This window comes from Mustela lutreola, chromosome 15, assembly GCF_030435805.1.
Source record: "Mustela lutreola isolate mMusLut2 chromosome 15, mMusLut2.pri, whole genome shotgun sequence".
In the NCBI taxonomy this organism is placed as follows: domain Eukaryota; kingdom Metazoa; phylum Chordata; class Mammalia; order Carnivora; family Mustelidae; genus Mustela; species Mustela lutreola.
The window spans coordinates 54,503,278-54,749,262 of NC_081304.1; the positions used below are offsets into that span (position 1 = coordinate 54,503,278).

General features: G+C 46.6%; 2 protein-coding genes, 1 long non-coding RNA gene and 1 pseudogene across 8 annotated transcripts; 2 read left to right on the forward strand and 2 right to left on the reverse strand.

Annotated features, from left to right (window-relative positions):
* The first annotated feature begins 52,224 nt into the window (after window positions 1–52,224).
* ELAC2 (elaC ribonuclease Z 2) lies at window positions 52,225–73,221 on the forward strand. Of its 2 annotated transcripts, none has more exons than XM_059150036.1 (24): window positions 52,225–52,524; window positions 53,003–53,053; window positions 53,195–53,265; window positions 53,997–54,061; window positions 56,751–56,808; window positions 57,202–57,270; window positions 58,089–58,196; window positions 59,152–59,210; window positions 61,370–61,428; window positions 61,546–61,618; window positions 62,248–62,363; window positions 63,651–63,743; window positions 64,563–64,701; window positions 64,778–64,863; window positions 66,596–66,714; window positions 67,736–67,832; window positions 69,032–69,170; window positions 69,520–69,558; window positions 69,682–69,791; window positions 70,259–70,358; window positions 70,440–70,560; window positions 70,679–70,757; window positions 71,255–71,399; window positions 71,977–73,221. In XM_059150036.1, exons 1-24 carry the CDS (start codon window positions 52,292–52,294, stop codon window positions 72,211–72,213), a joined length of 2,466 nt encoding a protein of 821 aa, XP_059006019.1. In that variant the 5' UTR covers window positions 52,225–52,291; the 3' UTR covers window positions 72,214–73,221. The 2 variants fall into 2 exon arrangements, with proteins under 2 accessions (XP_059006019.1, XP_059006018.1); XM_059150035.1 differs by having other exon boundaries at window positions 62,248–62,360; window positions 63,648–63,743.
* ARHGAP44 (Rho GTPase activating protein 44) lies at window positions 73,190–237,439 on the reverse strand. Of its 5 annotated transcripts, XM_059150039.1 has the most exons (22): window positions 237,035–237,436; window positions 150,211–150,250; window positions 149,706–149,810; window positions 137,820–137,896; window positions 128,482–128,593; window positions 126,489–126,565; window positions 118,672–118,789; window positions 112,235–112,303; window positions 109,731–109,812; window positions 109,222–109,349; window positions 106,051–106,162; window positions 104,660–104,741; window positions 102,017–102,097; window positions 99,463–99,576; window positions 98,724–98,815; window positions 97,377–97,557; window positions 86,921–86,938; window positions 85,967–86,188; window positions 82,172–82,329; window positions 78,972–79,352; window positions 76,867–76,917; window positions 74,486–74,650 (listed from the first exon to the last, which is right to left on the reverse strand). In XM_059150039.1, the coding sequence occupies exons 1-21, from the start codon at window positions 237,085–237,087 to the stop codon at window positions 76,910–76,912; spliced, it is 2,310 nt and encodes a 769-aa protein (XP_059006022.1). In that variant the 5' UTR covers window positions 237,088–237,436; the 3' UTR covers window positions 74,486–74,650; window positions 76,867–76,909. The 5 variants fall into 5 exon arrangements, with proteins under 5 accessions (XP_059006020.1, XP_059006024.1, XP_059006021.1 ...); XM_059150037.1 differs by lacking the exon at window positions 76,867–76,917 and having other exon boundaries at window positions 73,190–74,650; window positions 237,035–237,435; XM_059150041.1 differs by lacking the exons at window positions 76,867–76,917; window positions 78,972–79,352 and having other exon boundaries at window positions 73,190–74,650; window positions 237,035–237,439.
* LOC131816901 (uncharacterized) lies at window positions 106,040–106,939 on the forward strand. The gene is made up of 2 exons (XR_009348231.1): window positions 106,040–106,179; window positions 106,724–106,939. It is a non-coding gene; the product is annotated as an uncharacterized LOC131816901 (long non-coding RNA).
* On the reverse strand, window positions 212,885–217,843 carry LOC131816900 (small ribosomal subunit protein eS27-like; annotated as a pseudogene).
* Window positions 237,440–245,985: the final 8,546 nt, after the last annotated feature.

Below are 245,985 nucleotides of genomic sequence, written 5' to 3' on the forward strand. Positions count from 1 at the left end.
AAAGCCCCTTCTGCTTCCTATAAAAAATGATTAGTTCAGAATGGAAATGTACATTTGTTTGGAATCCCAGATCTCAGAGTCTTCAGCTAGCACCTCCTGACATTGAACTTTTCACAGGCAATATGTTCATTCTAAGTAAGAATTTATTTATGACTTACGAGCCTTCCTTCCTAGGCTCTTCTCCAGAACCATGTTCCTGGTGAGCCGGGCTGGACCCCATATGAGTTAGAAAGACTTCTTTGTGTTCCTCGCCCAAGTCATAATCTAAAAGTAAACAGAATATAGGGCAGAATCAAGAGTCTATAAACATCTTAACAGGCTGGAGTGTAAGACCCAAAGCAAAAAATGTTGTTGGCCACAGTAATGCTAATTAACATTTATTGAGTGCTTAGGGAATGGCAGCATTGTTCCAAGTGGCTTTATGTGGATTAATTCATAATTCTTACTATAGCGCCACAAGGTGAATGCCATAGTTATCCCCTTTTTTACACTTCAGGAAAACCAAGGAACAGAGAGGAGAAGGAACTTACTCAAGCACACACAGCTAATGATAGAACTGAGACTTAGACCCAGCACTCTGTCTACAGTATCTATGCACTGACCCAGTGCTTGATGCTGTCTCTTAACTAACCCTGGCCTGGTAATCTTAAAAACTGTTCTCTACAAATATAGCAAGTGTATGGTACAAATAGATGAGTTTTTATAAAGTGAGCATACCTGGGGCGCCTGGGTGGCTCAGTGGGTTAAGCCGCTGCCTTCGGCTCAGGTCATGATCTCAGAGTCCTGGGATCAAGCCCCGCATCGGGCTCTCTGCTCAGCAGGGAGCCTGCTTCCTCCTCTCTCTCTGCCTGCCTCTCTGCCTGCTTGTCATCTCTCTCTGTCAAATAAATAAATAAAATCTAAAAATAAATAAATAAATAAATAAAGTGAGCATACCTGATTATCTACCACTCAGATCCCAAAAGAGAACCTTAGCTACCACAGTTAAGAAACCTGCCTGATTATTCCTCTCTGATAATCACAATTTTGATCACCATAAATTAGTTTTTCCTGTTTTTGAACTTTATATAAGTGAAATCATAACATATATGCTCGTTTTGGTCAGTCTTTTCATCCACTCGCAATGCTCGTCCACATTTCCCTTCCTTTCTCTCTCAAGGAGAGGAAATGTTTTCTTCCAGCCCATGAGCCAAGAATGATTTTTATATTTTGAATGGTTGGAAAAGGATTCTAAAAGAATAATATTTTGTGACATGAAACTTGTCTGAAATGCGTATTTCAGTGTTCGTAAATAAAGTTGTAGAAACATGGCCATGCTCATTCACTTATGGGTTGTTCGTGGCTACTTTCACACGACCACAGTGGATGTAAGTAGTTGCGACAGACACAACATGGCTAGCCAAGCCCAAAATGTTTACTGTCTGACCCTGTACCAAAAAAGTTTATGGAAACTTGATGCACAATATTTGTGTCCCCAAAATTTGTGTGTTGAAATCCTAATGCCCAATGTGATGGAATTAGGAGGGGGCTAGGTCATGAGTGTGGAGTCCTTGTGAATGGAATTAGTGCCTTTAAGGAAGAGGCCCCCTAGTTCCTCCCACCATGTGAGGCTACGCTGGAAAGTTGGATAACTAGGAAGTGAAACCTCACCAAAGACCAAATCTTCTAGCACCATGACCCTAGACTTTTCAGAGTCCAGATCCATGAGAAATGAACTTCTGTTTACAAACTAACTGTCTGTGGTATTTTCTGTAGCAGCCTAAATGCACCAAAACACCTGTTGTACAGTGTTTCATGGTATGAATGAACTATCATTTATTATCTCCTCAAGTGTTGATAGACATTTGGGGTGTTTCCAATTGGGGACTACAATAAACAGTGATGTCATGTTCTACACTCTTGTACGTGGCTTTTGATGCACACATGTACACAATTCTATTGGTTTACCTAAATATGGATATGCTAGGTAAGTATGTATTTATACATTAAATTTTGTTAGGTACTATCTAAGTGTTATCCAAGGTGAGTGGCCCAACCTACACTGTCACCAGTAATGCAAGTGGCAACTTTGCTATAAATGAGATGACTTATAATCACATGAATCTGTTTCTGAACCCTCCATTCCATTTCATTGATCAACGTGCCTATCCTTATATTTGCAAACCACAGTCTTAGTTACTTAATTACCTTAGCCTTTATAATGTTTAATGATCTGTTCTCTTTTCTGATCTTGGCTATTCTTAGCCCTTTGAATTTCCACATCAATTTTAGAATCAGCTTCCACAAAAATAAGATCTGTGGGATTTTGGTGGGGATTGCATTGAATATAGAGATCGGTTTCAGGAAAACAAGATATAGTAACAACATTGAATCTTCCAGTCCATGAACATGGTATTTCCTTCCATTTACTGTCAGTAATTTTGTGTCATCTTCAAGGCCTTGAATATCTTTCTCCGGGCATTTCTTAGGTATTTGATGTTTTCATATTCTTTTGAACCATGCCTCTCCTTGAGTTCTCTAAATTCCAAACCTCTCTGATAACCATTTTGACCTTTCACACCATAAATTAATCTTGCCTCGTTTTGAACTTCTTACAGGTAACAAAACAAAACTGTTTTATAGGTAACAACACTCACAGATACAATGGTGAGTGGAAGAAAACCAAAAAGACCGTATACTTAGATAAAGTCAAAGCAGTTCTCCTCATTGGCCCCTGAGCACCTTGAAAACATCCTTCTATACATCTCACCAGTCCCTCTCTTCTGAGATGTCCTCCGTGCTTTCCCCAGCTACTAGGATTCCCATTATATTTCAAAGTCAGAAAAAAAATTCCATTGTTTTGTTGACATCCTCACAGACCTCCCCAGCGCTGCAGTAATACCCCACAATGAGTGGGGTAATAGCCCTCAATTAGTGACCCCTATTATCTGTGTTGCTTATTTACTAATTATTGATCCTTTGCTCCTCGGCCTCTTTTGGGAATAAATCAGCACACAAATTTTGATGTCTCCCCAAAAGTGCACATTCACTGAAGATAGATATAAATTATCTTTCCTTTTAGCATTCTACAAGTATTTTCAGAGTAATGTGTTCAGAAGGACCTTAATGCTAGCTCCTTATTTGATTGAATCCCAAATTCATTTCCCTGCACATAGTTTCACTGGAGATTGATGCAAAACCATTACTCATTTCCTATTCTTTCTGTAGTTGATTCATGCATCTTGCACATAATAATTCATGGGTTTAAAGTCTTTTAATGCTTTAGAGCTAAGCTTTTCAGTGAATTAAGAGAAACGTATTTTCTGTTTTCTTCTTTCTTTCTTTTTGATGAAAGATGTAGGCAACTAGTGTAAAAAGAGATTTTTTTAAAAACCACTTTATCATTAGCCTTTTTTTTAGCTTATAAAGTCCCGTTGAATGATGCCATGAAGTTATAGAAGATGCAAATCCGTTATCCATAATTTGCAGTTGTTGACATGCGAGACCCCTGCGTGTGTATTAATAAATCAGTTTTCAAAATGCCAAGCAGCACTTTTTTTTTTGACTTACAAATGGTAGTAGTGGCCTGTATGACCCAAATAATTTGTTTCCTCAATTGGAAAAGACTTAGATGTAGCCAGGCAAGTTTAAAAAAGAGAAAAGCAGGAATACAGAGAGGAGGAAGAGGGAAATGGTCAGATTGTGATTGGAACCTATTTTACTCCCGCATTTGGCTTCCATGAATTGGGATCAGGCCAAATGATGGGGGCGGGGGAGAAATTAGAAAGATAGAGCTTTTGACAAAGGGGATTTTGTGGAGAGTCAATCCACAGATCATTTGGGGCTTATGTTTTGTTTTAAAAACATCACACCCCAACAACCAGCCTGATCCCTCAAAATGCTCCCAGCAGCTGGCTCTGAGAGATAAGGCAGAAGTACTTCACAGTCTAATATTAATCATATTTGAGCATTTTGAGTTAGGTTGGACCATACTTTTTTTCCTCTCTCATAATGTTTACTTTTAAATTCAAAGCAGGAACTTGTTATATATATGGAAAGAACCTCTTACGTCTAAAATACAGAACAGAGAGAGGGAAGCAAGGGTGCCGCACCAGGCAGGGGGTAGGATTTGGAGAAGGCTGACGTCTCTCTCCAACAGAACCTGGTCATTAACGTTGGAATTCTTATAAAAATCCAGACTCCCCCAGCTGATAACCACATGAGCAGGGAGGCTGCTACCAGGGCTGCCAGACCTCTGGGCTGGGGAAGGAAAGTTCAAAGACTAGCCATGTCCCAGGATGTTCTAGGATGTCACAAAGAGGAGGACGGACCCAAGGGAGACAGGACACATTTTGAATCATCATGATCAGCTTTTTTCCTTTGCCAGTCCTTCAGCTCATACGTTCCCTTCAGCAAGTAATCCTGTAATTCTGCATACTCTGTGCATCATTTCCTTGGACCACTGCGAAAACGAAACAAAATTGTAGTCTATGCTAGAAATGCTCATTACTGATTGGTTTTCCTTTTCCTAAAACCATGTCTTCCCAGTCTTGTTCATGTCATAGGTATCACATGTTGTGCATTAGACTGGGTATAATTCAATGACTTCAAGCTACAAATTCTCATCTTTGAATGAGGTCAGCATGCAAGTAATGGTTGGTCATCTTTCCCACAATTCCAGCTTTTTCTTCCAAATCCAATTCACCTATTCCAAACCCACATGGGATCGGAGGATGAAAAAAATCTCACCAGCTAATCCACTTTGCTGACATACAGATAAAACATCATGACTCTACAGCTTTGCCATGTTTTGTCCTAGAGTTCTAAAGAGTTTTAACTCCTATCTCTACTTGTTATGCTCCTGGTTGTCATTCAAGAACTGTATCGTTATTGTCTTCTTAGTGAAAATTTCCCTAAAATTCCTAGGAAGAAAAATCTTTCTCCTTTGTTCTCCCTGGGCCGTCTCCATATGCCACACTTATGATACTTGGCAAATAATTTAATAATTATTAAATCTATTCAACATCCAATCCTACCAGATGATTAACACAACAGAAGAAAAACTTTTTTCGGGGACATCAGTACATCCATAATTTCTAGGGGTAGTTGGCACATGGCAGATATACAGTACAACATTGGCTAAGTGGATGGGTGGATAGATGGAAGGATCCATGCTTAAATGGAACTAGAAGAGGATGGTTTTGTTGGTTTTCCATTGTGAGTAGGAAATAGAGTGTGATTCCCTATTTTTTTTTTTTTTTTAACATTTACTGATGGTGTTCAAGCATTCCCCCCATCCTATTCCTTTTCTGCCCCACACCTAGTCACCATGATAAGAATGCCTGGGGCTCTCTCTCTTTTGGTGTTGATAAGAAGATCAAACCATGCACAGGAACTCCTTACCTCCTAACCACCATAGAATCTCCACACCAGTCCCCTTTCCTGCTTCCTCCAGCCATTTTTTAAAAAATATTTTATTTATTTATAAGAGAGAGAGATCACAATTAGGCAGAGAGGCAGGCAGAGAGAGGGAGGGAAGGCTCCCCGCTGAGCAGAGCGCCTGATGCGGGACTCTATCCTAGGACCCTAAGATCATGACCTGAGCCGAAGGCAGAGGCCCAACCCACTGAGCCACCCAGGCGCCCCTCTCCAGCCATTTTTGGACCTGCTTGGGAATTACCCTGAAAGCTCCATTACATGTGACATCATTATCCTTTTGGTGCATGTGACATCATTAGTGTTGCCATCTGAACTGAATTTTGAGTGGGGGTCCACCCTGTCTCTAAGGGCTGGCTCTAACACACTATCACAAATTACCACCAACCGAGTGACTTAAAACTCAGCTTTATTATTATTGTAGAGTTCTGTAGGTCAGAAGTCCAACATGGGCCTCACTGGTTGGGCTACATCCCTTTCTGAAGGCTGTGGAAGAGAACCCATTTACTTGCCTTCCCCAGTTTCTAGAGGTTGCCTGGATTCCTTGGCTCTCAGCCTCTCTTCCACCTTCTAGGCCACCAGCAGGGCATTTCTCTGACCCTCTCCTTCTGCCACAACTGAGGAAGGAAGGTTTTTCTCTTTCAAAGACTCATCTGATGAGGGTGGGCTCACCCCCAATGATTAGATAATCTTCTAATTAAAACGATAATCTTCTAATCTCAGTGTCTGCACCCTGAATCATATCAACAAAGTTTATTTTGTCATGTAACCCCATATTCACAGGTTCTGGGGATTAAGGTATGGACCTCTTGGGGTTGGGGGTATGTATTACTCTGCCCACCACCATAAGCTAAAAAATACCCACATGAAAACTTAGTCATTTGCTGTAGCATGGGGTTGATCTTTGTAAAAACAAAGCAGAAGTGAAACTGGGAGAATCCAGGTCAACAATAATAAAAGCTCAAAGAAACAGAACCAATGGTGTGGATAGAGAGAAAGAGATTTATGATGAGAACTTATGGGACTCATGTGATTATGGAGGCTGAGAAGTTCCACAGTCTGTTGTCTGCAAGCTGGATACCCAGGAAAGCTGGTGTGTAATTCTATCCAAGTCCAAAGGCCTGGGGACCCTTAGGAGCTGATGGTGGAAATCCCAGTCCAAGGGTAGGAGATGACTGAGGTCTCAATTTATCAGTCCAGTAGAGAAAGAAAATTCAGCTCTCTTCTGTCTGTTTGTGGTATTCAGACCCTCAACAGATTGGCTAATGCCCACCCACATCGTGGAGGACAGTCTTTTTTACTCAGTCCATCAACTCAAATACTAATCTCTCCTGAAAGCTTCCAGAAATAACGGTTAGCCAAATCTCTGTGCACGCCAGGAGCCAAGCTGACACTAAAATTAACCATCATAGGGAGCATGATGGAGTCGGGTTTTTATGATAGCATTACTTTTCATTGAGCATAATAGGTCACCCCTCAGCCTCTGTGTCCTGTCTCTGACATGTAATGTGAGAAAGTGGGAGGTGTTAGGGCCCAGTCTTACTTGGAAAATTTTTGGGCGCCTGGGTGGCTCAGTGGGTTAGGCCGCTGCCTTCGGCTCAGGTCATGATCTCAGAGTCCTGGGATCGAGTCCCGCATCGGGCTCTCTGCTCGGCAGAGAGCCTGCTTCCCTCTCTCTCTCTCTGGCTGCCTCTCTGTCTACTTGTGATTTCTCTCTGTCAAATTAATAAATAAAATCTTTAAAAAAAAAAATAAATAAATAAAATAAATAAATAAAATCTTAAAAAAAAAAAAAAAAAAGAAAGAAAATTTTTGAGAAGTGCTTGCATCAAACCAACGCCACTGACTTCAGGAGCACCCCGAGGGAGAGAAGGGGAGCCAAGCCAAAGCACCTGCACATCTGGGTCATCAGATTCCTACTTGGTGGCAAGCATGGTGCAAGCCAGTAAGTAAGCATGGTTTCTGTTCACCTCAGCAGATCCAAGAATTAGATAATCTAACCTGCCAGTTTTACAAAAGCACAGATTCACAAGGTTAAGTCAACTGTCCAAGGCTACTCATTTACTCAGTGATAATTCTGAGATTCAAACCAAGCCCCCAACTCCAAAGATGGGACTTTTCTCTCTACTACCCTGACGTTAGAAGACATTTCAAGCTCTCCACAGTGCTGGAGAGTGATGACAAGGGTCTGATCCCCAAGTCTCCAACGGAAAGTGTTGCAAAATAGACCTCACAAAGAAACAGGAAATCAAGGTTCTGCTTCTTGCTGCCATTTTTATTTATAGGACTTTGAGTTGTATTTGTTTTCTGGAGGTGAGGCCCCAGAACATTGACACTTCATTTATTTCAAAGGAGAAGGCCAAGTTAGGCAGAATATTTTAGTTCCTTTCTGCTCTGAGATTCGCTTTCCAGAATCAGATGTCTGCTATATACCAGAGGCCCTAGATAGTGTCCTTTTAATTGTGTAGACTCTACTTGTAGAACTTACAAAAAAAAAAAGAGAGAGAGAGAGAGAGAGAGAAAGAAAGAAAAAAAATTTGAGAACAAGTCTTCACAGGAGCTCACTCTCTCTGGTCCAGTAACAACCAAGAGGTCAACATGCTATGGAAGAAAGAACACTGAGTCATAAGCCAAGACTCCTCCTCTCTCACTCATTAGCTGTGAGCCCTTTGGCAAATCACTTAGACTCTCTGTGCCTCCATTGCCTCATCTGTAATACGGGCACAATGTTTGCTGTACCTCTTTTTAATATAAAATCGAGTATCCTTATCAGTGTGGTAAGAAGTCCACCCAGCCTAGAAACCTGCTGCTGGTTGGAGTCAAGAGGACAAGGATGGGACGGGAAGTGGGGAGGTTACACAGATTCAAAAAAAGTTGATATTCACCTTTGCATCCTGACCCAGCACTTTCTTTCAGTTCTACATTCTGTCCCCAATCTTCTCCCAGCCAAAGCTAGGTTTACTTTATTTTTATTTTATTTTTGCTTTGCTCCTGTAAATACCGTGACGATGGATAGTAACAAAGCATGATTGTTCCCCTTCCCTACTCTTCCCTACGTGAAACCCTCCAAGATCTTTAAGTTGTAAATACCCACGAAACCCTCCACGATCTTTGAGTCATAAAGAGCTATACAAAAGTAAGTCATTGCCATTATTATGATTATTGCTATTATTTCCATGATTATTACCACCTTTGTGATTATTAGATTTATTAGATTATTAGATTCAGAACAACGGGATAGGGTAGAAGGCATGCTGAGCCAGGCACCAAGAAAACAGCCTTGGCAGTAATTGAACAGGTGATCGTGGGCACATCAGCTGACCCCTCTCTGCCAAATGTTCTCCACATTCAAGTGGTGAGTCGGACCATGTGACATCCCGGAACCCCTTTTAGTCTCTAAAATATTAGTCTGCAGCATCGAATCTTTACTTTCCACACACGAGGTGGCCCACCTCAAGTGCTGGTTCTCGATCTTGTGGCCTGAATGCATTTTCTGTCCTGGTTATTTTTAGCTCTGGTGGTCTTTTTGATGTGTTTGCCTCTGCAGAAGCACATGTTAGCGGCAGCTGCTCTGGCCCAGGCCTGGTTGCCTGATTAAAAGAACATATCTAGCAAGCGCAGATCTCCATAACTACTGTTTTGTTGCACTGAATGCTTGTGTTAGAAAAGCAGATGTGGGGGGCACCTGGGTGGCTCAGTGGGTTAAAGCCTCTGCGATTGGCTCAGGTTGATCCCAGGGTCCTGGAATCGAGCCCCGAATCCTGCTCTCTGCTCAGCAGGGAACCTGCTTCCCCCTCTCTCTCTGCCTGCCTCTCTGCCTACTTGTGATCTCTGTCTGTCAGATAAATAAATAAAATCTTTAAAAAAGAGAAAAGAAAAAGAAAAGCAGATGGGATCACTCCCAGGGAGTCTGTCCAGGGAGCATCAGCATAATATACAAGAACAAAGGGCATCTGGGTGGTTCATTCAGCTAAACATCTGACTCTTAATTTCAGCTCAGGTCATGATCTCAAGGTTGTGAGATTGACCCCCACATGGGGTTCCTCACTCGGTGGAGATTCGGCTTGAGATTCTCTCCCACTGCCCCTCCCCCTGCTTGGTCGGTCTCTCTCTCTCTCTCTCTCTCTAATAAGTAAGTAAATAAATAAATCTTTTTTTTAAAGACTTTATTTATTTATTTACTTGACAGAGATCACAAGTAGGCAGAGAGGCAGGCAGAGAGAGAAGAAGGGAAGCAGGCTCCCCGCTGAGCAGAGAGAGAGCCTGATGAGGGGCTCGATCCCAGGACGCTAGAGTCATGACCTGAGCTGAAGGCAGAGGCTTCACCACTTAGTCACTCAGGTGCCCCAATAAATAAATATTTAAATAATATGCAAGCAAGGGAGCTAGAGTTCGAGCTCTGTCCCCTCCGGTATCACTTAGGAGATTGCAATCTTACACAGAAAGATACAACCCCACCTATTTCCCAACATTCTCACTTAATCTCTCAAGAGCCCTGTGTGGGTGTATATACTTCTAGGCATCACAAAGATGAATGAGACAGAAGGAGCGCTGGGGGAGAGAGAGGAAGAAGAAAACAGACTGCCAATCCACCTGTGCCATTTGATGGGCTCAATTCCATTATTTAGGGGTTTTGCTGTGTTGCCCACAAATACAAGGAGCCTGAACTCTGCCTTCAAACTCAGCCTAAGTAAAAATGTCCTCTAGGGTAGGGTCCTGTGGTTAAGCCTTAGAGACAAGCTCTCTGATTCATGCTAATCGTTGTTTTTCATCTTTTGGACCCAGGTGCTCAGCGAGGTTCAACTAGTCTTAATTATACTATTCAAGCTACAGTTTTCTGTCTGCGTGGAGAGACTTGGAACACTTAGCTCAAAGACCTCACTCAAACTCAGTGAATGAGTTAAGCAAGGGGTCAGTTAAGAAACACTAGAACTGGGTGAAGGTGGTCAAGAGGTACGAATACCCAGTTGTCAGATGAATAGATTTTGGGCATGTAACGTACAATATGATGGCCGTACTTCACGAGATCGTATCGTGCATTTGGAAGACTCTAGGACAGCAGCTCTTCCTGTTGGGTCCCCCAATAATGGGTCCATGGTCAAAGGAGTGAGACTGATACAAAGCGAAGGTCAAGTAAAGGTTTATTTCGCACCGAGCATCAAGAATCAAACCAACCGGGGGCGCCTGGGTGGCTCAGTGGGTTAAAGCCTCTGCCTTCAGCTCAGGTCATGATCTTAGGGTCCTGGGATCAAGCCCTGCTTCGGACTCTCTGCTCAGCGGGGAGCCTGCTTCCCTTCCTCTCTCTCTCTACCTGCCTCTCTGCCTACTTGGGATTTCTGTCAAATAAATAAAATCTTTAAAAAAAAAAATAGAAAAGAATCAAACCGACTGGCCGGGGCTCTGCCTCCTACAGAGAGGGCAACCCCTCTCAGCCTCACAGACTAACTTTTATAGAGCAAAGGCCATGTGGTTGGGCCTGGCCACACACAGGTGGCCAGTGAGATTATAACACACAGAGAAAGCCACACAGACATGCTGGGTCCCACATGGGTGGCTGATTGAATTACAATTCACTTCATAGTAGCTATTTGGACTTTAATTTTTTTATTTTTTATAAACATATATTTTTATCCCCAGGGGTACGAATTAGCCTATCACCTTAGTCAGAACTGGCGCCCAAAAGGCGGGGTGCTAGGAAGACAGTATGTGCGCTTTACTGATCGGATGTCTCCACCTGACCTGACCCACCCTTGTATTCCGGCTCTGTTCTCTGGGACTGGTTTCCCGGACTTGTTTGTTTTTTAAAGATTTTATTTATTTGACAGAGAGAGATCACAAGTAGGCAGAGAGGCAGACAGAGAGAGAGGGGGAAGCAGGCTCCCCGCTGAGCAGAGAGCCCGATGTGGGGCTCGATCCCAGGACTCTAGATCATGACCTGAGCCGAAGGCAGAGGCTTTAACCCACTGAGCCACCCAGGCGCCCAACCCCCCGTGACTTGCTTTTAAGTAAGTTCCCCTGGCGCGGGTGTAGGGTCAGTTTAAGTTTTACTGCATAAACAACAAAATGGCTATTCAAGCAAGGTGGGGACACTCTGGCTAAATAGGCCTGTACATTCCAAGTTCTCATATTAAGGGCAAAAGAATTGGTAGCTGTGAGGCAACGATGTTAACGTACCATCGTGATCATTTCACAACAGGCTCATATCAAGTCATTGTGTCTCATGCCTTACACTTACACAGTGTTATAGGTCAACAGGATCTCAATTAAATGGGGGGAGGGGCAGAAAATAAATAAATAAATAAATTCAAATGTTAAAAAAAAAGAATCCCTCAAAGATACCTTAGAATTGGGGTGCCTGGGGCGCCTGGGTGGCTCAGTGGGTTAAAGCCTCTGCCTTGGGCTTGGGTCATGATCTTAGGGTCCTGGGATTGAGCTCCACATCGGGCTTTCAATTTGGCAGGGGGCCTGCTTCCCCCTCTCTCTCTGCCTGCCTCTCTGCCCCTCCCCCTGTTCTTCCTTGGTCTTTCTCTTCAGAAAGAAAAAAGATACATTAGAATTGTTGAATGTCCGTGATTCCTTGATAGAACTAGTTAATCCCAGCAGGAAAAGGACTGGGTCCAGTCTGGAATCACAGGCCTAGAGAATGTGTTTTTTTCTGTATTTGATTGTGTTTTATCTGTATGGAGGTCATGCCCATTCCCAAGTGCTCCCAGTGCCGTCAAACGACTCTGAGGGTAACAGCCTTGCGCCGGGCGTATTTAGGCAACCTTTGCTATCTGCTTGAAGTTCTGGTTACTTTTTGAAGCAGTGACAATCTGGGGAGCTCTTGCCTCCTCCAGTTTTCTACTTTCCATCCATGTCCCCCAAGATCTCAGTGCGCTCTGGTGATAGTTCTATTCCAAACACCACATGGGCTTTTGGGAGAATAGGCTAAAGTTTCAGTACAGGGTCCATCTCAAGCTCTTCCTAGGCTCCCAATCAGGAATTCTGGATGTTAAGTCCTGAGGATTAAGCTCCTTGATCTCGGGAGCCGGGCAATAACACTGGAATTTTTAAGAGACTTACTCGGTACAGAATGCTTTGCACAGATGTAAGCACTGATCGACTGCACACGGTAATGATCCAGCTTGCCACTTCTGTTTGCTCCAATCTTCTCAAGATGCCTCCAGTTTCAGTTCCAAGGGGATGGGGTTGCCTACAAGCTTGGCACACGAGCAGCCTAGCGCCTGGGACAGCTCCGGGTACAGCTAGCTTCTTGGTGATGTTAACCAGAGTTGGCTGCTGGGATCTTAGAGGCTCAAAAGGAATTTTAAAAAAATTGTGCTTGAGCCCAGAAGAAAGCCCATAAAATCATTTCCTTGTGTCTGTGGGTTCCACCCATGAATGGCCTGCCAGACCCAAATACCTGGGAAGAAAACAGGGTCCAGAGAGAAGAAAGAAGAAGAAACTGACACTGGAGGGCAAATGCGTCAATCCCCAAATTCTGGATCCACCAGCACATAATTGAGGACAAGGGGTTGCACCTCTCCTGCGTATTTCATTCATGTACGATTTTAGGGAGAAAGCTACGTAATCTTCTATTGCACTAGCTAATATTCCTCATCAGCGTTCTAAGAAACGCACCCCACCTGGAAACCTGCTGCTGAGTGAGGAAAGAAAGACAAGGTGGAAAGAGAAAAAAGGAAGGACGGAGCTAACTCAAAGACAATGAGTATCTCCTTGGCCTCCACCCAAAAGCAGTCTACGCTTTCAGTCCCTCATTGGGTCCCCAATCTTTTCCTGGTGAAAGCTATATCGACCGCCTCTACCTTTGTTTGGCTCCTGTAAGTATCATGACAATGACTATTAACAAGGCACCATCGTTTCTCTTCTTTACGCTCCCAACCTCGTTAAATCGTCCAGAAAAAGCTCTATTTTGTAGCCAAGCTTACTTCAAATTGACATGAATCACGAAGCCCACCTCCTCTCAGTTCTGCCTTCCCTGGCCAACCGGCCCCCAGGCAAGTCAAGCAATCAGCTCCAGGTGCCTCTGTGCCTTTGCATGGCTGTTCCCACCATTCGCATGCCTGTCTTTTCTTACCTAACGGGTCTCCCGACTCACCCAGGGCTCGCTCCTGCCGTCTCTACAGTCTGTCTCCTTCCCATCCCTCAGGGGGCTGGCAAGGCTCCTGGCTTCCTTCCCAAGCCTGGTTCTCCCATGGTCTTATAACATGTGTATATCATTCTCACAGAATGCTCCTTCACCTCTCCTTTTCTCAGCCATGAACGACTCAAGGGCAAGGTCCCCGTCTTACTCACCTTTTTTATTACTAGCAACCAGTAAATGATGGTCGCATGACGGATCTTTCACCGGAGGAAGCCTCCCTCTCTTCTTTATCCCATCATGAACTCTGCTCCTCGTTCTTTGCTCTCAGTGAGGACAGATCGTCCATACGTAACGGATGGGAAGAGTCGCGTTAATAGGCCACACTACGACATAATGCATGTGTGTGGTTCTGGGAGGAGGGGTGTGATACATGGAGTGTAGATGCAATTATCTTCCATCGTCTGTTCATTTATCTGTCCCTTCCCTCTTCATCACATAACCAACACCATGTCCAAAACGACTCCAGTAAGAAGTGAGGCACTTGAAGGGTGTCAATGCACGCTCAGCCAATGATCGGTAAATGAATGAACTGAATGGCGGAATAAATTAATAAAAGCAATATGTTGGGGCGCCTGGGTGGCTCAGTGGTTTAAGCCTCTGCCTTCGGCTCAGGTCATGATCTCAGGGTCCTGGGATCGAGCCCCACATTGGGCTCTTTGCTCAGCGGGGAGCCTGCTTCCCCCTCTCTCTCTGCCTGCCTCTCTGCCTACTTGTGATCTCTCTCTGTCTATCAAGTAAATAAATAAAAATCTTTAAAAAAAATAAAATAAAAGCAATATGTTCGGGGGCAAGTTCGCAAGACGTTGGGGTGATCGTCTGCGATTGTCCTCGTGGCGTCTGTGCTGAATGGGGCACGAAAGGTTGATAAATGTTAGTCATCCTCACTGTCATCATCATCAACAACGTCGTCATCAGGAGTGCCTGCTATTTCTATTCAGGATGGATCAATTACTATGAAAGGCTGATGCCCATCATTATGGTGGATATTTAAGGTTCTGGGAGTTCCAGCTGACTGCAATCAGACAAGCAGTATGTGCCAGGTCCTGGGCTATGTGCTCTACAAGCAACATTTTGTTTAATCCTCAGAAGAGTCTTGTAAAATAGGTATCATTATTCCTTTTTATAACTGAAGAACCTGAGCCTCAGAAATTGGGTAAATTGCAGAAGATTTGGGCGAGAAGGTGGTACAGTTGGAATTGACCCCAGGTCTGCCTGTCTGAAATAGCCATGCTTTTCTAGCATTATACTACATCGATCTATATGCTAAGAAAAAGAAGGAAACGTTCTCAATATTGACACCCATTTCTTGTAAATAGATGATTTCTTTGCAAAGCCCAAGCCCTCCAACCTATATGAGATAACATAAGAAAACAGCAAGTAAAAGCTGATTATGAAATAAGTGCTCAAAAATCTTGCCTTGCCCATAGATTCCCCAATATTTTGTTCAAAAATGAAATGGTATTTCAAGGTCTCATTCGCAGGCCACCTGGCTGGCTCTGTCAGAAGAGCTTGCAACTCTTGATCTCAGGGTTGTAAATTCAAGCTCCATGCTGGATGTAGAGAGTACTAAAAAATAATAATAATAGGAGCCTGACCCTAACTCTAACCCTAAATGTAACCCAGACCCTGACACTAACACGGGCCGTCCCCGAATCCTATCGCTGAACCTAACCCTAACACTAACCCCTAACCCTACCATGGACCCTTACCCTAACAAGTTCTAACCCTACAGTCATCCTAACGCTAACCCTAACAAAAAAAAAAAAAAAAAGAAAGAAAAAAAAAGAAAAATAAAAAATAATAATAATAATAATAAATAAAGATCTCGTTTGGAACAACAATAAAAGGATTAAACTATCACATCATGTACCCCAGTTCAGAAGATGTGCTTTCTTGGGTGGCTCCCAGCCCAACTCACCCTGGCCCCAGCCCCAGAAACCAAGGTTTCTTCTTTATCTTGAGGATGAAAATTTAACAGCGATTTTGGCAAAGAGGGAGTGAAACTCGTAAGTAGTATTCAGGGCCTATATTAAGAAGACAGGTGAAAAACTTTACTGGAAGATATATAATAATGAGAATATGTTAAGAGACCTGCCCTGTTTCAGGATGAGAAGATTTAATATTGATAAAAAAAATCAATTTTTCAAAAATTTAGCTTTACCTTAATGATGCCAGTAAAAACACAGCAGGACTCCTTTTCCCAAACCTCACAAAATGGCTTTAACATTCATGTGGGAGAACATACACAGTAGAGAAGCCAAAAACATTTTGGAAAAGAAGAGTCACAAGGAGGACTTACCACACAAATATTAACATGTAATATATAGCATAATAATTAAAGCAATATGTTCCTGGCACCAAATTAGGAGGACAGAGTAATAAAATGGAGTAGAAGTGTAACAGCAGACCCAAGTGTGTGTGTATGTATACACATAGGTAATATTTGATAAAGGCAAAATTTGGAATCCATAAAAAAAAAGAATAAATAATTCAAGAAATGGTTTGGGGAAACTGGCTAACCCATTTAGAAAGTAAATGTAAATACCAAACTCACACACACTACACCCTAGATAAATTCCAGATGTGCTAAAATTTTAGGTGTCTTACAAAAGTAAACTATAAAACACAGTAAACATTTCTATGTCCTTTTTAGCAGATCAGAGCCCAAGCGTCTTACCAGGAGCAGAAATCTAAAAGAAAACAACAACAAAATAAACAAACAAACAAACAAAAAACCCAGAGACTTGACTAAATACAATTTTGCAATGTTTATAAGTAAAAGAAAAAAAAAATCGAAGACCAAATGACAAACCCAAATAAGATCTTTTAAGTTATACGGTAGAAACTTCATTCCTCCATATGTAAAGATCTTATGGGAATCAATTAGAAAGAGATGAACAAGACAGAGAAAAGCTCAGGAAAAGCAAGTCGCAGAAGAAACACAAACCTGGGTGCCTGGGTGGCTCAGTCGGTTGAGCTTTTGCCTTGGCTCAGGTCATGATCTCAGGGTCTTGGGATGGAGCCCAGCATGGGGCTTCCTGCTCAGTGGGGAGCCTGCCTCTCCCCTTGCTTGTGCTCTCTCTCTCTCAAATAAATGAAATCTTGGAAGGAAAAAAGAAAGGAAGGAAGGAAAGGAAAGGAAGGAAAAAAGACACCCAGTTGTCAACCCTATAAGACATCTGAGAAATGCATCAAAAAACATCTTTAAGGGGGTGCCTGGGTGGCTCAGTCATTGAGCGTCTGCCTTCAGCTCAGGTCATGATCCCCGTGTCCTGGATTGGAGCCCCGCACCAGGCTCCCTACTCAGTGGAGAGCCTACTTCTCCCTCTCCCACTCCCCTTGCTTGTGTTGCCTCTCTTGCTGTGTCTCTGTCAAATAAATAAATAAAATCTTTAAAAAAGAAAAGCATCTTTGAGAGAATGCTGCTTCAGCCATCAAAGGGGCAGTGATTTTCTGAACCGTTGGTTAGATTTGAGTAAGAGGCACTTTCATGACCTACTTGTGAGGAGTATAAATTTATTTCTGGACATTAATTTTGTTACAGATATGGAAAAACCCTGAAAATAATAGTGACCTGCTCTGGAAATAAAAATAAGGACATTAACCATACATGCAAATAAACTTTCAGCTTTTAGAAAGTTTATGGAATCGTCGTTATGGTCATGATAGGCTAGAAATAGTTCGAATTTTGATATTTAGAGAAATGATTTTATTTTATTTCTTTTACTTTTTCTTTTTTTAGAGAAATGGTTTTAAAAAGTGGTTGTGCGTTTACACCATGAAATACCATATGGACGTATGAATGGATAAAGAAGATCCAGTATATTTATATACAGAAAGAGAGAGAGAGAGAGAATATATAAAAATATTAATATCTTTTAATTTATATTTTTATTTATTATATTTATATTCAATTATAGATAATATATAAATGATATTTATTTATATATATGGTGGAATTATATATATTATAAATAACATTATCTATACATATTATATTTATAGATAGGTAGATCTAAATTATATATATAGATAGGTAGATCTATATATATTATATATATATATTTTAAGATTTTTATTTATTTATTTGACAGAGATCACAAGTAGGCAGAGAGACAGGCAGAGAGAGGGGAGGAAGCAGGCTCCCCGCGGAGCAGAGAGCCCAATGTGGGGCTCGATCCCAGGACTCTGGGATCATGACCTGAGCCAAAAGCAAAGGCTTTAACCCACTGAGCCCCCCAGGCTCCCCTATATAATATATATTGATAGATATATCTATATATTATATATTACATAATAATATATAATGGCAATGTATTTTATCATGTATTAATATATATTTATTAATATATCATTATCAGTACATTTGTGTATTATATTAATAATCATTAATTTTATACTTGCATTATTAATATGTTTATTAATAATAGCTATTATAACACCAATTGTAATGACAATTATAAATATGTATATGCTATAATAACTATAATAATTAATAGTTATTAATAATATCATATAAGTGTATTATATAATCATATCATTATCATATAATCATATATTATCATATAAGTATATTACTGATAATACATTATAAATAACATATCATAAATAATATATATAATTAATATATATAATATCTATTTTATGACACATAAGACATTCAAGATCAGTGAGATGAGATGATACGGTCCATATCTTCCAGGGAGGACAGCCCCCTGCAGCTTTTACGTGAAATGTGGCCAGTGCTACTGAGAAATGGAATCTTTAATTTTCATCACTTTAACTAATTCTTTTTTTTAAGACTTTATTTATTTGTTAGAGAGAGAAGAGCACAAGCAGAGGGAGGGGCAGAGGGAGAATCAGATGCCCTGCTGAGCAGGAACCACCCCCCATGCGGGACTCGATCCCTGGACTCTGGGATCAGGACCTAAGCCAAAGGCAGAGGCTTAACCGACTGAGCCACCCAGGCGCCCCCTAATTACTTCAATTAATTCTAATTTGAACAACCACGTGGGGCTATTGGCAGTCACCGAGGACCCTTTGGATCTGGAGTTTGATCCTGTTTTTATCTGCACGTGGCCGTGTGTTGGTAACAACGGAAAGATGTCTACCCCATAAGCAGTGCTTACCCCCGAGGACTGGGGCCAGAGGTGTTTTCTTTGTTTAAATATGTTTAAAATCATTTTAATAGTGGAAGGGGAGTTCTTGGACAATGAGGAACACGACATGCTGTGAAAGGCTCCAAAACACTTCTGTGTGGGGGGGGGGGGGGAGTGGTGACAACTAGCGGCTGCTCACTCGGGTCCCTGATGGCTTTGCCTGGCCACCCAGACAGAGGCGTGCTTAACTGGGGAGGGGGGTCCCAAGCTGTCCCCGAAGACCACTCCAGATGTCACGGCCCCATCTCCCTGCACACCCAGCATCGCTGCCCCCAGGGTCACGGCCCCTGGCTTCTGTCAGTGTGCTTTTGCCAACCATTTCCTGAACTGATGGGAGGAGGGAGAGAGGAGCCTGCGTGGTTGATGGGACGGGAGGGGGCCTGGTTTCAATAGAAGCCACGCAGACATTGTGGGATCCGCGGTGCTGCTCCCATTCTGCGAGGCTTATCTCATCCACAGTCAGAGCTTTTCATCACATCACGGGGCCGCGATCCAGGGAGATTTGCTTCTCATTATGGCTCCCAGCCCAGCTCCTCATCCCTGGGGCAGGCTCCGGCATGCCTCCAAGATGAAAGATTATCCAAGCTGCAGGGTGTTGGGTGTACTTCAGAACACTCCGGAATTGAGGAAGTGAGAGCGAGAGGACTTCTGCCAGATGCCCGGACGTGGGGCTCCCCCACAACTCTTGGGGGCCATCACGGAACACTCCTTTTGTCTTCGCATGTCTCTGCTTCCCCCCAAGAACAGCACAGAATATCAGGCATGAACACCACCCTCTTCTCTCTCTTCATTGATCAGTCCCAGAGAGGACTCAGCATCCTTCTCAAGGCATCCAGAATTGACACATCAAAAGAGAGCCGTCTGGCCCCCAGAAACCAATGCTTGTTGTCAGTGATCACAGAGCGCCTGTTGAAGCCAGAGTCTGTATTTTTGGATATTTGAGAGCAAAAAGCAGCGATCGCTTGTAGCCGTGGACTGCTTGACAGTTTCTAGAGCAATCTGGTATCTATCTGCAAATCCCAATGACCCTATGAAATAGATAGAAAGGCCCCGATTCTAGGATTTTCCCCCCATATGGCAACATAGATCCGCCAGGCCAGCAGCAGAAAATCCCAGAGAACCAAGGCTTTCCACATCGGAGAACATACCAGCGGAGTGGTGAAGGCTTGGTCATCCTCAGGCCTTGGGCTCAAAACTTGGTCTCACAGCTTCCTAATGAGGTGACCTTAAGAAATTTCTCAGCCTCTGTAAATATCAGTTACCCCAGCTATAAAACATGGATTGTAGAATCATCTCCCTTGTGGAGTTGTGAAAGTTAATCACAGTACCCACTACCTGGTCTACGGTGGCACTCAGGAAACTGAAGCTTGCCTCCTTAGTCCAGTGTTTACCTATGCCTAGGAGGACAACCCCAGGAAAATGGCCCGTCTTCCTTGATAGGGAGACGATCTTTGTACCTTGATCCACCCAGCCAACTGCATAAAAGACTGATAAACCACCCAGAAGAGGAGGTCTGGGATTTGACCAAAGATGAAGAAGGAAGTTGTTGCAAAGCTATTTTGGGGGTTCCCATTGAGATGGATGGATTGCTCTATGGCCTTGGGGAGATCCAGAGGGAGGTGGGCGAGCAGCCTTAATCGAGAGTAACTTTTAATCTTACAGTGATGAAGTTTCTAGAAATACTTTGTGATAGAAAGTAGAGAGCATTTATATCCTAGTTACTGTTTGATTGTATTCCCCATTATTTCTACAATCGGCTGGGGAGGTTGTGGCCGGGAGATGCCACTCTCCACCACCAAAGGCTCCTGGAATGCCAAGAAGGCAAGATCCTGACCCCTGTCTGCTTGGTGCATTTCTCAGGGCTGTGTCTCCATCAGGCAGCCTTCAGGGATGACCTACCATGTCCCCCTAGCCGGGGAGCAGACCTGTTTACCAGTCTCCCAAGCTCAGGATTCCTCTCTGTTCATGCAACCCACTGTTTGTGAAAGCATCATTCTAGTTCATGAGCATCAACCCCCATGAGACATGGGAGCCCTGGGGACCTGCCAAAGCGTGGAGCTCTAATAAAGGCTTTTGTCTCTGACCCAGACCCATCCGCTTCGCTTCATAGCTCACAAGTGAGATAAACTCCTGGAACCTTTAAAGTTCTTGGCACGTCAATGTCCCTGGGCCAGGCTGACTACATCAAGAAACACGCAGCTAACGGTGATAGCCAAGCTAAGGTTCAATTGTAGTCATTGGCTGAAGCTTCAAGAAAGGTAGATCTAGGAGAGGTAGACAAAGGATAGGAAGAATCAAGGGAAGGAATAAACCAGGTAGTAATGAGACAGAAAGTACCAGACATGAGCCCCGCTGAGTTATGACTAATGTTAGCGTGGGACACAGAGCAAAGACTCACCCACTCCAGCCAACAAAGTCCACTAAAGCATCTCAGACCCCAAACCACCCTAGAGTTCCTGCCCTTCTGGAAGCCTCCTTGTCTGGCTTTTCCTGGTGTTCTGCCCTTTTAACAAGCCCCCATCACAGGAGGTAACTGAATTTTCCAGTAAAACAAACACATACGCACCCCAACCCTTTGCATGGTCTTTGTTCGTATGGCAGAGGCATGGTTTAAAGAGAGCTGAGCGGGGACATTTCAGGGTGCTCCCCTGGGATAAGCGTGCCTTCCAGCAGGCACTTTCCTGCATGCCTATCCTGGGGCTCCACTGACAGGGGGCCCCCAAGGAACCAGCAAACCCTGCAAGCCTTCTAGCCTTTTTTAGTATTTCATGGTAAACCTTGGACAACTCTCAGGGGCAAAGTAACATGGCACCCATGTCATGTAAAAGAAACATGGTATATCTTTGTGAAAACTGTTTCAAGCCCATGTTAGAGTAGAAATATGAACGTCATTTAGTTAAAATGACCATACCTCTCAGGGCACCAGAATGGCTCATTCCATTGAGCCTCCAACTCCTGGTTCTGGCTCAGGTCATGATCTCAGGGTCCTGGGATTGAGCCCCACATTGGGCTCTCTGCTCAGCAGGGAACCTGCTTCCCGCTGTTTCTCTGCCTACTTGTGATCTCTCTCTCTGTCAAATAAATAAATAAAATCTTTTTTAAAAAATTTTAAAAAGTAAGTCCACCCACACCATTGTGCATACCGACAATTTGTCATTTTTATTGGTAGATAGAATTTCTAGTGAATGTTCCACAGTTTGTGAATGCATTCCCTTTGCCAGGGCACCCTTCCAGATGCCTCCAGTTTTCTGCCACCTGCCCTCTCCCATCAGCTCAAGGAAATAGGGAGCTAAGGCAGGTCTTGCTGTCTCCTCCTAGACAACATGCTCCTTCTTTTCCCAGACACTGCTGTTTCCGGAGCTAGGGACGATACACTGTACGTACTACTGCACTTTATACCTCTTTTTCCTGATTCGACGTGTGGTCCCAAGCCCTATTATGGCTTCTCTGATTTCCCCTTTCAGATTTAAAAAAAGGGGGGGGGGCAGTATTGACCCAAATAGTAGCAGCATACGACACGTGATTCATAGCCACAACAGTATGAACTTTTTTTTCCACGTTCTCGTTTCCCTCGTTCCCAAGCTTCTGTCCTGCATTTAGCATCATAGATGACAAACCACATCAGCATGATGTAGTCCAAACCACACGTCACTCTGGGGGAAATTAATAACAGCCTAAAGAACAGTAACAGCAGGGCTGAGCAACTAGCCGCATTGAAAATAAGTTTTAAGTCATTCCAGTGGAGAGAGTGAGTAAAGCATCAGGTGACGTGGAACCCAGCAGCCCATGAGGATTCAGAGCAAAGGATGTTACGATTATTTACTAGAAACAGGAACAAATGCTCCGGGTCAGTGCCAGTCGAACCCCGTCTATGGAGCACCTGTTGAATATGAAATCCCCTTCCGAGCACCAAAGAGCACAGTGAACATTTCCGAGCTGATGCCAATGGGGTCTTGCGCTATTTTTAGCCACCTCTGTTTGAGATTTCTGTTATTTTCTGGATGGCTTGACCTCTTATTCGATGCGTCTTTTGCAAGGGACCCAGTGTGCTCTTATCTCAATGTCTCCGAAGTCATCAATTTCCCCACGAAGCACCTTCTCTCCACCAAATGAGTTGTTAGAAGGCTTGACCGATTGGGAAAGCAAATCAAGCTTTAATGGGCCACCATATAATTACAAAACAAAAACGGTTTTACACATTAAACACTGCCACGTATTGACGAGGACCGAGCAAAATTCTTTTTCCAATCCCATACCAGTTCCTCAGCATTTTAATTAAGATGAAACAGTCTGGTTTAGTATCAGATTTCTCCTTGCAAGGGATTCAGCTTCTGCAGGAGTGAGTCTGTGTTTCATAAAGTCTCCTTTCCCCCAGGAAATGCTACTTACTTCCATTCACATTATTATGATAAGGCAGCATATGGCAGAGTTACTATTCCATTAAAAGCAATTATCGAGAATTAGCCTCTGGAGACAAACTTACCTGAATTCAAATCCTGGCTCTGCCACTACCTACCTGGGTAATCTCGGACAAGTTTCTTAGTCTCTCTGGCCCTCAGTTTTCTCGACCCTAAAATAGGGACAATTTTGTTTGCTTTGTAGGATTTGTGGTGAGGATTAAATGAGCTTTTTTTATATATAAATATTTTACTTATTTATTTGACAGAGAGAGAGAGAGATCACAAGTAGGAGGAGAGGCAGGCAGAAAGAGAGAGAGAGAGAGAGGAGGAAGCAGGTTCCCCATTGAGCAGAGAGCCCAATGCAGGGCTGGATCCCAGGACCCTGGGATCATGACCCAAGCCGAAGGCAGAGGCTTTAACCCAATTAGCCACCCAGGTGCCCCTAAATGAGCTTTTAATGTAAATCACTTAGCTCACTACCATGGGCTGCCTTCAGTAAATATTAGCTACCTACCGCCCAGAACATACTTTCTTGTTTTTACCACCTTGTGCTCAGGTACACCCAGATCTCTAGAGACCATAAAGAATCATCTTCCACTTGAAGAAAGTGTCTTGTTGGTTTCCCTGTCCATCCTGTGGAGGTTCACGGAGTCCCCAGTGGATACAGAGAATCCTGCTGATGGGCTACAGCCTACGGAATTTAATGATAGTTGGCTCTCCCCAAGGTTGGCTTCAGAATGGTCATGGCTGGATTCCGGTCCCGGCCCCCGTAGAAACATTCTTCATCCCGCTGGCCAGATATCGGGGTGTCACCAACTCATTCAACCTGACCTTTTGTACACTCAATTTTTTAATTAACCTTGGATCAGCAAAGCAATATCTGTTCTCCAAATACAGCCATATTTTATGCAAGCAGTGACAAGCTAATTAAGTTAATTATTATAACACCTATCTGTATAATGAAACTAAGGTTGGATGATCCCAGCTGCTTCTCCTTAAAGTGCATCCCAGCGATGATTAAAAAATAATTAATATTTCACCAAAGACAGGAACAAGAAGTTAATTAAAAGACGGAGGTGCAGTCTTAATGAAACATATCCAATTGTGTTCACCACCGCACTCGGCAGCCAAATCCCTCCTCAGAATGTAGATGAACACCAGAGAATGTCAGGCCTTTCTCGAGAGTCTGGAGAGATTAACATCTCCCACTTGCGCCATCCAGCAAACATTCTAGAAATTTCTCTTTGCCTTTCAACGAGATAAAGGCAACTCTTTTATTTATTTGCGCAAAGTCAGCTGGCTTTGAAATGAATTCCAAATTTGAACCAGTTATACGACATTTGGGGGGAACTACTACCTCAAAACTTGTCACTTCTCTGATAGTACTGCAGACATCCCAATGGGTCTCAGCTTCATGGGAGAGCTCTCACTGGCCCCATTTTATCTATCCCATTGTCCTATCTTCAAAAGGGAGAGATTAAATTAAATGTGGGGATGGGGATTTCAGCCAAAATTAGAACCGAGAACAATCCCCCTCAAAATTGGAAGACCACGGTCTCAGCCTCATTTGACCACTGTCCTTGGACAAGACACTTCGCCTCTTGGCATGTCTGTTGTTTGGTTAAAATAAAATAAGGTGGCTGGACCTAAACTCTGGTAATGGTGTCATTTGTGGATCTAAGATGTTATCTGAGAGAGTTTCTCAAAGGTTAAAACGAGATGCGACTGATATTATTAAACCTATGTTATAGACCAGGAACCTCCTACTCCTCCAACTTCCAGAACTCTGTCAGAGTAACTTTTCCTCTGAACCTCAGATTTCAAACTGAACACCAGAGACCCTGAATCCTCACCCAGTGCCCAACTGTTCGTGCCGAGGGCAAACGCATCCACCGGCAATGTCCTAGGTTCTTTTCCCAGCAGGAAACCCCTCCCTAGATCTGGTGGCAAGCTTGACGAGACACCCCTGGGGGTAAACCAGCGGGATCCTGGTTCAACAGCAGAGCAAAGAAGGTAGAATCTGTTTCCCTTGCTTGGCTGTGTTTTGACTTCCTATTGTGGGATGCTCCCTAGCCAGAGGGAAAGGAACTCTGTGAAGGGCCACATCCCTAAAAAGCAACCTAATGTCACCAATCCAGATGGGACTTCGCTCCAGTCACAAACCCTGTGGCGCTCATCATTAACACCTCATTTGCAGCAGGCTCTCATGGTCTTTCTCTCAGGAAGCAATTACACACACATGCACCCTGCCTCGCCTGGAAATTGTATCCTTGGCTTCGGGTGGCCGGGGCACCAGCAAAACCTGGCGGAACGGGGTTCCTTTCTCATTTATTTGGAACGGGGGATTTCGGGGCTGGTGTCACGTGAAAGTGAAGACATTTTCGAAAGGACTTTGGTGACTGAAGAGGGATGGGTGAGAAGGAATGGGGTAGGAGTGGGGGTTGGGGGAGGCTGCTCTGCGTGGGGAACCCAGATAGCTAAGTGGGAGTCTGGAAATCCAAGCTGAGCAATGCCATTGTTCCCAAGGCTTGGGAAACAAAATAGCCCGAAGTTCTTCAAGAAGGGCTCTCTGCAGCTGGTCTCCTGAAGCAGCTTTTCCCTTGAAGAATCCCTGTTAGAAAAGGACCATGAACTCATTCCCAGCCCCACAGGAGCAGGCCCGCAAGCATACAAGGCACTGAGAAGTCGCACGCGTATGTCCTGGGGAAGGTAGGGCACATAGAAGAGAATCCCACCTTTGTCGGCAGTCAAGACTAGGTGGGCTTTTCCTGGCCGCCTTCCCCCACATCATGACTTGCCAGTGGGCAGAGCAAAGAATGTGGAACTTTACAGACATCACTTCTTATTTAATAAAACGTTCTCATAGCCACTGTCTCCCGTGAGCTGCATACAGACAAAATGGCTGCTACCATCATCCCTATTGTACAGATGGAGGCAGGGAGGCCCCGCGGGGGGCTCAGTGGTTTATGGCTAACGTTACATGGATCCCAAGTGTTTCAAGCTTCTCTGTGGAGCACTAGCCTGCAAACACTCCTCTCCCTTCAGCCACTAACCCTTTCCACCCAGCTCTCCAGAAGGCTGCACCTTCTGACGCAGAATTCAAGACATCTGGGATCTTAAGAATCAATGGTATTGAGTCCATTGGGCACCATCCCTGTATTGGGGCTTAAGATAACCAGGTCCATCAGGAGTGAAATTAAGGCAACTTGAGAATGTATTTTTGATTCCCTAAGGAAATCATGCCTTCCTTTCTGAAAGAAGCCCAAGACTTCTCTGTCCCGCTAAGATGCTGTGCATGTCAGCTCTCCCCTTTAGGACATTTTAGACTTTCCCTCCATGGGCTACATGGTGGGGTCCAAATGGCAAAAGCCGATTCCATAAGCACGTACCAAGCAGGAGAGGCCGCTAGGGAAGAGCTTGGGCCCTGGGGTCTGACCCCTGGGGTTCCGATCACGGCTTACCATACAATGCATGGAATTTCGAGCAAGCCACTTTACCTCCCAGACCCTTGGTGTCCTCATCTGTAAAAGGCAGGTTATAATGCTGCCTGTCTCCAGGGGTCCTTCTGAGCTAGACCCCATGCACATAGATAGGATTAGCACTTCGTCAGACATACAAGAGTTCAGTTTAGCTATTACTATTAAATTTCCACAGCCACATTTAGTACAATGCCTAGCTCTGAGACTGGTTAAGTCCTGCCTTCAGGGACCTTACAGGTTAGTGGCTAAAATCACATACTAGGACACTAAGTGTGAGAGAGAGGAGTGGTTCTCAGACTTGTGTGTGCACCGAAGTCCCCTGGAGGGCTTCCCTGTATTTTTATTTTGGTTGTAGAAGCTGGGCCCACCCCCCAGAGCTTCTGTTTTAAAAGGTCCAGAATGGGGGTGCCTGGGTGGCTCAGTTGGTTAAGCGTCTGCCTTTGGCTCAGGTCATGATCCCAGGGTCTTGGGATCGAGTTCCACACGTGCTCCCTGCTCAGCGAGGAGCCTGCTTCTCCCTCTCCCTCTGCCCTTCCCCTCCCCAAACCTGTGCACTCTCTCTCAAATAAATAAATAAAATCTTTTAAAATAAAATAAAATAAAATGCCCAGAACTGGGCTTGAGAAGTTCCCAGGTGATGGTGTGAGCAGGGCTGCACTGGGGACCACACCTTGAGGACCACGGGTCTGGCCAAAGGATCAGGATCTGGGAGCACAAAATCCTGGGCTGCGCCTTCGTAGACATGGGGGTCTGAGCAGGCTGTGTGATGCAGGGGAGGCAACATTGCTTCTTTTAATAATGTGGGGGAAGGATTTGAACGGAAGGAGGGTGTGTAACTGACCAATCAGCATATAGGATTGACAGGCTTCACTGTTGGGACATTCTTGCCTTGGCCAGCCAGGCACGAGGTAGCAGAAGCTATAAGGAAGCATGGGTCCCAGCTGGGAAGGAAGGAGGTGTCAGGGACAGAGTTAACTTTGAGTAGAGCCCCAAACAGTTGGAAGTCCTAGTGATGGTAACATAAGTGCTTTGAGCCCTTGACTATCATGCCACGGGATACTGAATAAGGGAGTGATTCAAAGCATATTTCACTCCATCTTGATAGACTTGGTCCCTTCAGGACTTTGCAATAAAGAGCGATGGCAGATGGCTAAGAGGGACCCAATTCTCTCCTCCCATGATCTCCTTATAAAGGCTGCCATGTACTGTGGCTTCCTGGGACATGGAGATGGGATCAAAATTCCAAGCAGCCAAACATCAAAAACAGTTGTGTCAGACCAAAGAATTAAAATAAAGGCATCCCTACGCTGGTTGGCTGTTGGCACTGGGATCCATTCATCTCACTCACTCATTGTCCCAATTCAACACTTCACTCCCTCGCAGTTTGAAAATGTTGATGTAAAATGGGGCAGACATTTCCTGAACACACCAAAAATTTGACAAGCAACTCCCTGGGGAGTCGTTTGAAATCGCTCGACAGACTCGCCCACAACACACTCCAGCGCCCTCTGCTCACATCGAGGTTCGGTGGTTACAATCTCCTCCTCCGTGGACATTTGCCTGGATCTCGAAGCCACAGACTATGAAGTGATTTGACATCTGGCACCTCCTGCAAAAAGCGAAGATGCCGGTGGGAGAGGAGTGGAGGCGGGGTTCGGGGGTAGGGTTCACACACAAGGGAAGGAATTGTGGCTTTGGCTGCATAAATTCACAGCTTCCGGAGGGAGCCAAGTTAGCCCAGCCTGGAGGGGAGGTCTTGACATTGGAACCCAGGAGAGTCATCAGTCTCACACCTCGAAGGAGCCCAGACATGAATGGAAGAAATCAGCAGCCTCGGTTTTCCTCCAGCTCACAGCCCATCGGACAGGTCAGTCATTGCCGGTAGGAACAGTCAGCCTGATGGCGTCCGCCTTCAGGAGCAGACCAGCCGTCGCTCCAACCATATCCCCCCAAAGTGCTCATGATCAGGCGGCTCTGGGAGCGACTGTCCTTTCAAAAAATCACTATCGCTGTCTGTTCCCTTGAAAGCATCCTCAAACCAGATGTCTGCAGGATGCTACCGGCAGGGCCCTCTGTGTTTCCAAACCCTTCCTGGACCCTTTCTTACACAGTCAACACCGGTCTCTGGTCTTACTTCTCCTTCATTCTGTATGGAAAGTGAGCACATAGGTAGAAATACTCTGGCTGGTCTGTCCTTGTCTGCTCTCCTTGCCTGTGAACCACATAGCCCACTCCATAATATAGATGGCGCTAAGCAGAAGTTCGAGTCCCCAACCCTGACACTCAGGGGACGCCCTTGGGGGTCTTGTGAAAATACCGATTCAGATCCAGTGGGTTCAGGAGGGGGCCGGAGCTTCTGCATTTTGGACAAGCTCTCAGGTTTTACTGATGCCTCTGGTCCGCAGACCAGACTTTGAATGGCACAGTTATAGAAGAGCATAGGTTAATCATCTGGTTAAAACCAGAGCAGAAGTGCCCTATTATTCTGGGTTATCCACTGGGACGTGGAGGTGGGAGGTGGTGGAGTTAGATGTATGAATCTCACCTCAGTGATGGACAGATGCCAATAGATTTTATTTGCACAGCAACTGCCTATTATCAGGTTCAACTTAGGGGTTCTGGATGCTACTTGGTTGTCCCTCTTGAGTATAGTGATGGTAGAAGGGAATTACAGGAAATGACACCACCTGGTGCGGTGGGGTAGAAACCTGAGCTTCCCTTGGAATCAGAAAACTTGTCATCAGAGTCAACCTGTTCCCAGAGTCAACCTGAGCCCATTTGAAAAACGGGAAGAAATCACAACTGCCCTACTTAACCTAAGAGGGCAGCTTTGGAGGTAGAGCTTGATAAAATATGGGAAATTTCAATGCAATTTCAAATGATGCAGTATTGACCACCCCGTTGGCCTCAGCAGAGTATTAGCAAGTCTGGGATGGAAAGTAACCCTCTTAACAAAGAAGGTTGCAAACGTTTTCACCATCACACGTAGCAATGCCTTATCCTAAATTGCATTTTAATATACTACCCCCATTTTATTATCCTTCTTATAGGATGATAATGGCGCTTGCAGCCAAAGAAGATGCTGTATTATCATTACAGCATTCACAGAAAATATAAAGTGATTAAACATCCCCGCTCATTTTCTTAATATCATAACAGCGAGATTTACACAAGTCTGCTTAAATCAGGCTTGGCCGGCTTTGCAAATGAACTGTCTCCAGAGAGTGGCCCTTCTGAAAAATGGCTCACTTGGGCCCCATGTGAATTCCTTTCTAATGTCAAGCCCTTAAGGAAATCATTATTGAACGTGTCCCAGCCAGCACATCCAAGTGTTCCTCTTTGCTTGCAGGAGGATGTCACATTCTTGGCCCTGTTTCAGGAGGACCACAAAAGAAGTTAATTTTTGAAGGAGTTAATTTTTGGAAATGGCTATCTCAAAAAAAGAAGCCCATCTTTATGAGACTGAAGTCTGGTCATAAATGAGGTCTCTATAAAAATAATCATTCCTGGAGGAGTGCTTGCCAATCGGCTCAAGCTTCTGCATCCAATTTGTATCTCATTGAGACAGGCGATGTTACGATGTTACCGTCCTGGGCTTGTATATTATGCAATTACAGCAATGTGAGTTTCATTATGTTACTAAAGTGCTAGTTGTTATTAAGTTGGCCGTGGAGTCATACTCTCTGCAGATGTTCTTCCAACAGCCCTGTTTTTGGGGCCATCAATGCCATTATCATCACCAGAATTTCCAGATCCCCGTGCCATGTTTGTCCTACGAATACAGGATCCTTCTGGGGCTCACAGGAAGCCCTGCTTAGTCCTCTGGATTGTTTCTGATTGGGCTCAACTTGTGGGAGAAACTGGATTCCTGCAAAGCCCAGTCAAGTAAACAGAATTCTCCCTCCCAGTCATCATTAACCCTTTTCTCGGCAGGCAGCACTTCACACAAATTTAAACCAGATGGGGGAGAGTCTTTGCAAGAGGGAGAAAAATGCACCTTTATAGGCTCCACATGGGAAATGAATAAGGGTATGTTTCATGCATCGGTCATCGGTTTCAGGAAATCTGTATTGAGCATTATGTGGAGTTAGCTGGAGGTTCGGATCTAGTTGGGGAAGAGGTCTTCACCATTCTCGGGTAGAGACGACCCCACTGGCCATCCCAACAGCCCCTGAGACCTGGATGTTACAGGTCAGACTGGGTCTGTCGCCAATCAGAACTTTGTTTGATACTATCGGTTTAATCACTCAGCTACCATTTGCTGTGTCTACTCAGTGTAGAAGGGTCAATGGGCTTCAGACAGGGTTCCGCCCCAGAATTTTAGGACAAGGCCAGAAGATGTCACCTTCTCAAACTGAAGGTAATGAGAAGTAGCATGAGATTAGAGCAATTAGCCATCTGCAGACCTGTAAGCACCTGTAAGCAGACTTTTAGCCTTGCTTTACAGATGAGATTGAGGTGTTTCCTAAGTCTCCACCTGGAATGGAGAACTTAGAGGTCTTCACAGCTGTTCAAAGAGCAAACTTTAAGGACGATAAGGGAGCTGTTATTGTGAAATGCTCGGAATTGGGGAAGGAGTTGTTCTACCTAGCCATGCTCCTGGCAGAGGAGCACCTCAAAATTGAAAGGGGCAATTTATGTAGTCACCCCACCTTGAGGAAAATAACACCTAGGAGCAACCAATGCCCTTTAACGATTTTTTGTACTTGGCAAGGCAGCTCTCCCTACTGACCGCACCAGTTACGCCTACTCAAGATGGTTCCCACAGCAAACTAACAAATTAAAATTCCAGCAGGCAAAACTCGACTTGAACTTGAGGAACAAATTCACACGGCTTACGTCTGACTGTCCCTGGGAAATTTATAAAAGTGAAACCTGAACCAGTGGGGACCATACCAAAAAGCATTCGTTCCTTCATTCAATCATCTAGGCCATGAACTTGTAAGAGTGAAATCTCCATCCTGCATATCGTCTTGGGCATTGATGAAGTCCAGCAAATCCCAGTGTTCCTGCTCTTAAGAAGCCTCCAGTATATTATAGTGTTTTTTTAACCATGGTTTGTGCTCAAGTAGAGAGTTATGAAATCAATGTAGCTGGTTACAAACAGTACTTTAAAAAAAAAATGACTTGAATAGAATGAAAGTTGATAGAACAGTGTAGAAACCGTTAGAGTATTTTTGCTGTTTGTCATTCTTACATCCCCCAAACCACCAATTCTCCAAGTCGCTGACAATGACTGGTGTCCAAAACCTCAGTTCAATTCTGATGCTACCTAGAATGAGTGCAGACCCCCATAGGTGAAGGGCTCAGTCCAACTTCAGATGCCAGCTGCAAAGGGGGTCCCCAGGCATCTGCACTTCTGCCTGGCTGACTACAAATTGGGGTGTTCCCATGATACCCCTCACCTTTGATGATTTGCTAGAATGACTCACAGAACCAAGAACAGCCCTGATAGACTATATCAAGGATGTCAATGAATAGCCAGGTGAGAGGTCCTTATAGGGTGGGGTCAAGGAGGGTCCCGAGGGCAAGAGGGGCCTAGGTCCTCATGGTGTTGGTGTGAACCATTCTCCCGGTGCTGTGGTGTGTTCACCAACCCAGCAGCTCCCCAAACTTCATCATTGTGAGTCTTCTACAAGATGCCATTCTGGAGGCATGATTGATTCAATTGTTTTCCTTTGGTGATTAACTCAATCTCTAGCCCCTCTCCCTTCCAGGGAGGTCATAGGGTGGGGCTTCTGGTTGTAAACTTGGTTGCAAGGTTGGACCAGCTCCCATCCTAAAGCTGTCTAGGTGCCCAAGCTGATGAGAGTCACCTCATTAGTATAATGCACTGGTTAAAAGGAGTTCCTTGTGAAGAACAAAAGACACTCCTCTCCCTGAGGACATTTCAAGGACTTGAGCTGCGAAGACCAGATCTAGTTTTTATTGTATCACAGTTGCACGTTGTTAGGATTAGTCTTATTTTGTGGCAGTTTCATTCTCTCCATTGTTCATATATTGAGAATCTGCTGATTCTCAATTGCCTTCAATCTTTCTACTGAATCTTGATATAAGGGTATTTCTTACTATGGATTGTTGTAAAGGGTTTGAAAGTTCAGTCCTTCCCCAGTGCCCTGTGGACCCCAACTCATCCTCTATGTTGGGGCTTCCGGGGGAGGGGGACCTGATAGTTGATGTTTCTCTGGATCTTAAACTCCCCTTTTTGGACCTTTCCTTGCCCGGTTCCTCCTACATCGTGTAGGGTCTGGTTCCCATAATGAATCCCGCATTCCATAATGTGTTGTTAAGGTTTGAAAACACTTTGCTAGAGGAAACATTATAGAGTATTTATGATGATTTGTGTCCAAGTCTAGGGGTTCCACTGAAACTTGTAAAACAGACGAAGAAATGTAGACAAGGAGTGATGTGAACAGGCAGGAAAGGCTCCTTACAAGCAGTAACACAGACCCTGGTCTTGAAAGCCGAGCAGGCTCCCCACCAGTGTTAATGAGAACATTATTTGTGACCCTTGTTAAAAATTATAAAGAAGACTTTATTTAAGGGGAGTCATCTAGATAAATGTAGGGACCTCTGCAGTCTGGTTGAGAGGCTGGGCTCACTTTGGAACACAACAAGGAAAAGTGGGAATTGATAGCCAAGGAGTCTGGTGAGAGTCAGCAGATGAAAAATTACTAAGAGGAAACATAGCTGTATTGGATGGTAATATTCTTCATGTCAACAGATGTTTTCCTGTACTAGAAATGGAGAACCAAAGAAGTGGAGAGGTCTGAGAGCTTCTCTGCCATTTCGAACAAGAGGGATTCATCTTGGAGACGTGAATGAACATCATTTGTATCCTTGAAAATCTTTTGTAATATACAGGTAACCTAGTAAGTCAACTGGGACAGGACAAAAGGAAAGCAGCAGTGAATCGTGTGAAAGGGACTAGGACAAATATGGAGGAAATGAAAGGAAGCTAGGAATAATTTTAGTGGGTTCATTTGTACAGATTCTTCTCAGAGTGGAATCCCCCATTCTGGGGTAGGTAGGGTTCTCCTTTTCCTGGTACAGAGACAGGGAAGGGAGCTCTCTGTGATACTGTAGTTTATAATAAACACAGTTTGGTCTTTGTTCCTGCTCTTGGCTCATAAATGGGGTCTCCTAGGAGGTAAGAGGAATGGGAACACCTTTGGCTATATTTGGTCCCTTGTCCTCAGTTCCCGAAATCATGTCACAGCCATCAAAGTGATAGAGGTGTTTTGTTAATCATTATCAGCCCCTTGCAACCACACCTAGAGTCTAGATCATGAGGTGACTCTTGGAAATCCCTCAAAGCTGGGAGATAGTTTGCCAGGGGAACCAACCATGGTTAGAGGGTTGGAGATTTCAGGCCAACCTGACTTCCAGGGAGGGGAGTGGGCTAGAGGATGACTCAGTCCCTAATGGCCCATGGTTTCATCAACCATGCTTCTGTAATGGATTTTCTACACAAACCCAGATGGAGAGGGCTCAGAGGGCACTCAGGTTGGTAGACCAGAATGCATCCATGTGCTGGGACTCAAACTCCACACCATCAGAAACTTCTGATCTAGGGACCTCACCTTACGCATCTCCTCACTCCGCCGTTCATTCAGATCTTTTAATGCCCTTTGTAACAAAATAACCTAGGAAGTGAACCGGTTTCCTGAGTTCTGTGAGCCATTCTAGCATATTAATCGAACCCAAGGAGAGCATTGCTGGAGCCTCCTGTCTATCCCTGGTAAGTCAGAAACACAGGAGACACCTTAGACTTGCCTTTGGCATCTGACATCGGGAGGGGGGCTGGGAAAGGGCAGCCTCATAGACCTCGGCAATCTCCAGGAAGAGGGCGTCAGAACTGATGTGAATCACAGGGCGTCCACTCAGTCTCCGAGAATTGCTTGGAAAAACTGCACTTCCGAATTGGTGTGAGAATCGTACTTCCTCGTGGGAAATTTATGACCTGCTTGAAGGGAGGAATGGGGAGGTCAGCGAGCTCTTTTTGCATCTGCTGATTCTCAATTGCCTTCAGCAACATGGCGTGTGTTGGGATACCATGTTCTGGTTCCCTTCACAGGCAGCGAGGAAACTGGTCCCAAGGGCCAGGCTGACCACACGTGGAGGCAGGTTCTAGAGGGGCAGGAAGTGTCTGCACAGTGGCTGGTGGGAGGGACGCCATGTTAGCTGTGTGACTGATCCTCTGTGTGTCTCAATTTTCTTGGCTATCCAACAGGCATAAAAATGGCATTTACCTCACATGATGGCCAAGAGGGGTAAACGGAGTTAGGGGTATGGAAGGGCTTGCGAGGGTGTAAAGGCAGGTAGGACGGAGCAGGTGGGCGTGGGCTCCATGTTGGAGGGCCGACCTGGGAAGCTTGGGTGCAGGTGTGAAGGTCCCTCCCGTGTGGTGCGAGGATGGCGGGCTGCTTAACAGCCCCCCTCCCAAAATGTTCCCGTGCTGCTCCCCAGAACCTGTGAATAGGGGACCTTCCACGGCAAACGTGTCTTTGCAGGTGGGATTAGGGTGAAGATTGTGAGATGGGGAGATTGGCCTGGATTATCCACATGGGTCCAGGTGGTCACCAGGATCCTTATCAGAGGGAGACAGGAGAGCCAGAGAAGACCGTAGGAGAGGGGAAGCCAAGAGTGGAGTGACCAAGGACATGAGCGGAGGCACATGGGTGCCTCTAGAAGCTGGAAGAGACAAGGAAATGGATTCACCCCCAGAACCTCCGGAAGGAACTCAGCCCTGCCAACCCATTTTAGACTTCTAAGCTCCAGATTCTTAAGAGAACAAATCTGTGTGGTTTTAAGCCACCATCGGGGCCATGTGAATGCTGATTGCAGTGCTAGCTCAAGGGTATGGCTTTGTGGAAACTCATCAAACTGCACTCCAAGTGGTAGAGCGGGCACATCTCTGTCTGAAAATTGTATAAACTTGGGAGTCAATGTTTGCAAAAAGACAAGTACCTTCCATCTGTCAAATGAGCTCCTTCTTCCCACTAAGCAGAAAGGCAGGAGCCCCGGATCTGGATCTCTACCAGGGAATCAGGTCCAATGTCCACACTCCTCAGGTATGGAGACAGAGGCTCAGAGAGATGAAGAGATGTGCCTCAGGTTGCACCTCATTCTGCCCGAGCTGGGCAAGAGCAGAGTGAACATTCTGTTCCCCCTTCCCCCCCCCCCAGGTTTCTTCCCCCCACCGCGAGCCCCTGCCTATCCTTTCTGAGGCTGGAACAGCCAGGAAGGGCAGGGAAGGGCAGGGAGAGGAATTAGCCATGTCCCTGCAGTGTGTGCTGCTCACTTTTCAGCAAACCCAGAACCTTCCTAGTGCATGGCGCTCTCTCCCCAGAGTGCTGAGACCTCCCACTCGCCTATATCCCAGGGGGACAGGGCTCAAACCAGCCTTTTCCTTTGCTCCCCACTGCCAAACACTGGGCTCAGGGCAAAGAAGTTACAAAGACGAAACTGAAATCCCGAAATCCCATTTTCCCAAGTCAGGGAGGCGCCCACCTTCCTACCTTACCCAATCTGTGTGTCTCACCCTTTTCCCCACTGCCCCAGTCCCTGGCTGCAAAGGACCCCCACTGTGATGTGAATTTGGCCACCCCCTAGCTGGAAAGTCCTGACCTCTTGAAGAGGAAAGTAATGCCAGCCCCACGCCTTGGGACAATTTTCCGTCCTCTGTCCTCTGTCCTTTGGTCCTCTGGAAAATTCCACCCCACATCTGCTTTGTCAAGAGCTCAAAGCCCTTTTCATTTACTTTCCCACTTGTCCCAACAACACCCTCAAAAAGGCAGAGAATGGCAAAAATCGGTCTTTTAATTTTGCAGGTGGACAGGGAAAGGTCAAAACAGAAGACGGAAAAAGAGGGAGCCCCAGAAGATGGAAGACAGAAGATGACCCGGGGCCAGCCTCTGAAAGCCCATCACTACCCTAGTCAGGTTCACAGGAACCCTAGCCACCCCAGAGGGCCATGCCAGAAGCTTCCATGAAGAGAAGGGATGGGGGTGGGGGGGCTGCATTTGCATCATGCCAGGACCTCCCAAGGGGCTGCTGAGACTTGCCAGAACACTCTGACCCCTGACAGCACGTATGAAGCCCTCAGCCACGGACCCGATGTGATGAGGATGATGTCATCACTTTGCAGGGTGGTGCTTTGCTGGGTCAAGCGAGCAGCTTGGCAGAAAGCTGTAGACTCTCTCCTGGACCAGAAATGGCAGGTGGACATTGAATTGGAGGTTTCAGAAATTTTTAGGGGTCTTAGCTATCCCTTAATCAACCTGCAGGTGCCACCCGTGTGAAAGAGCATAAAGGAGAATGGAGACAGTGTCCCTTAGCACGGAGCCATGCGCCTGAGCAATCTTGAGTGCCATGGCAGAAAGCTGGGGACAGACAGGGAGTAAGCACCCTTTGTTGCCCTGGATACGATCTGTCGGGGTTAGGATGCTCTCAGAGCCCCTGGTCCCCTGCCTTCGAAGGCCAGCTCATTGTCTTTTGGCTGCTCAGCAGAAAATCTTCGGATGCTTGCATCCAAAACGAAGAGTTGTTGCCCAGCGTCTTTAAACACAGCCGAGGATAGGGCTGTGGTTGGTTTTGCTGGAGTTTGTATGTGAAAGCAGGACTCCAAGAGCTTCTGTGATGGAGGTTCTGGGAAACAGAGGACTCAAGGCCACTGAGGTTTGAAACTTGGGGGCTGCAGATTGTCCCCCCTTCCCCAAGTTATAGGCGCCCTTTGAGAATTGGACTCAAGAGAGCCAGCAGCTGTCCCCAAGAAAGATATGCAAGCAAAGACTTTTGCATATAATTTTAGGAAAGGCGAGGCGCGGGGGGGCGGGGGGTGGTGGTCAAAGAAGACCACCATGAAACTCATTCACAAAAAGCCTTAAGCATCCAGGGATGGAGCCCAGAATGTCCATATACCATTCATCCCAGCTCTTTGGATCTGGACCCAGACAGGTTAATGTGTTGATCATGTTTCATTCGGGCTGCTGGAACCGCTCTAACAACCCCCGCTCCCCTCCGTCCCCCCCCCCACAGCGGAGCAGGTAGGACCTCAAGCCAGGCTGTCATCACACACCCCACCTGGGGCTCTAGGAAACCTTGCAGAGCTCCCACTCCTCGCCCCAGCTTAACGGCTTTCTAGAAGAGGGAGGAAGAGGAGGGCCATTGGACAAAACCTGGTCCTAACAATAGTTTTGGAAATCAAAACGCAGATTTAACGAGGGAGGAACAAAGAAGCGTGTCCCACTCACCTCCGCTCCGTAGAAATACAGAGGTTGCACCAACCCATCGCCGCCACTAGATGGCGGGAGAGAGACCAATGCTCCCACAAGCCGGACATTCCTAGGGGCCCAAATTTGGCTTCCACACCTCTCTCTCTTGGCCTCCGGAGTGTTTGTACACATTTCCGGGAAATTTCACAGAAAAATCTAGGTTTCCAGGCTCCCCTGCAAAACGACCCCAGGGGCGCTATCATAAGGCCAATCATCAAAGATCCAGACTGTCCCTGTCTCTGCCATTAGTATGTAAATTCCCTGAGCACGGGGACCAAGCTAACGTCCTACCTGGCTCCTGGAAGGAATTCAATAAACAAGGACGGAAAGAAAGAAGGGAGGAAGCGAGGGAAGCCTTTATGCAAACCCACTGGTTCTCAAATCTGAGTAGGCATCAGTATTTCCAGGAAGATTTGCTAAAACCCAGGGCAGCTGGGTGGCACACGGGACGTGTCTGATTCAGTGGGTCTGGGTGGGGACTGAGAATCTGCTTTTGTAACAAGTTCTTGGGTGAAGCTGATGCTGTCGGACCAGGATCCACATTTTGAGAATCTGCTCTTGGCACGTCTTTTCCGGAAGACCAGCTTCCACGAGTAGTTGACAGATTTGTAATAATGCTCCCATCTCTGCCCTTTTATTTTGGAATATCACGGGCACTCAGTGAATAGAGGTTCAATGACACAGAGAGGCGTGGCTTTTGCTGCCCCGGCTGGCCCTGTGCTGGAGGAAGGGGGCTGCTACGGTGATTTGCTGGCTCCTGAAGCTGGAGCCCAGCAGGGCAGAGAGATGGTGTGTATAACGAGGAAGGCTCACTGCCCTTCCCCGGAGCAACAACTTTCAGGATGCAAAATGTGGGGAAAATTGGGGTGGGATGAGGGATATAAAATGATACAGATCAAATCAAGATGATGTCATGTAACCAGGGACCTCGCACAGCCCTCCCCAAGTCACAGGGTAAAGTCAGAGAGTCGCAAATATGGAGCCAACATTGCCAGTCAAGCATTGCACTCCTGCCTTCCGAGCTTGGACGGTAAGTCCTCAGAGTCCTTCTTAACACTGCACTCAGAGCAGCAACTCAGAACCGATCTGAGTCGGTGCACGAGATGCAAAGTAGGTTGTGCCTGATGCCCAGGAAAGATGCTGTTTGAAAGGAGATTCCAGGAAAGAAATTACCGCCTTGCTTACATCCTGGACCCTCGAACAGAGCAGAGAAGATGAACAGACCCACTGTGTCCTGGTGGGAAGCAAGTATTCAGCAAACAGAACATAGAGCGTCAGCTGAAGGTTTGGTTTACCTTCAGGTTCTTGGTCACAGGAATGCAGCTGGCAAAGGAATTCTGTGGACAACGGAGTAATGTATGTCAAGTGGGGCCCCCTGAGAACAGGGCCCCAGACTGGTAGGAGCTCTTCCCGCTCCTGCTCTGCTGGGCTGCAAAGCAGATGGAACCGGGACGGGTACATTCTTCCCGTGCAAACCTCAGCGGGTGGAGGGGGGAAAAAAATAAATGAGTGTACGCCGCCACCTAGTGGTCAGCATAACACAACGCGGCTAAGGACGTAACAAAAAGTAACCGTCTAAAGAATGGATAGAAGAGAGGAGAAAAACGGTCATTATTTTATTTTAGTCTTTTCCAGCAAACTGGAACGCGCATTCCCGTTGTTTTTTTTTTTTTTTTTTTTTTTCATAAAACGCAAGTATCCAAGAAAGAGAGTCGGAATAATACCCCTGGCCAGAAAGAATGGATGGACTGGGAATTCAATTCAGGCCCCTTTGGAGCCCGTCCAGATGTTCAACCAGCTGGTCACACAGAGTCCCCTCCAGTCAATTACTTTTCTTGATGTTTCTAATCAACAGTATTATATATGTGATGCTATAAAGTTTTATATTTAATATTAGCTCATAACTCAGGATCCTAAACCAGATGTTTTGGGTGAGAAAGACATTGATGACTTATCAGTAGATTGAACCCAGGCCCCTGGCTGCTCTCCCGGCATTGTGCCAGCTGAGCTGTGAAGCAGAGTGGTTGTCGCCTGCCGGCTGCTTTAGGTATGGTGAGGGTGGGGCGGGGGGGGAGGGGCAAAAGATGGAACCAGAATTGGCGCAGAAAGCTGCATCCAAGATCTTGATGAGGTTTTTCGATCTCTCTCTCTTATCAAACAGGAGCTTGTAGCGTTGTCTTAAGTAAATAATAGTTATTTGCAGTCCTCTGAACCTACCCTCCTCCCCTTTCTAGCATTAGGACGCTGGCCAAGATATGGTGACTCGTGACTCCCACAGAACCAGCAGGAATCATGTCTTTGGATTTTTTTTTTTTCTTTTGAAGAGAGATGACAGGCAGAGAGGCAGGCAGAGAGAGGGGAGGAAGCAGGCTCCCCGCTGAGCAGAGAGCCCGATGTGGGGCTCGATCCCAGAACCCCGAGATCATGACCCCAGCGGAAGGCAGCGGCTTAACCCACTGAACCACCCAGGTGCCCCTGTCTTTGGATTTTTAACTGACTTTTCTTCCCAGAGACTGCCCGTTTGTACTTCCCCATCTAAGCTGTGGACCCAGTTGTAGGGGCGGAGATTGGGCAGAATGGGGAGCAGAAAACAAAGAAGCCTTCTGGGCTATGGTTTCAGGACCCCAAAGGAAAGGAGGAATTCCTGTCCCGCCACCCCTCTTGAGAACTGCCCTCCGATCTGTGGGGAAGGGACCAGAATTACTGCTGGGTCCCCAAGAAAGAGGTTTGATGGCTGGCTTCCTGGGTCAGAGTCCTGGGGGAGGCAACAGAGCCTGCCCAGGGGCTTGGGTGATCCCAGAGGAGCTAATCCCGGGGAAAAAAAAAAAGCAAGTGTTCAACACAGTGTTGGGTATATAGCAAGTGCTCGAAAAAACTGTAGCTTGAACAATTTTCCGGGTCCTGACATCTCAGATGACATGATTATCACCAAAGCCAGATTCCCTGTAGATGCTCCTTCAGCAAGGGACAGTCAGCCCAGGTCACTTCTCCCCATTTCTTCCTTTCCTCCTAACATCAGACAAGACGACTTTTAACTCAGTGTCTTAAAATAAGCCAATCTAAACCAACACAGAATGGGGAGTGGGAATGTGTCCGATAGGCTAGGCCAGGCCACAGTACCAGAATGTTGAGTCAAACGTTATACTAGATATTTCTGTCGAGGTATTTTTTTAGGTAAGGGAAATATTTAGATAAGTAGACTTTGAATAATGCAGACCAGAGGACCTTTCAAAGCATGGGTGGGCCTTGTCCAATCAGTTGAAGGCAGGCAGCCTTCCGGCTTCATCCACAAGTCTTCTGGGTCTCTGGCCCGGCTGGCTCACCCTGCAGATTTCAAACTTGCCGGCTTCCATGTGTCCAGGGCGGATGCTCCAGGGGCCCGGAGATCGGTCCACCGCAGAGCTTTGCAAAACGGCGCCTGGCGATTTGCCAGAAGGTGTGTCTAGAGTGACTGATCGTAAACAGGAAGTACTACCTATTGGCTGTTGAACTATTGCTCTGCTGTGGGCACTTGGTAACAAGGTTAAGATTGGTGGATGCATATCGCTGTCTATGCTGATTGGCTTAGCTCCCCTATATAAGCCACCGCCATATGAACTAAAGCGCCTGGCTTTTTTGAAACCCAACCGGACGCAGGGTTGTTATTATCGCTGCTCCACGGCGATACCATGACCCTATAAGCCAATTCCTTCAAATAAATTGCTCTCTTCCTACCCTCTACCCCACACACACTCTCTGTTTACTGGTATATCTGGAGGAGCCTGACTGGTACACAACGGTTCCACAAAAGCACAATGGACTCCATATCAACAGTTTCCCTCGGGGCCACACCACTCTGCCGGACTGGAAGGCAGAACACGGGGTGTCTGCTGGCGACATGCTGGGAGACGGACTCTCTCTAGAGCTCAGTTTCTTCGTCTGCAGAACGAGGGGACTGGGTGATAGCAGGAAAGGCAACCAGAGTTAGCGCACGGGCCACCTAGAATCTGAGCGGCCGCATCCGGAAACAGTGTTAAGAAGGATTCTGAGGGGGCGCCTGGGTTAAGCGGCTGCCTTCGGCTCAGGTCATGATCCCAGCGTCCTGGGATCGAGTCCCGCATCGGGCTCCTTGCTCGGCAGGGAGCCTGCTTCTCCCTCTGCCTCTGCCTGCCATTCTGTCCGCCTGTGCTCACTCTCCCTCTCTGACAAATAAATAAATAAAATCTTAAAAAAAAAAAAAAAAAAAAGGATTCTGAGGTACTGTGCAGAGTGGGGCTAATGCACCCGCTCGCGGCCCCTCCTGTGTTCTTGTGGAGCCTGACCTCTTGGCATTTGGGAACTTGAATTTGCCGCCTTTGCTCTAGTACCTTCTTCTCTCTTTCTTTGCTTCAGCTGGTTTCAGTCTGACTCATCGGCGGCTCCTGCTTGGGCTGTGTTTCTGGCTCGACTTTGTTTCTGGCTCCACCGCTCTGGTTTTGGGTGTCGGGAATGCAGCTGCTCTCTCTCTCTCTGGGTTGGGCCCCTGCACATTTTCCCTACGGCCCTAGTTTCCCCCGGAGATCTCAATGAGCTCCCGGGTTTTAAGTGACATCTGAATGTCCACGAATGCCAAATTTACACTGACACTTTTGAGCTCGTCTCGAATGGCAGTGACACGTGCCACTCACTACGGGCTACGTCCATCCACGTGCGGCCGCTCAAACATAACATGACAGAAATGGGACCCTTGCTAGTCGCCCTAACACTGTTCTCCTCTCTGCCTTCTGCCATCCCGCAAAAGGCAACATCATCTGCCGGCTCTGCCGGGCCCAATCCTTGGAGTTCCCCTTGATTTCCGAGTTCCCTTTATTCCCCACGCACCCTGCACTGGCTCCCCACCCATGTCCTGTCCCTAAGGGCGGCACAGTCTGGAGGGGAGGACGCGTACAGGTTGACAAAGAGGGAGTGGGGGAGACCACGGTGAATTCATACTTGACCCTTAGCAAGCCTTTACCGCTACTGCTTCCTGTAATCCTCACCTCATCCTGGGGAGCTGCAAAACTTGTCGCACGTGACCTGGCTGGTCTAGTTCGTGCCCATGACCCCCCGAGTCCATGGGCTTGTGACAGCACCATGCCGTCTCCCCAGATGCCAGGTGTGCCATGGCCCCCTCCTCCGTGGACCCCTCCCAACACCCTGGGCCATTAGCAGGCACACAGCTGGATTCCCAGCATCCAGTCTCTTGTGTCTACCACCTCCCCGCCCAAACTTAGGATCCCTGCTATGGTGTTTCTCAAATTCACATGACCTGAGGAACCCCGATGCACGTAAAAATTCTGTTGAGGTCCCTGAGAATGTATCCAACAACCCCAGTGTGGGCTAAGAATTGAAGAGTAAACCTGGGTCCCTTGGGAGTTCCCGTAGTGCCAGCAGAACCAAGACCAGAAATGCAACGGCGGTCCCTCCATCTTCGGACGTCTGCTGGCTTCCAGGCACATCTCCTGGCCTTGTCCCCGGCCCTACTTCCTCCTGAATTAATGTTTCAGTGATGGCAGCTGTGTGGGGGGCTAAAGAGTGAGGTGTGGGGGATGGAGACAGGGGAAGCAGGGGATCCAGGTTTGCATCTGAACTCTTGTTAGTTACAAGCTTTGTAATCCCGGGCAGGTGGATCCCTTTGTGCCTCAGTTTCTCCTCTGTGAAATGGGGATTATAATAGCACACCCCCACCGGATGGTTGTGAGGGCTACGTGATTTATATATTTAAATTCACAGAGGCACGCCCATCACGGAGTTGGCACTCTGTGAACCACTGTGGGTCGTTTTCCCGATATTCTCCCGTCTTCCGTGTCTCCGACCTGTTCCCTTGGCTAGAATAGCTTTCCCCACCTTGCCGTTCTAGAAGCCTCCTACTAATTTTTCACAATCACAAGCATGCCCCGTGTCCCGTGAGAAGCCTTGCCTGACCCCATTCTTCGGCTCCCAGGGCATTCCTTCATTAACGCCCTCCTGCCTCAGGTGTTTCGTGGGGGACTGGATGGGGCTCCCCACCAAAAAAAGGAAGAAAAAAGTTGGGTCTGCAAAAATCCTTTTATTTCTCCCACCGGCCTTTGAGGCACTATGCTGGGTTGGCGGAAAATTCAGACCTGCTTGTTTCGGAATCCCTGGGTTTCCCAGGGGCCAAGTTAGGTTCATGGGAGTCTGCTCAGGCTGATGTAACAAAATACCAAATATTACATGTCAACAACAGACATGTAATTCTGACAGTTTCTGGAGGCTGGAAGTCCACGATCCAGGTTGGTTGTTTTTTGTTTTTTGTTTTTTTTTTTTTCCTCTGGAAGCTTGCCAACACCTGTCACCTGGCTGTGTCCTCTCTTGGACCGTGTCCTGGACTTGGACAGTGTGAGATCATCCCTGCTGTCTCTCTTGTGTCTTATCTCCTCAACTTATGAGGACACCAGTCCAAATGGATCAGGGCACACCCTCATGGCCTCATTTCAATTAATTGACCCCCATTTACTTACTGGCCTAATGCAGGGTCCTATATCCAAATACAGTCGCGTCCCAAGGTTACTCCAGGTCATGGCTTTAGCCCTAGAATTTGGGGGGAGCACAGTTCAGTCCATCACGTGGGGTACAGAGGAAGCTGACACATTTACCAAGGCAAATGGAGAGGAGACCATCTGGTCCTCAGTCATCAGGCCACAGGGACCTAAGATGCTTGCCATCTTGAGAAAGACCCTGGGTTCCGTCTGCCCAGAGGCCCCCAGCAGCCAGTCTTCCCCGAGTCTTACAGTCGGGGAGACTTTAAAGGTACCTCACTAGCTGCTTAAAGTGAGAGAGGGGAGATCCAAAGGAAGAAGAAGAAAATTTCAAAATAATGTGCTTTGCTGTGTTCCAAGTGTACAAAAATGACATAGATTGTTGGATGGACAGAGGGAAGGACAGATGATAGATGGGTCACGAAGCTTGTGTAGCAAATATTAACAGTGGGCTCTGAGTCCTGGGTGGATGGGTGTTCAAGGTATGTTCAAGGTAGGTTCAGTATAAATTGGTGAGGGCAGGGGCGCCTGGGTGGCTCAGTGGGTTAAAGCCTCTGCCTTCAGATCAGGTCATGATCTCAGGGTCCTGGGGTTGAGTCCTGCATCAGGCTCTCTGCTCAGCAGGGAGCTTGCTTCCCCTCTCTTTGCCTGTCTCTCTGCCTACTTGTGACCTCTGTCTGTCAAATAAATAAATAAAATATTTAAGAAATAATAAAAATAAATAAATTGATGAGGGCAAAATACTATGGTTCACATTTGCCAGCCTCCCTACAGTTTAGAAGCCTCTGGATGGATAGTGACTTCTTCTTCTTCTTCTTGTTTTAACTTAATTTTATTTTTTCAGTGTTCCAAGAGTCACTGTTTATGCACCACACCCAGTGCTCCATGCAAAAAATGCCTTCTCCTTATTGGAAACAGCAATTAGCATTTTGTCCCACTGAAAACAAGCCCCCAACCCAGGTGTGAGCTGCGGCCCTGGTGCGCCCTCTAGTGTCCAGAGAGGGCGTCGCAGCCCTGGGGACCCTTTCTCCGTGACCAGGTCCCCCACGCTGACCCTGACACCTGCAAGCAGAGCGACACGGTGGGCAGACTGTAGAAGCCTCCCAGACAATGTTTCGTTGAGGACGTAAGATGGATCTTGAAGGTGTGCTGATAATCGTAACACTTAATTTCTCCAGCCTGGAGCTGTGGGAGTACACCTGCTAGGTTGGGGGAAGGGCTAGCCTCCCTCCAACTGAGAAGAATATTCCTATAAAGCGGAGAGAGCGGTGCCTCATGGCCTCTCCCTCTGCTTCTAGGCGAGAGTTTGAATCCCTTCATTTCAGACTCTGGTTCAGATTTTACAGCTGGGACCCTAGGGAGAGAGGGCTCCCCGAGGTCTCCCTTGTAATGCTCCGGGAAGCAGATAAAGGGGGAACTGGGGGGCGTCCCAGGTACAAGGGGGCTGGGGGAGGAGAGGGTAGAGTGAGCTGTTAGGGGCTGAACTGAGGAGCACAGAGGAAAAGCTGTGTGAAGGCACAGAAAGAGGAGCCCCAGAAGACACCAACCCTGACGACCTTGACCTCGGATGTCCAGCCTCTGAAAGGTGAGGGAATTAATTTCTGTTGTCTAAGCCCCGTAGTCTGTGGCATCACTGTTATGGCAGCTGGAGCAAAGGGACACCAGGCAGGCCCTCTATGCCATCAGTGGACACCTACTGAATCCCTCCACCACGACCCCAAGTCCCTGGCACTGTGCTTGCCAGAGAAGATCCAAAATGAACAAAGCGCAGGAGGCATTCACCGTGGCCAAGCTGTAGCCTCTCAGAGCCTGGGACAGGTTGAGCCCATTTTTCTTCTCATTCTTTCTTTCTTGACTCCTGGTATGTTAAAATATGCACCAGAGTCTTAAAAACTAGTATTCTTTCATTTGAAATCGAAGTGCAATTATCATATTATGTTGTATTAATTCCAGGTGTACGATACAGTGATTCAACAATTCCATACATTTCTCAGTGCTCCTCATGCCAAGAGTGCTCTCAATGCCTTTTATCTGACCCATGGCCTCCCCTGGGCTCCCCACTTTCCTTCCTTCTGGCAAAACGGTGGTATTCTTAAAAACACAAAGGTACCTTTAACACACTCGGTGATGCAACAGAATGTTGTTATGCCCGAGAAAATGATGAGATTTATTTAAAAAATTGGTCTGCAGGACGGACGAAGATCTGCAAACAGCTTCCATAAAGGGCCACATTGTCAGAGTTCAAGGACATGTAAATAAAGGGCGTAGGTATGTGCCAATAAAGCTTTATTTACAAACACAGATGGTGGGCCGGATTTGTCCCCAGGCCTTTTCTTGCTGACCTAGGGTATGGACACCGCCATCCGGGAAGGACACCCAAGTTTAAAGTTATATGAGGGGCACCTGGGTGGCTCAGTGGGTTAAGCCGCTGCCTTCGGCTCAGGTCATGATCTCAGGGTCTTGGGATCGAGTCCCGCATTGGGCTCTCTGCTCAGCGGGGAGCCCGCTTCCCTCTCTCTCTCTCTGCCTGCCTCTCCATCTACTTGTGATTTCTCTCTGTCAAATAAATAAATAAAATCTTTAAAATTTACTTGATTTAAAGTTGTATGAAAAGTACTTCCGTTCAATCCTGCTCATGTACTGTGTAGAAATACTTATACATCTGAGTCCCTCTCTGAACCGGGAGGGAGTGTAGGCCAAAGCATCTGAATCCTATCCCTAGGCACTGATAAACCGGCCTGTTGGTGAGGCCTGTGGGCTGTGAAGTCAGGCAGGTGTGTGGACAATAAGCAATTTACTGAGCTTGTGAGCCTGCTTTCCCATCTGTGAAAGGGGGTAAGGACAGCACCTAGCAGATTTGTGAGGAGTATTAAGTGAAGTGATGCATGTGGAGTGTTAGACCAGTAAGCAAAGCCTGCAGAAGGCTCTTCCTGCCTTCGAGGGGAGGCGAGCAATGAGACAGCCCCCCGGGGAATGTAGCCGGGGATGCTAAATCTAAGAAATTCCTACTTGAGTTGTTTCAAAGTTCTTAGTGACAAGGAATTAGGGACACGTTTTTGAGAACCGGCTGAGGAACCCGAGGGCAATATAATTTGTCTTTGGAAGACTATGATTTGTTTCAGACTTTGGCTTAAGACAATCTTGAGTCGTCCGCTTCCTGCAGGGGTGGGGGAGGTAGGTCGAAAGCAGGAACACCTGAGTTAGACCCGGTGAAGACAAAATCATTGTGTACGTTCCCGTAGAACATTTTCCTCTGCTCTGGGGCCACATCCCCAGCCCAGACCCCAAGACAGCATCTTGGAGCTGTGGGGGGATAAGATTTTGTTGGTCCTTTTCGTATGCGTACACCAAGGTCTTAGCACAAGATCAAGAACCTGTATAAGCTCCACGTGTTGATTGGATAAATATGGGAATGAATATGTATGGAGAAGGTCAATGGGGTGGGATCTAGTGCCCTTCCCCTTGAATCTGGGTGGGTCTGATTGTGACTTGCTTAGACCTTAGCCTAGTGATTCCAGAGCACGGACCGGTGTTTTACATTTGCCTTACTGGGAAGCTCTGTCTGACTACCGGATGAGAAGGTTTTGGTGGAGGATGAGTCCGCTTGAAGGTGTCCCCCCAAACCCTAGCGAGCATCAGGGCCCCAGACAGGGGAGGGGGGCCAGGCAGGAGCCTCCAGCCACTAGGGTACCCCCGCAGCCACCACAAGGGACAGAGAGGATAAGCCATCCTCAGTGAGCAAAACTGTGAACATTGAAATGATTGGCGGTGGTCTTCATGCCCTTTGACTTTGGGGGTCATTGTATGTATACACAGCAACGGACAACATTAAGAGGCTCGATGCTAGAGGAAGTAGTTGGGTTGTAGAAAATGCTGATATCGCTGGAAAGCCCAGGGCCTCCGTGTCCTTCTCCTGCTGCTCTCCTGTCAGGCTCCCTCTACTCCCAACTTCTGTCTCTGACTCTCTGACTCCTCCTCCTGGAAGCACCTGTCAGACCATCCCATCTGAGAACGAACGTCTATTGCTGTCTGGATCCAGTGTTGGCCCCTGTTCAACAGCAGGGGCGTGGATTCACTGAAGCTACTACTGTGTTCTTCCTAATTTCCTAGCGTTACTTGCCTTCCATAATCCAGGCCCTATCCCAGGAGCTGATGATACAGCGGAGAACCAGACTGACAAATGCAACCAGACGGATAATTCGTGGGATTTGCATTCCAGGATAAACGAAGGTGGGGAAACTCTGGGCTGTTGTCTTCTTGTTTTAGGCATAATAATTGGGACCCAGAGCGTCATTGCAGAAAGGCATCCCAGGCCCTGGAGCCAACCCAATAACTACCAACTTGCCCTACTTTCTTCACCCATCTCTTGGAATTTTATGCAAACAGATGACCCACAGTGATTCTTTTATGCAGTTTGGGATTATTCTGACACGAGCTTAGGGAACCAGCAAAACAGAACCACAATTTGTTTTCATGTGTGGAATTTAGTATTTTTTAAGAAGGATCAAAGTATTCCTCAAGGGGTGCCTGGGTATTATGGTCGGCTAAGCATCCACTCTTGATTTCTGCTCAGGTCGTGGGTCATGATTTCGGGGTCCTGAGATGGAGGCGAGAAGTCCACTGGAGATTCTCCCTCTCGCTTTGTCCCCCCCACCCACCATGCATGCTCTCTCTACAATCATTTCTTTTTTTTTTTTCTTCAAAGATTTTTTTTGAGAGAGAGAGAGAGTACAAGAAGGGGAGGGTCAGAGGGAGATGCAAACTCCCTGCTGAGCAAAGAGTCTGATATGGGACTCGATCTGGGGACTCCAGGATCATGACCTGAGGCCGAAGGCAGTTGCTTAACCAACTGAAGCACCCAAGCGCCCTAAAACCAATTCTTATTAAAAAAAAAAAAAAAAAAAGCATTCACCAAAGGAAAAAATAGTATTTTATTGCATCAACTTTAAAAAAAATTAGCAGTTTGTTTTGTTCCCCACCCCCTTCCGCCAGCTTTATTAGATGGAATTGACATATAATATCGCAGAAGTTTAAGCTGCAGGAGAGGACAATTGAAGTCTATATTGCAAAACGATTACTACCATGTAACTAACATCCATCACCTCAGTTATTTGTGTGTGTGATGGTCTGAACTTTTAAGATCTACTCTTAGTGACTTTTGGGGAGCCAGAGTGTCTCAGTGGGTTAAGCCTCTGCCTTCAGCTCAGGTCATGATCTCAGGGTCCTGGGATCAAGGGGCTCTCTGCTCAGCGGGGAGCCTGCTTCCCCCTTTCTCTGCCTGCCTCTCTGCCTACTTGGGATCTCTCTCTGTGTGTCAAATAAATAAAATCTTTTTAAAAATCTACTTAGTGACTTTCAAATATATAGTACTGTTAATTATAGTCACCTTGCTGCATGTTAGATTCCCAGAACTTATAAAGGAGTTTGAATCCTTTGAACACCTTCACCCCCTAGCCCTGGGGTAACCACCAACTTACTCTCTTTCTAGTGATGTGGTTTTTGAATATAGGTGAGGTTCGGTGGGGTGAGGTCTGGAGTTGATGACCAAGGAAGAATTCTTGGGACCTCTTTGGTGCAAAAGCGGTGACTTTATTAAAGCATGGGGACAGGACCCGTGGGCAGAAAGAAGGGCTGCCCCCAGGATCTTGCGGAGTAGTGATGATATACCTGAGAGTTGGGAGAGGTAAGAGAAAAAGGGAGGTTTTAAAAGAACTTCCATATGCTAAAGAGGACCCACCTGCAAGATACTTAGACCACACCAGAAGTCTTGCCATTGTCCAGGTAAATTCATTTTCCCTTCCAGCAAGGTATTGACCTTAAGATGGTTGGGAGGTCCCTGGAAAAATGTCATACAGTTCCCACCCAGAGTTGGGGGGTGGGTTTCAGGGCATCAGCTCAGGCTTTGTCCTCAGCTTGCCTTCTGCTCCTTCATCAATACTTCAGTTCTTTATTCAAATTTCCATCTGTAACTGAGATCATGCAGTATGTCTCTCTCTGACTTCTCACTCTTAGCATAATGCCCTCAAGTTCCATCCATAATGTTGCAAATCCTTGTTTGCTGACTGAATAATGCTGCATATATATACATATATATGCAATAATTATACTTGATGTGTACTATTGTATATATACAAACTATGTATATTATACAATTATAGTTACAAGTCTATATATTTATACACAGATATACATATATCACATTTTGTTTATCCATTCCCCCATCAGTGGACACTCAGGTTACTCCAGGTCCTGCTTACTGCAGTGAACATGGGCTCCATCTATCTCTTCCAGATAGTGAATTCATGTCCTTTGGATATATGCCCAGAATGGGGATTGCTGGATTCTATGGTTCTATTTCTAAATTCTTTTAGGGGCACCTCCCTATAGTTTTCCCTAGAGGCTGCACCAGTTTACATTCCCACCACCTATGCTCAAGTTTCCCTTTTCTCCACATCCTGCCAACACTCGTTTCACCTTTTGGGGGGGGGGGGGTTGTTTCATCTTTTTGGTAAAACCAAAGGTGTGAGGTGGTATCTTGTGGGTTCCATCTGCCTTTTCCTGGTTAGTGCTGTTCAGCACCGTTTCATGCACTTGTTGGCTATTTGTAGGCCTTCCTCAGAAGAAAAATGTGTATCCCTTTGCCCATCTTTAAATTGGAATTTGGTGGGGGGGGGGGCTATTGAACCATAGTTCCTTACAGAATTTGTATATTAATCCTTTATCAGACACATGGTTTGAAAATCTTTTCTCTCATTCTATAGGTTGCCTTTTCATTGGGCAGAACAGGTATTGCCTTTATTTAAAGATTTTATTTAGTTGACACAGCAAGCGAGCACGAGCGGTGGTGGGGGGTGAGGGGTGGGGAAAGCAGCATCAGGAGAGGGAGAAGCAGGCTTCCCTCTGAGCAGGGAGCCTGCTGCGGGCTCCATCCCACGGACCCCAGGATCAGGTTCTGAGCCCAAGGCAGACCCTTCACCCACCAAGTTACCCCTGTTGTCTCTGTTTTGAATACTTGTGGGGGGTGGCAATGCCACAGTCCTTTCTCGGCTTAAGGCCTTTACAGGCGACAGTATTTTCCCGACCCTCGCCGGCGGGCGACTCCAAACACAGGACGCAGGGCTGCAGCTGTGCGCGGACCTTCCCGCGCCGGTTCCGCTTTGGGCGGGGGGGGGGGGGGAGCCTGCAGGTGAACCACCCTCCACGTTTCACTATGCTCCTCGGAGCTCGAGAGGCTTTAACTGAGCTCCGGCTGGGCGAGAAATCCTCATCGGCGGTGGGAGGGGACAGGAAGTCCTCTTCTGCTCTGCAAAGGGCTTGTCCTGGGACATCAGCCCAGCGACGCCCCCCCGCCCCCCCGCCCCAGCGTCTCTTCGGCCGCTGTAGGTCGTTCCAAGGTATTTTGCGTGACTTAAAAGCCTGTTATTTCCCTTTCGTTATTGCTACTGTAAGAACAAACCAACCCTCCAAAGGCTGACTCGGCCAGCGGGACACGATCGGCGGAGACAGCGCTCCAGGGCAGGCCCAGCCCTTTCCCCACCGCGAGCCTCGAAATCCCTACAAGCGGCTCCTGTGCCAAGACCGCCGTCTCCAGCGCCAGGACCGCCGTCTCCAGCGCGACCCTCCCGGAAGTCCCGCCCCAGGAGAAGAGGAGTTTCCGGAAAGAATCGACGCTTGGGAAGCCGGAAGGAAGCAAGGGGCGGGGCCATCCGGGGCACTCTAGCCCGCGCCTCTTCTATGGTCGTCGCCAATTGACAGGCCGCGAGGGGCAAGGCTCTTCGCTATTGGGCGCGCGGCCTCGCGTAGGCGGGCAGCTGGGCTCGCGGCGCGCTGATTGGTTGGGCCTGCCACGCGGGACGGAGGGGCGGGGCGTGGGGCACGCGGAGCCCGGTGGCCGGCAGCGTTAGGAAGGAGCCTGGTGCATGTGGGCTCTCCGCTCGGTACTGCTGTTGCGCTCCGCGGCCGGGCGCGCCATGTCGCAGGGACCCGCCCGCCGCCAGCGACCGCCCAAGGACCCGCTGCGGCACCTGCGCACGCGGGAGAAGCGCGGCGCGGCGTGGGAGCCCGGGGGGCCGAACACCGTGTACCTGCAGGTGGTGGCGGCCGGTGGCCGGGACGTGGGCGCGGCGCTCTACGTGTTTTCCGAGTACAACCGGTCAGTGCGCTGCGCCCGCCCCGCGTGCTGCGCGCCGGGGTCCCCCACGCGGCACCCGTGCGGGATTCCGCTGCTGCAGCGGACATTGGACCCTCGGGGAGGGGCTGGGAGCTCCCCGGGGTCTTACATCCCACGCCCGTGGGGTTCCCGGGAGCCCCAGCGCCCTCTCTCCAGCCTGCGGCGCCGAGGCCCACTTGGCACACGTTGAGCCGTGCGCCCCAATACCGGGACCTCACGGCTGGCGTGTGGGGTAGCAGGTCAGGTGACGGGGGAAAGGACCCAGTCCCCTGCTGGCCTCCGTCCGGGAGGGTTCCCCACCAGTGTCCTCACGCCAGAAATGCAGTCCGGTAGTAGCACCACGTGGGGTTTGGGGGCTTTTTTTCCCCCGTTTTCTGTAGCGTTCAGTAAAACATCCAGACCCGTGGCCCAAACCCTCCAGAGTCCCGTCTGAGTATCTTGCGTGGTGTTCGTCTTGCAGGTACCTCTTCAACTGTGGAGAAGGCGTGCAGAGGCTCATGCAGGAGCACAAGTGAGTCAACCATTTTCTTATGGGGCGGAGATGCTCATGGGGCTTCAAAGCCCGGGTGAGAGACAGGAGTGTTTTTGAAGCAGAAGAGAGGGTCCCTGATCCACCTGGTCTGACCTGTTCAAACGTTCATGTCCTTCTTAGGTTGAAGGTGGCTCGTTTGGATAATATATTCCTGACCCGGATGCACTGGTCTAACGTGGGGGGGTTGTGTGGTAAGTATATTCTTTCCGAGGTCAGAGGCTGGAGGGAAGTCTCTGGCATTTAGTCTGTCTTCTTGTTGCTCTTTTTTGACCCCTCTCGATCCTCCAAGTCCAGGGAGCTGGATTTTTTTTCTATACTTGCCCTGTGAGCCACAGCTTGGAAAGCTGTGACTCAAAAGGGCAGATTTGAACGCGAATGCTGCTTCCAAGCATTGTCATCTACTCAGTTTATTGAGTTGCTGGACTGGAGATACGGGCCAGTGAACTGGAGGGTGTAGTGGGTCATGGTTAAAGGATGCGCATTTACCACTGAGACTCAGCAGTCCCACACAGATACCCACTCTGTGGATTGCCCCATTATTCATGCCCACCAGTGAGAGAGGTCAAGGTTGTGCCACTGCCAAAGTCCGTAACGTGGATAGGAAGGAGTACAACGCTGAGCCCATCCCGTTCTCAGACCTGAGACCCTGCAGGGCAAGGCATGAGGGCCCTAGGCTGTAGAACCTAAGGGCCTGCAGGTGCAGGTCCTGGGTGCCTCACTGCCTCGCCCCAGCCTCAGCCCTGCCCATTCTGGAGGCATCTGAGGAATATCTGATGTCCCCTGCACCTCCAGCAGGAGTCCCTTCTGCCCAGGGCCCGTGATGAGGACAAGTAGATACGGAGCTGCTGAAGTAAGGAATGGGCCTCCTGGTGGCAGCTGCAGGGCACCGTGATGACACAGCTGATGTTCTTTCCCCTTCCAGGAATGATTCTTACCTTAAAGGAAACCGGCCTCCCGAAGTGTGTGCTTTCTGGACCTCCACAGCTGGTGAGTCCCTCCTGACTCAGCGTTCAGAGCCGACCTCTCCTTTTTTCATGTTAGTGACAAGCATTTGTCTCTGCAAATTTGTCTTTGGCTCTCCAGAGTTAGCTGGTGGGGGCGGGGGGGACTTTCAAGTTAGACACCCGAGTCCAAAGCAGGATTAAGTGTGTGACCTTGCACAAGTTCCTTAGAGCTACCTAAGGCTACTCATCTGTGAGATGGCTGTGAGTTCCATAAGGTTGCTAAGGATTACATGAAACACCCATACGAAACACCAAGCCAACTTACTACATGTTGGGCACCGAGGAGGCCCACAGGGAATGTTAGCATTTATTTTTATTAAATTTTGGATCTCTTTATACCTTTCATTCTAGCTTCTGAACATTGTTGAGAAGCTGTTATGCACCTTGTTAATTAGCACTGCTGGCTGACAATTCATTTCCCAGTTCCTAAGAGGAAAGGTGGGGCGCCTGGGTGGCTCAGTCCATTAAGCATCTGCCTTTGGCATAGGTCATGATCTTGGGGTCCTGGGATTGAGTCTCGCTCAGCAGGGAACCTTCTTCGCGCGTACTCTCTCTCTCTCTTAAATAAATAATATCTTTTTTTTGACGTTTTTTTTTTTTAATTTATTTGACAGAGAGAGATCACACGTAGGCAGAGAGGCAGGCAGAGGGGTGGGGAAAACAAGCTCCCCACTGAGCAGAGAGCCCAATGTGGGGCTTGATCCCAGAACCCTGGGATCATGAGCAAGCTGAAGGCAGAGGCTTTAGCCCACTGAGCCATCCAAGCGTCCCTTAAATAACTAATATCTTTAAAAAAAAAAAAAAAAAAGAAAAGGTACCAGTCACCAAGTCCTATTAATTCTGTCTTCAAAACAGTACCTCAAATCTACTCATTTGTGTCCTCCCTAAAGCCTCCCATATCTGTTGTCTCCTGTCCCGTCTACTGTGACAGCTGCATATCCCCCCAGAGTGGCCAGAGGGGTCTCTTTGGGGCATATGTGTAGGCACGTCACACCCAGAACCCTCCGGGCTTCTCTGCAATGCAGCACAAACACCCATTATCGGGCCTGCTAGTCTTCTGGGCTCTGGCCCTTGCCTGCCCTCAACCTCTGTCTCCAGTCTCCCTGCTGGTGCTCTGTGGGCTGCTCTCGGCTCTCCCCTTAAGCCCCTTCCCATTCCAGGGCTTTCTTTCCGAGCCTTTGGGGCTCTTCCGAAAGGCTATGCAGTCAGGATCCTGCCCGACTCCCCACACAGGGGACACCCTGGCCCCTGTGTGTCCAGCTTCGTGCAGATCTTAAGCGTGACTGCTGTGACCTGGCTATTCGTGCGTATTCATTCCAGTTTTGTCGCTGCTGCATTTTTATTTTTATTTTTTTATTTATTTTTTTTTTTTAAAGATTTTATTTATTTATTTGACAGAGAGAGATCACAAGTAGGAAGAGAGGCAGGCAGAGAGTGAGAGAGGGAAGCAGGCTCCCCGCTGAGCAGAGAGCCCGATGCGGGACTCGATCCCAGGACCCTGAGATCATGACCTGAGCCGAAGGCAGCGGCTTAACCCACTGAGCCACCCAGGTGCCCGCTGCTGCATTTTTAAGTTGCACCAGGGCAGGGACCTTGTCCCCTGCACACTGCTAAACCCTAGGCACCTGGCATATAGTGGACACTCAGTAAATATTTGTGTAAAGGCGGTTCAGGGTACTAAAGTTCATGTTGATGCCTCCTTTTTAAATTTTTATTTATTTATTTATTTTTTAAGATTTTTTTATTTATTTGACAGACAGAGATCACAAGTAGGCAGAGAGGCAGGCAAAGAGAGGGGAAGCAGAGAGCCCGGTGTGGGGCTCAATCCCAGGACCCTGCGATCATGACCTGGGCCAAAGGCAGAGGCTTTAACCCACTGAGCCACCCAGGTGCCCCAGATGCCTCCTTTTTTTAAAGATTTATTTATAAGTATGAGGTGATGGATGTTAGCCACATGGTGGTAATCATGTTGTAATGTAGACTTAAATCATCTTGTGCAGCTTAAACTTACACAATATTATGTGTCAATTACATTTTAGTAAAGCTGATGGGGGGCAAAATAAACTAAATTAAAAAAATAAAAACTAAACTTTTTAAGCTTTTTTTGTAAGATTTTATATATGAGAGAGAGAGAGAGAGAGAGAGAGCGCGCGCGTGCGAGCATGAGCAGGGGGAGGGGCAGAGGCAGAGGGAGGAGCAGGCTCCCTGATGAGCAAGAAGCTGGATGCTGGACAAGGGGCTCAATCTCAGGGCCCTGGGATCATGACCTGAGCCCAAGACAGACACCTAACCAATTGAGCCACCCAGGTTCCCCATCTACTAACTTTTTAAAAAAGAGAGTATAATAAAATACTGATTTTTTTTTCTTGGTGAGTAGTTTCAAAGATTTTACTTATTTAGAGAGTGTGCTCATGTGTGGGTGAGTGGGGGCAGGGGCAGAGGGAGGGAGAGAGAGGGAGATAATCTCAAGTAGACTTCCTGCTGAGCAGAGACCCCCATCGTAGGGCTCGATCTTACGACCCTGAGATCATGACCTGAGCCAAAATCACGAGTCAGACCTGCAACCGACTGAGGCACCCAGGCTCCCCTATGTTGATGCGTCTTGATAACTCTCTTGTGCTGCTGTTCTGCCTTTATACAACCGTCACTTCTTCTTCCTTTGTCTTTTGTAGGAAAAATACCTAGAAGCTATCAAGATATTTTCTGGTCCATTGAAAGGCATAGACCTGGGTATGTTCCTGAGTGTGACTCCTCATCTGCCATTTCTTTATTCTGCATACCCCGGTCTCCCAAACTAGAATCCACAAAGCTTGCACTAAATTGAACCTTAAAACCAAGTGTTTCATCAGTGAGATGGATTTTGAAAATAATGCCTGTTGTAATTTCTGTGCCCCCACGTCATGCCCCCAGATATAGGTTAGAGATGGTTCTCAGTGAGACTGTTGTGGCTGCACCGGGAGTGAAAATACATGGGTGCTTCTTGCCTAAAAATGGTCATTTATTCGAGATTCTGGGTTCAGTGTAGATTCCCAGCAACATTCCGGGGTAAATAGTTGCTTGTGGCTGGTGATCTGGAAAGCCCGTTTCCCCCCAGCACAGTCACTGTCGGTCTTTCTCGCGCAGCTGTGCGGCCCCACTCGGCACCAGAATATAAGGACGAGACCATGACCGTCTTCCAGGTTCCCATATACAGTGAGTGCGTGAGTCCCATTTCCCAGCAGGAGGGAGGGATGCAGGTCCCTGGCCAGGAAAACGTGGGGTAAAGCTAGAAACTGCTGGAATATTGACTGGCTCTGTGTACCCAGTTTTGTGTTTCTGAATATGATCAGGAAATTTAGCTGAGGAATTAAGACATGGTTCCTGCCTTCAGGGAGCTTATGATCTTACAGACAGACATATTCAGCTCCTAGGTAACAATCGTGGTTACACTTAGGATGTCCTAATCAGACAGCATCAGAAAGTGGGTGGTTCTCAGAAGGGCTCATTTATTTCTTGGGGCTTACTTGCCGCAGATGTAAGTACCCCTCTGGGGAGAGGATGCTGAAGAGGTTTGCATGGTAACCTTTTCTGTGAATACTAATGCTGATAGAGGTGTTACGAGCAGGTCACAGGGTCCCGGGAACCTTCGCAGGCCCCAGGGCAGATGGTGTGGTTTTGACTTAGGGACACAGAGACCCTGCCATGTCCGTGTTGCCCTGGAATCTGGCCAGTCACACTACACGCCAGGTTTTACCAGTTGTGAGGAGAACAGAGGACCCTGGGGACATTTCCTTGACACTAGTCTGATCCCTGCCAAGTGCTGAGGGGACACAGATGAGAACCCCCACAACGAGGGTCAGGGGCAGAGGAGTCGGGCTGGCCAGGAGACAAAGCCTGCAGGGTGCCTGTGGTGGAGGGGAGGGAGGGGAGCTGTGGCTCGAGTGGAGGCTGCCTTGGTCGGGGAACAGCGGGTCTCTGGCCAGGAGCTCACCCCCGGGGCGTGGGGTTTGACTCTCTCCCCTGCCTACCAGGCGAGCAGAAGTGTGGAGGGCGCCAGGCATCCCCGAGCCCAGAGCGACTCAGTCCAGGACGGTCTTCGGATTCAGGATCCGCTGACAACGAGCAGCACCTTCCAGATGGTAACGCAGTTTCCACAGAACAGTGCCCCTGTCCAGAGCATGCTTTTCTTCATCGCTGCCCTTCATGCCCGACGTTGGCATTGTTATCCCATGAGGCCCGTATCGGGCCTCTGCCCCTATCGTCCACAGCCTCGGCGTGCTGTGGCCCGTGGGGACAGTGGGGAGGGTTGCCGTGAGGGCAGCAGTACGGAGCCCTGGGGCCGACCCCCAGCACTGGGTGGGCCCCAGACTTCATGTTTGGTTTCCCCAAAGGAAAGCAGGGCCTGGCAGATTGGTTCATACAGAGGCTTTTGTGTTTTTTCTTTAGCACAATGGAATTTTTCACGAATGCAGAAAACTGCTGAGCTGACCACTCAGGTCCATGAGCAGACCAGACCCTTTTCTTCCAGAAGGACAGCCTGCTGAGAAACTAAGTTTAATGCCAAGCTTAGTTGTGTGGGACGACTGGGACCCCTTAAGGGGGCTGTGGTCCCATGTCAGGCAGGGCTGATGCATTCTTGCTCCTGCCAGGATCGTGTCTGTCTGGCCAGGAGGTGCTCACCCCGGGAGCCGTCCTCCCTGGGATGGCCCAGCTGAGGGCCCACATCCGCGTTTTCTCTGCAGGCCCGTTGGCTCTCCTGGTGTTTCATGTACGCTTCTTTATAAATCACGTTACAAGTTACTTATTCTCTCTCCTGACTATGGGGGTAAAGTGTGTCATGTTTTAAAGCATTTCACTAGCTTGTTCTAAAGCTTTTCCCACTGGCGATTTGTGTTTTCTATTCACTCCGACCTCAGGTGTGAGTAGGAAAAAGAACAGGTCTGGGGAAAGAACACCAGTGTTTCCTCTGACCTTTATACGGAACTGTCGCATCCATTTAATTTGGTACCAAATTAGACTTCAGACAATCATCAGTCTGTGAAGCCTGTAAATCTTCCTGTTTGCCTTGTTACAATCTGATTTGTTTTTCCTCAGGTATTGGCCAGAAAAAGAGCGGCAGGGACCCCTCCTTGGTGGTAGCTTTCATCTGTAAGGTAAGCAGCTGCCTGTCCGGTGGGCTTTCAGCGAGCGTGTGATGGGGACCCTCCGTTAGCTCCCATCCAGCAGTTTCAGAGCCAGTGGCTCCAAAGACCCCTGGTTTACGTTTGCCCACAGTGGGCCACCTTGCACTTGAGATATGGAGGCGGCCTTGTGTGCCTTTAGGTGCATCGGGCTTTCATTCACACTCCTCTAACTCCTAATTCTACTACTCCTAATTCTACATTTTGTCCTTTTACCATAGCTGTTCAGCTAGTAGCATCAGACTCGTTTTCATGTTGACCAGCATTCCCTGGGTCCGCAGATCTGTAGCCGGTCCAATTCTATGGAAATTCGGTTACTGTAGGGCATTTGAAAAATTGGACCAATGGCCTGGCTTTAATCGGGCTTTGCGCTAAAATAGGATTATCTGCGGCAAGGCTCTAGGTTGTCATTTTGTGGGCAGTGATGATTTTTTGAGGAGTAACATTGACTTTAAAATATATTTGCAGTTCTTATGAGATGATCACACCCACTGGGGGAAACCCTTCTGGAAGGTCAGCAGTAATCGTTATTAGCTGCAAGTTCATTATCTCATCTGTCACCGTATTTCAGTGGTCGTTTTTATGAAAGTGCAGGACAGTTGTCTATAGGCTTGTTCCATGTATATTTCTGAGTTTTTAGGCAGCAAAATAATTTTCCAAGTAGGTTTCTCTGGCCATCTGTAATTGTATTAGGGCCCTCCCGCCTTCCTCAGTAGAGGTGGGCTGGCATGTGCTCTGGGTGCCGGGCCACGTGCCCCTGTAAGCCCTGGCTGTCTTCAGCTACTGTTCCCAAGACCCTTTTGTCCCTCCTTGGTCATTCGCTGTGCCTTCTGAGTGCTGCTCTCATGGGTTGGCCTGTGGGCCGTGGTCCCTCTTCTAGTTAGTGTGCTACTGCTCAGCGGAGGGTTTGGAGGCAGTAAAGCTGACCTAGTCCAAGCTCTGGGGGGTGAGCGAAAAGAGACCCAGCATGTGAGGGCCTGAGACACAGGCTGTCCCGTTAGGAGAGCATGGGCCTCAGATGGCTGCCTGCCAGCTCGGGGCCTCGGGGGCTGCACTCTGCTTGTCCTCTGTGTTCCACATGCCCCGCACCCTTGGGTGGGAACAGTTTCTTGTGGGTTGAGCTCATCTCATTAGGGAGGGAGGGGTTTTGCCCGCCTTAGGTCTGCAAGTCCCTGTGAAACGTTAGAGCACTTGGTTTCCATCCTGAAGCCCATTTGGGTCTGTGGAGGGAACGTTTGGTCACAACAGGCCCAGCCAATGACATCATCTAAAGGTGTCATTGGAGCTCATCGTCTGTGCCTTATATGCACACACTTGAGCTGTAATCCCTCCTCTAGGATAGCGTTTGCCAAGCCAGAAAATTCTAGAACCCTGGTAAGGCCGGAGGATCCAAATCGAGGACTTTGCCTTGAGTAATTTCCTTTTAAAGATCTAAGGAAGAAAACGAAAATCAAATGTAATTTAGTACTCATAGACTTACTGATATTTTATGTGCTTTCTGATTTTTTTTTTTTGTTATTACATATGAAATAAGTAGATCCCGAAAATACACGTTTTCAAGGACAGAATGACGGCCCTGAGGTTTGTGGCAGGATTGTTGTCTGTCGTTCTGACATAATAAGAGCGTATCGGGGATTGTTCATTACAGCTTTCCTCCAGGGTGCAGGTAGTGCCGCAGAAGACTGTCCATGCTTTTGTTACCCTGTCCCCGTCACTGCATGGTCCAGGCTGTCAGACCGAGTGCTGGTCGTGTTCCGTTACCTCCTACATGCTGTGTGCGAGATGGTGGGACAGAGGTGTTGGTCCCCAGGGACACGAAGGAGCCTTTTTATTTGATTTGGAAATGGACCGCATTCTATTACATCCCTAACAAGTTCATGTGGGGCCCTAACGCACCATGTTTTAAATCACTGAGCTTCTAGTCCTAAAGTATTTCAGAATAGCTGACTTCTTCGGAAGGTGGCATGGAAGGTAGTGTGCTTCCTCTCAGAGCTGTACCCGGGCTGCATTTTGAGGAACGATGCAGTGAAGCCAGAGAGTTGCGCTTGGACAGAGGCTGATGGAAGCCGGGCTTCCTCCCCACCGTCCCCCCAACCCTGGCTGAGATGGTGTTTATGTTCTCTTTGTCACAGCTTCACGTGAAGAAGGGAAACTTCCTGGTGCTCAAAGCCAAGGAGCTGGGCCTGCCAGTGTGAGTGTTGGCGGGGGGCTGGGGGGGTGCGTGCTTTTGGGCCTGGAGGCTGGGGGTTAGGGAGCACCCGTGTCCCTGCTGCATCCTGTCTCACGGGCAGCTGGCCCCTTCTTTCAGCGGGACAGCTGCCATCGCTCCCATCATCGCTGCCGTCAAGGACGGGAAGAGCATCACTTACGAGGGCAGAGAGGTGAGGCGCCCCATTTTCATGATGTTTTGGCAGTGACGGCTGGGGCCTGGAACACGGGTCCAGACCTCACATTTGAGGAAAGCGGGACAGCTCGGATTTCCTCACTGGGCTGACTGGTACAACAGGGTCTCTTATCTGGACTTGTCCTGCTTGGCCACGCTGGCTACATTTGGGCATGTCTGCAGAGCACCTACTTAGGATTTGAGGGTCCTCCTCCCAATGGTTGGGTGCTGTCCCCTGTCCTGGAGGTCCGGGCATTGTCTAGCAGCAGACCCTTGAGGATGGACTTTGGGCCCCCGGCCCTAGGGAATGCCACCGTGTTCTTAGCCAGGATGTTTTCTCCGGTGTCTAAGGATGTCCAGACCATGGCCACAGACCTGAGGGCACCTTGGATGTCCTGCCTGGTTTTGTGGCCACCCTGGGTTTGAGACGCCCTCTGCGAGCCACTGCCTGGCATACAGAAGCGGAGCACGGGGGAGGGCACGGGTGGTGATTCCCAGTTGGTTTTGCCCTTGTTTGGGGACAGGGGAGGGAGTACGTAAGGGGGGAGGCGTTGACTTGAAGGCCATTCGGTGTGTTTGCCGAGCTGCGACTCTGCCCTGGGAGAGTCATGACCCCCATGATTTCAGATTCTGCCCGAAGAGATCTGTACTCCTCCAGATCCTGGTCTTGCTTTTGTTGTGGTGGAATGTCCGGATGAAGGATTCATTCAGCCCCTCTGTGAGAATGCCACCTTCAAGAGGTAAAGAGGGCTCTGGGGGTGGGGGGTGCCCCGCCGACATCGACAGGGTGTCAGGGGTCTGCCTGACCCGCGGCTGCTCCTGGCACCAAGCCGTGACCGCAGAAGCCCACGTGTTGAGTTCAGACTCCTGCCTGGTGGGCTATTTGCGCACAGCCTTGGTAGTGAAGTTAGAAAAGATCGAAAGCCCGAGACAATGTGCAGACTAGAAAACCAGTGGCCAATTAGACTGCTAAGTCTAGGACACACTCTAGCACTTTCAGTTCTAATTAATACCCCAGTTGTTATTGGGGTTATTTTTACCCAAGTACGTTTCCTTCACTTGCCTGTATTGAACCTGTGAGACTGTCTTGGTTGAAGGTCCCCATTAAGGGACAGACTCTCCGTCCGGGCACAACATTCATCTGCTCTCCCGTCGCCCAAGACGGCGGACCCCTTGGCGGCTCAGCTTCCATCCCAGGTAGCTTTGCCCCCTGACGTCGGTGTTTCCATTTCTCTCCCATTCTCAGTGGTTTATTCTCCCTGTGTTTCTCCGGTTCCTAATTCGTATTTATGATTTGCATATAGTGCTTTATTCCGCTTAGCACAACAGATCTTTTTCGGGCAGCCATGATGTTTTAAGTTCGCGTTGGAAGGTCTTCCTGAGATGGACTTTGTTCTTTCTGAGCGAATCTGGGTCCTGTGGTGGCACAGGCTTCGTGTTGCCATCAGGTCACGGGCAACAAAGCCACGTAGAGTGGCTGTGAGCTGAGAGGCGTGTGTGCTGACGCGATGCTGCCAGGTTTACCTGCACGACCCATAGACACTGCGGGTGCGTGTGCGGAGGGGTAGGTAGGAAGTACTGCGTGTGCTTTTTTTAAAAGGGAACCGGAAGGAAGCACCTCAGTGTTTGTAAGTGATGACTGTAGACGGGGGAGTAATAGATGATTTTAATTCTCTGTGCCCGTGGCTCGGGTCTGCTGGAAGGCAGATGGCCAGGTGCGACTGCAGGTGCCCAAAATTCACATGGGGAAGGTCCTGTGAAAGTGAAAGCAGAACTAGTGCTGGGAAGGCTCAGGAGCAGCCCCAGAGCCTGAGGACTAGAGAAGCCCCGATGTGGTGTCCTGGCGGGCTCAGACACTATGGGAGCAGCCTGGGCACAGCCTGGTCTGGGCATGGAGGCCGGGGTCGCTGCAGGCCCTGAGAGCAGGCCACGCGGTGCCCTTCCCTGGCCGCCCGGTACCCGTCTGGGAAGGTTGTGTGTGAGCATCTATGCAGAGCCCGACTGTGCTCCTCCTCCCTTCTGCCCAGGCTCCAAGGCCATGCCGGTGCCCCCGTGGCGCTGGTGGTTCACATGGCCCCACAGTGTGTGCTTGAGGACCCCAGATACCAGCAGTGGATGGAGAGGTAGGTTGCATTTCCCTCTGTCCTCCCTTCTGTCCCCTTCCTGCCAGGGCTCCCTGCCCTCCCCCAGCTGAGGGAGCAGCCGCCTGTAGCTCTGAACCACCACTAGGGGGTGCCATGCACACGCACTTGCTGCTGGTGTCCAGCTGGTGTCCAGTGTCCGCCTACTCCCCGCTTCGCACTGGGGTCCTAAGATAGAGTCACGCCCTCAGTTTCCAGGGTGAAGGCAGTGTGTCGACGACTCTGCAGCTCATTCCGTTTCTTCCCCTCTAACCCCCTCCACCCTGCGAGGCAGGTATAGCAGTGTTCAGTGGAGAAGAGGTCACCCTGCCTTTACCCCGGGGCCCCTCGAGCCAAGCTCGGCACCAGGTGGGAGTGTTCGAGCTGCACTGGGAGCCCGGGCGAGGCTGCTGTTCTGCCTCCCGCCTGCTCCTCCCAGGTGCACCCGTGGTCCCCGCAGGCTCTTCACCCCTCCTGGCCCACCTCCCTCTCTCCCTCCCTCCCTGGAGGGCATGAGTCTTAAGGAGCCTTAGGATGCCTCTGCCTCTCCCTCCCTGTACTGCTACTCCACTGTTCCCAGTGCCTGGCTGGAGGCCCCTGACCTCTCAGCCTCCGGGTTCGTCTGGGGCTCCTGGCAGCACCTGCCAGGGGGGTGTGAATCTGGGCCCTGGACTTGGAGGCAGAGGGGCGGGGCGGCCAGTGATTCTGAACCCGCGCTTACTCTCCGACCCCTTCCCTCCACCTTTGCCCCCGGTGTCGCTGCCACCCCTGTGGTGGGCGTCTGCTGTAAAGGGCGCCGCGAACACGCTGTCATTGCCATAGGTTTGGGACCGCCACCCAGCACCTGGTCCTGAACGAGAGCTGCCCGTCCGTCCACAATCTCCGCAGCCACAAGATCCAGACGCAGCTGAGCCTCATCCACCCCACCATCTTCCCCCCGCTCGCCACCCCCCGCCGTCAGGTAGTGTCCCCTGTGGTCCCCTGGCCTGGCGTCTCGCCTTCTCCTTCTCTCCACCGAGCACATCTGTGTCTTCCAGGAGGAACACGCCGCCCTCCCTGTGCCCACAGTCCGAGGCGAATGTCTCCTCAAGTATCAGCTCCGTCCGCGGAGGGAGTGGCAGAGGTCTGTGCGACTCCGAGCGGATGGAAGGGTCTAGATCGGGGGTGCCCAGCTCTTCTCCGGAAGGGCCCGGCGGTGTGTGTCCCAGGTGTTGAACTCTGCCCCTGCCACGGGGGACAGATCGGGCCTCGGTCCAGGGAGTTCCCCAGCAGGGTCGTCCTCGCCGGAGGCCACTCTGGTTGGGGTTGAGGTGGGGAGAAAAGGCCAGCGATGATTCTCTTTCCTAAAGGTGTTTTCCCTCATGAAAACTGTGAGGGGATCCACTGTTTCACAACAAAGAACATAAGCATTTGATGGAGAAGATTAGGCAGCTGTGATCCGGCGATCCTATCCTCCAAGACAGGAGATAATGATCGTTAACATTTTGTTTTTTGAATTGGACCATGTGGGGAATAATCTTTTGGAAAGTGTGTGTGTGGGTCTGTGGCCTGACCGGCCCATCTTTTCCTGAGTCATGACTCGTTACGTAGCCTTCAGGAACGAGGCTTTTCTGGGTGCCCCATGGAGGGATGTTTGCTAATTTCAGAAGTTTCTAGGTTGGTTTTTTTTTTTTTTAAGATTTTATTTATTTACTTGAGAGAGAGACAGTGAGAGAGAGCATGAGTGAGGAGAAGGTCAGAGGGAGAGGCAGACTCCCCATGGAGCTGGGAGTCCGATGCGGGACTCGATCCCGGGACTCCAGGATCATGACCTGAGCCAAAGGCAGTCGTCCAACCAACTGAGCCACCCAGGCGTCCCTCTAGGTTGTTTTCTTAATGAAGCGGGAAATGCTTGGAGTGTGTCTCAGTGGAACTCTGTCCCCTAGAGCAGTTCTCGGGTGTGGGGCTGCTGGGTCACGGTGTGACCCGTTCTGAGGCCTCTGCCCCAGTCCAGCCAGTAATCCCCTCGTGGGTCATGTGTCCAGTGTGCGTCTGGAACAGGTTGCATGACGGGGGGACCCCCAGGTGCGGGCTTGGGACTTTGGAGCCTGCTGTCCGTGTCTGCACAGGTGGTTCGCACACCTTGACTGATGAACCTGGCATGATGCCCAGATCCTCCTTTACCTGGGAGTGCACATCCCAGGCCTCGTGCACTACTCTGGGGAGCTGGCCGGGCCTTACTGCATGAGCTCACGGGGGAGCGTAGTGCCCCGTCAGGGTGGAGAGCCGCTGATCCGCGGCCGGCCTCTCCGTGTGCCCGGACCCTGCGAGCATCAGGGCCTTGATAGAGACAGCCCCAGGCTGCAGCCCCGTGGTGCTGGATCAGGGCCTGCATTCCACAGGGTTCTTGACATGAGCTGTGCCCACAGTCGTGTGGGAGCCGCTGCTCTCGGGCCAGGCTGGTCAGCTAGGACCGTTTGACCCTCCTCCCGTCCCTTCCTCGGGCTCCCAGGGGACATCAGGCCACGTCTGGAGACATTTGTCGTTGTTACAGTCCGGCAGGGGGTGCAGGTGCTGGTGGCATCTGGTGGGCAGAGGTCAGGACCCCCCGCTGGATGTCAGTATTGCCAGGATCGTTAGATTCTGAGCTGAGATGTCCTGAGGAGCTGTTTGGAACGTGCTCTGAGACCCCCGCTTCGCTGAGAATGGTTCCTCACGGTAGGGGAGTAGAACTGGCCTGGGCTTGCTTAGTCTTCCGTCTTGATTTGGAGAACTTTATGCAGATTGTGTCCATAAGTTGGTTCTGGATATCCAGATGGGTGTGTGCTTGAGGCCACGTGCCTCCTGTGGTCACAGAGATGCTGTCCTCCCTGCAGGGATGCTGTTATTGTCTGCAATCCCGATGAATTCATCGCTGAGGCCCTGGAGCTCCCCAACTTCCAGGAAAGCGTGCAGGAGTACCGCAAGGTCGCGCAGGCCAGCCCAGACCCAGCAGGTGAGCGGAAGACCCCAGAGCCGCCTTCCTCTGTGGGCCACTGCCCTCCTGCAGGTGTTTTCGGAGCACTCGGGAGAACCACAGCTTGGCACCGTCTAATGAGGTCTAGTTCCATGACCCAGTGCGGCTTTATTCTCCAAACACACCCGTGCCCGCGCCTGCTCGCCTGCCCTCCCCACCAAGACCAGTTCAATCCAAGCATTCGGCAATGGCGCCCAGCCTTTGTGTGACAAGTACGCACTGTGGGCCATGGTTCTGGGCGCTCCTGCAAGACCCTGCAAAGAACTTTGGACCGGGCCTCCGACGACGCGAGATCTGGTCCTGGCCTGGCTATTGGGGAGCCATGGCAGACCAGGCCACATTCCTCATCTTGCTGGGCCTTTGTCACCGCATCAGGAAAGGCCATTGTGGGGAGCTTCAGGACTGCTGCTCTAGTAGTTGGCTTTTCAACGAGTGCTAGAAACTGAGAACGCCGGACTAGAAAGCGGGGAGCGTGAATGCAGCTGGGGGGTCTTTCCCTCCATGGCATGTACTCTGGGGGAGTCTGCCTTGACTGGTGTAGAGCCTCCCCTCTCGTGGAAGGGGCACATCGGGTCTCCCTGGACTCCGGTCCTGGCTCTGCTTCTTCCCCTCTGGAGGGCTGACCCTCTGAGCCTGTTTGCTCCCCTGTAAGCCCGGGGTTCCTCCCAGCAAGGTGGTTATGGCACCTGCAGGAGAAACAGGTCTGGTGGTAAGGGCTGGACGCCAGGCAGACATCAGACCCTTGAGCTAAATGATTTGTAGCCTGAAGAAGTGCCCTTTGTGCTGTGAAAGAGCTAGAGAAGGTCTCTGGAAAGAAAGGCTGTGGGGTTTATTTGCTGTGCCTTGCAGATGGCCACTTACCCACAAATAGCCTGGGGCCCTGCCTCCAAGGGACCCCTGCCAGGTGGGACCTCTGGCCCTTCCTGGGAGGCAGGCCCTACCCCTCTCATGAATGCTGTCCCTTTGGGTAATGGACCCTTCTACTGTGTGTTTTCCACAGAGAAGAGAACCCAGTATCCAGAAATCGTCTTCCTTGGAACGGGCTCCGCCATCCCAATGAAGATCCGAAACGTCAGTGCCACGCTTGTCAACATAAGGTACTGCTACTGTCCCAGAAGCCCTTCATGCAGTGGGGCACACGCGTACCCCCCCACCCCCACACCCCCAGCCCGGGGCCAGTTTGAAGACGCAGCCGTGTGAAAGCGTGTACACTTGTCACCTTGGCCGGAGTGCCCAGAAGGGGAGTCGTGGGTGTTAACGCCTTTGATAGTTCCTGGGAATCCTGACTTCATTCCCTGTTCTGTTCTGGACAAAAACAGCCAGCTCTGCCGGGGGCCATGCACCTTGCTAAGAAATGATGTCACTGAATTTTCACAGTAGGCCTAGGAAATCGTGATTCACCCATTTCCTTGATCGCTAGACTAACGACCCAAGAAGTTACTAGTTCCCACAACTGGTCAGGGGCGGACCTGGAGCGTGAGTTGGTGTCTACACTGCTGGCTGGGGCGTGCCCTAACTGGTGACCGCCGGTGCAGGGGGGACAGCTGCGGGGTGTGTGCGTTGGTCTCGTGATCAGCCCCCCGACTGCCAGTGGGTTTTGAGGGATTCTCTTGGGTTTCCTGGTGTCCTTGCCCCCAGAGAGGTCAGGCTGGGTCCCCAGCTGTGTTCACGTCTGCAGGAAGTGCAGGCTGGCTCTGAAATTTTGCTTTGTCATTCTGGATGCTGGCGGTGGAGGGCAACCAAGCCGCTAACGCGCTCGTCGCACACAGCGCTTAGAAGTGCACTCCGCTAGCAGAAACACCCCCTCTGGGACACACTTCTCTCGCCGCTGAGGACATGCAGTGAAGCGGCTCAGCAGGCCCGGCCTGTCCTCCCTGGGGTTTGACAAGGGTAGCAGGTGCACAGCAGCCAGATCTCCCATGTCCACGCCCAGTGCCCAGTGCCGGGAGCACTCACAGGGGCGTCACCACGTTCCGTTTAAACAGTCTGAGGTGCATCCTTGGGGCTGTGGTTTTTGCCCTCCCATTCCCCAGATTGGGTGCCACCGTCTTTGTGGCTCTGGGGACTCCGCATACGTTCAGGGGTCTCAGGGTTCCGAGGCTAATCAGTGCTTTCGTATAATGAGCTTGGACGCTGGAAAACGGCCTTCCTGTTTAGAGAAGCTTCTCGGAATGAGCACGAGGGGTTGTGGACGATGTAGGAAGCACAGAACCGCTTCCTGCTCTTCTCGCTGAAATGCAAACCCTCCAGACCTCGAAGCCTTGCCTGGTGGTGTGACTGTCGCTCTTGTCTGCAGCTCTGACAGGTCGCTGCTCCTGGATTGTGGTGAGGGCACGTTTGGGCAGCTGTGCCGTCACTACGGAGACGAGGTGGACAGGGTCCTGGGCACCCTCGCCGCCGTGTTCGTGTCTCACCTGCACGCGGATCACCACACGGTGAGCGACGGCAGATGACAGAGCCCCAGCGGACGGCAGGGGCTGCTCTGGGCGCCGGCTTTTCCTCTCGCTAGTGCTGTCACTCAGCTTGGGGAGCCTCCTTGTCCCTCTAGGCGCCCCACTGTCCTGCAGCAGCGAGGCCTTGGCTGGCCTGCTCCGAGGGTACCTCAGCTGGAGACGGGAGGCCTGCTGTCCCTGGGCTAGCTGGGTTCCCGGTCCCCACCCTGGTCACACTGCCCATGGCAGCGTTGGGGGATGGTGGCCGATAGGGAGGGAGGACGACTCCAGAATGCAGATATTGGGCAGAAAGCTGACTTTGACCGTGTCCCCTTCCTCCCCGCCCCCACAGGGCTTACTCAATATCCTGCTGCAGAGAGAACGGGCTCTGGTGAGTGTGGGCCTCGATCGTCCTGACACTTGAGTTTGGTGGCTTGCACGTCTGCAGCCACACCCCCTGTCACCCGGAGCTGTTCCTGCTGTGGACTCAGCGGCTCCGGTGTCCTTGTCTCAGGCATCCCTGGGGAAGCCGTGTCCCCCGCTGCTGGTGGTGGCCCCAACCCAGCTCAAGGCGTGGCTCCAACTGTACCACAACCAGTGCCAACAGCTGCTGCAGCACGTGAGGTGAGTGACAGCGCCCCAACCCCTGGCAGCACCTTTCCTGGGGGTCAGGGGAACCAGCGGCCAGTGCCTGCTTTCATACGGGTGTCTTCTCTGCTCTCTTTGCGATTCTGTTCTGGTCCTGAGATTGTCCACGAAGTACTCTGGGGCCAAGTCCCTGAGCAGTGCCTGGCACAGGGCTGGCCCCTCCCATCCCGGGGTGGTCTGTCTGCCTGCCCAGGGTCTATCCCGGCCTGTGGGGCGGGCCTCCCTCTACCCACCACGGGCAGTGCCCACCCACCAGGTCCCTTGCCACAGCCTGGAGGGCTTGGTTTGGCTCTTTTTAATGGACTCCTCTTTCCTCTAAGTGACAGGTTTGTGTTTCTTTATGATAAGGAGTTTGGAGCTCTGCAACCAGACGCTTGAACTTGGAATCACGTTAAAAAAAACTCTTTCATGCTCACTGTTGAACCGTTGTTGTGTCCGCCTAGCCTGATTCCTGCCAAGTGCCTTCAGAGAGGAGCGGAGGTCTCCAGCCCCGCCATTGAAAGGCTGGTGGGTTCGCTGCTGGAAGTGTGTGAGCTGGCCAAGGTAAGGGCGCACCCACGGTTGGGGGAAGGGGGGCGGTGGTGACGGAAGCTCGGCTGCACAGCCGCTCGCCCGCTACTACAGTTTCAGACCTGCCTGGTGCGGCACTGCAAGCATGCTTTTGGCTGCGCGCTGGTCCACACGTCCGGTTGGAAAGTGGTCTACTCCGGGGACACCATGCCCTGTGAGGCCCTGGTCCAGATGGGTGAGTAGAGGCAGCAAGACCGCGAGGCCGTCCCAGCAAGCGCATGGGGCCGGGGCAGCTCGTGCAGCGTGTCTCAGGCATGGGCTCTGCTCCACGGGCCGCACTCATTACTCCCTAGGGAAGGACGCCACCCTCCTGATACATGAGGCCACGCTGGAAGACGGCCTGGAGGAGGAGGCCGTGGAAAAGACACACAGGTAGGGGAGAGCCCTGAGCCGCAGTGACCTGATGTGTTCCCTCCCGGGTGACGCACGGAGAGCCTCATGTCAGCCCTGCGGGGACACTGCTCTCTGGTGACAGTGACAAGAGGCCAGCCGGCCTGCTTCCCGCCGAGGCCGTGGGGGTTTCTGAGAATACTCCCGGTGCCCGGGCGTCAGCAGCCAGCCACGTCAGGGGACTTCCCCGGGGCGGATCTGGGCTTTGCTGGGATGAGGGTATGTCCTGCCGCCCTCCCTCCCCCACACCCCCCAGCCGTGAGGAGCCGCCTGCCTGTTCCCTGCTGCCCCTACCCACGGGAGGGGGTCTTCCAGTGCTGGGTCCAGGCTCCATCTGGGGGTGTGAATGAAGACTCTGGTCCGTACGAGAGTTTGTGTTGGCCGGAGACATGGCCTTCCCAGGGGGCACGGGGGAATCTAGGGGCCGGGATCTGGCCTGTGCTTGGGACATCAGCCTCACGTGGCTCCTCTGTTGGCAGCACCACATCCCAGGCGATTGGCGTGGGGGTGCGGATGAACGCGGGGTTCACCATGCTGAACCACTTCAGCCAGCGCTATGCCAAGGTGCCCCTCTTCAGCCCCGACTTCAACGAGAAAGTGGGGATCGCCTTTGACCACATGAAGGTCTGTGCTGCCCAGGCCGGGTGGGGCTGGGGTAGAGGCTGCGCTCCCTCCGCGGGGTCTCGGGGCCAAGGGTCAGAGGGGTCTGCACCACCACCACCATCCCCCTCCCTCCCGCTGGTCGGGGCCAGCACCAGCTGGGACTGCAGGGCTGCTGGAAGTGACTGGGGGACTTGGGCCCGGCCCTTCCCCCAGCCAGGTGACTTGTGCCTCAGCACTTGCTGGGGAGACTGTGTGCTCCACTCCCTATGGGGGAGCCAGCCTCGCCCCTCTGGCCCCCCTGAATGAGGGCAGAAGCCAGGGTTTGCCTCTGAGGACGCTGGTTTTCAGAGTCTGGACTGCCTCTCCTTTCCGGAGGCCCATTCTGTTTTACCCCCTTAGCCAGGAGTTGGGCGTCAGTGCCCCTTTCCCGAGAAGCCTTCCTCCCTCTCCCCTGGCCTCACCCGTTTTCCACTACTATCAGCTGCCACGAAGGTGGGCGAGGAGGGAGCTGGTGCCTGCCCTGTGCGCAGCGGGCCCCCTCCGTCTCACTCCTGCCTGGCCTCCGGACGCACGTCCTGAATCTGGACTCGCCTTCCAGGTCTGCTTCGGGGACCTCCCGACAGTGCCCAAGCTGACCGCGCCGCTGAAAGCCCTGTTTGCCGGTGACATCGAGGAGATGGAGGAGCGCAGGGAGAAGCGGGAGGTGCGGCTGGCGCGGGCGGCCCTGCTGTCCCGGGAGCAGGTGGCCGGCCCTGAGGACGGGATGTCCCCGCACAAGCGGGCCCTCGCAGAGCAGCCTCAGAGCCCACAGAGCAAGAAAGTCAGGGCACAGTGAGGGCGCGGGAGGGACCCCAGACTCGGGAGGCCGGCATCCTTCGCGTGGCATGGCATGGGCTCCTGGCCTGGTGGGAGCCGGAGGGCTCCGCTCAACGGGGAGGCACTGGGGCACAGGGCGGTGTGCACGCAGGTCTCGGCCGAGACCCATGCATGGGGATGGCCCTGTTGGATGCCTGCTACGGCCAATCCTGACACGACCGCGGGCCGTGAGGCTGCTAGATGGAAGAATGGGGACAACTGGACCTTGGTACAAACCGCTTTTAAAGAAGTCACATGGAAAAACGACGTGCCCACGCCAGCTCCAGCCAAGTTACTCGCTCTGCACGCCCGAGGCAAGCCAAGTCCAGGAACGCTGGGTCGTGGACAGGACTCCAGGAATAGCCTTTCCAAAGACAGAACACAGGGACGAGGCGGCCTGGAACCTGAATGCTCTGCTTTGTCCCAGTGCCCTCTCCGAGCAGGTGTGTCCCTGCCCTGCAGGGCTGCGCTTTCTGGTACCCAGCGTGACCTACAAGCCAGCTCTGATTGCAGTAACGACCCAGGGAGCTGCCATCCTGCTGTAGCCTAGTTTCTGACCCAGTCAAGCCATGTCAGCTGTGCCCCAGCAGCGGCTCAGGAACAGCCACGTCTTCCCGCAGTCCCAAGGGGAAGTGGAGGCCACCTACGTGCTTTGCCTCACGGCGAGAACAAGACCCCCGTCACCGCCTTCTGTGGGGAGAATTGGATGTCAGGTTAGCCAACTCTTGCCCTCTGTGGGATTTGACAACACTGAGATTAGTGTATGGAGATGAAATCATCTGATTAATTTGGTACTTATTTGTGAGGACACGGAGCTTAAAAAGCTCAGGTGATGTGGAAGACAGACTGAGGAGTTAGCCTGGCCCAGCCGTGACCTCCGATGTCCTCCCGAGGGGCACCTGCATGGACATGTGTCCCCAACAAGCTTCTTATCAACACATGAAGATAGGCCACGCTCAGGGATAATAAACCTATTTTAATAACATTACTTTCGACAACTATTTGTACATGTATTTAAAGGTAACTTTTGACCCCTGGGCTCCCTTACAAACTGGGGACGTACCCGTCCTTGCCAGGAAGTGAGCAAAGCTGTTAACATCCAAAGTTGGTGAATCCCCCATTGGGGCAGTTATCTTACACTGTGTTGGGAAAAATAACTAAGCCTTTAAATTTCTCATTGTACACCTATACATTGCTTTAGTTTGGCTCAAATTAAACAAATATAGATTTCATATATACAAATATTATATCCTGTATAGGTATATTATCTATTTTTAAAAGGATAAAATTGGAAAGTTTGACTTGGCATGCATGACCCGAATCTGTCTCTCCCTCAATCCCAAAGTGTGACTGGACTCCTGGAGACGCGATGGGACTCCCCGAGGGGGAGCGTGGTGACCCACAGCTGAGCGAGGCCCGACACAAGGCAGGGCCAGTGGCACCCGCCTCCCTCGTGTCCCCTCAGGCTGCCTTACTGTCCTCCACGTGCTCTGGGAAACAGATTTATTGCTAATCCCTGTGGCCGCCTGGAGGGAGAGGCAGCTCCGGCCCCCATTGCTGTCAGCAGAGGTTGCTGTGGGGTGCGGGGTGGGGGTGGGGGTGGGGGGGACTGTGCGCCTGATCATCTTTTTAAACTCGTACAAAAGGAGAAGGTCCTGACGGGAGCGCTGTCTCGGGGTCGGAAAAAGTCAAACTGTTAGGAATTGAAACAGGTTTTGTCTTTAGCCATTGACTTTAGAGCCCACGCAGTAAGGGCGGCCTGAAAGATTTTTACACGGGCTGGCCCCCTCCCCTGCGCCCCCACCCCAGCTTGGGCAGTGGGCCTTCTAGGGTCCAGACCTCGTGTGCTGTAGGGGAGAGGAACCCTCCTCCCTCACTGGAGGCACGAGGCGTCAGAGTGTCAGAGCCCGGGCAGCAGCCGCGGGTAGACCCCGGCATGCCGACCCTCCTGCACGCCGCCCCCTCCCCCCCACCAGCCCACACACCCGCAAAGGACCTTTCTGACACCGAAGCCCTTGGGCGGAGGGGGTACCGCTGGGCGTGGAGGCTAAAGTGGATCAAAAGAGGCACAAAGTCAAAAGGCAAAGATCAAACAAAAGGCCAGAGTCACCACCCCGAGGGAACGAAGGAAGTCTGCACCCGCAGGGGCCACGCAAGCTGGAGGGGACCGCGAGCGAGCCGCCCAGCTGCAGCCCGGCAAGCCCAGGACGCTTCGGGGCGGGGTGGAGCGTAGTGGGCGGGGCCCGGGTATGTACACGCGGGGCGGGGCAGGCCGGGTCAGAGGGCGGTGCTCTCAGACTCCTCCTCCGAGTCCCTCTTCTCTGTCACCGAGTGTAGCCGAGCGTGCTCCAGGGGGCTCAGGCGGAGCGGAGGCCCGAGCTCTACGTGGATGGAGGGGATGTCAAAGTGGACGAGATCTGCAAGGCGGCAGAGAGAGAGGCGGCTGAGAGCGGCGGGAGGGGGGTGGCGGGGTCACCGGCCGGCGCGTCCTGGGGCTGGCGGAGGCAGCCTGGCGCAGGGTCGGGCTGGGGCTGGGCTGCTCTGCTTCCGCTCACCCCGTGAGCGCGCAGGACCAGAGCACCCTGATCCCACCCCGCCCCGGGCCGTTCCAGGAACCCTGCGACAGCTCCCGCGCCACATTCTCCGCACACCCTCCGGCTCCATTCCCGGTGGGGAAGCTGCTTTCAGGGCGGCCGCAGGAAGGAAGGATAGGAGGCAATGAAAAGCACTCCGTTCTCCAAGTCCGTGAACCGGCGGGGGAGGCGGGGGACAAACACCACATCTGGGCATCGGGACAGCTGCCCCCCTCCCAGAATGTCCTCACTGCAGGCACTGAAAGGTCATTCTGGAGATGGTCAGGGAGACTGCCCGAGGCAACAGAGCTCCGCATCTGCGACTCTGGACCTCTGCAAGTTGGCAAACACCAGGCCATTCCTTACAGCCAGCTGCTCTAAGGCAAGGCCACAGAGCGGGGGGGGGGGGGGGGGGGGGGGCGGGAGGGACAGTGCTGAGCTTGTGGACCCCGGGGGAGCGTGGAGGGCCCCAGAACCAAGGACCCTGGCGGTGTCACCCCTCCTTGGCCTACCTCGTTTCTGGCCCTACTTAGCCTTGCTGTCCTCCTGGAGACCCAGACAATGGGGGTGGGGGGTGGAGTTCCTAGAACAGGGGCAGCCCTGGGTCAGCCTGGGGTGGGTGGGCTGGTTTCTTAGTCTTAAGCTTTTTTTTTTTTTGAAAGTCAACATTCAAGCCTAAACGTACCATATCAGGTGGACAAACATTTGGACACTGTGCTAGAAGACACACAAACATGGAAGCTGTGGGACAGAGGTCCTTCTGTCACCAATCCCCCCCACCCTCAGCCCCCAAAATGTCATTCCTGTCTTCATCTCACTGCTTCAGCACAGAGTTAGGGGTCCCAGGCTCGGCTCTGCCAGTGACACTCGCTCCTCCTGCCTCGAGGTACAGCTACAGCAGCCTGTGTCCTGCCCTTTCTGCTGGGGCCACCTGCTGTTAGATTTCAAATCCCATCTCTGTCACGTCAGGCAGCGAGTGTGGCCTCGGGCATGTTTACCTTCCCTGTGGCCCAAAGGGGAATCCCAGAGCGGATGACAGGTTTGATCTGGACCTATCAGGTCCAATCCTGGCCGTTCCCTTAGACCCCTCAGGGAAGGCCACTCAGTGGCCAGGGAGCAGGACGGAGGAAGAGAAGCCCCCACTGTCAGATCAGAAGCGGCTGGAATGAGAGCTGTGGGTGGGTGGGCAAGCGACATCTTGTGTTGTGCCTGCCCCGTCTCCACAGGACCAAAGGTTTAGCGGCTTTTCTGGAGGTTCTGGAGGGCGGGAACTGGGGGAAGGGGAGTCCTCTCCTGGTTTACTCTGGAGGCCCCAGACTGTGTCAAGAACACCTGATTCCCTCCGGCTTCTCTCCTGCTTGTCCCTTGGTTTTAATTTTGAACATCGGCTCCCTGTGGCCAGAGGAGAGCAGGCAGAACCCAGTATAAATGCTCCCCTGATACTGAGAGAGGAGGCAGCCAGCCCTAGGCCCTGGGGGACATAAACTCAGAGGACTGAATCCTACCACTGTGGATTCTTCAGGACTTGCCTGCTGTTCAGACCTGAGGAAGACAAGTTCGAGCCCACTTCGGAAAGTGGGGGTCAGCCAGGACGACCTCATGGCCTCAGGGAACCCACTCCCAACCCCGCAATGGAGGCCGTGTCGGGACCCTCCTGTGGACACTTCTCTAAGCCAAGGCGTATGCAGCAAGTGAGGCACCTGGCTCCAAAGCCTGCAGTGGGCAATCCAAGAACAGTTACGCCACAGGAAGAACAGACCTGGGAGCCCTGTGGTACTAGGCCGAAGGGAGAGGGATGGTGGGGCTGACCCGGGTGCCCAAGAGCCAGAGGAGGGGAGAGACTGCGAAGCCTGCTTGCGGCCTTCCTCCCCATCTCCTAGCGCAAAGCCAGCCGGAGCCAAGGTGGCCAGTGATCCCCTGAAAGCCAGAGGAGCTCATGGACCGGAGTGCTCCCCCAAGGCCGAGGTGAGGCATGGAGCGGAGTGGCCATGCGGGGGGGAGGTCCGAGCCACATGCAGAGCCGAGCGAGCGCCGGGGCCCGGCGAGCTGGGGCCGCTTACCCTGAAATCCCCCTCACACGTATCCACAACCGCGGCCCTCATGTCACACAGCTGCAGGAACACAACGACAGGATTCGGAGAAAGGAATAAACACGATGAAACGAGAACGTGACAATCAACTACACCGAGTATCACAGTCGGGGGCGGGCTGGGGGGACCAAAGCGTCACAGATGCTGCACGGACCAAGGCCCGTGCGGACAGACAGAACGACAGCCTGCTGCCAGAGAACACGATGGACGCACGCACCACGGTGTGGGGGCTGATGTGCTGTTAGCACTCGAGGTTAGCCGTTCCGAAGAGCCCAGAAGAAGGCGGGGCACTCACTTTGGGCCCCCCAGTTTCAACTCCCGTGGTGTTCCCACCTTTCTGTTTCTCTCCAGTGACACCCTGTGTCCGATGCTTCCTGCATCCATGCTTCCCAGCAGCCCTTCCCTGGGGTGGCTTCAGAAGTGGGGGGCCTGGTGTGTGGGCAGGAGCAGCCCCTCAGGGTGACTCGGGGCGACCCTGAGCTCCTGCTGTCACCTGTGCCCCCTCCCGTGGGGGCTCATGTGGGAAACACGCCTCGCCACCACCGACTACCAGCAGGGAGTGGTGTCGTGGACTTCTGGGGAGGAATTTCCTTAATATTTGATAAGTCTCAGGTCAGACGTCAGCAGCTGTATGTGCAACATGAGTCCCATCCAAAAGCAGAGCAGCCGAACCACCAGAGGCTGCCCGCTCCCCATGATACGAAGATCTCCTGACCCATCCTAAGCACGCCAGTTGGATGAGACCCGTCGTGGGTGCCAGGAGCCGAACTCCACAGGCTCACTCACCTTCCATCTGATCCGAGGGGGAAAACCTCACTCTTGGACTAAAACACGAGGGAAGTATGATCCCCATCAGAAATCCCAGGGAACCAACGACCTAGGACCACACAGCCGGCCCTTCGAAGCATGTGGATGGCTGTGTGTGGGTATGTGCATGTGTGCAGCGTAGGGATGCGGTACGTGTGTAGTGATGTGTACCTGTGGGTGCATGTTTGTGTGTGTGTGTGTGTGTGTGTGGTTTGTATGCATGTGTATGAATCCGGTAATTGTGTAATGTGTGTGCAGGGAGGGTGTGTGTATGTGTAAGGGAGCATCTGTTACGTGCACATATCTGGGGCGTGTGTGCTGCCTCACCTGCTACTCAGGACACCCCTGAACAGACAGGGCCAGGCTCTGCCACCTGGGGACATGCGGCCCGCTCCCATGCCAGGACACAGGCCAATGCCTTGCCTGCCTCCCTGAACGAGGAAAATGCTAGCCGGGCTTTAGCGGTCACCACACGCAAGTCCCAAGTCCCTCCTGTCGCGTGGTCAGAGTATCCGGGAAGACGTTGCAAAAAACGTCCTTTTTCTCCCGCCAGTGAATGGTTTTGGTTCAGTGTGGTGTGTGTGACTTCACACTTCGATATTTTTGGGGAGATGGGGGGTAATAGCTCCATTTCTCATTTTTAAACTTAATACAAGACTAAATTTAGTGGTGGGCTTGTCCAATAAGCTCCTCAAAGAACCAGGGGGAGCAGTGTCTTTCCTGGAACTGACCCTTCTCTAAATATTGCTGGAAATGCACGTTTCTAATAAGGCTTACTTCATTCACAGGAGAAAATGTCTTTGGTTCTTAGCCTCTGTTCTCAAGATAAGGGTCTGTACCTTTGTAGATGCCGTGACTCTACCCCAGGACACCCACAAATGTCTCACTTCACTTAGATGCCGGCTGGTCTGCGGTCATAACCCAGCCCCCCAGCCTCTCCCGAAGCACTGAGCACCACCTCCAAGTACTTAGTGCTTAATCCCCAGACAGAGAACAGAAGCAGAGCCCTGTGCTGGCGGGCATTCCACTGGGAGAAACCCCCATTAGAAGCCCTTCTGCAGGACAGTCTGGATCCCAGGGCTGCTGTCCTCCAGCCTCATGTGTGATGGGGGAAGTTCCCAAGACGATCAGAGAAGCCACACGTGGCACCAGCACAGCCACCTCAGGGCAGACAGACGTGCTAATAGGCAGTGGCACCAGGGATCCCGCCACTGGGCATACCCTGCTGAGGTTCGTGGAAAACTGTGGCGGTACTGCGGCTTGGTTACCTGTCGACATGCTCTCCCCGGGGGCCATGCCATCCAGCACGGGGTGCTCCGTGGACTGCGGACTCGGGGCTGGCAGGCTGACTGTGGGAGGCTGAGGGGGCGGCAGGGTGGGTCTCTGTCGGGGCTTAGGGGTGGGCCGGGCTTTGGCTGCAGAGCTTGTGAAGCCGGCAGGGGAGGCCAGGGGAGGGGCCGCGGCCGCTGGGGAGAGCTGGCCGGAGGCCAGGGAGTACCCCTGGGGGTAACTCAGTCCGTAGGGTGAAGGGGTGCTTGGTGGGGTGGGGGACAGGCTGAGTGGGGACGGCTGGCCGGCAGACTGCTCGGTCACAGCCCCGGGCTGGCCAAAAGGGACCTTGGGTGGAATTGGAGCCAGCTTCTTGGAAACTGAAAGAGAAAACACAGGCATACACACTAGGTCATGAAAGGAAGCTGGCTGTCCCCAAGGCCTGTGAGCACGGCCTCCGCCCCTTCCCACCACCTGCCGCCCCCTCACCCCAGGCTCCCTGCGCTAGCAACCAACCTGCAAGCAACCAATGCGGTTTTTTAAAAATTCACCTCAAACTCCAAGCTTTCATGTCTCCCCATCTGTTCACTAATCTCTCCTCCTCCTCCCTGGACTGCTGCCATGATCTACACAGCCCTCGCCAGGGTGGAGAACAAATTTCCCGTGCACAGGCCGCGGCCGGCTGCCCAGTGTCCTCTCTGCACTTTCCCACAGCATCAGGGTACACGGAGGAAGGGGGAGTCGGTGACACAGGGTCCAAGAGGGACGACTAGAGCTCACTTGGCGACACTGGAGCGTGGCAGGACAGGAAACTGACTTTTGGCTGACCATGCCCATGCTGGCTCCAGGATCCCGCGAGAGCCACAGACAACCGAGTTTCCCAGCGACTTCTCCATCACCCCAACCACCCACCCCGTCCCTCCTCTGAATCTTGGGTACCTGCCCGCCCCGAGTTTTCCTTTAAGACTCGTGCCCTCTGGGCATGGACTGTGCAGAGAGATGTACTGCGGGCTCCCCCTCTTCATTCTGTCTTCCCCCACCGCCTCTGTTTACTTGATCGTGCTACATGATGGCAAACACTTTACACCCTTCACTCACAATGAACAGGTAAGAATGATCGTGTCCACAGGCAAACGTTTAGAGACGGCAATCACTAAAATGGGATGACTAAGTGAGGGCTGCCGTGCACGGCACCAAGTCCAGAAGAATCTGTCTTCTAGGTGCTCAAGGAGGCCTCGGGCACTCTTCTCTCCCAGCTCCGCTCCCCCGCCCCGTGGAACAAAGTCTATTCTAACGACGGCGCGAGCTCCCCAGGCTCTGTCAGTGGGCAGCATGGACAAGACAAGGACAGGGTCTCTCCAGCGTGGCTTCAGCTCCCTCCCTCGCCTTAACCACCCCGCCTGTGCCCTGACAGTCTGTCTAGACCCCCCTCCAGGAGAGGAAGGACCGCCGATTCTCCACGTGGTTGTGGCACTTACACAGCATCGGCATGGAAGAGCATTCCAGAACCATGGCCCGTTCTACCAGCCCTTCTCAGCAATCTAACCCGAAGATGGGGCAGCCTCTCCCGGCCCCTGCTCCAGGAGCTCCCAGAGGGGGGTGCTCACTCACTGGGAGGGCAGCCAGCGGGGCCCCAGGCATGGGGGCTCCAACAGGCCTTCTCCTGCACGAGCCCGAGGAGGGGAGGAGCAGGGGACGGCACCATGTTGGAGAGGACATTTAGCCCTCCTTGGTGGCGACAGGACTAGGCCAGGACATAAAACTGGAGACACGGTGTGACTGAGAAACCTTAAAAACACAAAACAGCTGAGCAGGCATGGTGGGGGCAGCAGGTGGAAGAGAAAGGTGTGCCTCTCACAGGAGGACCTGGAGCTGCCGACCACCCCCAGGGGGAGGGGCCGGGGTCATTCCAGGCCACACTCCCTGCTTACCTTCTGACCTGCCACCGGCAGCATCAGGTTGACGGGCCTGGAACCAGAGGCCTGACCCCATCGGACACTGTGGCTTAGGCGTCACCCTATCTCTCGGGGCTGGAGGGAGGCGTAGAGGCTTTTGTACACAAAGATGAACAGGAAAGTGTGTCTGGACCACACGGGCGACCTGCTGCTGCTGGACGACGGTGCTGGGATGCTGAAGTACCATGGCACCATGGTGCCCCAACTCCTGGGTCTGGAGGGACATCTCCCTACGGTTCCCTTGAACCATGTGCCCATGTCTGCCTTTCTGCCTGTTGCTCTGCACTCTCAGGGCCCAGCACAGGGCTCTGCACATGGGAGGGGCTCGCAACAGACCCGTAGGCTGTGCAGGGTGTGACAGGGAACTGAGACCAAAGGGAAGGGCCTGGCACCTGTCACCGCAGCCCAGGGCCAGGGAGCCCAGCAGGGACCTGATGCGGAGGCTCAGGGGCACAAGGCGAGCCACCCTATTCCGTGAATATTCAGTGAGGCCAAAGCCACACTGGGAAGCTGGAAAGGCCTGACCCGAGAACAAGTTTAATAAGGTGCCACTTTAAGTTGGAGACTTTGCTGAGGAAGAATGTAAGGAGAAAACAAAGAAGTTTAAGTGCAGGGTCTGTGCAGCCCCCTGTTTATGAAATGTCACCACAGAGCATGTCTCTAGCTCTGGGAGAGTCATTTCAGAGAGAGAAACTGGGCCTCTGAGGGTGGGTTCTGTGGCAGATTCTGGGTTGGGGGGCTCCCGGGTCAGGGCAGAGATTCTCAGGCTTCCAGAAACACTGAAGGCCAGGACTCCTGTAGCAACAATCACAATTCCCTGCTCTGTGTCATCTTCTAGAAACAATCCCAGGGGTAGGCAGCCATGCCAGGCCCCAGCTCGGGGCATAGGGCCCCTGCAAAAGACCCCAGAGAGCATCTTAAGAGGCAGTGGTAGGGCCCGCCAGGATCTGTGAAAGACACGTGGACAACGCTGTATACAGAGAGGTCTCAGGGTCTGGGACGCAATCTCGGGGTCTGGGACTCGGAGCCGACTGAGCCTGCTGTTCAAACAAGTGACATGAGGAAAAGACAAAGTGGGCCCTCTTGGAGTCGGTTAACTCCCCAAAGCTCTAATGCCCAGCCCAGAGATTTTTCATGAAGTCACAGATCTCTCAATGTCCATGCTGAGTGAGGGCAAGGAGTGTCCAGGCATCATGACAACTGTCCCCGGCCGGAGACCTGTGCAAAGGGTCACAGTGACGTACCTTTCCGGAGAGTGTGCGGGCTCTGGTCTGGGGGCGGCTGGCTGGGGCTGGGGCCTGCTTGTGGCCCTGGCTGTGTCCCTGCACCGGGTGTCCCCTGGCTGGAGCCTGGACTTCCTTTCTGCCCGGATCCCGGAGAAAGCTCCTTGCTCTTCGCAGTGCTGGAACAGAAGCACACGAGACAAGAAAACCCCTACACTCAGACACACATAGCATACAGCCCTGCGGGTCGCGATCCCACGAGCTATGCCGGGCCAACCCTCTGTCTGCCCCCTGCCCTTCAGGGATGCTCCAGGAGAAGGGACGGTCCCTTCTTGGGCTCTGGGGACCTGTGTTCTGCTCCTACCTCTCCACGCCTCTGCCCTTTGCCAGGAGTCCACGAGCGCCCCCACTCTGTGTTGTGGGGCCACGGCTCTCAGCTGATTTCCCTGATCTCCACACAACGAGCCCGAGCAGTGGGCCCAGCCTGGGTATCAGTCCCAGCAAGTGGGACAGTGAACACAGCCCCCTCACTGTGCTCTCACTTATGGCCAATTCAAGTCCCAGTTCCCCCCAGCCCCCCGCACCAGGGCCCATGGCAGGGAGGGCTTCTGGAGTCCTCTGAATTGAGAAAGGGACACCCCAGGTCACCATGTCCCAAAGGGGATTCATCCTCCATAGCTGCCTCTCTGCCAGGCATTGTCCTAAAGATAGAGCACATATTCACACATAGCCTACTCCAGCCAGAGAACTGGGGCAGGAAAGAAATGGCCAGCTCATCACTCCCCACCATCCCCCGACACCCCTCCCCTGGCAGACGTTCCTAATGGAGCTCCGGAGGTCCCTCCACCATGAGCCCCTCAAAGGACTCTTTCTCCCACTTACTTATGCTCCAGGCAGCCCCTAGCGAAGCAGAATGAAAGCTACCCGTCACCCTCGTCACCCTCGTCAGCAACTGCCTGGACCCTCCTGCCCCCGGGGATCAGGCATGGGGCTCAGGGCCTAAATCCTTCGCAATGGCTACCTCTTTCCCATGGAAACAGGCAGAGTGTATTTGTTCCCTAAATTTATCTAGAGGCCCCCAAACATGAAAGAGCTAGAGATCTGCCACCCCGTCCCAGCGGGTTACGGCCAGCAGGACTGGGAGGCGGGAAACAGCGCTGGAACAGCAAAATCCAAAGTGTAGCTGGCTTTCCCCCATGTGAAGGCGTTAAAGCAACGTCAAGTTCAAGGCTGAGGTAAACTCTCTCCTTCTCAGGGTGAACTTCAAACCACACCTGGGTAATCCGCCACCACCCCGCCCCCCGCCCCGCCACAGAAGCCATTTCATCATGAGGGGCTGGAAGAATGACATCTTTCTCTGTTTAATGAAAAACAACCTCGGGGGGCGGGGGGGACCATTCATTCTTTTTCAGGCTCAAAGTCACCAGGCACCAGCTATTACAGCCAAATATCAATCTACTCTTCCCTCCACCTCTGCCACCATCAACAGGTAGTTAAAACCTTAAAAAGAAAGCCCACAGCAAGCAAGCAACAAAACTGGCTTCTCATGGGATACCAGCGTCTTCTGCCTGCGGGGAATCTAGGGAGCAAGCAGCTGGCCCTCCCCGCCCACCTGATGTGCTCCCCTACCACAGAAACCGCTATTTACCTACTTGACCTTGCTGACCCATCCCCAGCATGGGTGCAGCTGACCCAGTGCGGGGGCAGTTACTAAGGAGCACTAGATGGAGGTGGCTTGGTAAGGACACATTCAAGGACAGGTTAGTTCTGGGGACACATGACACAGTGAGCTGGGGTGCAAAGGGGCAGGAAGCAGCGCTTGGGGGCAGAGTCAATGCCAAGCAGGGGAGCAGGAGGCAGAGGCGAAGCCTGGCTGGAGAGTCACCAGGTCTGGCAGGGGCGGGCCTGGGGAGCAAGTCAGAGGGAGGAGGGCCTGCCATCTGGGGAGGGGGGCAGACAGGAATCCAGCAACTGGAGGAAACATCAACTGGGCTGTGAATGTCCAGAAAATAGAAAACAAAACAAAACAAAACAAAACCCCAAAACAATGGAATATGCATTTGTACTGGGGAGAATCCATGTGGGCAGAGAAGAAGAATGGTAGAAGAACACGGGCACCCAAGGGAACGTCTCAGAGCTGGGTACCCCCCCCCCCAAAAAAAAAGACCAGTATGAGCAAAGGCAATGAGCTCTCAAATACTCTGAACCCGTGGGTGGTGCTCCGGGCCCAGGAGCGACTCTCAGGGTTACCACGCATCTTTGAGATTCTGGAAATACCGGGGAAATCCATCTTGGAGGGGCGTTTTCTAAAAATAGCTTTTATAGGTCAAATAGCATTGAGCACTGAGAGTCGGCCCTCGGATGGGAAATCAGGACGAAGCCGAGAAGAGCGCAAGAAGCAACCCCTCGCGGCAGTTCTCCCACTGGTTCAGGTCGTCCTCGGAGCCGCCCTGGCCCACAGCGATCGTCCTCTACATCTCTGCTGAACTTGCCCCCCCGCACCTGCCTCTTTCGAGGGGACCTGAAGCCCAGCGAGTGCAGAGCCAGGGCCCTTGTCCTCGAGCCCTGAGCTGGAGCCATCAACAACAGCCCAAGCACACCCACTGCCAGCTGCCCACTCCCGAACGCTGACTGTCCCATTTTTTTTTTTTTTTTGTCATTTCCCCATTTCACGGGGAAAATACTTCCTACTCACTAAAGGAAAACAAAAACAATAACAAAAACCCTGCAGTCCCTTCATGTAGGAAGCTGGCATTTGTGTGGACGTGTATGATAAAGATCGGGTGACGGGGCGCTATTAAGCATCCGACTCTTGGTTTGGACTCAGGTCGTGATCTCAGGGTCATGAGCAGGAGCCCTGTTTCGGGCTCCACACTCAGCATGGAGTCTGCTGAAGACTCTCTCTCCCTCTTATGCTTTCTCTCTCTAAAATCAATCAATCAATCTTAAGAGAAAAGATTGGATGAAAAGTTCAGCTTCCCAAAGCCTCCAAAAGGTCTTCAGCAGGCGCCCAGGGGGAAATGCTGTATCCCCATTAACAGACGCACAGTGGCCTCTGATTTGAAAGAGCTTTCCAGCTTCTCAGCTGTTTCAGGACAGAAGCACCCAGCGAAGTAGTCCTGTGCCTTTCCCCCTTCCAGGATGCCCCTGTCAAGAAGGGGCCAGATGACACCCTCTCTGCTGGGACCAAATGGCCATGTGCCCTGATTCCGCATACGGGGACGGGAACTGCCTTAAGGGCACAGGTCCCGCATTTTCTCTCTGGATGGACTCAATCCCCCATAAACATTCACTGAACCAGGAGCACCAGGAGCTCCCTCGCTTCTGCCCTGGAACAAATGGAAACACAACTGGGCATCACACTGCACAGGTGCCCAGGCCCCACCAGAGTGACCACATGACCTCCACTCCTTCCCTGATTTGCACCCAGGTAAGCAGATGGGGAAACGGCTCCTCTACCTTTAAGTAGGGAGGAGAGAAAGGGAGAATAACTTCAACCCCACATTTCAGAATCGGGAAGTCATTACGGCAGAAAAGGAAGGGGAGACCGGAGTTGGCAACTTAGCGCTCTCACGGCTTTCGTGTGCTGCCACCTTGCATACCCGCCGCAGGATGCTATTCTCGGGAAGCAGGGGCTCCATCTGAGGAGCCGGGGTGGGGGAGAGCTGGGAATCACTCGCTGCGTGCCAGCAGGATGCAGAAAGCCAAACACAAAGGCCCGGGAACAGGGAGGTGACAGCATCCATGAGGCCCGGAGAGGGCGCAGCCAACCCGCCCCCGCCCCGCACGTGCCTTGGCTGGCCTGGCTCCACTTACCTGGTCCGCTCGGCCCCAGGCTGGAGGCCCAAGCCCGATGGTGACAGTGAGGGCACTGCGGGGCCGTCCAGGGGCTGCTCCGGGAGGGGCGACGGCAGAGGCGCAGCAAGCTCGGCGGGCGGCGCGGGGGGCTGCATGGTGGGTGGGGCGCAGGACGCCTTCCTGCCGGCCGAGGAGCCTCTTCGAGCCACCCAGGACGTGTCCATGACCCTCACGCCCATGCTGGCGAGGGACACAAAGACACCCACTTACCCACGTGTGCCCAGGAGCAGGCGCCCTCCCCCGCACAGCGGACACATTCAAGCACGTCCGCCAGGAGAACAGCAGCACAGCCTTAGCACCCTCCTGGGCCGGGGAAGCGAGGCTGGGCTGGGGCGCTGCCCTGCCCGGGGCTGCTCCGAGCCCCGCTGCACACCGGCAGCCCCGGCGCGCCTGGCAGCTCCGCTTCCACCCTCTGCCAAAGCCAGCTGGCCTCAGGATCTGCGTGTGGAATCCAAGCTTGCCCCAGAGCAGAATGCAGCCTTTCTGGGGCTCATTCCCTCCCCCAAGTGGGAGATGGAGATGGGCAGGGCGGGGGTTGAGGGGGAGCGGCAGGGGCAGCATCGCACTAGAAGGTGGCACTGACCAGCAGGAAACATCTAGACATCTGTCCTCCTCTTTGTCACTTGGGGTCTAGGACACAAGCCCAAGTCAGGACTCCTGCACTAGCCCCGGGACCCTGGCCGAGCTACAGTCTATGCAGGCCACACCCGCAGGTCTATGCGGCAAGTGAGGGGCTGACCGTGCCTACGGTCCCTCCGGGCTGCGATTCAGTTTTAACCACGGAGACCCTGCTTCCACTAAGTCGGCCAAGCAACCAAACACGGCACATTCACCCTCTCGCAGAGCTCACTAAAGGCATGGCTTGTTCTCAGAGATTTCACGTGGCCTCGTAGCTACCCGAGGATACTGTACCTTTGGATTTTCCTAAGGCTGCAGGGACAGAAACATACAGATATTAGTGTCAAAAAAACTATGCCTTCCTTTGGACACACGGGTTGTCTTGTCAAGGTCAGGGGCGGAGAGTGAGGCTTTTGCTGTGCTATGAAACGGATTCAGTTCAGTTGGCCTCTTTGAAGGGGCTCTTCTGCTTGAAGGGGCGAAGAAGATCCTATCCTTTGTTCCAATGTGAACGGACAGAGAAGCCGAGAGCAGATACTGGTGTGTGTAGGGGTAGGGGTGTGGGGGGAGCCGGTGTCCTAAGGGAGAGTAAAAGTCGGTAGAACTAGCCATCTGCTGGCTTCCCAGTTACATGGTTTAAAGGTTATTCATTTTTTCCTCTGGTCTAGAAGCTAACTGGTACTATGGTATGAAGTCAAGATCCTCACCGACTGGTGATTGGACGTTTCTAGTACTAAGGGAGACACAATCGTGCAGGAGGGAAACCTCCCAGCACCTGTGTCTGCCGTGTACAGACAGGCACAGTGGGGTGTGGGTATGGGGGTGATGGGGTGCTTACTCCGACCCTCACCCATCAGAGGCAAAGGGCTTGTGCACTGTAAACTCTGAGAAGGACATTTACCTTAGAGACCAGCAGTGAGATTCAACAAACCAAGAAAAAAGACTCAAATTTGGAGACTGGCTATAGCGGGTAGGATTTGGGTACTTTAAGGAAGCAAGCTGTGGGGTCCAGCCTGCAGAGAGATGGCAGTAATGCTGAGCAGGCACTGGGAAGGGGACAGCCTCCTGATGCTTTTCATGTCCTGCCATTGTTACTATTCCTCACCTCCCCTGTACGGCTCTGAGGAGGCACCTGGGGATTTGGTTGGGGGGCAGTTCCAGGGGCTGGATCTCTTTCCAAGACCCACTAGTTCTCAAGTCGTCATGGATCTGAGGACTCGCCACCAAAAAATAAGCACCTTCTACAGGACATCCAGAATCACTCTTGGGGGTCAGGCAAAACTTGGGGGCAAAGTCCGGTTGCATTTAAAAGGAGCTGCAAGGGACACAACTATGAGCTTCTGAATTTAGTGGGGTGAAAAGCGCCAAGGTCAATATCACCCCATTTTCCTTATTCTATGTTCTTAAGACCTTTCCATTTGGGGGTGGGGAGGGAAGCACCAGGGGGGCCGTGGGCTCCAGGATCAGGGTTCCTGGGGGGTGCCTTCTACTTCCAACGGCATCTTCAAGCATCAGCAAGCTCAGACACCAGACTCCCTGCTGATCTGGTTTCCCAAGCGAAGGCACCAGCTAGGGCATGGGGAACGGACTGAGCAAGGCCCGGGAAGTCCGCAGCAAAACTCAGCTACCAAGAACTAAGAGCTGAGCACAAGCTCCTGCTTTGACACAGGGACTGCTGTGCCATATGCAATCTCCACTCTCCCTGCTGAAATTCCTTTCTGAGGGGAGGCAGCACCTCTCCTTCCTAGTGCATGTGCACCAAACATTCGCAGACCTTTGGAAAAGCAATGCAAATCTTTACAGAGTGAATCAGTCACAAAGGCAGTGCTCCTGGGCGGGGCGGGGGGGTGGGTACTCAATGCATATTTGCTTTCAGAAAACAAAATTGGTATAAATAAGTGGAATATTGAAATGTCTGAATGTCTACATAATATCCAACCCGAAGACAAAAATTATAAAAAGGCTTGGCACACTGCCACAGAGCAGAAGCTATTCTAAGACAGGAGAACACAACCCAAAGGTTATACTAAGTTTCCCTGGGAAGAAGCAACAGTAGCCAGAATAAAGAAACTGTGTTTACCAAGAGAGGGATGAAATGGAAGGGTAATTAATCAAGCACAATGGACTCCATGAGAAGTCACTGAGGCCAGCCTGGATGGCACAGATTTCCTGTGGCCCACTGCTTCCTGGAGAAAATTTAGAGGAACTGGTCTTCAGACCCCTATAGAGATGAACCCAGGGCAGAGCAAGAAGCCAGAGGCTGGGAAGCTCCAGGAAGCAAAGGGTTTGGAAATTAATAAGGAGGCAGGAGTATGTTCCAGAATCCCACAGGGGACCTCAGGGCAAGCCTCTCCTACAGCATTTTCTGGGTCCTGTGGGAGGTGGGAGCAAGGAGGCAGGAGGGGAGTGCCTGCATTGGCCCTGGGATATCCACCTGTCTCCCACTCCTGTCTTTTAGGGTCAAAGAGCCAAGGGGGGCAGGGAATTCAGAGCTCTGAGCTACTCATCACTGAGGTGCATGGGGGCTAGGGGGATGGACCCAATAACAATTCCTACTGACGCACAATCCGTCCTGCTGAACTCCTCCTCTGTATGGAACTCATCATAGAACACACTCTGTACCTTTCCTAACAGACTGTATCAGGGAACAAGTTCTGGAACCATCCAAGCCTCTAGACCCAGTTGAGACACTGACTTGGCAGAGCTCTCTCTCCATCTACAGAATGAGGCTAATACCTCCCATCCCACTTCCAGCAATGCTATGAAGGTAATTTACAGTGACTGAGGGGCAAGGTACCTTTAGCACGCCCTCAGACCCTCACCTGGGGGAGGAAGCCAAGTGGCCACTCAAGGGGCCATGGTGATGGGTGAGGGTGTGCCCCAAAAGAAGTCCGTCTAGTTTTTCCAATGACATTTTATGGGATCGACAAGCTGGAGAACACAGAGAATCACAGGGCACCTTCATGGAGGGAAGATTAAGGCTTGGAGCTGGATGGTGACGAGTTGGTCCTCTGTTCTGCTCACCCCAATGCTTCCGGGGAGCAGCGCCGCCCTCTGGAAGGAGGGATTCGGGGTCTGAATCCCAGATTTTCTCATTACTGTGTGACAGCGATGAGTTACCGAACACCTAGTTTCCTCTGATGGTTCTCTGTACAACCTCAGGGTTGTAAAGAACGAGGAAAACAGTATGAATGAATTACTGAGCACCTGCTAGGAAGCCAACAAGTGGTAGCCTTGACAATGATGCTTTGTCCTTGTAGGCGACAAGCAGATTTTTTTTTTTTTTAATCCTCATGGACAAAGACAGATAGTGAACCTAAGCCTACAACAAGCTGACAGGAGGGGGACAGAAGCGCAGGTGCAATCAGGCCAGCGGGAGATGGAGACTCTGGGAAACACCTCATCTGGGTCACACCACCCAGCTTTATAGGATCTGCCACGAAACTGACATCCCTTCCTAATGAAACTCCAAAGATCTGGGGAGGAGGCAGTTCTCTGATAGCAGTAAGGGAAACAAACAAGGAATAAAGCTTCCTGGGTCTTGCAGGAATCTGGTGAGATGCTTTCCTCTTCAGAGGAGGGGAAAGCATCCTTGGAGAATTCTAGGTGTAAGGAAGAAAAATAGAGAGGAGACCCTCTTCTTTCTTTCAGTCTCACCACCCAGCCCAGGGAAACTGGGCAGGAAAGAAGGGAAGAACCGGAAGGGTCTCATCTTGATTGAAAGGTTCTTTGGGAAATAAAACTTGTGGCGGGGAGCAGGAGTCAGGCAGAAACAGCGGCCACCCTCCGTCCTACAGGAAGGCCTCCCACGTCCCAAGGAGCCTCCTGAAACTGTCCATGTCCTCGGCCAGTCTGTGCTGACTTTGGTGTATTTTGTGCTTGGAGAATTGGCCTGATTGCCCATGAGGGGGTCGGGCAGAGTGCCTCCTGGAGAAGCATGCCCAGCCATGTCGCGATCTTAAAAATGACATAATGTCACTCAAAAACCTAGTCCCTGTACTCGAAACAGCTGAGGTATCCCACAGCATTGTTCTGAATGCTTCCTAAGTAGAATTTTATTTAATGGACAGAACAAGGCCATTAGCTACTCGTTTTGCAGTTAAAGAAATGGAGGCATTCAGAGGGTCACTTCCCAAGGTCAAGTCGCCAGAACTGAACTTGGAAGAGAGCCCAAACCCTAAGTTCATCCTTTGCATGTTCATAACAGGGCTCTTTCACATTGGGGGGGGGGGGGGTTCTTCTCCCACAAGGTGCGCAGACAAGGGGCTAGAAAGGTCAGACCTAGAAACGTCTCCCCTGATGTAGGAAAATGAAGCCTTGCTCTTACTGCAGCATGTGTAACCTGGCAGGCCACATGGGGAAAGCATTAAGATCCAGAACCTTAAAAATTAAGAGACAAAGGAGTGTGCTGGTGGAAGGAGGGAGGGAGGAAGGACAGAAGCCTGAATCTGGAAGATGGAAGATCAGGCATCTACATAAAGAATGCATTTTTCCCAGAGCAGAAGTTTACTGTGAACCCCTCTCAGGAATGGATCGTCAAGCATTAGGCAGGTGATTTTTCCTTTTCTCCCCTCTGTAGGACAGACATCTGCCACGCTGCCTTTGAATCCTGGTCAGGAATAATCCTAGCCAGAGGTACTAACTAATATACTGTTTTGAAGAACTCAAGTCTAGAGAGATCTGGAACGTTCTGATGGCTGTTCCAAAAAGCAGTTACATTTGGCAAAGGCCAGCCAGGATAGAGGAGAAAAGAAATGCATCTGCCATCAGACACCCAGGAGCCTGGGGAATTTGGGAAGGTCCCCAAGCATCCACTGAAGACTTGTAAGTTCAGGGAATGTTTAAGATAAACTTGGGAGCCAGGAAGCAGTGGCTGGGGTTTGCGGGGTCCCCAGATGGTGAGGGACAGGAAACCTAAAAATCCTAAGACTTAGCGCTGGCTACACTCACTCAGGAAAGGCCAGAATCAAGTAATTTCCAGTTCCTCTGGGGATAAAGAATTCCTTTCTTAAATACATAACAACAAAGCTTCTTCACCTCCCCAGTACGAATAAAGGCTGGCCACATTTCGCAGACTTGATCTCAGCACCCACAAATGTGTCAATCCTGGTGATGCGGAAGCCGAGCTGGGGCCCTGGGCCGAGAATATACCTCTAACAAGGTCCATTTGGTCAATGCAAACCCAAAAGAGGAGTCAAATTTCCCAGTAACCCAGATGACTTTCTAGGTAAGCTCGTCTTCACACAGCCTGAGGCTCTATCTGAAATAAAATTGTTGCAACCAGGTGTCCACGGCGACATGCCTTTCGGGGTCACAGTCTCTGTGTGCTGCCCATCCTCCTCTGCAGGCTCAGCAGAGCACCCTAATATCCGCAATTACAGGCCTTTGGAACCCTAGTTCTGGTTGTCAGGTGACCACGGGCTTTCTGATTTAATAGATCTGGGAAAGGAAGCATGCCACAGCCACCTTACAAGGATTTCTGACCGTGATGACATGTTAAAGACTAAGAAGTCATACACTACGTGAACTGGTTTCTGTGTGCTGAATCGAGTTTTCCGAGCCCATCAGACCCCAGGTTTCCATCCCCTCCCAACCCAACATGACCAACAGTGCAACTAGTTGTACACAGAGCCCCTTTCACATCGCTTTGGGACCTTCTCAATTAAAGGCCCTGTTCCAAAGTGCTGGACATCGAGATGGAGGTCCAGATGGGTGGGACAAGACCCATTGCAGAGCAGGTGTCCAGCACAGGAAAAGGACGTGCGACACAGCAAACTGAGCTCTAGGGTAGACCGGTGGCTCTGGTGTAAAGATCCCCATAGATTTTGGGGTTGCAGTCAAGTGGGTCTCAGAGGACCAGACAGCTGTGCGACAAACAAAATGGCGGCAGGCATGTCAGGTTTGGAGACTTGAAAGAGGACTGAGCATTGGTCTTCTGATTATAAAAAGCCAAGGCCACTGGGATTTCTTTGGGCAGATGCCATCCTGCTGGGACTCCAGAGGCTAGGACTGAGCTGGCATGGTGGCATGGATGTCAGCCAGCAGGGTGAGAGTGGAGAGCATGGGCTGGAGCGAGAAGGCAGCAAACAGGCAGCAGGGAGACTGGTGTCTATGGGATGGGCAGTGGTGGTCCCAGTAGGGTCTCTGAAGTCTACAGCTGGCAGCGGGCAGGGAGTGGAGACAGAGAGGAGTAGAAAGGGGGAGGATCAGAGCCATCGGGAAGATGTGAACAAGGAAGGACAGTCCATCAGTCACATAATTTCTCTTCGTGCCTCTAAGTGCAGCCCTCTCAACCATCCCAGCTGAGTTTCTTGAGACCAGGCCGGGGACATGGCCAATGGGAGGCATCAGACAAATGCTTAGGGACTATGGGTCCTTCCTGGCGGATGGGCAAGAGAGTGCAGACATCTTGTCCAACTCTTCAGAAGGCAAAAGGGCTTGCACAAAAAAAAATGTTTGATGGGTCCAGGGACGGCATTCTGCCGTTGTCAGAAAAATAAAAAGGATCTGCAAGGTTATTTTCATGTATTATTTGGGACAAAGAATCCATGAAATAGATGTCACTATTTTATAAAACAAAACAAAAAGCCAATACAAACAAGGTATGAAAAATATATAGTAACCTGTACCCTCAAATTTCCAAGTCAGAGCTTACGCAGAGTGTAAGAGCACGGGGTGTGAACTAATCAATACTTTGTGGTTCAGAGTGTTGGCACAGTCAGGACAGCCCATATCTCACACCAACATCCAAGGGCCACAGAAGGAAAGTTCTGAAAATTTTTTTTTTAAATTGTATCACTGCCAAATTCAGATTGGCAAAATGTTTCTGTGATTCAGTGCTTCCCGACCCTAGAGACACATGAGAATCAGCCAGGACACTTAAAAAGTACCAGTGTCTGAATCCTAGCCCAGGCCAATTAAGGCAGCCTTGAAGAATGGGGTTGGGGCCACCAGACGGCAGACTTTTTTTAAAAAAGCTTGTTCTACCTTTTGTTGCATAACGAGCCACCCTTGAAACGAAGCAGATTATTTATCTGGGTCACAAATCCATATTCTTGGCAGAGTCTGGCAGGCACAGCTGTGTACCAAACACAGCATTAGCTGAGAAGCTTCGGCTTGGCGAGGAAGGCTCTGAGACCATTCCCTCCCAAAGCTGGTAAGTGGGTGCTGGCCGTCAGCTCGGTGCTCAGCTGGGGGTGAAAGCCGGTGACTTTAACTTGTCTCCGAGAGGCTGCCTGGGTTCCCACGCAGCAAGGTAACTGTGTTCTAAGAGTGAGTATTCAAGAGATGCACGCATAATCAACAAGGCTCTGTCTGACCCAGCTTCCAAAGTCCTAGCACGTCACTTCTGTCACGTTCCGGTAGATCAGTCAGTCGCTGAGGCCAGCCTGTTGTCCAAGGGAGTGCGGTTAGATTTTGACCCTCAGGGGGGAGAAGGACCAAGCACCTGCTGCCATTTTCACCACAAAGCTCCTGGCATATGGAGGGAGGTATCAGGTCCCGCGGCTGCTGTAACAAGCACCACAAAGTTGGTAAATGACAGAAATCTATTTCCTTCCCATTCTGGAGGCCAGAAGGCCAAAATCAGCAGCAATTAGCTGAAATCAAGATGGCAGGAGGGCTGTGCTCCCTCCAGGAGCTCCAGGAGAGAAACTGTCTCTTGCCTCTTCCGGCCTCTGGTGGCTTCCGTTCCTTGGCACGCAGTCACATCCACATTCTTAAATCTCTCTGTTCTGCCTTCACATTTTGCCTTCTCTGCATGTGTATATCAAATCTCTGTCTGAATTTTATAATATATGAGATTGCAATTAGGGGCCTCTCCAGTAATCCAGAGTGGTCCCCTTAGTTTATGGTCCTTCTTTTAATCACATCTGGAAAGACCCTTTTCCTAAATAAGGTAATAGTTATAGGTTCCAGGGTTTAGGACCTGCTGCTAGCTTTGGGAGGGAGGCATTATTCTGTCAATCACAGTAATGAGAAAGGTGAATGTGAGCTCTAAAATCTGCCTCCAGGTCTTACTCAAGAAACTCCATTTCCTGAGTCATCCTTAATCAAAAGCAGCAGGACAAAGCCTGGAGCGGGGGCAGGGAGTGAACCACTTTGTATGAGATCTAGGATATAAAAGCCATCACCAGGAAAACGATGTACAATTTTTTTTTTAACTTGACCAAAATGCTTTCATAGTGGGCTTTAATTTGTCAGTGTTTCAAGAGGGTAGTCTGAAGACTTTACAATGTGTCTCATAGATCTTAAGAGCTCCGAAATGGGATAAATGCGGAGAATTCCCTTACTATTGCAAAAATAGCACAAGGGCCTTCCGCTGGTGCAAATGGCTGTCTTCTCCCCTGAGAACACTTCCAACTGTAGGTTTCTGTTTCTGGGAAAGCTGGTTAGAAATTGATCATCTGCAAACTCACTGTACCTTAAAGCACCCAGGCCAGTGCCCCAGACAATGGAGCAAGGGTGCCCTTACACCATTTAAGCCCTCCACGTCATTTAACGTTTAATGCAGGTTTTAAGATACATAAACCATATCCACTTAGCTTGCAAGAGCAATTCTTGCAGCACAGCCCGTATGCTCTTCAAGTAGATGGTGGCGGTTCTGGCTTTAAAACAGAACAGTGTATGGAACGGGCAAATTATTTGCAAAGTTCTTGAATGACAGAGAGAGGTGGCAATTGCTTAACAAATCACCATTCAAGGGGCACCTGTGTGGCTCAGTCTTTTAAGTGTCGGACTCTTGATCTCAGCCCAGGTCTTGATCTCAGGATTGTGAGTTCAAGTCCCGCATCGGTCTCCACGCCCAGCATGGAGCCCACTTAAAAAAAAAATCATCATTCAAGTTTTTTGCCTCTGCCTGCGAACTCTGGGGAGTCAGCAGACTGGACTGCCCCAAGATTCCGCAGCAGTAACTGTCCCATAGGTGGCAACCGGATTGCTTTTCATGGGGTGCTGGGTATCTGATAGGGTCTGGCAGGAAAAGGACAGAGCAGCACACCTCAGGTGCAGAAACACTAGGGCCAAAGCGGTTCTCCAAAACCCAGCTGGGACCAGAATTCATCCTCCGGGGTATCTTCTCAGCTAGACATATTTCTCAAAGGAACAGAGCTGCTTAAACTGAGATTAAAAACAAAATCTGAGGGACTTGCTAATATGCGCTCCTCTCTCTTTCTGGATCTCTCTCTCACCATGCAAAGATCAGACTCAAAGCATGCTCCTTTTTAAAAACTTAAGGAGGGGGCGCTGGGGTGGCTCAGTCGGTTAAGCGTCTGACTCTTGATTTCGGCTCAGGTCATGATCTCAGGGAGGGTCCTGGGATCCAGCCCCGCCGTCCTAGAACTCTGTACTCAGTAGGGAGTCTGCTTTGGGATTCTCTCTCCCTCTGCTCCTGCCCCCAGTCTCTAATAAATCAATCTTCAAAAAAAGATTGAAGGAATTTCCCCCTATTCTCTCTGACATCTAGGAATTTCTAGTGTTTCTTTCCTCATTAGCTGGAGCATAATCAACAGCACAGAGCCCCCCTAACCCCCACACCAAGGGTCTCCGCAGAGTAAGGAGACAAGCGGGGATCCATCATCCCAGGACACAGGTCCAGGTCCCCGATGCCAACCTCCACTCAGAAATCAAGAAGGTGAACAGTTAAGATGCACCCCTACAATTCTTGGTTTTCAACCTCCCCTCTGAGGCTCTTCAGGCCATACACCTTATAAGCAAGCCAATCTTTCTGGCTGCCTTGAGACGGGTCAGAGAGGCAGAAGGCAGCTCTCCGAATCTCTGTTATTCCCATTCAGGGCTTTCTGGTCCTGGTCCATTTTGAAAGAGCAGCCGCTGAATTCTGTATCCCAGCAGCGATTTTTAATTCTTTACACCATGGACCTGCTGGAGCAAACAGTGCAATGCTGCCTCCTTCTGTAAGACGCAGCGGCTGACGCACTGAGCTTATGGGGCGCTCTCGATGCACACACTTTGGCTGCCCTGGCAGGTGCTCCCCACCAATCCGCTGTGCTTGTTACAAAATCTGTTGATGCCCATTTTGTTTGTTTCAGGACTCACAGTACACAGTTACACGTCCTGTAAGCGGATGTGAACAGGAGTGTCGAGAGGGTCGTTCCCACGCAAATTAGGTCGAATGCCTTTACGAGTCTCGTGGCGCCTACATCATAGGGACTGCAGGTATCAGTCATAGGAGATGAGCAGAAGTCTTAAACACTTAACAGGAATTTTACATTCTTGCTTCAAGGTTAGGTCTGCTCTCTGTTTCAGGGAGACTGAACCTGACAAGTTCTGAAGATAAAACATTCAGCTACGGTTCGAGGATAGGCTTATGCCCGAGCGTTGCTCAAGAACGGGAAGGAGCAGGGCCATCATCGGTGAAAACCATGTGGGATTTGACAACTGACACATGTTCATACATTTTGAGTGAAAATAAAGTATTCACTTATTTCTTTAAATTCCCTTTGTTGGTCAACTTTTTTTTTTTCCTTGTGATGAAAAGTAATCAGTACGGATCACAGCCATCAGCTCAGAAGGCTGCACTTACCTCTGCCCCTAGAGCCAGGGAAGCAAGCTAAGGGACTCAGTCACAACAGTCCAGAGCAAACACAGAGGAGGAGGCGAGAGCTTATTTGCTACAAATCGCCTATACCACTGCAGAGAGTGCAGCCTAATCCCGGCAATCCAGGCTGGAGATAACCCCCCACCTCTCCCCCCTCTGCCCCCCCAACGCTGACAAAGGGACACTGGTTCATACCCATCCTTTTTGTAAAACTCCAGCATCATATTATCCGTGGCGACGCTGAGGGGCCGGCGGGCCTGCTCGGGCTGGCGCCGGTCCGCGGGGTCCATGTCTGGGGAGGGCATTGAGCTGTAGTTGGCGTTGTGGTTCACGTGTACGGGACTCCCGTAATTCCCCGTGATGTTGAACTCTATCTCTGCAGGGAAGAGAGAATGGGTGTATGCGATTTATTGGTCACACCCTTCCTGGCCAGGAGAGAGATGACCACGCATGGCCTGTCCTCTACACTTTACCTGTAGAAAATGGTGTCCTGTGGTTCAAGATTAGGTCACCTGTTAATACGAATTCATCCTAATATAATTCATCATATTAGCAGGTGAACACCAGTGCTCACCTATCACATTAATAGCATTAATATTAAATAAAACAATTTCTTTTTATGATTAAAAAAAATTTAGGTAAAGAGGAACAGGTGGGTACTTTCTGAAAAAGGCAGAGCAGTCTTAATCAAATCAGGAAAAAGGGCAAGACCCACTCCCACCACTGTTATTTAACACTATTGGAGAAGTGCTGGCCAATGGAGTAAGACAAGAAAATTAAGTAAGAGGCAATATTATTTATAGGTGATGACATTACCTTTCTGGAAAACCAAAAAGAAAACATTAAAAAGGACTGGAAACTAGAGATTTCACCAAGGTCACTATGACTGTTGGCTGTCAAGTGACACTCGGAAGTATCCCTTTCCCTCCTGGCCACAACCTATGCACCTGCAATGGCAAATGAGTCTGCTCACGTGCAAACTCTCAGAATTACGCCTTACACTCCTACTTCCTTTACTTCTTTATCCTGATCTCCCACCCTCACCCAGCTGTGTCAACAACAGAACTCTTAGGACATTAAAAGTGAAGAGCGTTCATGGTCAAAACACCTGAACCAAGGAAAGAAGATGCATCTTCCTCCCTGTTAGATCAGCTCTGACTGATTGCCTCTGATGGACAGGGCTCAGAACGGTTAACATTTCATCCTCCCACCACACCCATTTCAGGTTTATGTGGTGTCTCTGAGAGCAGGCGAGCTCTCTTTCCTTTCTGCTCCAGCATTTCACGATCTGTAGATTTGAAGACACCACGGTGTGGTTCTTAGACCAGTAAAATCCACAAACATGGTTAGTGCAAGCAGTGTCCATCCTGTGGCCAGAATGTCGCTCAGTCAGGTATTAGATGGTAAGAAGCTACCATGACTCATGCAGATGTGCAGGAAGATTAATTATAAACGCCTTTGATTGCAAAGTTCTGAACTCCCAGTAATACTCTTATTCTTTCCCCGACTCTCCCACCCCTGGATCTCAATGCCACCACATACCCCCAGGGAAGAACCAGTCTGCATGCTGGATGATGGGCTCGATGATCCCAACAATCTGCAGTGAAACCGTCGTCATCATCTCTGTGATGTTCCTGCGAGCACAGAGCAGAGAGAGGGCAGGACCAGGTTACCAGCAGAGGCAGCGGAGAGGCACGCCTGGCCTCACAGCCCAGGAACGACCCCTGACCTTAAGCCTTCCGACCTAGGGCTAAGAGTATGCTTTTCCTTCAGAGGGACACTTCACCTTTCTGAACCTCTCTCTCTCTTCTACAGAATGGGTTAGCCAGAGAAGGCCTCCTTAAGGAGATATGTAAATGAGTAATATACATGGAATCACCCAAATCACCAGGTATTAGGCAGCTTTCATTGTGAGGTGTGATTCTCACAACTGCCAGACTCATCCGCTTTCCAACTGTTCTCCCTTTCGAGACAGCCCTCCGTCCCTGGCATCCAGATTCTGGGATGTCTGCTCTTCATGGACCATCAGGAAGGCCCAGGAGGAACTTGCCTGGCCCACTGCGGACTTAGATTAGCTCAGAGAAGACCCTCGCTGCAGGCCTGCAGCTCTGACTATCAATGAGAAAGATCTGTAGAATTCTGGGTCTTCTCTTGCACCTAAAACATGAGCAGGCCAAGAGAGAAATAGGACTTGACAAATAAAAGAGGCCTACTGTTTATCTGGGGCCCTGGCTGTCCTGCCCATATGCTACCCCATGCAAGTTCCTCCCTGTGCACTCACCCTTCCGCTTGCGGCCACAAGAGGTTGGGTCCTAACACAATTGCCATGTTACTGGGAGTCATCTTGTTCACATCTTGATATTCTGATAGCTTGGATAAAAATTTGATCAAGTATCTGAAAGGAAGACAGAAGCACCAGGTTTGACTTGGGCTCAACCCCAGCGACGTTTCACCAGCAGAGGGCAAAAATTTCTCTCACTGCAGCCTATCTTGCGGACGAAGAGACGCATACATCCCGCATTACAACGAAGACGAGTAACGTGCCAAGCCATGAGAATGCTTGAAAAACATACTCTGATCTCATTCTGCTACATGTCAACATCTGTATCAGTGAACCCTGGCCAGAGAAATTCCCCATCTTTCCTTCTGACTCAGTGTCTAGAGACCGAAGCCCCTCCTTCTTTTCAAACCTCAGTCACCTGCTACCCTCCCTGGGTGCAGACATGAGGAATGAAGTGTCCAGGTGTCATCAGCAGGAAGCTCTATAAGCTAGGGGTGGTGTCCTCCCGGGATTAACCTCCGTGGGGCTTTGAGAGCTAATGGAAAAAAAAGCTAAACATAGATTCAGCACATGAGCCAACAATGCACTCCCAGAGACCTACCCAAGAGGAATTTGCCCCCACACAAACTTGCACACAAATGTTTATCACAGCAGTGTTATGCAAGCCAGGCAGAAAGTGCAGACCATCCAAAAATGCCCACAAAGGAGGAAAGGATAAATAAAACATGGTCCAGCCATACAATGGAATACTATTCACCCACGGAAAGAAACAAGATATTGACACATGCTCCCGCATGGATGAAACTTGAGGACATCATCCTAAGTGAAATAAGCCAGACATAAAAGACCACATGTTGTAGGAGTCCACCCGGGTGAAATGTTCAGCAGGGACAAATTTGCAGAGATGGAAAAGGTGGATTCGTGTCTGCCAGGGGCCGGGATGGGGGAGTGACTGCTAATGGGAACAGCGTTCCTTTGTGTGGTGAGGAACGTGATCTAAAGTCAGTGATGACAGTCATGCAACCCTACACACATACGACCGCTACATCGCGCACTTTAAAAGGACACGATGTTATGTGAATTACAGCTCAAGGAACTCCTGAGGAAGCCGTACGGTAAATTGCTCTTGGGAATTTTTTTAAATTGCAAAACATACATAAAGATTACTACTTTAATCACTCTTAAGTGGATGGCGGCATTACAGTCAGTAGCACGAAGGACTTTCACACTGTATGGAACCGTCATGCCATCCATCTCCAGATCCTTTTCAGCTTCTAGAACAGACTCTCTATACAAATCAAACACTCTCCTCCCAACCCGTGCTCCCCTCCCCCAGCCCCTGCTCCCTCACCCCTTCTGTCTCTGTGAATGTGCCAACTCCAGGTACCACACGGACGTGGAATCATACAGTATCTGTCCTTCTGGGTCTGGCTTCTTTCATTTAGCACCATGTCCTTGAGTATTGCGTCATATATATATTTTGTTTACTCGCCCAGTGATGGCCGTTTGGGCTGTTTTCACCTCTCGGCTATTACGAGTGATTCTGTCACACACAGGAGCGTACAAGTATCAAGTCCCTGTTTTCCCATCTCCTGGGTCTATATATACCCAGAAGTGGCGTGGCCGGATCGGATGGTAATTCTATGTTTAATTTCTCAAGGGCCCACCATACCGTCGGCTGCTAGAATTTTGAACGGGGAAGCAGAAATACTCGGGCAGACGGCAACAGGGGCTGAAGCTGGGAGTCTGCGTGTAGGGAAGCATGGAGGGGGGCGGCAGGACTAGGAGTGGTGCTGGCAAGCTGAAGGAGGAGGAAGCAGAGAGTGCGAAGGTGCAGAAAAGATCTGTAGAGGAGCGGGAAGTAAAATCCAGGGGTGGGCGAAGGAAGAAAAGTGAGAGAGAGAGAGAGAGAGAGAGATGTGTGGGCCAGAAGCGGTGAACGGTGGAGCACGAGAAGGTACTCTTCTGGCTCCTTCTCCCTGTAGACGAGCTCAAGGACACTTCCGCCAAGCAGCTCCAGCCTTGCTCAGCCTCTCCCAGCTGTGCCTGAACACTTATCTTTACAATAAACCCACAATATCGGGGAGCCGGACTGGCTCCGTTGGTTGGGCGTCTGCCTGCCGGGGTCCTGGGATCGAGCCTCACATCAGGCTCCCTGCTCAGGGGGAGGTCTCCTTCTCCCCTCCCTTTGAGCCTCCCCCCCGACTCATGTGCTCATTCTCAAATGAATAAATTAAAAAAACCTTAAAAAGATAAACCCACAACATCTTAAAAATACCTTGCATTTATCTTTGCTTCTTACACATCTGAGAACTCAACTGAATTAGCCAACGGTTTTCCAGAGTCACATAGCGCTTTCCATTCTGTCCTTGTCAATATAGTAATTAACAACCTCGCAGGGTCGTCTGAGGCTCAAAGGAGACCATGTGTGTTAACCAAGATCGGTGCCCCCTAAAATGCCGCGCATGCCAGTTACCACGACCTTTTGCCAGGAAACTGTGTGTGTGCGGCTTAAATAACCCTGACCCCGGGTCTCTAGGATCCGTCCACTTACCGGATGTTGTTGTGATTGGCCTTGGGCAACTTTTCACAAGCATTCCACAGAGCCTGAAGCCTCTTGTCTTGCTCCTGAATACTGGAGAATAAAGAGGAAAGCCGCTGGTTGAGCAGGGATTGATGAGATCTCACTGGCAATCGTACTAACCAGCCAAAGAATGAGAAGCCAACATTGCGAATGACCATACCAGTGAGCCATTATCAGCCAAGTGCTGAGTGACACCTATTTCCCTTTCTGTGGCCCCTGTCTTGCCCTGCAAACTGCCGTGGTACGTGCCACAGGTCTCAGGTGAATGCAGGGCTGTGGAGTTGTCAGGAGGAAGATTCCAGCACAGAAACCAGGATACGACATACCAGTCAAGAGAGCTCAACCCACTTTCACACCAGGGGGCAGCCTGTTGTCTATTCAATAAATGGTATTTAAAGTTCCTTGGCATCTGACACATCACAGGTGCTCAAAAAATACCTTTGAATCAGTACATTACATGATCTCGATATACACATAAGAAAATCTGACCTTCAAGATCTAACTCAGAGATGGATGATTTCCATGAACCAAAGACTGTCCCCTCTGCAAAAGGTCTGCTCCAAGGGTTTTTACTTTGATCTATTTTTTAATAAGGCCACTAGGAATTAAAAGAGATTACTTATAGGACTACATTTTTTATACGCTTTTCGTGAAAATCTACAAGGCATACATGGTTAGGAAGGTCTTTCTGCTCAAAGAATCTTCTCCAGAAAAACACTGGCAGGGTGAGCGCTCAGCTGTGAGCCCTTAACCTGGGGCCCGAGGCAGGGTGGTGACCAGCACCCACACACGTCATTACTGTGTACCCACAGGTCCATCCACAGATCCTGGCCAAGGGGAGAAAAATCTCTCTTTTCCCTCAGTTCAGCTTTGAGAAGGGGTAACCATCCTCCAAAACACACTTTTCCTAGGACTGTGAAGTGCAAATCAAATGAGCCACTTAGAAACGGAGAGGTTAACAGATCGTATTTGTGAAGTGGCTTCAATTTGACCAAAGGCTGGACAAGGAGGGTTTGGTACAGGGAAGCCATTAAAGACCCAGCTCCATCCTGCCCATGATCATGTGCCAACTACCGACTCTCTCCATAACCTCGCTCTCCTCATCTGTAAAATGGGCTCACAGGACGACCTCCCACCCAGAGTCAGCACGAGCAGTACAAAGGGGACTCTGTATGAAGGGCTCAGCAGAGGGTCTGGTTGATCTCAAGCTTTAAAATCAGCACCTGAGGGGAAAGGGCAGATGCTGCCAGGACTTGGCTAGATCCCGATGCCCCGGCTGTTCTCCCTTCTCTGGCTCCTCTAGCATCAAGATCGAGTATACAGTCCAGAAATAAAAGGGATGGTTTCCATCAGCAGTTACGCTCTCATTTCTCTTCATCGCTAGGACCACTGAGGGGCTCTAGAGAGACGCGAAGTGCCATAGGTAGGCACGTGGGTTCCAGGCCAGATCCCCTGGACTCGACTCCTCATTCTGTCATTTATTAGATGGCAGGTAACCTGGTGACACACCTGCTCTAGGACCTGTCTTCCTCACCTGTAAGCTAGGGAGCACAGCATAACCTGCCTTCAAAGGGTTCGTTCCTGTAACAATTAAATGAGTTGAAAGCACCTAATGAGATCAGAGCAGTGACAAGTCCCTAATAAACACTGGACAGAGGCATCGCTCATGGTCAATATCATCACGGAGCTCACACCCACGCTCCACCAGGAGATGCAAGCATGCCAGGTAAATGGCCAGGCTTTTCCGATGCGTAGCCTCTACTCCACCTTGGGAAAAAAACACACAAAAGAACCCACAAAAAAACAGTGCCCCACCACACGATGGGAGCTAGCTTCCTTTCTCTAACGCCACACACAGAGCCTTCTCTCGGAGGTCAGCTGCAGGACCTACAGACGCACATATGTACTCGAGCATTCCTACTGAGGGCCTAAGCTGGCTGTGCCTTGAGACAAAACCTGCTACGAGAGAGCTCTAGAAATCATGTCCCATCTCGGGCACCCTGCGGACCAGATGTCAAGTTTTTATATTAGCCATTAACGGGCCATGATTAACATCTTTTTAACGAGTACAAGTAAGAGTCAAGACCCTGTGACCCTCCCCTTGTTCTGTGCTTCTCTTCAGAAGGAATCATGATGATCTGCTTGTGTGAGCCCTTTCAGAACCTTCTATGCACTCATGCATATATAGAGGCACTCCTGCAATTACAGGGTTTTGAGTGTGTTGTGTTTTAAAAAAGCAAAACAGGATATTATATGTGTCCTTGTTAACTTGTTTTATTTAACTAAAAAGTAAGTCTCCCCATCTTTTTGTGTTAGCAGGAATAGCTCCACCAGGGTTTTCCAGCGTTCCAGAGTATGCCACAGTGTAAATACGCCGAGATTTATTTACTCATGCCCCTGGTCCCCAACCAATACAGCTTTAACAACATCCAGGCTTTTCCTATTCCAAATGACATCGGCATCGGTGTCCTTGTACTCGCTTCTCTGGGTACAAGCACGAGCACTTCTCCACCATATATGCCAAGAAGCGGAGCCCTAAGATCAGAGGTCATTTCAACAAATCCTTGCAAATAACCCTACCCAACCACACACTTCAAGGCGCGGCGTACTCACTTGGAAGCCTGAATCCACTCGTCATAGAGTTCAAAGGTCATCAGAGGTTCCGGCAACTCTCGGAGGTAAGATTTCAAAGCTCCTGGACACGGACACAATAATGGCTCTGAGCCACTTGACGCTGGCAAAGATGGGTCCTACCAGCCGGCGTCACCCGTGGGGGTGGTCCGTCTGGGGACGGGCTCCCCTGATCCCCACACCGCGAACGGTGGTTTCCCACGTGTACGACTCGGAGGTTCTGGCACAGCAGAGGGGCCTGCACTGCCAATCACGTTGGTTTCTCCCTATTTCCCACCATCACCTCACTGTCTCTCCGCACACTGGGAAGATCTCTCCTCACCGGGCCCCAGCAACCAGGCGTAAAACTGAGCCTCAGGTGGACACAGCGTATACATGCGGGGAAGCCGCTGGCGTGAGGGTCACGTGAGCACACACCCTTCCCTGGATACATCTGATCCAAGCCAGGAAGCGGCTGGCTCGAGGGTCACATGACTGCACGCCCTTCCCAGTATACACGGGACGCATGCCGGAAAACCACTGGCTCAAGGGTCACATGACAATGCGCCCTTCTGCGAATGCATCTGACACGTTAGGAAGCTGTGGCATGAGGGTCACATGACTACGTGCCCTTCCCCGATATGTGGAATGCATGCTGGGAAGCTGCTGGCTCGAGGATCACATGACTATGCACGCTTCCCTGGATACATCTGACATATGCACTGGCTCGAAGGTCAAGAGACTACATGCCCTTCCCTGGATACATCTGATGCTCACTGGGAAGTGGCTGGCTTGAAGGTCACATGGCCACATACTCTCCCTGCTCCCCTCCCCCCATTACATCTGATGCAACCTGGGAAGCCGGGGGCTCTAGGATCACGTGACCATGCACCCTTCCCCGGATACATCTGAGAGGTGCGCTGGCTGGCTGGCTCCAGGGTCATGAGACCACGCGCCCTTCCCTGGATACATCTGATGCATGCTGGGAAGCCGCTGGCTCGAGGATCACATGACCATGCGCCCTTCTGCACACGTTAGGAAGCTACTGACACATATTAGGAAGCTGCTGGTTCCAGGGTCATGTGACTGCATGCCCTCCCCCAGATACATCCGACACGTACACTGGCTTGAGGATCATGTGACCACACGCCCTCCCCGGATGTATGTGACACCTGCTGAGAAGGTGCTGGCCCTAGCGTTATGTGACCACGCCCCTTTCTGCCAGATACATCGGACGCATGCGCTGGCTTGAGAGTCATGTGACCACATGCCCTCCCCGGATGTATCTGATGCATGCTGGGAAGCCGCTGCCTCTAGGGTCACGGGATCACGCTCCCTTCCTCTTGAGCATCTCCAGCACTGGGGGCCCCTCACAAAGCGGCGGAGGCGCCCACCTGCGATCGCGTGGGGGTCTGCTGAGTACTCCTGCACGTCCACCACACAGCAGTCTAGGGCAGCTTTCAGCTTCTTCAGCTTGGAGGCAGACGGCGCCACACGGAAGAGCCCCTGCAACAGCACAGAGGGTCAGCGCACAGCCCTGCCGCGCGAAGGCCCACGAGCAAGACCAACTCGCACGCGGCCTCCCCGCTCCCTCCCTCCCAGATGACCTTGATCCGTTTCCCCATCACCGCCCCCCAGCACGGCAGCTGCCCGCTCTCTAAATGTCCCCTCTTCTACACGGAAGCAACTTTTGAGCGGGAACCGGGCTTCACCCACTGCGGTGTCCCCAGTGCCTGGGGCGGGGTGGCGCCTTGTTCTGGTTCACTAAGCATCTGCGGGATGAATGAACCTCGGGCACTGCCACTTCTGGTGTGATCCGGAGAGATGTTGGGGAAGTCGGCCAACACCTGGTCAGACACGGGGGTGTAGGAAGCTGGATGGGAAAAGCTCTACAGGGCGAGAGCGTGTGTGTGTCCTGGGAGATGCAGGCCTCTACTTCTAGAGACCAAGTCTATGTCCTCAGGGGACCGGCAAACTAGGGGTGGTTTGTTAGGGAGCAATGCTTCCATCAGCCCCTCCGTGTTTCATTCTTTCTTTTAAAAAATATTTTATTTATTTATTTGACAGACACAGCAAGAGAAGGAACACAAGCAGGAGGAGCGGCAGAGGAAGAAGCAGCCTTCCCGTGGAGCAGGGAGCCCGATGCCAGACCCTGGGACCATGACCTGAACTGAGGGCGGATCCTTAATGATTGAGCCACCCAGGTGCCCTGCCAGGTTTCATTCTTTTTTTTTTTTTTTCCGTGTTTCATTCTTAAAATTACTTCTGAATCCTTATCATGGCTTCCAAGCGAACCACTGTCCCTTGCACACAAGTGAGCTCTGAAGAGAGAGAGAAGACGGGTACACTGACCACACAAACGCAGGTCAGAGTCAGAAGGGAACCCTCAAGCCACAGGTGAATTAGGCATGACCCAAGAGCTACTGATTGGTTTCGCCTTCTCAGCTCCTGGCATTCTGCAGAACAGTCCTTGCACGTTCGACCTTTTGTGGCCACCATGTGGATCTCTGAGTTTCTTCCAAAGAATATGTTCCTGGTCTGGAATACAGAGTGTTTGGCCTGTTAAGATGGTTAGCTCCATTCTGAGTAGATGTCCAGAGCTCTCTCCGTCCCTATATGGGAGGAAGCTCCATAAATATGTTTGGACGAGTGCATGACCAAGGCTGCTGTGCCCGAGAGCAAGCGACAGCAGGTACCAAAGCGGTGGGTTGGATTCTCATAGAACCACGCCACTGTCGTGGAGGAAACCAAATGCAATGGCACCTGGTGACAGATACTGCCCAAGAGAAGTGAGTAGGGCTGTCAAACAGCCTGTAGACTTTTGACCATGTCACTGAGAAGGCCATTTCACTGAGTGACAGATAAAATTCAAGAGGAGGAGGAGGAGCTTCTTAAAACAGCTAGTGAGTGCAGTTTGGGGGTGTCCGAGGAAAATCTGTGGGTGCATATTGAAAAAATGGTGGCACACATGGGAGTGGAGCCCAGAGGAGGGGGAAGGACCCAAAAGCTCCCTGAGGGCAGGGAGGGGTTGATGGTGCTGGCAATCCCAAACTGCTGGCAGGAGAGAGAGGGGAACTGGGGAGTCAAGGCAGGAACAAAACCGAAGAGCTGGGGAAGGAGTATGAGGTTGTAGTTGGATTGGAAAAAAAGCTATTTTTTTTTTCCCAGGCTAGGGACAACCTGAGCATTTCTGTTACTACAAGGAGAAAAGCTGGTACAAAGTAGGGAAAAGCAAAAAGAAGGGGTGTGTAGGGAGAGGGAGAAAGAGCCCGTTGATGATATTTGAAGACACGAACATATTATGTTTCCGTTTTGTACACAGTGCTTTTATGTTCGATATTATATATAATTACAATCTATTCCCTATCTTTTAGAGAAACATACTCAAGTATTACAGATGAAATGACACAGTGTCTGGGACTGGCTTCTAGTTATCCAAGGCAGGCATTGGGGGACAGGAATGGAGGCAGAGGGGAAGCAGGGCGGTCCATAATCTAGGTGATGAGGCTCATTATTTCATCTTTATGTGTTGCAGTTTTTCCACAATTTTAAAAAGCGATGGGGTGAGGGGAGGCCCAGTTCACCTCCCTCCATAAGGCTCTGGCTCAGGGACTGTAACGATCTCCACACCTAGTAACCAGTAACAGACACGAGAATGCCCGGCGCTTAAAACGTGGTCCCAAAACCCTACATTTATCCCATCCCTTGGGAAGAGCCCGCATGTGGACACGCCTGGCACAGAGGCGGCGGCCGACATGCATTTGGACGATCACTGGCTTCCTTCTCTGGTGCAGAGCTCGGTTTGTCACACGTGACCCAGGGCCCACGTAAAGACTAAATCTGAATTAATCAGTTGTGTTAGATAGAGGCTAGACACGTGTCCCCCCCCCCCCAGCAAGTTCATAAGCCACGTGTATACTTTGCTTAGCAGCAAATGCATGGCCCACCCTGAGTGAATATCGATCAGATCAAAGGAAGATGGACCAAAGATTTCAGAAGCGCCTAGAGAAGAAACCAAGCGCAAGCTCCATCTCCCAGGAAATGGTTTACACGCCAATAAAACAAGAGTCGCCCATTTGCCATAGACTTCTTTACATGTGGCTCTTAAGAAGGGCTTGTCCCTGTCAATATCAATCCTGTTTTCAGGATCCTCTCGAAGAGTCACGATCAGAAAGGTTAAAAGGTCTATTTTTAAAATGGAATTCATCAAGCAAAGAAGGAAAAGGCAGAGGATGGGGCAGAAAAAGAAGAGAACAGGAGGGGAGAGGGAGGGAGGAGCAGCGGTCTGGCCTCAACCTGTTAAATATGAAGACAGGATGGCTGGAGCGGGGCCAGAAGTTTCTCAGGGGCCAGTGGTATCAGCTTCGCACACTCCTCCTCCCCCCGACAAGTGAAAGCTCGAGTAACAGAGCGGGACCAATGTGTGTGCTGCAGGATGGGGAGCTGTCCCGTATCGCGACAGGTCTGGGTTGGTGGGGGCCAGGGAGGGAAGGAGAGTCCCACAGGCTCTGTGGCCCGGAGCAGGGCACCTGCTCGGGGCTGGGTGCAGCGGTCCCCAGTCCTACCTCCTCCTGCATCCCACACTCAAGAAGCATCGTCACGCAGGCCTCGATGGGGAAGGCGATCTCCCGGCCGCTGATGGTGAGGTGCTCCTCCAGAGGCTTCCCGAAAGAGGGCTTCTCCACCCAGGCCTCTGAGCGGGGAAGCGAGAGAGGGGCCCATCAGTTAGTGATGGGCACTTGTGCCTGACTCCCAAAGACACAGAGGCCCAGTTCAGTCTCCATTCTTGTGGTCTGGGGAGGAGGGAAGAGCCTGGGTGGGGCAGACAGCTGGGGAGTGAGCAACGCCGGGACCTGCTGGGCTTCATACGGATACGCAACCACACACCTCCACATACACCTCCCAACTTACCCCTGGGGGGGTGGGCAGTGTGTATGTGGGTGTGCTGGCTCAAAGAACCAGTGTGGAAAGTTCTGGAGGCTCGTTGGTGGGGCTGGAGGAGACCCGGGGGTACTCATCCCGGCAGGCAATTGGCCTCACCCACCTCCCCGCTCCAGGGAAGGTCTGCACTTACCCTGTTGTGCTTTTATCTGAGGCAACACGGCCTGCAAAAGCGCCAGGGACTTCCTGTGGTACTCAGCCTGCACTTCGATGAGCTGAGGAGACACAAGGGGGAGCATTACCCATTGCAGGAGCGTGGGGAGCACAGCTGTTGTACCCCACTGTGGGGGGGCTCTGCGTGAAGGTGTTCCCTCTTCCTCACCTCACCCTGCTCTCTCTCAGGCCACCCCAAATGAGGGCTCGAGCTTGCCTCCTCCTCAGAGCAGGCAAAGGAGTCCATACCCTCAAGGAGACATTTGGGAGGCAGGAGAGTCACCCCAGGGCCCTTGTGTCTTACACCAGGACAAGGGGGACCACCCCAGGGCCCTGGTGTCTTACACAGACAGCTTGCCTCCACCAGGACCCCACCTTGCCTCACACCCCATCCTCAAAGCAAAGGCAACCAAGAGGAGGGCAACAGGAGTATATAAATGGGGACACAGTTAGAAATCAGTCTGTCGGTGAAGCATCTGACTCTTGGTCTCAGCTCAGACTATGATCTCAGGGCCCTGGGACTGAGCCCCGTGTTGGGTTCCGCGAGGACTCTGCTTGGCAGTCTCTCTTCTCTCCTCCCTGCCCCCCACCCCCGAGCATGCACACTCCACTCGCTTGCTCTCTAAATAAATCTTTTTTTTTTTTTTTTTTTAAATTCATTTGCCTAGATGACAGAACTGAATGCTAGGCTGTATCTATCTTGGTTTCTGCAAAGTGAGTTCAATATATGACTGATTGGAAACCGTGGGGCTTGGTCCAAAATCCTCAAGGACCCTGGGCTCATGTACAACGGCTCCGGCTCCGTGATGCAGCCCTAAAACCCAAATTCTTTCAAATTTACCTATTCTGACCATTCTGCTAATGACACAGCTGCTGAAATGTTAACAAGAACAGATGGACCCGGGTAAGCAAGAGTCCTGCCATTTCTGTTCTGAGACACCCCTCACCCTGCAACTCGGTGCACCTGAAGGAAAGCGGAGCGAATCTCTCCATTGAAATGGTTGGCACATTTGGGATGACATGGATGGAACTAGAGGGCATTAAGCTTAGCAAAATAAGTCAATGAGAGAAAGACAATTAACATATGATCTTCCTGACATGAGGAAATTGAGAGGCATGCGGGGTTTGGGGGTAGGAAAGGAATAAATGAAACAAGATGGGATCGGGAGGGAGACAAACCAAAATAGACTCTTAATCTCACAAAAACTGAGGGTTGCCAGGGGAGGGGGGGAGGGGGAGGGGGGTGGGGTTATAGACATTGGGGAGGGTATGTGCTATGGTGAGTGCTGTGAAGTGTGAAAACCTGGCGATTCACAGACCTGTATCCCTGGGGCTAATAATAGATTATAAGTTAATAAAAAAAATTAAAAATTATAAAAAAAAATGGTTGGCATGGAGAGCAGATACTATTGTCTCCAAGTAAAAACTAAACTAGTTAAGAATTAGATTTTTTTAAAAAAAAATCAGAACATTGAAAAAAAGAACGGTACATGAATGGCAAGGAGGCAGTCCAAGAAAGTTTTGGAATGTCAAAAATGTCATTAAGTTCCAGAAATTCTAAAATATTATCTCTGTAAATATACCCCATGGAATATACTTGAGAAAGTGCTATTATTTTAAAATAAACTTTCCAGGCTGGAAGGAATGCTTATCGGTTCTTTTTGGGGGATCGAACATGAACTTAACTGGATTTTTAATTTATATTTTTTCTCTCAAAAAAAATTTTTGTTAATTGTCGCTGGTTTTGTTTTATTTTGTTTTCGACTTGCCTTGCACTTACCCTGGTAGAGAGCCAGGGTCTTAATTATTTGGACCAGATCATTCGAGTACGGATGACTCAGATCCTGTTTCTCTCGGGTCTAAATCTGCTTTCATCGATGAGAGACAGGCGAACAGGCCACATTAATCATCGTTTACCTACTTGTCATTGTCTTGGGCCAAAATCGAAATGAGAAACAATTATGAGCTGGGGGCGGGGCTATCTTCTTCTCCCCAGTTTCCTTGTTTATGACAGACCCAGCTTTTGTAACCTTGGCCCGAGTGACATTTGGGTCTGAGTCATTCCTTGCTGTGGGGGACTGTCCCACGCACTGGAGGATGCTTGGCCTCACTCTTGACCTCTCCTCCCCAGATGCACCTCCTCCCCACCCCCAGCTGGGGGTGATGGCCACAGATGCCTGCAGACATGGCCAGGCAGCCACTGGAGTAGTGGACAAAATCACCTCTAATTGAGAACCACGGCCACAGACCACGGGGGCTGCTATCATCTTCATGGATGGGTTCAGTTTTATTCTTAGATTTTTAGAGAAATCCATACAAGGAGAAATAGAAGACGGGACTTAATCACAGACAGAAGAGTTAAATCCCATATTCTTTCCCACGACGTGCTCCAAGGGCCTTTAGGTTTCATGGCACGTTCCTTCCTGTCCATGCCCTGACTCTTGTGAGCGAACCTGACCTTCTCTTACCGTTCTAGACCCTTACCGTTTGAAAGTAGTTTGCATAGTCGATTTCTTTGGCCACAAAACTGTACATGTCTGCCGAGAGCTGGTCCTGTGGAAGGTAAAATGCACAACCAAGGTAAACAGAGAACACTTGACCGGCTAACACGTGAGTCTAGACATCTAGAAGGAAGAGCCTTTGCTGCTGTTTAACCTTATTTTTAACGATTCCTGCCATGGTAAAGACTTTTCTCATGGGCATTCCTGCGTTTCCCAGCCCTTACTCCAAAGAGTGAGTAAGTGTGGAAGGAGCACCTCTGCCAGGCGTCTCCCCAGGGATTGTAACACATGAACCACATCCAGAGTCAGGAAAGCTGGTGCGGGGGAGTGATGTGCAAATTACTTCCATGCATCTCCGTAGCCAGTGTCACCACTCCTGAAAATGGCCCGCCCTCTCTTCTCCTGGTTTGCTCTCTTCACCCCCCAAAACTGACTGGTCGATCACAAGCATATGGGAAAGAGGCAGAAATGCACCAATTTGGGGGAAGTTGGCAAAGACAGATGTGCGGGTTCAAAGGAGGGCAGCTGATTCGAAATTTGGAAAAACCAGGATTGAGTCAATCCCCAGGCAAATCTCATGGTGTTAACTGTCCTTCGCCACCCGGCTCTCTGTGGGACCGGGGGCAATGACTTTATGTGGCACCTGAATCTGGGATGTGCCTTCCTCTGAGGAGAAGGGTTTCAGTTCCATAGAAACACCCATAGGGATGTATGATAGAAGTACATTCTGAGAAGGGTGCAGACTCGGTCACTAACCACGATTTTTAGCATGCAATGTGTGTGACCTTGTCTGTACAACTCAGGTGAGCTCTCAAGGTCCTTCCTGTCTGGGAGCCTTAGGTAGGAGAGATCTTTACAAGTGATGCTTAGTCGAGAGAAGACTCTGTGATGGGTACGTTGAGGAAAATAGGAGAACAGCCCAAGAAAGCTGATCCAGATGCTGAAGGATTCAAGCAAGCAACCTCATGCTTCACCAACAGCCTGAAGTGTGGAAACTTCAAGCATTCTGCACCAATCCCACCACCCTCAGCCCGTCCAGCTGCCAATTACACTATCCGCAGTGAGAGCACTGGGATGTGAGCAGCTGTCTGTTTCCTCTTCCGGTATCCTTGACAGGCAGACCATGTGGAAGTTTCTGCACCCAAGGAACAGAGTTAAAAGGGAAATCTGTTCTCTAGAGAGCTTCAAGCACAGATTAGTCAATGCTACACTTGGTCCAGCTTCAAAGAATGAAGGAGGGGTTGGGGGGGCAAATAAATTAACATTCATTGGGAACAGTCTAGGCACTAGGCACAGTGTCACTCAGAGTTCTCATTGGACTCTCTAGGTGTAAAGTGCTCAACTTCCAGTTTTGGTTGAGTAGCTACTGAGAGTTCAAGGATCTTATCTACTGTCTATCCTCCACCATCTGAAACATATTTCACAAACTAGTAAGGACTTTATAACCATCTGCTGATATAACAGAAGGAGAAACACAGACTTAGCAACAGTAACTTTCCTGAGAAATTAAATGGGTTCTAAGTCTCAGCTCCCCCTCTCCAGAGCATCCTGGCAAAGAAAAGCCTCTGTGGGGCTGCTGAATCTAGCAAAGGTTCTAGAGGAATCGAGTTCATCTGCCAACCCCCACCCCAGCACCTTTGGTCAGGGGACATCCATTAGCAGCAGTCATGACGGAGATATGTCAACTCAGGGAAAACACAGAGAGCCAGAGGATCAAAATGGCTCAGCAGGCAGAGGAAAGGGAGGGACCCCCTAAAGGACTAAATGTCACACTGAATACGACATCAGTGACTCAGCATTTGAGCTTTGCCAAAAGATGATCCTAGAAAAGGCAGACAGACCGTCTGGGAGTGCCCTCAGGAACACCAAAGGATTTTTGAAAGGTATAATTAGATTACGATCTTACTGACAAGTAAGCTGCACTCCAAGTCAGAAATAAAAGTGGAAACTAAGTCCAATTTCCATGTTTCTAAATCATTGGTGAATTTTCTTTATAAAGAAAAAAAAATCAATAATCACCAGAGTTTAATGTGCTGCAACAATCATTTGTTTTTGATTTGATGGCCAATCCACACTCAGAAAGAGGCAGCGTAAATCACCAGCTTCACCTGCATCCCACCACACTAGAGACGAGCTCTAAAAACCATGATGGCTGGTCACTCTGTATCTATTTTTATCAGTCATGTGTTTTGTATGATTGCTTGGTTTACAAAAATGGGACCAGAGGATTTTGTAGCTCATTACCCCCCAGACAACTATTCTTTCTAGTGGGCACATGATATTTAATTCATGAAAGGATGGTGTGTCTATTGCTGGATATTGTGTTTCTAATTTCTCATTATGACAACACTTGAAAAGCCTTTATTTATACAGGTGTGTATCCATCTCTTGCTTGTTTCTTTGGGATAAATTCTGCAGTTTAAAATGAATTCTGGTGATGTATTTCCTTATAGTTAAAGTTTAAAAATATTAGCAAGATATCATGACTTGGGGTATTAGGGCTTTTGGCTAAAGAAGGAAAAAACACGACACCTGGGCATATCATATTCAAACTTCAGAAAAGCAAAAATAATGAAATAGTCAAAGAAGCCATAAGTTCAAATATACTGGCGAGGAGAAGACCAAAGGTAAGACTTACTTCCATCCTTGCCTCAGAAACTGTGCAAGTCAGAAGAAGATGGAGTAAAATATTTAAAATCGTTGAGAAGAAAAAACAAAAACAAAAACAAATCCCACCAACCCAGAATTCTGTTCCCTACAGAATTACCCTGTAAAGGGACTTGAAGAAACTTACAGAATTTGTTGCCCGTAGACTATCTTATAAGAAATGTTAAGGGAAAAAAGTTCTTAAGAGAGAATGAAAAAGTATATATAAGTCAGAAACTCAGACCTACACAAAGAAAGGAAGAACATCAGAGAATCGGCAGTGAAGCTACAATAAAACTTTTATTTCTTTTATTCTTAACTGAACTGATACTTTTTTTCAGAATGGTAGCAACATTGTATTCATATCTATGTGAATGTATCCATGTATCCAGATAAATACACATGAATGCATGGATATCTTCATGTAAACACACCTGTGGCTATGTCTGCTTCCCTACAAGTCACAAGTTGGTGGATGGAACTAGGAACATTTTGTTACTAAGACATACTCGCACCATAAACAAAACAGCATCTAGCTATTCCCTGGCAGTTCTGGATTCGTTGTGAATGTACATTGCAAACTCTAAGGCAACCACTAAAAAACCATTTTAAACAAAAGTATAATTGATAGACTGAGAAAGGAGTGAAAATAAAACCATATAAAATGCTCAAGTAAAAACTCAAAGGCAGAAAAACTGAAGGCAGAAATAGTATTAAAGAACAGGGGGAACCAGTAGAAAACAGGAACAATTAGGGTAGATATGAATCTAACTATATTCAATAATCACTTAAACAATGAAAATAAACCAATGAAAAGACAAAGGTTGTCAGAGTGGATCAAAAACCAAGGCCCAACTATATGAGGGTCATAAGAAACCCACTTTAAATATAAAGATATGTACAGATAAAAAGTAAAAAGATGGAGAAAGACATACCCCATTACCACGAATCAAAAGAAAGGGGGAATGGCTATATGTCCCCCAGACAGGCATTCTGAGTGAGAGAAGTTATCGGGATAAAGAGGGACACCATTAATGCTAAAGGGGTCATTCTACAAGACGGAACAATCCTTCATGTGTGTGCCCCGAACAACAGAGCATCAAAGTACATGAGGCAAAAGTGACAGGACTACAAAGAAAAAGACAGGAATCTACTATTATAGCTGGAGACTTCAACAGCAACTGATCAGAAATGGACAGATCCAGCAGGCAGAACAGCAGTATGGACAGAGCTCAACTCAGCCATCCATTAACTAGACAGAGCTGACATCCATGGGCTCCTTCATCCAACAACAACAGGATACACATTCTTCCCGAGCTCACGAGGAATGTCCACTAAGACAGATCACATCACGGGCCATAAAACACATTTTGACAGATCTAAAAGAATTGAAATCACACAGTGCTGGCTCCCTGACCACAGTGGGATTAAGCTGGAAATAAAATTACAGAAATAGAGCTGAAAAAACTCCCCCAGTACTTGGAGATGAGACGACGCAATGCCAAATAACAACCCGATTTGAAAATGGGCAAAAGGCTTGAACAGACATATCACCAAAGTGTGTGTATGTATATACACATACAGACAGCACACAAGCATATGAAAAGATGTTCATCATCTTACGTCATTTGCAAAGGGCAATTTAGAACGAGATACCACCGCATCTTTTCTGGAATGTCCAATACTCAAAACACAGACCACACCAGATACTTTAACCTTGAGGTGGAAGATGCCTGGGATAGTTTCCCGTGCAAAGGAATACACGCATATAAACAAAGCCAAGGGGCAAATAGCAGACTGGAAAAACGATCTGCAACACAACAAACAGAAGGAAGTTCAACTCCTGATATGCAGAGAACTTATACAAATTGATATTTAAGAAAAACAGAAATGTTGGTCCAATTGCCCATACAAACGGGCAATTTGCCAACCTGGGAATGTCTATGCATATCTGCAGGAAATCCGATAGACACAAAGATCCACTGAGCATTACTAATAGGGAAATTAAAATCACAGAAACATAGAGATAAGACGGCACATAACAGAGAGCCACTGTTCCCGACAATTCTGAATAAATACTGGTGAAAAGGGGAACTGGCCATCCTCTGGAAACAGATGGGTTGCTGGGCAGGAATGGGGTGTGGGACAATTACTGGTGCTTCTTCTTGATATATTTTCATGCTTTTTCACAGGTGATGGCAAAATGTATGACTTTTTTAATCTCTGAAAGGGAACCGAACATATTTTTTGGTAAGAAAAGCACATGGAAAGAGCTACAGGACAATGAAGGTATTGAACTTGGAGACTCGTGTCCAGCATCCCCCCGATGCCACTGTCTCTTGTCTGTTTCACAGCATCATTGTGTAAGAAATGGGACTCTTCATTCAAGAATGCGAGTCCGAGGTATGATGCGTAGACATAGCACAGAGTCAAAGTGAGAGCAGCACGAGAGTTAGACTTCACAAACCCCACCAGCTGGCTGTTTGCCCTTCACACAGCCGTTCAAATGACAAATTGGCTCAGCTCCCAATGACCCTTAGGACCTGGGGGAGTATTTTGGAGTCTTTGCTTGAGTCCATGGTAGTGTCGGCGGAGAGATCGTGGATTCTTTACCGACCTGTCACGGTTCCTAATTCCAGAGAGCGATCCTATCTGACCCTGAACGTGATCCAAACACAAGGTTGAAGCCCCCTGTGCAGTGTGGTTATAAAAGACCAGCAGACAAGACTAGAAATAGCCACAAAGAACAGAGATGTCTTCATGCAAAGTGGCAACGCTTGTTATAAAACCATTATCAGATTAGGGGCTCCTAGGGGGGCTCAGTTGGTTAAGCATTTGCGTTTGGCTTGGGTCATGATCCTGGAGTCCTGGGATCGAGTCCCACACTGGGCTCCTTCCTCAGCAGGGAGTCTGCGTCTCCCTCTCTCTCTCCCCCGCTCACATGGTCACTTTCTCTCAAATAAATAAAATAAAATCTTAAAAAAACAAAAAACCAAGAACATATGAGATTAAGACAACAGGTGGGTACACAGCATGCTTCCAGAAACATGAGATACTCTTGCTCCGTGGATCGAACCACAACAGACATACCTGCGCGGAATACAGATGTTCTTACACAGAGTATCACGAGCGGTGTGCCCTGCGAGTTATGCCCACACAACGTTTGTGGCGAAGACGGGAAACGTCTGAGCAGACGTAACAAAGGGCTTCTGACATTCCCAAGGGCAGAGGCATGGATATCTTAGAAGGAGACATTCCTCCCTGAACAAGCGGGAACTCGTCTTTTCCCTGACTATCTCCTTGGTCAGCATTTCAGCTTCACAGCTGACAATGTCCCAGGAGGCAGGAGATGGGTCGAGTGACTCAGGAAATATTACAAGGTGAACATAAAGAGAAACAATTTGATATCGACAGCGAGTCAAGGTTGGTCTACTGTCTAAATTCTCAGCTGTTCCATCCTGCCGAGAGCCCATTCCGTGGGATGAAGGTGCCTTACAAAAGCTTCACAGAGACACCACGGCCACGTCCTCCGTGCCCGCTATGCGGGAACGCTGTTGCTAATCCACCGCTGTCCCCCCCTCCCCCACCCAAGGCTGCCTCAAAGCCTCAACTCTTAGGGCTCACCCCGGGCTCTGGAGATACCAGCAGGCAAGCTCGGAGACATTCTGCTCAACCAGAGCTCACGCTTAGGTTTTAAGCGTGGAATGGGGTGGGGGTTCCCCCATCTGTCCCGATAGAGAGGTGCAAAGACAGCGGGGGGAGAAGAGGGGGTACCCTGCAAATCTCCACTCTGTTGGCAGCTTCCTCCATCTCTTCCCTGAGGGCATCAGCTTTGGCACCCGCAGGCTGTAAGCCGCTGGACAGACCTGAAGACTTGGAAGTCTGCTGCCACCTGATGGAAAACAGGAGAAAAAGAGGAGAGGGGTGAGACAGGTGGAGAGCCCTGGGAAGTCCGTGGGGGCATGGAGAAGAGAGCAGGTTGCAAACACTACCCAGGAGGAAGGGGGCAGCTGTGGCCGGACACGGAGCAGCGTGGGGAGCCATGGGCCAGTTTGGCATCATGTCCCCTGAAATGTTTCTCCCGAACACGGAGGCCCAGTGGCCATCACCGGTGCTCTGTCCAAGGCCCAGTCTGTGTGTTCCCTGGAAGCTCCCAGCCTGCCCCGTGGCTCTGAGTCTGGGAACACTCGCCGATTTGGCTGAAGCCAGTCACGGGTGCCAGGGGAGAGGAGAAGCAGAGGAGAATCGAAATGACTCTGAAAGCCAACATCTCCACAGGTCAGCACAAAAAAGCTTCCAGTCAACGTTCGGATACCGCATTTGTATTTCCTTCGACGTCTGTCCTTTGCGTGGAGAGCAGCAGCCGTTGGAGGATGTGGCTTGGAAAGGTTTCGTGGCGAAGTACAGATGTTTCTGTTGGCCCTGGCATTATCAGGGAATGACCAAGAGCAGGCCCCGAAGGACGACGGTTCTGCTGACGCAAGGCAGCGGGAGCTGCAGCAGGGACAAGCTGTAGGTTCCTGCTGCCCAGGAGTCTGTGAACTCAGTGGCTTTTAGGGGCCAGGGAGTAAGAGCATGAAGTCAGGGGAGTCAGGATCTTAAAAACTAGTCCTCCCTTTATTTTCCTACTTGTAACTGGGCCACGAGATGCACAACCATTCCACGGCCCTAAGGAAAACAGCAGGATGACGAAGCACAGCCCACATGGACTGCGGTCTCTCGGGGAAGGCTGGAGGGACAGTGAGGGGAAGGGGATGCGGGTGGGGGCTGGCCCGCCTCCGCTGACAAGAGAGGCTGGAAACCATCACATGAACCCCCCTGATGCAACTGGGCAACAGACCATGCAGGCCAGTGGCGTACAGACCGAACCCGATGGCCCCATAGGCCTTGTCTGGCTCTTAGACCATCCATCTCAGAGGCACAATATGCAACGCAACCCTCATTTTGAGAGTCAAGAATCCCTAGGTGGTTTCTCTACATGATTTCTTCTTTCTCTGAGTTTGTTTCCGCGGGAAAAACAGAAGAGTATAAGACTCCGACACAGGAAAGGGAAATGAAAGTCCTCTTTGCTATTTACATAAAAGAACAAACTAAAGGAGTCTGTGTTACTTAAAAAATGCATTCACGGGGGTAGGCATGGGGCAGGTGCCTGGGTGGTTTGGTTGGTTAAGCTGCCAATTCTTTTTTTTTTTTTTTAAGATTTTATTTATTTATTTATTTGACAGAGAGAAATTAAGCTGCCAATTCTTGATCTCGGCTCAGGTCATGATCTCAGGGTCCTGAGATGGAGCCCCAGGTCTGGCTCTGTGCTCCCCCGGGAGTCTGTTTGAGAGTCTCCCTCTCCCGCTGCCCCTGCTTGCACTCGCTTTAAACAAAGAAATAAATGAAATCTTGTTTAAAAAAGGCATTGACGGGGGCGCCTGGATGGCTCAGTGGGTTAAATCACTGCCTTCGGCTCGGGTCGTGATCTCAGGGTCCTGGGATCGAGTCCCGTTTTGGGCTCTCTGCTCAGCAGGGAGCCTGCTTCCCTCTGTCTCTCTCTCTGCCTGCCTCTCTGTTTACTTGTGATCTCTCTTTGTCAAAAACATAAATAAAATCTTTAAAAAAAAATGCATTGACGGGAAAATGACTTAAAAGGTCTTTAGGATATCAAGCTGGGTGGAAGGTCCAGAGAGGGACATGCACATCTTGCGAACCATTCCTCAGTGCAAAGGAAATATTCTATTCAAAGTTGTTGGAAAATCTGAACTAACAGATACAGATTGGTAAAACTTCCTGGGTGGTTCTTTTAGTTTGCCCAACAGACATGATCTATTTAATAAACTTCCCAGGGTTTAGTCACTTCGAAGTATTAAGGTGTTGTGGGGATTTTTGGTCAAATAAAGTAGGAGACGCCATGGCTATAATGGAGACCGCTGATCACGAATATGGCAGATTATGAGATTAAGCTCAGGGGCGCCTGGCTGGCTTAGTGGGTGCAGCACACAGCTCTTGATCTTAGAATCTCAGGGTCGTGAGTTCAAGCCCCTTGCTGGGTGTGGAACCTACTAAAAAAAATAAAAATAAAAATAAAAAAGCTAAAACTATCATGTGGCTCATGCCATCTGAAGAAAAAACAACTAACCAATATACGTGTGGAAAAAAAATACAGTGACCACAGACACTGATATTTTTTTATGGCTTCGAAGATCTGGATTTGATTTTTTTTAAACCCAATTGTCCTTAATCCCTTTAATATCCCAATTATTCTTAATCCTTTAAACCCAAATATCCTTAATATGTATCTATTAACATGAAGACATTTTCCCAAGTTACCTTTATTTTCTTTCCTTTTTCCCTCTATTCCCCCCCCCCCCAAATTTGACCTCTTAGATAATACTTTGGTAGCTTAAAAACACAGATCCTTCCCCTCCCTTTATGGGGAAACTTATTTGCAAGAGAGAAGTAACCAATTTTGAGATTATAAAACAGTGAGAAGATGCAGAATCAGATAGTGGAGATCAAACAATAAAACAGCACGGAAAACACGGGAAAATGTGTATGGATAGTAATCTGCTAGGGAAAGAGACACTAATCATGAATTTCAAGATACAGTGGCCTTGTCAGACATCCATTCTGTCAATAAACTCAAGCACTTTCCTGCTCCGACAAGAGAAGAAACAGGGATTCTCGCTCGACCAAAAAGTCTGAGCTTTCAAATCTGCGGAGCAGAAAGTTCTGGGCATTAAGGAGGGCACATGATGTAATAAGTACTGGGCGTTATATGCGTCTGGTGAATCCCTGAACTCTACCCCTGAAACTAATAGTACACTAGGTGTTAATTAATTGAATTTAAATAAAACAAAAAGAAAGTTCTGCTCTGGTATGACACCATTATTCGCTGGGAAAGATGCCGCTGCTATAGGGTCTGGGGGCGGGGGGAGGTGGAAACAGAAAACCAGCTTTAATGAAGCCTAGAGGAGAGAAAAGGGCCAGAAATAAAGGTATGGAATTTTAGGGATCAGGAAACTGGTCAAGAGGGCAAAGGCAAGAGGAGTTCAGGGCAATGGGAAGTTGAGAAGAATTTTTGGAAGGCAAACAGGAATGTTCCTTTAGACGGACATTTATTATTTCATCTGTCCTGTCTGCTTCCCTCTGTCATTGGCGTCCTCCGGTTAGTGAGGCACTGCCCTACTCCTGCTCTGATATATGGGCCAAAGAGAGCTGCCAGAGTGGCTTTTTAAAATTTTAATTTTTAAAGATTTATTTATTTATTTGGGAGAGAAAGAGAGAAAGTAAGAGAACAGGGGAAGGAGCAGAGGGAGAAACTGTAAGACTATCCAAGCAAAACAGACTCCCACTGAGCGCAGAGCCTGATGCAGGGCTTGATCTCACGACCCATGAGATCAGGACCTGAGCTGAAACCAAGAGTCAGACGCTTAACCGATGGAGCCATCCAGGCGCCCCAAGAAGCTGCCAGTTTTGCATGACCCTCCCCGTGAGTGACCCAGGCGGGGGTCGCTGATGCAAGCCAAGCCCACGCCCATACTTCATCACCGTGACCAACTGACAGGCCTAGGAAGTGGCATCTAAGCAAAGTCTAGACAAATGGCCTCTCTCCTCTGTACTTTGAGAACTGGAACAAAGGAAACAGGTCTCATGCTGGGGAGACAGAAGCCCAAGGGACCGTGAAGACTGGCTCTAAGATGCCTGTATGTAGGAGAGGTAGGAGGTGAGGAACAGCTTTGAAGCTGGCGACACCATGCACTTAAATCTCTCCTAATGAGCTACTTCTTTAATTCCATGAGCTGCCTGGTCTCCATCCCCCAACTCTCCTATCTTATTTATCTTAGTTCACCTGCTTCCAAAGAAAGCAGATGTCTTTTTTTTTTTTTTTTTAGGATTTTATTTATTTATTTGACAGAGAGACACAGCAGAGGGAGGTAACACAAGCAGAGGGAGTGGCAGAGGGAGAAGCAGGCTTCCCGCCAAGCAGGAAGCCCGATGCAGGGCTCGATCCCAGGACCCCGGGATCATGACCTGAGCTGAAGGCAGACACTTATTGACTGAGCCACCCAGGTATCCCGAAGGCAGGTGTCTTAATCTGCACAGACTGCAGACAATATATACCAATATATTGACAATATACCACAGACTGTGTGGTTTAAGCAACAGAAATGAGTTATCTGGTAGTTCTGGAGGCTGGAAGCCCCAGACTGAGCTTCTGGCAGGGTTTGGGTCTGGTGGAGGCTCTCTTGCTGCCTCCTCACTTGTGCTCACGTGGCCTTTCCCCTGAGTGAGTGTGCAAAGAGAAAGAAATCTCTCCCTTCCTCTTCTTAGAAGGCCCCCAACCCAACTAGATTAAGGCCCTACCCTTAGGACGGGACTTAACCTTAATTACTTTTGAAAGGCCCTATCTCCAAATAGAGTCACACGAGTGGGTTAGCACTTCAACACGTGAATTTGGGGAGGGCGGATGAAATTTAGTCCACAGCTGCTCAGCAGGAGCACAAAGTGTCCTGGATCCAGAAGGGCTGATCTTGAGATACACGCTCAGAAAAATCGAGGCAGACTTTGGGAGGGAACGGAGCTCCTTCTGCAACCACTGCCAAACCAAATCTATTCCAGAAAAGACATTTGTATATCATTCAATTCGATTCAATTCAATTCACAATCTTTAACTCAGCATAAAGCTTTAAAGCTTCCTTGAATTTTTCCTCCAGCCTCCTTATCTACCTCCTTCTACTCAACTTCTAAACTCTGGTCTTCTCTGAGGATGGTAAGGCTTGCATGATTGGCTTTCCAAACAGACAAGCCAGATCTACTGGAATTGAGGCAAATACACACCTTGGATTCAGACCCAATTACACATTGGATAAAGGAGTTGGGTTTGACAGTATCCACCCAAGTTCTTGTACAACTCAAGGATCCGGGCACACAGATCAACAGCGTGTCTCCATCTGGAATACACCGTGCAGTTCTTCAGAGTGTAACTTGGGAACAACAAAAAGGGACTAACGAAAGTTTTGGTGATCCTGCAAAGAATGGAACCTACACACTGACCATGGTGGGAAGCAGGGTGGGGTGGAGGGGAGGGCAGGAAGGACCCTCTGATCCAGAAGAGCAGCTGGTGTTCCTTGCTATTCAATGGCATAGCATCTGGTCTTACTCTCACTACTGTCTCGTGGGACGCAGTCCTCATGTTGGCTGAAGAGTGAGGGTTTGGGGAAAAGGCAGGAAGTTGGGTGGGTTGGCTTCCAAAAAGACAAAGGTTGTCAAGGGTCTTGGCTGAAGTTTAGAAGCGTAAGAATTTGGATGGGGGAGGTAGAGATGTCCTGACCAAACCCCAGCATACAAGAGATGATGAGCTGAGAATGTGGAACAGTTCCTCAAATCGTGGAAGACGGGTTCCTAACGATGCTTCTCTATGGTTTTCAGAATCCATATGCCACTTGGTGTCACCATTAAAAACGCACCACATGACTAGATGGACCGTGACTGTTGCCCACTCAACCTCTCATAAGGAGACTGAGCAAAATCACGTTAAGTAGAGGTGACAACGACAAGCGCTAATGCTAGCTAGCATCTGGCCTTCCGACCAGAAGCTCTTAGATGGAAATTTAGGTTTCCCTTACAGAGGCGGGGGGAAGACCTCAGAGCGAAGGGCCAGGTCTCCACGGTGAAGGAAATCACTCTACAAACCCAGGAGCAAAGTCTCCACCATCCTCTTAACAGTGGGACAGTCAGCATGTCTTTAATCCTTGTGTGACTGCCCCAATGTGGGCCTTGAATGCTGATGTCACGGGAGGCACTGGACATGGTCCAAGGATACAGTAGTTGGTGATGTCACATCCATACTCCCCACGTAACCTGCTCTGTCTTCCTCCATGAGCGCTGAGGAGAGAGCCTCAGACTTGGGTCGGAAAAACCTTGACAATGTTCTTCCTCCTCTTCCTTCTTAATGAAAGGAGACAAGCTTCAGGGTCACAGCCTTCTGTGAGCAACAGGCTTTGCTTTCGTCCTTTGCGCTTCTATGTCTACCTGGCATTCACAGAAAAGGTAGCGCCCTTCAATGTACTGTAGGGCCCTAACATCTTTTAAACAGATTCATTTTGAAGAAGCGAATCGACTTTTTGTGAGATGTGTAGGTCCAGATGTTCAAAACTATTCAGGTGGACTGAAGTTTGGGAAACGCTAAGTTAACGAAAGACATTCTCTGTTTCTCTGCTGCTCTAACCTGTTCTATTTCTGGTCTTGGGCGATCACCTTACACTCTGTATCAGTCCAGATGTTGAATTCCCAGGTCCCAACTAGTTAATTGTAGCAGTTTCCTTTGGCAAAGCACCTGGGAAGCGCTGTGACAAATGCGATCTCAATGGACACTCAAAACAACCTCCTCACATCAGCCAACGGATGGCGTCACTACCTGTGCGCAAGTGGGGCAACTGTGACTCTGGGAGGCTGAGTGACTTGACCAAACTCACAGGTCTTGGAAACAGGTGACCTGGATCTCACCATCTCACCTCGGACTCCTGCTTCGGGAGTCTATATGACATCTCTCAGTCCAAGTAGATGGCTGTTTTCTGGTTTTGTTTCTTTTCCTCAAAAAAGTTAAATAGAGGTAAGGAGAGGTTTAAAATTGACCTGCAAAGGGCTTGTGGTAGAACTGAAAGCTTCCTTCCGTATTCATCTTCAGGAACCTGCCTTCCTTCAAGCTGCACACGTAGGCACCCTGCCACTGTGAGAATTAGGAAGTTGCATATGAACCATCGGGGACACACGGTGGTCAGAGTCAATGGCATCTTAGGGTCTCTGGTGACCCGCCTGATGGAAGAGGTACTTTCTGGAGGCTTCTGGGAGATGGTCCTGGAGGAGAGCAGCACAGCTGGAATGCTGCTTCCATCATAATGGTCTCAGGTTCAGAGTGGCTACAAAAAGGAAAGCGCTATACCACTGGCTTCAGGAAACAGTGGGCAGGTCCCAGAATCAGAATTTTCCCCCTTCCTTAGACACAACACCTCACCCACCTTGCCTCTTTGATCTCAGCTCCTAGTATGCCCCACCTTGGCTCATACCCCAGTCACACTGCCCTGGTGTTATACCCGGACTGTGGCAGCCTGATTTCTCCCCAATCCTGCCTGAGGACCTTTGCATGTGCTGTTCCTGCTGCCATGGACAGTCCTGTGCCCTATCTCTGCATGGCTGCCTCCTTCTCACCATTTAAGTCACAGATCAAGTGTCATCTCTAAGAAGCCTTCTCTGTTTCAGCCCACCTAATATTGTAGCTTCCCTTTCTCCATCACTCTCTTCCAAAACTGCACTGTGCTACCTTCTTTACAGGACTTATGGGCGCCTGAAGTCACCACGTGTTCACTGGCTTGTCTAGGGTCTCTGTCTCTCACAATGGGCCACAGCCCCCGTGAGGGTGGGGACCCCATATCTCTGACTCACGACCCTCCCCTCCAGTGCCTGCCATGTCAGGGGTATTAAGAAAAACCTGGAGGATGGAAACACACTTGACAAATGACGCTCCCCACAAACCCTTCCCCACGCCCCAGATGCAATCTCCCTTCCAAGAGACAAAAAAGGAAAGCAAAGAAGCCCTTCCGTACCTCGTTCGAGAAGAATCCATGTCTAGCACCAGCTTTGCTAAGTGTTTCCTCTGCTTCTGAATGTTCGGGATTTCCACCTGTAACCACAGGACAGAGTCAGACGGACGTTCCCCTTGAGTTTGTACGTGGGCTGACGGCCCCCAGTCCTGATTTCCAGAGGAAACCCTCAATTCCTTTGCCTGAGCTAACTGCTGCTCTTTCTTCGCGGGACCCCTGTCAGGCCCTCCACCAGCCTGACCCTGGGGGGCTCTGCACTCCCCTGCTCACTTATGCCTGGCCTCCTTCTTGTCCCCGACCTCAGCCAGCAAACATGGGCTTCATCCCGGCTCTGTCCACGACACAAAGGCCACACATGGGGAGAAAAGCAGGAAGAGCTGACACAGAGACCTAATTCACAACAGACAGCAGCAGGCGGAGGGGCGCTCATCCAGGAAGCCCGAGATCTGATGGGGGAATGCAATCAGGATGCATTTTTATAAAAATAAAGACCCCCCCCCCCAATAAATACCAAATCAAACCTTGCCACGGCTCTGCTCAGCTATGACAAGTTCTTCCACAGTGGGTTGGTTGTACATGGATGCTCTTTTTATATTTTTATTTCCAAAAATGACTTCACGGAACACCCAGTGTGGGATTTGGGGCCCGGGCTCCACCAAAGAGGGGCAGAAAATGTGAATTTAAAGGGGAAAAGTGGCTGTAAATTGAAAACCCAAAACCATCTCAGGCTGTGGCTTCTACAGGAGGGAAAACCATGAGGACGGTCTTCGGAGCAGGGGTGAGTAACGTAGGGAGGAGAACCATTTCTGACAGGCCAGAAGGACATCTGGCTGGCACAAGCAAGTCTTGGCACCCAGGCCAGGTTTGCTTCAGGCTTTGCCCAAGACCCCAGACCACCTTTCCAAGGTGCAAAGGGCCTCTCATGCATGCGCTTGGCTGGGCTATGGCCTAACACAGAACGGCACCTGAGAAGTCTAGAGCTGATCTCTATCAAGGCACTATAGGCAGGATTTTCTCCTTGAAAACTTTGAGGCACTTCGGTTAATGATTTGCCCGTCCATTCTGTTATAGAAATTGCACCAGGGGATGGGGAGGTGCTGGAGGGAGTCCAGGAAGGAAACCAGGCCTGGTCTAGGGCAATGCCATCCAATATGCTAGCCCCTAGCTCTCTGTGGGTGCAGCGTTTTAAATTCGAATGAGTAAAAATTAAAAATGTGAAAAGTAGTTCCTCGGTGAAATTAAATTGTGAAATGGAGTTCCTCGGTGACACGAAGCACATTTCAAGAGCTTGCCAGCCCCAGGTGGCTAGTGGCTAGCAAACCGTGCAGACGCGGAGCACCTGTAGTTCGAAGGGATGGGGCTGGGGTGGTCTTGGATGACCAATCCAAGGCAACTGGAAAGAAGTCAGGGGCGCAAGGCAAATAAAATCCCCAACGGTGTCCATTCTTACTCGACACAATTTCACTTGGCTGAAGCTAGCCAGATCGTCACACGGACATCAAGGTGTCTGTGTCCTCACAGTGTTATCCAGCACCCTTCAGAACCCAGAGACATAGGGGCTGAAGGGCACATTTATGACGAGCATGGAGTAAGATACAGAACTTTTGAATCACCGTACTGTGCTCCTGCAATGTGCAGGACGCAGGATATGAACTATACTGGAACTAAAGTAAAAAATAAAATCGGATGAAATCAAAGAGAAGGGATCCGCGTATACATAAGGTGTAGGCGGCCCTACAGAGGAGGGGCTGCTGTTCATTTCGTGGAAGACAGGAGATGGGTTGGGGGCAGGATGGGTAAAGCATGCAGACCCCCGTGGGGAAGGAGATCTGGTGCCAGCTAAGCTCCCGTCCCCACTGGGAAGCCAGCAGAGAGGAGTGTCAGGGGCAGAGGGAGCTGGTGCTATATGGGGAATCCTGACCAGGCGGATGGGCAGTGATAATTCCTGCTGCAGAACAGTGTCCCCAAGTGGGGCGGCCTCGTGCGCACGGCTTACCTCAGCCAGCAAAAACAGGGGCTCGATCACGTCTCTCTCCACCTGCAGCTCGAAGTGGATCAGCTCCTGAGCCAGCTTGTCCTCCGCCTCTCCGCAGAGTTTCAGCATCTTCCTGCAACAGGAGGGGAAAGCCACGCTCGGGACCGCGAGGTGGTCAGCAGGAGGTCACCTGCATCTGAGCGGCCCAACTTGTTCTACTCAGTTTGACTTCTGAAATTATGCATTTTTTTTAAAGGATGCAAAGAACCCACCCTGTGCCTAGAGTAAAGGAAACACGTAGGGAAATACAAGAGAGACAGGGAACAACAGACTCCTACGTGCTGAATGTATACAGCCATAAGCCCCAGATGCTTCTATGTCCCCTGAGCCCTGGAAAATGAGCTACAACCGATGCACAAACAGACCAACATCTTTCTTTTTTACCCCCTAGATAATTTTTTTTTTAATTTTTTAAATTTTTATTTATTTTTTAAATTTCTTTTCAGTGTTCCAGAATTCATTGTTTATGCCCCACACCCAGTGCTCCATGCAATACCTGCCCTCCTTAATACCCACCACCAGGCTCTCCCAACCTCCCTTCTTCCTCCCCTCCCCCACAAAACCTCAGATTGTTTCTCAGAGTCCACAGTCTCTCGTGGTTCATCTCCCCCTCCAATTTCCCCTAACTCCATTCTCTTCTCCATCTCCCCATGTCCTCCATGTTATTCCTTATGCTCCACAAGTAAGTGAAACTATATGAGAATTGACTCTCTCTACTTGACTTATTTCACTCAGCATAATCTCCTCCAGTCCCGTCCATGTTCATATAAAAGTTAGGTATTCATCCTTTCTGATGGAGACATAATACTCCATAGTATATATGGACCACATCTTCTTTATCCATTTGCTCATTGAGGGGTATCTGGGTTCTTTCCACAGTTTGGCAATTGTGGCTATTGCTGCTATGAACATTGGGGTGCAAATGGCCCTTCTTTTCCCTACATCTGTATCTTTGGGGTAAATACCCAATAGTGCAATTGCAGGGTCATAGAGAAGTTCTATTTTTAATTTCTTAAGGAACCTCCACACTGTTTTCCAAAGTGGCTGCACCATCTTGCATTCCCACCAACAGTGGAAGAGGGTTCCCCTTTCTCCACACCTTCTCCAACACACGTTGTCTACTGTCCTATTAATTTTAGCTATTCTAACTGGTGTAAGGTGATATATCAATGTGGTTTTGATTTGAATCTCCCTGATGGCTAGTGTTGATGAACATTTTTTCATGTGTCTGTTAGTCATTTGTATGTCTTCATTGGAGAAGTGTCTGTTCGTGTCTTCTGCCCATTTTTGACATGATTATCTGTTTTGTGTGTGTTGAGTTTGAGGAGTTCTTTATGGATCCTGGATATCAGCCCTTTGTCTGCAGTGTCATTTGCGAATATCTTCTCCTATTCCATGGATTGCCTCTTTGTTTTGTTGACTGTTTCCTTTGCTCTGTAGAAGCTTTTGATCTTGATTAAGTCCCAAAAGTTCATTTTCACTTTTGTTTCCTTTGCCTTTGGAGACATATCTTGAAAGAAGTTGCTGTGGCTGATGTCGAAGAGGTTACTGCCTATGTTCTCCCCTAGGATTCTGATGGACTCCTGCCTTTCATTGAGGTCTTTTATCCATTTCAAGTTCATCTTTGTGTAGACCAACATCTTCCAACTCATCCCCCAAAACTCAATTTCAGGAGGCTCTTCTACAAAGAGAACTCCTTCTTCTAAGCCATGACAACTGACCTTGTACAGAATGAACAATTACCCCGTTGGAAAATTGGAATGGAAAAACCATTACAAAAGTGGATTCGGAGTAAGCAAATAATGGAAGACGTAGATAAGTAGAAAGCTATGCCATATTCCTAGGTGAGAAGATATGTTATTTCAAAGATGTTAATTCCCCAAGTGGGTATAGGGGTACGCAGGCAGTCCTCCTTCTGCATGGTACCAGGGTAACCGAAATACATGAGAAAGTTTTTACAAATCAATAAAAGTAGAAGAGGTCACTGATTCTAAAGTTAGTATGTATCTTTCCTGTTCTTATGTTTATGCTTCTATGAAATATACAAGCATTCACATACAATACAGAATACTGAAGCCTGACCCAAACAAGTTCCTATCAATGGTTTTACACTTAACCTATCCTCTGGCTTGACTTTTTTTTTTTTTTTTAAGATTTTATTTATTTATTTGACAGAGAGAGACATAACAAGTAGGAGAAAAGGCAGGCAGAGAGAGAGGAGGAAGCAGGCTCCCCACTGAGCAGAGAGCCCAATGCGGGGCTTGATCCCAGGACCCTGGGATCATGACCTGAGCTGAAGCAGAGGCTTTAACCCACTGAACCACCCAGGTGCCCCAGGCTTGCTTTGTTCATGCATCATCTTTGGGGCTTATGTGTCTTGCACATATGTCTTATATGTCCTATACATGCAGAATTAAATCATTCTGGTGCATGGAATCCTATCCCACCACTTATTAAGCTTTCCCTGAATCAACAGACCCATCAAGTCCAGGGCTATTGCATAGGTGTGTATGGTCCGTTTGCACATAAGAATTTTTCTGTGCAAAAGAGAGGAGATATGCACCATCCTTAACCTCACTAGCTACTTGTTCTCCAAAGGGATAACGCTAACTTTGCCCTCACCAGCACAAATGAGAGCTCCCAACGCTCTACACTCTGCCAAGCCTTGGTACTGGTAAGGCGTTGGAGTTCTGCCAAACTGGTGGATGCCAATTATGACCTCATCCTGGTTTTAATCTGCATTTCTTGGCTTCTGGGGAGACTGAGTGCCTTTTCGTGTTTCGGGCCATTTCACGATCCCTCTCGTAGGATGTGCTATTTGCATTCATTGACTGTTTTGGTACCAGGATCTTTTTATTGGAATTTATTTGTAGGAGTTCCATCCGTCTATCTATCTATACTTAAAATACATTTACATTTATATATACATATATACACCTAAAAATATGGGTGTGGATGTAGAGGAGATTCAAGTTCTTTTTCCTTTCTGCTGCAAATTTCAGTTTCCAGGTCATGGGCTTGCTTCTCTTTGCTCTTTTTTAAATGGTGTCTTTTATCTGATTTGTCTATTACTTATGTCCATGTTCCTGATGCTACTTGTTAAATTATTATTATTATTATTTTTTTTTTTTTTTTTTTTTTTTTTGGCATTGGCATTAGCTATGGACTGTCAACTCTGGAAAATGAGAATTTGGCAATCTTTGTGTCTGTCCTCCCCACACTTATTTGTATTGGTAGATCTTTGGTATTTGCACTACATTTTGACCCAGCGTGCCATTCAGAGTTCGGCTGGGTCAGATATTGTGATCACTGGTCTTTCCCAAACGTTCATGCTCTCTGATCCTCTCTGTAGAATCAATAATGGCCTTGCTTTGGCTTGCTTGTTTAGTTTTTCTATAGACCTGACTGAACCCCAAATCCCCCACCACTATTTTGTCTAAGATGCTGAACCACACTTGATGTGAATGAGTTCCATCTTGAATTCATCTCTCTGGGACCCATGTCAATCTGAACTGACTTTTCCTTCGATCCCTGGCGCAGCTGTCTTCCTGCACACTTCCTTCCCTACTTCCTGGGATTTTTCTCTCCCTCTGTCCTGAGCCAGATAAATCTTATTTCCCATATCTTGTGTCTACCTGTTTCTTGGTTACTTCATTGTAGAGCACACCTTGGTTTAGCTGCCTGCGAGTGGGCAGGAAACCAATTTTTGAGACCTCGCATGTCATGATATTCCCTTCTACCCTCATACTGATTGATAGCTAGGCAGGATATAGAATTCTAAGCAAAGCATAATATTTCTTCAGAATTTGAAGGCATTCCACAGTAATCTCCTCATTTCCATTGTTATGTTTGGCAATCTGGAAGCATTCAAATTTCTGAGCCTTTCTACTGTGGCCATTTTTTTTTTCCTCCAGAAGGTTCTAGAATCTCTGTACCTTTCACTAGTCTTCACTAGTGGTGAGCCCGGGCACAGGTTCAAGTTTTTCTCAGTTGTATCAGGAGCTCAATGGACCCTTTCAATATAGGAACTCACATCCTTCAGTTCTGGAAAACTCTTCTGGATGACTTTATTACCATTATTATTACTATATATTAATAATATAAGTTATTCAGGCTTATAGCTTCCTGGGTTGGTTCTTTAATCTTCCAACTTTTCCATTTTTGATGTCATGGTTGTCTTTTCTGAATTTGACTTTATCTTCCAAACCTGTCACTGAAAATGTACCTTTTATTTCCATGAGCTTGTCTCGACCTCAGAGTATTTCTTTCCTATAGCATTTTTTTAATTGACATCCTTGGTTTTTTAGTTCTTTCTTTTTTTCATTGAGATATAATTGACAAACATCCTGGCTTTCGTTCACAGACACGTTATTTTCTCTTAGCACTGACAAAGTAAGTGATGCATTTTCCAGAGCTCTTCTCTTCCCCATGCAATATCTATTTCCCCCGGAGTCTCCTCCCCGACTGTTTTGGTATGTAGGCTTCAATTTAGACGTCCTTCAAATGTTTGGTGAGCTTGGACGCCTGTCTATATTTAAGAGCTCGGAGTATGTGAGTAAAGCTCTTTGGCTGCAAGCTTGTCTATGGGATGGTTGAGCTGGGCCATTTGCTCAAGTACTGTCCCCTCCAATGGCTTTGGTTCATGCCCATTGGGCTGGCCCCATATGCCAGAGAAGGCTCTTCTGGCTTAGAGAGGAAAGACCTGGGGGCCACAGGGATGGGAGAGAGAGATGCAGATCTCAGCAGCCAGCAGGCATACCCTTCCATGGTGTCTGCTATCTGGACTCTCTGCTTTACACCCTTCAGAGAATAAAGCTCCAGACTTTCCTGCTGGGTCTGGGGATAAAGAGATGAGGGTCTTCCAGAGCTGTGGATAAGGGCTGGGTTTGAGCCTCCCAAGTGGTACTAAGCTAGGTCTCGACACACACACACTCATAACTTGGATCACCTCCCAGCCCCCAAAGACCCACTCACCACTCTAGAGATCCCTGGGGCCACCACCTCTGAGCCTGCAAGCTTTTCAAGAGGTAAATGACATTGGCTGTCTGTATATCCTACTTCTGGCTCCAGAGTGCATTTTCTGAGACCTGTCCAGTCAAGTCACCAGGCCACCATCAGCTTTCAAAGCTCACAAAATCTTGTTTTCTCTCCTGTTTTTCATGCCTTTCTGGGTTCATGTCTTTTAAGAAAAAAATAAATCCCTTCACTGTAGTAGATTTGGGAAGGGAACAAAATAAGATGTTTGTGCTCAGTGTGTCAATCTTTCCCCAGGGGTCCTTCAGCCCTTCACCTCCAACCTTCCTGTGTCCCTATGCTGTAGGCAAATCTCAGAAACAGCATGCATGTTTCCTCCCCTGTGATCCTCTATGTTATGAGCCGTTGACTTGATTCCATCTTTCACAACTGCGGATCTAGAGCCCTTCCCTTGTACTTTTACTTTGTGTTCTCTTTACTTGTTTTTTGTCCTTTTAGTCCCTTTTGGGGTGTTTCTTTTTTCTATTTTGTTTACTTCCCTTTTCATCCTTCTACTAATTTCGAAGTGCTACATTCTATTCCTTTTGTGGTTCCTCTTGCTTTTCTAACACCCACACTTTACACAAAAATGGAACACCTTTATTTATCCTTCTTTCAAACAGTCAAAGACTTTGGTACACTGATCATCTTCCTGGTGGTCCATGCTATCATTTCCCAGTATTCTGTTTCACTTTGCCTTAAACTCCCCCAAGTAATGTTTTAATTCAATGCTTATTTATATTTCTTTACACCAAAGAGTAGCAGAATATGCCTTCTCCAAAATGCCACTTAAGCATAAGGATTATTTTGAGCTGCAGGCAATCAAGAAGAAGCCCTCCACCTGTTTGCCTAAAAGCAGGACACGGGCTGTAAAGCTGTCCTGCTCCCCTCTCTACCAGGAAGGACAGAAGTCAACCACCAGACACAACTCCAGAGCCTTATCAGCCAGAAGGCACCTCGGGAACCAACATATAAACCTGACTAATGAGCCTTCTTTTCCATTTGCCTCCCCAAATATCTGCCATCCCAGAATCTGCCACCCTAGGAACTCAAATTTCTTCTCCTTTGTCCTGTTGCTTCCCTCAAAATTGTTCTTTTGTTAAAAGTGCTACCTAAGCCCAAGTTCCAACCTGCCTTTGAGTTACTCATCGATGAGCTCTGCCACGTGTATGCACCGCACGTCTTAATAAAATGTGCATGCTTTCCTCTGTTGATCTATTTCTGCCAATTTAATTTGAAGGGCCCCACTCAAAGAACCTCAGACAGGTAGAAAGAAAGAATTTTCATCCCCAACAAGGCACTCAAAATTTTTTATGCTATCCAGCGACTTGCATTTCATTCCTTCCTTCTGGATGTAACCTGTTTCACACATCTTAACTATCTTAACTAGTCCGTTTAGTGAGAATATGCAACTAGTAATTTTTCCTAAATCTTTTCCAGCCATATCTTTATTTCCCTTTATTCTCATTTTTTTACTTTTCTTTTTAAAAAAAGGTTATTATTTATTTGACAGAGAGTGAGAGCATAAGCAGGGGAAGTGGCAGGCAGAAAGAGAGGGAGAAGGAGGTTCCCTGCAGAGTATTGGGATCCAATGTGGGGTTCGGTCCCTGGACCCCGAGATCATGACCTGAGCTGAAGGCAGATGCTTAACCAACTGAACTACCCAGGCATCCTTTCCTTTATTCTTGAATAATGGTTTAATTCATCAGAGAATCTAGGTTTCTTATATTTTCACTCAATACTTGAAGGGATTCCTCCATTACTGCCTGGCATTTCTTTAAGTTGACAAATAAATACCCTGCTATCAATTAAATTGCTCTTTTTCTTTTTAAAGACTTATTTATTTATTTGAGTGAGTGAGTAAGTGAGCAAGCAGGAGGGGCAGATGGAGAGGGAGAGAGAATTCTAAGCAGACTCCCTGTTAAGCATGAAGCCCAATGCAAGGCTCAATCTCCTGATCCTGAGATCACAACCTGAGCCAAAACCAAGAGGTGTATGCTCAACTGACTGAGCCACCCCAGTGCCCCTGGAATTGTTCTTTTATACACAATGAGCTTTTCTTCTGCTTGATTTTAAATTTCTCTATCTTTTTTTCTTAATAATCTGTAGTCTTAATATGGTGCAATAGATTTCTTTCTGTTGACCTCAATCAACGCTTTTTGTGTTTCTTTAATCTAAAGATTTATGTTTGTTTGTTGGTTGGTTTGTTTTTCTAAATCTAGAAAAGAAATGCTCCACCATAATCTCCCCTTACCCTCATTTTCTTCTTGGGGAACAGCTCCCAGACACAGGTCTGTATTTTATCATCCATGCTTGTCCATTTCCGAATGCCAACTCCCCACCTCTTGTAAATCAGTCTGCTCATTCTTGGTGGCAACCTCCTACCTGTTTGCAAGCTCACAAATTCTTTATTATTATTTATTTTATTTTATTATTTATTATCTGTTTATTATTATTTATTTCATTGGTGCATAATTTCAGTTTATCTCAAGGTTTTTTTTTTTTTTAATTCCCTATGTTGCACCTTCCATCCTCATGACTTGTTTCATAACTGGAATCCTGAACCTCCTACTCCTCTTCCCCTCATCTTCCCAATCCACCCCTGCCCCCCTCCTCTCTGGCCACCATCAGCTTGTTCTCTGTATTCATATGCCCGTTTCTGCTTTTTTTGTTCATTTGTTCATTTGTTTTTCAGAATCCACGTATAAGTGAAATCATAACGTTATTTGTCTCTGTCTGATTGATTGCATTTAGCATAATAACATCTGGGTCCCTCCATTGTCACAACTGGCAAGATCCCATTCTTCTTTAACACTGAATACTATTCCATTATATATAAATTACTCTTATACATACACAGACACATATGTGCACCACACTTCTTATTTATCCATTCACTTATCCATAAATGGACACTGGGGGGGGGGGGGACTTCTGTTATCTCTGCTAAAATAAACAATGCTGCAGTAAACACAAGAGTGCATACATGCTTTTGATTAGTGTTTTTGTCTTCTTTGAGTAAACACCCAGTAATTGCAATTGCTGAATCATATGGCTAATTCTATTTTTAAACTTTCTGAGGAATCCCTCACACTGTTTCCCACAGTGGCTGCACCTGCTTGCATTCCCACCAACAGGGCACGAGGCTCCTTTTTCTCCACACCCTGGCCAAGAGCTTATCTTGTGGCTTTAAATGACAGTAAGTATGATATGAATTTCAAAAAGTTCTAATTGGCTTTTCTCTGATTCTATTATTCCCCACCACCATATCATTAGATTCTTTGGTCAAGAACTATTTTGTCTTTTTTTTTTTTTTTAAGATTTTATTTATTTATTTGTCAGAGAGAGAAAGAGGATTCACAAGCAGGGGGAGCAGCAGAGGGAGAAGCAGGCTCCCTGCCGAGCAGAGGGCCCCATGCAGGGCTCCATCCCAAGACCCTGGGATCATGACCTGAGCCGAAGGCAGACGCTTCACGGACTGAGCCACCCAGGGATCCCTTGTCTTTACTTTTCAATGGAGGTTTGTAACTGGCTATAACATTGCATTTGTTTCAGGTGTACAATGGAGGATTCAATATTTGCACATACTGTGAAAGGAGCACCATGATACATCTAATTAATGCGTCACCTTACACAGTTACAACAGGAATTTTTTTTTTCCTTAAAAATATGGAGTGTTTCACACATTGGCCTGTCACCCACGCTCAGGGGCCATGTTCCAATTTTAGTGCATGTGCTGCTAAGCCAGGCGATGTCCTCACTTAATTTTTAAACTTCATTTTAAGCAGAGCTCTTTCATGCATATTGATATCTATTACTTCATATGTTCTTTCCTATTTCTGCACTATTTTTAGTTCTCGCCACCTCTCCTGCTGATCGTGTCTTGCTGATGCTCCCTCACGACCATTCTATTTTTAGTGTGTTTTTATTGTGCGCTCAGACGCAGCCCCGGTTGTTCTGGGAATCCTATAATTTTTGACATCTGACATGGAGAGGTTTCCCATTTGCTTCTGCTGCAGCCCTGGGGATTTCATTTGTCCTTCAACCCATTTTTTGTGTTTATTATGCTAACTTCCCCTCCCAAGGAGAGCTGCCTCCCTGCACAGCCAATATGACTTTGGAACCCGGGGTTTTGATTTTTCTCACCAGCAAACCTTTCCGCCTTCCCACCCAAGCCCCACCCAGTCTTCAGGTGTCCTCAATGCATCCCTGAGAAGCTCTGGCCCCCCTCTCAGGGACGGGGGATTACCTGGATTCGGCTTAAAAACACGCATGATGTCACCTACCCAAGAAGTGTGTCATCTCCCAGGATAGCTGACCCCTCCACCAAACACTGAGCCAGCGTTGTCAAAGGCAACTTTTTCTGAAAAGGAAAAAAAAGAAAAAAACAATGTTGTAATGAAAACTATTTCAACAGCCAGCTGCCTACTCTAAAACATCAGAAAGTCAAATACCTGCCTAGCTACTGTATTAGTTAAGGCACAAAAGGACCTTAAGGTAAGTTGAAAACCTGAACATTCGGGGCATACAAAGACAGATTAGACTCAGAGGTGAAAATTCAGAAAATCAAAACCGAATTAAATGTGCCAATTTGGAAATTCAACCTAAGGATTATGGGCTGCATTTTATTTATTTATTTGTTTGTTTGTTTATTTATTTATTTATATTTATTTGACAGAGAGAGAGAAAGAGACAGTGAGAGAGGGAATACAAGCAGGGGCAGATGGAGAGGGAGAAGCCCACTCCCTGCTGAGCAGGGAGCCTGATGTGGGGCTCCATCCCAGGACTCCAGGATCATGACCTGAGTGGAAGGCAGAGGCTTAATAAACTGAGCCACCCTGGTGCCCCTACAAGCTGCATTTTAAAATAAAGTAGGATAGGGGTGCCTGGGTGGCTCAGTTGGTAGAAGCGTCTGACACTTCATCTCAGCTCAGGTCTTGATCTCAGGGTCATGAGTTCAAGCCCTGTGTTGGGCTGCACACTGGGTGTGGAACTCACTTAAAGTGGGGGGGGGGCACTGAGGGGCTCAGTGGGTTAAAGCCTCTGCCTTCAGCTCAGGTCATGATCCTGGGTTCCTGGGATCAAGTCCCGCGTCAGGCTCCCTGCTCAGAGGGGAGCCTGCTTCCCCCTCTCCCTCTGCTGCTCCTACTGTTTGTGCTCTCTCCCTTGCTCTCTCAAATCAGTAAATCAAATCTTTAAAAAAATAAATAAATGAGGCAGCTTATGGTCAAGAAAGGGAGAGAAGTGTTCATGTACAGTTACAATGCAAAGAAAATAAGCATAAAATAAAGGCACGCTGTAAGGAAGATAGAAAATGGCTGACAAGCACATGAAAAGACACTAAACATCATGAGTCATGAAGAAAACCCCAATCAAAGCCACTGGGAGCGACCAGTCACATCCACTAGGATGGCAAGTGGAGTAACAATAAAGATCAGAAAATAAGTATCAGTGGGGCACCTGGGTGGCTCAGTCGGTTAAGCGTCTGCCTTCGGCTCAGGTCATGATCCCAGAGTCCCAGGATCGAGTCCCACACTGGGCTCCCTGCTCAGTGGGGAGTCTGCTTCTCCCTCTGACCTCCCCACATGCTCCCAGTCTCCCTCTCTCATTCTGTCTCTCAATAAATAAATAAAATCTTAAAAAAACAAAAAGAAAGAAAGAAAAGAAATATCGGTGAGCCGGGAAGCATGGTGAGCCCATGGAGAAATGGGAAGCTTCGTGCCATGTTGGTGGAAACATAAAATGGGGCGGCTCTGTGTTGAAGCCCGGCAGTATTTCAATAAATTAAACCAAATTACCATAAGGCCCAGTTAGACAACTCAATACCACCCAAAATAACTGAAAAGAGATCATCAAAGAAAAACATGTGCATGCCCGAGAATGTCAGCACTACTCACAGCCGCCCAAGGGTGCAAAGGGCTCCAGTGTCCATCGACTGATGAAGGGATCAATTACGAGGGGTATATCCATATGGCGGAGTATTATTTGGTCATAAAAGGAATGAAGGGTTGACACACAGCGGGACATGGATGAACCCTGAGAGCATCATGCTGAGCGAAATAAGCCAGACATAGGGGACCGGTCATATAATTCCATTTATATGAAACATCCAAAGAGGCAAATCCACAGTGTGCAGCATGGCCCACTCCCTCTGTGCTAAGCACTGACAACCCCTCTCCTCAGTGAGTCGAAACCACAGTGCTACAGTGGAACCACAGTGGAAAGCACTTGGACTACAAGCAGCCCAGAGCCTCCTGTGTTCCCACACAATGATCTTCCACTATCCTCATAGAACTTACATTCTACGTGCAGGGAAACAAATGATAAACATGCAAATGGTAACGGGGTCATTTCAGCAGAAATCAGGACAGTGGGGAGTGGGCTGCGGTAGTAGCCTAGAGTCCTAGTGTGGGAAGACCTCTCAGAGGGGGTGGCATTTAAGATGCAGCCCAAGTGGGAGAGAGTCAGCCATATCTCAAAAAGATTCGAGGAAGAATGGTCCAGGGAGTGGATACTGCAAGTGCAAAGGCCCTGAGGTAGAACCAATATGGCCGGTTTGAGGAGCCCAACAAAGCCAATGCAGCTGGAGCACAGCGAGTGACAGGGAGAGGGCAGAGCATAATGCAGAGGCCAGATGGGGGAAAGCCTGCCTTGTTCACCAGAGGCAGGCACTGGGGTCTCAATCTCAGGGCATCTGGTGACCAGTGGAGGGCTTAAGAGCACATTCAGATGAAAATAACTCAGTCCCGAGACAGACATGACTGAATGGTCTGTCAGCGCGATCAAGCGGGAATCAAGGTTTTGGGGCTCCATCCACTTGAACTTGGGAATCTGCTTTGAACCCCTCTGGGAGATTTGCAGGCTCTGAGGTACCTCTAGGGAAGACAGGGGTAGGTAGGGCAGCCCCCAAGAGTGATCCTGAAATTCATATGGTGCTTGAGGTAAATTCAGGTAGACAGAGCCCATGATGCATGTGTGGACAAGGTCCTTCAGTGGGTCTGAATTACATCCCCTCCCTGAGCTTACACGTGTCCCCTCCAGTGAAGTCAGATACCTTTCACTCTAGGGATAAATTCATCACTCGTCAATTCAAATAAAATGGGACATTCTTCTTGGTAAAAACGAGACAGTACAACTCAGTACTAATACATCCAAATCTAAACATCACTTTCTAGTTGTGCTACAAAGGCATCATGTACACATTTCTGGAGTCTTAATTAAAGGTGCAGTAAACAGTATGAGAAGGGGTACTCCCACATTGCCTTTTTAAAAAACCTTATTAACAGCGCATTTTTAAAAATGTGTCTAAAGTGTTTAAAAATGAACAGAGTTAGGCAGGTATAAATATGCATGCTTGTGAGTTCTTGGTGTTAGTTCTTCATCCGGAGTGTTCCTGCCCTCTTGGGAACTCTGGCAATGTATGGAGATATTTTCACTTATTGCAGCACGGGAAACACCACTGGCATCTGATGGAGAGAGGCCAGGGATGCTGGTAAACATTTTACTACACGCAGGACAGTTTCCCCAAATTGAGGATTGCCCCGCCTAAAATATCAAGAGTGCTGAGGTTGAGAAACCTGGTTTAAGGAGAAACAGTCATCCATATGTAAATTCCTCAAATATCTCAGTAACAAGGCCAGAGAAGATGCTGTGCCTCGAATGTTGGGGAGAACTATCCCAGTACGGGTCAGCTCACACAAAAAGACCATTTGGGTTTGTGTCCAGCATCTTGAGTCCCATGACTCCTGCCTTTGGGGCAGGACCTCAGCTATCCAGAATCCTTCTTTAAAATTTGACAAGGAAACAGTAAGAAACACTGACTAGAACCGACTAAAGGGGACCTTTGGGGGAAATGTAGCTACTGGTGGATGACTAGAGTTTTTCTAAATACAGACAAAGATCAGCTCCATCAGGCATGTCAGTGGGTCAAGCAGGAAACTGTGCCCTGGGTGGCTAAAGGCATGAGGGTCAAGACCAAGAGGACAAAAACAGCCGCTGAGGACCACGAGGCCAGCCAGGGTTGGAAAAGGATGGTAGGGACAGCCAAGGGTCTGTTCTGCACCACCCCCACTGGAAAAAGCAGCTTGAAGTGCAGGGCTCTATTATTTTCCACTCATCATTATTATCTTCCACTCTTGTCCTCACTTAACACCCTCAGTAATGACTCTGAGAGGCTTTCAGGTGGCAAAGAGGGTAGCATTCAGTGACACAGTATCATAAAGTGAGAGGTATTCCTGTTCTGATAGTCTTTTAACTTGGAGAATAACCTTTCTCCCTCTTGTTCCTTGTCCTGTCTCGCTAGCTAGCCACATGCTGGAGGAGGTCACTGAGAGCCTGGGAGCAGTGTCTGACTGGTGAGCTGGACCCAGGCAAGCAGAGGTTCCTCGCCCCCTCCTCCCCTGTCTTGGCCAAGCTACAAGCTGCCCTGAGGACACAGTCCCGGGAAAGTAAGGTGCTGCTGAGACCATCTGGATATACACGTGACCGAATCCAGGTAAAGTCTCTTTATAAACTTTGAAGACTTGGCAGGTGGGTGTGGGGATCTACTAGCCTTGTGACCACCCAAGACAAACCTCATATATAATGTTTCTTTTTCTTTTCTTTTTTCTTTTTTTTTTTAAAGATTTTATTTATTTGTTTGAGAGAGAGAGTGAGTGAGAGAGAGCAACAGAGGGGAGAGGGTCAGAGGGAGAAGCAGACTCCCCATGGAACTGGGAGCCCAATGCAGGACTCGATCCCAGGACTCTGGGATCATGACCCGAGCCAAAGGCAGTTGCTCAACCAACTGAGCCATCTAGGTGCCCCTAAGCTCCCCTGCTTCTTAAACCTGCCACCTACCAAACCTGGAGTGGTCTGTCTCTTCCTTTGGTCTCTCCTTGCCCTCTGTGTACAAAAGCCAGTTTCTGAGCCAACACTCTTAACAGTTTAATGTTTGACCAGGAAACACATGTGTACGGCACAAAACTCAAAAGTCACTAGAATATTTACAGCAGCAAATGTCCCTCCCATCCATGACTCTTGGACACCTAGTGCCCCTCACCGGAGACCATGACAGTGACCAGTCTTTTGTATATCCTTCCATAAGCACTCCAAGTGGATCCAATTATACGTATGCATGTGTCTGTTTTTAGCGGATACCGCCCCGCCCCCGCAAATGTTAGCACATCATATCCACCACCCTGCACCTTGCTTTCCTTATTGTATACAGATACCGCTTGGGTCATTTCCCATCATGACACACAGAGCTGTTCCATTTCTTCTTCTTCTTCTTCTTTTTTTTTTGTAATGGCTGCATAGATCACAGAATGAAGATGCGAAAATTTATTTGAACAAGTCCTCCACTTATGGTGTAACTGTCCCAATCCTGGGCCTGGGCTTGTGACACAGGTGACTCTCAGGAGAATGAATCCTCTGTAGGAGGGAGGTTGAGGGTGAATTTGTGTGCTGGTATTCCAAGGGCAGGAGTGAAGGGGGTTAACTGGGCAAAAACCTTGGTGGAAATAAATGATTTGTTTTTATTTGTACAGCTGCTTTTGAAATCGAGGAGTGAGAAGGAAATCACCAAGGAAAAAGGGGAAGGAAGAAATGAATCAAGGCAGTACCTTCATGTCAGAAAGGGGAGAGTGACAGTCTATAATCAAAGATGGCAGAAGAGAAGTAAATGAACTGTAATCCACGAAAGATTACAAATTAGTCCTATTTCTAAAGAGATTCTCTGAGATGAAGGAAAAACTGAGGGTTCAGTAGATGGCAAGCACATTACTGAACCTCATGCCTGCCTATAACTGAGGTATTATTTGCTTTCTCCCCCCCCCCACCTTTATGGATAAGGACACCGAGTCTCTTTATGTAAAGGATATCAGGAAGGATTAAACTACCCAATGATCTGCAAAAGCAGCTGAAATTGGTCTCCTTCTACGAACAAGGATCTAGGCTGAGAGCCACCCAATGCTCAGGGCGATACAAGAGGTTACTTAGCAAGCTTTGTCCCGGCCAGCAATTTTTCAGGTCAAAAAGAAGGTATTAAAATAATCTTTCTCCTGATTCTAGACCACTGATACAACCTGAAGAATTAAGGTTAGGGAAGACAGAATGTTCCAGAGTTTGAAAGTCATCAGTCTGACTTTTCTGAGATGACTGTTCTCTCTAAGATATCTTGGGCGCAAGCAGTTTGTAGGATGACTCAGAGACAAAAAGTCCAATCCTACTATTTACTCTGTCTCCCCAACACATACATACGCACACACCCTGTACCCTTTCATTCTGAAAACTCCTATCCACTTTCCTCGAATTCCAAGCCCAGGCAAGTAGCTCTCCTGGGGTTCACTTCCCCAAAGGAACAGCTGTGCCGCTCAGGGTCAGGAGTTCCTGAGGGTCATTTCAGCCAAACAGTGGGGCCATGATAATGCACCAGATTCTACTTCTTTAATGTTTACTAACGTTAAGCATTGTGCTAAGCATGCTAGGCTGAACCCTCAAACAACCTTACTGGGTAGAAATTCATTACTGTTATTACCATTTCCCAAATGAGGAAACCAGGGCCTCCAGAGCTAACAGACTTGCCCAAGGTCAGGTATAATCAGGAAGGAGGGGAGCCAGGCTTCAATCTTAGGCAGTCAAGCGTCCAGAGCTTAAATGCAGAATCATCATGCTAAATTGCTTCTGTAGAGAACAGGAAAGATTCAAAGTGGCATGCTGACACATCGGCCGGTTCTGTGCCTAAAATACCCATGGGCCATCCATTCATGACACAAATGTATTTTTAGCCTTGCCTACCCTGTGGCAGGCCCTGTTCTAGGCCTTAAAAATACAGCCGTGATGGAGAGACAAGATCTCTGCTCCGTGGAACTCATCGGTGATGGGGAATGACCATAAGGATTTTAGATAATAATACGCACTCTGAAGAAAATAAAACGGGGTGATGTGATTGGGAGAGGAAAGGGACAAACATCAGGGGGGAAGGGGGGCCATCCTGAGAATCAGAAAAGAAAGAAGTTGTGGGCACGTCCATGTGGGGACAATGATGCCTGGGTGGGAGCAAGAGCCAAGCTCAGAGATGCAGGCAAAGGTTCATCATGAGGGTCCAAGGACCACGGTAAGGAGCTGAAATTTGATTCTGCAATAGGAATCCTTTGGTGGGATTTCAGCAGGATGGTGCCCCATCTGATCTCCATGTAGAGACTGGATGATGAAGGGGACAGGGTTAAGGAGGAGCAGAGGACCTGCCAGAGTTGGCTGGAGAGAATGCGTGCAGTGATGAGGGTGGCAAATACGGGAGGCAATGGGAATTGTCTGGAGAAGGAGCCGGTGGGACCTTCTGAAAATCTGGGTGTGGAGAGAGAAAAACACAAGGTGACGTCTGGGGGTCGGAAGTGAATAGGGGGTAGATTTTCTGTACTACTGACTGCTCTGCCTTCTTTGCTAGATCCAACTCCTCTCGGGGCGTACAATGCTGCAGGTTCTGAGGATCCTGAGGCAAGGGCCACTTGTCTCCTTAGATGATCTCATCAAATCCTACGGAGTCAAGAGTCACTCAAGCCGGAGACCTTGAACCCTTTCCATTCCTGACACCTGGGCATCGACTCAAGTCCCACATGGTCTACATTGTGGATCTAGCGCATCTGCCGGTTTCTCTCCATCTTCCCTGACCCCAACGCTTCTCGCCTAGGTGGTTCCCATATTTGTCTGGCCCTTACCTACACCACAGCCTCTGCCCCCACATATCCCTTTATCACAGAATTGCTTATAAATCAGACCATGCCCCTTTTGACTGAAACACTGACTCCCATTGCTCTGGGGTCCTAGTCCTTACTTAAAGTCCTTATCTATCTATTAGATAGATATCTATCTCCCTCATACCCTATCTAAAGTATTAATCCTTCCCATGGCCTCCAAGGTGTGATGGCGTCCCCACCGTCCCATCTCTAGCCTCTCTCCTTATCGCTGTCCATACTCTAGTCACTGGCCACCTTCGTGTCTCTCAAAGATGCCCTGGACTCCTTCCCATCTCGGGAAATCCTGCACCTGTTGCCCCCGGTCTAGAAGCTGCTGTACCCCTTTGGCTGCCATTACCTCTGCTGCCACTTCCTCATAGACATCTTCGCTATTTAATTCCTAGCGAGCTGTTCTTCCTCGCCCTGAAACAGCTGAGGAACAGAGGGAGAAGCAGACTCCATGCCGACGTGGGGCTCGATTCCTGGACTCCAGGATCATGACCTGAGCAGAAGGCAGATGCTTAACAACTGAGCCACCCAGGCGCCTCCTACCAGCACACTCTTAAAGTCCCTTCCCATTCTGAGATGCTAGAACTCTACGTGCTTGCTTCATTCCCTCATTCCCTCGAAGAACAACCATCTCGACTCTCTCTCTCTCTCTCTCTCTCTCACTCTCTTTCTTTTACTTTAGTACAGATGACAAGCAATGTCACCCTAGTTTCAGGGGTACAACACCGTGAGTGAGCAACTGTATACACACGCACACTACGCTCCCCAGAGCATAGTTACCATCTGTCACCATACGGCACCATTACCATACATTGACTATATTCCCGATGCTGCGCCTTTCATCCCAGTCACACTCCCTTGCCACCCATGCCGTCCCTCCCCCACCACCCTCCTGCTGGCCTCCATCAGTTTCTTCTCTGTATTCACCTCTCGACCCTCTCTTCGCACCCAACCTCCCCATTTAGTGTTCGGTCGTTACTTCCCTCACTCCCACTTTCTCCCTTCATTTTTTTTTTGCAAGTTTCTCACTTTCAATCTCTGATTCTTTTCACCTATTCCTTAGATCTTGACACATCTCCTTACCTAATAATTTCAAAGAACTGAGTACATATGTCAGTACCCGAGGCAATTAATAAGTGTCATGTCTCCTATTAAATCCCTTGATGTGTTACTTTAGAAAAAAACCTGGAAGAATGTATTTGAGTTGTGGCTTCGGACATTTTTCTCCTGCCAGTCTGTGGCTGTTCAATATTTTAAACAGCTGAGTTTCTTTTCAGCTGGATCCTATATTCAGTCCTATGAGGACACTAAAAGACTGGTCAGCTCAAGAAATCACTGACCCAATCAAACACGAGACGTCTGTGCAGGGCTGGGGGGGGGGGGGGGATCACTGACCTATACCTATGTGAGCACCCTTCCAGCACAGACTTCCTCAACCCCACGGGTGTCCAGCTCACATGGTGACCCCTGGATTAATGTGGCTACAATCCTCAGGGCCCAACTACAGCCACTGCGTGCCTCCCTGCCAACAGACGCCTGTTCACATGCGTCCCAGAAGGTGCCTCATGACCAGCCAAGGCAAATCCATTTCTCTCTGACACATATCCATTTCCTCAGCCTCCCTGGCAGGCGGACATAAAAGAAATTCTGGGAAAGACTTTTTTCCTCCCTGATGAAAACAAACAAACAAACAAACAAACAAAAAAGCATGCAGAGATAGTTCATCCTCTTACCACCCACCCTCAAGCTTTCTGCCTTTGAAGCGATTACATGAAGACGTGATGTCTGGAGCTGCAGCAGCCACGTTGCCACTGAGAGGAGCCAGAATATTATAGAACTGCTGACCCAGAGCCGATGTATACACCTCAGGACCCGTGACTTCAGTCACATAATGAAGTGATACAGTAAGGGCCTTTTTGCTGAATTAATTAGTTAATTAGTTAGTTAATTAATTAACAATTAATTAGTGTTAGCTATATCTTCTATTTGTTGTGTTCTGAGGTTTTGACATCTGGTGTCTTGGTGACCCTGGAGGGACCACCTCTGTGAGGGTCAGCTAATGCTTAGAGATAGTAAAAAAAAAAAAAAAAAAAAAACCAATTCACCCATGAGTGTGCCTGTCAAATGAAAACCAACCAATCCACAGCCTACACCTCAACTACCTCTTTAATGGGGCTCTCATTCTTCAGGCCACCATCCACCTGCCCTAACCCCCTTAGGGTCAGGTGCCAGACAACTAGGGACAAGAGCCTGCTAAAGCTATTCAAACAAGCCAATCCTAAGCCTGTTTCTCCTGCGTCATCCACTCCTCCCAGGTGGAAGCACAATCATGTCTCTTGCCCACATTTTCCTTCCTCTGTCCTGAGTGACTCTGGGGTTCCCCTTACGGGGGTACACCCCCACCACCATCAAACTTGCATTTTCAATGCCAATGATCCCCTGACCTACTGGCCTCACCAGATCTTAAATTTTCTATTACTATCCTATCTTTTAGAACATGTAGGGAGCCAAATGCCTCCTAACTGATTCAGTTTGCAAGACCCTCAATTCAAATCAAACCCGGCACATCTAGGCAATTTCACCTTATCCCAGAAAATATAATTCTAGTACTAATCAACCTACTAACACAAAAGGACAGTTTCAACCCTCTTCAAGAACATTCAGTTGCTCCTCCTGATTCTAAACTATTCTGTATTATAGATCAGTTATTTTAAAAACAGAAATAGTACTTCTTAGAACAAATGAAAGGAAGTGGGTCATGGCCAGGCCTGGCGGCAGGCCCTCACCCAAAACATCTATCACCTGGAGTCCTACCTTAGATGTTTGTTTAGTGAATGGGTCTCATGTCCAAAGCAATTTTGCAGATTCTCCTTTTAGACCACTCAGGTTCCCCTTGCTAAAATTCCTGATACATGGAGAATTACCTCCATAGACATTTTCCAAACCCTTAGTCACCAGAATGTTTCACTTCTACCCTATGTAAGAGATTCCTGCTGGGAATATTAAGAAAGAAAACACCATTCATCTGTCAAAGGGATTCTCAGCTCCTTCAACAGACGAATGGATAAAGAAGATGTGGTTCATATATACAATGGAATATTACACAGCCATCAGAAAGGATGAATGCCCACCATTTGCTTTGACATGGTTGGAACTGGAGGGGATTATGCTGAGTGAAATAAGTCAAGCAGAGAAAGACAATTATCATAGGGTTTCACTAATAGGTGGAGCATAAGGAATAGCGTGGAAGGCATCAGGAGAAAGAAGGGGAAAACAAATGGGGGCGGAGGGAGTCAGAGGGGGAGACAAACCACGAGGGACTATGGAGTCCAGGAAACAAACTGAGGGTTTCAGAGGGGAGGGGAGTGGGAAGAGGGGTTGGCCCAGTGATGGGTATTGTGGGGGGCATGGATTACATGGAGCACTGGATGTTCTATGCAAACAATGAATCATAGAACACTACATCAAAAACTAATGATGTACTGTATGGTGACTAACATAATTAAAAAAAAGTTAAAATGGATACTCAAAAAAAAAAAAAAAACCAACCCCCCAAAAACAAAAACGACACCTGGGCTGGGAAGAAGACAGAATGATGGATAAGGCAGGCAGAGATGGGTCTTACACTGCAGCATGGGACTGGGGTGAAGCATCGGGACACATCACATGACCATCCCTAGAAAGGGGACCACCGGAGCTGGGGGGTGGGAGGCACATTCAGAGAGACCACTGGGAGGCAGAAGTCAACAATAACTCCTGGTCAGAGACAATCAGACGCCAAACATCTCGACTCTAAACTCAGGGATGATTAAAACATCCCAGATTGCAGATCCTTGTCATAAAGCCAAGAGGAACATCTAAGAACACATTTTAAGCTTTGGTGGAGTTGGGGGTGGGACAGGAGGTCAGGAGGGAAAGCGAGTCAGCGGTGATGACTGTTTCTGGCAGAGAATCACAATACACAACGCCTGTGGGACGAATGTGGGTTACACACAAAGACGCTAGGATACCTTCCCTTGGCAGGCTCTCTGTAACTGTTTCCTTATAGGGAAAATCCTTCACAGGTCCCCTGTCACCTCCAAAACCACAGTGTCACTTTTCCCATGAGATCTTACAGGACCATGGAGGCACACAGAATCTATGACAAGACGTAGGTTTAAGCTTCCCTAATGGTGGACTCCCAAGCGTGGCCTTGTTGCCCCAGTGCAGGGAATACAAAGAGAGCGGGACCGTGTACTGCCTGCTCATGGTGGGGGATGCTTCAGGCAGGTTAAAGGGTGGGTGGGAAGAGATGGGAAGGGGCTGCCACACCACAGAAAAACCTGCCAACTCGCAGACAGAGAAATGGCTGGAGAGATGACACAGCCACACCAAACGAGGCCCCCAGAGTGGGTCCCCTATCTTGCAGGGGTGAGGCTACCGGCGGGGCAGGGGTAGGAAGGCACTTACTGAACGCTTGTCGGCCTCGGCCCCTTGTTGGCCCTGGAGACATGCAGTGAGCTTCTTGTGAGTGCTGTGGGAAACTTGCTTCACCAGCTCCAGGCGCTTCTCCACCTGCAGAGAGAGCAGTGGTGACGGGGGGAGGGCATGTCACCATGCGAGGCTAAGGTCAGAAGTGGGGCCATCGATCTGGACAATCGTGGGAGGGGAGTCCAGCCCATGTTCTGCAGAGACAAGCATTGCTGGGGAGACAACACCCAATGCTGGAGAACTGGAGGGAGCCAGGCAATGGCAGACTTAGGGGCTCTCAGTGAGCCCTGCAATCAAATGACTGTCATGTCCCCCGAAAACTCTTATGTAAACCGGTATTTAAAGACCATAAAGGAGAAAAGTTTGTGTCTACAGAGACTGCACCAAGAGCAGTCTGAGCAGTTGAAATGGCTGTGGGGATGGCTCAAATCATAATGGGAAGACATATTCGGTGTCCGTGTTTGAGGGGCCGGTGATACCTTACCTGAAGAAGGTCTTCGCTCAGAACTTCAGTCTTTTCTGCCCTAAACAGAAAATTGAGAAACGTGTCAGTAAAAAATAAAAAATTTAAAAAAAAAATTAGGAACATAGTCTCTTTCTTATCCTCCACACTCTCTGTTCATGGCGAGACAAGAGAAACAGACATGCACAACAGAGATTTCTCATAAGAGAAAATATGAACAATCCCGGGATTGACTGGGAACCAACCGTAAATCCTCCAGCAAACAGCAAACAAGAGCCCTTGCACACTCTTCTGCTACAGACTGGAACCAGGATGAAAGACAGCAAACACGTTTCTTTCTTTCCATTCTTTTTTTAAGTAACAGAATTAGGCATGTTCCCCAACCTGTACCCCATAGCCTCCCCCAGACAAGCAAGTAAAAGTAACAGAAATCTGAGCAGGGATCAATAAACAGCAAAGAAGAAGAAAACTCTGAGTTCTGGTGACGAATGCAAATGTCACCATGGAGATGTGAGAACTGAGGGTTAGGTGCCCCCACCAGAAAGTGAGGGGCTTGACCCGGAGATGAACACATTCTGAGAAAGAATTTCGGCACAGGTTGAAGTGGCCCCAACCTATTAGCAACCCTACTGACATCCCATCTGGGGTGAATGAGAATCTTCTTTGGAGCAAAGCGGCCTCAATTTCTCGTCTGGAGAATCTCACAGGTAAGGTTCAGTCAATGATTTCCCTCGCACAGGTGTGTTCTCTTGTGTTTCTGGGAGTCTCTCTCTCCTTCTCACACTCTCACATATAATCTGCAAATTCCCATGAAAACAAACTGTCAACACTAAAGGTCCAGAGAAAGAAGAAACAACATACGGAGAGCCTGGAGAACTTCAATGACCTGGATTATTGAAGACGGTAACATCTGCATGAAATATTGAAGAACAAATGATACACTGAAGGAAGAAAGTGAGGACGTTGGCTTCTGGGAGGATGGAGTGAGCACACTGCACTTCTCCCCCTCACTAAGTAAACACAAAACCCTGGGACCTTATATATAAAACTAACAAGAAATATCTGAAAGGTGGGCACAAGGCAGACTGGCTAAAAGCCACCAGATCCGATGAATGGCATGGAGTGGCGTGGTGGGGATTTCTGCCTCACATATTCCACACATGGCGCTTTGGAAGTTGTGAACCAAAACACCAGTGAGGAGAGCCAAAACAAGACCAACACAAGCCAGGTCTCTGTAGCCAAAGGATCAGGAAAGAAGCAACCTGGCAAGATAGAAAATGTCTATAGACAATAATTGCTCACTCAAGCCAAACGCTACAGGAAAAAAAACAAAACACAACCCTGTTGTCCTACCCCACCCATATCACCAAATGCTGGGAAGGGAGCCTAGCCTTCCACCCTTGCCAGGCAAGGCACTCGACCCTCTCCACCTCTTCTTGGCCAGTGTAGCATCAGAGACATTTGAATATGGAGCTGGGGAATTTGTCACCGCTTGGCTGTAACAGTGGAAACCACATGAGCAGTCCATGCATCTACCATCACCTGGTGGTGACAAGGCATCCTTCTCCCTCCTTGTGGAGGTGGTCTAACAGGAGGCTTGGGAGGGAGTCAGGACTTTCACCACCATCCAGTAGTAACAAAACCATCCTTTGCCACAGCATAGCTACAAGCCAAGTGGGGAGCCATAACAAACCACTCCCACCCCTCCTAGTCAGGGAGGTATCAGTGAGGGTCCAATGGGAAGCCAGAATTTCCACTCCCACCCAGCAGTAATGAGCAGCACCACCTTCTTGGGGAAGCGGGAGCCAGTGAAGGCCAAGCAATGAGCCTGGACTTCTATTTCCACTTGCCAGTAACAAAGCAGCATTCTCCCTTCCCCTGCTCAAATGATATCAGAGAACATCAGCTAAAAGAGAAAGTTTAAATAAAACCGAGAATTTCATGCTATAATATAATACTCAAGTTTCAGTAAAAAAATGACTTATCATATCAAGAATCAGAAAGCTCTCAAACTGAAAGAAGACAATCAATAAATGCCAAAAGCAGAATGACAGAGATGTCAGAATTATGTGGCAAAGACTTTCAAGCATTCATTGTGAAGATGCCTTGATGAGCATTTATGAACATGACTGAAACAAACAAACAAAAAACCAGAAAGTGTCAAAACCAGAGGAAATTTAAAAAGGCCAAAGTGAAAATTTTAGAGTTGAGAAATGCAATAATCTAAATTGAAAAATCCCGGTGGGCAGATTCAACTTCAGAATGGAGGGAGAAAAGGAGAAATCAGTGAACTGGAAGAAAGCACAAGAGACACTTCCTGGTCTAAACAACAGAGCAAAAATAGATCAAACCAACAAACAAAAACAAGGGGCCTGTGGAACTATAATAGAAGATTAAATATTTATTTCACTGCAGTCCCAGAAGAGGGAAAAGAAGGTAGGGCTGAAAAAGTACTCAAAAGAATATAACAGCTGAAAACTCCCCAAATACGGCAAAGGACATAATATTCAAACCCAAAACACAATAACAGGATAAACACAAGGAAGTCCTCACCAAGACTCATTGTCAAATTTCTGAAACTAAAGGCAAAGACCTGACAGCAGAGAGACAAAAATGATACCTAACAGAGGGGAAACCATTTGAATTATAGATTTACGATGAGAAATTACAGAATACAGAAGGAAGTGGCACACCATTTATCAAGTACTGAAAGAAAAGAACTAACTGCTAATCTACAATCCTATATTCATTTAAAATGTCCTATAGGAATAAAAAAAAAAAAACAACAAGATATTCTCAGATAAAGGAAAACTAACAAAATGTGTCATCAGCAGGCTTGCCTTAAGGAATTGCTAAAGAAGTTCTAAATAAAAAACAATAAAAAAGAAATGGTAAAAGAAACAGCCTTGAAGTATCAGGAAGGAAAGAAAAACCTGGTGATGAAAAACAGTAAATAAAATAGTATTCTATCTCCTCTTGAGTCTTTTAAATTGATGGTTAAAGCAAATTTATAACATTGTGTATGTAGCTCTAAATGTATGTAGAGGAAATATTTAATACAATTATAATTGAGAAATGGTAAAGGCACATAAAGAAAAGTAAAGTTTCTAGATTTCATTCAAACTGGTAAAATAATACTATCAGTAGACTACGAAAAGCTATGTAATACCATTACTATGTAATACCATTAAAACTGCTACATAAGGAGATACACCCAAAAATGCCATAGAGAAACCAAAATGTAATCTAACCCAGAAGGAAAGAAAAAGAAAACAAAGCAATGAAAAACAGGGGGAAAAAAAACACCATAGAAAATAAAATGGACTTAAGCCTTAAGATAGCCAGACTTATGTTAAATGTAAATGGTCTACATATGTCAATTAAAAGACGAGATTGGCAGAGTGGATTCAAAATATATTGTCTAGGGGCACCTGGGTAGCTCAGTCAGTTAAGCTTCTACCTTCCGCTCAGGTTATGATCCCTGCATCTGGGATTGAGCCCCACATCAGGCTCTCTGCTCGCCAGAGAGTGTGCGTCTCCCTCTCCCTTTGCCACTCCCCCAACTTATGTTCTCTCTCTCTCTCTTATTTATCAACAAACAAACAAACAAACAAACAAATAAAACCTTTTAAAAAATATGTTGCCTACAAGAATCTCACTTAAAGTATAATTATACAAGTAGATTGAAAGTAAAACTGTAGAAAAATATACCATGTAAACACTAGTCAGAAGCAAGCAGAAGGGGCTACATGAACATATGAAGAAGATTTCAATATAGAGAAGTGACCAGAGACAGAAAGGAGCATAATATAATGAGAAAAGGTCAATCCACCAGGAAGACACAACAATCCTAAATGTGGGTGAACTAAACAACAAAACTACAAAATATGTGAAGCAAGAATGTACCGAACTAAAAGGAGACAAATCCACATTTATAACTGGAGACTTCAAAACCCCCTCTTTTAACAACTGACAGACTAACTAGATACAAAAAATTAGGAGGAATAAGTGAGAACACAACTCCATTAACCAACAGAACTGAATGGACATTTACAGGACATTCCATTCAACATCACAGCATACACATTCTTTTTCCAGGGCTCATGGAACATATACCAAGACAGACAATCTCTGGGGCCATAAGACAAACCTCAATTCATTTGAAATAACTGAAATCACATATAATGTATTCTCTGATCACAGTAGAATCAAAATAGAAATGAGTAACAGAAAGATATGAAGGAAATACTGAAAAATCCAAATACTTGGTTATAAAATAAAACATTTCTAAATAATCCATAAGTCAAAGAGAAAGTCTCAAAAGAAATAAGTAAAAAAAAATACTGAACTGAATAAAAAATGAAAATACAATGTATCAAAATGTTATATATAGCCAAAGCAATGCTAAGAGGGAAACAGCACCAAATCCATACACTAGAAAAAGAAACATTCTCAAATTAAAATCTAAGCTCCTACTGCAACACCTATAAAAAGTTGACCAAAATAAATCCGAAGGAAGGACAAGGAAGGATAGCATGACGATAGGGGCAGAAATGAATGTTTAAAACAAAAAGAAATAATAAAAGAGAAAAATCAATGATAGAGCTGGTTCTTAAAAAATAAGTATAACTGAAGTACACCGTAACACAACTGAAAAGACAGAAAAAGAGAAGACAAATTACCAATAAGAGTGAAACAGGAGATATCACTACAGAACCCTATAAACGTCTAAATGTCTTAGAACCTTATATATGGGGGCACCTGGGTGGCTCAGTGGGTTGAGCCTCTGCCTTCCGCTCACGTCATGATCTCGGGATGCTGGGATCAAGCCCCGCATCGGGCTCTCTGCTCAGCGGGGAGCCTGCTTCCTCCTCTCTCTCCACCTGCCTCTCTGCCTACTTGTGATCTCTGTCTGTCAAATAAATAAATAAAATATTTTTTAAAAAGAACCTTATAGATGTAAATGTAACAATTTACATGAAATGGACTAATTCTTCAAAAAAACACAAACCACTATATAGGTGTATATAGCCAATAGGAACAGACAATTTGAGGGGTGCTTGGGTGGCTCAGTGGGTTATGCACCTACCTTTGGCTCAAGTGGTCCCGGGGTCCTAGGACCTAGAGAGCATTGTGCTCTCTGCTCAGCAGGGAGCATGCTTCTCCCTCTCCCTCTGCCTACTTATGCTCTTTCTCCCTGGTGTGTCAAAAAAAAAAAAAAAAAAGGAATAGACAATTTGTTTTGTTTTTAAGGATTTTATTTATTTATTTAGCAGAGAGAGAGAGAGCACAAGAGTGGCAGAGGGAGAGGGAGAAGCAGGATCCTTGCTGAGCAGGGAGCCCAACATGGGACTTGATCCCAGGGCCCTGGGATCATGACCTGAGCTGAAGGCAGACACTTAGCCCACTGAGCCCCCCAGACACCCCAGGAATAGACAATCTGAATAGCCCTGTAATAGTAGAAATTTGAACTCAAACTATTAAGTCTTCCCATCCCCCCAAATCTTAAGGTCCAGAAGGCTCCACAAAAGGATACTACCAAATGTTTAAAAAAGAAATAGCACCACTTCTACCCAAACTCTTCCAGAATACAGAAGAGGGAGCACTTCCCAGTTCATTTTATGAAGGGAGTATTCTTTTGATACCAAAACCAGACAAAGAAGAATTAAAAAAAAAAATAACTACAGACTAATATTCCTCATGAATATAGGTATATGAATCCTTAACATAACATTACCAAATAGAATTCAGTAATATATAAAAATAATTATTCACCATTACCAAGTTGGGTTTGTTTCAGAGATACTATTCCAGGGATCTGAAAATCAATCAGTATAAAATCCATCATATTACATACAGACTAAAAAAGAAAAACCTGATCATATCAATGGATTCAGAAAAAAGCATTTGAAAATGCAATTCAATTCAAAACCTACTCTTGGTCAAAACTTCCAGAAAGCTGGAAATAGAAGGGGACTTCCTCAACTTAAATAACATCTGCAAAACAAAATAAAACACAAAATCAAACAAAATAAATCCTACAGGTGACATCTTACATAATGGGGAAAGGTTAGATACCTTGCTCCTTAAGATGGAGACTGAGGCAAGTGTGTCTGACCTTGACACAACCCACACGATACCACAAGTCTGACTCGTTGCAATAAGGCAAGAAAAGTAAACAAAAAGGAAACAGATCTGAAAGGAACAAATTTAAATGTCCCTATTTACAGATGACATTATTGTCTATGTAGAAAATGCCAAAAAAATCTACAGGGAAAAAAAATCTCAAACTAACAAATGAGTTCAACAGGGTTGCAGGACACAAGGTAAACATACACAAATTAAATCTACATCTTTATGTTGGTAATAAACACATGAATCCCGAGATTAGAAATTAAATGCCAAAAAAAAAAAAAAAATCAAATGCCATTGACAACTGCTACAAAAGAATAAAATACCTACAAATCTATCAAAATATGTACTGAAGATGTTTGCTGGAAACTACAAAATACTTATGACAAATCAAAGAAGCTCTAAATAAATAGAGGCACAAAACTGTGTGGATTGGAAAATGCAACATAATAAATATACCAATATTCAAAAATTAGTTATGGATTAATTAATCTAATCCCAATCAAAATTTTATCCCGATTTTTTGTGGCTACAGCCAGGCTGAATATAAAATCAATACAAAACTGAAAAGGAAGTAGAAGATCTAAAATAATTTTTAGAAAAAATAAATTGGGGGCACCTGGGTGGCTCAGGGTTAAAGCCTCTGCCTTTAGCTCAGGTCATGATCTCAGGGTCCTGGGATCAAGCCCCACATTGGGCTCTCTGCTCAGCGGGGAGCTTGCTTCCTCCTCTCTCTCTCTGCCTGCTTCTCTGCCTACTTGTGATCTCTGTGTGTCAAATAAATGAATAAAATCTTAAAAAAAATAAATTTGTAGGACTCACTACCTAATGTTAAGACTTCTTTAAGTCATCAAAAGAGTATGGTGGTACAAAGAAAGAATAAATAAATAAATAAGATCTAGACAATATAACCAACTGATTTATCACCACTGATTTAGGACAATGCAAAGGCCATTCAAAGGAAGAAAAATAGAGTCTCCAACAAATTGTTCTGAAAAAACTGAATATTCATATGCAAAAAATATGAACCTTAACCCATACATACTTCACAGCATGTATAAAAACTAATTCATAATAGTTCATACACCCAAGTATAAAAATTAGACTATAAAACTTTTGAAGAAAATATATGAGAAAATATCTTTGACCTTCGGTTAGGCAATGAGTTCTTGATATGATAACAAAAGCATAATCCATAAAAGAAAAAGAATTGATGCGTTAAACTTCATCAAAACTGGGGCACCTGGGTGGCTCAGTGGGTTAAGCCTCTACCTTCAGCTCAGGTCATGGTCTGAGGGTCCTGGGATCGAGCCCCACATAGGGGAGCCTGCTTCGCCCCCTCTTTCTGCCTGCCTCTTTGCCTACTTGTGATCTCTCTCTCTGTGTCAAATAAATAAATAAAATCTTAAAAAAAAACTTTATCAAAACTAAAAGCTTTTGCTCTAGGAAAGACAGTGTTAAAAACCATTAAGACATCCCACAGAAAGAGAAAATATTTGTAGATCAGATACATGAAAGAAGAATTATTGCCAGAATATATAAACAACTTTCAAACTCAACAATAAGAAAAAAATCCTATTGGAAAACGGGCAAAAAATCTGAGCAGAAACTTTATCGAGGCAAAAAATCTGAGCAGGAACTTTATCAAGGCAAAAAATCTGAGCAGGAACTTTATTGAGGAAGATCTATGGCAAATAAGAACGGAAAAAACTTCTCAACATTATCCATTAGGAAAATGAGAATTTATACTCAAATGAAGTAAAGCTATTCATGTGGCAAAAGTGCCACCACCACCACCACCCCTCATACCTCACCATATTAAGTTCTGGAGAGACTGTAAAGCCATTGGAACTCTACCATGTGGCTGGGAGCTGAGGGCAAAGCAAAATGGTAAAAGCCCCTATGGAAAACAGCTCGGCAGTTTCTTACAAACTTGAACACACACTTGCCAGGTGACCTAGCAAGGCTACCTTAGAGAAAATAAAATTTACGTTCATACACACACTCCTACAACATCTCATGACTATTCAACAGCAGCTTTACTTGCAATGGCGAAAAGCTGGAAGAAACCTGAACTGTTAAGTGAAAGGATTAACAAGAGAAAAATCGGGAACATTAAAAAGAAAAGAAAAGAAAAGAAAAAACGTATACCAGGCTATTTTTAATTAATATCATATTACTGTTAGCCCAAATAGACTTTGAAGCAAAAAAAAACAAAAAACAAAAAAACAAACCCACAACAAAAAACAAAAACAAAACAAAACAAAACAACAACAAAAAAGCCATAAGGGAGGAAGGAACCCAATTTAATGAAAAGTCTACCTCACCAAGAGCCTGTAAGAATTCTGCATTTGGATGTACCCGATTAAAACCACAAAATATATAAATCAAAACAGAGAGCTTCAGGGAAGCCCTAAAAAATGTACCATAATAGAAATGTATCATTTCCCTTTTAATTAATGAGAGGTAAAGTGCACACACAAGAAGTAAAGATACAGAGGATTTGAAAAACTTGTTAACAGATTTGACGGACACACATGGAACACTGAATCTAATCCCTATAGAACAGAAATTCTTCTGGTGCACACAAGTATTCATTTCTAAAAATTAACCCCTTAGTAGCCTTTCAAGAATGTCTCGACAAAAACCAAAGAAGAGATGCCAAGCAGACAATGTTCTCTTACCCTGAGGTCATTTAAGTTGCAATACATAGCTGAAAAGTTAAAATTTTAAGAAACACACATACAAGATTTAGAAACTTTTAAAACAATTCTAAATAGTTCAGAGGTCGAAGAGATATGGCTAGAAATTTAAAATATTGAGAATTGAACAGTTAAAATATCAAACTTGAGGGGTGCCTGGATGAGCCCCGCATCAGGCATCAGGTCCTGGGACTGAGCCCCGCATCAGGCTCTCTGCTCAGGAGGGAGCCTGCTTCCCCCTCTGCCTGCAGCTCTCCCTGTTCCTGTTCCCTCTCTTGCTGTGTCTCTCTGTCAAACAAATAAATAAAAATCTTAAGTAAAATAAAATATCAAACTTGTGAGCAAAGTGATACTTTAAAAAATATAGAAACTCAAATGCTTATTTTAGAAGAGAGGCTGAAAATACTTGAGAAGTATAAACAGTTTAAAATTCAAGAAATGAGAAGGAAGGAAATAACAAAGCGAAGAAATTAGTAAAATAGAAAAAAAATTGAATCAACAAAGTTGATAGTTAATTTTTTGAAAAGACTAACAAAATAGCAAATCTCTATAGGAATTATCCAGAAAAAGAGAGAGAAGGAAATAATAATAGAAAAGAAAAGTGGAATATAACCAGTAATACTGCAGAGATTAAAAAAATAAATGAAAGTTATGAACAGCTTTATTTGAAAACAGAACAAAATGGCCAAAGAGCTAGAAAAATAAAGGAAGCTCAAACTGACTCAAAAATAAATAGGAAATCTGACTAATCCTATAAACCTTTAAAAAAAAAAAAACACTGAAGCAGTAATTAAATATCTTTCCACAAGGAAAAAAGAAGACCAAGATATGTAGTAGGAAACTTTTCAACAAATGTTTCCTTCCAAACTTGTACAAACTTTTCAAAAGAATAGAATAAAATAATATAAAATAAAATGCAACACACACAGCTCATGCTAACAGCGAAGTATAACTCGTTACCAAAACTAGATAAGGATGCAGAAAGAAAATTATAGACCAGTCCTATACATTAAGAATCATAAAAATCTCCTCAAAAAATTAGCATATTATGAACAAATTAGATTAATCGCTGGAATGCAAGAGTGGTTTTCCTATTTTTAAAGGCTTTATTTTTAAGTAATCTCTGCACCCAATGTGGGGCTCAAACTCAAACCCTGAGATCAAGCGTCCCATGTGCCACCAACTGAGCCAGCCAGGCACCCCGAGAGTGATTTAATTTTAGATATCTGCAAGTGTAATTCATCACACTGACAGATTAAAGGATAAACCATGATGGTCTCAAATAATGCAGACAGAATATTTAATAAAACTCAGTGCCTCTTCAAGAAAGATAGGGAAAATAAGGAAAATTTTTACCTTTGTTTTTTGAAATGTACCTATAAAACATTATTTTCCATGGGAACAAGTTGAAAATATCCCCTCTAAAGTCAAGAAAACAATGCCTACTATCACTTTCTAGCCAGCTCAGCAAGTAAGTGAAATGGATTTAAAAACTGAAGAGAAAGAAGCTAAACTGACATAATCTACAGAAGTTATTAAAAGTAATGCAAGTTTAGAATGAGAGCTGGATATAAGAGTAATATAACAAAATCAATATAACCAGCAAATACTTAGATCTAAGTTCAAAAATCACTTAACACAGGAAAAAAAAGGTAGAATAAATGTAATCAAAGATGGGCAATATCTCATGGAGAAAAAAATTAGTAGAAGACAGTAACAAAGACAAAATGAAAGACAGATATTCTGTATTTATGAATAGAAAGAATTAACTTCATAAAGATATCAGTTCTCTTTATACCAATGGAACTTGAATAAAAATTCCAAATAAGGACTTTTAGAAACTAATTTAGGGGCCCCTGGGTGGCTCAGTTGGTTAAGTATCTGCCTTCAGCTCCAGTCACAATCTTGGGGTCCTGGGATGGAGTCCCGTGTGAGCCTCTCTGCTCAGTGCGTAGTCTGCTTCTCCCTCTCCCTCTGTGGTCTCTCTTCTCTCTCTCAAAAAATAAATAAATAAAATAAAATAAAACTTTTAAAAACAATTTAATGAGCCAATCTAAAACTTTTATGGCAATGCAAAGACATAAGAAAAAAACCACAGTCATCCTTAGGAAGAACAGGCTGGAGGAATTTCACCACCAGATATTGAAACTTACTAAAGTCAGAGCAATTAAGACAGTATTATATCAGTGTTCACACTGAACATGAGAACAGAAGCGTGTCCAGGAATAGATCCACACACGAAAAAATGATAGATAGAGGTGTTATGCCAGATTGCAGAAAAGATGTGTTTATCCAGTATGTAGGACTGGATTAATTGAATACCCCTTCTCAAAAAAAAAGAAAGAAAGAAAGAGAAAAAGAAAAAATACCTAAAACCATGCATAAAACCCAAGTCCTGATTAAATCTGAACCACAAGACATGAAAACTTGTGGGAAAATATATACGCAATGTCTTATATTTTGGACCATGGAATGACACCTTGGGGAGATAAAAGATGAACCATAAAAGAAAAGAATGTTTACATAAAAATTAACTTTTGTTACAGTAGTTGAGAAAAAAATGAAAAGAGAGTCAGGAAATGGAGGAAGATATATGTAAAAAAAAAAAAAAAAAAATATATATATATATATATATATATAACTGCCAAAATATTAGCATTCATATCAGAACATCACATCATAGCATTCATGTCAGAAAGTTCCAAAATCAACCAAAAAAAAAAAAAAAAAAAAAAGGAATCAACTCTACTAAAAAATAGGCTGAAGACTAGCACTTCTGAGATGAGAAACTTCTAATGATTAACAAACATATAAAATGTGGCCAACTTCATTAGTAACCAGGAACATACAAATTAAATTACAAAGAAACACCACTGTCCATCAACCAGCCTGATAAAAATGTCTGACAATTACAAACAGTAAAGATAGGGAGTAAGGGAAATCACTACAAATCATTATTCTAACTATAAATTGTTAAAAATCATTGTAGAAAACAATGTGTTATTACCTGGTGCATTTGACATTGAAACGCAATACCCAGATAAAACATCTTTTAAGAGCACAAAACAGAATATTTACTCGTATTATGTCTGATGTACTCTGGTATTTTCTACTACGCTCACCAAATTGATTCTATTATCTCTAATGGGTTGGAATCCATATTCAAAAAACACTATCCTAGAGAAGCCTCCACACATTTGCCAGGAAACATTTACAGAACAGTCGTAGCAGGTTTTTGTTTCTATGGGGTTTTTTGGTAAAATAATTTTTAAAAAAATTGGGGGGAGGAAAAAAGTCTATCAAATAGAGTTATAAGATGCCCCCCAAAATAATAAGAAACCTAGGAATAAACCTAATAACCAAGAGATCAAAGACCTGCACTCTGCAAATTCTAAATACTGAGGAAAGAAACTGAAGATGACAAAGATATGGAGACACATTCCATGCTCATGGATTGGAAGAATAAATATTGGTCAAATGTCTCTACTACCCAAAGCAAGCGACACATATAATGCAATCCCTAATAAAATACCAACAGCATTTTTCACAGAACTAGAACAAACAATCCTAAAACTAGAACCACAAAAGACCCTGACCTAAAAAAGAAAAGGAGAGCTGGAGCCATTACAATTCCAGACTTCAAGTTATATTATATTATAATCATATTATATTATATTCATATTATATATTATATTATATTATAATGTTATATTATATTGTTATATTATATCCATATTATATTATATTCATATATTATATTATATTATATTATATTATATTCAACTAAAACCTTAATCCCCCAAACCAGTATGATACTAGCACAAATACAGACACAGAGATCAATGGAAGAGAATCCAGAAATAAACTCACAATTATATGGCCGATTAATCTTCGACAAGGCAGGAAGGAATAGCTAATGGGGGGAAAAATATCTCTTGAACAATGCCTGCTGGGAAAACTAGACGGCTACACGTAAAAGAGGGAACCTGGACCACTCTCCTACACCACACCCAAAAATAAACTCAAAATGGTTTAAAGACCTCAATGTGTGTAGGACCTGAAACCGTAAAAATCCTAGAAGAGAGGACAGCTGGTAACTTATTTGACATTGGCTGTGGCGATTTCTTTGAAAATATGTCTCCTGAAGCAAGGGGAACAAAAGTAAAATTAAACTACTGGGATTTAATCAAAATAGAAAGCTTCTGCAAGGCAGAGGAAAGATACAAAACTAAAAGGCAACCTATGGAATGGGAGTAGGTATCTGCAAATGACATTATCTGATAATGAGCTGGTGTCCAAAATATATAAAGAACACATAAAACTCAACACCCAAAAACCAAATAACCCAGTTAAAATACGGGCAGAAGACAGGAACAGACGTTTCTTCAAAGATAGTCCGAGGAGGCCAAGAGACACAAGGAAAGATGCTCCTTGTCACTTATCATCAGGGAAATGCCCATCACCATGGAATGCCACCTCCCACCTGACAGAAAGGCTGAAATTAACAACACAAGAAACAAAAGGTGTTGGCAAAGATGTAGAGAAAAAGGAACCCTCGTGCCCTGTTGGTGGGAATGCAACCTGGTATAGGCATTGTGGAAACAGTATGGAGGTTCCTCGGAAAATTAAAGAGAATTACGTCATGTTCTAGTAATCACAGGATTGGGTATTTACCCGAAGAACTCAAGAATACGAATCCAAAGGGATACATGCACCCCAAAGTTGATGGCAGCATTATTTACAACGGCCATGACATGGCAGCAGCACCCCAAGGGTCCATGCAATGATGAATGGATAATGAAGATGTGGTCTATACACAGAATATTCCTCAGCCATAAAAAAAGAATGAGGGGGCGCCTGGGTGGCTCAGTGGGTTAAGCTTCTGCCTTCAGCTCAGGTCATGATCTCGGGGTCCTGGGATCAAGTCCGGTACAGGGCTCTCTGCTTGGCAGGGAGCCGGCTTCCTCCTTTTTCTCTGTGCCTGCCTCTCTGCCTACTTGTGATCTCTCTCTGTCAAATAAATAAATAAAAATCTTAAAAAAAAAAAAAAGAATGAAATCTTGCTATTTGCAATGACATGGATGGAACTAGAGGGCATAATGCTAAGTGAAATAAGTCAGAGAAAGACGAATACCATATGATTTCACTCATATGTGGAATTTAAGAAACAAATGAGCAAAGGAATAAAAATTAAAGAGACAAATCAAGAAACAGACTGAACAAAAAAGATTTTATTTGAGAGAGAGTGAGCAAGAGAAAGAGCGTGAGCAAGGCGGTGGGTTGGGGGGAGAGGGAGAAGCAGACTCCCTGCTGAGCCGGGAGCCTGATGGGGATTCTTGGAAGTTCAATACTGAAAATAGGGAAAATAAATAACAGAAAGACTACTTAAATTATACCATTTTCATAAAGTTCAAAACCAAACACCACTAAACAAAATACCGGTAAGGGATAAAATAGGTGTAGGAAAATGAAAAGCAAGCAAGGTTATATTTACAAAATTTCAAATAGTGGTTATCTCCAAAAAAAGCAGACAGACTGGATTTGGAGGAATACACAAGTGGCTTCAACATTACTGTAGTGAGTTATTTCTAAATTTGTGTAGAGGGTTCACAGCTCTCTTAATGTCTCAAAACATGTAAGAAAATAGCTAATCTATGTATTAAACAATAGATAATATAAAAAATAACAAAAGCTAAGTGTTAAGTATCAAGCATAAACTTTTAGAAGTGATTATCCCAATCCCACAAGACTAAAAACAAACAAAAAATTAAGCCCATCAAGCCTGGGTGGCTCAGTCAATTAAGCATCTGCCTTTGGCTTGGCTCATGATCCCAGGGTCATGGGATGGAGCCCCAAGTCGGGTTCCCTGTTCAGCGGGGAGCCTGCTTCTCCCTCTCCTTCCTGCTCATGCTCTCTCACTATCTCGGTCTCTTCCTCTCTCAAATAAGTAAAAATCTTTTTAAAAAAATTATGCCCATCAGATTTTCTATATTCTGGGTAAAAAAATAGTAATAACACACACACACACACACACACACACACACACCCACACCCCTCACATATCACATATCATATACCACATATATACAGTGTATCTATAAACATAAAACATATCACATAATGTCATCAATTACATATATATAATTTTAAGTACATATGAATTATATATATTATATATTATATATTATATATACACATAATATATATATTCATAAGTACATATGAATTATATATAATTCATATATATGAATATACATATATTCATATATACATATAAATTATATATATTCATATGTACTTAAAGTTATATATTATATTATATATATATATATATATATGAACATTTTCTTTGAAGTTTTTCCTACTTTTTGCTTAGAAGAAAGAGCTGAGTTTCAGGGCATCCAGACAGTTAGCTAGAGGAAATTACTCACACATCAACTACATGTAAACTAAAATAACCAATAAAAACACCGTAGTTACCCAGCTGATGAGAAAGCAACTAGCTCTGGTCCTCTGAAGGGAAGCGTCTTGTGCTAGAGACAAATTCTGCTCAACACGGCTCTTAAAAACTTGGGGTCATAAACTTATTTGAAGATCCAAAGGATTTAAGAACATTCTAGAACATGTTTTACTGAGGGAAAGACTCATCAGTACTGAGTTCAAAAAGGAACAAGGAAGTCAGCCCAATTTTCCACACCTCTGAGACTTCCTTCCGTCACTCCCAAGGCATTTCAACAGAGCCTTACAGACTGACCAATGGAAGGTAATCTTTAAGGAAAGGAGGGGGTTGCTAACAGGTGATGCTGTTTTTAGGAAGCCTGGTATTTTTGGCCTCATCTTTGTAAATGAAAGGCAGAGCATCGTCCATTATCAAGACAATGAACACTATCTACCATTTTCAGGGGATGAGTCATTCCACAGGATGACAAGCACTGTGTAGGTGACATCTGGGTACAAGTCATGTCTTTTTTATTTTTTACATCAACAGACTAAAGCAAAACAGAGCTGTGGCAAACTGGTCTAAAAATTGTGCATTGTTCTAGTAATGAGCTTCTGGAGAACAATCGACGCCACCTACAAAAAAATCCTGAATGTCAACAGCATTGTCATGAGCTTGGACGGTCCCAGTGGCACTTCCCAAAATGTGCTCCATGAAAAAAAGACTAAGGCACTGAAGAAAAAGGTCCTGTGGACAACAACGAAGTTAAGGAAACACTGAATACTATGTTCTCCATTAACAAAGTCTCATTAAAATTTTAAAGGTTCTGAGAAGTCCTGCAGTAAATAAAATGTTTTAATCTGAGCTAGTCCATTCTTTCCCAACTGTATACAAATACAAAACTGTATTTTGCAGGACACCATGTGCCGCATATGTGTTAGGAAATGAGAAGCAGAAGGGAAAAATCTCTTCTGATATGCCACCTAGAACTTCTGACCACATCACAGAAAGACATTTAGTTGGATGGAGAGCTAAAGCAATCAGGACTTCCCAGCTGCCATTACAGGAGTTCCTGAACGAAGGGGTGAGCTGCTTTTCAGGCAGAGAGAGTCTCCTTACAAACCATTTCAGTCATGAGGTCACCAACTGGCCACAACCGCCAAAGCTGCGGAATCTTCCTCTTTTCATGCCCTGTTGCTCCCTTTCTGTTTGGACAGTTCCAGGCTAGCCCCAGAGGGCTCAGCCCTGAACTACCACTCATCCTCCCAACTGAGTGAGGTCTGCATCTCTACCATCTGCACCTTCCCATGCATGCTTCCTGCTGTCCTCGGGCTTTCTTCCCCAAATGCCTCCCAACTCCCTTTTTTCCTAATGCCTAGGACACATTCTGCTAAGTGCTTTACAAGCATTTTGTCACTGTGTTAAAATGTATGCAGGATTTGTTTCAATCAGATATGGTAAGCCATGAAATTGATGGCCATGAAGAAATGTATGCTTGTAGATTCCTACAATGGGGCGGGGGGTGGGGACAGGGGCAGGGGGCAAAGACAGCAAAGGCAAAGTGTGAGTAACAGCCCTGATTGTAGTTTTCATAGGAAGGAATAAGGGAGGTAAAGGGGAGCCAACTGAGCAGCTTTAGGACTGGATGGTTTGAATAATTTGGGGGTGCTCTGGGCTATCCAGGTGGTCCCTAGGTGTCTATTACCTGGCCCTGGGTGATTTAAGGCAGAGGACAGTGTCCAGACTCAAGAGCCTGATACAAGGTGGAGGGAGGGTGGGTGGATGGGTGGAGGTAGGATTTAGGATTTAGGATTGGTTGGTCTGCATTTCAAAGATGTGCTTGCAGGCTAGTTGTTTGCTATTTTTAGAAACTAGCTGGCCCTGGGAGGGGAGGCATCTGCCAGGTTAGTAAGGCTGGGGATACAGAAGCATCAAAGATACAGAAAATACAGTTTATCCAGTCCCTCATTCCTTTAAAAACCTAGGTGTTATTATACCTATTTGGGAGGAGGGGGTAAGAAAATGAGATTACTATCATCATCACAGCCTTAGTACAACATGCCAAAGGTTAAGTCCCCGGATTTACAGCATCAGCGTCACTTTGAAATTTCTTAGAAATGTACGTTCTCCAGCACTAGCTCAGACCTACTGAGTCAGAAATTCTGGGAGGGAGGCCCCGCAGTCTGTGTTTTAAGTAGCCCTCCAGATGATTCTGAAGCCTGTTAAGAATGGTGCAGAGAATAAAATCTTAAAATCCCTGTTCTGGAAAATCCCACTCTGACTCAACAATTTAGCTCTTCAAGGTCCTTTAAGCTATCTCCATTCTTCGACTCCCAGCCATCCGATTCATTCCGTCCCTCTCCTACCCTACCCTGCCTGATCAACTCCAGCACCCCTCACTTTCCCTTGTTCCCACCGGGACGCAGCAACGCCCCCGCCCTAGCACAGTACGGACACAAAGCGAGCGCAGGCTTCGCTTCCCATCCAAAACCACAGCAGTCCTGAGAAGCCTTTCCTAAGCTGAAATGAGGTAAAAGGAAGAAGCATGAATTTACCCAGAGAAAACGTCTGTGCCATTCCCAGATCCAAAAAAATAACCTCCCTTCAGTGTTTCTGGTATCTGAGGACACATCTTGCTGATATCTGAGGACACATCTTGCCAACAGAAGCACAAAATGAATCGAGAGAAAGCACAGATGCCCCCAGACGGAGTTCAAGGCTATGGCAGCTGGACGCTGAGATGCTGAGTGTAGTTTCTGGGAAGGAGGGTGGCGGGGTCCCTCGAGATGCCTCCCTAAGGGCTTGCTGCAAGACCGATGCTGAACACTATTTTTTTTTTCACCTTTTTTCATAAATGCAAAAATAGGCTTTGGATTTCCTTTCAGTTAGCAAAAACAGGTGCTACTGTGGGACTTTTGTAAAAGCCAATTGGCACAATGAGAACTTCCAAAGAGCAGGGGGATGCCCACATTCTGTAAATGTCTATTAAGATGGATGCAGGGCACCCGGGTGACTCAGTGGGTTGGGCCTCTGCTTTCGGCTCAGGTCATGATCCCAGGGTTCTGGGATCGAGTCCCACATCAGGCTTTCTCCTCAGCAGGAAGCCTGCTTCCCCCTCTCTCTCTGCCTGCCTCTCTGCCTACTTGTGTTCTCTCTCTGTGTTAAATAAACAAATAAAATCTTAAAAAAAAAAAAAAAAAGATGGAGTGCAACCTTGATACAATTGGACCCAACTGCTTTTGCTCACTGTCTTGCCCTGCCCCGCTTCTTATGGTGGACTCCATTACCTGGCTCTCCTAAAGCCACTCTCCACCATTGCCTTCTTTGCTACAGAAGGTAGAAGGCCAATATGGTCCCAATGCCCCCTGAAAGTACCCATGGGACCTAGTCCCAGGCCATGAGACAAAAGCAGAAGTATGCTACAGGGTCATCCAGAAAAGCTCTGCGTCCCCACTAAAAACGAACAGGATACAGTGTGGAGCACTGTCACTTCTTCCTGTTTTGAATGCAGACATGATGGCAAGAGTGATGGCAGCCATCCTGTAACCATGAAAGAGTGGCAAAGAGAAAGAAAGGGGGATGCCTAGGTGGCTCAGTCAGTTAAGCATCTGCCTTTGGCTCTTGTCATGATCTCAGAGCCCCAGAAGGGGCTCCCCTAAGCAGGAAGTCTGCTTGTCCCTCTGCCCCTCCCCCTGCTCATGCTCTCTAATAAATAAAATCTTAAAAGAAAGAGACAGAGAGAAATGAAGAGATGATGGGCCTGACATCACTGAGTCATTGATCCAACCACCACTTATACATGGACTTATTTCTGAGAGTAATAAACCCTGTACATCGCCATCCTAAGTGGATTCTCTGTTACACAGCTCAATACAATCCTTGCTTAATATACTACCCATGGGGGATTTCATCCTACAACTGATTTTATCCTGAGTAAAAGCATAATTATTTGTTATTCCTGAAATTGCCCATAGTTCTCCAGTCTTAAAATCATCATATTAACTTTTCCCTAAATGTCCTCACAGAACAACAAGCTATACCAGGATGTATACCAGAGGGAGGGGGGCTGCAGCCATCCTGAGGGGGTGGCACTGGTAGGCATTGAGGGTTTAGTAGGATCTGCCACGCAGAGACATGGGAGAAGGTCCAAAATGGCAGAGAAACCACCACAGGCAGCCCCTTAGCACAACAAAAGGCTATAAAACAGAGGATTAGGTGAGGGAGAGGAAAATTCCCTCTTGGGAATTAAGGGTGAAGAGAAAAGAACAAGTAGGACATAGGAAAAACTTCTGAAAGTAAATTATAATACAAGTCCCCTGGGGTGGGGGGAGGGTAGGTGGGGAAAGAGAGGAGAAAAATGGGAAATTATTTTTTTTAAGAGTTTATTTTTAAATAACCTCTACACCCAACATGGGGCTTGAAACCATGGTCCCATGATCAAGAGTCACATGTTCCAGTGACCAAGTCAGCCAGATGCTGCAGAATGGAAAGTTATTTTAAAAGAGAGACAGACAGACAGACAGAAATTTTCTGAGAACCAAAGACACACTCAAGTCCTCCAAGTGCAAGGATCTGAGCAGTCAGATGCAGCCTGGAAATGAAGGAGAGATCCTCAAAAGCTTGTGGAGAGGAGGATACCACCAAAGCTGCAGCCATCAGACCAGATGTGGAAATTATAAGCAAGAACTGGTGTAAGAATAAAACAGGACAATTCCAAAGTTCTTACTGAGCATCCATTTCAACCTAAAATACACACACACACACACACACACTATGGTAACTTGCCAGCAAAAGAAAATCATTTGTAGAGACAGAAAAGGAGAGAACCTCCTTTTCTGAGAAAACTCTTTAAGGATGCACTCCAGAAAAATCAGGGTAAAACTTGAACCAAGTAAGAGAGAACTAAACCTGAGAGCAGCAGAAGGATGTCCAGTATGCAAGAGGCTTAAAAAGTAGCAAATCCACATAAAAATTCAGCAGCCTCTAAAGTGAAGAACACAATTAAAATAATAGATAGAATGAGTAAATTGGAAGGTATGAAAGCATAGGATTCTCCCACTAGGAACAAAGGAAAAGGGGTAATTCACACAATTCCAGTAGGGGGATACCCCCCAAAATGATAGAATTTGAATATGAATCAAAGTAAAATGATGCATGATTGAATAATTTGGTAGAACGTTAAAAAAAAGGATTTCCATGTAGCTTTGGCACTATTCCCCTCTATGTGATCAGGTCTCCAGAACGGGAAATGTCATTGACATAGTACTGGGCTCTGCAATCCACAACACTGAAGTAGCCATATAAGCACTTGATTCATTTTTGAACTTTTACAATCAACCTAGGACAAAGCAGGGAAGACTTAATCATGATGATCCCAGGAGAGAAATAATGTAAAACTGAAAAAGAGGAAAGGATGAAGGTAAAGGAAAGAAAGGAAAGAGGGGTGCTTGGGAGGTTTAGTCGTTTAAGCGTCCCATTTTTTAAAAAAAATTATTTTACTTATTTGAGAGAGAGAGAGAGGGTGAGAAATGGAACACAAGCAGAGGGAGTAGGAGAGGGAGAAGCTGGCTTCCCACTGAGCAGGGACCCTGATGCGGGGCTTGATCCCTGGAACCTGGGATCATGACCTGAGCTGAAGGTAGTCACTTAACAACTGAGCCACCCAGGCGCCCCTAGGCGTCTGACTATTTCAGCTCAGGTCATGATCTCAGGGTCCTAGGGTTAAGCCCCACATCAGGCTCTGTGCTCAGTGGGGAATCTGCTTCTCTGTCTCCCTTTGCCCCTCCCCCTGCTCTCTCTTGCCCCCACCCCCATAACCTTTAAAAAAGGGCAGCGGGGGAGGAAGAGGAAAAGAAAACAGTTGAGAGAAGCCAGGACTGGAGAGGGAGAGGTGAATCGACACTCCCCAAAGCCAGTTAAGAGAATCTGGACCATCCACAGCAGAGTGGCTTAAATGTAACAAGTAAAATGGCGTGACATTGACTTAAAAAGCGGGCACTGAGGGAAATGTGGGTGCCAGAATCGAACCTCCTCTCCCCAACAGGAAGTCAATGGTGTGTAACGTGTGTATGTGGGGGTATGAGCGAGAACTAGCAATATAAACCTTTGTTGAGCGATGTGGGAGGCAAACCACCAGAGGAACTAAAAACAGAAGCCATTAAACACAATTGCCTCCAGAGAGCGGGGTTGGCAACGGCATCAGGGTGGGAGGGCGGATACCTTTTCATTGCAAGTCCTTCCCTACAACTTGATTTTTTAGAACCACATCCATCTATTATTTTTTTGTTTTTTTAAGGAACAATCCCCAGGACTACTGGAGATGGAAAACAGGCAGGCCCATCCCCAGCTGCTGGAATCATTAAATGGGCAACTTGGCAATATGTATTGAAAGCCTCCAAATGTAGAAAACCTTCCTCGAAGTAACTGAAATGGAGGAACTCATCCTGGAGAAACAATTGAAAGTGTCGACAGAGGGTTAACAATAGAAAGATCATCAGAGCATTGTTCATGGAGGTCTACAAGTCTACTTAACCTTCTGTCCCCAGCTCTTTGCCATATGGATATAGTGGGAAAAAAAAACAAAAACAAAAACAAAAACAATGATTTCCACCAAAATCCAAAGGGAACTGCTTAAATTCCATGTGAATATAAAAAATGAGGACATATATCATCATGTCAAGTTACTGAAGATATATTAAGGGAGACAGAAGGCTACAAGCCAAGGGGCACAGTAAAAAGTTACATGTATGGATACACGAAAGGGAAAAATACATGGTAAGGGATATATCAAAATGTTACTAGCCAGTCCTCTGTTTCACTCTATTTTAAATTTTCTAATTCCTCTACAATGCACAGAGTAATTATTATAAAATGTATTACAAAGGTAGTTGCCAGGGGCAGGGAAGGCGGATACGTGAACTATTCCTGGGGACAATTTCAGTGTTTGCAAGATGAAGGGTGGATGGACGGTGGTGAGGGTAGCTGACCAAAACAAACGGATTCAACGCTGCTGAGTTACATATTTAAAAATGGTAAAGGTGAGGGGCACCTGGGCAGCTCAGTGGGTTAAGCCGCTGCCTTCGGCTCAGGTCCTGGGATGGAGCCCCGCATCGGGCTCTCTGCTCAGCGGGGGAGCCTGCTTCCTCCTCTCTCTCTGCCTGCCTCTCTGCCTACTTGTGATCTCTGTCTGTCAAATAAATAAATAAAACCTTTAAAAAATAAAAATAAAATAAATAAAAATAAAAATGGTAAAGGTGATAAATTTCACGTAGGTAATTTAACCACAATTTAAAAAAATAAAAAATATTTTAAGGCTGTGAAAATCTAGGATAGTACAGTGTGGCATGATATGACATGGGTGAATATGTATCATTACCCATTTGTCCAAACCCATGGAATCGACAACACTCAGAGTGGGCTCGAACTGGGGCGCCTGGGTGGCTCAGTTGGTTAAGTGCCTGCTTTCGGTGGAGGTCATGATCTTGGACTCCTGGGATCAAGCTCCATGTTGGTCTCCCTGCTCAAGAGGCAGCCTCTCCCTCTCTCCCTCTCTCCCTCTGCTCGGGCTCTCTCTCTTGTTCTCTCAAATAAACAAATAAAATCTTAAAAAAAAAAAAAAAAAAGAGTGGGGATCTAAGGTAAACTGTGGACTTTGAGCAATTACAATGTAGGTTTATCCTTGGTAAAAAAAATGTGTCATTCCAGTGAGTGAGGTTGAGAATGGGTTAGGCTAGACATGTGTGGGAATGGGGGTATACAGGAAATTTTGTGCCTTTCAGCTTTCTTGTAAATCTAAAACTGCCCTTTAAAAGGGGGAAAAAAAGTCTTTAAAAATTAACAAAAATGTAATATAAAATAATGTAAACTGGATTATATGCTACATATGATCCATTTATGAACAAACCATGTTCTAAAAAAACATGTCTTAATATTGCTAAGGTCAAAACATTTGTGAGAGGAGTTTTAGAAGTATTGCATATATTTTACATTTTCTCCAAATGATACTTTTTCCCTAAGTCCCAAAAAGGGAATTTTCCTGCTGCTCCCAAAATATCCAGGCATTATTTTTTAATCTTTAATCCAAGCCCTACCAGTTCTTCATTACTCCCTTTCAGTCCTTCCAAGAATATCAGTCCTTCCCAAGGGCATTTCTGAGCCCCAAGATTACCACTCTCTTCCAGAAAAACAAGACATTTAAACCTTCAATGTCTTAATATTCATTATAGTAAGTCTTTAAATATGAATTTCTTTATGTAAATTATGCAAATAATTTCATGCTCCGTTAAGGTAAGAATAGAGATACACAACATATAGTATTTATATGTTAAAATATTATTTAATAATTAATGTTAATTTTAATAATTTATAAATACTTATATTTTTATGCACACAAATGTGGAGTTTTTAAAAGATTTATTTTAGAAAGAGAGAGAGCACGACTGGGAGAGATAGAAAGAGAGTCTTAAGCAGACTCCACACTGAGCACGGAGACTGGCGCAGGGTTTCATCTCACGACCCTGAGATCATGACCTGGGCTAAAACCAAGAGTCAGACACTCAACCAAATGCACCCCTCCCAGGCACCCCTAAACATCTTCTCTTAAAAGTCTTGTGATTTTCCAGCTTCTCACAATTCATCATACATGGACCAGTGTGGTGTGGTCTGGGTTCCCTAGGGATTCCAAAAGTGGTTTTGGGATGTGGTCTTGGTGCTATCTGACCTCTGAATTTGTTAAGGGCTCAAGGCTGCTCCCCCTCAACGCAATCCATATATTGAAGTACTAAATCCCAGTACCTCAGAATGTGACAGGATCTGGGGATAGGGTCTTTGCAGAGGTCATTACTCAAGGTCATTAGTGGCCCTTATGCAACATGACTGGGGTCCTCATGAGAAGAGTGTAGGACACAGGCTCACACAGAGAGAAGACCCCATGAAGACAGGGAAAGGCCAAGGAGTGAGGCCTCAGAAGAAATCAGTCCTGCCCACACCGGGATCTTAGACTTTCAGTTTCCAGTCATGAGGAAAGGAATGTCTAATAGTTAAGCTCCCAGTCTGTGGTGCTTTTCTCTGGCAGCCCCAGTGGACAATGGATCATCCACATGAACCCTCCCTTTGTCACTGTGAATTCCAAGGGTTTGTGGACCTCTGTGGTCTTACCGGTAAATTCTAACATGACCCTGGAGTCAAAGAATAGCATAAAAAGCATGGTGTACACTAATCACTTTACCCCTCTGTCTGTTGGAGACCACAGCGCTATTCTGGTCTGGTGACCGACAGAGCAGATCCTGGCGTGTACATAGAAAGGCTTCCTGAGGACAAATGGATTCCTTTAGAGCATTTTTCTGGATACCTGTCATTGTAGAAAGGTCCTCTGGGGTGGAGTTTAAGTGTGATTCTCCCTGAAGTTAAGGACAGACTCAATGTCTTGCCAAGGTCTTTTTCTGGTCTATGGTTCTGGGCATAGTGTTAAAAATAAACCCATGATCCAGTCGAACGGAAAGTGGCTTGCAAGTCAAAGTCTCCAGTGTCTAAGTCTAGGATGTTGAAAATGGCCAAATACCCTGTGTAGAGTTCCTGTGTGACATGCAGGTTTTACCCAAGCTTGGGGACAATTAATGACAGCCACAAACGTGGACTTACTCTTCACTGGCTTCCTGCCCTTTGCATTTCTGGCACACAGGCATGAGAGGGCAATGAAATATTATTTTGCCAAAAAGGGTGCTATTTCTTGACTACCTCCATGAGAAAGGAGAAGAGCCCCCTTTGGGCAAAATATTGGTGTCCATGCTAATGATGCCTTCCCTCCCCTTCCCTTAGAACCCCTTCTGGCAACTGCATTGTTACTTCCTTCTTATAACTGTTACCCATCCTGTTGCCTAGGGGATGGGAGGTGCACATTTTCTATCATTTCTCCCAAGTCCCATGATCCCACATTCTTTCTCAAATGGGACTCAGTCTCCAAGCCGCACTGGGAAGGCTCCTAGGTAGATGTGCAGTCATACATGAAATTAGGCAGACTGGGGTCTAGGCTGACGTTGTCACGTGCAGAGCAAGGGCAGAGAGGATCCTCGGGGTAGAGGTCACACGGAAAACGTTTTCAGGCAAAGTAATCCATACCTCAGTTTTTCTGGGGTCAAACAGATCAAGATAGACAATGAGATGGAAATCTGCAAGCTTTCTCCCCAATGTAGGGCAACTACCCAGGGGAGAAGAGGAGAATCCCAATTCAATTCATAAAGGAACTTCCTACCCCTAAAATTATAATTGAGCCCATTTGCCTCTATTAACATATCAGAAGATAATTATGTCCCCTCCACCAAGCTGTTTTACCTCCTCACTCTTCCCGTGATCCATGAAAAGAAACATTTAGAACACACTTATTTTTCCAATTGCCCTCTCCTACCCTCAAATCCCACCCCCTCGTTCCCGAGTTTGGTTGAGATTTGACTTCACCATACTGGTAACGTTTTCCCCTTACAGTTTGTCCATTTTGTTACAAGAATCACGACTTAACATACACTACAGATTTCTGGTAAACATGATCTCATCTGTTCAGGCTAAACTATAGATTCATCACAGGATCCTCTACTCAACACTCTTCTCTGCCCTCTTATCCTCCAGTTTCTGGAGATTTCTACCAGATGGGCTATTTTGCCAACTGTTTTCCCCCAGCTAAATGAATGGATAGTAAACTCTGAAGCCACCATGCCCTTAATAAGTAGTAAGTTACATGAGTAATAAACAGATAAGTTACATGAGTATACAATCTAAGACTTTAATGTGCTAACCTTGCAAATGAATGGTAACTGGGCTTGATGCAGAATTCCTCATCACAACATTTTTGCCCCAAAGTCTACAGACATTGTCCTAACTCAATACCAGTGGCTTAGCCTCGTATCATTACTTTAAGCAACGAGTTTGGGGATGATTTGTTACATCACATTAGGTAACCAGAATAGCCACCATTTGGCTGTTGTTAACCAAGCTATTCCAAACAAGACATCAAGGGCATGTACTCAGACCAACTCCTCCCCAGAATCCTCCAGAATTCATACTTTGATGGAGAATTTTCACAGTTCTTGAGGACTTGGCATTGTCCCCAGATCTCTGCTTGGTCTTTAAGAAGACCAAGGGATGGCTTTAAGAAGATTCTGGAACCTCTACTCCTTCAGCACTACAATGACTGCCAATAAGAGATAAAATGGGAGGAAGCTAGCGTAATACTTTAGTTGCTACTTTATAAAAACACACTTAGCAAAAGACGACATGCTAAATGTTATGTCAGTTCTTAGTTCTCAGGCTGAGACTCAAATGTCTAGAGTTATCTCAGTGAATGACATTAGATTTTACAAATTTAGGGGAATTCACTTAACTAGGTCAAGGAATTACAGAAATGTGGTATAATGGGATTAGCGATCAGAAATCCTTGTTCTCTTGGGGAAGCTTCTTAGCTTCTCTGGGTCTCAGTTCCCTCATCAGTTAAGTGAGGAAATTGGGCTCAACGACCTTTCAAAGGATCCTACCAGCTTGGCCATTCTGCAGAAGTTTAATGAACATTCATAACGTAGATACCAAGAACATATGGTCCACGTGACCTCATCATTTCATAGAACTAAGGAGAACCTGAGACGTTAACAGGCAAGCGAGAGGTGAGGATCCAGGGGCTAGGAAGAAACAGAATTCTCACCCTTAGAACAGCAGGCTACCATGAGATTCTGCTCGTGGGGTATCAACCAGATGTTCCCAATATATGGCTGCACCCTGTGGCTAAAAGAGGGACTCCCTCATGGCCCATCTGTGTGATCTTTGAGCCTCATTCTTGCAAGGAGGAGACACGTAATGATGGAATGAATCAATGACTAAAAATTCTAAGTGGGCTTCAGTGACCCTAAGGACACCATGAGGACATGACCTGGTTCCTCTTATCATTCAGGTCTGCTCTGCTCAGCATGTGTTCCATTCTCTAACACGCCCTCCCCTCACAGTTCCAAGACAGCTGCCAGCAGTTCCAGCTTTAAAGCCTATCTTCTCCTTAATGCCAGCAGAACAAGATTCTCTTCCCAAAAGACCCAGCAAATGTCACAGAATGAATCTTACTCACTGTGGTAGGCAGATCCCCAACCCCCCAAAGATCTGCATGCTCTAATCCCCAGAACCTGTGAACATATTCCCTTACATGGGAAACAGAACTTCAGAGATGCATGAGGGACCTTACAATGGGGAGATTATCCCAGATTACCCAGGAGACTCCAATGTAATCCAAAATTCCCTAAAAGTGGTAGAGGAGGCAGAAGAGAGGTTAAGAAAGAGATGGGACTATAGGAGGGTCAGAGATGCAATGTGAGAAGCATGAAACCCACTGCTATTGGCTTTGAAGGGGGAGGAAGGAGCCACCCACCAACGAACATAGGTGCACTCTAGAAGCCTGAACAGTCAAGGAAACTAACTCCTCCCCAACCCCAGAGCCTCCGAAAGGAACACTTGACCACCCTAGCAACATCTTGATTTTAGCCCAGGAAGACCTGCATCACGGGTGCCCGGGTGGCAGAGCTGTTTGAGCATCGGACTCTTGGTTTCAGCTCAGGTCATGGTCTTAGGATCATGATATCAAGACCCACATTGGGCTCTGTGCTTAGCATGGCGTCTGCCTGAGATTCTCTCTGCCCCTCCCTGCCACTTATGTGCTTGCTCTCTCTCTCTGCAAAATAAACCTTAAAAAAAAATAAAAAGACCTGTGTCAGACCTCTGACCTCCTGTAAGATGATAAATTTGTGTTGTTTTAAAGTCCCCACATTTGTGGTTTTCTTAGAGCAACAAGAAACTAAAATGCCAGCGGACTTGTCCAATCTGGTTCCCCTGCTCTGCCTAAACCAATGATTTCAGCTGGACTCGATTCACATCCCTCCCTTAAATCTGAGGGTGGAACCAACCCCACATATGGACCCAGAGCAGTGGAGGAGTGGTTTCCTGAAGAAAATCACAGCTTAGAGCCAGAAGGACAGAGACGGAAAATAACCAGGAGGGGAAAAAAAGAAAGGTATCCATCTACAAGATGGATGCTGGAAGTTCTGGAAAGAAAACGGAGGCTCCTGGTGGCATTTCAATTTTGCTTTCCTCTGAAGGTCATAGCTTTCAAAGAAAGCAGAAATGGAAATTAAACAACAGGGTTCATGGATGTCTGGTGTTAAATAACAAGGCTGTAGTTTTTGGACAGTCTTTTGACAAGAGACAGAGTCTATGTTGCAACTGCTGGAGAGAATACCTTTGTCAGGAGGCTTGCTAACTTTTCAGGGATTCTTTAAAGTGTGAATTGGAAGGGGTGGAAATAGCCATTAAAAAAAAAAAAAAAAAAAAAAAAAAAAAACCTGAACAACTGGATAATGCGATATATTAACGATGTTTTCTTCTTTTCTGTATTCTTGATGATCCGACATTTGGGGTCCTGCAGACCAGAACCACCATTTCTGGGGCTAATTCCTTGAGATAACAAATGAGTCACCTACCTGCATGCCTTTGATAGGCAAACTGACTAATTCTGAGTCTATACTACCCACCTCCTCTTTTTATTAGAGGAAATAGAGACACTATTTCCCACTAATCACCCCAGGGACAGGACCGCCCCTATTACCCAGAGCCCACCAAAAATATCCAGTCATGTTTGTACTACTTGCCTACCTTGCTTTGCCCATTTTTTCCCACTTAAACTAAGTCAAGGCTCCCACCCATAGCTCCCCTTTTTCTCTTTGCCTGCTCACCTTGCTTCCCCGTGTGGCCCTGTGTGGCATGCCCTGTCTCTAGAAAGCTCCGAGTATAACAAAAAAATACCTTCCTTCCTGCCTCACAATTGTTTCCATGCCTGCGTGTCTTACTCTACCTGCTCAAAACAAGGGATGGCAGAGCCAGACAGAACTTCAAAGAACAAACGGGACCCTCAGGGAGCATTAAGAGGGAACGACAGGAGTCGAGAGACAGTGTTTGGGTCCTGGGTGCTAACCCAAAACATGGGCAGGAGAGCAATCTGAAAGTTGTAAGTGATGGTAGGAAGGCAGTCATCTGGGTCTGACCTAACCTGATGAGGCAATGGGTTCATGGCAGGAGGGGAGGGAGATCTTCTTACTGGGACCTAGGACAAGCTCCCGGATCATTTTCCTGGGGCTTTCCCAACAAAGTATCACAAATGGAGGGGCCTCAAGATCAGGGAGGTATGGTCTCCCAGGTCTAGAGGCCAGAAATCTGACACTGAGGTGTTGGAGGGATTGGTTCCTCTTGAGAGCAAAAGGGAGATTCTCTCCTAGCTTCTGGTCATCTCAGGTGTTTCATGGCTGGTGGATGGCAGTCTCCCCGTGTCTGCACACCATTTTCCCTCTGGGCACGTGTGTCTGCTTCTATGTCCAAATGTCCCACCTTTATGAGGACACATACACAAGCACACTGGATTAGGGCCTTCCTGGATGGCCTCATCTCAGCTTGATCATGTGCAAAGACTATTTCTACATAAGGTTCACCTTCCCAGGTACTGACTGGGGTTAGAACTTCAACACCTTCTGCACAGGGACATGACTCAACCCCTAGGCGCAGCCTGTCATTGGCGTTTTTTTGTTTTGTTTTGTTTTGTTTGTTTGTTTTCCAGTTCCCCACAATGTCCCCCTCTCTGATTCTTCAAGTAAAACCCCAAAAGGCCAGGTAAGTTGGGGGCCCTGGGAAGATTGTTTTAGTCTGATCTGATGCTAGAGTTCTTGTACACTGGTAGGGTCCCAGCTGATGTTATCACACACTTGGCCAGGAACCTGCTGGCTCTCCAAATCTTCCTTCCTGGGCACCTGAAGAGCTGGTGAGTGGGAGGCTCTGCTTGGGCTTGGGGGACTTTGGGGTGCCATCACAACTGACAGAGAAGGGAAGGGCAGGTAAAGGGAGGGAATAAGACATGGCAGCCCTAACACATTTTCTCTATTCGGTTGACACGGGTGTTTTTAGCATAGCAGGCTTGGTTGGAAGTTTCCATTCAGAAGAATCCTGTGCCCACACACTGTGGGCTAATACAGAGCCAAAGGCTTACTACAGACTTGGCATAAGGATTTACTCCCGTTCCTTCTTCCAAGCTGGAGTAAGTGCTGTCATCTCAAAATACATCAAAGGGAGAACCTGCGGGGTCCCGAGCGCACGTAACAACAGTGATACCAGGACAGACAGGGTAAGCGGCAGCAAACCCCAACCCACTAACAGTGGCTGAGCATACCGTGCTTAGTAGTGACCCCAGTCCCAAAACTGGATCTGTCCAAAACCAGACACAGTTTTTAGCAACATGGGATGATATCTGCTGCATCAACTCACAAGTCTCTCTTGGCATGGGGTGGGACACAAACAAGTAACATGAACCACCAACACAAGTGAAGTTTAGCAGCTACGGCACCCTGTTCTAGAAGAAAAGGGGCACAGGTCATTTTCTAGAAAAGGCAGCAAGCTCCAAGCCGTCCCACCATCACAGACAGCTCCACAGGAATTGAAACCATCGGTAGGAAAACTGCTCAGAGAACGGACACGCAATGGGCAGGGATCTGTCCCCCCATCTGTCTTAGTCCATTCAGGTCGTCATAACAGAATACCAGAGACAGGGTGGTTAATAAACAACAGAAATTCATTTCTCACAGCTCTGGAGACTGGCAAGTCCAAGAACAAGGGGCCAGTGGGTCTGGTGTCTGGAGGACTTGTTTCCTGGTTCACAGACCGCCATCTTTGGTCTGGGTCCCTGCATGGCAGGAGAGGATGGGAACTCTGTGGGATCTTTTATAAGGGCACTAATCCCATTCATGATGGGTTTGCCCTTATGCCCTCATCACTTCCCAAAGGCTCTACCTCCAAATACCACCACCTTTGGGGTTAGGATTGAACATATGAATTTGGGAACACAGACATTTAATGCATGGCATGGTACCATCTGTGGAAGGAGAGAGGGGACAACCTACTGTATCTTATCTGGCCTGTGGCCAATTCCCATACGTCCTGGTCCCCAGGGTCCACATGGAACTGTGGATCGGGCACTGGTCACACTCAAGCTGAGTCACAGTCGGCCAGGAACAGCGGCTAGAAGAACACTGTGTGCTAGGGCATTCAGTCCATGACATGTATCTCTGGCTTTTTGGCAAAATACTACTTTCTAACTCTCTAAGCTGAACATTAATAATAAATATTTAATCTGTCCTGAATTGCAGGTTCTCCAAATCTTTCTCCAAGTCAGCAGTTCATGCACCCAAGTGGACCATTTGGGCTCTGGCCAATGCAGGAACCGGCAAAAAGATAAACTCTCCTTCTCAGATAGGGGCTGGATTCCCATGTCATTATGGTCCTGAGCCCCACGCGAGGTGACTTTTGGTATTTCAAGGTAGCTCATCCCAGGCCTCTGCAAAATGCTGGGAAGCAATACTGAAAATACCACAATGAAATGGTCAATCCTTCAGTGGCTTAAGATGTTATCCTCTTAGACGTCATCAGCCACTCAGGGCTTGGCAGGAAGGATTTAACCAGGTCCTTGTAAGAACAAGCTTCCACAGGAAGGGGCAGGAGATGGATTATTAGGGGCCTGGGAAAAAGAGGCCCGCTCTCAGATTCAGAAATGGCTTTGCTGCTAATTAGCAGCATGGAGTCCAGGTTCAGAAAAGCAGGGCAACCTTTTTTTAATAGAAAATCTGGCAAGAGGTGGGGAGATTTTTTCCTGCAAAAGGTATATTCATTATTCTACTTCTAATGATAGGTTATATTCAGAATACAATTACAGAAAGCAAAGGTCAAAATCTGGGGAAGGCACAGGGATACACAGAAAATGCACATCCTTCCTCATTAAAACCGCCCCCCCCAAAGAAACATTTACTAAGCCCTCGCAAATACCCTGTGGTGTGTTAAAACTTGACCTTCATTTAACTTTCACAAAACCCCTGAGGACGGGACTATTAATAACATCCTTTTATTGATGGGGAAATTGAGGTTTGGGGAGTTTACATAACCCGTCCAAGGTCACAAAGCTCAGAGAAGCAGATGATGACCCCACTCTGCGTGCAAAGCTCACAGGCAGAACCTCCATATTATCACAGCTTTTTAAGAAGTTTAGAAATCCTGGCAATCCCCAAAGTGCCTTCCAAAGCAGCCTGTACCACAGAAGACAGTGAAGGTGGAAATGCGGGGGGGAAAAAACCCTCCCCTACTTCACAGTTTCTTCAGGCTAGCTCTTGGTATGTTTCTATATATAGTCTGACTGCATTTAAAAAACAGCAGAAAACCATAGCTCTCAGGGGACCTGTAGGGAAGCAGAGAGGAAGGACCTTTATCTGCCATGCTCAGTAGTCTTCTGGTATCATCGGCCCTAAAATCTCTGGAAGCAGCCACCCCCACAGACAACTCCCATCCCTGCAGCCAGAATTGATGTTGGGTGGTGAGGATTTTAGGACTAAGCACATTCTCTTGGGATTTTAAACAGGAGAGGACAGTTAGCTGGGGCTGGACCCATCAGGGCCAGTGGCTTTGATGGCCCATCTGTAGGGAAAGATAGGATAACATGGCAGATGTGGCCTCTTGGCTTCTAATGGTGGCTCAGTTCTTGCTGCCAGGACACCTAGGGGTCAGCATCCCTGAGTGTGTCCAATGCTGGGAACTTACAATAAACTCCCCTTTCCTGAAGGCAGCTGGGGGGATCTTTTGGTCTTGTTTTGTTTTGTTTTGCATTTTGCCCACAGTGCTCACAGTAATGGCTTTCTTACCCACATATGTTGTCCTGCACATTTCCAAGCCTCCTAGCCACACTTCATTATTTTTATTTATGGTTCTGTGTTAGAGCCGCCCCTTTATTTAACACCCAGGCTACACTAGATAAGTTATCACACAAGAATGCTCCAGTTTTCAGCATCGATGGGGCCCCTAACTGGGCTTCTGATGACACAATGACCCCCCCAAATATAGACAAATTTTAGTAGTAAGCGGTCCAAGCACGTGTGGGAATTTAAAATACACAAAATCGGATCAGTTAATTGTTTAAAAAAGGGTGTTGGAACAACGTTAGCATTCCATCACTTAGATCACACAGAAAAATAAATACCAATTGGATTACAGAATCCGTTATTAAAAAAAGAACAGAATCAAGGGTATAAAATAACAAGGGTATAAAATAAAATAACAAGAATCAAGAAAAAAAAAAAAACACAATGTATAATCAAAGTGAGAAAGGCCTTCCCCAGCATGATTCCAAATTCAGAAATCAGCCTGTAGGAAGGCTTCATGATGCAAACTTCTTAAATGCTAAAGGAGAAATACATGACAATAAATGACACATAACAGACTCAAAGCAAACAGTCACCGTTTCTGTAACAAAGGACTGATTCTGCTTTGCAAAGGTCACCACAGCATTTTTAAAGCACGGGTACAACATGAAAGACTTTTCTCCCCATCTACCCATAGCCTGGACCTCTGCCCCAAAGGAACCCCTGAAATCTGCCCTTTCTGTCCTCTATGTATTTTTATTTAAGTTGCTTCCAGTGTTTTCTATTATAAGTGATGTGCCCATCAACAGCTTGTCCCCTCTCTTCTGTGCATGTATGTCATAGTACTGTCAAATGGAGGAAAGGTTACAAAACTATCTATATGTGATATTGCCCTAACTTTTTTTTTTATTTATTAATTTGAGACAGAAACAGACAGTACACACTCAGAGTGAGGGGCAGAGGGAGAGAGACAAGCAGACTCCATGCTGAGCACAGAGCTCTTATACCGGGCTTAATCCCAGGACCCCAACATCATGACCTGAGCCGACGTCAGATGCTTAACCGACTGAGCCACCCAGGCACTCCCTTCCCCAACTCGGTTTTAAAGACAACTACACACACAGGTACAGAGAAAATAGATTAGAACAAACACACCAAAATTATCACAAGGGGATATTCAACATGGTAACTGGAGTGAGTATTGAGTTTCCTTTAGACTCCTAGGGTTTATAATTTTTGTAAAATGAAAACTACGGTTGCAGTATAAGTTAATAAACTCTGAATGGCAGCATAAGGCCTCACTCTTGGTTTATAACAATGATTTGGATCCCACGGACACCTTTCCCCCTATCTCAATGGGGAATGATGTGGCTGTGGTCTTCAGGCAGTCAGTGGTCAAAGCTGAGGGTCCCTGAAGGACCAGAAGGGAGGTCCAAGAGTTAGCTTGCCATGCCTGAAGAAGGCACCATAAACATTCTTTTCTTTTTTTAAATTTTTATTTATTTGAGAAAGAGAGAGAGAGAAAGCCCAAGATGGGGGAGGGTCAGAGGGAGAAGGAGACACGCCACTGAGCAAGGAGCCCAATTCGGGACCGGATCCTGGGATCATAACCTGAGTCGAAGGCAGATGCTTAACTGATTGAGTCACTGAGGCGTCCCCATCATAAGCATTCTTGAAACTGGTCCCCTAGGAACTGGTCCCACTGACCCTCCCTCCAGGACAATGAGATTACCAGGAAGGAGCCCTACTGGGTAAGACTGCGGAGGCCCTAAAGCTACTATGTTGGTTTGCCATGTGGACATAATTACTGTCACGTGACAAAATTATCTCATGTGGACACAATTAAATAGACAACCAATTGCTCATTTCTGGGGTTGGTTTAACCATTGAATCAGAGCTGCCTTCCAACACTGCTCCACCTCCAAACTCCTAACTTCTCCAACCTCACTCCTGCCCCTCTCGAAATGCCTAGCTTCCTTGGTCTCTGCCAGGCTTTGCAGACGACTGAGCATGCTCTCAAGCCTGGGTCAGTGGCAATGACCACGTGTACTGATGGCCAGTCATCATTTAACCTGTGGTCAGTGAAGCAAGATGGCAGTCAGGGCGCGGTGAAACACTGTGCCTCGCATCTGAATGACAGATTCAGGCGATGTGGCCTGTCAGTGATGGTTTTTGCAAAGGTCGTTTTGCTAGAGTGTAATGTGGCCAGAGAATGAGGCTTCTCCAAGCAGGTGGGGCTTCCTTTGGATGAAGTCAAGAGGACCGGGGAGTCTGGAGATGCGAGGCTCACCGAACCTCCCTAAGTGCACCGTCCTGGGGTGGGTTCCGTTACCTTCAAATCCCTGCCTCCCCAGCTTCCAGGTTGTTAGCTGCCGGTGAGCCCTCCACCCCACCCCGCCATTGGTTCCCTAAATTCCCATTCAGGGAAGCCACCCACATCGGGGAAAGAGAATGCTGCAGGTCAGACCTTTGCAAACACATGCTGACTTTATCCCTGATCCTTGCCCATGAGGAGCTCACGGTGCTCAGTCTCCTCCTTTGCTGACATGGCAGAAGCTGTTTAAAACCTCTGCCTCCTTCCTCCCTGCCGGTCTCCGTCTGGACTGAGGCCATCTGGGAAAGGCTCCTGCCTGCCTGCCCACCAGCACCGTGGCCCAGCGCATCTGCTTCCAAATCTAGCCTCTCGCCCTTGCCATAGACAGAGGAAACGGGGCCCGGCCTCCTCCCCACCCCGCCCCGTGATACGCCAGGCCACGGGCAGCCGGAGGGGCAGCAAAGAGTAGCGTGGCCCGGGGAGACCGAGGCACGATAAGTATAGACCAGAGGGCATCGGCGGTGCAAGGATTAGTCAGGGCCGGGGGATGGCAGGAGAAAGGTCAGCACGCACAAGGAAGTGGGCTCCGAGGGGGACGCGACCCAAGGCAGAGACAGAGGACAAAGCCCGGATCCCGGGAGAGGAGGGAGGAAGGCAGGTGGCACAAGGTTGATTTCAGGAACCGGGAAATCCATGGGGAGCTCAGGTGCTTAAACACAGGAGACAGGTCTGCAGTCCCCGCCACAGAGGACGCAGAGGAAACGTTTGACTTGCTGACCACAGAGGGTTCCAGCTACACTAGATTCTGGTAATTCACACCTGACTGATGCAGGGACTGAAGGTCAAACATAAAAATATTCCCGATGTGACACCGTTCTCCTGCTCTGCGGCCTTCAGTGCCTGGGTCCCCCCAGCCCTTCCTCACGTTGGTGCTTCTGTCCTCCTTGGGCCCGTCCCACGGATGGCTCGTCTCTATGTTCCCCGTGCTCACGCTGCTTCCTCTCCTCCGGCCTCCGTGTTATCCGTTCCCGCCCCTTTGCAGATCTGGGCAATCCATTGTTCATTTTCGTTAGACCTTTCGGTGCTTAATCCACAGCCACAAAGGTTCTTTTTCCTTTAAAAAGAAAGAAAAAAAAAAAAGGAAAAACCCTACCCGAGCAGGCAATCCCATACCCATTTCTCTCTTAAAAACAAAACAAAAACAGGGACGCCTGGGTGGCTCAGTTGGTTAAGCAGCTGCCTTCGGCTCAGGTCATGATCCCAGCGTCCTGGGATCGAGTCCCGCATCGGGCTCCTTGCTCCGCGGGGAGCCTGCTTCTCCCTCTGACTCTGCCTTCCACTCTGTCTGCCTGTGCTCGCTCTCGCTCGCTCTCTCTCTGACAAATAAAAAAACAAAAACAAAACAAAACAGCAGGATGAAATCAAACAGAATAGAAAATATACTACCCGGAATAAACAGAAATATATTACTTGTGAATGAATATATAAACACACATAACACTTATAAATATTTATACTTATATAAACAGAAAAGCAAAAGAGAGACCATAAGCAAGAAGGGGATTCACCAAAGTTAATACAGGTTCTTTGAAAAAAAAAAAAAAAAAAAAAAAAAAACATAAAATCGACAAATCCCTGAAAAACCTATCACAAACTGAGCACAGGAACAAATGACAAATCTTAGGAGTGAAAAAAAGAGTTTCTTAAAAAAAAAATTCTAGAACCATATAAATGACTCAAAATGACAAAAGAAAATCTTAAAAAGTAAGGCTGGGTATGCTGGTGAACTGGGGGACAGGTGAAGAAGGGTAAGACTGTACAGAGCCCTTGGGCTCTCTCTCTCTCTCTACATCTTCCTATGGTGACATGGAAGCCACCAGAGCCCCTCATGTTCTCTTGACCCCTGTCCATGATGTGTGGGCTCAGAGAAAGTCTATCATTACACCCAAGAAGGCAAAGGATCCCTTAGGGGTCAATGAAACGGAGTAAGTAAAGGCAACTGTGATTTCTAAAAAAACTTTGCTCTGCCCCATGTCTCTTGTTTCAAAGTTGGATCCCATTAATACATAACACACGCAGTAAAAAGCAATTGTCTGCACACAATTTTGTCACTGTGGCAACCCGACTTTTATCAAACCAGCTCTGGGATGAGTTTTAGGCAATTTACTTCAACCACCTTGGACTTCTTGTCCTCATCTGTAAAATGGAGCTCCTTGGAACAGACTCTTCTAGGTTTTCTGGACTCTAAAATTTGATCCTTTTAGATTATATTTGATTTATCTCGTGACGAGTCTTTCTATGTCAGTGACATTCAACTTTGGCAATGCGTTACCAACGTCTATCCTAGCAGGCAAAAGTGAATCTGGTGCCTTGAACTGAAGCATAAGGAAAATCTGAATGCTCTTTTATGGGCATTTTTTTTTTTCCAGTCTTGGATGAAATGAACATTTCAATGACAGACAAACTGAATCATCACAGACTCATCCACTCAAACCAACACTTCCTGGACAGCCCTGTCATGCACGGTCACACACCATCAAATACAGCCCGAAAAAAGGCAAGCAAAGTTCTAAGTAAAAAAATGATGCTCCTCTTTTATAATAAACCCCATCATATTTTCGGACCTGGCAAGGATTAATATTTGAGAAAGCCATTGACTTGCCAATACCGTTTAAGTTTATGGTCAGAACCTTTTTGAGTCTAGGTTAGGGCAATTCTTACTGATTAGCAAAAGCAGGGTTCCTTGGGGTCAGACACATCCAAAGGGAGAACACTAGAGCCTAACCACAACCACAAAAAGAACAAAAATCAGAAGGCAAGACCAGGTTACTGGGCTAATGTCAGAAGAGATCAGGGTCCAGGGAGCAACCACGATTCAAACCAGAAACAGAACATGGGATTCAGGCCAAGAAGCCAAGACAAGAACACACACAGGTATAGGGATGTTGAGTACTGTAAGCATTATGCATAGACCCACAGACTGGTACAGCGTCAGCCTGGAAAGGCAGGTGACGGAACAGAATGGAGAGAAAAGTGGGCATAGGGGCAGATTCAACACTGGGTTATATAGCCCTGTTCACTGAAATGCTTTCAAACAGGCTCTGAGGGGCACATGGGTGACTCAGTCAGTTAAGCGTCTGCCTTCATCTCAGGTTGTGATCTCGGCGTCCTGGGATCCAGCCCCACTTCCAGCTCCCTGCCCAGCAGGGAGTCTGCTTCTCTCTCTCCCTCTGCCCCTCCCCCCACTCATGTGTGCTCTCTCTGCTCTCACTCAAATAAAGAAATCTTAAAAAAAAAAAAGACTCTAAAAAGTGCATTATATAGAATATGACAAAGTCCACACAGACACAAACCTCAGGAAAAGATCTCTGACATGTGGACCCTTGAAAGGATTCATTCTCTGTCTTACATAAAAATGCATTTTAAAAAAACATTTTATTTATTTATTTGCAGACAGTGATCACAAGTAGGCAGAGAGGCAGGCAGAGAGAGAGGAGGAAGCAGGCTCCCTGCTGAGCAGAGAGCCCGATGTGGGGCTCGATCCCAGGACCCTGAGATCATGACCTGAGCTGAAGGCAGAGGCTTTAACCCACTGAGCCACCCAGGCGATCCAAAAGATGCATTTTTAATTATCTCTGCACCTAGATTCTGAAGACTGCTTTCTGGGCTAGAATCTGTATGCTAAAATCTAGTCGACATTTAATTTGCAAAACAGATGTGTTTTTCTGTTCCTTCTAAGAATATATGATACTTCCCAAAAGAAATGGGTCTCTGCCCTCAAGGACCTTAAACTCTGCTAGAGATGGGGAAGCAAACCAGGGATTTCAGAAGCAGACGAGTGCCCTGGCATAGGTTTAATGAACATTTACAGAGAACTTGGTAACCAATTTCCAGAAGCCTCTTCTGACAGGGGAAGAAAAAATGCTGGCTTTGGCATCAATTACAGGAAAAACGTATTAGCTGGAATGCTTGAAGGATACTCATGTTTCATACCCAATCAACAAATTTAATAAAAAGTGAGACATGAGTGGGTTGATGCTGACAGCGTGATCGAGGCAGCACACAGCGTTTCCAAGCAGAGATAACAAATCGCTTCAAAAGCTGGAAATCTATACCAAATATGGCAGGAAGGGAAGTCCAGGAGAAATGGCAATTTACAGAGTGGTACTTCTACCCTTTGATTTGCAGTTATTAATAATATCATTTTCAACAGAAAGACATCTCGGCTACACTTCACAAAAGAACACGCAATGAGTTTTCACATTCTCCCCTCTATTCTTATACTCTGCGTATCCATTTCGTCCTGTGCTTGTAAGGAGCAGAGAGCAAGAAACAGACTATTGTCTTTATTCGAGATCACGTTCTGGGTAATACCCGTGTGGTTGTTTGATCACTTTAATGTCATTCATAGCTATAGGATACAGATACTCCTGCTGCGGTGGGATATGTGTTCTGCAAACCCATCAGTAGGCGACACAGCACACTGAAGGGAAAAATACGGTTCTAGGAAAAATGGGGTCTGGGCTAGCCTGTCCTATGCATTAACATAAGCAGCATAAAAAAAGACACCAGCAGGGTTGCAAAGCATTACTAAATCCCAAATTATTCTTTCTGAAAAATTCAGCTCCATTGGGTCGTTACCTTAAAACAAAATGAAACAAAATAAAAAACAAAAAACAAGGTGAGGGGTATACCTGGGTAGTTCGCTCAGGTAAGTGTCCAACTCTTGATTTTGGCTCAGGTCATGATCTCAGGGACATGAACTCAAGCCTTCTGTGGGGTTCTGTGCTCAGCTGGGAGTCTGCTTGAGATTCTCTCTCTCTCCCTCTGCTCCTCCCCACCCCACCCCCACATGCTCACGTATGTGCTTTCTTTCAAATAAATAAAATCTGAAAAAGAATAACAAGAAAAAAACAAGGTGAGGTAGCTCGAAGGAAGGGATGGGGAGGATTAAGTTCACGAAGTTACGGGGAAAGGAGCGCAAGGCACAAAGATCAAGGAGGACCCCTTCTCCCCGACAGTCTCCCTCCCAAGCCCTTCCACCAAGACAAATCACTTGCCCCAGCCCAGCCACAGGAAATGAATGGGCATCATGACTAGTAGCTTATTCCTTTTCATCTAGGTGTGCCCACGTGTTCAGCTCCAGCTACTTAGTATAAGAGAATGTTAACACACTGGGAAATCGATCTTTGAAATAATGTCACTCCCACTTTGGAGAGATATCATTCCTCCACTTACCAATCACTTGTGATTTCTTAGCATTTTTTTAGTGTATCCAAACAGACTCAGTAGCAAACCAGTTTGTATCGTTATCCCTAATTATTATTATTGCACGTAAAGATACAGAGATGTATACCTCAAGAACTTTAGGAATCAGATTAGGTCAATGAAACGGTGCTGCATTATGCCAAGCTAAAAACAGATTTTTAAAAGATGTAATTCAGAAAGGGCTGAGGCACCATCAACCGTGTACCATTTCAACGACTCTGTCACACACTGTTGCCCAATGGGTTAACTGAAACCTAAAAATGCCGTGAGACACTCAGCTCCACTCCAGTACCATAAAGGTTTTCCCCTAAATGACTGGTCATTTAAAAACTACTTCGTAGCACTAGTTAACATTACGATTGACATGCGGTCAAAATGAATTTCAATTGCTTTGTGAAAGGCACGAAGGAAACAAGTAATAAAAGTGTTTCCCAGCTGAAATCACTTCAAGTACTCTATGATCTAGTCTTTTCATTAATTCCAACCCTGTCTCTTTTACTCATATATTCAGCTCCAAAAGTGGCATCGCGAGAGATGCCATGGCATCTCTCAGGTTGTCAAGGTAACCAGAAACACGGCAAAAATAATTTTCATTACTACTTCTTTGACAGATGTTTTTCTAGTCTCAGATCATTTTGTTTCAAAAGTGTTCTTCCATAGAGGACAGGATAAATGCAGTTACATATCTGCATAATGAAATATGACACAACCATAAAGAAGCACAACAAATCCATACGGGTTAGTATGCATAAGTATGGATAAAGCACAAATGTGCACAGCAGGTATCTATGTTGTTTTCAAAAGGGAGGAGGGTGTACATACACACACACTCTGTCTCTCTCTGTCTCTCTCTCTCTGTCTCTCTCTCTCTCTCTCACACACACACACACACACACACACACAGAATCATGCATAGCAAACGGAGCATCCTAAGTACTGTTAAGGGTAGTTGCCTCCAGGGCCAGGGTATTAAAGAGTTGGGGAAATGCTACATTTTTTAATTTGCACTATTACAAAAAAAAAAAAGTCACCACATGTACGTACTTGTTTCCCAATTTAAAAATGGTTAATTAAAAAACAAAGATTTTTAATTTTGAGCTAAGTGGATCTAAGTACATTCTCCAGTGTCCTTAAATTGATCTATTCGCCAGCTAGGCAATTTCCTTAGAAAACACTCTTCTTCTTAGATCATATCCCTAAAAACAGGGTGAAAAAAATGAGTTTAGAAAGGTCAAAAGTGGGGCGCCTGGGTGGCTCAGTCAGTTAGAGTCTGCCTTCAGCTCAGGTCATGATCCCAGGGCTCCTGGGATTGTCCCCATGTCAGGCTCCCATCTCGGCGGGCAACCTGCTTCTCTCCCTCCCTCTGCCTGCCCCTCCTCATGCTTGTGTTCTCTCTTTCTCTCTGAAAAATAAATAAATAAATAAAAAGGTCAAAAGTTTTTACTGATACATTTTTAAATATATTTCTGTAAATCAATTTCGTTTTAATCCAGAAAACCTGTCTTTATTTCTTATGATGCTCTGAACCTTAGATTTCTTTCCCCAATACACATGGATTTATAGGGATTAGCTCAATACTTTGCACAGAATATGTACTCCACTGACATTCGCTGCACTGAAAGGAGAGCTTCCACAAACCACTGAGTTAAGCAGTATGTGTGTTGGTGGGAGCAGGGAGCCTATGTATCTGTAATGGCAGCTGTTAATACAGTTACACTAGGAATTAAAATGTCACAAATGGAGGGATACTTAATCAATTTTAGCCTTTCCCAGGGATGGATAAATATCCTGTGACTCAGAAGGACAGTTCCATGAAGCATCAACCAACTTAGTAAACACTTACTAAGTCAATTATATCTCAATAAACCAGAAAAAGATACTTAGTGAGAGCTTACTTTGTGCAAAGGTTTGGGGTGATAGTGCACAAAGTGAAGAACAAGACAAACAACATCCTTGTACTCATGGGTGTGTATTCTAGCAAGGAAAGACAGATGATGCAAAAGCAAACAAATACCCAAGAATGTCATAAAGCGGTATATGCTGCAGAGAACAGAACACTGCTTAATTGGATAACCCTCAGGAAAAGGGGGTGTCAGGGAGGACTTTTTTTCCTTAGGTAGCAATCTTCTGTAGACCCTCCAAGACTCAGAACTGAACAGAAGCTCTCAATTCTGAGGACAGAGAGAACTTGGAATGAAGACCTGAATTCGAACCCAGCTCTGCATAAAGGTGGTCATCAACTTAGCTTTGTTGGCTTCTTGGCAAATCTTATAAAAGTATATGGTAATCCTGCTTCTGATGATGGTGTAGTATCTTCTACCAGACCCACCTTCCCACAGATAACTATACGCTCTTGACAAAAAGACCCATCAAAAGATGACCAGCAGACACCGGAAAAGGAGTAAGCGCAAGCAGAAACTGGGAAGTTCAGCACCTAAAAGAAGGAAATGAACTCATATAAAATGAGTTTCTCATTTTATAGCTTTTTGCCTAAAGAAAGGCCACAATCCACACCATGAAGAGGCAGGTAAAACTTGATAGGAGTTGTTGGTGTAATTGTCCTGATGAACCACAGAACAAAGTTCAAGGCACGCCGTAGCTGAAAGGTGAGGGGTCAAATGATAGATTCACAGCAGGGTATCCTCCAATCTGTAGATAGACTGTCAACATTTCTGGCTGACTGCTGAACACGCCACGCGTACAGCAGACTCCAAGGAGCCTCGCTGAGACTAAACATAATCAGTAGAAATTTCAACTGAGGGAAGACGGAGTTTTGAGTTTGAATGCAGTCAAGAACATCTTTCAAAAAAACCAACACTCCATGGAAAAACAGAACAGCATCCACAGTTCCCACAGTACATCATTCACATCATCCAGGATAATTACCAAAATTATTAAACAGAAGAAACAGGAAAATGGGACATAACACAAAAGAAAGTTAAATAACTGAAACTGACCAAGAGAGTAACTCAGTGCTGGAATAAGATAGTAGGAATTTTAAGGAGCCATTACAGCCATGCTCAAAGATATAAAAGAAAAAATGCTTTAAATAAAAGAACAGATAACAGATCTCAACAGAAAATAAGAGTGATGGCAGATGCCCTACGTCAGAAGAGAAAAGTGGTGGGAAGCTCTGATACTGGGATTTGTAATAAGAAATATATAAGTGATGAGAGCAATCAAAGTGTCCTCTAGTATGTTAACCAGGTCACTTTAGGACCCCATCTGAAAAAGGAGGCTGGTTGCCAGGGGAACCAACCAGGAGATTCTAGGACGGGAACTTTCAGTCCCCTGCCCTGACCTCTGGGGAAGGCCAATACCCAATGATTTCATCAGTCATTCCTAAGTCATCAAGCCTCCATAAAAACCTGAAAGGAGGGGATTTGGAGACGTTCTTGGTTTGTGAACACATGGAAATTTGAGGAAAGTGGCATACTCAGGGCATAAGGCTCAAAGCCCTTTCCCACACACCTTCCCCTCGGCCTCTCTCCCACCTGGCTGTTCCTGAGTTACCTCCTTTTATGATAAATGGGTAATCTAGTGTGTAAAATGTTTCTCTGAGTTCTGTAGACTGCTCTAGCAAATTAATAGAGCCTGAGGAGGAGGGTCATGGGAATTCACAATCCACAGCTGATCAGAAGCACAGGGGACAACCTGGACTTGTGACTGGCATCTGAAGTATGGGCGGGAGAGGGCAACAGGAGGCAGTCTTGTAGGACTGAGCCCTTCACCTGTGAGATCTGATGCTCTAAGTAATCATGTCAGAATGGAGTTGACTTGTAGGACACCCAGCTGGTGTCCTACAAGTTGTGAGTATGATGGTAGCAGAGAGTAAAGGAGAAACACACCGGAGAAACCAGGGGAGCTCAACCAAGGTGGCAAGGAGCAAAAGGCAAGGGAAGGCAGAAAGAAGGGACAGAGGGCAGCCAAGTCCCAAAATACTGTCCTATACCCAGCACCCATGACTGGGCAGAAGAGACATTCAGATGTTCTCTGCCACACACACAGCATTCCTTCAAACAAGGCTCCCATGATGGGCAACCTACTTATCTGAAACTCTAGACACAGAGGTTGGAAACCAATGAACACAGAATCAGTCCATATTCTCAACCTTGGCAGCATATTCAAATCACCTGGGGAAATTTTAAGGACTTCATGAGCCAGGCTGCACCTCCAAGCTCTTGTGATTCTGGGCATACTGCTTAACCTCTCTGAGCTTCAACTTTGCATTTTTAAAGTGGAGACCACTGAGGCAAATTTACTTTTTTTTTTTTTTTTTTTTTTTTTTTTTTAAGGCATGAAGCTTATGTGATTGGGGGGAGGGGTATGCTACTTAAACTTCATGGGGTGGGATCTGGGCATTGGTGCCAGCAACTCCCTGTATGCCTCTCATGTTTCACCAAATCAGAGTGTCCGGGCTGCACCACACCACCCTCCGTATTCTCACTCCAGAGACCACGTAGAATCACGTGGTCTGAACGCAGAATGCCCCTGGAGTGGTTATGTGGTTTCAAACTTCTTGCTTGCACTGTTCCCTTTACCTGGGATGCTCTTTCTCCAACACGCTCATGTAGGTGTATTTGAAAATCTGGTGAAAGAGCGAATGTTTAAACCTTGTGTTTTTAAAGAAACTCCCCCCACCCCAAATCACATAAGCTTCATGTCTTTAAAACAAGTGAATCTGTCTCAATGATCTCCATTTTTAAAATGCAAAGCTGCGGCCCTGAGAGGTAAAGCAGCATGCCCAGGATCACATGAGCCAGGTAGTAGACATGAAAAGAGCCCAAATGGGGCGCCTGGGTGGCTCAGTGGGTTAAAGCCTCTGCCTTCAGCTCAGGTCATGATCTTAGGGTCCTGGGATTGAGCCCCGCATCGGGCTCTCTGCTCCGTGGAGAGCCTGCTTCCTCCTGTCTCTCTGCCTGTCTCTCTGCCTGCCTCTCTGCCTACTTGTCATCTCTATCAAATAAATAAATAAAATCTTTAAAAAAAAAAAAAAAAGAGCCCAAATATGTCCTTGCAAAGACCACAAGTTGAAGAAGAATCTAAAAGCCAGTGGCAATCCCATCGCCTAGTTCTGGGCCCTCACTCTCCACATCAATTTCCTCTGTAATATGCTTACACCAAGCCACATTTTCCTATATACACAAGCTAGACAGCAGTGGCTCAGGATCTGCCTCTGTGCAAAGTGGAAATGACACACTTTCCTCAAGTAAGCTATTTTAAGATTACTCTGTATTACACAGTGTGAAGAATTCTGCCTGGAGGGGGCTTCCAGAACTCTGGTGGGCAGCAGCTGTGGATGAACAAACAGATGTAACCATGCCTCTTGGCCTGCTCACAGGGACCTCAGATGCTGGAGACAACACAGGATACCTACCATACACACACATATAGTCACACACGCGTGCGTGTGCACACCCACACCCACCCATCCACACACACATTGAGGGGATGATGCCAGGGTCAGAGTCCATGAGAATAAGAAGTGATTAGGGGTTCAGTCAAGCCAGGATACCCCCTCCCCATAAAGGTCAGGGTATACTGGGGGCAACATGGGTTTATGAGGATGGGGCTTCTCCTACAGCTCCATGACTCCACTAAGAAACCCAGGATTTACTATCTGTACCCACTGGGATTAATTTATGTCTCTGATGTGAACCATATTTCCTAAAGGGTTAGCACCTGGGGCACATGAAACCCAGATCCCCTTTGCAAGGGGGCCCTGAACAGAATCCCTAATCTACCGCCCCCAAGACCCACATGAGCCAACCCAGAACCACTTCTTGCTCACCCTCCTTGGCTCTCCCAGGCCACCCACTGCTTGCTCCTATCTCAGAGAAGAGAAAGAGGTGGTCTGGGACACAAGAGAATACCCCAAGAAACCGGGAATCAAAGAAAGGAACTAGAGGATTGTTGAGGTGAGTCACCAACTAGTAATGAACAGAAGAGCCTTCTCCGACCTTGGCTCCCTAGGTCAGCATCACGAGGTTGTTCAAAAGGCCTGTCGGTCATAGGTTGTGCAAAAAATCTGCCACTCCTTTTATGGAGTGGATGAGGGTAAAAACCAAGACATAGCAGGGCCCAAAAGACAAGGCTGAGAACACAATCCTGGGGCCTTTGGGCCACGGTAAACTGCTTACAGAGCCTTCCCACAGGCACACTTCCAGACTGAAACAGTGAGGGGAACCAGCATGGGGTTGCACAAAAAAGGTCATTAAAACAGATCAGATCAGACTGGGATATAGAATAAAATGTTTATTATTAAAGTTTCTGATGGCACACACACACACACACACACACCCCAAAAAGCCAATCTGGACACTGAAAATCTAAATCATAAAAGAGTGATTAAGAGACCACATTTTAATGACTACACCCACAGCCAATGATAAGATGGCAAAGTTTATGCTGGCCTTTCAGTAAAAAACAATGAACATGTTCCGCTAAAGAACAATGAAGAGCTGGAGTAGGGCAGATCTCAAATTTCTGCAACTGTTTGGGAAAAATTTAAAAAAATTAAATCTTTGCAAGAAAATAAACATTTGAGTGTAAATGGTGGTTATGTCTTGTCCTTTTTAGGTGAGTTTTGATCTGGGTCACAAGATAAATCAAACGAGCGTAATATTTACGTATACATGTGAGGGCCTGACCTGTTTTCTTTCTGGGTTAACACCTTAACTGTATTTGGAAATACACAATGAGCTGTGTGAAGATGAGGTCTAATCTGGAAACCCAAGAGAAGCCAGGAAGAAAACAAAAATGTAAAAAATGAAGAAAGCAAAAATGTAAAAAAAAAAGTAAAGTACTGAATTCTTCATTCTTTACCAACAACAACCAAAGACTATTTTAAGCCTAGGGTCACTGGTGATATACCTCTACTAAATCTTTGCAGGTTTCTGCTCACCTGCTTTGAAAGACTCAGAAGCGGAATATAATCCAGCCAAGAATCTATAAATAATTCCCAACAAGGTCAGGCATGGCAAAAATAAAAAGAAAAACAAGGCATGTGGGACCAAGTCTCATCAGTTAAAGTCAGAGAATGGACTACACCACTGCACCTCGTTCCGTGAAGCAAACCAGATTTCACTGTTACTAAGAAAGCTCACAGGATGTGGTACAGAAGGACCCAGAAGAAGGTGATGAAGAGAAAACGGGGGCAGCTCACAGAAGCACTGTTTGTGGGAGCTAGGAGCAGCTCAAGGAGCATGTGCTGCACAGACGCATGCCAGCCATCCTCCGTTTTGAGACAGGAAGATCGCCACCTTCGTAAAGGTAAGTCCCTGGGAAAAAGTAGGATGTTCTGGGCCAGACTGTGACAAATGGCCAAGCTTTAACTAATGAGCCAGCTGGTCAACCACTGCATAGAAAGCCAAGCAATGGATCTTTTTGCTGCTGTCACTCTACTTGTAGAATTTTCTAGACTATAATCAAAGAGGGCTTGGTGGAAAGGACATAAGGTAAGGAGCCGGGTACATGTAAAAATTAGTTTTAAAGGTTGGAGCTGGAACAGAACAGGAAGAGTTGGGGGATAAGATCCCAAGCCCTCCCGCACCCAAACCTCTAATTCAGAAAGAATTTTCCTCATGAGGCTACCAATTTTCTACACTCCAACCCCCATAAGGAGGACTCATTCACTTTTTTGTTGTTGTCGTTCTGATTTCATCTTTATGTTTTCCCTTCCTTCCCCTATGATCCTGTTTTATTTCTTAAATTCTACATATGAATGAGACCATATGATAATTGTCTTTCTCTGACTGACTTACTTCACTTAGAGGGTATTTTACTAGAGGGTATTCCCTCTAGTTCCATCCATGTCACTGCAAATGGCAAGACTGCATTCTTTCTGATGGCTGAGGAATGTTCCATTGTATATCTATACCACATCTTCTTTATCCATTCATCTGCTAATGGACATCTGGGCTCTTTCCATATTTGGCTGTTGTGGACATGGCTGCTATAAAACTGGGGTGTGGGTGCCCCTTCAGATCCCTACAATTGTATCTTTGGGGTAAATCCCTAGGTGTGCAATTGCTGGGTGGTAGAGCAGCAGCTCTATTTTCAACTTTTTGAAGACCCTCCCTACTGTTTTCCAGAGTGGCTGCACCAGCTTGCATTCCCACCAACAGTGTAAGAGGGCTCCCCTTACTCTGTATCCTTGCCAACATGTGTCCTTTCCACCTGGCTAATTCACCTTAACATAGGGAGAACTACAGCACCACCGGTTTCTGGTGCAGGAAGCATGTAATAGTCAAAGATGAATCTATGCAAAAGAAAGCCGACCACTTGGAAAACACAGGAAATAGCCAAAGGGAAAAAAAAAAAACCCAGCATCTGAAAGAGTCACATCTTCGCTTAACTTTTGGAGGTATTTTCTTTCAGACTTTTGATATCTAACACATAGAGATTTTTAAGACGATTATGAACCTATCCACACAAATATAAATGTGCTTCCCACTTTTTCTCTGACTTAATATTGTCCAGGGGAACATACCTCACCACTTCTTGAGAGCTTCATAGGCATTATTCCTAAAGAAGACGTGCAAAAAGATGGTTTTCTTATTTTTCTAAGAAAATGTTAATTTTTTTATAAAGTGTTATTCAAATGTTTATGATGAGGAGAAAATGAACAAAGAGAAATGGAAGGGGAGGAACAGTAACAAAGAAGTGCCAAAACGGGTGGCCGTAAGGTGATAGAGAAGTGGCTAAGTCTGTGAGTCAGAAGAGGATTCTGGAAAAGTCAAAGGATGAGTTCTGAATGGGGCCTAAAAATCGCCTTCAGCTATGAGACTATAAACCCGATTATTTACTCAAACCATCCTTCAACAAGACAGGGCCCATAAACCATGTCCCACTCACAACTTTCTGTATAAAATAAGGTATTTTTCCAGTTACCACCCATTCTAAGGAGGCCATCATCCCATGCATCCTCTCGTAGTATCAAAAGTCCCTGTCCACTCTTGCCAAAGTCATCAACATGCATCAGGTCTACCATCTGCCCACATCTATAGGCCTACTGGCCAGAGTTTTTTTAAAAAAATGAGATCGGCCTCCCTAATGTATGCTTATTCTTCTCAGGGTAGATCCTAACGACCACTGCTTCCTTCTCTAAATTTCTACAAGTCCACTCATTCATCTAAAAGTCTTGCTTGGGATTTGAGTCAGGCATGCAAAGCAACTCAACATTAAAAAATCTATCCTCTTAATATTTTTTAGGAAAAAAAAAAAAAAAAAAAAAGACTAGCATGACTTAGTCCAAATCTGCTTCTTCCAGCATTTCTGTCCTTAAATACAAGTTCTTAAATGTTACCAGTAATTCCCGCTTTTTGGTATTTATCCAAAAGGATTTGAAACCAGGGCTGCAAGGGGATTTTTGCCCACTGTGTTCACAGTAGCATTGCGCACGGTAGCAAGGAGGTAGGAACAACCCAACTGACCATCAGGGGATGAAGACATAAACAAAATGTGGTATATACAGAAAATGAACAATGATTCAGCCTTACCAAAAAAAAAAGGAAATTCTGTCACATGTTCTAACATGGATGGACTCTGAGGGCATTATGCTAAGCAAAATGCTAGGCCCAACACAGTGAGACAAATGCTGTTCATCAGATCCACACAGATGGAAAGTAAATGGCGGTTACCATGGGTGGGCGGGAGAGGGAAATGAAAAGCTGTTTAATGGGAAGAGTTCCAGGTCTGCAGGATGAAAATATTCTGCAGATCTCTTGCAGAATCATGCCAGTATACCTAATACTCCTGAAGTACAGACTTAAACATGGTTAAGATGGGGCCCCTGGCTGGCTCAGTTGATAGAGCATGCCACTCTTGATCTCAGGGTTGTGAGTTCAAGCCCCACATCGGGTGTGGAGAGAAGAAAAGGAGGAAGAGAAAGAAGAAGTTGTTGTTAAGATAGTGAGTTATAGGTTTTATTATTTAAAATGTTTTAAAATTATTTCAAGAAAAATATACCAGCCATTGTTGGGCAACTGGACAAGGACAGGTGACAATGGCAAAAATGAGGTAAGCATCTCTTACAAAATCTGAGGCTTTCACTCCAAATCAATGAAGCTTTTTTTAACCCCTTTAAGTCAGAAGATCACTCTTTTCAGGAGATAGTAGCAAAGAGGAATAGAGAAGTCTAGTTTTCTCCTTTTTTATTCACCAAGGTAGAACATCAATCCCAAGGAGTGGCCTTATCTTCTCTACTTTTCCCCACGAAGCTCAGAAATGGATATTTCTTATTCTTCATCTTGTTTGAACCGAACAAAAAGATCCTACACACACACACACACACACACACACACACACGCCTTCCTTGATCTTAAGGGCTTGAGTAAATCTGTACTCAAACGGGCTTTAGGTTTGCAACTAAAACTCATACTGATTAACACCATTTGGTCATTGACATTCTAGTTGAAAATGTTTTTCCCTGGCCTGATAGGTTCTTCCTAAATTAAACCTGTCAAAGGACTAGACCCTGAAACCACAAGGGCTTCTTCGGAATTTTCCATTTCCTCGGGGTCACACTGGATCTCTGTCTTACACGAGATGATCTGGGAGAAGGAAAAATACATTTGGTTTTTCAGATCACTGATTACAACCTGTCCGTACCACTTTCCTTTAGTAAAAGTAAATAATTTGGAAATTTTAAAAAATAGCTTGGAAATAAAGGAAGAATAACAGGAGGCAAGCAGGGAGCCAGGCTGTGGCTGCTGGATTAGGTCAAAGGAGCCACTGTGCCACTGTGAGATGTTATCCAGAATCTGAGAAAGGAGACGCCACCCCCTTCCTCACAAGAGGTGCTGACAAATGAATGGAAGTAAGATGGCATGAATTCAGGGTCACGGCTGGAATATAGTAAATACTCAATAAATCATTCCTAAAAAAAAAAACTAACAGGAATCAACCTCCAGGAAGGTTCACTGAAATGGTGCAGGTGAACGAGAAACCAAAGACAGGGGAATGTAACACATTTAAAGAAACATGTGTTCCCAGACAAAATCAGCTTTATCCTCACCTCTCCGCTCAGATATATGGGATAACGTCCCTTTAGACTGCCTCACTAAACCACATTCTGAAAGCAGGCAGCTGCTAAGTGATGCTGAGGGATCCAGGCTAATCACTATGTGTAAATGAAGCAAAAACACCAGGTGAGAGCTGTCTGGAATAGCTCCCTCTCACAACATAACAGAACAAAACAACAACAACAACAAAAATGAACGTATCTCCTAGATTTGTGTTTGTTTAAGCCAAAGGAAAAGAATTTACAGAGCACCCTAATCTGACTCCCACATTTTACAGAAGGGAAGTCTAAAACCTCCAGAGGTTCAATGACTCGCCCCAGGTATGCCAAGGCAAGAAGTCGTGAGCCTGGACCTACAAGCCAATCTGATCACATCTCCCTCATGCCTCCAAGTAACAGCATAAAGGAAGACAACACAGACCCGGGAGAAAAACCCTGGTGATGACAAGCAGCATGAGGCTTGATTGCAAGCTATCTGAAAAGTGAAGCTCTGACAGTCTGAGAAATCAGTCCTCCCCCATCCCCCACTCCCCAATGTATCTAAAAGGGATGCAGCTGAGAGGCTGAGCCCAGAATGTCAGAGAGCCAGGTATGAACACAGAAGTGCCCCTCTTGTCACTAGCACCAGAAATCATGTATGATGATCTTCTTGGCAAAACATCTAAAGACAAGGAATCAGGCCCTCCACCTAAGAGAGTTTAAGTAATCATAGCAAAAAAAAAAAAACCTCGCAGCTCTTTTAGACAAAGAAGGAAAACACTGGGTTAAATATTTAAGAAGACTTCACTTTCCATGCCAATTCCAACCACCAGGACTTCTACAGGGAGTACCTCTCTGCTGCCACAAGTGGTAGGAAGCCTAAATTGCAGGGCAAGTTCTCAACTGAGAGCTGGTGTGTTTGATTTTTCGTGTATTCTAATAGATACGGAGTGTCAACTATGTTATTCTTTCAAATTTTTTAAAAGATTTTCATTTATTTAGGAGAGAGAGAGAGAGAGAGAGCGCACACAAGCATGGGGAGGGGGGGGGAGCGGCGGAGTGAGAGGGAGCAGCAGACTCCTGGCTGAATGGGGAATCCAGACACTGGACTTGATCTCAGGACCCCAGGTCCATGATCTGTGCCAAAGGCAGATGCTTAACTGACAGGGCCACCCAGGAGCCTTGATGTTACTCTTTTAGACACAAGATATACCACTGAACAAAACACCAAAATTTCTGTCTCTGAGGACCCTACTTTATAGTTGGGGGCAGAAAACAATATGTTCATATGTACAGTGAGTAGGTAGTAAGTGCCATGGGGAAAAATAAAGGAGGCTACATAGGGAGGATTGTGAATGCTGAGACAGAAACTGTAGTTTTAAATAGGGTGATCAAGATGGGCTACACTAAGAAAGTAACATGTGAACAGAGATTTACTAAAGGTAACAAAAATGCTTATGGCTATGATGCAGAGAATATTCCAAGGAAAGGAAAAAATAAATACAGTGCAAGAGCCTTAAGGTGAGACTATGTTTGGCGTGATTATAACAATGAAAAGGCCAGTGTGACCAAAGCTGAGTGTGATATAACCAAACGGCCACCATCAACCAGGAGAGCTTCTAATAAACTCCCAGCAGTGTGTTTGAGGCTTAAAATTCAGGTTTGTAGGGGAGGGCCATGGAGGGCTCCTAGACACTTAAATACATGGGGAAAAATAATCAGGCAAGGAACTAATGCTAAGGGTCAAAGAGTGAAACAGACAACAAATGCTGTAGGAAGGGTGATGCTCAAGAATGATTTGGGAGGGGGCGCCTGGGTGGCTCAGTGGGTTAAGCCGCTGCCTTCGGCTCAGGTCATGATCTCAGGGTCCTGGGATCGAGTCCCGTATCGGGCTCTCTGCTCAGCAGGGAGCCTGCTTCCCTCTCTCTCTCTCTCTCTCTGCCTGCCTCTCCATCTACTTGTGATTTCTCTCTGTCAAATAAATAAATAAAATCTTTAAAAAAAAAAAAAAACGAATGATTTGGAAGGTACACTGGTCCTTGGAGGGTGAGTCAGAGAGAGGAAAATGGAGTCACTAGGTCAAGGAGAGCAAGAGGAAACATGTGAGACAGAAACAGGAACAATGTGCCACTTTCATTAGATAGAAGAACACAGTAAAGGTTAGGTTAGACAGGTAGTTTGGACCTGTGAAAATGAACAAGGGATACCTCATTGAAAATGGATTCAGAAAGCCCAGAAGGGAAAGCTCTCACCACTACCACCTGCTACTGTTTGCAGACTCCAGCAGGAGGAAGCCTTTCCTACACAGAAAGAAGCTCCCCTTACTACCCTGGAGGGGGAAGGAAGTTTCTCCTTGCCCAGCAACAACCCAGCCAATAAGAAGTACCTCAACCCAGCCAATGAGAATGACCAGAACCCAGCCAATGAGAACCACTGCAACCCAGCCAATGAGAAGTCCCCAGAGCCCCCAGCTCTCCCTCTATTCCAGTGGACTTTTATTTCAACAGTTTCTCCTCATCTTCTTTCCTCTCTAAAAGATGCTTCTGTCCTTCGGTGTCTGCACTCTCTGCATGTCCCCAGTTGTAATTCTCTGCTATCCCCAAATAAGCTCATTTTGCTGTCAAACTAACTGGCTATTTACTCTTAAGGATGACAGACTCCAAGACACAATCATTTTTAGGTGAGCTACCCCTTGAAGGAACAAAAAATACTGACCTTATACATACTGTTCCAGAAAATAGATATGAAAGTTGTCAAGCTTATTTAACAAGACTACTTTCCAAACTTGATTTCTAAGCCACAAAAGGATTATAAGAAAATACAGCTATAGGCCAGTTTCCTCATGAATGTGATATACAAACCCAAAATAAAATACTAAACAAATCCAACTGCATGTTTTGAAAATATATCATAATCAAATAGTCTTTACCCCAATAATGCCAAGATAATTCAACTTAAAAATCATTTATCAATTTCATGGACTATAGGTATATATAATAAAGGAGGAAAATTTTATGACTATCTCAGTGGATACATAAAGACCATGTAATTAGGTATCTATTTGAGATTTTTGTTTTTCAAAGGAAATATTTCATTGCAAACTAGGAAAAGAAGGAACTTCTTAGACTTGATAGATTATCTACACATGAACCAAAAAACTAGGACAAATATAGTTAATAGGAAAGCTCTGTAGTACTCATTAGCAGTGCTATTTAACATGGTCTAAAACTTCTAAAAGACCTAGAGAAAGAAAAGAATTAAAAGGTTTAAAATAAGAAAAAAGAAACTGTATCATGATTTGCAAATAATATAATCTTTAAAAAAATTTTTTTAATTTAAAAACCAAAGCATAATCATTTTTAGGTTGAAACATTTGAAGCTAGCTTTTATAATGCTATAGGCAAAAATGGTCAAATATCAGTAACACCATACAGTTCAATGTAATATTAAGTAAAGTTCATACACAGCTAACGATGAAAATGAATAAGAGACTCCGTCAAGGTTGCTGACAAAGGATAACTTATAAAACATCAATCTCATTACTCTGTAGCAAATATAATATAAACCCAACTACAGAATAAACCCTAATAATATGCTAATCACAAGAACAATATAAACCATGAAATATAAAGAAATTAACCAATATATTAGATCTCTACAGAGAAAAGTACTAAACCCTAACAAATGCAGACAGCGACATGAATAACAGAAAAACAGCAATTAGAAGCACTGGAGAGTACGTTCCCACTGCATCATGGATAGATCTGAAAGGTGGTGATGTATCTAAAACAAAATGAGACCCAGAGTACAATTCCTGTAAATACCCAAAATGACAAGACACAGCTTATAAGAATATACAGACTATAGACAACACATTTGATTCTATGGAAAAAGAGCCAAAAGGGGATTAAATATATAATGATACAGGCCATGATCTGAAAAGTTATATGAACAAAAACCATCTGCACGGAAGGTCCAATGAAGCAAGGAAATAAAGTGCATGACTAAGTGTCAGGGAGAAGAAAGTATACTCAAGCTAACACTCAGGAACACTCCCCTGGCATTGTGGGCTACAGCAGGTTGAAGTTGGGAGAATACAGTGGTAGAAACAACCAATAATAAATCCATTATTATGCAAAAGTCCAGGAGGGCTTGTTGGAAGAAATGGAAAAATAAAAGGATCCGTTTTCAGGGACCATATTTTCAAGAAAGAACCGAGAGAATCTTGTAGTTGAATGGTAACGGTGGGGGTGGAAAAGTCAAGGATGACTCCAAGCATTCTTGTCTCAGTGTCTGGCACCAGTGACAGAAATAGAAAACTCTGGAGATGGGGCCAGAATGAGTTTGGTTTTAGAAACAGAAAATACAGCACTATGTGCTTCTGTAGCCAAAATGGCCAATAAAACTTAAGAGCACTGGGAAATAAAAACACAATTATCTCCTCAAATAAAGTCATGGTTCAGCTACATGGGCACAAAATTGGCTCTGGTTACGACGTCCAAGAAAACAGGAAAAAGACACAAAGAGGAAGACCAGAGAAGAGCAAATCAAATGATTAAGTCAAACGGCTGATAAAGCTTCCTTATGAGACTCTTTAAGAAAATTTGTAAAGAAACAAGGTAAAAGGGGTGCCTGAGTGACTCAGCCCATTAAGTATCTGATTCTTGATTTCAGCTCAGGTCACGATCCCAGGGACATAGAATTAAACCGGATGTCAGGCTCCACACTCAGTGGAGAGTCTGCTTGGGGACTGTCTCCCTCTCCCTCGGCTGCACTGCTCCCCTTGCAGGCTCGAGTGCTCTCTCTCAAATAAATAAATCTTAAAAAAAAAAAAAAAGAAAGAAAAGAAAAGAAAAAAGAAAACTAAGAGGGACTAGTGAGTTACAAAGAAGCAAATTTGTCAAAAATTAGAAATATTTCTTGTATCAAAAAAGTCTTTAGCAAAAAAATACTTTAGAAAGAACACAAAGAATGACCAGGAAGAACAGTGCACGCACCTATGAACACATCACCCTCAGTGGTGTTGACTGTGGGTAGAAAATCTAGACAAACTGTGGAAAGAGCGGAGATGCCCTTCAGCAGACAAATGGATAAAGAAGATGTGGTCAATACATACAATGGAATATTATGTAGCCATCAGAAAGGACGAATACCCAACTTTTGCATCAACATGGATGGGACTGGAGGAGATTATGCTGAGTGAAATCAGTCAAGCAGAGAATGTCAATTATCATATGGTTTCGCTTACTTGTGGAACATAAGGAATTGCATGGAGGACATTAGGAGAAGGAAGGGAAAAATGAAGCGGGGGGCAGGAATTGGCAGGGGAGACGAACCATGAGAGACTATGGACTCGGAGAAACAAACCAAAGGTTTTAGAAGAGAGGGGGTCGGGGATGGGTGAGCCTGGTGATGGGTATTAGGGAGAGCATGTATTGCATGGAGCCCTGGGTGTTACATGTAAACAAGGAATTTTGGAACACTGCATCAAAAACTAATGGTGACTAACATAACATAATAAAAAATAATGATTAAAAATAAAATTTAAAATTTAAAAATTTAAAAAAGAAAATCTAGAAATTCAACACTCCCAAATCCATACAATCAATATTTATTGAGAGCCTTCTATTGATCATACAATGTTGGGCTAAGACAGACATGGTCCCTGGGATGGTTAATTTTATGTGTCAACTTGGTTAGTCAATGGTATCCAGTTTTGGGTCAAACATCAGTCGAGGTATTGCTGCGAAGGTATTTTTTAGATGGGAGTAACATTTAAATCAGTAGATTTATAGTAGATTACACTCTGTCTTGGTCCATGTGGGTTGCTATAACAGAATACCATAGACTAGGTGGCCCTATCAATAAGAGAAACTTATTTCTCGGGCGCCTGGGTGGCTCAGTGGGTTGGGCCGCTGCCTTCGGCTCAGGTCATGATCTCGGGGTCCTGGGATCGAGTCCCGCATCGGGCTCTCTGCTCAGCGGGGAGCCTGCTTCCTCGTCTCTCTCTCTCTGCCTGCCTCTCTGCCTACTTGTCATCTCTCTCTGTCAAATAAATAAATAAAATCTTTAAAAAAAAAAAAAAAAGAAACTTATTTCTCACAGTTCTGGGGACTAGAAGACCATGATCAAGGTGTCAGCAGATTCCACGTATGGTAAGGGCCTGCTTCCTGGTTCACAGATACTGTCTTTTCACTGGGTCCTCGTGTTCCAGAAGAGAACAGGAATCTCTCTGGGGTCTCTTTTATAAGAGCAATAATCCCATTATGATGGCTCCACCCTCATCTGCAATCACCTCCCAATGGTTCCACCTCCAAGTACCATCACACTGAGGAACAAGTCTCAATGAATGAATTTTGGGAGAACACAAACATCCACTCTACAGCACCCTCCATAATGTGGGTGGGCCTCCTCCAATCAGTTGAAGGTTTTTACATAAAAGACTGGGGTCCCCTGAGGAATAATCAATTCTGCCTCCAAACTGCCTTCAGACTCAAGACCGCAACATCAGCTGTCCCCCAGGTCTCCAGCCTGCTGACCTGCCCTACAGATTTTAGACTTGCCAGATTCCACCAACACATGCCAGTTCCTTAAAATAAATCCCTCTCTTGTCCACATGCATATACCCTATTGATTCTGTTTCTCTGGAGAATGCTGAGGAAAACAATCTTTAATGTCATTAAAAGATAGTAATCAAATTACTCTATAAGTTAGTATATATCTGAGAAATAAAGAGAAGCCTTCAAAAAGAAAGAGATCTGGTTCTACAAGAAAAATAATAAGAGACTCTGTCCTAAATGGGGGTCAAGGTACATCAAGGCCAGACTGTGAAGAACCTGATATGGTCATAGCAAAGCTTTTAGTCATTACCTTCAGAGTGGTGTAAACAGCACTTTAAAAAAAAATTTAAAAAAAAAAAAAAAAAAGGCCTGGGGATGACATCAGATCTGCATTTTGAAGACTACTAAAGCTACTGTATAAAAAACAGTGGAAGGAGACCAGAGTGCATGATGGTGAACTGGAAGGAAGAGGTGGTATGATGGTTTGAATGTCTGTGTCCCTGAAACATTCTTATGTTGAAATCCTAAGTCCCAAAGATGATAGTGGAGATGGAGCCTTTGGTCATGAGGGTGGAGTCTTCATGAATGAGATGAATGTTCTTATAGAAAGAGGTTCCAAAGAGATCCTTGGCCCCTTCCACCATGTGTGAACATAGAAGATGATGCCACCTGTGAACCAGGAAGAGGGTTCTTACCAGAACCTGACCATGCTGGTACCTCGGGTCTTGGACTTGGAGCCTCCAGAACTATAAGAAATAAATTTCTGATGTTTATAAGCCAATCAGTATATGGTATTTTATCACAGTAGCCCCAACTACTAAGACAGGTGGGGTCGAGGTATCTGAGCAGTCTAACCAGACAGATGGTGATGGCAGACACTACAGTAGGGAAGCCCAGGTAGAAGACTGTGAAATAAGCCTCGGAAACGTTGAGTATGAGGCATCTTTGAATATTCCCCTGGAGATGTCCCCATGACTTCTTTTCTGGATATTAACCTTCTAATAGGTTTCCCTGCTTCCACTCTTGCCTCTATTTATTCTGCACACAGCAAGAAGAAGACTGATCTTCTTAAAAAGACAATAAAATCCTACTATTACTTTGCTCAAAATTCAAATTCTTTTCCATGACATGAAAAGTCCTGGGGATCTGCTATTTGCAGCTCGAAGAGGACTATGAGAAGTGTGAGTCATCTGCACAGAATGATCACCGAAGCCAAAGGCATGAAGGAAATTGCATAGGGAGAGATTATAGAACGATCCATGAGGAAATCCATTATTTCCTGCAATGGAGACAGATAAGGAATGGCCAGAAAAACAGGAAGAGCACCAGCAGAATATGGTATCACTGAAGCCAAGGAGGATTAAAAAAAGAAAGGCTTTTGCGAAAAAGTGATCAACAATACCAAATGCTGCTGAAAAAATAATAAAGACTCAAAGATGTCCATGAAACTTAGCAATATGAAATCTGCTGCCTCTTTGGTACCTTACTGAGTTCAGGCAGAATTGTGTGGGCAAGGAATAGAGCCAGAAGCCAGAGAAAGTGGAAGACACTGAATACAAACAAGTCTTTCCCAAAAATCTGGATAGGAGAGGTAAGTGGGGGTTGGAGAGGATCAAGGGACGTTTTGTTGCTGAGATGGAAGGGACCAAACATATTCAAACGCAGGTGGAACCAACTACTTGAAAGAGGAGTTGAATATACAGAAGACAGAAGGGATACTCGCTAGCATGACAAGATTCAGGACGAGATATGGCCAAGAGCAGAGACTGAAGAATAGGAAGACAGAAAATGGGACACCTCTTCCATTAGGAAGAGAGAAATTCTTGGAAATTTAGGTGGTCTTTGACTTCACAGTGGAAAATGAGGTTATCCCATCCATCTAATAGAGCTTCAATTTCCTCTAGAGAGTAGGTGAGGGTGGCCATGAGTGAAAGTGCTGGAAGGTGGAAGTTTGAGGGAAGTACAAAAAGAAATGCCATTGTTTTGGAGAACGCATGAACAAATAGATCTGGCAGATGGCAGGATTCAGAGGGACCAGAGGGGGGCCCACTTGAGTTGGGTGGTGAAGAACTCACAGTGGTAGCAACCTGCCTTGTGGAGCCACTTCCTCTAGGAGGGCTTACCTCCTCAGGTGCAGGCACACAAATCACAGGAAGTCCTTCTAGAGTGTTTAAGGGTCAAGTTGATTGGAAGTACTAAGGGAACTTGGGACTCTGGAAGACTCATTTTATCACAAAGACAACCACGCCCTCCCAAGAAACAACCTGTTGGTGATTATCAATTGTGAGGGGTGACTGCCAGACAGAACAGTATGTTAGAGAATCACACTAAGTTGTAGATTACCAAGTTAAGAGTTCATGAGATGTAAGAAGACAGAAAGCAAAATCTATCCGTTAGTGCCACAGATGTTGTTATGAAAAAAGAGTGGTACATTTGTCGCAGTCGATGAACCTACACTAATCCATCATTAGCATCTGAAGTCCATAGTTTACATTAAGATTCACACTTGGTACTGTACATTTTGTGTCTTGACAAAGCCCCAACTCAATGATGACATGTTTTCATCATTAGAGTAACGTAGTGTTCTTTCACTGCCTTAAAAGTCTTCTGTGCTCTGCCTATTCATGCCTTCTCCTCCTCCAAATACCTAGCAACCACTGATCTTTTTATTGCCTCCATAGTTTTGCCTTTTCCAGAACCTCATATAGCTGGAATCATAATATGTAGCCTTTCCAGATTGGCTTCTTTCACTTTTTGACTATTCTAACAGGTGTGCAGTGGTATTGCACCATTGTTTAATTCACATTTCCTTAACCTTGGATGTGAAGAATCTTTCCATATGCTCATTTGCGATCCATATATCTACCTCGGTGAGGTGTCTAGTAAGACCTTTGGTCCCATTATTTAGCTGGGTTGTTTTCTTTATTGGTGAGTTTTAAGAGTTGCTTTTTGTTTTTTGTTTTTTTGTTTTTTATTTTGGAGATAACAGTCCTTTATCAAACGTGTCTTTTGCAGTATTTCCTCCCAGTCTGTGGCTCATCTTCTTGTTCTCTTGACACTGTCAAGATAATAAAAATGGTAACTTGCATTTTGTCAAAATGAAAAGCTTCTGTCCATCAAAAGACATTAAGAAGGTAGAAAATGCAAACAACTGACAGATGCGTTCTTAGTAATGTAAACAGAGGACTTCTACCCAAAATACATAAAGAACACCTACCAATCAGTAATGAAGAGTCACAGAATCTAAATTAAGTATGTGCAGAGTATTTCACACTGTCAAGAGAACTTCTGCAGAGCAGAAAATTTTAATTTTCACAAAATCCAGCTTGTCAATTATTTCTTTCATGGATCATGTCTTTAGTTTTATATCTACATAGTCAGTGGGTGTCTGGGTGGCTCAGTCAGTTAAGCATCCAACTCTTGATTTCAGCTCAGGTCATGATCTCAGGGTCGTGAGACTGAGCCCAGCATTGGACTTTGTGTTGGCACAGAGATTCTCTCTCCACTCCCACTTGCACATGTACTCTCTCTCTCAAATAAACAAATCTTAAAAAAAAAAAAAAAAAAAAAGTCATGCTACACCTAAGGTCATCCAGGTTTTCTCTTGTTATCTTCTAGTAGTTTTATAGTTTTGCCCTGTTACTAATTTTTGTGTTTTCATGATAATGCCAGGCACGCAGTATAGCATCAACAACAATTTAATAATCTACTTCCCAGGTCATAATGTGAAGCTAAGTCTTAATGAAACAGTTTCCACCTCCCATAAGTAGTAACTTTTTTTTTCTTTTTTTTTAAGTGGAAGTTTTTAAAATGTGTTATAAAATATGGAATAGTTACAAAAGATTTAAAACATGTAAAAGATGGGTAAAATGCAACAGAAACACAGTCCAGAAACAGACTTGCATATACTGTCCATTGACTTGGGGCTGAGAAATTAGTGTAATACAGTGGGGGAAGGATGGGCTTTTCAGTACATGGGGCCAGAGAAATTGGGTGTTCATCTAGAAAAAAAAAAAAAGATAAAATTAACCACTATGTTAAAATATACTTAGATACTTATTTATGGTGGGTTATAGACCTATGAAAGGTACAATAATTAGCCTCTACAAGAAACTATAGAAGAATATTTTCTTCTATGAGATAGGCAATGATTCCTTCAACGGGATACAAAACCCTACAAGAAAAACTGATAACATGCATTTTGTCAAAATTCAAAATGTCCATTCATCAAAAGACATTAAGTAGGAAAAACAAACGAAAGCTGGCAGAATGTTACGAATAAAAAAGATTCCTAGCCAAAATATATAAAGAAACCTACATATCAATAATGAAGAGACAGAGAATTCAATTTAAGTATGGACAAAAGATTATGTGGGCATTTCACAAAAGACATCTTTTCTTATTAGTGAAATGCAAATTAAACCCAAATGAGATACCACAACACACCAGTAAGTGACAAAAATCCAAAGGACTGGCAATACCAAGTATTGATACAGGTAACAGAGGAACTGGACTCATACATAACTCGTGGGTTTAAAGTGATACAAACCCTTTGGTAAAATGTTTGACAGTTTTTTTATAAAACTGATCAACATTTATACTTGTGGGTATGTATCTGAAGAAAAAAATCATCTGTTCACAACAATATATAAGAATGTGCAGAGAAGAGCCCAAAACTGGAAATAATCCAAATGTCCACCAGTAGGTGGATAACAAACAAATTATGGCTACGGTTGAGCAATGGGAATACTAAAGAAGATACATACAACATGAATTGTAAAAATAATACATTGAGAGAAGCCAGACACAAAACAGGACATGCTACATGACTTATGTGAGGTCCAATTGTTCCAACACCATTGTTGAACACCAATTGTTCAACCATCTGTTGAAAAGCCAATTATTTCTCCATCAAACGACCCCTGTATCTTTGCCCAAAATCAACGGACCAAATCTGTATGTGTCTTTTTCTGGATTCTCTCTTCTGTTCAACTGATCTAAGTGTATATGTCTTCATCAAGATCTCAGATGATGATTATAACAGCTTGATTAGAGTAGCTTTACAGTAATTATTAAAATTGGGTAGTGAGACCCCTCCAATGAGATTCTTCTTCTTCAAATTTGTTTTTAATACCCTAGTTCCTTTGCCTTTCCATGAAAATTTTAGTTACATTGTCTGTATGTGCAAAACTATCTTGCTGAAATTTTACTGAAATTGCATTAAACCTATAAATCAATACAAGGGAGACCTGACATCATAACTAAATCGAGTCCTGTAATCCTGAATATAATCTGTCTCCCCATTTGTTGAGGTCTTTAATTTTTCTCATCACTGTTTTGTAGTTTTCCATATACGGACCCTGCATATGTTTTAATAGATTTACCTAAAGTTTTCTAAATCTCATTTCCGATTGTTCAAAGTACATAAAAATACAGCTGACTTTTGTACGTTCATTTTGCAACTTGAAACTTTGAGAAGTTTACTTACGAATTCTAGGAGCTTTTTCATAGATTCCCCAGTATTTTATTCTATATAAAATTCAAGTTCCTAATATTTCTAGTTTAAGAAGAAAAGAATAGAATAGATTTTAATTTTGTCATACTTTTTTGTGGTCATATGTTTTTGCTGTACTAGTTGACATGAGTATTTGTTTTTTCTTCTGTCATTTAATGTGGGAGGTTACACTAATTTATGAGTGTTTGACCAATTATATATTCCTGAGATAAACCCCACTTGATCGTAGTGTATTATTTTTCTTATATATTGCTGCATCTGATTTGCTGGTATTTGGGGAATTTTTGCATCTACTTTCATGAGGGCTGTGGTCTGTGCTTTTCTTGTAATGTCTATGTCTGGTTTTGTTATCAGGGTAATGCTGACTCCTTCACAAACTAGGTAGGAAGTGCTCTCTTATTTTCTGAACAAAGTTGTGTAGAACTGATGTTATTTCTTTAAATGTTTTTTTTAGAATTCACCAGTGAAACCATCTGGACCTGCAGGGTTTTTTGTTTGTTTGTTTGTTTTGGAAAGAATCCAATTTCTTTTAGATGTAAGACTATTCTAGTTATCTCTTTGGTAAATTTTTGTAATCTATGGCTTTCAAAGAATAAGTACAGTTTAAGTTTTGCAAGTTACCTGCAGAGTTGTCTGTAGTATTTTTTAATCCTTTTAAGGACTTGTCGAGTCTGTAGTGATATCCTCTCTTTTATTCCTGGTAATGGTCATCCGTGTCTTATTTTTTTTCCCTAGTCAGTTTTGTTAGATCAACTGTACTGATCTTTTCAGAACATCATCTTTTAGTTTTATTTATCTTCTCTACTACTTCGCTATTTCATGATTACCAATCATCTCTTTATTCTTTATTACTTCCTTCTGTTTAATTTGATTTTATTTTGTACTTTTTTCTACTTTCTTAAGGTAAAAGCTTAGATTATTAGAGACTTCTTTTTTTCTTTCTCTCTCTCTCTCTCTTTTTTTTTTTTTTTTTGTATCCATAATCTGTTTATTGGGATAGTTTACCACTCATGTTGATTCTTTGTGCTTTTAGTGTTGCTTTCATCTGAAGAAGCATCCTTCTGTAAGCCTTGTTTTTCCTCCTGTGGGGTGGCAGAGGACAGCGGAACAGCCAACACAAAACTACCATTTGTGTGTGGCTAAAGACAGAGTTGACTTTGTAGCATTCCTGGCACTTCAGGAAGCTGGGCTTCTACACACTTCTTCTTGTGCTTCCTCTTCTCTTCCAGGGATGGGTGCAGGAGATCTTTCATGAAGGGCATGTTCTTGTCAGGGAGGTCATCACTGCTGCAAAGTGACTTTTCTTCTTTTCTAATGTAAACATTTAAGGCTATTAATGTCCCTCTAAGTTCAGAGGCATCCCACAAATTCTGATGTGTTCTATTTTCATATTCATTCGAAATATTTTTAAATTTCCCATGAGATCTCCTCTTTGCCTTATGGATTGTTTCGAAATATATTGTTGGACATCAGGATTTTTTAGTTATCTTTCTGTAACTGAATTTTAGTTGAATTCAATTATGAAAAGAGAACATAGTTTGCATGATTTCAAATTTTTTAGGATTTATTTTATGATCCAGGCATGGTCAACTTTGGTGAGTGTCTCAGGGGCACTTGAATATGCATTCTTGGAGCACTTGGGTGGCTCAGTTGGTTGAGTGTCTGACTCTTGATCTCAGCTCAGGTCTTGATCTCAGGGTCATGAGTTTAAAACCCACTTTGGGCCCATGCTGGACATGGAATGTACTTAAAACCAAAAAAGCATATACATTCTCTCGTTATCGGGTGGAGTGTTCTACAAATGTCAATCGTATCCAGTTCCTTTATAGCGTTATTTGGTTCTTCTATATCCTTGTTAATTTGCTGTCTACTGATTCTATCAACAACTGGGAGTACTGAAGTCCCTGTGCAGGACTGTGGGTTTGTCTCCTCTATCACCTCTTTCTGCGTGTATTTTGAATCTCTCTTCTCCAGGTGCATACACATTGAGGCTTATTAGGCCTTTTTCGATGAACTGAACTTTTTCATCATTATGCACTATCTTTTTGTATCCCTAAAATTTTCCTTGACCTGAAGTCTACTGTATCTATATAGATGTAATATTAATATATTTACTCCTTTCTTCTGAGTGGGACAACCTTGATCTACTCTTATTATTATTTATGTTCAGGGTTTGGGGGTTTTCCATATATTATTATTATTAATATTAACACATTAATATTAATATATCCACTCCTAATCTAAAAAGTCTATTATATCTATCTATCTATATATAATATTAATATATTCACTCCTCTCTTCTGAGTGGGGCAACCTTGATCTACTATTGTTATTATTTATGTTCAGGGTTTTGAAGTTTTCCACATAGATAGTCATACCTGAAAATAATCTTGCTTTGGAGCATCTTTCCAATTTTCCTAGCTTTTTATTACATTTTGGAACTTTTTATGATGTATTCATTCTTAGAGTGGCAAGGACAGATAAGTACAACTAACTGCTACCCTAACAGAATCCCTCATCACATTCTACTCAAGTTACAGCTTCCTCCTCTTTGAACCTAAATGCCTACACAGCAGTTTTAGTGAAGGGCTGTATGGTTACTTTTACACCTTTTCAGCTGGAGAGGGTTGTATTCCTTGCTCAAACACACAGCTTTGGGATGAATCAAAGATGTACAGTAACAGAGAAAACCATTACCCAGCTACCGAAATCTGCCTAAAAATCCAGAGGCTCAACCAGATTTGCCTTCTACCCTCTTTTTTGGCCTCCTTCCTTCTGGGCTGCCCTTTTTCAATTTACCCATATGCAGCAGCTAATGTGCTGTTCCAAAAACAACTGTACCTAGTAACCCCACTCCTCCTTTTCGAGGGCCTGCAGGAACTCCTCACTGCCTAACAGACCACTTTCTCAACGCCTGGGCTTCACTTCCATGGCTCCATAACGCCAGTCTCACCCAGCACTGACTTTCCACCAAGCTCCACAACACACAGTCCTTTCTACAAAGCGCCCCCATTCCCACTCTCACTGTGCCAATAACATCTACTCCCACCTGCGCACGCTTGGTCCCCTTCCTACGGACTGTCTGCTCTTCCTCCTATTTAACTCTGAGCTACTCTCAAAGGCTCCCTTTCAAATTACACCTCCACGATGCTTCTCAAGCAACAAAAGGAAAGGGAAGAGAATTTCAGCGCATTTGTGGCATTCTCTGTGATCTGACGGTGGCCAGTTGGGGACTGGGCAGTGCCTCGATTCAATGAGGTTCTACCATGCCAAACCTGGGCAAATCTCTTCCCTTCTCTTGACCACTCCACGCTCCTACAAAATGAAACAAAGTGGGAGTGGAGGGGGCTCCCACTGCACGGAGTTTACACACTTACCACTGTCCTTGTGATCATTCCACTCTCCCACACTAAGTCTTTCTGACCTTTGACACTGCACCTGTTGGCTGTATGCTGCATTCTCTTACTCACCCTTCTAGCTGAATCTACCCCACCAGGATTATTTCTGTATTTTTTTTTTCAATACTGAATGCTATAAACATTTACTGAATAGGAGGGGAAACCACTTATTTCTCTCACAGAATAGTTATAAGGGGGGGGGGGTGTTTGCAAGGAAATACAACAGGCACGTTCTAAATGCCTGGATGATAACTGCTAAGGGAGCACAGCATCTCCTCCCTCCTCTATTATATGCCACAGAATCTAAGGAGACGGGGGACAATCAAGACAGGCAGGCCAACGATCTTCTTAAAAAATGAAAGAACAACTGGCAGCAGAGTCCTTTATCCTGACTTTCCTGTAAAACCACGAGATGCGGTATAAGGGCAGGTGGAGGGGTGTCACTGGAAATACAACCAGAGTTTCCAGTGCAGTGGGGTTGGGGTGGGATTGGGAGAGAGACTGAATGGCTTTCTCACAACTATCTGACCCTAATGGTTAACCGTGATTCAGAATCCCTACCACTTTAAGATTCGTGGAAAGCAAAGAGGTGTTTTAAAAAAAAAAAAAAAAAGGTAAAGAGAAAGAAGAAAGCAAAAGTAAAAGTGAGGAAAGAGCGAAACATAATGAAAGAATTCAGAAAACAGGAAGGGTATCGAGATGGAGCTAGAGGTGCATACCAGATGGAAATGAAGAATTAATTAATATGCATATGTATGTGTCCACATTCATATTTATATATAAGCTCCCTTGTCTCTCACTCCAGCCTCTGTAGCTACTCAAGGTACAGAAAAGTTATAAAACAATCTTGGTAGGTTTATGCACAATGAAAGGATTGGGTGTGTGACTTGGCATGCCCGCCTCCACCACCCAAGAGAGGGTGGATCAGAATCTGAAAGACCCCAGTGCACTGTACAAATATTAGACTTATTAAAAAGAGCACTGAAAGCCTAGCAGACGCTGCCTAGATCATTAAACTTCTATCCAGCAATAAAAAATAAAAAATAAAATATAAAATAAAAATAAAAAATAAACTTTTAGCCAAGCATGGTGATGTGAAGGTCATGAGGCCAACAGAGAGAAGTCAGTCAGACAAGTCTTGTCCCCAAGGGGCTTATACTCCAGTAGGGAAAATAAAACAGGAACACACGGCCAATACTTGAGGCTGGTTTTTTACAAATTCCCTAAGAAGGCATGAAATGTTAGTAAGATTGGGACAATGGGACAGTCATTCACGGCTTTAGTCGTAAATCAGAATTCAAGAAGCAAAGATGATGTTGTGGGTTGAAATGTGTGCTTCGTGGATGCTGTAGGTTGACATACTCAGAGAAAGACATGGTGACAGAGGCAGAGACGGATGGGTCTATAAGCCCAAGAACACCAAGGACTGTTGGCAACACCAGAAGCTAAGAGAAAGTCCAGACACTATTCCCTGATACCAACCAGATGTCCTACAATTTTATTCCATTCAGACACTAGCCAGAGTCAGCACAGACCCCACGAGTTAAGGACAAAGTACTTCCCAAGACTGCCCCTACCTTGGAGGTAGCCACAAGTTTTGGGTGTCCTCAAACCATCCATAGTCCTGCCCAGCTGACTACAAACTGAGGGCTTCCTACAACCCTGTCAGGTCCCATAACCCATGAGAATGACTCACAGAACTCACCAAAAGCACTGTACTTAGGAATAGAATTCTGTGTGCACGGATAAAGGTTACAGCTCGGGAACAACCCAACAAAAGACATGCACAGGGCAAGGTGGCTGGGGTGGGCTAGGGAGCCAGGTCAAGCTTCCATTACCTCTCCTCATGGGATTCAGGTGCCTTTCCAGCACATAGGTGTGCTCCCCAACTAGGAAGCTCTACCAAGCTTCAATACCCAGAGCTTTTCTATAGGGTTTCATTATGTGGGCACAATGGAGGAAGTCATGGGCCTCAGCACTGAACTCTGGCTCCACTCACCTCCCCTGAGGCTGGGCTGGCCCAAAGTTCCAACCCTTTAATTATGTGGTTGGTCCTTCTGGTGACTAGTGCCCAGCCCAAAGCTATGTAGGGGCCCTGCCACGGAGTCACCTCATTAGCATAAGAAAGCACAACTATCGCTCCAGAAATCCCAAGGATTTTTTTCAATCTTTGTGTTAGGAGCTAATGACAAAGAGGAGATTGTCTTTATTATACCACAGCAAGGGATAGATTCTCCAGAAGAGCCTTCAGAGAGAGCCTGGCCCTGCCCACACCTTGACTTTGGCCTTCTGGTCTCTAGAACAGTAACCAAATCCTTTTGGGTTGTTTTAAGCCACTCAGTTTGGGTTAATCTGTTACAGAAGCTGTAGGAAACTAATACAGGAGGTGAAGCAAGGCTTTCCCTTCAGGGTAACACTCTACCTTAAATTCGGAGCTACCAATGTATGCTCCTTGCTTCCAGCCCATCTAGTATTTCCGGCCACGCACCCACCTCCCCAGGCCACTCTTCAGTCCTGGACTCTTCTCAGCTCCCCCCAATCCCAAGCTTCAGTTCTACCCACCTGCTGACCATTCCCCAGCTCCATCACCTCCCAGACCTCTCTCCCAAGCTCCTGCCCCTCATCCCAGCTACCCACCGACTTCCTCATACCCTTCTCCTGGGCTTCTTCTCAGTGACTGGGATCCACATCCACTTGGTCCAAACCCAAGATAAGCAGCAGCGTATCTCCTGCCGCTCCCCCAAGTCCTACCAAGGTCTCCTGACTCAACGTCTTTGATATCTCTGAACCTCTGCAGATCCCGCCTCTTCACGGCCCTAGATCTGCTCCATCATCTCAATGGGATGACCAGCTAGTCTCCCAACCAACAGCATCATCTCCTAACTAGTGTCTCTGCACTAGGCTTGCTCCCCTCCATTTGGTTCTCTGCTCTGCATCCAGACTCATCATTCCAAACCCAAACCTGACCTTGCTGTTCCTCTGTTTAAAGTAACAGCAGCAGGGTCTGCTCCATTCCAGAAACTATTTTAAGTACTTTGTTGTATTAATTCATTCAAACCGTATCACAATCCAGGAATTATTAATATCCCACTCTGCAAATAACACAATTGAGGTTTATAAAACCTCAGTGACTGGTCTATAGTTTTGCAATCCGTACGTGATGGAGACATGATATAAACCTGGATATAAACAGGATCCAGGCTCATAACCCCCAAAGACAAGGTCAATGATCACTCAGTAATTTACCTCTGGTCTTTGGGTAAAATCCTGACTGAATCATGTCTTAGAAGTAGGGTAACTACAAACTTTGCTCAGGTATTTATTTACCTGCTGCCCTACCCCCATCAATTCTGTAGGCACTCTCAGAGGTGTCTTGTCTAGGCAAGACAGTCACCTGATTGATAAGCCTCATCCCTATTCCCAGTGACATTCCCAACATAGAGCGCTTACTTACTTCCTTGAAGGAGCCACCACCCCCTACACCCCTAGGCATTCTTACACACCATTTCCACTTGCCTTTTCCTAACAGGGTCTCTCCCTTCAGGTATCAGCTTGCAGGACTTCCTTCCAAACCCCACTCCAGCCAAACCCAGTGATGTTCTCCTGTACCATGAACAACTCCTCTCCGGTCCAACACACCACTCCTGGTCCTGGCTTGTTACTTGTTCTCCCACTCTCATGCTTCTAGCATAAGATATGGCACAAGGTATGTATAGCAGACAACAGACTCCCCTTCAGGGATGAAAACCTTATTCCCCAGCTGCTAGGTATGCAGCCAGATGACCAGCCTCAGTTGGCTGTCTACCACTTGACGTTGCTTTCCAGGGAAAGCCCAACTCCAGTGACCGTTTGATGCAGAGATGTAAGAGCTCAGTCCCTTCTCCCCAACTCAAGACAATGTCGAGGAGACACCCAAGCTCGAGTACCCCCTGTGGAACCAGTGGAGACCTCTGTTGGGTCCACAGCACAGCCTAACTTCTCCCTCCCCCTAGTCCCACTTCCTTCCGTCTCTTCCACAGGTGCTGATGCTAACAGCGCTTCCTAACATCATACTTGTTCTTTTCAGCATCTGCTTCCCAAGGATCCGACTGGTGACATAGGTGGTCAACAGATACCTGTTTTATGAATGCCACTTTTTAAAAAAGATTTTACTTATTTATTTATTTATTTATTTGAGAGAGAGAGTTGCACAAGAGTGAGAGTGAGAGAGAAGCAGCAGGGGCAGAGGGAGAGAGAGAGGGTAAAGCAGACTCCCCGCTAAGCAGGGAGCTCAACATGGGACTTGATCCCAGGACTTGGGGATCATGACCTGAGCTGAGGGCAGCTGCTTAGTCGACTGAGCCACCCAGGTGCCCTGATGAATGGCTCCTTTACTCACCACGTTGTCACACCTTACACATTCCTCCCAGCGTATGTGACTAGGCAATGGCATACGGATAAGGGGAAGTGTAAGTCCATTGGTCTTCGCTACTCGTACGTATGATTAGAGAATCATACTGCTGAATTGAAGGCAACACAATAAGAACTAAGCCTTAAGTCATGTCCTGTTTTTGCTAATAGAATACAATCTTGGGAGATCATCAAGTCACAATAAGCTCACAGCTAAATATTTAGCATGGGAAACGTCAATTTTGTGGTGATTAAAAAAAAAAAAAAAAAGAAAAAAGAAGTCCATTCTGGGGCACCTGGACAGCTCAGTCGGTTAAGCATCTGCCTTTGGCTCAGGTCATGATCTCAGGGTCCTAGAATCAAACCCCACATCGGACTCTCTGCTCCGCGGGGGGCCTGCTACTCCTCTGTCTGCCACTCCACCCCCACTTGTGCTCCTTCTCTTTTCTGCCCTGCTCTCTCTCAAATAAATAAAATCTTATTTTAAAAATCCACTCTGACACCTGGTTGAACCTCATTTCCAGCACCCTGATAAGCACCTTGGACACCACAGACAGGACACAGAAGAGTAAGCCCCAGCCCCCGTCAGTACAGCTCCCAGTCCAGAGAGGAACACAGGACCAACAGCGACTAGAAATCAAAGCAGGGCAAAAAAGGGATAAAAGAGGACAACCACAGCACCGTGGGTGCACAAAGGAAGGAGCTACAGTGGGAAGAGGTGGGATGGGGGGACATCTCCCCTGAGCTATGAGCATGAAGTTGACAAGAGCTCTTCAGACCCTTCCACAATCCAGACACTGGGCTGGGCATCTGCAGGCTCCCCGACTACAAGATTATGACAAAGAGACTATGCAACACTGTAACTATACTATGATAACCAAGTTTGATACAACACTATGCACCGATGCTCTAAGCAGTTCTGATAAACAGGAAGGGGAGGCAAGGCTTGATTGATGGTGAAGGAAGATACTTGCAAAGTAAGATTCGAACTTTACTAACAATCCCCCTGATTAAGTGCTACAAAGTCTGGTTGCAGGAATGCATGTACCATTGAGAATGCACTTCCCACTCAAGAGGCTGGGTCAAACAAGCGACCATGGACACTGCTGACAGTCTGACCAGAATGTCTCGCTCCTTCTCCCTTCCAAACAGAAATCTCATCTTTGTCAAGGTGTCCGTCTCCTCACCTCTCCCGTGAAGGTTGCCCGACTCAGAAGATGGACGCCCCCCCCCCCAACTCCAGAAAGGTTCATAAATGGCTCTAAGCCAGTCCTCAGAATCCTACCTCCCCGGCCACTGACTAATTCGAAGACCCAGGCTGGTAGCCCATCAGCCTCCCCTCCCTCCAACCTGTGGTAATGGTCAACGGCACACATGGAATGATCTGGCTCAGACTGGAGGAAAGGACCCTTATCTTCTCCCATGACTGGAACCCTATGGATTGCTCCTCTCGTCTTGGTCAGTTCAAGCTGCGCTAACAAAACCCAGCAGACCAGGGTGGCTTAGAAACAACAGGAATTGATTTTTCACAGTTCTAGAGGCTGGAGGTCTGAGATCCAGATGCCAGCTGATCTAGTTGGGGGAGGGGGGCTGTTTTCTGGATCACCACCGTGCCTTGGTGTTCTCATAGTGGAAGGGATGAAGGAGCTTTGCAGAGCCGCCACTTATCGGGGCATGAATCCCATTCATGAAGCCCCACCTTCACCACAAAGATTCGGACCACAGCACCTCTCTTGCCTCCTATGTGGTTTATGAGCATGGAAGCAAATTACTTCAGCTGCCTCTAACGACTGTATTCTGAGCAGGAAAGAAAGCCAACCTGAGGAAAAGACCAATGCAAAGATGAAGGCAAAGCCAAGGCAAAAGGAATGGAAGACAGGAGGGGCCCTGATCACAAGGCCCCTGGACTTTCCCCACCTTTGGACACCCTGTCATCTGAAATAAAGTTATCTTGTACTTTAAGCTGCTCTGAACAGACACCTGCTACTATAATTCAAGGCATCCTAAGTTATACAAATGATCAGCCGTCTTCTTCACTTCAGAACTTCTCAGAGCCTTAAATACAAATGCAGCTGGTACATTTCTAAGATGAACCGACAGCGTGTCACATTTCCCACAGTCCTAGTGGGCAAGCCCCAACCCCACAGAACAAAACCTGATAAAAAAGGAAAAGGACATTCTTCTGTCTGTGGATTCAAAAATATAGTCTGGCCAATTCCGCAGGAAGTCAGAGAGAGAGATTCAAGGCAAGAGTACAAATGAAGGCCACAGCAATAGTCAAGGGTAGAGACACGGACTATAATTAAGACTCAGACATGAAAAAGAAGACATGGGTAAATTTAATCTGGAGACAGTTTCACAGTAACCCAATGGATATGCAGGGGCAGAAAACGACGTCTCTAAACACCAGGAACCACGTTCTCTAGATCACGGCTGTTTGGAGATCTCTGGCAAGAGATGAAGTCATGGTCTTTGAGTCATTGACTAGAGGATGGTCAATGTCTCAGTGTACTAGACAGCCATCGCCTTTTCCTGGTCCTTTGAGAATAAGCCTTTGATTTTCCTTTTGGGAACAGCCTCAGCACCCACTGCTGTCTTTGGGCACATGAAATTCAGAGAGTTCCCTAACCTCCCATTGCCTGGAAGGGAAGATCAGGTTACATGCTCTGAACTAAAACCAAGGGAATGCTCGTCCATGACAGATTCACCTGAGTGATCCAATGACAAATAACAACTGGGAAGCAATTTTTTTTTTAATGGTTTTAGTTATTTAGTTGACAGAGAGAGAGAGATCACAAGGAGGCAGAGAGGCAGGTGGGGCAGGGGGAGGTGGTGAGATGCAGGCTCTCCCTGCTGAGCAGAGAGTCCAGTGCGGGGCTCGATCCCAGGACCCTGAGACCATGATCTGAGCTGAAGGCACAGCCTTAACCCACTGAGCCACCCAGGTGCCTTCAAAGTTTTTGAAGGCATCCTCTGCCCCAGAAACACTTCCTGGTCATTCCGATTCTGTGAACCACCCCCATCCTTCCCAATCTCCTCTTCTACTTGGATAAGCCCAAGTCCATTCCTGGGGCTGCAACCAGAGAACCCTAACCTGTCATGGGGAAGTCCTCAGCTCAAGTCGTACAAAGTTTCAAAATGTTCTATGTCTTTAGAATTAGCAACCCGAAAAGGCTATTAGCATATCACTCCTAATGACAGACTGTTTTATTTTATAAAATGAGATCTGACATCATGTCCTTTCCAGAGCATAAAGATAAGAAGTTTCCCATGTTTGAAACCAAGGCTCAAGAGAACTTCAAGCATATTTATCTAGACCTTTAGGGCCCCGAACTTAAAACATCATTATGAGAAATTCCAGCTACATTTTACCTTTGCCCCCTTTTGAATCCTGGGAGGATTTTTATAAAATACATGTTTAAAGAATTTGGAATTCTTTTAAAAAAATACAGGCAGCAAGAAATCAAACCACTCATAAGCCTGCCCAGAGATAAAATACCGCATGCTAAGCCCTCCAGTTTCCCTGATTTCCTTCCAGTCTTTTCTATGCAATTTTTTTTAAACACTGTGCAATCCCAACTCTGTATGCACTTCTGTATCCTGTGTTCTTATCACAAACATTTCTATCCAGCCCTTAAATTTCTGGAGTGTTATGAAAAGACTGAGATTCTTACAAATGTGTAGATGTGCTACAATTAATCATTCTACTGATATTCGACATTTAACGTTTTCTGCTTTCTCCCCTGCTGTAGTCAGTAGAGAAGGGTGCTAAGTAACATCCACCTGGGAGCAAATCTGAACTTGCAACAGTGTAGCCAGCAGCAGCAATGCACCTACTCTGCAGCTCCCACAGAAAGCTGCGGAACTCCACAACCTGCTCCGGGAGTGTGTGAAGACTAAGCAGGACTGACTGGAGAGCACCACACCGAGTGTCGGTCACGGGGCACGTTCCGTAAAGAGCAGTTCCGAGTTATGACCATGAGTGAGTATACTCGTACTTCTGCACTCACAGCAATGTGTACCAGGAACTAAAAGCTCTATCTACTTTGCATATTCCTTATTTTTTAAGGTCTCCTGGCTTACTGCATTATGCAGGAGTCTGTAAAGGCTTTGGTGGGTACCCACAATGCTTGCTTTCCACAGCGAGCACAGAGATTTAAAAAAGAAAGAAAGAAAGAAAGAAAACTGCTTTCAAAGGGCATTTCTCTTACCCTTTCTCTGAAACTGCAGTGAGGAAACAAAGTGAAGAATTTTCTACCAGCAGAAATTTCACTGTATGCTCTTTGTGGTTTAGGGGACAGGCAAGATACCCATTACCTTAAAGGAATGTGACATTTTTATTTTTATTCAAGTCAAGAGCAGTTAATTTGCATTTGCAAAACCACCTGGACTGAAGTAAATGGAAGGACCCCAAGGCCACAGAAATCCCCCAAGCTACAAAGATCCACTGTGAGGGAGAGCAAGACCAGAGGAAGCCCTTGCCTCCGCCTGACCTACTTAGGACCCAGCCCGAATCTGGCTCTGCCCCTTTCCTGGACACCGCTTCGAGCCTCCATTCCCCACCTGTAGAATAAGGCTATAAATATTAGCATCCCATTCATGCAGATGCTGCAATGAGTCCATAAACACCATGCCTATGAAGCATACAGCCCAGGTGACAGGTGACATCACTGTGGCTTTTGTGGTTCTGTGTTTCTGGGTCCATGAAGTACTGTCTTTACCTGCCCCACGTCAAGGGAGGTGTGGCCAGGTGATTTAGTTTGGCCAATGAAATATGAGGACAAGTGACCCTCACTTCCACAAGAAAACACCAGGAGCCAGGGTGTAATGGACCACACCCTCATTTACTGCCTCTGCTCTCAGACAGGCAGGTGTAGAACAGAGCTATATGGTAGCCTGGGTGCTTGAGGGACTACTCTCAGCGCCCACCAGGCAGGGCTGTAAGGTGCAGTGATCTCGATCGTTTCTGTCATGAAGACATAACCTAGACCACCCCAAGTAATACAGTAACTGTTCGTGGATATTAAATGAAGGAGGCCATGAGCATTACTGATATCTCCAGATTATTTCACGTTTGTGACTTTGGGAAAATAAGACAAATGGGTATGAATTTCAAGCTGTAATTCCCAGGTACTTAGGTCTATAAATAAAATCAAAAGGAATGTCCCCTGTCAAAGAGACTTGCTGCACAGCAAGGGAGAATGGTAATACCCACGATTTATTGAGTGCTTAGGATTTCTCAGGGGTTATGCTAAGAATATTATATTTATTCTCTTATTTAACCCTGGCAATAATCTCATAAAGTAGGTGACATTCCAGTGTGTCAAGATGAGAGAGAATTTCTGTCCTCTTTATTCTTCTCCCCCACTATAAGAAAGGCTTTAAAAAAAAAATCAAAAATTAATCTTGACATGAGAGATAGTGGACAGCAATAAGTTTGCTATCCTAAAGATGCTCTCCTGAAGGACCTCACAGTTTCCTACAAAGGACAACGAAAATCAATAACTCCAGTCATTCATGGTTGACAAAGAATGACCTTCTCCTAGGCACAGCTGGGGAGGGTGCAGGGCAGAGGGCACTATGGGGAGCCAGAGAACAAGAAGGATTTCAAAGATGGGCAGTGGGAGAGGAAAGAGACTATATTCCTGGTTATAGAGCCATGGTAAAGGGCCCCATCTCCTGTAATAACCCAAGGGGGCTTTGTGACTAGTTCTAGCCAATGAAACATGAGCACAGGTGACATTTGTAAATTCCAGGCCCAGGCATTTAAGAGCCAGTAGCAGTGACTGGAGGCCACATATTGAGATGAGGGAGGTGCAGACCTGGTAGAGGGATGGATGCAGACTGGATCCCTAAATCACACATGGAGGAAAGTGGTCCTTGGAAGTCCCCACGCTCATATTACATGTGAACTTAAAATAAACTTCTGCAATGCTTAGCCACTAAGGTTCCAGAGTTCACCCGTTACCAGAGCAGAGCCTAACCTACCAGAATACAACACAGAAGACTACAGACTAGTTCAAGAACAGTCAGCCCAAGGAAATCAAGAGGAAAAAATATTTTAAAAGGCAAAATTTATGAAAAATTTTGAAGAAGAACAGAAGAAGAAAACATTGATCAGGATCTAATGAGAAGGAAATTTTAAAAAAAAAAAGAAAAAAGAAAGAAAAGATTAAACCTAAGAGCTGATTCTATGGGATGTGGAGAAGAGTAAAGCCCCTGGCAAAGCTGGTTAGCGTGAAGAAAGAGAAACAAGTACAGATTAAGAGCCACAACTCTATACTTGGAGAAGATTCCATTAAATTTTAAAAGCAAAATGAAATGAATGCCTTCCTATAAACTATGTTACTAAAAATGACTCAGGAAAAGACAGAAAACATAAATAGTCTGATGTAGAAATTGGGAAAACTGTCAAAGATCTACCTCCAAAAATGTCCTGGAAAAGTTGTTTCCAACCTTCAATGAACATGTTAATTCCTAAACTCACTGCACAGAAACAGAAAGAAGTGGGCAATTCATTTCACAAGGTTATCAAAACGTGGCAGGTGTAGCAAAAGAAAAAAATTCAGATGTTCTCATTTATGAATACGGAATGCCAAAATCCTCAATAAAACAACAACAAATTAAATCTAGCAGTATTTTTAAAAATTAACAAACCTTAGTCAAATCAGATCGACTGCAGGAAGACCAGGAGAGCTGTCTTAGGGAGGGTCATCTGTAGAGGGGTCAAACTCAGAAAACACAAGTTCCTCATGGGTAAGAACTCTATCACTGGTGTATTCCTAGTGAAAGCAATGAAAACAATGTCTGGAACATAGTAAGTGCTCAATAAATATTTATAGCATAAATTAAAGACTATATTAGCTGAAGGGAAAAGATATGATGATCTTTAAGAACATGAGAATACATTTAATCAAGATTAACTTTGGCACCAAAGAAAACCCAGAGTAAAATAATAAAATTATGTAATACGTAATGTGATTAAAAAACAAAATCTCTTGAGCCACTTATTATGCATTTCTATGAAGAAGAGTAAAGATATGGAAGCTGACTTATTGCCCCAATATCTTAACACTGTTCTGTAAGTCCTAGACAATGCAATTAGACAAGAAAATAAAATAAGTATATACACTCGCAAGGAAGAAGCAAAAAGATTATTTGCAGAAAATATGAATGTCTACCTGGAAAAGTTGATAGCCTCAATTTCTGTAAAAAAGTATTTAAAAGTAATGAGTCCTTCCATATATAGCTGTCCTATTTTCCCAGCACCATTTATTGAAGGAACTGTCTTTTTTCCACTGGATATTTTTTCCTGCTTTGTCGAAGATTATTTAACCATAGAGTTGAAGGCTCATATCTGGGCTCTCTATTCTGTTCCATTAGTCTATGTGTCTGTTTTTGTGCCAGAACCATGCTGTCTTGGTGATCACAGCTTTGTAACAGAGCTTGAAATCAGACAACGTGATGCACCCAGCTTTTTCTTTTTCAACATTTCCTTGGCAATTCGGGGTCTTTTCTGGTTCCATACAAATTTTAGGATTGTTTGTTCCAGCGCTTTAGGGTTTTAGAGGGGATGTGGGGTGGGGGGATGGGTTAACCTGGTGATGGGTATTAAGGAGGGCACGTATTAGATGGAGCACTGGGTGTTAAATGGAAACAACGAATCTTGGAACACTACATCAAAAACTAATGACATACCGTATGGTGACTAACATAACATAATTAATTAATTAATTAGCTAAAGTAATGAGATTGGGTTTTTTTCCTTCTTTTTTTTTTTTTAAAGACTTTATTTATTTGACAGAGATCACAAGTAGGCAGAGAGAGAGAGAGAGAGAGAGAGGAGGAAGCAGGCTCCCCCCGAGCAGAGAGCCCAATGCAGGGCTTGATCCCAGGACCCTGGGACCATGACCTGAGCTGAAGGCAGAGGTCTTAACCCACTGAGCCACCCAGGTGCCCCTGTAATGAGATTGTTTAAGACAGTGGTTGTTAAAACAATTACAAAAACATCAATAACTTTCTTATATTCCACCAATAAAGAGTTAAAATAACTTTCTTACATTCCACCAATAAAGAGAAAAAATAAAGAGTAAAAAAATAAAAGTTTCCAATCATTAAGGCAAGAGTAGTGGCAATGACAAATTACCTAAAAACAAAAGCAAAACTGTGCAAGACTTAAACAAACACTATTTTATCGGCTCATAAACAGACTTGCATAAGCATACCCTAGTCCCACACGGGAAGAAGTCTCAGCATACTCGCTAGCGTAAACTTGTCAATCTCCTCCATCTTAATATATTCACTTATAAAAATGCTGAGAAAAAAATAAACACATAAGCAAAGCCAAGGAAACCTTAGCAATTCTAATTTATAAGGGAATAATGTGTAGACTGGCTGTGGTAAAGGCACAGCAAGATCCACAGGCAAAGCCGTTGAGTTCTGATGGCCAAGCCAAGGAGTTGCTCTGGATGCAGCTGAGATGTGGGAACTGGACCAACCTCACTGCTCCACCCACCCAAGGCAAGGGACACCAACCCACAGCAACTCACCTGGGCAGGTGGGCTAATCTCAGTCCTGCTAACTGACAAGTCAAGAGGACAAATCAGAAATCCTAGAAACAGATCCAAGTATGTGAAATCTTTTAGTACATGATGACCTCTCGATACAGTGGGATTGAAGTACATTATTCAATTCGATAGTAAGGTAACGACCTCGGTTTTAAGATTTTATTTATTCATTTGAGAGACTGCATGCATGAACAGGAGGGAGGGGCAGAGAGAGAATCCCAAGCAGACCCCCCGCTGAGCACGAAACCTTACATGGGGCTTGATCCCATGACCCTGAGATTCTGACCAGAGCCTGAATCAAGAGTCACACGCTCAACCGACTGAACCACCCAGGTGCACCTACTATTTTTTTTTCTTTAAAGAAAAACTACATGTGAGATACCCTAGTCATGTCATTCACCAAAATTAATAATGGATGAATTTAAAGTCTGATGGTAAGTTAAATTATATAAATGGTACTGAAGATGTATGAATATTTACATAATCTCAGGCTGGGGAAAACATTCTTAAGCATAATATTTAAGCATAAGCCATAAATTGATAGGCTTCAGATCATAAAATATTATAAGAGACAAAATACAGAAGGCAAAAAGAAACTACAGGGAGATGGGTGGTCCTGTGACAAAGCACATATATGCTGAATATATTCAAAATTACCTAGGGGCACCTGGGTGGCTCAGTGAGTTAATCATCTGCCTTCTGCTCAGGTCATGATCTCAGGGTCCTGGGATCGAGCCCCACGTCAGGCTCTGCTCAGCAGGGAGCCTGCTTCCTCCTCTCTCTCTGCCTGTCTCTCTGCCTACTTATGATCTCTCTATCAAGTAAATAAATAAAATCTTTTTTTAAAATTACCTAAAAATCAATAGGAAAGCTATTATGATAGGACTTTTGAAAAACGGGCAAGACATAGGCAGGCAATTCAGAAAAGGGAAGAAATGCCCAGCCAATTCAAAAAATGCTCTACGTCACTGGAAACTGAAAGAGAAGCAAAGAGAAGTTTTTCATTTGTGCATTAACAAAGTTGTGATATTACTTCCTAAGAGGGTTAAGGGGAAGAAATTGGCGATTCTGCTGAGGAGGTAAATATAAAACGTGTGTGTGTGTGTGTGTGTATAAAATATACATTCACGTGGTCTTAAAAACTCACATGCTCTTTGACCCAGAAATTCTACTTCTAAGAGTTCATGCTGGGAAAGCAAACCAATGAAAAGTACTTGCTACGTGATTAGCAAAAGGAAATTGACCGACTACACTGGAATATTACATACCCTTGAAAAAGAATACTATAGATACATAGTTGCTGATACATAGTTTTTGACATGAGGTAACATTCAAGATGTAACTCACAAGGGAATGAAGCCAATTGCAAAAGAATATACAGGGTATGGTCTCTATCTAAGAGTACATGCCTATTAAAAACTTAGAAAATGATATCCAAAAGAGTAAATGAGGCCCCCAGGTAGTGAGATTACTGGTCATGTTTTTCCTCCTTGCCCATCTATAAGTTTATACCTTTCCTACCATAAACAAATATCATTTATGTAACCAGAAAGAGAGTTAAAAAAAGTAAATTGAATTCTGTGGGAAAATAAACATTTACTCTAAAAATAAACTCTGAAGTTGGAAAATGAAAGCAAAAACATCTGCTTCCCGGACAGAAAGGATAGTTTTAAATTGCTAGATGGCCATGCGCTTCCCAGGGCCGGTGGGGTCCCCGTTGCCAGCCGACTGAGACGCCCAGCTCCTGGCGGGAGAGCCCCTTGCTCTCCTCCCTCTCCCCACAACCTTCTCTCTGAACTATACCTGACTCCACGCAGAGCTGAAGCACAATTTTATTATTTGCTGTCGTTATCAATATAGCATTTGAAATCAACTGTTCATTATTAATAAGCGAGATGCCTACTAATCCCCTCGAAAAGGAACAACCCCAAATTACTGTTTTACTCACATGGCAGCTGACTCACTTACTCTAGAGGCAAAAGGAAAAAAAAAAAGTGGTCCTTATCACCCATCATGGAAAATACTAATGAAGATTGATACATTTCCTTGGTGAGGGTGAAGCGGGAGGGAAGTCATTAACTGCTGGTGAAGAGAACGGCTCTGTGGCAATGACTTGCAGGTCTGGGATAACAGCATTCTGCAGGAATGCCCAGGCAGCCTCACACGGATTGCTGAGAGCCGCCCAGATCTGCACAGTAAGGAGCTCAGAAGATGCAGGCAAAAAAAATATTCTCTCCAGATTTGCTAGCCTGTTCATCAATTGGTGAGTACATTCTGTTATCTCACATCTATACACCAGAGCAGGTGGCAAGACACGCGCTTCCATAAAACTCAAATGGAAAAACTTTGCTCCGAGACGTAATAAATGTGCACAGTGCTCCTTGGGGGACCAGTGTGGGTTGTCCAGCCCTGTGGGGCCAAAAGGAAGATGTGACCAGGCCTGCATTGGTCTGACAGGTCTGACTCCCAGGACACACAGAATAGGGGGGAACGAAGCCGTATGATGACTCATTTAGAATTGGTTCTGACTCTGCCCCCGATGTCCTACTGATTGGGTCATGGCTCTTAGGAGGCGTGCTGATGGGCAAGGCCGTGTGTCTCAGAGAAGACTTCAAGGAACGGATGCTCCCTGGCTTGGCTGTTGTGACCTACAGGCTCTGTCTCTGAGTGTCCAGCTCGGCATGCCTGGCCGCTGCAGCTCTGTCCCAGAAGCTTCACAGCGGCAAAGACGCTCGGCCAGGCTGTGCACCAGAAACCAAGCCCACTCAGGGCTGCCGGCTGAGCAGTCTAGGAATGGGAAGTGGGGCTTGAGAGAGGCTCCCAGCTCGGAGCCTCCAACACCAAATAATTCAACCTGCCCGACTGCCCTGCTCTTGAACATCCATACCCCCCACCCCCCATTTAACTTCTCTTGTCTCTTTGCAGTGAGGGGGTCTCTAAATTTCTGCTCAGGGTTTTTTTCCACCCAACACAAACCCCTGCAACTTCCAAGAAAAACACTATGCCTTTCAGGGTGCTTCTCACCCCAGCAACCAACAGATGCCCCTGAAGGTACAAAATGGCATATAAATCAGGCATGAACTGATCCCTGCCCACCTCTTAAAACCTGCCCCGTCTTTCCAAAGCCCACAGTGCAGCTGCTGTCCACTTCTCTGGGCATCCACTCCATCACAACATGACAGGAATTTCTCCCGCCTCTGAACCGCTTTGCACAATTTCCCGATCCACAACACCTGGACCTTTGGCTCCCTTATTCATTCAGATGTCAAAGAATTTCAGAGAAACTACTCTATGCCAGGCATTAGAGCAGTTAGCTGTCCCTGCCCTCAACAAACTTGAAGTCTAGAGGGAAAAATAAACAAGATAAAAACTGTGGTACAACTTAAAAAGCATGCCTTTAGAATACAGATTCCAAGAGAAAGGGGATTTTGTGTCCCTGCACTGTAATGTTTCTTGACTCCAGCAGTGCCTGGCACATAGCAGACATTCGATATTTACTGAATGAATAAAGAAATGGATAAACATATGAGTGTCTGCATATCATAGCGCATGTCACCCAGTAGGGAGGAGAGCATTTGTCCAAAGATGCCTACATCTACTCTTGATTCAGCATTTCCTAGTGTGAAATATGGTACAAGGCACATGGGGGCCAGGGAACACTTCCTGAAGGACGGAGTGAAATGAAGACAGTGAAAGTGGAAAACTGAAAGCAGAAGGAACCTGTTCAGGGACTGGAGAAGCACACCCAGGAGAGGAAGCTCTTCTCAATTAAAGGCAATGCATTTTATAACCTCCCTACACAGCCACTGATGTCCTCTCTACTCAGATGTGAGCACTTTGGGGGGAAAATACTAGTAACTCCATACAGGACCTTGAAGCACAGATACTCCTACTTTGTTCAAGTGATTAGAGCCAGGCACGAGCAGTTCCAGATTCAGAACTCCAGAACCTACAACTTTCGAAAGGCAAGTGGATAAAGAGCCATGGGGAAAAGTGATCCTCACGCCTATTGCTTGTTTTCCCTCAAAGACAGGAAAGTCATCACTTCCCAGACACCCAAGGACAAGAATCCAGTGTTTTGCCAAATCAACTCCATAAAGCAATTACCACTTCCAAACATTCAATCCGACGGCTTCTACTGATTCAAGAAATTAAGAAACCATGCCGAACTCCTGCCTCATGCAGTCTCAGGAAGTCAAAGTGAATGCTGCCCCCTTTCATTTACCAGTGTGGACTCTACAGGAAGCAGTTCTAATCTTGTCAATAAGCATAAATTAAGCGTCAACTGTCTACAAGGCATTGGGTTATAGGTGCCATGCACTGGTGATCGATACATTCTATTGCAAGCAGACAAGAAAACAAAAGATGAAAGCTATGAGCATTTCAGAGCAAGGGGCACGGTGACAAACTTGAACAGGATGAGGGGCCAGACAGGGAATGGCGGGGGGCTACCTCTCGAAGGCCTCTGAGCTAAGAATTGAATGATGAGGAAGAGGTGTACGGGCAGCCCAAGGGGAGAAAAAGGCAAGAGCAAAGCCCCCAGATGGAAATGAACTTGAGTTGTTTGGAGCAAGGAAGGTCACTGTGGTGGGACCACAGTGAATGAAAACCAGGAAGAACAAACTGTGAGTGGAAAGACAAGGAGGAGGCAAGTCGGTAAGGTCTGACAGGTCCCTGGAAAGATCTGGGACGCTAATTGCAAGGAGATGCCACTGGAAAGTCTTAAGCAGCAAAGAAACATGAACTGATTTTTGTTTCAGACATCTACTCTAAAGGTCATCAAAATGAACACTTATTAGTGAGACACAGTGGTGAGCCGCCCCTCACTTTGCTGTCTGATAAAGACAGCATTTATCCACCGGCCAGCATCCACCAGCATCCTGACCAACGAGCGGAAAGGATCTCTTGGTGACCGGCTGCTCGGACTTCCAAGAAGGGGCTTTCAAATAAGCTCACTTGTTCTGAAACCCAGCTTCCCCTCTTCCTGTGTCCTTCCCTCAGTGGATGAGGGTAAATAAATAAATAAATAAATAAAAGGTTCTAAGCCTAAGCTTATAAATCTCTGCACTTTGAAAAAGTCCTGGAAAGAGGACGTCAGAAAGCCTGCACACCTAGCTCATATTTCCATTCCAACACGGACCTGAAACCACAAGACCAAGCTGGACCAGCAACCCCAGTTTATGGTTGGGTGGGGGGGGGGGGCGCTCCTGATCGCTTAGTTGCCCTGATGTCATGCCTGCTCCCAACCCCCAGCGTGATGCAGAAATCAAGATATTCAAGACAGGTCAGCTCGACGGTCACCTGCTAAACGACCCAAACGGGAAAACACTATTTCAGTGTCCGAAACATCAAAAAGCAGCCCATGTGAGGCTCTATCTGTGGCGATACCATGCCAGAAATCTGGGCTAATCTGACTCTGCTATTCATAAATTCTCCCTCATGTGAAAGCCCATGTGTTTGGGAAAGGGAAATGAATCCAAGTCAATTTTAGACATTGTTACTTGGAAACCATCTGGAGTCCCTGGAAGCAGAAGAAGCCAGTGCATCCCCTGCCCTCGGATGCCCACCGGAATTAGGGCAGTATGCTTACCTGGGAGTTGCTGGTGCCCCGGTCCCCAGGAATGTCCCCACCCCCCACCCTACCAGATGCCAGCTCAGGCTCCACTTCCCACCCAAGAAAGGTATTTGGTTTCCGCGAAAACCTAGTGGAGAGCCCTCCATGAGTGAAGCCCGCACTTGAACTGAACCCAAGGCTGGGTTCTCGGCTTTCCACTTCGCTCGAGAGCTGCACACCTCCATTCCTCCGCCACACAGCAGCACGGGAAATCCCTCCCCAGGAGCAGAAGTTCCATGAAAAATCCCCTCTGCCTAACCCCCCTGTGTTCACAGCATGTCTGGCTTCGGAGGAGACCCACCAGAATCCTTATGTAACGTTAATAGATGTTGGCACCCTGCGGAGAGGCTCCTGGAGACACTAGCCCAGATGTAGCCCATTTTCGCGGCGGAGACAGCAGGCTGGGTCCTGCAGCTTCCTAGGACCCGGCTCTGCCAGACCGACCATAGGGCCTCTCTTTGCCCTCCCCTACCTGGCTGAGGTCCTCTGCTTATCTCATCTTCCAGAGGAGCCGGACCTCCCTTCCTGCAGCCTCCCTCCCTCTACTGAAATCAGTCTCAGGACCGAGCCGAGCGCAGCGCCATTCCACCGGCACCTTCCCGTCCCCCCTCCCCCTTCCCGAACCCCTCCCCAACACCTATCGCCTTAAGAAACCCGGCCAAGATCCAGAATCTCGTACAGCCCTAGTCCCAGTACACAAACACGGCGGGAGGGGCAGGCTCCGCGCTGCCAAGCCGACCAGGCCCCACACTTCGCCCCGGACCCCCGGGGAAGCCTGAACTCGGCGCAGGGAAGGGGGTCTGCGAGAGCCACTGCGGGTCGGCAGCGTTCGGCACGGTCAGAGCAAACACCTGTTTCCAGGACGCTCGGCGGCCGGGTGGGGGAAGAGGGGAGTCCCGGGCGAAGGCAGGGAGGACGGGGTGAAGGGGCAGCTGGGGACGCAGGTAAAGGATGCGTCACACTCTGCGCTTGGCAACCGGAGCCCGGGCGCAGCGGGCAGAGCCAGGGAAGGGCTCGCGGGGCTGGGAAGTTCCGAGAGGAGGGGTCGCGCCCGCGAGCCGTCCCGGAGGGGCCGCCGCAGGGGCCGGCAGGCAGCGGAGCGAGGGAAGGCGGAGGGCAGGGAGGCCGGGCGGCCGGGCGGGCTCCATCACCTGCGCGCCCCGGCGGCCGCAGGCTCGCGGGCGCGCACCGGGGGACCTACCTGCCCACCGTCTGGTTGGCCAGCTGGCGCATGCGATTGAACTGCTTCTTCATCGTGGCCCCGCTGCCGCGCTGGCCCGGGAGCTGGGCGAGGACGGAGCAGCCCGGAGCCCGCCGCGGGTTACATGGCTCCCGCGCGGAGCCTCCCGGGCGACGGCGGCGGCACTGCGGAGCCTCCGGGAGCCGTCTGGCCCGCGCGCGGCTCCCTCCCCAGGGCACCGCCGCCTACTCCTCCGCCCGCCGCGGCGCCCGCTGCCGCATCCTCCTCACGCGCGCCGCCGCGCCTGCATGGGGACGCCCGCGGCCGCCCTCGGCGCCGGCCAGGTCCGCCCGGCCGCCTGCCCCCAGCCCCTCTACCGCACGGGGACCCGGGAGTCTCCGCAGGCTCCGGCCGGCTGGCCGGGTGGTCCCCGCTGCGCCTGTGCGGCGGGCGCCGTGCATTCTGGGACTTGTAGTCCTGCGCCGCTGCCCACCTTTCCGCGTGCGAAGTTTGCAAGGACCGAGGCGCGCGGAGGTGGGGGCCGGCGGGGGGCGGGGGGCGGAGGCCGGCGGGGGCGCGGAGGCCGGCGCGCGGGGGGAGGCCGGTGCTTTGCACTGTGGCACTCCAGGGAGGGAAAGGTTTCACTGCTTTAAAAATAGCAAAGTGGAACCGGGACTACAAGAGCAAAGAAGGAAAGTGAGCATCTGTCTTTCATTGTATTTTAAGTGAATGTGAGGCACTGCTGTTTTGAATTCGCAGGAAGGAGATTTGTGCAGGCGGCAAGGGGCTCATAAAGTTGCCCAAAGCCACCTGGTAATTGCAGAGGTGCCCAGCTAAGCTTTCCGTCCCAGGGCCTGACGGAGCATAGCATGCACCCTTAATTTTTACCAAACCCAAGAGGTAACCAGGAGCCAGAATGGAAGAAGGGTATAATAACAGTGTTTCCGTGCCTATGGAACCAGCTTGACTGGGACAACTTTCTTGTATGGCAGTCTCACAGCTGGTCACAGGGGACCAAGGGGCATCAGCTGTGGCAGGCCTGGAGCCTTCTACACAGCAGTTTCCCATTGGCATCTGTTGGCTCCTTGAAAAGGGTCCTGAATTTCCTTGTGCAGGCTCCATCCTTAGGAAAAGACAGCTGACCGCAATTAGGTTTTATCGTCCACCTGTCAAGTAAGACCAGAGTCCCTGTGGTAGGGGCTTTGGATCAGATAGGAGTTCGAATATTAGATTTCCAAATACCAATTATATAACCTTTGGGGGAAATATTGCATAATGTCTCTAAGTTTTCCCATCTCTAATAAAGAAAGAATACTGTCCAGTAGATAGCAAAGATAGAGAAGTGTTTGTAAATTAACACTAATTAAATAACATGCATTTCTATGTAGTACGTGGGTTCATAGTTGTTTACTACAAATATGATTATAATCAGAATAGAGCAGAATGCCATTCCTCTGACAGACTTACTAGTCTGATAAATCAAAGAACTTTTTTGCAACGGTATATTTTGCATATGTTGATTATAGTTGCAAGATGTCCTAAATATGCTTCGCAGTATCTTGCTAGCCTGCTGCACAAAAGATGGTTTGAGGCAAGTCTTGGCTGAATGAACATGAGATCTTTAATTAATTGTGAATTTAGCCTCCGCTTATTAGGTCAGGCAGCTCTAGCCAATTAATAAGTGAAGGCATGATTTGCTCTTAACCAACTGTGCTATGCTTCTAATGTCAATATCATTTCTATACACACTGAAATTATTGCCACTTTGAGATATTTTTAGCAACCAAGGCACAGCATGGTTTTTAAATGTATAAATAAAAGAGATATTAAGAGTCACTGGATGACTTTGAGCACCACTATCTCTGCTGACATCTAGAACTGCGCTGTCCAAGAGAGTAGCCACTGATCACATGCAGCTATTGAAATTTAAATTAATTAAAATTAGATGAAATTAAAAATGTAGTTCCTCAGTCATCCTCGCCTCGTCCTAAGCGCCTAATAGCCACACGGGCTGTATCAGACAGTCCAACATAGAATATTCCTATCCTCTCAGAAAGTTCTATTGGGGGAGTGCTTAAGTGGTTCAGTCGCTTAAGCCTCTGCCTTCAGCTCAGGTCATGATCCCAGGGTCCTGGGTTCGAGTCCTTCATCAGGCTCCCTGCTCAGTGGGGAGCCCTCTCCACCTGGCTCCTGTTCCCTCTTTGTGTCTCTGTCTCTCTCTCAAATAAATAATTAAAATCTTAAAAAAAAAAAAAAAAGAAAGAAAGAAAGAAAGAAAGGAAAGTTCTTTTGGACAACAGTAGTATTAGGGAACTCTGTAAGACAATTCCAAAATTATGCCAGTCCCTGTCTTCAACCTGGGGACATTTCAGTTCTAAAAGGGAACTTTCTACTTGTCCACAAACACAGCCTATCCTGCCAGGGTGTGTTTTACTAACGGGTGGCTTCCTTACATATTTCCTGTTCTATGAACTTTTCCTCCCCTCGGGAAGCAGCTCATGTTTTTGTCCTTCCTACCCAGGGACGGGATGACAGTGCAGAAAAAAGAGAAAGGGGTGTCAGGTCTGCTCATCAGATCCCTCAAAGCAGGTTTCAGAAACACGCGTGAGAATAGACTTTGTAAAGAAAAGCAATTTTGAGTTTCAGGAATCCAGACTTTGGACCTTTAATAGTCTATACCAAAAATGGTTGAAGTTTGAAGAACACACCATCTTGCCTTTTGTAGATAAAAAATTCCCAGGGTGTGAGGTGTTGAGGATGATGATAGGGGAGGGGAAGGGGAGAGAGGGAGAGGAAACGGAGATGACGCATATACAATTTGATTATGGTTCAAAAGGTCACTGCCTGTACCTATGAAAGGGGACTACACTTCACCATCCCAAGGAGGTCAAGATCAATCATACAATTCTCTTTGGACATAGAATATGCACAGAGTGATGGTTGTCACTCTTGAGCAGATTGGTCGGAGTCATTTTGGAATCCCCCCCCCTCCTCTTTTCAGTCCGCCTTACGACCAGCAATGACCAAGTATTATCCCTTTCTGATTCCAATCACCTTTATACCTACTGCTATAAAATTTACACCATGTGAGTCTAAAGATGCTTTTTTTTTTTTTTTTTAAGATTTATTAGACAGAGACACACGGTGAGAGAGGGAACAAAATCAGGGGGAGGGGCAGAGGGAGAAGCAGACTCCCCCTGAGCAGGGAACCGAATGTGGGGCTCCATCCCAGTGCCCTGGGATCATGACCTGAGCCAAAGGCAGGTGCTTAATTGACTGAGCCACCCAGGTGCCCTAAAGATTCTCTTAAACAAGGTGACAGATGTTCCCATCTTTGGGCAGTTTCAGTTCCAACATTTCAGCTTTCTTGACTCTGTACCCTTGCCAGAGTTTTATCATGGGCAGAATGTATTTTCCTACCTAGTAACTTTCGACTTGACTGTGTGTGACGGATTTGGCCAATGGCAGGTGGGGGGGAAGTGCAGTGGCCAACTCCAGCCTACACATTAACAGGCTTTATACATTTTCCCATTGTCCTCTTTACCTTTTCCACCAATCTGAGAAGCACTTTACCTAGCTGCCTATTGCCGCTCACCTTGGGCTCTTCCACAGACACCTGTGGACCAGACGGCACTGGAATTAATGAAGTAATTGATGAATTCATCTTAGAGCAGGTTATTTTAAGAAACAGATAAAGTGAATATATCTAAAGGGGAAAGAAGCAAGACGGAGACACAACCTTAGGCATGAGAAAAATGGATTTAATCACAGGTGCAAAATTAACTATGAGAGCATGGGCAATTTTATATTTACTTATTTAAAAATAAGCTCTGCTTTGGGAGGGGAGGGGGGTGGAAGAGAAATTGCTACAGATGTTTCAAAAGTAACAAGAATGAGTAGACCAGGACCACTAAAGAAATTGAAAACATTGTCACAGAGTAACACTCCCCGAAGTAATCAGGCCCAGACAGTTTTATGGGGAGCTATTTAAGAGATTCAAGGAACAGATTAATTCCTCTGCTATTTAAAGTGTTCCAGTCACAGAAATAGAATGAAAGCAACCCAATTCATTTTATGAAATTGGCTTAACCTTGTTACCAAACCTAATGAAGATAGCACAAACACAAAAACAACCTACCAAGATCACTTACAAAATAAAAATTGTGAATAAAACGAACTCACTAATAAAATGTTAATAAATTCTAACAACATATGTGCTTCTGTACAAATGCACATACATCTTAATGGTATTTATTGAAGAATAAATAATTCAGATAAATTAAAAGATGAAAATCATGCATATCCTCGCTAACCAAAGATAACCACGCATTTATAAATATATTTCAAAAATGGAATCACACTTGTTAGGTCAATATGTTCTTTCCTGTCTTCTGTTATTTTAAATATCTCTGATTAACACATGGGTGGCTAAAACTGCACACATACTTGCTTCCTTGAGATCAAAATTGAAGAACTAGAATTTGTGCACTATGTTTTTTAAGCTTCTTTGGTATTACCAAATTATTCCTCTAGATAGAAAATGAAAACATTTTGCAGGCCCACTTCTTATGCACAAATTTTCTATTTTCCCCACACTCTGACCTACACTATAATACTTTTAATAATCTTACCAGGTAAATAGATGAGAAATAGCATTATAGTGCCATTTTAATTTGCATTTTTTTAAAAAAATCACATTAAAACATTTTGCCCACATGTTTCATGGCTATTCAGTTTTTCTTCAATGAATTGCTGATTTCTTCATGTCCTCAGCCCATTTTTCTGTGGTGGGGTTCCATACTTTATTGTTGATTTTTAAAAGCCCATTAGCTCTATTAATTATATTCATACTGTTGTGTCTGATGGCAAGACCTTTCTCTAGTTTGGCTTCTTCCTTTTAAGATCCCTAATGCTGATTTTTGTCCTCCATGAATTTTATATTTTTAATGTGGTCAGATCCAGTAATCCCTTCCTTTATGCCTTATGCCTTAGGTTTGATGCTTAGAAAGCCCGCCCTATCCCCAAATGATGGAAATATTCAACGGTATTTTCACCACAACATTTTATTTGTCAATTCTCTTTATGTATACTAAATTTTAAATGCGACATTTGGGTTCAAAATGTTAACTAAAGCTAGTAGTTTTGACTCATTTCTTCCTCCGATGTCATTTGGAAATAACTCATCAAAGATAATAAATTCTATGTCACTTATAGAAATTAGAGAAAGAAGGGCACCTGGGTGGCTCGGTTGGGTGGGTGGCTGCCGTCAGCTCAGGTCATGATCCCAGAGTCCCAGGATCGAGTCCCACATCGGGCTCCCAGCTCCACAGGGAGTCTGCTTCTCCCTCTGACCTTCTCCCCTCTCATGCTCTCTCTCACTCTCTCCCTCTCAAATAAATGAATAAAATCTTAAAAAAAAAAAAAAAAAGAAATTAGAGAAAGATGCCACTCACAATCTTGGTGGAGAATGGCATGGGTGATTTTTGGGTGAGGGGAGAACGGACCAGGCAGAATTTATTATTCTTTGGGGAAAATTAAATGAAGATCTACACCATCTCTGATAAACTACCTCCCCTCCCCCACCCCCCAGTACCTCCCTCTGCCATTTCAGCCACCACAATCTGGACTAACCAGACCTCTCTATGTGAGAATGAACAAAGAGAAAAAAAGACTGAGTAGTTGAATAGTAAAGATGATGGTAATAGATCACATCCTTAAGTACTACACTAAGTACACTTAACCCTTGAACAGCAATAACCCTCCAGGTGTGACTTTTGACTCTTCCAAAACTTAACGTCCAATAGCTCACGGTTGACCAGAAGCTTTACTGATTACATCGTCAGTTTGCACATATTTTGTATGTTTCAGGTACTATCCATCATATTCTCACAATAACTAACTTTTTCTTTTCTTTTTGGTATTTCTATGCTACACTGCTGGCAAGTTTTTTCAAATTATTCTAAGTCTCCAAAAACTTTGTCCAACAGATTTACTGAAAAATAGTCACAGATAAGTGGACCTACACAGTTCAAACCCATATTGTTCAACATCCATGATCTCATTTAATCCCTAAAAGAACTGTGGGATCAGGGTTTTATCAGGATACCCATCTTACAAGTCACAGCTCAGAGGGTTTTGGTGAATAATGATTCACGTGCCACAACTGGGATCCCAACCCAGGTTTGTCTCGTTCAAATGCCTGTGCTTTTATTTTATCTATGAAACAGGGAAGCTAATCTGAGAATTCAGAGAAATGTCCCCCGGTGAAAGAGTTAAGCAGGAAGTAAGGGAAAGGCAGTTTTGAAGTCTAATTTGCATGTTTGGTGAGAATTGAGAGAACATTGCTTTGATATGGCAGGGTCTGGCTGCCACGAAAGATGGCCATATTAAATAAGAAAGAATTCTTGGATCAATGGAATTAATGAAATTCAGTAGAGACAGGAAATGGCAGAATTGGTACTGCCCAGAATGGAAAGGGTGCATTAGGAGATGGGCTGGAAGAATGCTCCCAAAATCCAGAGGGAAAAGTAAGTAACTCAAAGAAATGAAGGGAAAAAGGAAAAGAGACATGGAATCGTATTCAGAAAATTCAAAAAATATGTAATAGAATTTCCAGAGCAGATGATGGGGAATAAGCATAAAAATGTTAAAAAAAAATTTTTTTTTGCAAAGCTGAAGAAAGACTCAAATCAAAATCACAATGATTCACCAAGTTCCAGAAAATATTACTGTGGAAAGGAAAGGGGGAACCCTACACATATCTTGGTAAAACCTCTGAATTTCAAAGATACATGCTGTGTTGTATATTTGAAAGTTTCTAAGGGTAAATCTTAGAAGTTCTCATCACAAGGAAAAAAAGTGATAACTATGTATGGAATAAGTATAATTAGACTTACAGTGGTGATTATTTTGCAATATACACATATAACAACTCATCATAGTCACACCTGAAACTAACAAATGTCATATGTCAATTCCATGTCAATTTTTAAAACCAAAAACAGCAATAAAAACGAAAGCTACAAATACGTTTAGGTACTATTCAGAGAAAAGACATTTGTCTCTGAACAGAAGCTAATTCTCTTGGTACCTGCAACACTCAATGCCAATAAAATTTGGAACCACATTTCTAGAGCTCCAACAGAAATAGGTTGTGACTCAAGTGCAGTTCAGAAAGTCTACATCTGGTCCAACGTTCACAAACCAGGGCAAAAGAAAGTTATTTTTAAACGTGTAATGACTGGAAAGGTTTATAGGCCACTCATTCTCTAAACTATATTACTAGACAATCATTCTTTCCAAAAGAAATTTTTTTTTTTTACTTTTATTTATTCATTTGACAGACCGCGATCAGTAGTCAGAGAAGCAGGCAGAGAGAGAGGAAGGGAAGCAGGCCCCCCGCTGAGCAGAGAGCCTGATTCGGGGCTCGATCCTAGGACCCTGAGATCATGACCTGAGCCGAAGGCAGAGGCTTTTACCCACTGAGCCACCCAGGCACCCCTCCAAAAGAAATTTTTTAAAAAATCAAAATAAAGATCAAGACAGAGCGATTTCTGCATGACCTTGGGAGAGACAATGATTTCTTGAACACGACACTAAAAACTCTCACCTTAATGGAAATATTGGCCAATGGGACTAGTTCATAATGAAGGACTTTGGTTTATCAGATGACACCATTAGGAGAATGGAAAAAAAAAAAAAAAAAAACCATCCTCAGTGTGCGAGAAGTTGTTTGCACATACAAAACAGTCAAAGGACTCAACTCCAGAATCCTACAGTCCAATAGGAAAAAGGTAGAAAACCTAAAAGAAAAATGGACGAGACTTGGACAGCACTTTACTGCCCAGGCAAAGCCCCCGTGGCTAAAGAGTATGTGAAAAGTTGCTCGGCGTCATTGCTCAGCCAGCGTATGCCGACGGATAATACAGTGAAACCCACAGCATACCCACAGCATCGCTGCTATTGAGAAACACAGTTAGAACAGAGTGTGGGTGAGAACACCGAGCAACGGGAGCTCGTGTTTCAGGCAGAGGGAACTCGGTACAAGCACTTCAGAAACTGTTTCGCGTTATCTGCTAAGGCGTGGCCATAGGCATACCCCATGCCCTAGTCATTTCCCATTTCTACAGAAATGTGCACCTATTTGCAACAAAAGGTAGGCGCTAGAATGCATCCGCAAAACTTCTGATAGTCAAAAATTGGAAACGATGGAAATGCCCATTAACGTAGAGTGGTAGGGACACCTGGCTGGCGCAGTCCTTAGAGCCTCGGCCCTTGATCTCCAGGTCCTGAGTGCTAGCCCCATGTGGGGTACAGCGATTTCTTCAATAAATAAACTTAAAAAAATCAAAAGGGGTTCCTAAGTGGCTCAGTTATGAAGCATCTGCCTTTGGCTCAGGTTATGACCCCAGGAGCCTGGGGTGGAGCGCTGCTTTGGGGGGGATGGTGCACCTGCTCAGTGGAAAGTCTGCTTCTCCCTCTGCCTCTCCCCCATGGCTCATACACATGCTCTCTCTCAAATTTGTAAATAAAATCTTTTAAAAAAATTAAAAAAAAAAGCCAATAGAGCAGAGAAATGAAAGGTGATACACTCAGGTAGTAGAAAGCTATATGACAAGGAGAATGAATGCATTCACCCAACAGTGGGTAAAAACACAGACGAACCTCAGCAGAAAACAACAACAACAACAACAACAACAAAAAGCGCTAAGCAGGAAAAGGTAGCCTTGGAAAAGTACTTTTCATTTGATTCCGTTTATATAAAGCTCAAAACCAAGCAAAAACAAATTGATGGTAACAGAAGTCAGGAGAGTGGGTGCAGGTGCAGGGGGAGAAAAGTGTGCTAGGAAGAGGTCAGTTTGTCAGCCTGACCCCTGCAGCCCGTCAGCTGAACAATGAAGAGAGGTGAGAGTGGACGGGGGTTCTAGATCCTTCGGGTGGCTTATATTTAGGGGGACTATAGTCCTGGTTTT

Bases quoted from the DNA above. Each gene is read 5' to 3' on its own strand.
- ARHGAP44 (XM_059150037.1), bottom strand. From the start codon at position 237,087: ATGAAGAAGCAGTTCAATCGCATGCGCCAGCTGGCCAACCAGACGGTG. The intron at 99,577-102,016 runs GTAAGTGGACGG...TCTTCCTTTCAG, and splicing joins GCCAATCACAACAACATCCG to ATACTTGATCAAATTTTTAT. The intron at 79,353-82,171 runs GTACGTCACTGT...TTTCTCTTTCAG, and splicing joins CCCGCACACTCTCCGGAAAG to TTTCCAAGAAGCTGGCTCCA.
- ELAC2 (XM_059150036.1), top strand. From the start codon at position 52,292: ATGTGGGCTCTCCGCTCGGTACTGCTGTTGCGCTCCGCGGCCGGGCGC. The intron at 69,792-70,258 runs GTGAGTGACAGC...GTGTCCGCCTAG, and splicing joins CAGCTGCTGCAGCACGTGAG to CCTGATTCCTGCCAAGTGCC. The intron at 70,758-71,254 runs GTAGGGGAGAGC...CTCTGTTGGCAG, and splicing joins GCCGTGGAAAAGACACACAG to CACCACATCCCAGGCGATTG.